This window comes from Vigna angularis, chromosome 2, assembly GCF_016808095.1.
Source record: "Vigna angularis cultivar LongXiaoDou No.4 chromosome 2, ASM1680809v1, whole genome shotgun sequence".
Classification (NCBI taxonomy): Eukaryota; Viridiplantae; Streptophyta; class Magnoliopsida; order Fabales; family Fabaceae; genus Vigna; species Vigna angularis.
This window is the reverse complement of record NC_068971.1, coordinates 2,199,528-2,467,526: the sequence shown is the minus strand read 5'-3', so window position 1 is coordinate 2,467,526 and position 267,999 is coordinate 2,199,528. Positions and strand designations below refer to the sequence as shown.

The 267,999-nt window shown below is 33.8% G+C and overlaps 20 protein-coding genes, 5 long non-coding RNA genes, 1 other non-coding gene and 1 pseudogene across 57 annotated transcripts; 16 read left to right on the top strand and 11 right to left on the bottom strand.

Moving 5' to 3' along the window:
- Positions 1–5,452: 5,452 nt before the first annotated feature.
- LOC108327134 (uncharacterized) lies at positions 5,453–7,081 on the top strand. Its single transcript, XM_017560872.1, has 3 exons — positions 5,453–5,697; positions 6,159–6,416; positions 6,508–7,081. Exons 1-3 carry the CDS (start codon positions 5,453–5,455, stop codon positions 7,079–7,081), a joined length of 1,077 nt encoding a protein of 358 aa, XP_017416361.1.
- An 8,073-nt stretch (positions 7,082–15,154) lies between these two features.
- On the top strand, positions 15,155–15,997 carry LOC108328587 (basic leucine zipper 43). The gene has a single exon (XM_017562465.2). It carries the CDS (start codon positions 15,239–15,241, stop codon positions 15,824–15,826), a length of 588 nt encoding a protein of 195 aa, XP_017417954.1. The 5' UTR covers positions 15,155–15,238; the 3' UTR covers positions 15,827–15,997.
- Positions 15,998–19,297: 3,300 nt separating this feature from the next.
- Positions 19,298–22,027, top strand: LOC108329276 (6-phosphogluconate dehydrogenase, decarboxylating 2). Its single transcript, XM_017563417.2, has 2 exons — positions 19,298–19,414; positions 20,340–22,027. Exon 2 carries the CDS (start codon positions 20,350–20,352, stop codon positions 21,808–21,810), a length of 1,461 nt encoding a protein of 486 aa, XP_017418906.1. The 5' UTR covers positions 19,298–19,414; positions 20,340–20,349; the 3' UTR covers positions 21,811–22,027.
- Positions 22,028–25,247: 3,220 nt separating this feature from the next.
- LOC108328245 (protein SOB FIVE-LIKE 3) lies at positions 25,248–26,941 on the bottom strand. The gene has a single exon (XM_017562078.2). The coding sequence runs from the start codon at positions 25,749–25,751 to the stop codon at positions 25,374–25,376; it is 378 nt and encodes a 125-aa protein (XP_017417567.1). The 5' UTR covers positions 25,752–26,941; the 3' UTR covers positions 25,248–25,373.
- Positions 26,942–30,248: 3,307 nt separating this feature from the next.
- Positions 30,249–32,958, bottom strand: LOC108327135 (carbon catabolite repressor protein 4 homolog 2-like; annotated as a pseudogene).
- A 1,251-nt stretch (positions 32,959–34,209) lies between these two features.
- On the top strand, positions 34,210–34,290 carry TRNAL-CAG (transfer RNA leucine (anticodon CAG)). Its single transcript has one exon. It is a non-coding gene; the product is annotated as a tRNA-Leu (tRNA).
- Positions 34,291–40,110: 5,820 nt separating this feature from the next.
- On the top strand, positions 40,111–40,956 carry LOC128195650 (uncharacterized). Its single transcript, XM_052873978.1, has one exon. It carries the CDS (start codon positions 40,111–40,113, stop codon positions 40,954–40,956), a length of 846 nt encoding a protein of 281 aa, XP_052729938.1.
- Positions 40,957–47,676: 6,720 nt separating this feature from the next.
- LOC108328490 (protein GLUTAMINE DUMPER 4) lies at positions 47,677–48,506 on the bottom strand. Its single transcript, XM_017562364.2, has one exon. It carries the CDS (start codon positions 48,480–48,482, stop codon positions 47,886–47,888), a length of 597 nt encoding a protein of 198 aa, XP_017417853.1. The 5' UTR covers positions 48,483–48,506; the 3' UTR covers positions 47,677–47,885.
- Positions 48,507–57,656: 9,150 nt separating this feature from the next.
- LOC108328818 (uncharacterized) lies at positions 57,657–58,172 on the top strand. The gene is made up of 2 exons (XR_001832155.1): positions 57,657–57,757; positions 57,906–58,172. It is a non-coding gene; the product is annotated as an uncharacterized LOC108328818 (long non-coding RNA).
- Positions 58,173–61,660: 3,488 nt separating this feature from the next.
- On the top strand, positions 61,661–62,166 carry LOC108328827 (uncharacterized). Its single transcript, XR_001832156.1, has 2 exons — positions 61,661–61,767; positions 61,902–62,166. It is a non-coding gene; the product is annotated as an uncharacterized LOC108328827 (long non-coding RNA).
- Positions 62,167–74,458: 12,292 nt separating this feature from the next.
- On the bottom strand, positions 74,459–79,380 carry LOC108329587 (ribosome biogenesis protein BRX1 homolog 1). 4 transcript variants are annotated; one of them, XM_052873362.1, is made up of 10 exons: positions 79,227–79,380; positions 77,720–77,946; positions 77,392–77,533; positions 77,048–77,126; positions 76,723–76,847; positions 76,154–76,255; positions 75,260–75,328; positions 75,079–75,177; positions 74,835–74,991; positions 74,459–74,682 (listed from the first exon to the last, which is right to left on the bottom strand). In XM_052873362.1, the coding sequence occupies exons 2-9, from the start codon at positions 77,929–77,931 to the stop codon at positions 74,860–74,862; spliced, it is 960 nt and encodes a 319-aa protein (XP_052729322.1). In that variant the 5' UTR covers positions 77,932–77,946; positions 79,227–79,380; the 3' UTR covers positions 74,459–74,682; positions 74,835–74,859. The 4 variants fall into 4 exon arrangements, with proteins under 4 accessions (XP_052729322.1, XP_017419348.1, XP_017419347.1 ...); XM_017563859.2 differs by lacking the exon at positions 79,227–79,380 and adding an exon at positions 78,041–78,199; XM_017563858.2 differs by having other exon boundaries at positions 74,459–74,991.
- Positions 79,381–80,440: 1,060 nt separating this feature from the next.
- On the top strand, positions 80,441–87,935 carry LOC128195494 (uncharacterized). The gene is made up of 3 exons (XR_008247116.1): positions 80,441–80,824; positions 83,835–83,890; positions 85,821–87,935. It is a non-coding gene; the product is annotated as an uncharacterized LOC128195494 (long non-coding RNA).
- A 6,804-nt stretch (positions 87,936–94,739) lies between these two features.
- LOC108323717 (zinc finger protein CONSTANS-LIKE 2-like) lies at positions 94,740–97,200 on the bottom strand. The gene is made up of 2 exons (XM_017556294.2): positions 96,364–97,200; positions 94,740–95,342 (listed from the first exon to the last, which is right to left on the bottom strand). The coding sequence occupies exons 1-2, from the start codon at positions 97,075–97,077 to the stop codon at positions 94,983–94,985; spliced, it is 1,074 nt and encodes a 357-aa protein (XP_017411783.2). The 5' UTR covers positions 97,078–97,200; the 3' UTR covers positions 94,740–94,982.
- Positions 97,201–114,820: 17,620 nt separating this feature from the next.
- Positions 114,821–118,857, bottom strand: LOC108329478 (protein NSP-INTERACTING KINASE 1). 3 transcript variants are annotated; one of them, XM_052873360.1, is made up of 12 exons: positions 118,469–118,857; positions 118,030–118,397; positions 117,811–117,943; positions 117,610–117,681; positions 117,380–117,523; positions 117,213–117,284; positions 117,042–117,101; positions 116,836–116,933; positions 116,540–116,689; positions 116,020–116,361; positions 115,437–115,816; positions 114,821–115,347 (listed from the first exon to the last, which is right to left on the bottom strand). In XM_052873360.1, exons 2-12 carry the CDS (start codon positions 118,127–118,129, stop codon positions 115,027–115,029), a joined length of 1,872 nt encoding a protein of 623 aa, XP_052729320.1. In that variant the 5' UTR covers positions 118,130–118,397; positions 118,469–118,857; the 3' UTR covers positions 114,821–115,026. The 3 variants fall into 3 exon arrangements, with proteins under 3 accessions (XP_052729320.1, XP_052729321.1, XP_017419186.1); XM_052873361.1 differs by having other exon boundaries at positions 118,030–118,065; positions 118,288–118,854; XM_017563697.2 differs by having other exon boundaries at positions 118,030–118,857.
- A 4,445-nt stretch (positions 118,858–123,302) lies between these two features.
- Positions 123,303–127,226, top strand: LOC128195493 (uncharacterized). Its single transcript, XR_008247115.1, has 4 exons — positions 123,303–123,631; positions 124,320–124,457; positions 124,581–124,716; positions 126,723–127,226. It is a non-coding gene; the product is annotated as an uncharacterized LOC128195493 (long non-coding RNA).
- Positions 127,227–130,308: 3,082 nt separating this feature from the next.
- On the bottom strand, positions 130,309–132,838 carry LOC108326770 (pentatricopeptide repeat-containing protein At3g02490, mitochondrial). 2 transcript variants are annotated; one of them, XM_052873359.1, is made up of 2 exons: positions 131,043–132,838; positions 130,309–130,926 (listed from the first exon to the last, which is right to left on the bottom strand). In XM_052873359.1, the coding sequence occupies exons 1-2, from the start codon at positions 132,746–132,748 to the stop codon at positions 130,893–130,895; spliced, it is 1,740 nt and encodes a 579-aa protein (XP_052729319.1). In that variant the 5' UTR covers positions 132,749–132,838; the 3' UTR covers positions 130,309–130,892. The 2 variants fall into 2 exon arrangements, with proteins under 2 accessions (XP_052729319.1, XP_017415812.1); XM_017560323.2 differs by having other exon boundaries at positions 130,309–132,838.
- Positions 132,839–136,078: 3,240 nt separating this feature from the next.
- On the top strand, positions 136,079–137,082 carry LOC108327138 (short-chain dehydrogenase reductase ATA1). Its single transcript, XM_017560874.1, has 2 exons — positions 136,079–136,131; positions 136,260–137,082. Exons 1-2 carry the CDS (start codon positions 136,079–136,081, stop codon positions 137,080–137,082), a joined length of 876 nt encoding a protein of 291 aa, XP_017416363.1.
- A 3,753-nt stretch (positions 137,083–140,835) lies between these two features.
- LOC108329774 (S-adenosylmethionine decarboxylase proenzyme) lies at positions 140,836–143,531 on the bottom strand. 2 transcript variants are annotated; one of them, XM_017564148.2, is made up of 4 exons: positions 143,371–143,524; positions 142,700–142,780; positions 142,394–142,546; positions 140,836–142,301 (listed from the first exon to the last, which is right to left on the bottom strand). In XM_017564148.2, the coding sequence occupies exon 4, from the start codon at positions 142,140–142,142 to the stop codon at positions 141,072–141,074; it is 1,071 nt and encodes a 356-aa protein (XP_017419637.1). In that variant the 5' UTR covers positions 142,143–142,301; positions 142,394–142,546; positions 142,700–142,780; positions 143,371–143,524; the 3' UTR covers positions 140,836–141,071. The 2 variants fall into 2 exon arrangements, with proteins under 2 accessions (XP_017419637.1, XP_017419636.1); XM_017564147.2 differs by lacking the exon at positions 142,700–142,780 and having other exon boundaries at positions 143,371–143,531.
- An 11,313-nt stretch (positions 143,532–154,844) lies between these two features.
- On the bottom strand, positions 154,845–157,831 carry LOC108329290 (proline dehydrogenase 2, mitochondrial). Its single transcript, XM_017563435.2, has 4 exons — positions 157,001–157,831; positions 155,474–156,119; positions 155,147–155,387; positions 154,845–155,043 (listed from the first exon to the last, which is right to left on the bottom strand). Exons 1-4 carry the CDS (start codon positions 157,541–157,543, stop codon positions 155,004–155,006), a joined length of 1,470 nt encoding a protein of 489 aa, XP_017418924.1. The 5' UTR covers positions 157,544–157,831; the 3' UTR covers positions 154,845–155,003.
- Positions 157,832–159,334: 1,503 nt separating this feature from the next.
- Positions 159,335–162,692, bottom strand: LOC108327033 (uncharacterized). Of its 4 annotated transcripts, none has more exons than XM_017560701.2 (5): positions 162,553–162,692; positions 161,402–161,589; positions 160,703–160,801; positions 160,444–160,595; positions 159,335–159,895 (listed from the first exon to the last, which is right to left on the bottom strand). In XM_017560701.2, exons 2-5 carry the CDS (start codon positions 161,582–161,584, stop codon positions 159,508–159,510), a joined length of 822 nt encoding a protein of 273 aa, XP_017416190.1. In that variant the 5' UTR covers positions 161,585–161,589; positions 162,553–162,692; the 3' UTR covers positions 159,335–159,507. The 4 variants fall into 4 exon arrangements, with proteins under 4 accessions (XP_017416190.1, XP_017416192.1, XP_017416191.1 ...); XM_017560703.2 differs by lacking the exon at positions 162,553–162,692 and adding an exon at positions 162,411–162,534; XM_017560702.2 differs by lacking the exon at positions 162,553–162,692 and adding an exon at positions 162,230–162,387.
- Positions 162,693–164,332: 1,640 nt separating this feature from the next.
- On the top strand, positions 164,333–168,965 carry LOC108329791 (uncharacterized). Of its 7 annotated transcripts, XM_052873355.1 has the most exons (5): positions 164,377–164,598; positions 165,044–165,120; positions 165,337–165,551; positions 167,162–167,908; positions 168,835–168,965. In XM_052873355.1, the coding sequence occupies exon 4, from the start codon at positions 167,164–167,166 to the stop codon at positions 167,884–167,886; it is 723 nt and encodes a 240-aa protein (XP_052729315.1). In that variant the 5' UTR covers positions 164,377–164,598; positions 165,044–165,120; positions 165,337–165,551; positions 167,162–167,163; the 3' UTR covers positions 167,887–167,908; positions 168,835–168,965. The 7 variants fall into 7 exon arrangements, with proteins under 7 accessions (XP_017419668.1, XP_052729316.1, XP_052729315.1 ...); XM_017564178.2 differs by lacking the exon at positions 168,835–168,965 and having other exon boundaries at positions 165,398–165,551; positions 167,162–168,094; XM_017564175.2 differs by lacking the exon at positions 168,835–168,965 and having other exon boundaries at positions 167,162–168,094.
- On the top strand, positions 168,950–169,837 carry LOC128195492 (late embryogenesis abundant protein 1-like). The gene is made up of 3 exons (XM_052873357.1): positions 168,950–169,089; positions 169,189–169,257; positions 169,519–169,837. The coding sequence occupies exons 1-3, from the start codon at positions 169,033–169,035 to the stop codon at positions 169,591–169,593; spliced, it is 201 nt and encodes a 66-aa protein (XP_052729317.1). The 5' UTR covers positions 168,950–169,032; the 3' UTR covers positions 169,594–169,837.
- A 1,781-nt stretch (positions 169,838–171,618) lies between these two features.
- LOC108329654 (uncharacterized) lies at positions 171,619–176,108 on the top strand. Of its 2 annotated transcripts, none has more exons than XM_017563974.2 (6): positions 171,619–171,744; positions 172,148–172,542; positions 173,541–173,686; positions 173,961–174,237; positions 174,741–175,013; positions 175,417–176,108. In XM_017563974.2, exons 2-6 carry the CDS (start codon positions 172,234–172,236, stop codon positions 175,900–175,902), a joined length of 1,491 nt encoding a protein of 496 aa, XP_017419463.1. In that variant the 5' UTR covers positions 171,619–171,744; positions 172,148–172,233; the 3' UTR covers positions 175,903–176,108. The 2 variants fall into 2 exon arrangements, with proteins under 2 accessions (XP_017419463.1, XP_017419462.1); XM_017563973.2 differs by having other exon boundaries at positions 172,137–172,542.
- Positions 176,109–180,843: 4,735 nt separating this feature from the next.
- Positions 180,844–182,844, bottom strand: LOC108327139 (uncharacterized). Of its 2 annotated transcripts, none has more exons than XR_008247113.1 (3): positions 182,722–182,844; positions 181,595–181,777; positions 180,844–181,121 (listed from the first exon to the last, which is right to left on the bottom strand). It is a non-coding gene; the product is annotated as an uncharacterized LOC108327139 (long non-coding RNA). The 2 variants fall into 2 exon arrangements; XR_008247112.1 differs by having other exon boundaries at positions 181,595–181,816; positions 182,722–182,787.
- Positions 182,845–190,668: 7,824 nt separating this feature from the next.
- LOC108329208 (cell division cycle protein 27 homolog B) lies at positions 190,669–201,531 on the top strand. 2 transcript variants are annotated; one of them, XM_017563313.2, is made up of 17 exons: positions 190,743–190,877; positions 191,151–191,203; positions 191,769–191,841; positions 192,040–192,149; positions 192,431–192,477; positions 192,814–192,911; positions 193,310–193,611; positions 193,971–194,126; positions 194,513–194,723; positions 197,221–197,447; positions 197,593–197,658; positions 198,685–198,804; positions 199,481–199,557; positions 200,059–200,178; positions 200,267–200,486; positions 200,615–200,896; positions 201,008–201,531. In XM_017563313.2, the coding sequence occupies exons 2-17, from the start codon at positions 191,201–191,203 to the stop codon at positions 201,056–201,058; spliced, it is 2,163 nt and encodes a 720-aa protein (XP_017418802.1). In that variant the 5' UTR covers positions 190,743–190,877; positions 191,151–191,200; the 3' UTR covers positions 201,059–201,531. The 2 variants fall into 2 exon arrangements, with proteins under 2 accessions (XP_017418801.1, XP_017418802.1); XM_017563312.2 differs by lacking the exon at positions 191,151–191,203 and having other exon boundaries at positions 190,669–190,877.
- Positions 201,532–202,254: 723 nt separating this feature from the next.
- LOC108328298 (protein FLX-like 2) lies at positions 202,255–240,611 on the top strand. Of its 13 annotated transcripts, none has more exons than XM_052873345.1 (7): positions 202,255–202,359; positions 202,465–202,755; positions 223,216–223,265; positions 234,671–235,205; positions 238,458–238,603; positions 238,704–238,801; positions 239,922–240,611. In XM_052873345.1, the coding sequence occupies exons 2-7, from the start codon at positions 202,535–202,537 to the stop codon at positions 240,402–240,404; spliced, it is 1,533 nt and encodes a 510-aa protein (XP_052729305.1). In that variant the 5' UTR covers positions 202,255–202,359; positions 202,465–202,534; the 3' UTR covers positions 240,405–240,611. The 13 variants fall into 13 exon arrangements, with proteins under 13 accessions (XP_052729305.1, XP_052729306.1, XP_052729311.1 ...); XM_052873348.1 differs by lacking the exons at positions 202,255–202,359; positions 223,216–223,265 and adding exons at positions 203,767–203,841; positions 204,546–204,697 and having other exon boundaries at positions 202,615–202,755; XM_017562143.2 differs by lacking the exons at positions 202,255–202,359; positions 223,216–223,265 and adding exons at positions 203,767–203,841; positions 204,537–204,697 and having other exon boundaries at positions 202,615–202,755.
- A 20,367-nt stretch (positions 240,612–260,978) lies between these two features.
- LOC108329430 (protein trichome birefringence-like 19) lies at positions 260,979–265,775 on the top strand. The gene is made up of 2 exons (XM_017563622.2): positions 260,979–261,564; positions 264,856–265,775. The coding sequence occupies exons 1-2, from the start codon at positions 261,058–261,060 to the stop codon at positions 265,660–265,662; spliced, it is 1,314 nt and encodes a 437-aa protein (XP_017419111.1). The 5' UTR covers positions 260,979–261,057; the 3' UTR covers positions 265,663–265,775.
- Positions 265,776–267,999: the final 2,224 nt, after the last annotated feature.

Below are 267,999 nucleotides of genomic sequence, written 5' to 3'. Positions count from 1 at the left end.
TAATGAACTTCAGCTTTAACCTCTTCTTTATCCATATCCAAAAGCTGGTTTCTCATTCTTTGCAGAACTGATCCACTTCAATACAGTGCCAGTGCTTTCTAATTGGTCTGTTTACAAGTTTGGTATTACCATTAATTAAATAACATAACCGATTTCATATGAAGCATTCCGTCTCATTTTAATGTCACTATGGACACCTAAGTTTTTGTGTCATTTTTTAATTCTACAAGACTGAAAAATATCTACCATGCCTTGTGTTTTCTACTGGCTGATTAAATTATTGAATTGGTCAGTTTGGAGCTGAATTGATTAGAGCGCAATGCAGCACCATATGATTGTGTTAGGGAATCAAACCAGTTTAGTGGGATGTTAAATTGCACTCAGCCATGTATTAATAATAACATAATACTAAACTAAGTTTGTCTTCACACAGAAGTCCGAAATTGCTGCTTAACACATGGCAAGAGCATGTGAAATTGTGGTTGGATAATCTACGACAGCTGACACGACCACACACACAAAACAGCAACAGCAATAACATCAATAGCATAATAACAACTTCTTATTGATATGATGAGGTACATTTTATGCTATCTCCAATAGAAAATTGGAGATAAAACAACACCCATTTGAAAAAAATAAATAAAATTGAAGCACTAACTTTTTCTTATGACTGTGTATATATATTTGTGTCAGTGGGGAAAGAAATAAAAGAAGTACGTAATCTGATATATTATTGTACGTGCAAGTAAAACCAGGCAATGAAATATCTGAATTGAATGCTTTTGGGTAGTGAAAGGAGATAAAGACTCAAAGTGTGGTCTGGTGCATGATATTCCGCAATGGAGGATGTTGATGAGATTCTTGTTCAACAATGTCATGGTACGTGTCGAATTGCAGTGAAACCTTCAAGTACTATTATTGTACTGTGTCCAATTTCAATGATTCTGTGTCCTGATTCTATTCTTCATTTGAACGTGTAAAATGATGTTGTTTGCTTCGTACAAGGTATTGTGATGTTTGTGCTATTTCTATTGATGTGAGCAAAAGATGGATTGATTTGATAATTGAAAAATTAAATGGGTAGCTATATATTTGTTCAAATCTCACCCTTCTTGTCATGTTCAATCAGAATACAACATTATTATTATAATTATTGTTTATTAATAATAATTATAACAAATTTTATAATAATTTTGGTAATAATATAGCATGGGTTGTGATAGTGGGGTGCACACGCATGATTTCATGTGACAGCACCAGTAGGCCTTGTTGCTCCTTCCCTATACTATATATCTAACCCTAAACCAAAAAAGAAAGACCCCACAAAACCAAAATAATATAGTAAAAATAACTTAATCATAAATTAATGACAAACTTTTAGCATAGATTATTCATGTTGATGATCCCACAAAATGTATTAATAATAGTATTAACATAAAGCAGTTATCAGATGATTGTTATATCTCAGTGCCAAAATAAAATATAGAATTTTATTTTTTTATTACATATTAAATTAAATGTTTTTACTTCGTCACTTTAATTTATTAGTAGCAATACCAAATATTATAATATAATTTTTTTTACTTTCATGAGTTCATGCTAAAATAAGATCGGTCTCTTCCTTCTATTTTTAATACAGAGAGATATCTATCTCTTATATTTTATTGAAATGACACTCCTTTACTTTTTAAATTTTAAACAAAAATTTGAATAGCTTAATCAATTCTTTCATATAATGTTATCACATTGGGTTTGAGGTACTCATTGGAGGAGCAACGGCTATAACATTACATTATAATTTTAAAGTACACATTCTCCTCTTTTATTTATTAATAAAATAATAATTATATTATTCATTTTATTTATATTCATACTTGTATTTAAATAACATGTAATAATAACTTGATAATTTTAATTATATATTTTATTGCTATTTCTGAAGTTTAGAAGTATATTAAAATTAAAAACAATAGTAAGTTTTTGTAGGTTCCAAATAGGGATATTTATTTTTGTAAGATTAAATATTGAGGAGTGTGAAATTCTCACGACAGCATGAATCATGTTCATTGAATAGTGTGAAACTTTAAAGTCATGAAAACGTGCAATATTAACCAAGCATACATTTTTGTCATTTTGTTTGATTTTCCAAGATACTTCTGCAGAGATTATCTTATATAGATAAATATAATATATATATATATATAATTCAAATTTAAGATTAAAGTACAAAGGAATCTAATTTGGAGGGACAAATTATACTCTCTTTTTTCATTTAAAAAAGTGCGTACGAACAGAAATAAAAGTGATTTGAAGGCGACAATTTCTTATAAAGATAGATTGCAAGATCGGAAGCATTATTTAATTTTAAGAGATAAAAGAATATAAAAAAATGCATTAATTTCAAAAATTTCCCTTGTTATTCATCTTGGATTGCCTAATCATTGTCACGTAATGGCTATTAGCCTATAATGCAGATGATTCTTGTTGTTTATGATTAATTATTATTTAGTTTTACTGATGATTATTAACCTTTTGTTAGATAGTAGTAAAAAGATAATTAACTTTTTCTTAGAGTAGTTCCAATGCATTGTTATTTTTACCTTAATTTTAAAGATTTTACAATGTCGCATAAAGATTTTTAATTCTTACGCGAGTTATTACTTAAGTGTATTTGTCATTTTTATTATTTTTTGTTAGGCTAAAATCTTCTTTTTCCTTACAATTTTTGTTTCAATTATTAAATTTAATCTTTTTTAAAAATTAAATTTCAATTTGTATTAAACGATTGGATTAGATTTGTTAAATTGGGTTAATATCATCCTTAAACTTATTACGTGTCAGTTGATACTTTTAATTTTTAGACTTAATAGCTTAATTAGTCTCCAAGTTAAGAGGTAAATTTTTGTTTAGTACCCGATTTTATAAATGAAGACATTCGGTCCCTATTTTACAAAAAATGTATAAATTAAGTCATCTCTGTTTAACGACGTTAAAATTGAAAACGTTGAACTGAGTATGAATGTGAGGTGTGCAAGAAATGTGGTCGTGACAATGAGTTGGGGTACGTTAATTGACGTGGCAGGCAAAAGAATAGATTACGTGGTATGAAATTAGGGAAACTAAATAATAGGGTTTGTTAATCTTCGAAATTAAAACATTACGCAAGTTAGGTCATAGATTAGGGATTTTTGACGTTTTGGAAGGATTGACGTTGTGCAAGGATTGATGGTGTCGAAGGAGATTGTTGAGCGAAAAGGATTGACGTTGCGGTCATAGTTCTTCGAAGCGAAAAGGTGGAAGGTACGCTTTTTATCAGTTTTTGATGTAGTTGCTTTCCCCCATGGAAGTATCTTGTCTTCTTGTCCCCTTAGTATGTTATGTTATGGCCCCTCTTGTTGTGTTGTGGTCCCCCTAATAACGTTGGATTTGTAGTGGTCCCGTTCTTCAGTGCTTTTCGTTTTTGTTTTTCGTACTGTTTGTATGGTTTTGGTCCCCAATTAGTGCAAACTGTTGTGTGCTTTTGTCATCTTAGTGCGTAGTACTATTTTGTCTTTCGTTTTGTTGAATCTGTGGTTGTTGTTTAAGTTGTGGTTGATGCATATTGATTTAAGGTTTAAGCCAAAATGGAATGTTGTAGGTGATACAATGAATGTGTGTGATTACTTTTGTATGCCTACACGTGTGATAATTGTTAGTAACGTGACATCTTTACAATGTACATGCATGTGGAGGTCATTAAATACTGATAGTAGATGCATGTGAAGGTCATTAACCAACTGCATGTGGTCTGACACTTTGTTTTGTATAGGCATATAATAGTTGACAAATAAAGAAAATGTCTGACTATGATATTGAGGTGGTGTTTCACCATGGGGGTAAGTTTCTGAATGATGGGTCATTTAGATACCATGGAGGTGATACCAGTACCTTGGTCCAGACAAATGGAGTTATTTTGAAATCTTGGCCATACTGAAGGAGATGAAATATAGAAATGTTAAGGAGTTGTGGTATTCCCTGGGTGGTCGTGTATTAGAAGATAGGTTGGAATTGTTATGTGATGACATATGAGCAATGCATATCGTGAGCATTGCGTTATTGAATGGTAAAGCTCATTTGTTTGTGGTTCACATGGTGTCCAAACCTGATTATATTAATATGTTGCAATATGATGTTGGTGAACAAGGTGAGGATGGTGAAGATGGTGAAGGTCAAGGTAAACTTAGAGAAGAGGTTGAAGAAGAACGTGGTGAGGTTGGTGAAGGTGAAGGTGGTGAAGATGGTGAAGTTGAAGATAATGGTGAAGGTGTTGATGGTGAAGTTAAAGATGTTGGTGATGATGGTCATGAGACAGAAGAAGGTTTATTTGGAGAAGTTGGAGAAGATGGTGAAGGTGCTGATGATGGTGAAGTTGAAGATGTTGGTGATGATGGTCAGAGACAAAAGAAGGTTTATTTGGAGAAGTTGGAGAAGATGGTGAAGGTGCTGATGATGGTGAAGTTGGAGATGTTGGTGATGTTGTCATGAGACAAAAGAAGGTTTATTTGGTGAAGTTGGAGAAGATGGTGAAGGTGCTGATGATGGTGAAGTTGGAGATGTTGGTGATGATGGTCATGAGACATAACATGGTTTAGTTGGAGAAGTTGGTGAAGTTGAAGAAGATGGTGAAGGTGCTGATGATGGTGAAGTTGGAGATGTTGGTGATGATGGTCATGAGACAAAACATGGTTTAGTTGGAGAAGTTAGTGAAGTTGGAGAAGATGGTGAAGGTGTTGAAGATGCTGAAGTTGGTCAAGTTGGAGATGTTGGTGAAGTTGGCCATGAGATAAAAGGTGCTGAAGATATGCAGGAGTTTGATGTTAGCAGTTGGATAGGGTCTGATGAAGAGGCTTTTGTTAGTGAAGATGAATTTGTGGATGTTGGTGTGCATGCAGATGAACAACTTGAACACCAAGATTGCGAAGGTAATGTGTTTGTTGAAATGGGTACAGGAAGTGGATGCACTACCTCAAAGTTGCATGTACAAGCTAGTGGCTTATCTGATAGTGAGTGGGAATCTGATAGTTGTGGCAGTATTTATGCAAGTGATGACTCAGATGATGAAAGTCTCCGAAATGGAGATTTTGGGATCTTCTCAAAGCCCGTAACTATGAAAGAATATAAATGGCAATTGGGGACATACTTCCTTGAAAAAAAAGATTTCACTGATGCAATTAGAACTTATGGAGTGCATAATGGTAGGAAGTTGAAGATTTCTAAGAATGACAAGAGAAGAATTTGTGTTAAATGTTGTGGCTCACAAGGAAAATGTCCATGATACGCATACTGTGCATATAGGAGTACCCAAGGTACATGGCAACTAAGGAAGATCATAGACAGACATACATGTATTAGAGAATTCAACATTGGTTTAGTTACCTCGAAATGGTTAAGTGGCAAATTAGAGAAGAGCATGAAAGCAAATCCAGATATAAATCTGAAAAATCTGCACAGTAAGTTTTGTAAAAAATGGAACATTGGTGTGTCAAGGTCTACAACAACTAAGGCAAAAGCAATGGCAACCGCCAACATTGATGATTGTTTCAAACAACAATATGAAAGACTGTATGATTATGCACAAGAATTATTGAGGTCAAACCCTGGGTCAACAATGAAATTGAGTGTGGAACGAAATGAGGATAAGGCTATATTCAAAATGTATGTGTGTTTCAAAGCATGTAAGGACAACTTTGTCTCATGTAGGCCTACTATACATTTGGATGAATGTTTTTTAAATGAGTATTTTTTTTTCATTGATTACATTGTTCACTATGCCAATTTAAGACTCACTTTCATTCATTACTGTCATAGGGACTTCTGCCAGCTATACAACAACTTTTACCTGGTGTGGTCCAACGTTTCTGTGTAAGGCACATTTATGCAAATTTTAGGAAGAAATTTCCTGGCATAAATTTGAGACAATTACTAGAAGGCAACAGCAACAACACACCCCCAAGCTTGGGAATCAATGATGAGACAAATGAAGGACGTCAACGAAGAGGCCTTTAAACACTTGATAGCTATTTCACCAAGGCAAGTACATTTGAAGTTTACATATTCTTTCATATTTGGCTGAATGTTTATTTCTTTTCCAAATACTTAAGTTTCTCTTGTTGTAGATTTTGGTCTAGGTCAAGATTTTCAGGAAGACCTGCTTGTGACACACTTGTCAATAACATATTTGAAGCTTTTAACAACGTCATCTTAGATGCTAGGGGGAAACCAATCATAACAATGTTGGAAGAGGTTCGTAGCTACCTAATGAAGAAGTGGGCATCCAATAGAGAGAAGATAAGTAAGTTTCATGGTGGCATTTGTCCCAAAATTCAAAAGAGACTACAGAAGAGGTTAAAGAAGACACAATATTGGATACCTAAGTAAGTAAACTACACAACGAGTTACTTATTTTCCATTTTACTGATTCCATTATAAATTTGTTGCTAATATTGATTTTTAATACTTTGGCAGTTGGTCAGGTCTGCAAGTTTTTGAGATCAGCCATACTTGCAATATTGCTGAAAAGTTTGTGGTTGATATAGACAAAAGAGATTGTAGCTACAGGAAGTGGACTGTAACAAGAATACCTTGTTGTCATGCACTCACAGCCATGAAGTTTTTAAACATCAATCCAGAAGACTGTATCCCAAATTGGTTTAGAACCTCTACTTATGAAGAAACTTACATTCCATTAATTTTCCCTGTGAATGGACCTGAACTATGGCAAAGGACTTCATATGTTGATGTTTTTCCTCCTCCGAATAGGGTGTTGCCAGGTAGACCAAGAAAAAAACGAAGACTGAAGAGTTGGGAGCAAAAAAGGGATGATACACAACTTGGACAAACCGGAATCCCAAAGAGATGTGACATTTGTAGACAACTAGGGCATAGAAGAACTAATTGCCCTCAAGCACAGCACCAACAAGCTACAACACACTCCACTCAAGCAAGTGAACAACAACACCACGAAGCTACACCATTACCCACTCAAGCAAGTCAGATTACTCAAGAACCCCAGACCGATCACACTACAACAACACTTTAAAAATTGTTGACCTTTCTGTTGTATTTTGGATATGTACTTTCAACTTTAAGTAGTTTTGCTAAGACATATTGAGGTCATGTTTGACCATCAATATTATTTTGGATATGATGTATTTTGCACTTGATAACTTTAACATTTTGGATCATTTGTGATGTATTTTGTTAAGTGATGTTTAATCATCAATATCATATCATTTTGGAACATCTGTGATGTTTTTTCTTCTCAAACTATAAACTGCAAGGTTTGCCAGGTTGTTAATATTGATGGTTTGGCAGCTTGTTAAGTGATGTTGATTAACTTTGTAGACCTTGTTAATATTGATGGTTTGTACAAATTGTTAATATTGATGGTTTGTAGAGCTTTATGCTGATGAAGTTTTAAACTACCGAATTTAAAAATTGGGCAAAGTCAAATGCATACACAACAAGATTGTATTGCCAACACCAGCTTTCATGTTTTATTCATTCTTTCTATTTTGATGGGTAAACAGCTACATTACATATGGTTTTTAGGATTACTTCATTTCATTATTAGTTTACCAGAGCAATGAAAAATAAAGTTATGGAACACTTTTAGTGGCTATCAAAAGTAACTTATGACAGAAAGAGAGGGTAATGTAAAATACATAACACATGATCACTACACTAATAACACAAACACAATCTCATTACACGCACAATGTCATTACAACCAGAATCTTCATTAAGTAACAAACAAACATTACAATATAACCACATCAAACACCACTTCAACAAAATTAAAACATAAGACATACAAAGATGATGTTAATCAACCTCATCAAACATAAAAACCCCAACAACACCTTCTCCCTTTTCTGACAAACCACAAGTGATTTTTCCAAAGAAATAATCTTTCTCCTTTGCCATCCAATTGTAATATCCCTTTCATCTATATAATCTTCAGTGCACCATTTGAAGAAATTACATCCTCACACTTCCTCGTTTCGACTCCGCTGTTCAAATCATCCAACCGAAAACAACTCAGGATAAAGCGAACTAATGTACCCCAAAATAAAAACACAATGTAGAAAACATACCTTGTAACTAGGGCACCCCAAAAATGCTTCCCCTTGTTTTTAACAGTTTTTGCGACTCTTAATACGGCAAACTCTCCACAATAGCATATTTGGCTGCCAACCATTCCTCGTGATGAACCACCACGCGAGGACCCCCATGAGCAAGACGAGGATTGATTCATTGACATTGCCTCCAGGAACCACACAATACTGCTTCGTTGAGACCTACAAAACCACCCCAATCCCAACCACCCAACTTAGGGCATCCACCTCACAAACAACCAACCTTAGTAACAACGAACTTCACAAACTGTGTTAGAACGAACAACTTAGGGCACCCCACCTCAACTCACCACCTTCAGATCAGCTCCTTCACCTAAGCTTGTTGGAGATTAAAATGTTACGGCAAATCCCTATGCATTTGCTTTTCCAAATTAAAAGGAAATTTTCATACCTGGCCAAAGCTAAAAAATGTGCTTTTGCCACGCTAGATAAATAATTTACCACATCTTTTAACCTTTAACACCATTCCTACAACCGTAACGAAGATTACTTGAATTATACAATTTTCATAACATGGAGACTCAATGTCTTCATTTATAAAACCGGGTACTAAACAGAAATTCACATCTTAACTTGGGGACTAAGTAACCTATTAAGCCTAATTTTTATTTTTTTAGTATCTTTTTATGTTTTATGTCACATGACAAATTATTTCATCTAAATATTAAAATTAATTTTATTTTTAATTTTAATTTTAAAAAATATCTATTTTAAACATATAATGTTTTTAAAATATTAGAAATATAAAAGTGAAATAACCCTTATAATTTATAATTTATAATTTATAAATTAAAAAATATAAATATATTAAGTTAAAATAAAATATCAAATAGAATAATTGAAACGAAAATTGAGACATTTTAACCTTTTAGTTATAACTTGAATTTCAAAATTTTAAATAAAATAAATTAATAATTAAAAATTAACAATATATTCGAATATAATATTAATATTTATTAATATATTAATTGTAATATAATTGTTATTTTAAATTTTATCTTCATCCATGAACGTTAATAAATACATTATTTACATTGTATTTTATTACATTTTTCTTCGACAATTAATTATGAAGGTGCAAAGTATTTTGATATCGAGTACACATTCTGGGGTCTACATTAGATGTTAAGGTTTTTCAAAATCTGTTTTTATGACAGTGGTGTGTTTCACATGGTAAGCATTTTCTAATATGACAGACACACATGAAGCCTATTAGGCGTGAATTTCTCAGACCTAATAATAAATAACAAAAATAATATAAATTGTTATATCATATTTAAATGGTCAATATTAAACTATAAATACACATTAATTTTTTAAGTAGTTATGTGATCGTTAGTTAATTTAAAATTTGACCATTCATACACAGTTGTATATGATCGATATTTATCTATACCATTCTAATTGACAACTAAAAATTAATGAAAATAAGAGCAATTGATAGAAAAAAAATAATATAGTTTATAATGTTAATTATTTTAATAACATACTTATAATGTTAATTCTCCAAAAAATATTTACTCAATAAAATTTATATGACTCAAGTGATATTTAAAATATGTCAAATTTGATATGTGAATTCACTTTAACACTGGAAAAAAAAATTTAAGTTAATTGAAACCTTTAGGATATATTCAGTGGAAGAATTTGAGGAAAAATGAGTGGATGAATTTAAAGAGATTTTAGAGTGAAATGTGTGTTGATTTTTATAGACGATTAAAAGTAGATTTAAAAATAAAGTTTGTGAAAAGTTTAACTAATATAATAAGTTAAAAATATTTTAATAAATAAATATTATCAAATTATGATAATAATAATAATATAACATGATATTTAGGAGTAATATAAAAAAAATGTTCATTACTTCACCTTTTCACACTATCAACCTCCTAAAACTCATCTTTAAAAATCAAGATAGAAGTTGGTGATAATCTCACAAATTTATTCTCCACTTTTTTAAATCACTACATGTGAATGTGAGAAATCATTTTATTTTTGTCTTCACTAATCACATAGCAAAATATTTTCAGACAAACACATGATTTAGAGTGTTGTAATTCATTCACCAAGTTAATCATGAGAAGAAATAATAATAATAATAAATGATTGTATTAAATGATTATAAAAATTTGTTTATCATAAGAAAATGTGTTTTTAAGCGCTTGAATCCACTTTTAAAAATATATTGATTATTAAAAAACTTAACTTTCATAATTATAAAGAAAAAGAAAAATTGGTGAATATTGTGTAAAAAATTGTTGGTGTTAATTAAAAGAAGTTAATATATTTTTGTTGGGTGGTTGATTTGATATGTTGAGCAATAGGGTGGTGTGCAATAGACAGCAATTCGTGCTTGTTAGCGTGGACCCTACATCACTTCTATCGTGCGCTCGCGTTTTTCTCGTCTCTCAACTCAATATTTTCTTCTACTTCTTTTCACTCAAATTCTTCAATCAAAATCAATATTTATATAATATAATTACAATTTCCCTTTGCTATTTATTTTCTACAAAATGAATAATATATCTATTAAAAACATCATTAATAATACGTTAATTAAAAAACAGCATAATCTAAAATCCAAACCTTTAGTTTTTTTTATAAGGATAACATCTTTCGAAACAATTACATAAACTAACACGAATAAGTTCAGTCCACCCACCTGAAAAAACTTAATACATTATTATAAAAAAATATTTTTAAGCTTAAAACACTATTTAAAAAATTTCAAATACTAGACTATTAGTCTATATGTCTATTTTATTAACAATGTTTAACTATAATTTAATATTAGTAATTCAAATAAGATTGCCTTTCATATTAGATACAACAATTTTAAATAAAATAATATTATTTCTTCTAAAATGTTATTATTTTTTGGTTTAATGATATAATGTTAAATAATTGAATTACCTTATCTTTTGGTATATCTTGTTGAATCATGATTAGATTTCCTTACTATTCGAATAAATAATTTTATCAAAGTTTTAGGTTCACAAGAATAAAAAGTAGCCCATCTCTACTTGTCTCATGCAATTATGCACATCCATATAACCTAGAGTAAATAATATTTTATTCCTTTTTTGAAAGTTACTCATTATTTTATTCCTAACATGGATTTTAAGTCAAACCTCGTCTCTTCTGTTTTGTTTCGACGCAGAGAAGAATTATTTATACGATTTTCATACCTTTTATTATAATAGTAAGTAAATAGAAAGAAAAATTCACTTATTTTTATTTTCTTTTCTTTTCATAATGTCTTGTCTTATAAGATAAAAAGTAAGAGGATGAAAAGTAATATTTATTGTTTGGACTAACTAAAAGTATTCTTTTTATTTATTTTTAAGTTAAACTTGATTAAAATATACCCTTAATGTTTTTAACATCATTAGATGTGTACTTTTAGATTTTTTTGGAATCTCCACAGATTCTTATATTTTCATTTTTCTAGGACGAGAAAATTCAAGTATAAAAGTTAGACAAGAAAAATTAAGTAATATATAAGAATAAAGGTCCACCTATCATTATGTTAAGATTTTAAATTATAAATTATATCTGTTTAGGATTAGTGTTACACTTCCCTTATTATCCTCCTTGAAAATATTCATCACTAGATTATTACATATAATGGTCCAAAACAATTTATATATATTATTAAGCAGTATTCATTATCGAAGTTGTTGAATTAAAAAGAAAAAAAAACTATGCAATTAAGCATTTCTGCACAAGATCTTGTAATCGTGCTTGGTTAGGAATTTTCTTTAAGAGATTTGTTGGTTAATAGTCAACATGCAGCATTAACATAATTAATTATACTGTATTTTTCTTTTCTAAAGGTAGACATGTTGTATTGGCCAAGTTGGATGAAATCATATGGAGATTAAGAATCAAACTCCAAATAGAATGTATGCGTAGAGTCATTTTCATAAACTTCAGTTCGATCGATTTTATTTTATATATTTATAGCACGATCTGTACCACTTGTTACATAAATCAAACCATTGTTTTAATATAATACAAGCAAAAAAAAGAAAGTTTATGAGAATCCTCCTCTTCTGAAAAATAGGTGTGCAATAATAACTAACCCACTTACAAATCAAAGATTATAGTTTCTACTTTTATGGCTTAGCATTAAAAGATATGATGAATCAGCCTTTATCCTTTTTTGGTTTCTTAAACCAGTTTCAATTTCGTATTCAAATAGGCTTAGGCTTTGGTTCTCATTGTGGGGCAAAACCAGTTTAAGGTATAATCACGTGCCTGTGAGCTCTTTTGTTTCTACATTAGTCTCTTTTTTAATCCTTAAACCATGATTTCTGAGGATTGACCTCAGACTTTCTCGTTTCTTGCGGCCAAGTGGAATTGAACATTTATAAAGTCCAACTTTAGGTAAACCACATTCTCCTTAGAAAACAAAACTTGGATAGTGTGGACTGAAGAAAACCAGTAGCAAATTTAAGCATGCAAACAGATAATAATATAAAATAGCAGTGGTTATTACAGCCAAGAGCTTATATATAGTTTACTTCCAATTGTGGATTAAGATGGGAAATGCAATGTAAACTCAGTTGACATGTTGTACATGAACAAGACTTACAAAGTATTTGCAAGTTGTACTTACACGGTTAGAGATTCCACGTTAACTAGAGATAAAATAAGTTTATACTATATAAACGAGTGTAAACTTTATTTTATATTTTTGTTCATGGGGTCGAGGTCAACTTTTCTCCTTGATACGCTCTTCAAACTTCAAGCACAGGTCAAGATCATTCCTTCACTTCATGTTCACCAGAGTTTGATCAAGTTAGAGAGTTATACGTAGAGAACATTTTAATGTCAAAGTCAATAAAAATCCAAACAGTACCAGCAATAAATGCGTAATAAATACAATATATCTCAAATCTGTATTTATAGATTTTTGGATATGCTTGAAATTAGTACTGAAATAATTATGGTCCAATTGATAATGATCTTGCTTAGGTTTAATATAATTGTTCTCATCATTAATCATTATTTAATACGACCACTCAACTAGTCTATCGGTTCTTTTAAAGTTTTAGGTTACCAAAACTGTTTGATCGGACAATTATACTATAATTTATAAACTAACTTTTTAAAGGTATATTAGATATAAAGTTTACTTCTTAACCTAGACTTAGTTAACTTTTACTTAAGAAACATAATATTGTATTGTAGTTCAATTGGTTTAGCATTTGACAAAGTGAGGAAACCAATGAATGGTACAAGTACGAAGCAGTGTACAATTACCAACAATGAACAGGTTTGTGAAAGACATACCGATAAGTCTGCCAGTGTATATACAATATAGTACAACACACTTTTATGCTCATTCACAGAGGTTAGGGAAAAGAAAGAGAAATACTTGAATGGAGAAAAAGAGAAGGAGAGAGAGAGAGTGAGGAACAATGAACAGACAAGAAAAGAAAGAAGAGTCTAAATCTGTCTAATGATATTGTTGACCGATTAGTCCACTTAATCAAATTCACACGGGAACTGCAGGGAGAAAGCGTTTTTCTAAACTAGAAATTTGGTTTCTGTTCTCAATTTATTTTAAGATTTTGTTTAGTGGAAGATGCAAAGGAAGGCCATTCTTATTCATTAATTTCCACTATACACGTGCATTATCATTTTTTCCACTCGGGTGGTTAAGTCCAAACTCATCTCTCTTTTCCCTAAAGCAACCTTTTTTTTTTGTAAAATGGTCTAGATTGTGCACATATCTTACCTAGTTTATGCAGGTATCTTTTCCCAAACACAGCCTATATATCATTTTAACTCTATACAATGAACATCACAGTCTGGTACCTGAAGTATTTCTGCCACATAATTGGTGTAAGGAGTAAAAGCTGATGTTCCTTTTTGCTTGAGATTACTATTGAAGCTGTCATTACCAAGACGAAATAAACAATTAGTACCTAACCATAGTAAAATAACATAAGTGGTTGCTGATCAAATATTTGGCTTCTAGTTAAAATATTATTGTATTTGGAGGAGCCAAAAGGAGTGGCTCTTGAGTCATCTCATCTGCATATTCATAAACCCTTCTTTCTTATTCCTCTTGGAAACTATCATGCTTTTTCCTCCAAATTTCTTATGTCATTTAAGTGAACATTATCCAATCCAACACAGAATGAGCTTGGAAATAACACATTACTGCACACTTAGTATAATAAATTGACTTGTGGAACATTTATTTTTTTTCTCTCTTGTGTTGTGCCTGCTTTTGCCTAAACACTCTGCCAATTGAATTATTATAGTCTCCATGATATGGACTGCCTTTGTCCAAATGATGTAAGCATTTTTTGTCCAAAATGATTATCCATTAACCCAAGTTGCCTCCCCCACGTTGCGTCACCCATGTCTATGTGCCGCATGTCTTTCTCACACAGCTTGTTCAGTGAACCTCATACCCCACATACCACATGAACACACCATGCATCTCACATATGCACATAAATAAACACCACACAACACCACACGCTTCTTTTATTTAATTTTAGATTACCTTTTTGCCAAATCCTTAAAAGGGTGTTTTTCACCATAATTACCTTTTCACACACAAAAAAAATACTAAACCTTTGAATACAACATTCCATTGCAGTAATACAACGTTAAACTAGCATTATAGCTGACAGATAACCTTTTTGTTTAATCAGAAGTTCGATACTTCAGTTTGTGTGTATGAAAAACATTTATTAAGAGAAATCAAGCTTTAAAATGATCTTGTTTTGTAAAAGATTAGTCACTAGTCATTGACTGTCGGTGAAGAATTACCATAATTCCAAAAGAAAAAATTACCACATTAACATATAATGCTTGACATTACATCAACCTATGCTTAGAAAAAACGAAACTGATACTGTTACTCTGGCCACATTCAGTGGGGCCATTTCAGCAATTTCTCTCCCTATATATACTTGTCTCACTCTTGTTTTCTTCATCTCGAATAGCAACTTAGTTCCACTAATTCTCCATCAGTGTTTTTCTCAAAGGCCCTGCAATCTTTTTGTTCACAGATATACTGCTATATAGAAGCCATGCAGGCCAGTGAGATCACAGGACTGAATTATTTACTCCCTTCAGACCCTTGTCCTTACCCTGGTCACTACAGCATGACTCAGAACACCATCCCCACATTTCAACTCCACAAACTCTCAAACCAGTTCTACGGTTTCCAAAACCCTCAGCAAATGGTTGCAGAATTCAGCCCCCCTCAGTCCTCATGCATCAGCAGCACCTCCACCTCTGATGAAGCAGATGAGCAGCAGCAAAGTCTCATCAATGAGAGGAAGCACAGGAGGATGATATCGAACCGTGAATCAGCACGCAGGTCACGCATGAGGAAGCAGAAGCACCTTGATGAACTCTGGTCACAGGTGGTCTGGCTCAGGAATGAAAACCACCAGCTTATGGACAAGCTGAACCATGTGTCTGAGTCACATGACAGAGTTTCTCAAGAGAATGTTCAGCTCAGAGAAGAAGCCTCAGAACTTCGCCAAATGATATGTGACATGCAGCTACATAGTCCATACCACCCTCCTTCTCTGTGCCCCATTGATGATGATGTCTCTCCCTATGTCAAATCTGATTCCTCCATCACCAGCTCCTCCAACCTGCTTGGCTGAATTTGAAGACAAGACCAAATCTTCAATTTTTCTTCTCCGAGTTCTTGTGTGTGTGTGAATTGTTGTGGAAGTACAAATAGTAGCAGTAGTAGTCTTTGCCTCCCTTTTGAGATGTATGAGGTGAAACCATAACATAACATAAACGGCAATGACATGTTCTTGAGTTTCTAATCTTGGTGTCTGCTCATAAATTTTGCCACTATCTTCCAAGTTCCAATGATACGATATGTTCCAAGCAATATGCATTATTTAAAGTGGCTACAGAGCTATAAACAAATCCTGCTGGGTTAATTGTTAGAACCAGCTAGTGGGGCACTCTGCATAATCAAAAACACCATCATAGTACTGGCCCAGAAAACAATTACAAAACTCTCACTCATGATCTCATCATCCAGTTCCAGCAATCTCCAAAAAAAGAAAAAACACAACAGATTAAATAATAAACAACATATGAAGTCAGAACATGTCTATGGATTTTACATAGATGTTTACAGTTTGAACTTTAAATAGTTATCATCAGATTCTACAAACTCGTAATCTGCGATATTTATTTTCTGTCAGTAATGAGTTTTTTCCACCACTCCATTAATGTGCTGCTTTCTGTTTAGATGAATCTTGACAAGATAAAGATCAAACACAAATATCCCATTACAGTAATAGTTCCTGCAACAATGTTAGTGAAATAATTTTTGAAGATTGTATGATTAAATAAAATTGGTGTGGTGTTATTGTTAGTGTTGTGGAAGTAATTATGTCAGGTGCAGATGAGTGACGATGGAAAGAAAAAGGAAAACATTTGGACAAGGTACGCACTAGACTAAACTCCTCTGTAGCAGATGATATCCTTTATGGTAGATGATGGATAATGCGTTTTTTTCCATTTTACAGGTGTTAATGGGTCGGTGTGATTTAATGTTCTTCAAGACAAACTTCAATGATGAAATTTCTGTTTTATTTTTGGTTTTGTCCACTCACAAATATATTTAACTACCAAAACATGTTTTTTTCGTCAATATTAAGATAATAAATATGAAAAAATATTTATAAATATAAATTTATTTATTATTTCTAATAAATTTATATTTAAATAACACAATGTTTTTTATTTAATGTTTAGAGTGTGAAATGTTAGAGAAAAAAAAAGGTAACTTTTTTTTTTAATTTACTTTCCATATAGGACAAAATGTAGAGAGATGCTCAGAACCGAAACCTCTGTTTTGACTAAGTCCATCAATAGCAGTTTTTCGGAAGACTTTAGCCTATGAGAACGTTTTGATGGAAGACTCTGTGTCGTGTGATTTTTCATTTACTGCTATTATTTATTGATAGAAAAATTTATTAGATTGAATTATCAAATTGTATTTAAATGTAGATCATAATGTTATGAAACTCATGAGACGTGAAATGACGTTATGGTTTGGAATTAAAATTAGATGATGAAATTATACTTTATATTTTATATAATATAACCATAATGTTTGCAAGTCCTTTCAAATTTGAAATCATAGTTTCCAAATTATGATAATAAAAGAAAAAATGTTCTACAGTGTTTAATCACTGTCATCTAAATACTGTAAAAAAAAGCTGACTTTTAATGGAGGAGAGATAGAAAGAAAAAGTAAAAAGAAAGAAATGTGACATATTAATAATTGATTTTATGAGATGGGACCCAAGATAAAGAAAAATTATATATATATATAATAAATATGAAGCACTTAGGTGCTCCAACTCCTATATTCCATAGTTAATGGTTTGTTTCTCTCGTATATTCCATGAGTAATCGAGAAAACGTGGTTCAAATTCTAAATATATTCCACGTGTAATTCAAAATCTTTTAAATTACATAATTTGAAATACACTTTTTGATCATTTAATCCATAGTATAATTTAAAAAAAAGTTATTTTAGACTGCCTAATCCATTAATTATTATTATTAAAATAATTATTACAAGCTTATAAAAAAATAAATTTAGAATGTATTCTCAAATAACCCTATTTAGAAATCTGGGACCTTTTTTTAAGTATTTGAAAGAGTGGTAATTTTAAAAAAATAAATAAGGATATTTTAGTAAATATGTTATAGTTATGAGAAGTAGTAAATAGTTAGGAGGTGGAAATAGTAAATATGGTTTCCTCCTTCACCACTGGGCTTTAGGAGTTTGGGCCTAGTGATAGACGTTCTTTTAACATTGTACTTTCGATATTTATTTCCGATGAAAACTGCGAATAATGTGAGAGAAAATTATTAAGGTAAACAATATTTAATCAAATATTCAACGAAAACATTCGACAAAAGGAGAATATGTGGTCAAAAAAGTCAACTCAATTACTTATATAGTTGAGTTATGTTCACGTTAAATTAATTAAATTGAAAGATTAAATTACAGACCCAACGAAACCCATTTTGACCGAATGAATGGTTGACTTGTTAAACTTATTTTAACCTCTGTATATGAATATTAAATAAAAAAACACACCCTCTTACTAATTCGTTTAAATAATACTATATTGTATAAAGTGATAAATTTTTAATGAATCTCGTCACTTATTTAATGATACTTTTAATAAATTTTAATTGATGAAATATATTAAATATTGATTATATTATTGACGGTATTGTTAACGGTACTATTTGTAATCTCAAACAAAGAAAGAAAAGATGGAAGTGGGGACAAACTAAATTTCAATATTGCTGTCATAATGTGAAAAGAGAGACTGTTATTGGGCCTTACTCTGACCCAAGTTTCAACGAAAACGTGGAAAATTTTTATTTTAGGAAAAAGTTATTTTGTCAAACATTAAAATAAAAAAAATTAATTTTCAAATAAAATTAAATAGACTTCTTTTGAAAATTGTTAAATATTTTTTTTCTCTTTTACTTTTGAAAAATAAAATTAGTTTGTTTTATAAAATATATTTGAAACATCAAATAAATCTTATAAATTTTAGTTAAAAATTTAAGTTTATATATTTTAAAATTAAAAAATTAATTCTGATTTTTACTGTATTTAACCCTTTTGAAAATGACGAAGCATTTAAAAAAGTAACAAAGTTGCTAAAAGAAAAAAAAATGTTGAAAACCTCTTATAGAAATACCAAGAACAGTGAACGGCGTCGTTCCTCCCACCTCCCACCATGTTTCACCTACCCCCATTCGAGTTGGTAGCTATGCAACTTTGACCCGCAACTTTCATCCACTTTCACTATTTTATTTTCTAATTATATTATTAATGATTAATTAATTAATTAATTAAAGAGAATTATATGTATATATAAATAAAACGGATAAAAAATGATAATAAAATAAATTGTTATTTCTCAGTTGGTCCAAAAATCTGGCTGCTTGGCCACGTTTTCAAGTTGCAACTGCGGCAATAATGATTTTTTTATTGGTAATCTTTATGACTTTTATTATTTTTAATAATTGTATTAATATTTTTTGACAGATGATTAATAACTAATAGTATTACTCTTATGTTTGTTATTTAATATATATATATATATATAGCGCCTGTATCCCCGGATCTTTTCATCTGTGATCTGTGATTTTGTGGCCATAATTTTTCTGTGATTTGGTTAAAATTTGAGGTTTGCACTTGAAGACTTTTTTTTCTCCCTATCGTTTTGTTTTTGGGATTCACTCTGAGATAGTGTTGGTGGTTAACATGAACTTATGATGTTTAGTAATTGTTTTCCTAATCTGGCTAGATTTGTTCTGCATGTTGTGGTTTTTGTTGGAAATGAAGAGTGTATTTGCTATTTTTTTCTGGGTTTGAGCTTCAGGGTTTGCTGATCTGGGTTTATGTTTATAGTTTTATATTGATTGACAACCCTTGTTGTTGTGGGGTGAGTTTGTTGGACTGTTGAATTCTTGTTGACACTGATTTGCTTGCGGCGGATACACTTTCGATTTGTTGGGTTACTCTTGTCTGTCTTTACTTTTAATTTTTTTAGAGGAATGTGCTGTAAGATCATGTGAAGTTGGCTGTCTTTCTGTAATTTTGGGTGAACAAATAATTGCTTTGGATTGCAACTCGATTCTGTACTGTTATTTGTATTTGGGCACTTTTTTGAATTTTGAGTTTTGAGATCGAAGCTCTTGCTGGATAATGCATGCAGCTTGTTTGGTTGTCGGGTTTTAGTAATAAGTACTATTCTTTTAGATTAATGAAGAGAACACACGAGCCTTAAGGTGCTCTGATGTCTGTATGGCATGATCGTAGGGTTCTTTTGCGATCTCACTTTTTAAAAGAAAGTTTGGTAATTTTTCTACCTTTTTATCGCTGAATATCTCTTAGACGACTCCCTTTCTTCCTTTCCATACATTATATATTATTGGAATTTGTTCAAGATCGCTCTGCTCGGTAGAAGTTTAATTTGTTCAACAATCAGGCTCTAATTCTCTTTAGTCACCGTAGTTTATAGCATTTTTTTGTTTTCCTTCAATTTGAAATTCACTCCAGCTTTTGTGTCATCGTTCTTATTATTGCATTGGATTTCAATCATTGAGCAGGATAACAATTATGGCTCAACCCTCAACAAGAATAGGCCTCGCTGGACTGGCTGTTATGGGCCAAAATCTAGCACTCAATATTGCTGAGAAAGGCTTTCCCATTTCTGTTTATAACCGAACCACATCCAAGGTTGATGAGACTGTAGAACGAGCAAAAGTGGAGGGAAATCTTCCAGTTTATGGCTACCATGATCCTGAAGCTTTTGTTCATTCCATTCAAAAGCCTAGGGTGATTATAATGCTAGTTAAGGCTGGGGCACCTGTTGACCAAACCATTAAGACCCTGTCTGCGTTCATGGAAAAAGGTGACTGTATAATTGATGGTGGCAATGAATGGTATGAGAACACTGAAAGAAGAGAGAAAGCAGTGGCTGAATTGGGTTTGCTCTACCTTGGGATGGGAGTTTCTGGTGGTGAGGAAGGTGCTCGTAATGGTCCTTCTTTGATGCCTGGTGGTTCGTTTGAAGCTTTCAAATACATAGAAGATATTCTTCTCAAGGTGGCAGCTCAAGTCCCTGATAGTGGTCCTTGCGTGACATATATTGGTAAAGGTGGTTCTGGTAATTTTGTGAAGATGATTCACAATGGTATTGAATATGGTGATATGCAGCTGATTGCAGAGGCTTATGATGTGCTGAAGTCAGTTGGAAAGTTGTCAAATGAGGAACTACAGAGTGTCTTCTCAGAATGGAACAAAGGTGAACTTCTGAGTTTCCTGATTGAAATCACTGCAGATATATTTGGAATTAAGGATGATAAAGGAGATGGATATCTTGTTGACAAAGTTCTAGACAAGACTGGCATGAAGGGTACTGGTAAGTGGACTGTTCAGCAAGCTGCTGAATTATCAGTTGCTGCTCCTACTATTGAAGCATCGTTGGATGCTAGGTTTCTGAGTGGGTTGAAGGAGGAAAGAGTGGAAGCTGCAAAAGTCTTTAAATCAGGTGGCTTTGGTGATATTGTGACCGATCATCCTATAGACAAGCAGCAGTTGATTGATGATGTTAGGAAGGCTCTTTATGCAGCCAAAATCTGTAGTTATGCACAGGGAATGAATCTGATCCGTGCAAAGAGTATCGAACAGGGATGGGATTTGAAGTTGGGTGAACTGGCCCGAATTTGGAAAGGGGGTTGCATCATTAGGGCTATATTCTTAGACAGAATCAAGCAGGCATATGATAGAAACCCTAATCTGGCAAACCTTCTTGTTGATCCAGAGTTTGCAAAGGAGATAATTGATCGCCAATCTGCCTGGAGGAGAGTTGTTTGCCTTGCTATCAATTCTGGTATCAGCACTCCAGGTATGTCTGCTAGTCTTGCTTATTTTGACACTTACAGAAGGGAAAGGTTGCCTGCTAATTTGGTGCAAGCTCAGCGTGACTACTTTGGAGCTCATACATATGAAAGGGTTGACATAGAGGGGTCTTACCATACTGAGTGGTTCAAGCTTGCCAAACAGTCAAGAATTTAGATCACTTTGTTTGAGCCCGTGAGGATTTCTAATAAATGTAATGTTTTCTGCTCAGACTGTGTGCTGAGTTGAGTTTACATAGCCACTATGTGGTGAAGTGTTATTATTAGATTATTTCCAACTGAATTGCTTGATATTCCATTCTCCAACAACAATGTTGTATCTTTGCTGATTGTGCTTTGTGCTTGATACAAAATTGGTCCCAGTTCCTGATGCCTTTTTAATTTTCATATTAACAAGTTTTCCTTTAACACCATCGATGTATGTTATGTTACAGTAGGAGTTGAAATATTTTATTTCGTAGTTAACTTAATGTGTTTGATGTTCATTTATTTGTCAAGAGCGATCAAGTTTGGTCAGTTAGAGAATATTTAAAATGTCAGTAGTAGATTATGTTAGAATATCTCTCTTGATTTATTCAGGTTTTGGTTTTATTATTCGTGGGCTTAGGCTTGTACTTCAAGTACTATTGCTAAACCTAATTATTAGTAGAAGTATCAGTACTTGCTTATCCAAATTGAAGATATCTTTTTTTTTTTAATTAAATTGAGTTTTCTTTCTATCTTTTTTTCCTTGATCCTTAACTTATGTTGTTTAACATACATTATCTTTTGATTACATGTTGTCACTTGTCACATCATTGAGATTCTCATAGGTCAATAGCTTTTAGTGTTATGGCAACATATATTGAATGATAACGAAAAATGGATCTAAATAAAATCCTTATTTACTCTGACTTTGTTGTATACAAACTTTACATAGCTAATGTGAACCCCATATTAGTGGGAATAGTGTTTTCTCAAGCCAACTTAAAATTTTTCATTTTTTTTAATTTATGATTCAACAGTTCAATTTTTGGTTCAGATAGGCAATCGGCATCGATTAATCAATGTAACTGGCCCCCGTTAGAAGGAGTATTGGTTTTTCTTACTATATTTTCTACTTTAAATCTCTAATAATTGAAGACTTTTGGAATTGCATACTTGTGTAGGTTGACACATTTTTATTTTGTTGTAGCTTGCCCCACAGATAAAGACAAATGAAAATCTGGCTTGCACAGGTGTTGAGCTCTTTTTCCCTCCCATTTCCTCCACTTACTCCTTGTGTTTGAAGAAGTTAGATGCGACTGGAGTAACATGCAAATTCCTACTCTTTTTTATGCTCCATAGAAAAATGCATACATTTACTTTTTCTTTCTTTTCCCGTTTGTTGGGTTTGAGGTTAGAATTTACACTTTCGTGACATTTTATGTCAGGCCTTACCTACCTAATTGATCTGTTCAACCAGAAAATCAATGTATTGATCAAGTTTGCTCTGTTTAATCCAAATAACCATCATATTGTAAAACCTGTGGGGAACTGGTCAAGGTGCAGGGCAGAACTTGTTTCATTTTTTATTTAACTAAAAATAATTTTCGTCAAACAAAGGCCCATTGTTGTTGTTTTGTTACAAAGGTTCATACACGAGGTTCACATATAAATTGTTATTATTACCTTATTATTAAATTTTCACGTTACATTTGGCTTTAGTTTAAAAATGTTATCTGACTTGTATTTTTTATGACTTACTTGAAGTGAAGATCATTTAAATTTAACATTGAAAAAAATATGAAATTGTGACTAAATTTTACCATGGTCGATTATCAATCTTGAATCAGTGTCTTGAAATGGTAACTGATATTTTGAAACACTATTTAGGAGTGGTTGAACTTTCCTTTTAGTTAGTTTACATATGGCCTTTTCTTTACATTTCCATTTTCCTCTACATCTTTCTTGTATTTGAGCTAGTGGTTAGAAGTAACTGTGAACTCATTTTTTCTTTGACATTTTCGTTTCTCTCTGAGCTTCTTGGCTTTTGTTTCATTTTCTTTGAAGTCTTCAGTGTCAATAATGAACTCAATGATTGAGAAGCCCATAATGATTTTTTCAATAATGAGCTCAATGATTGAAAAGCCTTTAATGTTTCTTGGCTGAATCACGGATTGCCTCAATTCATGTGCAACTTTTACAAATAATTTCTTGCCGCAATTCTTGTTATTTAGAATTAAAGGCATTGAATTGAAGAAAGTTACGAATTTGAATCATGTTATTTTATAGGATCTCTGGTTTTACACATCATTCATTACCTTTGCCTGCGTTACTTGCTGTCAATTGATATGGAAGAATCTATTCAAATCAGAAAGTGATATTGCAAGTGGTGACAAACCATTTGAGTATTTAAAAATAGCTTATAGACTCTGAAAAGTGACAAAGTTCAGGGTGAATGATATGTAATACTTCTCATGGAAACTTTATAATTCCAGACCCTGATGCTATCAAAATTTCCTTTGAAGTTCTAAAGTAGCAGTTATTGATATTATAAATGGGAAATATAAAAATCAGTTACAATTAATGTTTCAAGTTAACAAAGACTCACTTCCCTTTGTTTTCCTTCTTTGCTAAAACGTGGACAAAAGAGAAAAAATCTCTTTTCTATCTTCTAAAAAAATACTCTAGCAATTGGTTTTATACGACTGTGAGCTTTTATGATTCCTTTCAAGTCATGTGTTCCCTCATGTTTTTATGTCACTCATACAGCCTAAAACTTGTGATTGCCTTGCTGTTGCATTCGTGTCCAATCTTTGGAAAGGTTAGTTCACATAACCAGCCAATGCCCTGTCACTGCAACAAAGCTTTAATTGCTTATAGTTGTCATCTGTGTAACTATGTGAAACCTTACCATCTTTCCAGCGGAGCATACCCCATTCGTGCTGCATAGCATTTGGCAGCACAGACACATGCATGCACGAATCATTATTGGAAGGTTTTTGATAGAAAATATTTTCTCCCTTTTGCGCTATTATCCTCGATCTTTTGGCCACATCTCTAACTGCCCCCAGGCCACTTTTTTTGTGTCATGTTTCTTGTTTCTTCTGTCAACCAGCTCAATACAACTTTTGCGTGCGTAATCATCAAGAGAGTTTAAGGTTGGAATTCAAAATTCTTGCAGCATTTTTTACCTCTACATCATTTAGTTTTGGAAATTTCACAATTATGTTTTTCAACTAAAACGTCCTTTCACTCTTAATTCAGCTGTGTTTTGCATCAATGACGATGTCTTGATGGATGACCAGACATCTGGCATCAATTTCTACTTTGAACTGAGGTAAAAAAAAAAAAAGAAGTATACCTAAAGTTGGAGTTACATGATAGAAGATTTGACTCTTATCTAGAATTCCTCCCTCCTTGAACTTGGAAGATAAAACCATCAATTATTTTTCAGGAAAACTAGTGTTATTTGGCTTGAATACCACTGATAATGCCTCATTTCAGGCACATTTCTGGTGTGTTTCTCATGGCTCATGCATTCATCCTCTCACATGGAAGTTTGTTTCCACATTCAAAGAAAAATAACGTTCAACATAGAGTTTAGGTTCAAAACACGTAAAACTTATGATATTCAAAGAATGTTTCGGGATATTTCCTTTGGGTAGAAGAGATGTGTGAGTACAAATCAACAAATTCAAATTATGTCGATGCATGGTTACAAAAATCCCTCAGCATCATATACAATGGAGATTTTAATCATTTTTTACTTCTGCTGTCAACACGTTTCTTCTCCTGTTTGCTTGCATTCTTCTTAGAACACTTGCTTCCATGATCTTGTTTATCTTTCTTAGATGCCGCGGTGCCGTGACTAGTCTGGCTATGACCATAGGCATGGTGATAATGTACAGGACCTGAAGAAGCATCTGAAGCCATTGAATCATCACTTTCTTCTTCATCTACTTTGGCCCCTTGCTTCTTTCTCCTGTTGTCACCATAGATGTCATGATTTCCATAATTTTCATTGCTGCATCCAGCATCATCTTCCTGCATGGGAGAGGCAATATACATAGTCCAACCAGATTCACTACTGCTACATCCTTCTGCACTACCCCAGATTTGTTTAAAAGAATCCATTCTGAGGCAGGAAAGCTGTGTGTATGCCAATTCAAAGCAAAAACAACACACAGGGGAACAAAGAATGAGAATCTATAGCTGATGAATGAAAATCTACATGGAACTTACATTAATAGAGATTCGTAGATAGATTGCTTGATATCTGCTTATCTGTTTCAACTGCAAAAAGTGTGGTAAAGGGCCAAAAAGGTTCTGAAGTGAAATGGTAGATGCACTGTGTGCTTGCCAAGGGCTTAAATTCAAGGAGGAGCCAGGAAGGTTCCTAATACATCTTAAAATAATTTCAAAGCATCAATTAAACAAAGGGAATGTTGGGACTGCCATCTTTGGTCATAAGAAGTATCTATAAATAATATTTTTTTAACCTCTGCCTTTCCCATCTTAAATAGGACTCTGACTTTTATTGCATAATACAGATGTCCCAATAGCACAATGTGCACAACTGGAGGGAATGTAAAATCCCTGTCTTTCAATATGCTTTATTAAGTGCCTTTTCACTTTGTGTGTATCCATCATTGCATCAAATTCTTTGTCTTGTCTGTAGAACACAGGCCAATCTATCTCTCATAACATGTGTTTTTTCTATTATAGTTTTATTAGTATGGACTGTTTTCTTCTTCACCAATCCTTGTAGACAATATGACTCATATTTTTAAGACCATATTTACAGAGATCGAATTCACTTTCACTCTAACTGATAAACTATTTGCTGATCTATATAGGTGCGTGTTTGTGTAAGTATCTTATATTATGTATGAAGTATAAAGTTGGTACCCTTTGAAATGAGAAGCTGAGCAGTCTTTTTTAATGAACATTGATTAGTTTTCAAATTTATACTTAAACTCCAATATAATATGATGGCAGGTCGTTGTTGGTAAAGGGTTGTTGGCTAAACTAGTTTAGGTGTGATGTGATCGTGCTAACCACAAAGTTAGACCACGTAGAAGACATACTAAGTTTGGTCTAATGGAAAACGGAATTGCTTCTTTTATGGCAAATCTTGATAATCAAATAACAAATCAATGAATTACCAATATACATCAAAAGTCTCTAAGTTTGCTACGAGTGTGTGACACATAAACCTCTTTTATGTTTTAAAATTTAATAAGTTAAATACGTATTTAGTTCATAAACTTTTAACCTTAAATTAAAATATTAAAATTTTTGGATGTTTGATATAGTCTAATCTTCTAACTTTAAAATTAAATATATATACTTTTTTAATCTAATGACATTACATTTTTTTATTTATTCATTCAAATATCAATTTAAAAATGATTTTTAAATTTTAAAAATAAATAGATATAATTTTTTAATTTAATTACATTAACTTTTTTGATGTATTAACTCAAATACCAACCTAGAATATCCTTTAACATATAAAAGAAAAGTTGATGTTCTTGAGTTAAAAAAACTGTATTTATTTAATTTTAAATTTTGAAAATGAAAATATATCAAAATTTGAAAAAAAAAATTAAATTCGCAACTATATTTAAAAATTAAAAACATATTTAATTCTAAACTTTAAATTTTAACATCAATTAAACCTACTAAAATGATTTTTCACACGTATTAATTAACAGAAACTTGTTTAGCTAGACGACTGAAGAAGGTTTGTAAGGCTGTAGGTGGGAAAATGAAGAACAAATTGTAGGTTAAATTATTTGGGTAGGATAGGGAACAGACCTATCTTATATAGGTTTTGGGGAATCCTATATAAGTTTTTTTATTCTTTTCATAATATTATATGGATTATGTTTACTAACTAACTGTTGCCACAAATAGTTTATATTAAAATTGTATAAGCAGTTTGCCATTTGAGCTAGGACTCTTGAGCGGTTATGTTACTCTTTTATTTCAGTCCGAATACATTTTAGTTAACAGAAAGAATTGTTAATATATATTTATATACACACTTTTTTTTTGTTTTTTTAATTTTCACTAAAGATATTCTTAAAGAATAGTCTGTTTTTCCCACATATAATCAAGAATCAAATGTTGAATTAGTCATCTGAAAAAGCTTAAGATTTTAGAAATCTGATTTCTACTATTGTAACACTCTTTTCCAGAACAAGATTGCTTGTTGAAGCTCTTAAGAGTATTATTATTACTATTATATATTATTATGATATTTTATATTATTATTATTATTGTTATTACAATTACTATATAATTCTCCCAAAGGTCATATGGTTTCCTTGAACCATAACTCCACTAAATTACACCAAGACAGTAATTTTTTTCAATTGAACTTAACCGCTACAATAGCGAGTGCTAAAAAACAAGAACATGACCTGGATAAACCATTTCAAGTGCAAGATAGGTTAAGGAGAAAAGTCCAGAAGTAAGGGAAAAACTAAAAACCAAGTGTAGAAATCAAGAACCAAAATGATAAAAACTAGAAAATCCAAAAGGGAAAACTCTATAAAAGCTGCACAAATAAATTATAAACAATTTTTAACAGATAATATATACATACATATGCCACTAAGAATGGATAATGCTCAACAATTCACTCTAGACTGTGTTCACGTAAGACTCAAACTACTTTTGAGTAACAACTATGACAGCCAAACCCATTCAATAACTTTTGATTGAACAAAAGTAATACAGAATTACACTTAGGCGGTAAGCAGCACTGTGAAGTATTCTCGTGAGTCGTGACCAATCAATGTACCATTGCAGATGCAAAACAACCTAAACTGTGAATATTATCGCTACAGTAGTGAGATATTGAAGTCCAAGGCTAATCAACCACATGATTGGAAGGGCTTGAGAATGGGGCGATTAGTTAATTGATATACATGTATAGAAACTCAATAGAAACGAACGTAGAAAATTTACTTTATAAGGAAAACGATTGGGCAAGATATGGAAGGCATTATCATAATTTTTCTATGACAAAGGTGACATGATACAAAGCAGATCATTTCAAGGCCCCCCACAAGGAGATACCTGGGAGAAAGACAAAGGTATGATCTACCACTTTTACAATAACTTATCAATCAAACGTTTCTTTACGCTTTTCTCTGTGCCTCTCTGGAACTGACCTACACAAAAAGGAGAACCTCGTCAATAAAGGACGAAGGCATAAAGAAAACACACCGACTTAAACTGCAGTACTGGAGCAATAAGTATCAAAAGACCCAAAAAGACAAACTACAACCAGCACTTCTGTAAAGTGCAGCCTGAATGGAAAAAGGTAAGTAAAGCACATGCAAAAACTTATTCTCCTTATTATGGTGAAAACATCTAAAATCATTTAATTTAACAATGCCAACATGCCTGAATGGAAATTTTTCAATACCAGAGGACAATTTTTTTTGGTATAAGATACACTGAAGTATTATTTTATCAATGCATGCATCGCTTGAAGTTCTTGGGATATATATAATTATTTTGAACATCCCTGCCAATTCAGTACTTGTTGACACAGATCAGATCATAAGGAATTGTTTCCGAACCAATTCAGAAAATCATAACAAGGATCATGACATTGTCCCTAAATTGTCAAAATTGTTCTCTCCTTCATAATTCCCACTCTTTCCCATCTCTCAGCTAATGAAAATGAGCATCCCTCTAAAGTCATTTGCTGCCCTAATCTCTGCCGTGGAATCATCCATTATTTCTTTTTATACTTCAATGTGTCAAACAGCAAGGTCATGAGACTAACAATGTGTCAAACAGCAAGGCCACGAGACCAAAATTACTTCAATGTTGGCGTGCTCCATTCACATTCTTGACTTACTATACTTTGTTGTTAAGATCATGACACCAAAAACACTTCAAAGTGGTAAGGTAAATCTCATTCTTCACCTTGTAATCAATAGTCTTGCACATAGAGGAAGACCGCAAATATGCCTAGTACATGGATTAATAAACTTACATATTGGTGTTGCAGTTTCACCAACTTAAGCATGGAGCTAACTAGCAAATATGCCTAATACTAATTACCTACAATCCGTAGACTATAATGGTGGCAAAGGTTCTTACATGGACAGACAGATGTAGCAGTCGAATTGTGTTTGGGACCACCAATATATCAAGAGACCGACATATTGGCAATAGGCTTTAAGGTGCTTAAAGAAGCTATGTCTACTTGAAGAGAATGGAAATTAATAGAAAGAAATAAAAAGAAAATATACACAATTTAGACCAATTACTTCTAAATCAAATTTTATTTTGTGATAAAAGCAAACAATGCAATAAATAATGTAAAATCAGGATGCAACCAGCTTTATAACTATTTCTTTATGAATTAAGTAGTAAACTTCAATTCACAAGTATGAATAAAGGCCTTCCAATACACATTTTGAATTTCAATGGTAACAAAATATGAGCCTTAAGCTGTTCATTAATTGACAACAGAATTACCAAGGCCAAGTTGTTGATCTTTCCAGAAAGATGATAACTACTAACACTAATCAAGCATAAAAGAAGAAAACATAAAATAATAATAACAAAACATGGTCAGGGAATAGATGATGGCACCTTAAGTCATCGCCTAGATCTATTCCTGCAGCAGCGAAACTCGGCTAACAGCTATATGATCAGAGGACCATTCAGGAGAAGGAAGTGCTGTGTCTTTCCTCAAACTCTCCTCATCCAATAGCTCCAACAATGACTCCACAACCAATGAATCCGCTGAAACCACAAAAAGACGTCACTTCATAACAAATGACCAGGATGTTAAGTTGATCAAATTAATAACATCATTGCAAGATATCACACCTGTGTAAAACATGTAATCTAGAGAGCCAATAAAATCTCTGGTTACATTAGTGAATAAAGGTTCATTTGTTACATTGTCTAGTCTCCGTTTATGCTGCTCAAATCCAAGACCAACTGTTCTTGCAAAGGATGAATAAGCACTGACCTAAAATTGAGATGAATCCACAGCCAGGAAGCAAAAAAATCAACTAAAATCAGGAACCACCATTTTGGGGAAAATACATAATATATAAGCAATTCTTCAATACATTACCAGTGGCAACTGATGAACCAACTTGCTGTGAGGACGCAATATATCAAGTGGGTCACCAGCTAAATCAGGATGGGATGGGTCTACCTTTCCCATTGCAAGAAGTGCATGAGGAGCACTACAGAAAAATAAGAATATAAATTTAAGAAACAAATTATTGACAATAATAAAAGACCCTTGCAGAAGAAACAAATAATATATCCAGAAAGTAAACAGACCTTCCTGGAACTGAATTAAAGTCTCCACAAACCAACATTGGAATGTCTGCACTAGCAGCAATTTTCTCCAAATCCTTTCAAAAGAGCGTGCACCTAAAAAGAAGAGGAAATTCATAAGTGTCATGTTCCAAATAAGCACACTATTCAATATGATGAAGCAAAAGAAATAACTTACCTGCCAAAGTTTGACATCCTTTAAATCTTGATGAACATTTACATGTGTACTTGCCTAAAATCCACAAGCAATATATGACTAAGTAATAGAGATTGTGTTACTAAAAAGGTAATTGAACCCAAACTCACAGAAAGGGACGAGTGAAATATTGCATACCTTTATAAGAAATAAAGAAATAGATCCAATGATGATTTTAAAAAAAAAACAAAACTAAACCATACAAACATTACATTAAACATTTAGACTTAATTTATGTAAAAAGAAAATCAAGAGTTCTTGTATCAGAACAACCATCATCCTAAAAATAATAAAGCAAAAGCTGCTTAAGACAAAAAGCCATAAACAGATATTACAAAATGAACTGTTATAACAATGCATGACTAAGAAGAGAGCACCCTGGAAAACAAAAAGGCATACAACATAGATATAAAGTATACATCATGGACCTTGACGGTAAGCGAATGCAAGACCATCTTGGTTGAAACAAATAAAGAAAAATTAAGAGTTTACCACGCAAAGAAGCTGTCTTTTCCCAGGATTGTCAACAGGCTGGTTAACTTTTGCTTCTAAAACAACTATTAAGGCAACATTATCCTAAGAATGTATAGAAATCTTGGTAAGGACTACACAATAAGAGAATCATTATTTCAAAGTAACATGCAATCTTTAGTGCAATAAGCTACCTTAACCAGTCTATTCAAGGCAGTTTTTTTCTGAGTGGTTGGAATCACAGCATCTGTTAAAGACTGTGCAGCCTTATTAAATTCAACCTGTAAACAAGCAGATATCCCTTTATGTTGTGTACAAACCAAAGAGAACTGGCATACACTGATACACACAAAAATTTCAACCTCGTATTTTTTCACAATAGCTCCAATAAATGACTCCACAACCAATTAATCCGCTGAAACCACAAAAAGACGTCACTTCATAAACTGTAAACAAATGACCAGGATGTTAAGTTGATAAATTAATAACATCATTGCAAGGTATCACACCTGTGTAAAATATGTAATCTAGAGAGCCAATAAAATTTCTAGATACATTAGTGAATAAAGGTTCATTTGTTACATTGTCTAGTCTCTGTTTATGGTACTCTCCTCAACCATATTTCAAAATCCGATGATTACTGAAACTTTTTAACCTACATCTTTTGAAATCTGTTGAATACTTTTATCAGTGTACACAGTTGGTTGCTACTTAATATCACCAAGTGTCTAACGTAAAAGAACTATGTTCCCTTTTCCCAGTTATGTGAACAACTATAAAATAGCACGACAAATATCAGAGTTCAAAATTTGTCAAAAAGCACATCGAATCAACCTAAAGCAGAGACGCAACTGCAAATGATCATCTGGCTTCCATGAATCTTTAAAGTTTATAAAGAAAATAGCCCCATCCACAAAACATTGCTAGAAAACAGAATGGGATTTCTACTCTACAGCTGAACTTTTAAGTTCAGATCTAATTTATTTTCAAGGTTCAGATAGACAATAAATAGGACAACAATAAATAGGACAAACAGAGGGCTTGAGTTAACAATGTTCCACTATTAGTAAGGAGCAGAGATACTAACCGGAGGAGGAAATAAATTATCTTTAAACAGAATGCACGATACTCGTATCATTCAAACAGAATTCAGCACCAAAAAACTTATTCACTAGCTTCACCCTCGCAGAGTTCATCACTCGATTCACCCTCATAGAGTTCATCACTCGTTTCAACCTCTTCCTCCCCGGATTCCTCACTTCTTAGCTCATCATTCTTGACCAACGAATTGTTGTCGTCACGTTTCAATGACCCATCCCCGCGGTAGAGAAGCCCCGTCTGCATGACACGGTAGAACTAATCTCTATGTCGGACAAGAGGGTGCGGGTCAACCAGTTTCCCACTCTGGTACCCTTCCCTGAGAGTAATAGTGGTCGTTTTACACTTCAATGAGAGGTAAAAGATGCCGGGATACCGGGTGAAAATCCGTGTAAACTTGTGCGGAAGATTCAACTCTTCCCTCAAGCCCCTCAAGTAGTTTCTCTTTGCTTTCTTGTGCAGAGTTAAACTCAAAAGTTCGTGCAGAACCCCAACCACGCGCTTCTCCATCAAATCGCTGTTGGAATCAATCTTGGAGAAATCAGCATAGGGAGAAACATAAGGCAGCTTCTGAAACTCCTCCATCCACGTCCTCACCTTCTTCTGCGCGCCGTAACCCCTTGGAAACTTCATCGGAAAAGCCAATGCCGATTGTCCCCGCTTGAATTCCCGGTAGTGGGTCCCACATTCGTTTATCTGTTGAAGCGCGGACACAGCGATTTCCTCAGGCCATCGCGCTAGTTTGAGCGAAAAGACGCCGTTCGACTTGACAAACTGGAAGTGGTCAGGGAAGTTGGGGACGAGGGTTTTCTCGAAGGAGTCGGGTAAGCCGAGGTCCTACTTGAGCGCGTGGAGGGAATAGAGGGACAGGGCGCGTGAGCGGGTCATCATGAGGAGCCTGGAGAGGCGTTCGACGGCGTTGTTCTGGTGAGCCTGGTGGAGTGCGAGTTCCTGGAAGTGGAGAAAAAGTGCAGTGTCGGAGAGGCGGAAGCAGGGGAGGGAGGGCCAGCGCGGGTGCGGGAACTCTTGGAAGAGGGTGGGGTAACGGCGGAGGAAGCGGAGGACGGGGACGGTGAGGCCGAGGAGCTTCTGCCAGTCTGCGACGGATTTGGCCGTGAGGAAGGCGGTGGAAGAGCGATTGATAGCGTCTTTGAGGAGACAAGCCGCTTTGAGATCGGTTTCCTTGTCGATAACGTGGTCGAGGCTTCGGTTCTTCACCCATTTCAAACGCACTTTCACTATGCCCCGCCATTGCTGCCTCTTCCACGGAATCACGCCATTTTTCTTCATCATTTCCTTCCACAACAAAAACCATATTTCTTATTCTTTGAATAATCTAAGCTTTAAGGAGGTACAGAAAGAAACTTCCTAAAGAAAATCCTTTCGGCCCAAATATAGATGTATATATGTTGGCCCATTAACATGGGAAACTATTCAACCATCCTGAACTATATAATCTTTATAAATATATTTTCACGTTAAAAAATATAAATATAAGTCAAGATGGCCGAGTTGGTCTAAGGCGCCAGTTTCAGGTACTGGTCCGAAAGGGCATGGGTTCGAATCCCATTCTTGACATAATTTTATTTTGTTTTTAATTGTCTCAATTTTTTTGTATGTCTTTCTCTTTTAGCACATTTTTTTTAATTATTGTCTCCATATTTTTTATGTCTTTCTCCTTTTATCTCTTTTACTATGCTTCCGTAACATGTACTTGATAAGACTTGAGAGGTGTCTGTCTCAATTTGTTTGTGAGTGAGACATGAGAGGTGTCTAGGGTTCCAGCCATAGAAATTAATCCACTATAGTTTTATCTGAATTATGTGGAATATCCCCATAGCATATTTATACATTATCTATTGCCAAATGGTTAAGGTTGTATAATTAAAAACAGCAAAAAATATATGATTAATGATGCGATGAAAATTAAGGAAAATTAATAATACACGTAAAAAACTATGGAGCTGAATGGTTTTTTATCTTACTTTGTATGAATATATTCGTGGATAACACATACCTATACTCTTCAATTTCAACCCTCGTGAAGAAATGTTGTTGTAACCTAGAGGCATCTTCAATCAATACATCACTAAATTATCTATTTACAATAAAATCACTAAAAACTGGATGCATATTTTCTTTCCTTTTTTAGTTTCATATTAGTTTGGAATACTGGAAAGTGAATGGATGGAACATGAACGAACAGAAAAACATAAAAAATAAATACTCCCTTCTTTTGTTTGGATTATGACAAGAGGAAAGAATAAAACACGATGGGAATCACAAGAAAGGTATCAAAATACTCATGTTTTTAATTTTCTTTTTATCTTTATATTTTCCTTTTCATGGTTATGATGTTTTCTTGTATCACTCAAATTCATTCAAAATGAAAATTAATGTTATTTTAAGGTTAAGATGTTGTAGTGCGTTTGAAGTTTTGAAGTTGTGACATTCCGTTGACTCATTTTGCACTGTTGGCATTTCTTGGCGCCGCGTTTTTCAACGTGAAAATGAGATACCAGAGACAGCAATATGCAAAGAAGAATGAAAAAAAAAAAAAAAAGGTTAAAGAAACAAGTGTGTTTCGCCGCTGCTTGGAAAGTTTAGAAGAGTAATACCAAATCTTTGTGGCTCCTACAAAGTGAAGGCCACGTTGGTTAAAAAACAAAAGGCTCCACTTTCACATGCCTAGATGCTGTTTTATCCTATGCTACCACTTTTCTCTCTCACTTTCATGGCTTTTTCGACTTCAATGCTAGCCGCGATTATTTCATCTCCATTCATTTCTTACCCTAGCTTAATTGATTTCTCATTTTTTTAATGGGAATTAAAATTTATCCATATCTCAAATTTTCATACATTTTGTATTTTAAACTTTAAAAATCATATCTACTATGCTATTAGATCTAAGTGCTGTCAAAATAGATCATCCGACCTAACCTGATCCGGTTCATCACGGATTAATTACTTATTAACTCAACTCAACTCGACTCATTTATTAACAAGTCAGAAAAATTCAAACTCGACTCGATCCACCACAGATTGATGGGTTAAACGGGTTGGTTCACTTACTCACTTACAATTTTTTTAAAATAAAAAATGTTACAAACTTTTTTTAATTTAAATCTAAATAAATTTTACTCTCAAAAAATGATGATAAACTCAAGACAATTCAAAATAATAAAAAAAGTACAATACAAGTATAATGAGTCGGAGAGTATTTTTTAGGGTTTCATAAAATAATAAATTAATAAAATAAAATTAAGTGGGTTGGCGAACCAACCCGGCTCACCACGGGTTTCACTCGGATGAGCCGGGTTTGAAAATACATTTTTTTCAAATCCAATCTGACCCAAACCTGTAGTGAGCCGGGTTGGTACGTGGGTTATAACTCATTTTGACAGCTGACAATCTTTCTAGTCAATGACATAATAAATATGATCATGAAATATCTTCGTAACCGGTCAAATAATCAATCTGAAAAGATATTATTTTTAATACTGATCAAACTAGGACAAAAAATAATTATTATCATAGGTCACAGTTAGGTCGATTTGTCCTTATTTTAACATCATAACATATTTTGTGAATATTCTTCAAAAAAATGTTCAACAAGCCACGATTAAAAACAAGAAACGAAAGATAATGATGGAAGACTTTGGATCGAGGTAGTGTTTGTCTAAAACATATTTAATCCTATTTTTTAATCTTTAACTCATCTCAACAACTATATTTGTATATAGCATTTCATAGAAAGGTTAACATATTCCCAACATCTTCAAACTGATGTGTTTGGGTGTTAAAAATGAAATATGTAATATATCAACATTAATTAGGTCGACACTAATAAAAGATATTGTGAGAACCTGAATAATTAAGCGCTTTAATCACACACTCTGAACCCCATTTAATTCACTGTGCCACGTCAAAACCCACTCTGCATGCGCCGGCCATGTGTCACTGAGGGAACGTCCAAAAAACGTTGGTGGAAAACAAGTGGCGTGCAGAGAATGGACGTTCGTCCTGCGGGAACGCTCTCTGCATTCTGCATGCGCTGACGCCATTCTGTCACGTCAGAAGCTTCTAAAAGCGGTAGTGGAAAACCAGGTGGCAGGGCGTGAGTTGCATGGCCGTTTGACGTGGGAGAGAAATGATTTCTCTGCAAAACACTTTCTCTCATTTCTGCATTCATCTTCTTCTCCACGAAACTCTGGCCATTTCTTTTCTCCATTTTCTCTCTAAACTCTTTTCATCTTCTCTCTAAGATCACTCACCACCAGCATCTCTACTTCCATTTCAGAAACCGTAGGATCATTCACGGTGTCTGGAGCTTTCGTTTGAACCGAACACGTTAGAATTCTGTAACTGGTAAGTTCTCATCTCTGCACTTCGTCCATTCAGTTAATGCGAACCAAAATTCTGGTTGCATGCGTGGGTTAGGGGTCTGATCTGTCTACGATTCTGGTGTATTAGATTAAGTGGAAATTGTTGAGTAAACTTCTGGATAGAAAGCTGTGAGAGAACGAGTGAAACCCTAGCAATTTGAAGTTCACTGCTAGACCAGGTAAGGGAAGCTTTAGTAATTTAATTTAATACTTGTTGATGTTTATGAAATGCCTGAAGTATACTGGATGTCTGAAATGTATGAAATGTTTGATGGTTTAAGCATGCGTGAACGAACTCTGTTGTTGTACTGGATGTATATTTGTAAGATTGGTTGCACTGTATGTTGAGAATGAAACGTATGATCTGGAATATGATTGAATTCTGTATGAGATGAAATGATAATATGAATTCTGTAATGTATGAGATTTATGGTGGAGAAAAATCATAAGTTATGAATCGTATGAAATCTGTAAAGTCATTGTAAACTGAAAAATCTGGAACAACATCATTTTCTCTGATTGAACAATTACGCTCGTCCTTGTACGGTCATATACCGTTCGTCTTCTCTAAATTTGAATTAGAGTTAAATTCTTTCTTTTGGAAAGTATTCTGTCTTAGAACGAGCGTCCCCATTTGAAATGCTAATTGAGTGTTCGTCCTAAGTGGCGTTCGGTCATAGACCGAACGTTCGTTTAAAAAAAAAAAAGATAAATGATAAATAGCGTTCGACCTTATGTCGAGCATGCGTCTTTGGTAGCGTTCGACCTCATGTCGAGCGTGCGTCTTTGGTAGCGTTCGACCTTATGTCGAGCGTGCGTCTTTGATAGCGTTCGACCTTATGTCGAGCGTTCGTCTTTGATAGCGTTCGACCTTATGTCGAGCGTTCGTCTTTGGTAGCGTTCGATCTTATGTCGAGCGTTCGTCTTAAACGGCGTACGGTATTCTACCAAGCGTTCGTCCGAAATAGCGCTCGGCCTTATAACGAGCGTCCGTTCTAAATCGCGCAAGGTCTCCTATCCAGCGATCGTGCAAATTGAATAATTATTGATTTTTGAAAGCGTTCGTCCTGATTCTAAATAGCGTTCGTCCCGATCACAAATAGCGTTCGTCCTGACTTCTAAATAGCGTTCGTCCCGATCTTAAATAGCGTTCGTTTATACAGTTAATTAACGTTCGTCTTTTTAAAGAAGTGTAACTAAGAATGAAAGTGTGATGTTGAGTGAATTATGAAGTGTGCGAACCATATATGAGATGAGATTATGATTTTGGAATTTGAACGAGCGTTCCAAGGAGGAACGTCTCTATGAATGATTATGATGAGTTGTAAAGTGTGACCATGGTAAAATCGCTGATGGCTGATCATCCTGATATTCCGTGAGTGCTCTTCTCATGTAGAGGAGAGTAGGTCATGCGTGGGAATGGCAGGAGGCCCTAGCCCTATTGAGTACTTTGAGGCTGATAGGGTTAACCTCGGTTGGCAGCTGATGAGGGTCCCAGTTACTACACCAACCGGGTGCATGAACGCCTGCGGTTACATGGATTCACACAGTCCGGACGGTCGGTCTTAGGAGAGTTTTGGATGAATTATATTATGCTTTGATGTATTGATGCATGTCTTGTGTGTTAAATTCGTATGTTAAATTGTATGTGATATGTATGAATTAAATTACCTAAGCTTACCCTTGCAATTCCTTGTGTTGTCTACTGTTGATGTACGTCCGTCTTGTCAATGCAATGATCATCCGTTGTGGATGTGAGCAGATGGAGAGGCGCCACTTGAGGCTATGCTGGAAGAAGAAAATTTGGAGGACGCCAACCTAGTCGAAGTGGAAGTTAAGGCCGAGCAGTAGATCGTTCGTTTTTGTAGTTGTTAATAGTTTTGTTTATGTTTTAGGACGTTCGGTTACTTATGTTGTAAAACCGTTCGTTGTTAGCGTTCGCTATTTTTGGGACTCGACGTTGTAACGCTGTACTCCTAGCCGTTCGGCTTGTGTTCTTGTTTAGCTGTAAAAACTGTTGACTGTTTACTGTTAATTGTAATTAATTCTAATTAATGGTAATTACTATTTATTGGGATGTTACATTTATTGGTATCAGAGCAGTTTTGTTCTTTAAAGGACGTGTAGGTTATGAGAAAGTACACTATGTTTTCGTTGTGTGCTTGTATTGTGTTTAATGAGTTATGGAATTATTTAACTCTTGAACATAACTAACGTACGTTTTTCTCTGTGTCCAGAGAATCACATGGCACCTAGGCTTCCTCCGCCACCTCAACCGAGTGAACCTGATGCTTCCAACAACTCTAGATTGTTGGAGAACGTCATTGAGAGACTCCAACAGCAAAATACCACCCTCATGGAGCAAAACGCCACTCTGATGCAGCAAAACCAAGCTGCTATGCAAGGTTTGGAGGCCTCGCGTGTTAATTCTGAAAACACGCAAAGGCAATTGATGGAGATTTTGGCTGCCACTAGAGGTGCGACTGGAGCTTCTTCTTCAAACGCCACTCAACATGCTACCCAACCTAATGCTGAATGGAGCTTGGAGAGTTTTCTTCAGCACCATCCATCCAAGTTCAGTGGCAAGTGTCTTCCGGATGAAGCGGACCAGTGGCTGAGAGACATGGAGAGAATTTTCAACGCCAAGAGATGTCCGGATGAAAACCGCTTGGCGTATACGGAGTACTTACTGACTGGAGAAGCCAGCCACTGGTGGGCGAGCGCCAGAGCCATTCTGACGGACGCTCACCAGCAGATTACTTGGGAAGTGTTCAGAAACAAATTCTATGAAGAGTACTTCCCTGACAGTGTCCGTTTTGCAAAGGAGGTTGAGTTTTTACAGCTGGTTCAGGGGGGGATGTCAGTCTCCGAATATACGAACAAGTTCAAACACTTGATTCGCTTCAATACAATGGCCACCAGTGAGGAGTGGCAGTGCAGAAAATTTGAGAACGGTCTACGCAGTGATCTGAAGGTTGTGGTTTCCAGTTTGTGTATCCGAACATTCCCTGCTATGGTGGAGAGGGCCAAGGTGTTGGAGAAGAACCTGGCAGAGGCGGAACGGCACAAGAAACAGCAAACAGTAAGGGGGCCGACTGTCTCAAGGGGAAATGTTAATCAGAGAGGATCCCCTTACGCTCGTCCAGCAGTCAACGCGAGTGGATCCCAAGCCTTGGCTACTGTCGGCCAGTCTGTACAGCCAAGGAGTGTGGCATGTTTCCAGTGTGGAGGACCACACCTGAGGTGGGCTTGTCCTCAACTGAATGGGGGAAAATACTGCACTAAATGCAGAAGGAATGGGCACTTGGAGAACGAGTGCTATGTGGGAGGACGTGCGGCAATGAGGCCGCCGAACGCTGGAAGAGCCCAACAAGGAAGAGGTGGACGTGCACAAGCTACAGGAAGAGTTTATGCAATTACGGGTGCTGAAGCTGCTCGATCAGGTACGCTCATCACCAGCACTTGCTTCTTGTTTGGAAAACCGTGTGTAGTGTTGTATGATTCGGGGGCAACTCATTCCTTCATCTCGAAGGCATGCGTTGAGAAACTGGGACTAGTGGAGAGTGAATTACAGTTCGACTTGGTGGTGTCAACCCCAGCGGCTGGTGGGATTAAGACGTCTACAGCTTGTGTGAGATGTCCAATAGAAGTTGAGGGGCGTAGATATAAGGTCAATCTCATTTGCTTACCCCTTCAAGACTTAGAAGTAATTTTGGGGATGGATTGGTTGGCTACAAATCGGATCCTCATTGATTGTGGAAAGAAGGAGTTGGTCTTCCCAGGTGAAGAAGAGGAGGAGTTATCTGTTGATCGCGGACAGTTAAGGAAGATATCATGGAAGGAGCGAGCTGTTTTCTGATCATGACGTATGAAGACAACGAAGTGGAGCGTTCGTCCAATGATGAGAGCAGTGGAGGACGAACGGTAGTGGATGACTTTCCGGACGTCTTTTCGGATGAAGTCCCTGGTCTACCTCCCATTCGTGAGGTCGAATTCACGATCGACCTGGTGACAACTGCTGCACCCATCTCGGTTCAACCTTATAGAATGGCACCCGCCGAGTTGGTAGAGCTTAAGAGGCAAATTGAGGAGTTGATGGATAAGAGGTTTATCAGGCCGAGTGTTTCACCATGGGGAGCACCTGTGTTGTTGGTCAAGAAGAAGGATGGCAGCTCTCGGCTCTGCATTGATTATAGGCAACTTAATAAGCTGACTATCAAGAACAAGTATCCACTTCCAAGGATAGACGACCTACTGGATCAGTTGCAAGGTGCGTGCGTGTTTTCAAAGATTGATCTGCGTTCGGGCTATCATCAAATTAGAGTGAAGGAGGGAGATATTCATAAGACAGCATTTCGGTCTCGTTATGGTCATTATGAATACGTGGTGATGCCCTTTGGAGTGACGAACGCACCTGCAATTTTCATGGACTACATGAACAGGATTTTCAGACCGTACCTGGACAAATTTGTAGTGGTGTTTATTGATGACATCCTTATCTATTCCAAGAGCCTTGAGGAGCATGAAGACCACTTGAGAATCGTGTTGAGCGTGTTGAGGGAGAAAGAATTGTATGCCAAGCGTTCAAAGTGTGAATTCTGGATGAAGGAAATCCAGTTCTTGGGGCACGTCGTTTCTGCAGGAGGTATTGCAGTGGATCCAGCCAAGGTGAAAGCAGTGCTGGATTGGGAGAGCCCACGTTCGGTCACAGAGGTTAGAAGCTTCGTGGGGCTCGCGGGCTACTATAGGCGGTTCATTGAGGGATTCTCTAAGATAGTAGCCCCTCTGACTTATCTCACCAGGAAGGATCAGCCGTTCGCATGGACTGATCGTTGTGAGGAGAGCTTCCAGGAATTGAAGAAGAAATTGACGAGCGCCCCAGTGTTAGTCATTCCAGACACGGCCAAACCTTTTGAGGTGTATTGTGATGCGTCGTATCAAGGTTTGGGTTGCGTATTGATGCAGGAAAGGAAAGTAGTGGCGTACGCTTCTAGACAGTTGAAGGTCCATGAGAAGAACTATCCCACACACGACTTAGAGCTGGCAGCAGTCATGTTTGCATTAAAAATCTGGAGGCATCATCTGTATGGAGCAACGTTTCAAGTCTTTAGTGATCACAAGAGTCTTAAGTATCTCTTTGATCAAAAGGAGCTGAATATGAGGCAAAGGAGGTGGCTAGAATTTTTGAAAGATTATGAATTTGAGTTACTTTACCATCCGGGAAAGGCTAACGTAGTAGCGGACGCACTAAGCAGGAAGTCGGTTCATGTTTCAGCTATGATGGTGAAAGAACTCAATCTAGTGGAGAGCTTTAGAGACCTAAAGTTGCAGTTCGAGTTGGAGCCGAACAGTATCAAATGCTGCACCTTTAGAATAACAAGTGATGTGTTCGACCGAATCTGGATGAAGCAACGTGAGGATGATGAGCTAGTGAAGATTTTAAGCGCGCTCGGTACGGATCAGGCCAAACATTTCAACGCTGGAACGGACGGTATGTTGCGTTACTTGGGTAGGACGTGCGTTCCTAATGATGGCGAGCTGAAGCGAATCATATTGGAGGAAGCACATCATAGTCGTCTTAACATTCATCCTGGTATGACTAAGATGTACCAAGATCTTCGGAGTTCGTTCTGGTGGCCTGGAATGAAGAGTGATGTCGCACGTTTTGTGGCATCATGTTTAACCTGTCAACGTGCCAAAGCGGAGTATCAAAGACCGGGCGGCTTACTACAACCTTTGGAGATTCCCGAATGGAAGTGGGACAGCATTTCAATGGACTTCGTGACTCACTTGCCTCGCACGGTCAAGAATCACGATTCTATTTGGGTAGTAGTGGATCGTCTAACGAAGAGTGCTCACTTCCTAGCGGTCAACTTGAAGATGTCTATGACCAACTTGGCCAAGCTCTACATCAAAGAGATCGTTCGTCTACATGGAGTACCGTCCAGCATCATTTCAGACCGAGACACGAGATTCACATCTCGTTTTTGGCAATCGTTGCAAGGAGAATTGGGAAGCAAGTTGCGAATGAGTTCTGCTTATCACCCTCAGACGGACGGCCAATCTGAGCAAACCATCCAAACGCTCGAGGACTTATTGAGGACGTGCGTCCTAGATCATATGGGAGTATGGGATGAAGTTTTGCCGCTCGTTGAATTCACGTATAACAACAGCTTTCAAGCGAGCATAGGAATGGCTCCGTTTGAAGCTCTCTATGGAAGGAAGTGTCGAACACCTTTGTGTTGGTTCCAAGAAGGCGAGAACGTTTTGACTGGACCAGAATTAATCCAGCAAACGACCGAGAAGGTGAAACTGATCCAAGAACGGTTAAAGACGTCTCAAAGCAGGCAGAAATCCTATGCTGATAAGAGGAGAAGACCCTTGGAGTTCGCTGCTGGAGATCATGTGTTTCTCAGGTTGAATCCAATCACTGGAGTGGGAAGAGTCCTTCGTCCAAAGAAGCTTTCACCCAAGTTCGTAGGGCCTTATCAAATTCTGAAGAAGATTGGATCAGTTGCGTATGAACTAGCTTTACCACCTCAACTGTCCAACCTACATCCAGTCTTTCACGTTTCTCAGCTCCGGAAGTATGTAGCCGATCCATCACACGTGCTGGAGTTGGAAGATGTCCAACTTCGCCCAGACCGAACGCTGGAGATACAACCAGTCTGCATTGAAGACAGCCGCACCAGACTCTACAAAGGAAAGGACGTTCGTCTTGTGAAAGTGGTGTGGGACGCGAAGACTGGCGACTCAACATGGGAGGTTGCAGAGGCCATGAAGGAGCTATACCCTCAATTGTTCCCTGGTAAGCCCTAGAATTTTCGAGGACGAAAATTTTTGTAGTTAGGGGGATTGTGAGAACCTGAATAATTAAGCGCTTTAATCACACACTCTGAACCCCATTTAATTCACTGTGCCACGTCAAAACCCACTCTGCATGCGCCGGCCATGTGTCACTGAGGGAACGTCCAAAAAACGTTGGTGGAAAACAAGTGGCGTGCAGAGAATGGACGTTCGTCCTGCGGGAACGCTCTCTGCATTCTGCATGCGCTGACGCCATTCTGTCACGTCAGAAGCTTCTAAAAGCGGTAGTGGAAAACCAGGTGGCAGGGCGTGAGTTGCATGGCCGTTTGACGTGGGAGAGAAATGATTTCTCTGCAAAACACTTTCTCTCATTTCTGCATTCATCTTCTTCTCCACGAAACTCTGGCCATTTCTTTTCTCCATTTTCTCTCTAAACTCTTTTCATCTTCTCTCTAAGATCACTCACCACCAGCATCTCTACTTCCATTTCAGAAACCGTAGGATCATTCACGGTGTCTGGAGCTTTCGTTTGAACCGAACACGTTAGAATTCTGTAACTGGTAAGTTCTCATCTCTGCACTTCGTCCATTCAGTTAATGCGAACCAAAATTCTGGTTGCATGCGTGGGTTAGGGGTCTGATCTGTCTACGATTCTGGTGTATTAGATTAAGTGGAAATTGTTGAGTAAACTTCTGGATAGAAAGCTGTGAGAGAACGAGTGAAACCCTAGCAATTTGAAGTTCACTGCTAGACCAGGTAAGGGAAGCTTTAGTAATTTAATTTAATACTTGTTGATGTTTATGAAATGCCTGAAGTATACTGGATGTCTGAAATGTATGAAATGTTTGATGGTTTAAGCATGCGTGAACGAACTCTGTTGTTGTACTGGATGTATATTTGTAAGATTGGTTGCACTGTATGTTGAGAATGAAACGTATGATCTGGAATATGATTGAATTCTGTATGAGATGAAATGATAATATGAATTCTGTAATGTATGAGATTTATGGTGGAGAAAAATCATAAGTTATGAATCGTATGAAATCTGTAAAGTCATTGTAAACTGAAAAATCTGGAACAACATCATTTTCTCTGATTGAACAATTACGCTCGTCCTTGTACGGTCATATACCGTTCGTCTTCTCTAAATTTGAATTAGAGTTAAATTCTTTCTTTTGGAAAGTATTCTGTCTTAGAACGAGCGTCCCCATTTGAAATGCTAATTGAGTGTTCGTCCTAAGTGGCGTTCGGTCATAGACCGAACGTTCGTTTAAAAAAAAAAAAGATAAATGATAAATAGCGTTCGACCTTATGTCGAGCATGCGTCTTTGGTAGCGTTCGACCTCATGTCGAGCGTGCGTCTTTGGTAGCGTTCGACCTTATGTCGAGCGTGCGTCTTTGATAGCGTTCGACCTTATGTCGAGCGTTCGTCTTTGATAGCGTTCGACCTTATGTCGAGCGTTCGTCTTTGGTAGCGTTCGATCTTATGTCGAGCGTTCGTCTTAAACGGCGTACGGTATTCTACCAAGCGTTCGTCCGAAATAGCGCTCGGCCTTATAACGAGCGTCCGTTCTAAATCGCGCAAGGTCTCCTATCCAGCGATCGTGCAAATTGAATAATTATTGATTTTTGAAAGCGTTCGTCCTGATTCTAAATAGCGTTCGTCCCGATCACAAATAGCGTTCGTCCTGACTTCTAAATAGCGTTCGTCCCGATCTTAAATAGCGTTCGTTTATACAGTTAATTAACGTTCGTCTTTTTAAAGAAGTGTAACTAAGAATGAAAGTGTGATGTTGAGTGAATTATGAAGTGTGCGAACCATATATGAGATGAGATTATGATTTTGGAATTTGAACGAGCGTTCCAAGGAGGAACGTCTCTATGAATGATTATGATGAGTTGTAAAGTGTGACCATGGTAAAATCGCTGATGGCTGATCATCCTGATATTCCGTGAGTGCTCTTCTCATGTAGAGGAGAGTAGGTCATGCGTGGGAATGGCAGGAGGCCCTAGCCCTATTGAGTACTTTGAGGCTGATAGGGTTAACCTCGGTTGGCAGCTGATGAGGGTCCCAGTTACTACACCAACCGGGTGCATGAACGCCTGCGGTTACATGGATTCACACAGTCCGGACGGTCGGTCTTAGGAGAGTTTTGGATGAATTATATTATGCTTTGATGTATTGATGCATGTCTTGTGTGTTAAATTCGTATGTTAAATTGTATGTGATATGTATGAATTAAATTACCTAAGCTTACCCTTGCAATTCCTTGTGTTGTCTACTGTTGATGTACGTCCGTCTTGTCAATGCAATGATCATCCGTTGTGGATGTGAGCAGATGGAGAGGCGCCACTTGAGGCTATGCTGGAAGAAGAAAATTTGGAGGACGCCAACCTAGTCGAAGTGGAAGTTAAGGCCGAGCAGTAGATCGTTCGTTTTTGTAGTTGTTAATAGTTTTGTTTATGTTTTAGGACGTTCGGTTACTTATGTTGTAAAACCGTTCGTTGTTAGCGTTCGCTATTTTTGGGACTCGACGTTGTAACGCTGTACTCCTAGCCGTTCGGCTTGTGTTCTTGTTTAGCTGTAAAAACTGTTGACTGTTTACTGTTAATTGTAATTAATTCTAATTAATGGTAATTACTATTTATTGGGATGTTACAGATATCCTCTGAAATCTTTAAATACAAAATAAAGAAGTAAATAATCGCATTTAATACGTATTAAATAACTAAATTATCGAATTTGTCGTGACTTTGAAATCAAAACATATTCCGTAAATGTCCTATGAACGGTGTTGGACGACTAAAAACAAGAAGCGAAAGACAGTGTTTGAAAACTTTGGAACAAGATAGTGTTTGTGGGAGCCGACCTCAACCCTACACTCCAAAACATATTTAATCCTATTTTTTAACTCACTTCAAAAACTATGTTTATAGTATTTTATAGAAGGTTGATTTAACTTATTCCCAACATCTTTCAAATTGAGGTGTTTGGGTGTTAAAAATGTATTGGAATGAGATATGTAATATGTCAACGTTAATTGTTGGTTCAAGTTAATCTTGAGTTTAACTTATTTTGTGATGACTTTGTGACAAAGAAAAAGGGATGAAAGAAAAAAAAGTTGTAGTTTTATATTTGTTATGACTTTATAATGAACCCAGCAAAAGTTATTCTCTCTTTTTATCTGTAGATATTGTATTTGGAATGTTCATTTTAATAAAAGAGCACTGAAGATTGTTTGTATTCGGTTTTTATACAGGTGATGCCCCACTTTATTCTTCTGGCTATGGTGTCCAACTACACACTACTGCGTTTCTTGGCATCCCTCGTTCTCCTCTCAGAACTTTAACTCAAACAAATAGAATCACATATATGCTAAATCCAAACACAAAAGAAAAAGGTGCAGAGAAAGAAAAGAAAAGAAAGCTTAGCTAACAGATAAAACGATTTCTTTTGTGTTAAGTGACATGCCCATATACCCTTTTTTTTTAACTCATGGATCGTGTTCAACAGAATGCAATTCCAATGCATGATCTCAACATAGCATTACAAAAGAATATGAAAAAAACCATTTTTGTTCCTCTTTTGAGTGCGATTGTTGTATATGGTTTCTTGTTTTCACTTTCAATGTTTCATGGTAGACAAGGTTTCAAAACATAGTCACGGTTTCATTTTAACACCCTAAAAACGTAGTCTTGTGGTGGAATCGTTGGTCGTGTTCTACTTTTTAAAACCTTATGAATGTTCAAGAAAAGAAAATGAAAAGCTTAATCAGTGGCAAAATATATGTATCGATATAAAGTCTACTAAGCCGGAGATCCTTTCATTATGAAAAAAAAAAAACAAAATTCTCAAAAGGAAACACTCATCTTCAGTGATCACATTCAGTGCTCTCACAAAACCACTGGAACATGAAATTGAAAAGGAAGAGAAGTGTCGCAAAACTTGCTGACCCTGAGGTGTTATTGATCTGCTAGCCTTCACTCAGTGGATGAGGTTGATGAAGGGCTTGGTTGAGATTCAGGTTCAGGTTGAGATTGAGCACCACAAGTGCAGTAGACTGAAGAAGAAGCAGAAGAAGAAGTGGTGCTTGGTTTGGCAAGATATGTGGGATTGTGGTCGCCAGCCATAATGACAACAACCTCAGGCTCTGAGTTTGTGTATAAGATCTTGGTCATTGGCTGTGATTTCATGTTTTCAGCTTCAGACGATGATGATGATGACTCAGGAGAAGAATCACGTTTTCTGTAGGAGCAAACAAGGATGACCAATGACACAGATATCAGAGCCAGCATTAATGCTAAGCCTCCAAACAAGTAAGGAATTGGTGACTTCCATATTTTAATTCCTGTAACACTTCCTGGTGGTGGTGGTGATGATGATGATACAGTGTTTATTGGCCTCATTTTTCTCTCTATGTTACTCTTCTCTCTCTCTCTGTGGATGGCAGTGAAATGAAGTGTGGTGGTGGCTCTGAAATTTATAGCAGAAATGATGAATTTTGATTTACAAAAGTACCCTTTTGGCATTATGGAAGATTCCCTTTTGTGCTTGGGTAGATGCTTCATGGAGATCATGTGATGAGGAGTGAAATAATTACATTATTTGTCTGTGATTTCAGAAGTGCGTGATATTATTATGGGATAAGTACTAAGATTATATATTACTGTTTAACAGTGTCTTATTGCTTCATGACAAACTTTGGTGTTGGCCAATGGATATGTCTGTGCTGCTGCTTTTCATTAGAAAATCTTTTGATTTATGTTTCTTTTGGTGTGATGTGAAATCAAAATCAAGTAAAATTTAGCATACAAATACTCCTCAACATGAATATGCTCTCAAATTCCTTCACAAGTAGAGCTGCTGATATTGTATCTTTCGAAATCTAAGAATTTTACTGCAGTGAGTAGTAATTAAACGAGTTTAACTAAATTAAAGAAATGAAAGAAAATGAAAAAGAGAGAAAGAAAATTTGCCAAAAGCAATAAAATTTCACCACAGTTTTTTCCTATTGTCTTTTCCTACTCACATGCAAGCCATGTTTTATTTTTCTATAAATGGTTGACAGTGCTTCTTTAGCCAAATTATGGTTAATGGCACTGCAACTCCTCATGTGAAGAGTCTGGTAATTTATTTTTATGTTTGGATCAAAAATAAAAAAACTTGTGTAATTATGATCATCCGATCAATCAGTTATAGAATGAATGATTCCAACAACGAAACAATATATAAACTAATATATCATTTTATTACATATGGTTTTGTTGTTGGATGGTCAATCGCTTGATCTATGAGTGATTGAACTATTATACCGTATAATCCAAAAGATATTTTCATTTTGTAATGTATTAATATTTGTTATCAGATTGAAATTGGCTTTCAGATTTCAGTCCAAACCCAATCCAAATCAGTGATATTCTGTGTACTGAACGATGACACAAGCTCGCGATGCTAGTTACAGAGTTGACGTAAACAGAACATCCTCTTGAACTGATGGTGAATGTTTGTGTGGCCAATAATCATGCGAAAAATCGAGAAAAACAAGAACAGTTCATGAATTTGGCAAAAACAAGGGCCAGAATGTGGTCCAAGTTGTAAGAATGACACTGTTTTGCTTCTTCCCTGAAGTTTCATTATCGTGAAAATGTTCCACTACCAACTTTAAACATAGGAACCATGTGATTCTTGATGCTGAAATAAAGCATGTGTTTTGTAAATAAAAATGTTGAAATAAAGCAACATATTTGCAATGCTATAAAGTATTGCCATGAATGGTTGTTTGATATAAGTGTCACACTTCATTAGATGAAAGGGTGCAGAATTAGATACTTGCAATCTCTATTCCCTTCATAATTTGGATTTTCATCACTTTTCTTTTCTCTAAAATTCAGGTTTTCTTGATGAAGAATATCAGAGATGACGTTATATGCTTAAGGCTTTGCCCACCCTTTCAACCTCTAAAGACTAAATTAAATAAACCTTTTCTTGTAGTGGACAATCCAATTTCAAACCAAAAAGTAAAAATCAAATAAAAAATTTCGATATGAGAAAAGGAAATTCCTGTTCCTTTGCTTCTGCAACTGTAGAAATTGGCCCACCATTAAATGTACAGATATTTTTTTTGGAAAATGTTATTTTAACAATTCTTTTTTATAACTTTTTTACAATAGTCTATAAGGTAGCTCGTGATTGATAATTTCAAATATACGAACTAATAAAATAGTGACACATATTTTATTATCAAAAAATTGTTAAAAAAAATTGTTAACATAATATAGTCCATATTTTTTATAAGAAAATAAAATGACAGAATCTGAATTAACTTTCTTTTTATCTAATCGTATTTATTAGGGATGCCAAAAAAAATTTGTGCATTCATGAGTACTCGCAGACAAGATAATTGCTACTCGCGAATATTTATTATTCTCAAATTACAGGTATTAGATAGTTTAATATTCATTTATAAACAGGTTTGGTGTGAGTATTATACTATCCGATCCGCGGATACTCGTTATCTGCAAAAAAAATATTTATATTTTATTTAATTTAAATTATATTTTATTAGATTAAATTTAATTTAAATTAAATTTTAATTTATTTTAAATTATATATATATATATATATATATATATATATATATATATATAATGTAATTTTATTTTAAAAATATATAAAAAACATATTTTTTAATATTTACATGTATCCGTAAATTTTAAAATATCTATGAGTTTTTTTTAAATAGGTATCCCAATTACAAGTTGTGTTTTTATTTTGCGGATCAGGTTAGAAATACACATTATCCATACACGATCCAACCCTTTCTATTATTGAATTAGTGTCAAAACCATAAATATATATTTTTTCTCTCTCTATAACTTCTTTTCTTTTTATGAAACTTCCTATAATGGATTAGGGCTTGTTTGAGCCATAGATATTGAGAGTTGGGTGGCCACAATGAAATGAAAAGGTTGTACAGAGAAATGTAACCCACTGAAAGAAGCATGCATCATGTGAAGTAGCCCATTGATCTGAAGAGAGAGAGATGGATAACATTTTCTATGTTGCAACCTAATTTATTATGTCTGTCAAAGTTTCCTTTCCAAACCCAACATCATTAGTGGGAAAATATTTTATCTTTAATTCTCGAAGAAAAAGGTGAAGAAAATCGTGTTCTAATTGCCTCCACTTCGTTTCTGACTCATTAATGCTTCATAATTGTATTAAAAAACAAAAGTAATAACATCTTCACGTTTCCCATTTCTCGCGTCCACCAACCCACACACACCAAATTGGAACAAAATTCAATTGCTTTTCTAAGACTGATAGAACATGGATTATTACATAACTCGTTAATTAAGACTGTTGTCTTGTAGACATTAAAACTGGTGTCAATTCATCCTATACGTCACTTTTAATTTAAAACTTAGAATGTTCTGATTTATATTTAATGTGAAATTTAAATTCACCCATGTGATTTTGGATACAGAATAAATGTAAAATAATTTTGAAATATAAAGTTAATGTGGGTATTTAATAGAAAAAAATGTTAATTATTATAGCTTATGTAATATAAATAAATAAGTTTGACTAATTAAAATGTTATGATACCTACCACCTAACTAGAAAGGAAGCTGTCTGGCCTCAGCATATACGATGGCTGTGTGAGCATATTCTGACTTCTTCCACTGAATAATTAATTGCAGAAATATGATTGTGGGAGAGTAAGTATAAATGAGAAGTATCACTTTCAATATAAAATAATTGAATAATTTAAAGTGATAAATACTTTAAAATTTTGATTTAAGTGCAGTCTTTTTTTTATAATTTCTCGACTTGATTTAAATAAAAACTTTCCTATCACATTTAGATTTTTCCAATAAGTTATATTAAATTACGTTAATAATATTATAATGTATAATAAAATTTTAAATTAAAATTAAAATAAATATTATTTCTGTATAAATTTGTTTAATTCTGAAAATACTCAATTACGACAAAAATTCATTGAATAACATCTAACTTGAACATAAGAGTTTTCAAGTTTTCTTAGTTCGGAATTAAAATAAAATAACAAGTGGTCCACATATAAAAAAACAAAAAGACTATGTCAAAAATGTATATCTCTCAATTCTACACAACTTTACATAAACAAATATTATTATTTTAAGATGTTAAATAAATGTTTTTTTGTTTGATGTTGTTAAAATATCACCTCCCATATATTATAATAGTGCAGTATAAGTATGGTAAATTCTATATATTTTACTATTTGAAAATATCAATTTTTTGTGGTAATAATAACACCACAAAAGAAAAGTCATCGATAGTAGTGAGCTTCTGAAGTGGAGATGACAGCAGGAACTGTTAATTTACTGTCACTGTGAATGTGAAAATGGAGAATAATGCAGTTGACTCTTACGTTAATAAATTTGAAGTGGTTCTTGTTGCTTTATCTTATTTAAAAAAGTTTCTAACTATCAATCATAACCATTTACTTATATTTGTCCTAGGGTGGAAATGCTTGCTTACATTAGGGTTTAGCTTCACTCCATCATGACTTATTTTTAGCACTTGATTTCATCATGTTTATGGGTTTAATTTTAGATAATTTACCATTAATATAAAGTTCAAAAATAAGTATATTAAGTTTTATAAACATTAATTTAACTTGTTCCATATATGATACAAACATGTATCTTAAGGTTTGATTGAACATTTTTTTAAAATATATATGTTGTAATAATATCTCTAACAACATATTCTTTCAATAAACTTATAAATAGCAAAGATTCTTAATAATTAAAAAGGATGAATAAATATATTTTCATATACTATAACAAATTTAATATAACAATAGTAATGAACTATTTTTTGAATTCATTTTTATGTCATATTTAGGAACAATACTAATATATGTGACACCCGGGCACGGAGACGAGGGCGGGGAGTGACGCCGGTGCAAGAAGCATGGTGCAGGGGCACAGACAAGGAGCGGCTCCTGGCAGCTTCGGGTGGAAGGGGTACATGGACGAATCGGACATACACTGGAATGAGAGGGATTTGGAGACTGTATAGGTATGGGACTATACAGTTGAAGGATAGCTTAAAGGAATTGATTTGACTACTCATATCACCAAAATGCATTTGCTTTTCGGTAGCCTGACTCATAAGAACTCCATGGTTAAGCGTGTTTAGCCTGGAGCAATTCTGGGATGGGTGACCTTCCGGGAACTTTTCCCGGAAAGTGTGCGAGTGAGGACAAAACACACTGGAAAGCCTGGTGGTGATCTGTGGGGGCAGTCAACGGTCCCTGTGAGTTGCCGGGACGTTACAATATACATATATCATTCGTTAATCTTTTAGAATATGATGATTAAGGCCAAATTCATCCTTTTGGAGTAAAGAATATATGTTTGAACTGCATGTGAAAGTTTACCTTGAAACTTAATCTTATAATGGGACAAATTAAAAATATATATTTTTATTAGGAAAGTAATGTTATATTTCAAAAAAAAAAGTGAGCAAAGATAACTTGTAATACACGCATATATTTTATATATCTTTACTCGTACACATTTCCTTTTATTAGGGGTATCATACTTTTTAGGAGTCCTATTATAAGTTTAAATGCACATTTACTTAGTTTAAACCCACCATTTGTGGTAGAAGAAAAAAAGTGCTATATCTAATTAAAGCTTTGGAAATAAAATTTGAAAAGCATTAGCCTTCAAAGGAATCTTTGAGGCGTGGACTAGCCTCCACCACATTTTAAACGGGGTTTGTCTCTCTATTTTTTCTTTCTATTTTCGGTATTTACTTTACATTTTTAAGAAATAATTTTTTTACAAATTTTAAAATTCCCACTACCTACCAATGGGAAAAATCCATTACTAACAACAAAAATCCGTTATTAATTTAAGTTTATTGACTATAAAATTCAATTGATAAAATACTCATACATAAACTTTATTGATCATCTAAAATTTTGTTAGGAATTATACCAAATATTAGAAATCACTTAATAAATATCAATTGATAACTATCGATGAATTATTTGTTATTAATTATTATTGAAAGATTTTGGCTGTTCATAAAATTCGTCATAAATATCACAATTAGGTATTTGTCTTCATTGTGTTTGTCTTTTCCCACTTCTCTTCTTTTCTTTCTTTTTTTCTTCCTTTTCTTCCACATTCGATCAACACTATTATTGTCGCACTTATTACCACTACTAGTTTTGACTTTTTCTCTTCCTCTTTCTTCTTTTCTTGTTCTATTCTTTTTATCATCTATCTTTACTTAACTTATTAAAAAATTTCATGAGACTTTGTAAAAATTTTGACATTCTATAGAATCATCGATGAAAATCAGTAATAATTTTAAATTATCAATAAATTTTGCTAAAAAAATTTAAAACATATAATTACTAACCAATTTTATTGATACACGTCAAAATCCAAAATGAAAGATTTAACATTATTTTACCCATAAAATTTAACTAATGAACAAATCTATCAATAATAAAAATTATAAATTAATTATCAACAGAATTTAACAAAAACAAATCTAACAATAATAATATTCATCAATAATATAAATTTAAATTTATGAAGTGATATTACTATTAAATCTCACCAACACATTATTATCCACAAATACTTTTATCATGAAATTCTAACATCTGTTTTGTCAATAAATTTAATTTTACCAATAAAATGATTTTTGTCTAACAAAATTTCATTGTTGATTATAAAAATGATAGTAGTGTATGAATAAAAGATTGATAATTGGTGTTGAAATAGTTTTAAATAATGCGAGGAGAGGTGGTGTGATTGACACGTGTGGGTATTTATTGTGGCACGTTTAATTTTGTGGTGGTGGGGAAATTAACATGGAGACATGTTTTGTTACTATGGAGACCTAGTGGCCACATCTGCTAAACAGTAAGCTCATGTCAACATTCATGCTAACGTCTGCTTCAGACACATTGGTAGGTCAAATACTTGGAACTCTTAAAACTTTACCAACCTTAAAAGTCAAACTCATTCTTCCCCACTAAAACTTCCCATCATATTTTGTATAAAGTGATCTGTTTTAACTATACTTCTTAAAGATGACTATGTTCAAAAGACACCACATGTCATACACTATCATACCATCTTATATTTCCATTCATTCATATTCATCTAATTCAATTTAAAGGGAAATACATTAAAATTCATCATTCATTACCTTATAACAATATTAAAACATGACAATAATGAAAGATAAATAAAAATCAACATTTAGAAATATTTAAAAACGTGTTTTTTGTAGTTATAAGAAACACTTTTTGCTCATCCAACACTTGGTTCGCCTAGAGAATTAATCATATGTAAAAATTCATCCAATTACGATTTTGCTTGTCCAACCAAAACCTTGAAAATGTCTAGCGAATTTTAGTCACCCAGGGAAAATTCTTCTCACCTAACTACTAAAGTATTTGTTGAGTGATTACTACACTAGGAGATATTAGAAAAACAAACTCATTGAGCAAGAATACTTGCACAAAGAAAAAAACTCTCATATTTTCAATTAATTAAATTTTATCCAGTAAGAGTTGGTTTGCTCAACAACAAAATCATTGAAGATTTATATTTAAATAGCTCACATAATGAATTTGACTCACCTAACGACCAAAAAAATTGGGTTTTCAATTAATTGAATTTCATTCAATGAGAATTTTGCATGATCTAGAAATTTTGAAAAATGTATTGAAAGATCTAATTGATTCAAATTGAGATACTTTTCTACAAAACAACAACTTGAACCAATTTGATTCAATTCAAATATTTTAACTTTTCATTGATACAATATATATCATAACTCATTCAAAATCTATTCACTCAAATAATATAAATTTCATGTCAAACATTTTTAACTCTTTAATATCTCAAGCATATCATACATAACTATCTAGATTATTTACAAGAAACATTTAATCATATTATGCCATGAACATTCAACATATCACTAAACACTTGTCTCAAGATTCAAACAACACAATCTCTTCATTTATTAAAGGGAGGTTGGAATATGTTTGTTGTGTGAAGAAAGGAGGATGAAATTGATTATATTAGAGTTGCAATTGATTCCATGGGTTTGATGTTGGAGGCTAGAATCGATTTCATATGTGTTGATAGTGGAATCATGGTTCTTGGTGTCACTCATTGGTCTTAATGTGTTCTTACTTATGACACAGTCTTTTATGTCGAGAAGGAATAAAGTAGAGAATGTCTCTTCCATTGGATTGGATTAAATCGGAATCAAAAAGGGGTCGAGATCAAACAAGTGTTGAAAAGATGGAGAAGAGCTAGGGTTCAACAAGCCATGTTAAAAGCTAAATCATTGTTAGAGTCATTGGGTTTCACTCACCGCGTGTAGGAATTGGAGTTGTCGATTTTGTTTCTTCTACTTATTACTATAATTCAATGTCTGATTCCATTCAAGGTAGTGGTAGGTTGAAACCCCGAATTCGGTTGGGACAACCACGAGCAAAACTTAGTTGAGTTGGTCTTGTTTGAAATTGATCGAAATCGATTGAGTTGGCCATGGTTGAAAATGAGTATAATTTGGCTGATACGACCTCAAATAGTCAATACAACCAAATTGAACTGTAACTTTAGAAATTATCAAACGAGTAAAAAGTATAAAACGAATTAGTTTTAAATTAATGAATAGTTAACTGAACTATAACTTTAAAGATTTAGTGTTTTAAAATTGAACTATAAAATAGTACATTTGAGTTTTTATTATAAACATATCAAGTTTTTTGGTTTAATATAGTGTATTTGTGTAATAATTTAATGCAGCTAAGTTAATTTTGCCCACTTCTACTAGAAAGTATGACCATACAACAACGTTCTATCAATAAACAATAAAATATATGGAGAATTAAATAACAATTTAACCCATCAAATATGTGTTTTTTTTCTCCTAATAATTTTTGTTTAGATTTAATAAGAGATATTATAAGTTTTCAAAAATTATAGCATTCTATCTTCAACAAGAAAAAAAATCAACCAAATGAAGTGAAAAAGTTTGAAGTCTAATTTAGAATGAATTTTTCATAAAAAAGATTAAAAAGTATTCATTTTAATATATTTTTTACTATTTATATTTAAATTTATATTACATTTGTCATCAAAGATAAAATATTAATCATTTAATTTTATCTATTAAAACATTTTTTAATCTATCATCATATTCATATCATATAAAAACTTTTAATCTCAAATCACATTTAGATCTTCTTAAAACCATCCTTTCATTTTCTCTCAAATTCTCTACATGTGCATTAAATACAGCACATGTGCATTAAATATAATCTTATGTCATCTATCTTCTTCTCTTATCTTATTTTTATTTTATTTTTCCTTTTTTCTCTATTCTTTCTTCTTATTCTTTCTTTCATAATTTCATGCAAATTATGAAAGTTATCAAATTACCGTATTATAGTATAAATTACAATAATTTTAAACAATTATCATATTAAAAACCCCACCACATATATAAATTTTTTGTAGTGTTCGTCATTAAGAATTGTCATATTAAAAACCCCACCACATATATGATTTTGTTTTAATGCTCGTAATTAAGGCTTGTCATATTAAAACCCCCACCACCACAAATATAACTTTTTTACAGTGTTGGTCATGATAAATGTATATAAATATCCCTCAGAGACAACAATGTTGAATCACTTCAAAGAGGTAAAAGCAAGAAAATTTTGTAAAAGTCAAAACCATGACCAAGTTGCAAAGCAGTGCCCTTATTGTTTTGGCTTTGTTTGCCCTCCTCCACCAAACTTATGGTAAAGCTATTACCTATCATCGTCTTCTTTAGCTTTTTTTTTTATTTTTTTTTATGAGAGTTCATGCTCTTTGTCATTGGTTCACAAAATATGAATGCAGATAATTTGAAATAAAATTTTGATGTTTTTGTTATGTTGTGATGAACAGGGGAAATCCATTTTTGCCCAAAAGTAATGAATTTTGGTGGGCAATGCCCATCGGGTATTTCAGGAAGAGGATGCTCTGAAGAAATGCATGCAAGACTAGGAGCAGGTGCCATGCCCCAGAATTGCACTTGTAGTAATATTTCTTTTAACCTACGCAAATGCACTTGTCAAGTTAATTGTGGGATCTAAGACACTCTCCTTAAAACAATAAGTGTTCACCGATCTTATGTAACACATTGGGAATTTTAATAATGTCTTCAATTTCTTACTTCTCTTTCTTTCATCTTCATTTTGCTTTTTTATTTCCCATTTTAAGGTTCTTTATCAAATTAATTTCATGTTTGCTGTTTGAAGAGAATCAGCGACAATAAAAAATAATAACAAAAACATCTTATGTTAATGTCTAATTAAATGAGAAAAATGTGAAACCTAGCTTAGGTCAAAGTAACCAGTGCAATTGATCTCACTTGTCTCCCACTATAAGAAAAAAAAGTTATTATATCAAGTTTTACTGTTTTCTCTTATGCTTCTTTTCATTTTCATTCAACGTTAACAGAACGAATTGTAATTATTTTTAAAATTAAAGCATTTGAGATTTGTTTTCTTATAACAATACAGCTCCTAATATAAGTAAAAAAATACTTGTTTTCTTCTATATCAAAAATGAGTCTATAAAATTCGTCAACAAAAATTGTCAATAACTATCATCATATTATCGTTGGATATTTTCATTAGTACTTTATCATCTCAGTTTTTGATAAGGTTAACATTTTGAGCGATAAATTTTTTAATAATTTATTAAAGTTTTATATTATATTAAAGGGAGATTGATAAAAAGAAAAAAAAATAAGAAGAGGAGATTAAGATAAATACGAAAATGATGACATCTAAATGATGAAAAATGATCTAGATTAGTAATGATAGCAATGTTGCCCACGACAACAAGGAATAAAAAAAAAAAAAGAGAAAGAAGAGGAAGAAAACTCTATCACTTGTTTTACCAACAAAATTTTTTCTGTTACCAACCGATATTAACGATTGATATTAAACAAAATTCTTACCGTGTAAGAGAAACTTAATAAAAACAAATTTTAATAAGAAAAATTTATTCTATTTTTTTATTAAGATTTGTAAGTTGAACTCAGAAATAAAAAAATAAACAATTTTCTTAGAATTCTGATTAAAAAGTAAAAAAATTGGTATCAACGATATTTTTTTTTGTTACCAACCGATATCAACTGTTGATAGTATAAACAAAATTCTTACCATGTTAATCAAAACTTGGTAAAAAGATGTTACAGAGAATTTTAAGAATGTTATTTAAACAAAACTATATTTATTTTTATTTTAATATCTATTTCTCACGTTCTATTTTTACTTATCCCTTTTCAGTAAAATATTTTTTACTTTTATCTATTATTTTTAAAATTTTAAGACAATTTTTTAAATTTAGTTAGCATGGAAAGAAAAAAACCACGATAATAAATAAAGAAAATATAATAGCACATGAAATAAAATTAAAGAAAACGGAAACAAAGGTAATAATTACTCCAACTAAAATTGTATTAAAAATATAAATGACAAATAAATATTTCCATTGGCTTGAACGAAAAAAACAAAATAAATTATTTTTAAATTGAATTTAAAAAGTATATTATTAGACCTTAAACTATTTCAATCATAGAATGAGTTAAACTTCATCATATAATGATTGCAATTTAAAGTTTTCATATAACAAAGAGAAACAATAGCATGCTGATAATTTTTAAAAACGTTTTCACTTTTTTTATTAAGTACGTTATTTTTATTTGAACAAAGAGTAATTTGAGGCTGAGATAAGAAGAAAAAAAATACAATACTTTACGTTACGAACATCAATCAACTTTAATAATAAAAAAAAGCTAAAACGGCAGCTTGATAATTAATAAACAACACATTGATTATAAACCATAAATGATAATTAATAAATAACACATTAATTATATACCATAAATGATAATTAATAAACAACACTTTGCCAACCATAAATGAAAATTAATAAACAACACATTGGAAGCATAAATGATAATTAATAAAAAAATAAGTAATAAAATAAATCACGTAACCTTTCCATTCTATCTTGTCTTATGTGTTTAATTTCCGTTTCATAATTATCGCATTTTCAAGTTGTTTCACGAGTATATTAGAAACAGTTAATTTTTTTTTAAACAAATGTATACATTTCATTTTTAGTTGTACGTTTATCAATAGAAATTATAATTTTTATTTTTATGTGACCGTTTATATAAATTTAACTATTTTTTTAAACTAAAATACTTAATTTTCTGTTTCATTCTTTTAAGTAATTAATTATTCAAATTTAATTAATTAATATTTTTAGACTATTACTTATCTGTAATAAAAATAACGCATGTGTTTCGCTAGTTAATTTAAAAAGAATAATTACAAATAAAAAAAGACGTTTCACGTAAAAGTAGGAACAGAAATCAAAATTGCATTTTTTAAATGATAAAGGTTACAGTTACTATGAGACCGAGGAGATGAAGAAAGTCAATATCAGTAATTAAATTTTTGAAGAAATTTTTTAACAACATGTATATTAATGTTTGCATTTTGTAATCAATAATTAAATTTGTTCAATTTTAATGCTAGTCAAATGTTTATAATTCATCATTAAAATATTTTTATTATATTGTGATCGTGGTTTGAATTGCAGAAAGGAAAATATTGTTATTTTTAACAAGAAAATATACTTTTTACAATGATATTCATATGAAATATAAGAAAAATATTTAGTTAATGTATGAATAATTTTTGTATTGAGGTTTTGGGTATCTAAAGAAAAATATTATTCATGTTATTAGAGGAATAAATTAGAATGATTAGATAAATTAAGAGAGGAAAATAAAATTTTGATAAATAAAAAATATCATTATTGAGCTTGATAGTTAGTTAGTGATGATATTCTAAAGATTTTTCAGATGATTTGAATTTATGGTGTAAATTCTTTGAAGGCAAAGAATATATACTATGATTTTGATACGTTAAATTATATGTGATAATGTGAGTTTATTAAGATTTAATTTTTATTAGGTATGAAGTTGTGTGATATATTGAGTAAGATTACTATATGACTTTACATATAAAAAATAGAGTAAAAAAGGAAAAGAAATTATGTTAGTGGTGTAGTTTTAGAAGAAAATTATTTCGAGAGAAAATATTTTTAAAACATGCAACAAATTTGATTGTTATCTATTGTAGTTATTATTAGCAGAATTTTTTTTACGTAGTAAAATCTTTGTGTTGAATTTTAGATTAAGAAATTAATTTTGTTGACTTTAAATTAATTTTATTATATGTTTGATTATTTTTTTTCAAGCAAATAAATTTTTCTTGCAAGAAAAAAATATTTTATTTCTATCATAGGTGATGCTAATGTGAATTTAGTGGTGCTATTAATGTGAATTATTGTTATTATTAATACAGAATATTGTTGCTATTAATAATTAAATTTTTGTGATTAATATATATTAAATTGTTGTTTATGTATAAATTTAATTTATTTAAATTTAACCTATATTAAATTGTTATAGTTAATACATATTGTAGTTTGATTTTAAGTATTGTTAAATTGAAAAGAAAAATATTAAATAAAGAAAGAATATATAATAATTAATTAATAAAAATAGGGGACGTTACATTATAGATGTATATAAATAGCACTTCACCCAACAGTATAGAATCACTTCAAAAAAGCAAAAGCAAAAGCAAAGAAAAGTTCGTAAAAGCCAACACCATGACCAAGTTGCAAAGTAGTGTTCTTGTTGTGATGGCTTTGTTTGTCCTCTTCAGTCAAACTTATGGTAAAATTATTATTTATTATCATGATTTCTGTTTTTTATTTATTTATTAGAATTATGTTCTATGTCACAAAATATGAATGTATGTAATTGGAATTAAATTTTAATGTTGTTTTTTTTAACGTTGTGATGAACAGGAGAATGGAAATTTTGCCCAAAATCGATGGTTTTTGATGGACAATGTCCATTGGGGAGTTCAGGAAGAAGTTGTTTTGACGAATTTCTTGCAAGACTGGGAGCAAGTGCTACGCCTATGAAATGTACTTGTGATAATCTTCCTAGTAACAAACGCAATTGCACTTGTCAAGTTGTTTGTGGACACTGACACATTTTTTCTTAAAACAAGTGTCGGAAAATCTTATGTTAAATTCTCAATTTTAAGAAACATCTTTACTTTTGTTACCTCTTTGTCTTTTTCATTTTTATTTTTTTTTATTTTTACGTTCTTTAACAGATTAATTTGATATTTGTTATTTGAAAAGAATAATATGAACAACAATCAAAAAGCAAAAAGAAAAAACATCGTAAGTCAATGTCTGATCCAATGAAAATCGTGTGAAACTTAATTGAGGTAATATTGGTAAGTGGAATTCAGCTCACTTGTCTCCCACTATAAAAATAAAATAAAATAAATTTATTATATCCGCCTTTATTTTACTGTTTTCTCTTAGACTTTTCTCCACCTTTGTACACAATAAAAATGGAATGTGATTATTTTTAGAATTAAAGTAAACATTATATTATATTCAATATCTATTAACTTATTACTTTAATTCCTTTAAGCTTTTGACTAAAGAACACAACAATTTTTTATATAATAGGATTTAGATCTCATTCGAGTCATATTTTAAGAATATAAATCTAATACTAACTAACAAAAAAAAAAGATTATATATTTATATATATATATATATATATTTATATATATCAAACCATTAAAAAGTTTCTTTGTAAAAAAAATAAAAGGGCATTAGAAATTGTTTATGTAATAAAAATTCTCTAACTTTATTTTGTTGTAAATAATAAACGAATAAGCTTCCGAGACGCCACATCTTTTATATATTATATTTATTTTTGATAAAGTAAGGTGATATTTTGGATAGAAAAACGCGTCTTTGTCTAAAGATATTGCTCACGCCAACCCTATGTTTAGTGCGGTGAATTATAATTATCAATTTTAGTTCAACAAAAAATTGTAAATAATTTATTTTAACATTACTCTTTTGTCCTACATAAAATATATTTAAACCCTTTAATAAAAAGAAGTATAACTTTTTATTGCAAACTAAAGTCATATGATTTTTTCATATGTAATTATATTAATAAAATTTGAAAGTGAAAATAAGAGAAATGATATATTTATAAGAGCAAGGTCATAGGTATAAACCGTCGGAAATTTTAGGATTTTTTTAATATATAGAGACATGAGAAATATATTATATGGAGAAATTTATTATTTTTATTTTATTCATATTTTTTATATAAAAAAATTAACAGAATATTAAATATTTGAATTCAAATAGTAATCAAATATATTTTTATTTTTGTATGAAAAATATTTCACAAAATATTTTTTTAATTAATTTAAATAAAAATATTAAATGAATATTCTTAACACGAAGTAATTAAAAATGACAAGAAAAGATAAAGATGGATAATTGTTATACTTTGCTCATTTTATCGAATAAAATCCGTTCACTACCTATAAATATTTATGATATCCGTGATTTAAAAAAAAAGTAATTGATAAAATTATTTTGCATAATAAAATGAATGATAAAAAGTACCCAAAGTTATACTATTTTTAAAATGATAATATGAAAGTATTTAATGTTATCAATATTTATAAAATAAAATATTTACTATATTTGTTGAATACAACGTATATAACTAATATTCTATACAATCAGTAATAATATAACTGCTAAATAATATTGTTCATTAAATATATATAATGTATAAATTATATTATATAACCAATATTACACACAATATATAACTAATATTCACATACATATGCATGAATTTAAATAATATTTGTTTCGATTGAATTGGTCCGAAGGTCAATCATTTTTTCTTGTTCTGTCTCAAAATGCAATCCATTCTGATGGGTTGTTGACCTACAGAAGACACTCTAACGCTCAAGTCCGCTATCTTTTTCAAAGAAGTCTTTATTCTTTTAGGATAGATCAAAGTTATTTTATTTACACATGAATTATATATTTATAGGCTTCACTAGTGCAGCGAGGGGCTTTTACCGCGGTTCATTTTCACTATACGTCGCGGTTTCAGAACCGCGGCATATGCAGCCGCGGTAGTAAGTCAGAGACTTTATGCCGCGGTTATAACCGCGGCATATAGGTTGCGGAATATGCTGCGGTTGTCGAGGGAACCGCTGCCTAAATCCATTTTTTAAAAAAAATAAAATAAAATTTCCACTATATGCCGCGGTTCAACCGCGTCATAAGACTCCAATATATGCCGCGGTTCTAGAACTAACCGCGGCCATATGTCTCGTTTTAAAAAAAAACGAAGCACTATATGCCGCGGTTGTGGTTAGAACCGCGGCATATTCCCCTGCAGTTTTTTAAAATTGCAGGTCTGTTTTTGTGATATCCACTACCACAAAAACAGACCTGCATATAAAAACATGTACACAAATTCAATTTGAACATAACAAACACATGTTCAAATGTAGTTCAACATCAAATAAAGTACAAAGTCTAAGAAAATTCTATCTAATCAAATGCATTGTTTAAATCTAAGAGCTATTGTATAATCTAACTATATACTTCGCAGCAGCGTTCCTAATGAATAATAGTGACTTCTCAGGAACTGGTGTAGTAGTCTTGAATCTCTGCAAAATACAATTCATTTTATTTAGTGTATATGAATTCAACATTTGTTAAAAAATCTAAATTTGTTAAAGTTAAATATTACCGTTTCCCAGCGACTTGTGATGTGAGAACGAACAATATGGGTCATCCAATACATTACATAGTATCCACACTCATATGACCCATTTTGTCTATTACACTACAATATATCATCACAGTTGATAATAGTTAGTTAATAACATTTGTTATAAAACAATTATAACAAAGTATGACTTTAGCATATGTCAAACCTTGAGAGAAATCCAAGCAATCTTTCTACTGTTAACAATTGATCTCCCACCCATCATCATACTTGCTGGAATAGAACTGTATATAAAAAAAGGTTTTAGCATTCAGTTATATAACAAAGAAAGTCCAAACATTGAGGTTCTTACCAATCAATTGCTTGTTTGAGTTGTGTGGGAGGAGGCCTGTGCAATGAGCAGAACCACAAAGCATAGTTGTCTTGCATAGACATAACAAGAAGTTGCCAATGGCGCCTGAAATTCATAATAACGTAACTATTAAATATTAAAATCACATATGGAACATTATTATGTTAACAAAGTTGACTTACCCGGATATATAAGGCAAAAAGTATATTTTCTTGCCCCATCCAAAGTCTTCGTATAGAATGTGCAATTATTGACTTCATAACCTGCACAACACACGACATCAAACTTCAAACCATTTGCAAGCCACAATAAAGTTTCAGAAGAATGTGGCTCTTTGTCAATTTCAGATTTGAACCAAGACATAAATGTTTTGTTATGCTCCATCAATTGCCATTTCTCTGATTGTCTTGGATTTTTATTCTTAACAATGGCTTTGTGTGCTTCCAAAAAAGGGATCACCTCATCTGTGTTGTTCAATATATAAAGATGCGCTTGCAACAATTCTTCACGATCTTTTGTCACCACATTGACACCTCGGATGCTTTTACTTGTAGAAAATTTATTCAACCATGCTGTGCGAGGAACTCCTATTGGATTCGTTGATGTCATGTAATCTGAACAAAACTCGATACTTTCTTCAGCAATATACCTTTCAATCATCGAACCTTCAGGACGATATGGATTTTTAACGTACCCTTTCAAAATCTTCATATAACGCTCAATAGGATACATCCATCTTAAGTATACCGGTCCACACAACTTGATTTCTCTAACCAAATGAACAAGTAAATGTATCATGATGTCAAAAAAAGATGGAGGGAAAAACATCTCTAGTTGACACAAGATGATAACTATCTCGCCTTGAAGTTCATCTAACTTTGTAGGATCGATGGCTTTACTACATATTGACGAGAACCATGAACACAACCTGTTTATGGTGTGCCTAACATTTTTGGGCAAAATTCCACGAATAGCCACCGGTAACAACTGTTGCATTAAGACGTGACAATCGTGAGACTTCATGCCAACAAGCTTTAAGTCCTGCATTGACACTAAACTCTTCATATTTGAAGAGTATCCTTGTGGTACTTTGATACTCTTTAAACATACACAAAAACTTATCTTCTCTTGTCTAGACATTGTATAACATGCAGGGGGCAAATAAGTACGTTTACCAATCTCCTTGGGTGCCAACTCTTCTCGGATATTCATGTCAACCAAATCCAAACGAGCATTCACTCCATCTTTTGTCTTTCCCTGAATGTTGAGTAATGTACCAATCAAGCTATCACACACATTCTTTTCTACATGCATCACATCTATGCAATGTCGAACATCTAACTTTGACCAATATGGAAGATCAAAGAATATTGATTTCTTCTTCCAAGGGGTCGGGACAGATGACTTCTTCGATGTTTTCCCAAATACATGATGTATTTTATTAACTTTTTCAAGAACTTCAAGGCCAGTAAGTGGATTTGGTGCTTCGTCCCTCTCTTGATCTCCATTGAATGCTTTTTTTAACCTTCGATATGGATGATTACGTTTTAGAAATCTCCGATGACGCAGATACACCGTCTTTCTTCCATGTTTCAATTGATGAGCTGCAGTGTTTTCTTCACATATAGGACACGCTTTATGACCCTTGACACTGTATCCTGACAAATTACCATAAGCAGGAAAATCATTAATGGTGCAAAATAACATTGCACGCATCATAAAAGTCTCTGAAGCGAATGCATCAAATATTTCAACCCCATCAACCCACAAAACCTTCAAGTCTTCAACTAGTGGGCTTAGATAAACATCTATGTCATTTCCAGGCTGCTTTGGACCAGATATCATCATAGACAACATCATGTACTTCCTCTTCATGCACAATGCAGGAGATAAGTTATAAATTATCAATATAACTGGCCAACAACTGTGATTGGTACTCAGATTACCAAATGGGTTCATTCCATCAGTGGCTAAACCAAGCCTAAGATTTCTACACTCTTTACCAAATTCGGGGAATTGTCGATCGATATTTTTCCATTGCTTTGAATCAGCTGGATGACGAAGCAGCCCGTCAATTTTTCTCTCATCTGCATGCCATCTAAGATTTTTAGCATCTTTGGGATTCGCAAACAAACGCTTAAGTCTGGGCACTATTGGAAGGTACCAAACTACTTTCAAAGCAGATCCATTTTTTTCTATCTGACCATTATCTTCACTATTGTTTTTTGACTTGTATCGTGATAAGCCACATTTTGGACACTTTGTCAAAAATTCAAACTCTTTCCTATACAAAATGCAGTCATTGGGACAAGCATGTATCCTTTTATACTCCATACCCATTGGACAAAGAATTTTCTTCGCATCATAATTACGAGTGGGCAGTGTATTTCCATCTGGCAACATTTCATTCAACAACGTCAACAGTTCTGTAAAACTCTTATCAGTCCATCCATTGCTCGCCTTCAAATTCATGAGCCTTAACACCGCTGATAAACGTGTGAACTTAGTTGAACCGACATACAAAGGTGTTTCCGCATCAGTCGACATCGTCTCATACACATGAGCTTTGGCAAAATTTTCTGCTCCAACATCACGGATCATGTCCTCCAATTTGTCTTCATCCGGTCGATCTTCTTCCATGGTGGAATCAGTAACATTTACACTTTGAGAGTCAGTGGGAAAATCCATTTTTTCGCCGTGCCAGATCCATGTTGTATAGCATCTTAGAAAACCATCACATATAAGATGTTCTCTAATTTGAGTTGCGTTCAACTTTCTCCCATTCAAACAGTTCACACAAGGACATCTAAACTTCACTTCATCATCAGTTCTCCCCTCATTACGTTGCGCAAATTTTATAAATTCCTCTACACCTCTCTCGTACTCAGCACTAATACGTGGTAAATTAATCCAATTTCGATCCATATTCCTAAATATTACATAAATAATATTTTAAGGTTTATAAATAATACAAGAACAACAACACACATTACCAAAACTATAGCAAAAACCATACCATACATTACCAAAACTATAACAATTTCATGCATTATCAAAATTAAAGCAAAAATTATACCATACATTACCAAAACTATAGAAACTTCATACATTACCAAAACTATAGCATTATGCAAAAACTAATGAAGAAATCACGTTAAGAATGCAAAAGGACATAAATACCTGGAAGAGGAACCGCGGCGGAGAGGGTGAAAAACGCAACACAACAGCGGCGGAGAGGGTGAAAAACGCAACGAAATCAAGATTTTGATCGGCTAAAACTCGTTTTTATCGTCAAAAATGAATAATGACCGAACAATTTTGAGTTTAAACGGTGAAAAACGCAAAATCTGAGATGATGGGTGGTTCGGAGGAAGAAGAAACGCGAAAACAGTGAGAACGCGCGAGGAAGAAGACACTGTTCAAAGTTTTGTTTTTTAACTCTGAACGGGGGAATCTACCGCGGTTCACTACTTAACCGCGGTATAATAAAGGTATATGCCGCGGTTTCACGCCCAACCGCGGCATATACTAATTAAATAAATAATACTAAATGGCATTTTTGAAATTATATTCAAACTATATGCCGCGGTTCAGCGGGCAACCGCGGCATATACCTCGAAATATTTCAAATTCATATTAAATTAATTTCAGATAGGAGAATATGCCGCGGTTGTCCAGAGAACCGCGGCATATACCCCTGTAACGTGCTCAACACAACTGTCTCCCCAACTGCCTTTTGGGGAATTTGAAAAGTTACAGGGGTATATGTCGCGGTTCTCTGGACAACCGCGGCATATACCCCCTGTAACTTCTGAAATTCTCTGACTGGCAGAGAAGTTAAGACGTTACGGGGGTATATGCTGCGGTTCTCTGGACAACCGCGGCATATACCCCTGTAACTTTTCAAATTCTCTGACCCAGTCAGCACCTGCAATAAATTGGAAGGGGTATATGCCGCGGTTGTCCAGAGAACCGCGACATATTCATACGTTATTTAATTTTTTATTCATACATGGCGTCAGAGGCAATGGTTGACTGGAGTATATGCCGCGGTTTGGAGCAGAACCGCGGCATATATGTTCGATTTATTTACAAAACTGCCACCGCGCACCATTATGCTGCGGTTTTCGTTGAACCGTGGCATAATGTGCGCTGTAAAAACCCAATTTTTTACTAGTGCTTGTGGCAGCCAAACACATTAATTAACCATTAACACAATATATTTTTAGGCAATCAAACCTAATAATACTTGCTAATTGTCTATCATTAATTCTGATCGGTATATTTCATATAATATAATATTAAAAAAAAAATTATATATATATATAAATAATTTTTTAACACATCTAAATTTTTTATATTTATTTGACCTTATTCTTTTTTATTTTTTTATTTTTTTTTAAAATACAAAAATTTATTTTTTTATGACCATGTATTACTCATAACTAAATGAGATGGTGTACTTCATTCTGCGTTCAAAGGATGAAACAGTAAGCTGAAAATTTTTTGTTTCTTTCATCTCCTTTTCTTAGTTTGGAGAGGCATCTGAAGTTCTTTAACTTTGAACTGAAAGCTAATTTTGTTTTTTCCACTTCTTTCTACAGTATTCATCAGTTTCCCATTGGACGAGCCTTCAACAAACTCAATTTCCTTGATCCAAAGTTGGTCAGAACAAAATAACAATGTTGGAAGACTCACTCAACGATCCAGAAGATCAATTTAAAATATACAAGTTCATGAAAATTTTATCATATAAACTAATTTTTGTAACGTAGAATTAAGTTTAAAGTTCATACTGAAATACTTTACATGAAAAGACCAACACCTCAGTGCTAAAGCTAGCTACGATGTCCATTTCATTTTCTTCAATTTAAACGTCGGAGATCAATCCAACAAGAATTTAAAGAACTACAAAAATGTTAGGAAACTAAATTAAACCGCAGATGGAGAAAATCTGTGATTGTGATCCTCCTAAATTTGGTTTGAAAGAAAGTAGTGTTAGAAGTAGACTTTAAACCTAACTCAATTCCACAAAATAATGTGAGGTTTGCACCCATTTATAAATTATGAATTGGTCTTATTTCTAGTTGACGTGAGAGTAAGTAGTCTACGCTGTGCACGAGAGTGGGTTGGCTAAATAAGTAGGGTTGGTTTCACCAGCCATGATCACAACAATCTGTGGCTCTGAAATATTAACCTTATTTTCCTCCATCTTTGCTGCTTTCTCTTCATCACCGGCTGAGTTCGAAGCATAATAATGTTTACGATAACAACAAGCTATGATGAGTAATGCAACTGCTATGACTGCGAGCATCAGGGCTGAGCCACCAAACAGGTAAGCTATGGGAGAACTCAACTTTCTCAAACCACCTTCTTCTGATTCACTTCTTCTGCTTGAGTTCATTCTTTTTACTACTTTTTTTTACAAAGTTGTAATCTTTTTTTCTTTGGAAACTGGTTTTTGATTTTGGGATGGTGTGGATGTGATAGAGTTTAATCAATTTATAGTACATGATTAAGTACAACTGCTACAGTTACGGATCTTCCATGAAAGAGAGTGTTCGGAAGTTACTAAAACGCCCATCTGGTTATTCTTTTTCTTTGAGGTTGTCTTGTGTGAAACTTCAAATCATTGTTGGTTCTTTTTCTTGTGTTTGGAGCATCAATTGCTGCAATTTTTCTTTCTTCTATCTTTTCCAAAGGAGGCCCTCAGGAACTTGTCTCGTATATATAGTAACTCCATCTTTCAATATTTTATTTTATTTTATTTTAGTATGACTAATTAATAAGTTTGTATAGTAAGATTTAGCATCATTTCAACTAACATTTCTCACATTGCACATTTAATTTCTTATTTAACATTATATATATAAATATCAGAGATCACAAATTCTAACTCATCAAATCATTTGACCAAATACGACAAAAGTTTACTAAGAATATGATTTATGAAAACTCATGTAAGTGATTTTAGTAGACTTATCTTTGAGAGAATTTTAGGTGATTCTAGAGTTATCAGGATCATTTCAAAGTCCAACTGATAAACTCTTGTTTTAAGTTTTTAAGAAAAGAAGGTCTCCATTTTTTTAGTACGGATTAATTTAAGCTTCCAAGTAAAAAAAATCTTCAAAATTTTTTTAAAACAAAAAAAAAACTCAAAATGTTTGAAAAAAATATTTTAAATAAAATTATAATAAAAATCACATTTTTAAGTTTGTTTAAGTCTTTCAACTCGAAATTAACTTTATAGGAAAGAAACTAATCTTATTAGACATATGTAGAAATTTAAAGGGAAATCTAAAAGATGTCCTAAATTTGTCTCTTTGTTCTAAATTAAACTTGAAAACAACCTTTTTAAAGATGACTTAAAAAATATGAAAGTCTGATTTATTTTGGAAATAAACTAAATCACGACACACTTATTGTATTCTTGATAAGTATCCTTTGAGGAACCTAATTCGGATAATGTGTGACTTATTATTCGGTTGGTTGTTTTGTAACTTCCAAATGGATTATTGATGTTGTATCAATGAAGCAACCAACACAAAAGAAGGAACAAGAAACCTGAAACTGTTGTGCTTTTAAAGTCTCTAAATAGGACCCCTAAAAGTTTAAGAGACACGACAATACAATTATTAGTCACACTTCTTAATTACACCCAATTATACAAGAAAAAAAGACAGTATTATAGTTTGTTAAAAATATGAGGAAGTGCAATATAACATTTATTTTAAAAAAAATTATTATAAATAAAGTTTCTTTAGCCCGTGTCAGTAAGACCTAACAGTATTGTCAGATTATCAGTGTAATACAAATTAATATATGATTGGGTCGTTATTAGGCAACAAAAGATAAAGACTAATCACAACTATTATAAATAAAAGTTTCTATGACTTTAAAATCATCATGCACATTATATACATCATTTATTGTGTTAACTGGTCGGTCATATTATTGACTTGAGTATCGAAATTTCTTTGAGAAATAACTTATCTTAAGGACCGTTTGGAATACCTACTTTGAGTAAGGGACTCAATTCCGTACCTGAAATATTGAGTTTGTGAAAATGTGAGTCTCATTAAGTAGATTAAGCTAGTTTAAATATTTATTTTTTTCAGCAATATAAATTCATAGAATCGTTTACACTGTGAAAGAGGAAACATGAAGATCTTTTGGTTGAACGACAACAGTGCAGCAATTGATAGAAATAATGATAATAATTATTATGGTCTGGCATGGGAAAACAGTGGAGAAACACATAATGGGGTTAGTGTTTTTTTGTAATGGAATAAGCTAGTTAAGAGGTTTAATTATGTGATCCATTGTACTCTAAAAGGAGAAATCTGTGGACTGACATAATGGATTTGGTGTGTGATTAATGGGGTTATTTGGAAAATAGAATGGTCACTTAGTTGGTGGATTAAGGTGAGAAAAAGGAAAATCTTTTTGTGGGGTAAATTGGAATAAAATAAGTGAGTGGGAGTGGTTGATGGAAGGTTAAGAAAATTGTTGGAGAGCCACCCAGCACTCACATATTCCAACTCCACATAAACATATATTTAAATATAACATGTCTCAGTTCATGTCTCAGGCCAATTAGAACCAGAAATGTAAAGAAGAAATGGTGATTGGATTTTTGGTTTAAGAGTTAACATTGGAATATGTTCTGTTTCTTTTGGAGTTACATGAGGCCAACATTTATTTTGTGGCCGTGACTTTAAGTGCTAACCAAAGACTACACTTCTAGAAAAGTGATTCCCATTAAGAAAATCAATGATCATATCAGATAATTGTAAGTCATGATTGAGGAATATCATATCTATTCACCTAGCTAAAGGACAAAAATGTTATGGTTAAAGTTGAGATTCACGAATAAATAATGTGGATCTAAATCCATATTAAAACGACTGGTTAAAGTTGAGATTAAAAAATAATATGATCTAAATCGTATTAAAATTATATTATAAATGATATTGTATCATCATCTAGTAAGTGTTTATTCATATACTTAAACGAGATATTGTAGTTAGTTAAAACGTATCTTAACTCTGATGCTTCAACAATTGATACTGGTCAATTGGCCACTCACCAATTACTTAAATATTTCTGATAATCAAATTTAAAGGTAAAGTATATAGAATCATGATTAGGTTTAGATTAATTATAAATTTATCTCGAAATCTATAAATATAAATTGTAAATTAAGATTTTACTGTATTATCTGAACGGTCATATTACTTGAATGCTGAATTACCTTTTATCAATACTCTCATACTACTTGTAACTAAAAATGTGAAAACAATATTAAAAAATTTGGTGAAAAGTGTGACATGAAGTATTTTAATTGCGTGCTAAACTTGCTTTCATCTCATACATGATCCGTAGTATTACGCAATTCCAATATATTTTTTTGAAAGGTTATCTTAACATACTAGTTTCTATGATTATTTGTTTTGTTTCAAATTTTATCAATTAAAAGAGTGTGTTGACAAAGTTTTCCTTTTGAGGAAGAAAAATACGGCAAATTATACATATATTATCTGCATATACTGCCACTATTCTTGGTAGTATCTGTACCAATGTTCTACACCGACATGGGACACTATTTTATGTTTGAGACGTGACATGCTTTCATGAGTATTTGATAATGAAAACTATGTCGTGGTATCACACTAGGTAGATAGGATAATGAGTTATCGGTGATTTATTAGTTATTATTATTTAACACGGTTTTCCTTCACAATTATATATTTTAAAATCAAGAAAAATCCTTTCTATTTTAAGAGGAAGTATATATATCCTTCTGTTCTATTCGTAATATTTTTCAAGCCAAAGATCATCAATTTATAAGTTTTTTTTAGAATATCGGCTTATAGCTCTTAAATTTGATCAATCAAAAAGTTAAGTGTCCTATAATTCAAGTACTTAACATGACTTTGCACGCTTTCATAGGTTTAGATTGTTACTTTTCGGATTAATTTTTCAAAATATTGCATAAGACCAAAAGAAAAGTGTTTTTATGCCAAAAAATTTCTGGAATAATTTATAGCCTCTTCCAAAAAATTCATTCTGAAATGATAAATTAAATTGTGAAACATTCAGAAGATATAATTTTGTGGTACCACCAAGTTCAAAAATTTGTTTAAAGGCAATTTGATCATTTAGTACTTTTGGGGGTGCAGGGAGATATTCCTACTGTGTAGAAAGAAAATCACAACTTGGGAGCCCATGGCGCAATTCGGGCCTTGGAAACCCTTCTCTTTTGTTAAGAAAACCAGAAACAAAAGTACGCCTGAAATTAACGACCAATAAAGAAGCCAAAAATTGTTAATTTTAAAAAAAGGACAAATCAACTAAAATACTTTCAATCTCTTTGTTTTGTCGAAGAGCCACCCGAAACAAACCATATTGAAAACACAAACATGGTAAAAATGTCATAGGCCAAAATCTGATTACTTTGGGTGGGTGAGATACAAAAGAAAGGTTGTTCTCCACAGGAGATGAAAGCTCAGATAGAACTTCCATCGCTACAGGTGGAAGCTTACAATAAACATATCGTTCAAACCTAATCTCAAACTCAACTGGAACCTTCTCTGCCAAAATTTAATTTCCACCAAATCAATGTTTGATAAGAGAACAACCAGCCTCTGCAAGCATAACAGAAAATAACATTGAAGAAAAAGAAGTACAGTCTATATCTCCAACTGAAGATATAAAGCAATTCACATCAACAGCTGTTGCTGACAACCAAATGTTCCATCTCATGATGTAAGGTGGAATATGATTTTTTTTTTCTTACGCTTTAGATGCGGCTGTATTGAAAATCAATCTTTCCACATATCTGCAAACTCATCAGGCTCCAGAGGATTAGACATCTCATGCATTTTCCTCCTTGTCTTTGCTTTGACCTTCTTAGCAAACTTTCCAGACTTCTTCTTTTTCTCCAAAGCCCGAACCTATCACAACCAACCAATGACAGATATAATTATTAGTAGAAAGCTAGAGAAATTCAAAGCATACATGAAAAATATATTGATTGGTACCTGATTTGGAGATACATAAAATGGATTCTCATATAATGTCGGGCCTCCAAAACTGCCACCAAATATTTTAATTGGGTTCAAGCAGAACCGTGGACCGACCTAAACAAATAGTTTGCTAATAGGTTAAATGAATGTTAGAAATTGAAAGATCAAAAGATACATCAAGAACCAGTTTTCAGACCTCAATCAATGTCATTTTATCAAGGCCTCCCCTTGGTAATTTGTCTGATTCATTATGATGAGTAGAAATCTGCAAGGGAATAAAGATGTAACATTCCTCAGTAGGCATTAGCAACAGGTAGAAAATACTACAATATTGTCTCATGGAAAAATCAATATTATATAGTTGGAGAAAATGAGACCATATAATGTTCGCATTAAATAGGAGTATTGCGAACAACTAATAGTAACAATTGTCCTCTAATGACCATGTCATGAGTATAACACAAATGACTCAATCTAACGGTATATTGTCCAACAAAAACGGAGTATAACATCTATTGCAGGCACGCACAGGTCAAACCAAAATCCGCACTTGATTCGATCATCACTGATCTGGTAAGACTGACCATAATTAAATGAATAAAGATGATCAATAAAATAAAACATTACATGCATCATAGTTTAACCTTTGAGCTTACAAAACAATACCATAGCGGAACATATTAATGTATTTACAAATAAATTGTTTTACATCGGTAGTAGATAAAATTTAAACTCATTATAATGGTCAAATATCCTCCATCTTCAAAATTCCTGTGGTTAACCATTCTTTATATATTATCTAAGTCTTGTCAAAAACTAAAACTTCAAATTGAAATGTATAGATAAGGTGATAATTGAGTAATGTTTATAAGAAAGTAAAGGAGTAAAGGTTAAAAATGCTCGACCCAAACTTCACTTCAACCATTAACATGTGGCTAAAAAGAGCAATAAACATGTTTATAATAACAATGCATAGACTTAATTTGTATAGAAATAGGCAGAAAAGATGCTCCTAACAATAATCTCCAGGATTTAACCTTTATATTAATGCAAAAATAGTCTATGGTAATTCCGGAATACAGACACAAACCTGGTAATTCCGGAACCATATATGGTCATCAGCTATTGAGAAAACAAAAACATGATCATGGAAGGGCTTAGCCTTTCTATGGTCCTTTGGTACTTCAAATATCTAAACAAAAGGAAAGAAATAGTATATTAGAAATTATCAAATACAGTAAACAAAAAACAGTATCAGAAATAGAGAGAACTGCACACAGAAAATATACATTAAACAGATATATGACATAAACTATGTAAAATAGATGGGCATAACAATAACATCAATTGAATTTTCATTGATCAGACATAATAAATTGAGAAAAAAATCGTAGGAAGATATATGACGACAAAAATGTAAGATTCCAATTAAATTGGTAGAAAGCACATGAAGCAGTTCTTAATTTGGCCGGAAATTCATGGTGTACAACATCACGAATCATAAAAATAAGATGAAATCATTAAGCTAACCTTTACCTTATATATGAAAGTGCACATATGAGAGTTATCAAAATAAGTTTACAGAAATCCATCTTTCCTCGGATGGAACTAGATGGACAAAAACGAAAAAGCTTGCAACGAAAGAAACCAACAACACACCTGTAACAACATCTCCTTTAACAGTTTCCAATGTGCATCTTTTTCAAAATTTGCAGAAAACGTCAAAAGTGGACGTGAACCTTTTAGGTGATTTCCCGTTAGCTTCAACTCCTCCATTGTATGAACTGAAAAAACAGTGGAGGAAAAAGGAAAATCACTAAAAGTGTATAAAAAATGGTCGATATAGAGAGAGAAACACAAAAGTCATAGTTCACTGGGAAGAATGACCAGTGATGCCTAGAGTATACAGACATCAGAACTCTAAATAATCAGAGCAAGCAAACTAGTGTTATATTAACATTACAATGATTGAATCGGAATATACCTGCACTGACTAAAAATTTTACAGATGGGCCACTGGGGCATTTGGCCATCCAGAGATAAAGATCTTTTGCTTTCCTGCACTGAAATTGATAATAAAAAATGAGAGAAGACACTAATAGAATATAACAAGTTGACCAGACTCAAACTCACGACTACCGTATCTCATTGAAATAGCATCAACAGTTGTGACCAACATAGAATTCCCCTACCCATTAGCATGCTTCAGGTTTTCCAAATAGCGCAAAAAGAAAATGCAAATACTAGTCTAGAGAACAGCACAACATATCAATCCTAAATTGAAGTAACACGGCACTGAAAAAACCTTGTGGCATATAAATAAAATACCTCAAAAAATAAACACGAAGAACAACTTTTGAGCTCAACAAGCTCATTAAGGGTGGCGCCTTTAGTTTCTTTTGATTCAACCTTGTTATCCTTCTTGCAATGCGGCAAAAGTGACACCAAGTTCAACATCAAATGTCGGTACCTACAAATTAATGGAAAACAATCACTCCACCCATGAATACCATAACAATATACAAAACCTAACTCACTATCCAAGGTTTCTCTGTCCTTAAACTTTGCAAATCAAGACACAAAATTAGAGTAATCCAAACTCGAAAAAGCAACAAAATCTGTAACTAAAAGTTATGGGGTGTGTATTAGGTTGTACCTGTAACTGATACGCCTAGAGCAAGTGACCAAAACCTTCTCTTTGTTCCTAAATATTGGTGAAGCAACGTTATTGTCTTCTACTTCATCAGTGACTTGACTCTTATCCTTCCAACCCAAAAGGGTCCTCACCGGTCTCTCTGGAGCAGCATCTTCCTTTTTAGGATGTGCAACAACTTCACCACTCTCACTGCGCTTTCTCTTCTTCACCATTTTCTTCTTCAAAATCTGCAAAAACCAAGAACGACAATCACAAAAACAGAACAAAACAAAAAATTGCCAACGACCCTTTAGCAAGGTGCCCGCCAGAGAATAAACGCACCTGCGGTGGGAAGAGATGATAGAAAAACTGGTTTGGGATTTCGCCGGTGGTGGCGACAAATGAATAAATGAATGAGTTGCAGCAATGGGGGCAAAAGGTTTTTCTACTTGGCAAAGGGACTATGCTTAAATTGGGCCTTTTTAAACAAGATTCTTTCCCGATGGGCCTTACGGAAAGCCCACATATACGACTTTTAGGGGCCTTTTCCCTTCACCGCCAATTTTTCTTCTTGCATACCCAAATTTTACGGTGATGCCAAATACGTCCCTTCTGAATATATAAAATATTAAATTAATTGGGTCAAGTCCAGCCACATCCAATTTCTAATTATTATTTTAACTTTTTTATTTTATATGTTTTTAAACTTTTTAAAAAACCTGAAGCTTCTTCTTCCACCACAGAACTCGTGCAAACCCTAGCACCTCCCCACTGCACTGCCTGCGCCACCACTCCAGTTCGCCGGCCTCATCGTCGCCGGTAACCACTGCATGCGTCGCACCACATCGCCGCCGGTAGACACAGCGTCACCAACGTCGGCCTCCTGCATCGCATCGCTCGAACACCGAATCTCGTCCAGTTGGGTTCGATCGCCACCCCGTCATTTCCCTAACGGCCACCGTCCTCTGCTCTGTTCAGGTCGAGCACCACCGCAAACCCTAACGCTTACCACCATCAACTTGTGCTGCGCCGCCTAACCCCGAGATCGCTGGCCGCGCCGTTGTCGCTGACTGTTTCCTGCGTCGAGTCATTCAATCATCGCCACCGTCATTGGTGTTGACGAAACCACTTGCCGGAAGCATCGCTCAACCACCGTATTATGTTCTCTGGCGCGACGTGGTTTTCATTATCTCACCATCCAAAATTTTGAAATCGAAAGCCATATCTCTTCTCTGTGTTTGTGACCTTGGGTTTTAATTTTTTTTTTTAAATCATCTCTGATAATGTCATTTTTTGTTTATGGTTTCTTGTTTATTCCGTATCCATGAATCAACAGAGACACAAAAAATTATGACACACAAAAATTTATCGCAATAATGCTAAGAAATCATGCATCAGATTTGCAGAACAGAGGAAATACAACTAAAAAAGATTAAGAAAACGCGCGCATGAACAAATCGAAAAGATAAGAAAATTTGACCAGTGATTTAAACAGTTCAAGTAAAGAGATAAGATTTGCGTAAATAACCTTCGTTGTGTGAAACCAATACAATCCTAATTTTCTTCTTTCTTCAATCCAGTATTCTTCTTCCCTCTAATTCTTTCCAGCTTTCCAAATTCCAGAAACCAATTAGCTCCCTTCCCCGTTTTTCAATTCCAGTCCCCCTCTGCCTTTTTCAAATACCAGGCAAGCAGAAAACCCTAATTAGGTTTTTACATTGGGCATTTTAGATTTTCCTTATTTTTCTACCTTTTGTTTTTATTTTATTATATTAGTAAAATTTTTTATTAAATATATATAAATATATACATGTCAACACTCAATTTCATCCGAATTTACTAAATAATTTTGTTTTATTGTATTCTCTTCGTAAAAAGAAAAAATTGAAAAAAATGCATATAAAAAAAAGGTAAAAAAAAAATAAAAAAAAAATGAGGAAACGACGTTCGGCCTTGACGGTTGCTGTGACCGTTCGTCCTCAGCCTTCAGGACGTTCGGCATTTCTCAGCCCAAGCGCTCGTCCTGATCGTTCCAACTTTCAAACGTTCATCCTCCTCTGATTGCGTTCGGTTCCTTCAACTGCATGAAACCGATCGTACTCTACCATCCGTCTCAATGACGCTCGCCGCCTTCTGCTCAACCGTTCGGTCATTTCAGTTTCATAGGACGTTCGGTAATTGTCAGTATCAACCGTTCGGCAGTTCCTTCAATGACGTTCGGCCATTCTTGACCCCAAATGTCCCAACTTTTGGTCGTTCGCCCTACATGTTTCTCTTCATTCGACCTCAACGCTCGGTCTTTTCCACAACTGATCAAGCGTTCGTCCCCATTTAATTGCGCTACTGATCGTTTTTTTTTACCGCTCGGTTTTGGTTTAATCTGGTATGATTGTGAGCGCTCGGTTTTCTCAGGTTTAGCTTGTGAGCGTTCGGTATCCTCAGGCTTTCCTTATGAACGTTCGGTCTTATTTTGGTTTGAGTTTTAAGCGTTCGGTCTGTATGGAAGTTTCTGTGAGCGTTCGGTTTTGCGTTTTATTATGTTAGTGTTTTGAACGATCGGTTTCGGCGTTTTGGTAACTCTTAAGCGTTCGACTTGGATGTGAGGCTTTATCTTGTGAACGTTCGGTCCGAGCGTTCGGTCGTTCGTTCTCGGTTTTGACCGAGCGTCCAAAGGTAGTGGCGTGTGTTTTAAATTTGGGCTGAGCATTGGGTTTCTGGGAATCATCTTTCTGGCACATTCATTTTTGGAGTTGGCTGCCACGGGTGTCCAGAGCGGCTGCCCATCCTTGGAACTCTGTAAAGTGGCTTTTTTACGCCATTCAAGAGAGTGAGGTATTCTTGGGAACAGAGGGGAACCCATTATCTTGGGCCTTTCTTCATTGGAAGGAGAACCTTGGACCCCTCTCAGGGATAACCATTTGAGCTCAACAGATTATCTAAGGGGAGAGGGGGTTGCAAGGAGGAAAAACGCGAAAAAAGGGGAGTCAGCCACAAGGAGCATCACTCATCAGTAAAAGAAACAAGAGACATCACTTCGGACAGGGGAGGGAGCAACTTTGTTGAAAAAGAAAGCCAACCAAAGAGAGGAGAAGGAGAACTCAGGAGAAACGTCTAAAAGCTGCGGAGGTGAGTTTCTTTATCTAAACTCTTGGTCGTGTCTGAGGAGAATATATGCTTCTGCTTACGTGTTTAGATATGAATGTGAGATTGGGTGTGAATAAATGATGTTATGCGTATGAAGGATGTTTGATCATTACATAGTAGTTTGTGACTTCACACGTTAATCAAAATACCCAGTGTATAGTGTCTGCCCTCGTCCCCGTTTCCTTTCAATCATCTTCTCTGGATTTCTAACTTCTCCCCGAACGTTCGCCTCCAACACCTTGTCCCCCGGCCAAACGGCCTATCTCGTTCACGCCCAGCTCATCACCTCCAACGCCTTCATCCTTGTGTCACCGCTAACGCCTCATAACCCCACCCTCATACGCGGCCAACATCCATCAGCCTTCATCACCTTTATCTTCATCTTTACACCTCATGACCGCGGCCAGGGGCACTGACTCCAGCCCTCCGAAACCATCCGGACCATTTTTCCTCCTTCATTCCCGACCCTGTTACTTCCAACGGCGTCCATTATGCGTATCTCACAAAAACCTTCATCCCTCCATTCATCTCTTCAACCTGCATACAGAAACCACAACAAAAACTCGATCTCAACACCCGAAGCAGATAACCGATGATCAGAGGACATGCGGGCCAATTGTCAAGAGCGATTTCTAATTTCAAACGAAAGGAGGTCTCCGCGTGATCCCCGGGAAATCGAGACGCGGTGAAGGTTCCACCGAACGGATGTCCCGGCGGCGCTTGGTGTCGTCGACAACGTGAACTTAGCTTCGGGGTAGACGGCGGTGAGTCGAGGCTGCAGAGGAAAGGTCGGTTTCCCTCCGGTAACGCGCGGCGGCTCGCAGCTGTCAGTCGAATGGAGTTTGGGACGGGCGGCGGTGGTTGGAAGCAGTAACGCCGTTGTCGCCGTTTGAGTTTCGAGCACACTTGCTGTCGCCGGCGATGTCAAAATTGGCGGAAGCCGTCGGCGCTGCGGTCGGGAGAGGGACCTTGGGTCTTTGGAACTGAGTAGGAGTATTGGGAATGAAAGGATTAGGGTTTCTGAATAGAGAAGGCTTTGGGCCTAGCGGGGGCTGCCTCTTCTTCATGTTGACGCGCATTTCTCATTTACACCCCCCTCTGTTTGGGTTGAAGCCCATTCCGTTTCTACAAACCAAAGGAGCCCCAATTTTGTTCTGCAGCCCTAGTTTCTCATTTAGGCACCCCCACTATTTGTTTTATTTTTATCACTTATTTATTTTTTATTTTGTGCCCTTATTTATCTTATTCTATTTGTTTTTTTTATTTTATTATTTTTTGTCGTTGTTATCGATTTTATTTATTTTTTATTTATTTATTCTAAATATCTATTTATTTTAAAACGCCTATTTAATAATATATAAAAAATAAAATATTTATATATATACAAAATTTACAAAAAATATGTTTTAAAGGTTAAGCACATGTGTGATCGTTCGCATCGTCCTTGTGCTAAAATCCTTTTCTTTTTCTTAAATAAAAATTACAAAAATATGTTTTAAAGGTTAAGCACACGTGTGATCGCTCGCATCGTCCTTGTGCTAAAAACCTTTTCTCTTTCTTAAGTAAAAATTACAAAAATATGTTTTAAAGGTTAAGCACACATGTGATCGCTTGCATCGTCCTTGTGTTAAAAACCTTTTCTTTTTCTTAAGTAAAAATTACAAAAATATGTTTTAAAGGTTAAGCACACGTGTGATCGCTCGTATCGTCCTTGTGCTAAAAACCTTTCCTTTTTCTTAAATAAAAATTACAAAAATATGTTTTAAAGGTTAAGCACACGTGTGATCACTTGCATCGTCCTTGTGCTAAAAACCTTTTCTCTTTCTTAAATAAAAATTACAAAAAATATGTTTTAAAGGTTAAGCACACGTGTGATCGCTCGCATCGTTCTTGTGCTGAAAACCTTTTCTCTTTCTTAAATAAAAATTACAAAAAATATGTTTTAAAGGTTAAGCACACGTGTGATCGCTCGCATCGTCCTTGTGCTTAAAACCTTTTCTCTTTCTTAAATAAAAATACCAAAAAATATAAAATCTACAAAAACTATAAATATTAATACTTTCAAACGAACGAACCATATTGCTGGGCAGAACTACGTGATCTTTGATTCTCCATCAAAAGTGGAGATACGTAGGAGCAAGGCTAGTCCTTGTTAGGTTCATTTCCCAAAAATCCAAAATCATTTTCTCAAACAAATCTCTCAAACAAACTTTTCTAGCAGTTTCTAAAAGAACTACATAACCCTGATTTCTCATTTTGAATGAGAATACGTATGAGCAAGGTCAATCCTTGTCGGGCCCAAAAAAACTAAAAAAATATATTTTGTTTATTTAGAATTTTATTTTAGGGAATAGTTAAACATTTTGAAAACCACATCATATTCGTGCATTTAGTTAAAGGTACTGCCTTAGGGCAGGCGTTGTAGGGTGCTAACACCTTCCCTACGCGTAACCGACTCCCGAACCCAAAATCTGGTTTTCGCGGACCGTGTCTTATCATTTTATGGTTTTTCCGTAGTTTTCCAAAATAAACTATGGTGGCGACTCCAAAATCTCTTTTCAAAACCCGTTTCTATTTGGATCGTCGTCCCGTCGCGATTCCGGTTGCGACAATATATATATATATATATATATATATATATATATATATATATATATATATATATATATATATATATATATATATATATACTTTTAACATAATTGATATTTTTTCATCTTGATTCATTTATTATTATTATATTTTTTTTAAAAGTTAAAATTTTTATTGTAAGAACTTAAAAAATAAAGTATTAGAGTAAGTAGGTGTACTAAAATAATGAGACTGAGTATTTTATTATAAAATAATCTTATAATATAAATAGAATTTTTTAAACCCGTCTCATTATTTTAAGAACACTTCATCTCTTTAAAAGTTTATCTTTGTTCTCTCTCACTTTTTTCTACAATTTCTTACTCCTAAATTATCTATTCAATGATCACGAGGTGTCTAGGCGATTCTGGAGTCAAGGGTTACCTATCTGACCGATCAGTTTCATGATTAGAGCAAGTAAGTTTCATTCTCTCTTTCATGGCATTTTCTTTATTCTTCACCATGCAAGGAGTTTTTGTTCCATGTGTCAATTTGTGTCCTTCTTCAATTTTTGACTCTATTTAGATTCTAAAGTTTCTCTACAATCACCAATCGGTGATTTGTAGGTGTTTTTAGAAGTTCCTTAAGGTGTAAGTTACAGTTGGGAAATTCTACAACTGTGGAAGTTTTATAGAGATAAGGGATTTGCTTTTAATTGAAGTATGTGGTATAAGTTTAATGATATCTGAGTACTAAAATCTTTGGATGAAAAATGTTATTGTGTGTTAGTGATAATGGAACTAATTGGGTGATATTGATGATGTGTGTGATAATGAATGTTGTATAACTGGTTGAATTTGTTTGTATGTGTGATTAGGATGTGGATTTGTGTTGATAAAGTGAATTGTGTGATTAACTTGTTGGAGGAAAGGGTTACCCTTAGTTATAGGTCCATATTTGTCTAAATATGAGTTTTAAGGTAGGGAAATGGTAAGAAATGGTTGGTGAACTAATTTGATGTAGTTGAGGTTGGTTATGAGTTGTTTAATGTCATGTTCAAGCATCTAGATTGGAAGAAATATGAGTTATGATTGTGTTGTGGTGATGAGGCAGAGTTCAACTTGGTTTTGAACTCAATTTCGAGGAAGTGAACTAGTGAAAATTTGAATTGAGAGTTTTGTGCTCAAATGTCCGTTTGGAGAGTGATAGGCTGTCGTTGAAGCTATCAAATTAATACTATTTTTCAAGGCAACTTCAGTATTGTCAAGTAGTATTCAAGAAAGTAGATAGGGTTAAAGTAACCCTGAGTCGTCTCCCAATGAATACGGAATTCCCTTTTAATATTTGAATCTTATGAATGCAATGTTCAAGAATAAAAATGATGTTTGGAGAAAGTTTAAAGAACAAATAAGAAACTTAGAAACGATTATAATGAAATAGGCTAATTCCACTGCTTTTCCAAGATAGATTCATCATCGGTTTTTCACAGATAATTGTTCAATTGATTATTATTTAAGTTTCAAATTAATTAAAGTACATTCTTAATTAATTTGAGGGCGATCATGCGTTTAACCAAAGTAAATTCTCAATCAAATGCAAAACCTTTCTAGATTATTCACAATGAATTCAACCAAAGTACATTTTCAATCAAATCCTATTGTGTTTAATCATGTCTAGTCTTAAATCTCCTAACCAAATTAAAAGTTAATCAATCAAAGTAAATTCTCAATTGATTATAGTTGAAATTATTATTAATCAATCAAAGTACATTCTCAATTGATAGTAAAAACCATTTAATCATATGAAAGTTCCTAAATTACATCAAAGTAGATTCTTAATTAAACCTAGAAACCCTAGAACTCATATAATCAATATGCATGTAGATTCAAACACATTATGATGCAAAAATCTTTGCTTTTAATTTGATAGAGAGATGAAAGACATAGAGAGAAAACAACTTAAATCAAAAATCAAAATAAACAATTGCATTAACTCAATCTAACCTCAGAATTCATAATGGAATTACAGCAGAATAGCCCTAGATGCTTAGCTCTCCATGAATGGAGTTGAATACAAGATGAAATAAGAGAGAGAGAAGTGGTGAATGAATGAAAGAAGTGAAGTCCCCTTTTCTGCCTCCCCTGTGTCTTTTTATATAGGACTTGATTGGGCTTGGACTCTGAATATTCAGTTGACAGAATCTTTTATCTTATATCTTCCAAATAACTAAAATATTTAGATAATTATAACATTATTTGGAAGATATTTTCGGTTGATATTCCCAAATTAAATTAATTCAACAACTGAATTTTATCTTTTAGTTTTTCTGAATATTCCAAAATTACACATAAGCTCTGAATTTCTTCTATCTGCGCTTTAACCCCTTTTTAAATTTCTGAAATTGCAGGAAATCCCCTCAGTTGACCACCTTGACCAGATTCAAAAAACTGACCATTTTTTACTCAAGATGACGCGCCAATGAGTGCCCGCCACGTGTCAATCCACTTCCACCCAAAATTAGGGTTTGTGATATTGGGGAAAGGCTTCCCCCTCTGCCTGCGCCGCGAATTGGTTTTCTAATGCAGGTCCGATATGAAGCGGCGCGGAGAAGTTGGACCGGCCGTGAGCATAGGTGGCACGATTCTGGATGTGCGTGATGGAGGTCACGGCGTAGTTGCGGATGGTGCGGTGTAGATCTTGCGTCAATGGAGAAGAGGACGGTGAAATTTGTGCGACGACAGTGAGATGATGGTGATGCGAAGATGAACTCGTGGATGGCGGCTAGAAAGTCGCGCCTTGGTGGTGGCTTGGGTGTGCGCGAGGCTGACCTCGGAGCAGCTCGCATTTGGGTGTTAATGGTGGAGGATAGCAGCGGCTTCATGGCGGCCTTGCAGCGACATGCGCATGGTGTCCGGCGGCGTTGCACAGGAGGAGGCTCGCGAGGATGAAGATGGTGGTCGACGACGTGGTTGTTTGGATCTGCGGCGCTGTGGTGGCGGGAGTGGTGGTCCGTTGATGTGCCGGCGAGAAAGGAGGAGATGAACGGTGGTCGTGGAGGTTGCGCGACAGCGGCGGACAAGGGTGGTCACGCGATGGTGGCGGAGCGGCGCGCCAAGGTTGATCGTCGGTGGAGGACGATTTGGGAATTAGGGTTTCTGGGAAGATGATGATGATGTGGCAAAGGGGAATGATTTGACAACATGTGGTTGGTCTATTTGGTATGCAGAGGAATAATGACGTGGCAGTTTCTTAATGGTTAGATCTGTGTGTAGAGGATTTGGACACGTGGCATAATCTGGTGGAGTTTGGCTTAGGAGGGGTATGAACAGGAAACTTAGGGAAGTGTAGTAGAAAAAGGCTAGTGTTTGGGCTTGGTTGTTGGCCTGTTTCAGAAATAGGAGTGTATGTAGGGAATTTAGGAGGTGTAAGGGTAAAGTATGTCTGTTTGGCCCATCTGTACATTATTTTCCAAATAAAACCTGATTTTGGTCCTTGAATTGCCATTTGGACCAATAGAACTTATAATTTCAACTGCACAAATAAACGTAAGAACATGCAATAATATTTTATACGCTAAAACTCACTTTTTACGTCTCTTTAATTCTCAAACCCAACAATTCCAATAATCATAAATCCTCTTTAAATCAATCATTCAAGCACATGAATTTCATCAAAAATTTAATTTTAAAGCATAAATGTGGGCATAAATATGCACTCATCAAGAGTCTTAATAGGTTATTTGGGACTTGTTAGAGTCCCTAAGTTGCTTGAAATTGTGCCACAAATGGTAGAATTCAATTGGAGTCTCTAAGTTGATGTTTTGAAGGTTTTTGGGTTGATATCTTGTAGTCACTTGTTTAGAATGAGTTTAGACACACTTGGTTTAGTATAATTAAGTATATAACACACTCTAGGAGGATTAGAAGTTGGGGAAAATATTTACATTTGGTAAATTTGGTGAAGGTTGCATAATTATGTAGTTTGGTGCTGCAGAATTATGCAGACTCCCTAGGCGAGTAGAGTCACTCAACAAGTGGCTGTAAGGTCTAACACACTGTATATGCATTCTCCTAGTGAGTCGGGTCGATGGGCGAGTGGTTGAAGGGTTTGGGCCATAGTTTCAGGATTCGCCTAGCGAGTTAGGTTGCTGAGCGAGTAAGTTGGGGGTCTGGACCACTGTCTCAAGTCTCTCTTAGGGAGCTGGGTCGCTAAGCGAGAGGTTGAGGTCTGGGGAACACTGTTTGTGTATTCGCACAACAAGTTGGGTCACTGAGCGAAAGGATTATGTGGTCGCCCAACGAGTGTGGTCGCTGAGCGATTGATCTAGGTTAGTTTTACTCTTTCCTTCTTTGTTCTTGATTGATCAAGATTATGCTTTGATTTATTTAGAATGATGTATGATTATGTATGAGTTTTTATGTGTATCAAAGTTATGAGTTGTGATTCAAAGTGAAAGTATGGTTTCAAAGTGGTGAAGTAAGTTCCAAAGTGAATCCTCTTGGTGAGGTTCAAGTATGTTTCTAATTAATGCAGGAGCTCAGTCTTGAGGGTTATCCTTGAACTCCAATAGTCTGTCATTCTCAAAGTCGTGAGGAGTAGCAGGAGGTCTTAGTATTGGGGGCTTCCAACATGGTTCAAGGCGTGGAACAGACTAACCTTGTGAGTGTGGTATGGTGAAACCCATTGGTAATGACTTTGCAAAGTAGTAGAAGCCACCGCAAGTGCACAACCTGCCATAGCTCGACAATCATTCTAAGTTCGGACGGTCAAATCATTGTAGTGTCATGCATAAAGTATCCTATGTTGGTGAATGACTATGTATGATTGTATGTAATGTAGTTGATGAGTATAATGATTGTTCTTTTACTTTAAACTAGCTTACCTTGTTGCTTGTGCTTGTGTTTTGTATGTGTAGTGTTCTTTTTTTGTGATGATCATCTTGTGGGTGTGAGTAGAGGGAGATGAGGTCTCTCTGAGGGATCCCGTAGTTTAGTTTTCTTTAGATCGATAATGTAATTATTTTTGTTTATCCAGTTTCTATATAAAGTTAAAAATTTATAATGGTTTTGGATAACTGTAAGTTTATACTATATATTATAGTCTATATATAACTGTTCTATCTTATTAATTATGTAATGATTAAGATATGGTTAATGGTTACATTTTGGGTTATTACATTTATTTTTAAAAATTATTTTTATATTTTTTAAGACAAAATCAAGTAATCACAGTAATTATTATAATTTAGACTTTAATTAAGAAATTATCATTGCACGAAATCTGTAATTCGGAATGAAAGGGTTTGCTTTGACCGTTAAGAAGAGTAGATAACTCGTTTCCCTTGTCTTTGTTTCTATTGTATTCTATCTCATCGTATCCCATTCTGTTCTGCGATATTTGAGAATCGCCGTCAATACCCCGGTGTAGGTTCCGGATACTCATTTGTTCGACAGTCCGGGGCTATTTAAACCAACCAATTAAGAATTCTTAGATATACTGGTACTAGCAGTAGCAAGTGCATCTTTGATGCATTCATCAATTTTCCTGAGAAGCAATTACCACTAGCAAACATATTAATGATGAGGAACGCTTTTTGGAGTTAGCTCACCCTCGCGGGATCGCGATCCTTTGTCCCGTCCATTGTAGCACGTGTGTCGCCCAGGGCATAAGGGGCATGATGACTTGACGTCATCCTCACCTTCCTCCGGCTTATCACCGGCAGTCTGCTCAGGGTTCCAAACTCAATCTTGGCAACTAAACACGAGGGTTGCGCTCGTTGCGGGACTTAACCCAACACCTTACGGCACGAGCTGACGACAGCCATGCACCACCTGTGTCCGCGTTCCCGAAGGCACCCCTCTCTTTCAAGAGGATTCGCGGCATGTCAAGCCCTGGTAAGGTTCTTCGCTTTGCATCGAATTAAACCACATGCTCCACCGCTTGTGCGGGCCCCCGTCAATTCCTTTGAGTTTCATTCTTGCGAACGTACTCCTCAGGCGGGATACTTAACGCGAATTCATTAGATATAGAAATACATCATATTTTGAAATTTAATAAAGAACTCTGGAAATCAGAAATTTATCGAATTTTGAAATATGGTTAAATTATATTGGATTTCAAACTTATGTTTAGGACGCAGTTAAATTTCAAAATTCTATTAAGTATTTTTTTAAATTTGAAAATATGGTATTTTTTTAGTTTTATTTTTTAAAATTTACATTGTTTGTTTTAGTTGCTTTTTTTATTTTATACTTTTAAATTTATTTTGTTTGTTTTGTTTTATGAATTTGTTAATCTCAATTTTAGTTATGTTCAGTGAGATATTCTATCTTAATGTTGTATTATTGGTAGTTAGAGTCGTCATAATTAAGGTGAAAGATTTTTTTTTTTAGTTTTATGAATTTTACCTTATGTTAGATTTATGTTCTTTTACAAATAAAATGGGTAGAAAAATTATATAAATAACTTGACAACGATGATATTTTTTTTCATATGTGATGAATTAATTTGATGGATTCGAAAATTGCTTTTAAGTTTGGTTTTTATTGTTGTCAATAAAGTACTTAATCTAATTTCAAAATCTAATACTTTTTCAACAGAATTTGGAAATTCATTACCTTGAGATTTCAAAATTTGGTACCTTACATACACCAAATTTTAAAAACTGGAACTTTACTTATAACCAGATTTAGAAGTCTAGTTATTTGTCTAACACGATTTCAAAATCTGCTACCTAAAGTCCAAACGTAATTTTCATTCTCAAATCAGCTACGGTTTTCGACATCTAATTTAAATATAGCATAAATTTCTCAGGAGAATATTATCCTCATATAAACAATAGAAAAAAAGTAAATAAAAATGGAAGTACTTGGAGTTAGCTTGCCATGAAAAGCAAAGGGAAACAGGAGATTGGGGTGGGTGACATACAGTGTATGGAGAGAGTGAAAAAAAGTTAGGGTTGCATTAAAAATAAAAGGAAGAAATTAGACTTTAGATTTTTTATCCTAGTGAAAGGTCAAAGGATATTTCGGAGTTTTAGATAAATTTGAAGGTTTAGGAAGAAATTTGGAAGTATAAAAAGAAAGCCTCGATATTTACAAAAACTGGGCCGTTGCGTTTCTATTTTTTGGGCTTCATCAGGAATGTTGATTCATGTTAGATCCTACTCTTTACAGTCTTCGTTTTGTTACATTTTTTTAAAATTGCATATTTACCCTTCTTTGTCCATTTAAAAACATTGTTATCTGCTTTGCACTCTTTTACACATTACACTTGAACTTATATGATTTCATTTCCAACCTCGAAACAATGTTCTTCCTCGATAATATAAATTGAGATTAATTTTTTTTTCTTCCGATTAAATTAAGATATTTTCCACTCTTTCTATGTTATTTTTTTTTCTTCAAAACTTTGGTTGAAAATGTCATCTTAAAAAATACTTTCATAAATATTTTTCTTTATTTATTACATTCTACAAAGTATTTTACAACACACGTAGATTTCGAAAACTTATTTTGAGAAATACATCTCGAAATCTACAAAGTAGAAAAGCATTTTTGAATAATCTTTTATAACTCACGCTTTAAAATTCGAAATACACTTTTTGGTACATTCCGTGAAATACATTTTTAAAACATAAAGGAAATTCGAATATAAAGAGAGTAATTTAAAAAAGTATTTTTAAAATATTTTTATCCATTTGTTATTTCAAGATGTACTTTATAAAAAGACATTTTTAAAAAAAAATAATTTTGATAATTGGAATTAAAAAAGTGAAAATAAGGTTCAGTACATAATTTTAAATAACATAATTAAAAAATGTAGATTATTGAAGCCTTTAAGTTTTATAATTTGCATTAATTTATGAGAACAATTAAGATGAAAGTACAAAACAAGGGTGCATTGGATTATAGGAATTGAACACATTTAATTACACTAACTCATGCATCTTACTGAATTAACCAAGCCAAACAATATACTTGATTATAATTATTACTAGATACCGCATATCACTTAAATATAAGAAAAAATGATAAAATGCTAATACCTGAAAGGATAATATAAGGGGAAATAATTGATTAAGTTGATTAGTAAAAGATTGAACATTATATTAATTTTACTTTATTTTTTATATTTTTTATCAACTTTTATAATTTTAAATATTTTCTAAAAGTTATAAAGTCCTTTAAAATTCATTCACCACTTTCAAAATGTGCACTTTATATACAAATCCACTAAAACCTAAATCACAAAGGAAAGTGTTATAAAAATTTAATAAATCACAATACTCATTAATAGTTTTTGAAAACATGAAACAAAATCAGTTTGAAAAGGTGAGATCTTCACTCAGTTCTTTTTAAATAATAATAATAAAAATAATAAAATCACATCCTTTATGGGCTTGTTTTTCTATGTTCCTGTCTTTCCTCCGTAATCATGGTGGAAACTTACTAGATTTCATCAATAATTGGAACACTTTTGTCATTGTTTCTATGTTACTTTTCCTGCTGGAAAAATTAGCAAGCTGGAATTGGTTCTCTTAGAGTTTGTGGATCTTAAAGCAAAAGCAACATATTTGGCCATAGTTCACTGTGCTTAATTTGGGGCCACGCACATGTTTGCTTTTCAAGATTGAAGTAACTCTTTCGAATAAAGAACCCTTTTCCCTCTAATGCAACATCCTATGATTATATGTAAACACTATTCTGAGTTGCACAGACCATACATAATAACTTTTAACATCAAATGCATTCCGATGATGGAAGGTAACGAACTCTTAGATACAAACAAAGTCTCGTTAGATACAACAAGATATATACATAGGTTTATACATATATAAGATACCTTTTTTACTACAAACTTTTTGGAGTAATATCAAAATTAAATATCTGAAAACCTAGTTAAGCAGACAATATCTTATCAAAAGTTCTATTTTACTCAAAAGGAAAAGATATAGAGAAAAGGAACATGTGTTCTTTCCCGATTTTAGTATCAATTTGGAGTACATGTACCTGTCTGAGTTTTGCAGTTTGTATGACATGCAGATCAAACAAAAGGGTATGAGCCCTTGTAAATATGTAACAGCAGCCTCCACGAATTTTTCTCTGTTCTACTTTTGTCTCATGCCTTTCATAAAATAAAAAAGTGCAGCCACTTTTGTTCGAGGACCACTATTTCAGTAAACTGATTGAACTAAGAAACTTGTTATGACAACTTACTAAGAAACTAATTATAGCACAAGCTGCTTGTCTCTTTAATAGGATTCTTTTATACCTTATAGAGGGTAGAAAAATAAATAGTGGCATAAATAAAACATGAAGATACTACTATAAATACTGCTTAAGAAAAGATGTATAGAGTAGAAGTGTGACAGTAATTTGTGCATGATTTCGATTAATAACCAATGCTAATGACAGTAACATTCTACTTTTTCATAGAAAGAAAAAAGTTCAATTGTAATTTTGGTGCTGATTTGTGAACAACTTTTGACATGATGGAGAAAAAAAGATATTTCAAACTTGATCATGTTAAGCGTCATTATGAAATTTAACATCTGGTATATATTAACATCTAAATTAATTATTTGTTATTACATGAAAATTTATTAAATAAAAAAATAAAATAATACAAAACAGGGAAAGACTATACCAAATTCATGATAAAAATTACATGAAATATTGATAAGTTATACATATTATGAAAAAAATCTACATAAATACAAGATAAAACATTAAACTTGTTTTATTATTTATGAATCAAATCTAAATTAGTTGATTTATCGATTTCTCTCATAAAAAAACATGAAAAACTTTTAACGGTATATGTTTACAAAAATACAAGTATTGACACTATCTTTCTCTGGGATTCCAAAAATTCACTCATTGAACCAAAAAACTACGATTAACTAAAGAAAAGTTACTCTCCAACTGAAACCTCTAAAACCCCCCTTCCAAGCATGTTCCAAAGTATAAATGACTCCATAAACTCATCATAAGTAATAGTTTTCATTCCTAAAAAAAAAGCTAAAAAACTACTAGCAATATTATCCCAACTTCTAAATATATCAACTTATAAAGTTAAATCATTATAACCTCTAACTACACTATTAGTATTCACCTTGAGTCAATTACTAGATAGAACTTTTCATAGTGCATCATTTCTAGTTTGAATATTGAAAATTTTTTGCAAAAAAAATAATTCAAAAACAGTATTTTTATATTCGAATCTGTAACTATTTTGATCTAGTATCAAGATTTTAAGTCATGATATGTGGGAAGGAATAAATATTGTCTGCTATCACTAGTTATGTGCAGCAAATAGAATCGCATATACTGATTATCCAAATATTTATGGACCATGACAGCCGGAAACTTAAACCAAAAAGCATCTGTTTGATTCATGTTTCTGACCATTGGATGTTTAGCAAACTCTTGGTCATGGATGACTCTGGCATAGATTCGTTTACTTCTACTCTTTGTCAAACATTCATTCTCATGATGAGGGAAAAAAAGTGCAATGGAACTTTGTTACAGCACTTTCAATTTACTGTATAAAATATACTACTTGAAAGGGAAAAATCACAACCTTTTTATAAAATCGACTGCAACATATAAATAAATAAGTGTAAATCTTAATTTAAAAACTAATTTTCTAAAGTTGAGATAGAATTCATTTTCTATATAAAAGTACTTTGGCATATATGGTCAGGAGACATTATAAAAATATCTTTTCTTCTGTTAGAATATGCCATACTGCTACAAAAGCATTTTTTGACTTCTCAAAATTAAAGAACATACATGTTAAAGCATAAAATTCACTTCCAAAAGTAAACTAGAAAACCTAACAACAGAGATTATGTATACAATATTAATCCATGTATAAAAAATCTGAAGTTGTTACAACCTTAACCATTAAGTTTCTAATCAATGATTTTAAATGCATTTTTTCCTCCAAAATAGAATTCTCTCACTTTTAGCCAAATATATCAAAAGCTCTCATGATTTCTTGATGATATAAGAGCATTTTATGCAGAGTAATGATGAACAAGTTGTGGCTTTTGTCCTTCTTCCAAGGGAAAAGAAATGAAAAAGGAATTATGTGCATTATTTTAAACTCGACAACTTTCTATCCTCTTTTCCACTGTAGCCAGATCAAGATCATGAGTATATAAGCCAGAACTCAAGCCACAGTAAGTTCAATGCACCCGAATGATATTTGATTGAAGTGATTGCAACTAAATGAAATGACAAATAGCACAAACAGAAGCTATTGGTTGGTCATCTTTCGAGCAAATCATACACCATGATAGAAATAGAGAAAATGAAAATTTATGAAAGATATGTTGACTATAATTTAATACAAGGACTGTATTTACAAATACAAGTTTCATTCAAAATACAGTAAACAAAATAATAAAAGCATCCGATTAGTGCAACTTGGAGTAATTAGATTACATAAAAAATACATTATCAACAAAACAACTTAGTACATAAGTGGTTGCCATTTCTATTGATCAAGATCCTCTGGCTTCTTCTCTGTCTTGTGGTCATTTTTGTTCAACACAGCATATTCAGAAAGAGGGAACAATTCCATATCCAACTTCTGTAATTAGTGTTGTGGAGAACATCTGATCCACTTCAGCTTCCACATCTGTTCTCTTGGCAAAACGACCCTTTATTCGGGGTCTGGTCTCTGCATAGGCCTTCCTTGAGGCATACCTGATAGTTTTCTCAAATTTTCTTGTCTTCTTTTTCTCTCTGTACCTTAGGACTCTGGCCTCCCTGTCCATTGGAGAAAAGTGGGAAGGCATCTGAATGGGAGGTCCAGAAAATAGGTCAATCGTCCCTTTGGGGGGTCTTGTATGGGAAATTGAGACATCCCTCATCGGTGATTCAGGTACAACACCAATATCCATTGATGAAACTGAAATCTGAATTCAATGAAAAAGGAAGCAAACACCAGTTAAACAATGTTCACCAGATAACAAGTTCAAGATAAAAACAACACCTTTAGAGGAATCCAATTATGTAGGTTAGAAAATTGATGAATATGATTAATATTCCTATGTTCATGTAAAAACTGGTTGAGATTACAAAAGTACGAGAATCTAGAGGGATGACTTTTAGCGCTTTAGAACAAGTCCGTGACAGAACTTGTTTGCTCCTTGGCAAAGGACATAACGGAGTGTACTACAGAATAGATTAAAGTGAGAGAACGGCAACTGCATGCATATATGACATAGAAAATTGATCAATTCTCACATTAACATTTAGTAGAATAAAAAGGCAGAAAGTTTTCAATTGTTTAATGAGGAAAACAATCTTATCATAGAAAGAAAGTATGATACTTAATTTTCCCTTAGATTCGTTGCAATAAAGAAAAAGTGTAAAGGCAAAAGGATAAAGAGAGCCAAAAAAGTTGCAGAACGAATCGAGACACCATTTCTGTACAAATTAAACCAAACATGAAAAACGAGCTGGGAACAAGTCTAATTAATGGCAAACAGTCCAACAAGACAGATTATGAGATACCCCAGGCCAAAAACAGGGTAAACAGGAACTTCTTCCAGAGAGTTAAAGCTGGCATTGGACATGCCAGGAAAGGAAACCACTTGTGAACCCAAAACTCTGACAAAAAAACATGTCACGTGAAGGGATAAAGGAAGAAAACTCCATCTCAAAAAGGACCGTGTGGTATAATATATACCACAACCGAAGTCAAATAAAAAGCACAACTTTCCCCCTCCCAATAGCTTGGTTTAGATGAATTTGAGGTTTACATGAAAGAACAATACAAAAGTAAACCACCCACGAGAGTTAGGTGTAGTAGAAGGGCAAGTACAGTTCAAATTCTGAAAAAAGTGCTCATATTTTGTACGTGTTTGTAACAAAAGAACAAACAAAACAAAACCCCAAAAGAGAAAAGAGAAGAAGGGAATTAGAAAGGCTTACACTTTGAGTAATAGAACCATTGTAACTGAAGGCAGCTTTAGAATTCTCGAACTCCAAGCCAAGCTGAAAATGGTGGTGCTGCTGAACCGGAACCACGCTGTCCCCGGCATAACTCTTCTGAGAAACACCGTCAAAATGATGGTGCTGAGTGTAATGATCAGCAGTAGTGGCAGTAGTGGTAGTTGCAGCGAAGTGGTTGTTGTCACCACAAGAGTTACAGTTATCAACAAGGTCCAAATACTCGTCAACCTCACCACTGTACAAGAACCCATTATTGTTGCTATTAGGGACAGTGCCAGTTTTGACAGGGTTGAGCAAGAGCCAGGAAGCGGTTTCGTCTTCGTCATCCACGTCAGCACCATCGTCGTCGTCGGCGACGTCGATTTCGACGTGAGAGTGGTGGCCGGCAGCGATGGGGAGGATGGGGACGCGGTGGTGGCGGCTTGCGAGAGGGTTCGCGGAGTGGATGTCGGCGTCGCATGAGGAGCAGAGGGAGGCGGCGTCGGCCTTGCAGAGGAACGCCGCGGGGGCCCGTTCGCAGGCCTCGCAGACCCACACACGCTCGTGCCAAGAGGAGGAGGACGCGTGGTGCACGCGGCCATCGCAGGAGGCGCAGAGGTAGGCGTTGTGGGCGCGGCAGAAGACGGTGGAGGCTGCGGAGCGGCACGTGTCGCACGCGCGTGCCCACGTGCCAGCAGCTTCTCCCTCCAACATTTAGGGAGTTAGTAGTTTTGTCAGAGTGAGTTTAGTATACCGTTTCGGTGAGAACTAGAAAAAGAAAAGGAAGAAACTAAGAACTTACGAAGTTGTGTTGTGTTTGTGTGTAAGCAGTGAACGGGGTTTTGCTGTTTTTGGTGGCTTTGAGAGAGTGGGAGAATCTATGTGTGACACGTGTCAGAAAGATGTGGTGTCAAAAAGTTCGGACATTATCTATCTTGTGGGTGGCTGTGCTTTAAGGTGGGCCCATTATAGGGTTTGGGAAGGTGGTACTCTCCTTTTCTTTTGCCTTTTGGAATATAATATACTGCAATATCTTGATGTAACTCCACTCTACTAAAGAGTTTGATTTTTTTTTTTAAATGAAAACTAATTAAAAAGTTTAAGGTAACATTCAAATAAGTTTTTTATTAGTATTCATAAATATATAAAGTTTACCCATACTTTTATATAACCATGTTCTTTTACTATATAATCTTGCATGAAATGAATCTGTGAGATAAAAATTTAATATTTTTAAGGTTATATTTCCTTTAGGACGATTGAAGATGCGAATCATCTTGATCTGTTTGTGCTAATTGGATCGAAACACGAAAGGAGAAAAAAGAGGAGAATGTTGGGAGAAATTGTCTCCACTATCTGCTGTTCATATATACATAGATATTTGAACTGTTTCAAGTTACAATTTTACTTTTACATGTACAATAAATTTGACTAATTTTACGTTTCAAAGAATTAATCAACTAACGTGCAATTTTAACCATGAACATTTTTTATTTAAAGCTGGATTATGAAGAATCTCAGCATATGATTCCTTCAGCAGAACATAGATTTGAATGAGATTATATACACTGAAATATAATTTAATCTCAAATTGATTTACTTTTTATAACAAAGGTGAAGTGTGTTACAAAAATTTCCTTCGATTTTATATTCACTCTCACTTTTCTTTTTCTTTTTTACTATACTTTAATTTTTGCAATTGGTATGCGGGAAATTTTGTTTGAAATTATTTACAATTAATTATTTAAATATATTAAATTTTAAAAAAAAATGTAACATCGTTTTCAATTTCATAAAATCATCTCTTTATATAATTAATCATCTCTCAATTTTAATTTATACTTATTCTCTTAATATATTCTTTCATCACCTCTTTCTGATAAATCTCATTTACAAAGAATTGATATATGTAATAAATATATTGCAGGAAAAAGGGGTTGTCTAGCAGTGGAATTAGTCACGATTAAAATGAAGAGGTTGGGCCTGCCACGTGTTAGAGATAATGTACTTGAATTGAATGAAGTTTGAACTTAGAATATTCAACATTTGCTTCATATTTTATTCACTGCTCATTCTTCAATCTCACCATCACGTACTCCCATACGTCATCTCCTTCCTATCCTCATTAATAGTGTTTTTTATTTGTTTATTTATGCCATTTTTCTACTATTTCCAGTGAAAAAATGGAGATGAATATGAGTAAATATTTTCATTGCTTTATTCACAATCTCAAACCAAACACGACTTAACTCTTTATTCTTCCACACGTAAAAGTAAAATCTACCATCATTCTATAATTTACAATTTTATAAGTTTTTTAACTTATGTTTTATTTTAACTTAATTATGTTCTCCTTCGTAATTATATCTCCTTCTACCTCTAACACTAAACTATAAAAGGTAATTGACAATTATTTTTACTCGATCCAATAAATATATTAAATAATACAATTCAACAAAATTTATTAAATCTTTTAATTTTAGAACAATCTAGATATATGTATATCTATTAAGACAATATCTATATGTCACAATTAATAAAAATTTGATTTTATGATTATTATTTAAGATATATTATCATCGTGTTATTATTAACTAATGTTATTATATACTTAAGACAGTCCAATAATAACATAGATTCACAACTGATATTAATTTTATAAATACATTTAGTTAGTAGTCACTCATATTCACTATATTATATTCATAAAGATCATCAAAATTTTTACTTGAGCATAAGATACTCTTTGGTAGGTGAATCTTTCTTTTCAAACAACAAAAAATTCAATTCCAAAATTATTCAATCACCACTAAAATTTTGCCACATGTTCGCAGATTCACATTTAATACACAGATAAGATCAACAACACTGATTAAGAAATATTAAATACAAAATTTATCCAAAAATAGTTTTTGGTAATTACCAATCCATTTATTTTTGGTGATTACCAATCCATTCAATTACTAATTTTTTCTGATTAATATTTGATATCCGATAGTCTTGACTTGAAGAAAATTTTAAATCCTATATAACTTGGTGCATTTATATATGTTCCCTTAATTAATTACTGATATATATGAATTTAATGTGCAAGAGCTTAAATTTCTTAAATGAAAGTAGATGACACGAACGTACCTCTCTAAGATTTTGTCTCGAAAGTGCTAACGTGGAGTGGGGATGAGTTCAATTACATCCATAAATAAAGTTCCTAAGACCATGTGCTCCTCTTTCCTTCCTCTTTAGACCTTTATTACGTGATAGCAAACTCACTTCGAATTTCTTTTCTTTTCTTGTTTTTAATCAATGGAAAATCTCTGGATTCCAGAACAGGTATGGTAGATAGATCCAGATCAAGTAAAAAAAAAAAAACATTCCGCATAGGATGTTGGAACGTATGTTTTTATAAGAGAACGATTTTCCTATGTTTCATTTTTTTAATGACACACGTGAAGTGAACAACGTAAGTGGCTCACGCACAGTCACTTCATCAGTTTAATATTATTTCTTTCTCTTAATCGTGTTTTATATTCCGTTGCGAGCAGTGTCTTCTTATATTATATTGCTAAAACAAGTTTCAACTGGTGCCAATTATTGGGATATATGATTAAACAACTTTACACAATTAGTACGTTACTTAACGTAACCTTTTCATGCAATAAATTTGTGACTAAAATTTGCCATGAGCCATACAATTTGATGACAGAGAATGTGGTGTTTGGAGGGCATAAAATAACTTCCAATCCAGGGCAAACATTATTGAGTTGGCAGTTGGAAATCTTAATTTCTACGTAGAAAACTGAAGGTATTATATTGTTGTATTGATTACATGACAGTTTTTTTTTTCTTTTTTTTGTTGCTAATAAACTGAAAAATATAATTGTTGCAGAGATTAATCATGAAACAGACAGAGGCTGAAAATGTTGATGTATGTGTTGTAAATTTGAATGACAGAAAGGGATTGAACATCACCTAGGAAGAAATTGTGTATAACTGTTACATGTTGTGGAGCATTTAGTGTGAGGCACTTATGTACACATCAACAAATGTGGTAGGGCAACGATTCTTACACAAAGGAAAATTACACTCAATAATGGGAAAACACTGTAATTGGCATATATATTGAGTCTGAACTTAGGCTTATGAAGTTACGACACATGGATGAATTAATTATTACCTGAATCATGAGCTAGATATTAACATGTAAGTAAAGTAAGACAGTAAGTAAGTACCAAGATGTAACATACATGATGTTTTGAGTGTAAGTTCGATTATCTTTATTAAACATTTTTTCACACTTTTTTGTTGTTGTTAGGTTAGATTATTTTGAATATACTTAGTTAAATTTTAAATTCATCAGAGATTATAATAAATTTTTTAATTCACAATAAATAAAATCATTTATCTTTTTACATTTTATTTGTATTTATAGATTTCAAATTAAGTTTTTAATTAATAACCTTGTAAATACGGTTCAACACTTAATAAATAAAACTTACCAAATAAATTTGATTAAAAATTTAAGGTTGATTAGAGTTATGAACTAGCCAAGCGAATGTCTATATACCTAAATTGTACAGTTCTACGATACAATATATATATATATATATATATATATATATATATATATATATATATATATATATATATATATATATAGTATTATTTTGTTTCTTCTTTAAGGATAAATGCATCATGAAGAAGAAATATTATGAATGGTGAGATGTTTGATGAGGTTGAAGCAACTGAAAGCATGGTGAGAGAGATAAAGTTGGTGAAAATTATGATATCGAATGTGAGGGTGCCACGTAAGAGGAGAATAGATGAGGATGCATGTAGACCACGAACGAAGTTGATGTGGTCCTGTCTTGCAAGGACGTTTACCCTTATCTCTTTTCTTAACTTGTTCACTGTTCAGATGGCTATTGGGTCACTGAAGAGGTTTTGATTTCATCGAATGCTGCTCCAACAAAACATGGATGTCTTTTCACACTCATCCCAATCAAGATCAAATCTTTACTTTGTGGCCAGAAGAGACTAATTCAAATTTCATTTCCCTTCGTTATATGAAATTCATCCCAAACATAAACATTCTTCGCAATTTTATGTGCTTTTCTTTCTCTATGTTGTCATTTTTGTCTTCCCTTCCTTGTTCACTTCACACGTTGTTATCAAACATTTCTCTACAGCATCATCATTAAATGATCAAAATTACATGGAAACTTTTGGTTTTCTAATTTGTCAAATTAATTTCGTTAAAGGAAACCATTTTCGGGGTGGTCTTCTTCATTAGTCCTTTTTTGACTTTTGACAGAGGAATTTTATTTTTTCGATCGGCTTTGACAGAGGAAGTTAATACAATTGGATTTGATGTGATGCTCATACAAGAATGTTGTAAATTAAACTTTCAGAATTAGCAAATATATTATGAAAATATAATCTATTGATGCAGAAACAGGAAATATAACAATAGTAGTTTATTTTGCATCTTATTATTGAACATCTAGATCGATGATTATTATCACAAATTTTCAACCGCATTAAATATTTACAAAAGAATTTTTGTCAAGATAGCTATATAAGTTAAAAGAAATTACCAATTTTAATTAAAAGATACATGTGATTCATTACTGCATTGATATTATATATTATTAATTTGTAACGACGAATTGTGTTATTAATATAGACTTGTAACATGATTCTAAAAATTTAATACTAACGAAGAATAATTTAACACTAAGTTAGTATATGCAACATGAACTAATCACAAAATGACAAATAAATAATGTTAAAATATTGTTAAAAAAATATTATCAAAGTATTATTATCCTAATAGAAACTATGTAGGCTAGTCCATCTTATCACATCATTGATAAATTGAAAATAAGTTATGCAAAACAAATCTAAATAAAACAACCATCTAAAATGATGAATTATCATATTGTGTCTAAATGTGTGTAATAATTGAAATTATCATTGTTTTTATTTTATTTATTCATATATTTTTTTATATTTTTTAATAATTAAGGTTTCTGTTTAATAAATTGATAAATATAAATATTTGATTTTATGTGTAGAAATCATTGAAAATTGATAAATATTTTTACAAAATCAATTATCAACAAATTAAGTTACTTCAATTACAAAAATTAAATAAATAATAATCATTGAAGATGGAAGAATATATCAACAGAATGAATGTTAAATGATTTGATTACTTCAATTACAAAAATTAAGTATAAACTTTAGGTTCATGTTCAGTTAAATTTGAACAAACTTGTTCATATTATATAAATAGAAAGCTTGAGAGAATTAGAGAAATATACCTTTGAAGTGTATAAAAAATTAACTCTAAGAGATATATGTTAGGAGTAAGTAACTCCTTGATTCATAAGGTTAAACATAAATGTATCTTAATTTTGTAACATGTTTATAACTTATGATGTATCAATATGAGTACAGGATAAATTTGTCATTAAGTTTGTTTAAAATCATGCTAACAAATCATATATTAAAATAAACTTTTAATCTCCAATAATTTAAAAATAAATTTTTAAGTTTTCCAATTTAAAAATAATCTATTTCAATTTTCGGAGTTGATGCTAAAAATTTGTTTACATGATGTGAAAAGTTTTATACTAAGGGAGAGTAGTTTAACATTAAATTAGCAGTACATGTAACCTTTTTGTATGAAAAAAGTGTATTCATGTCTCTAAATCATAAGAGGGCTTAAAAAATAGTATGATACAGGTTGAGTATTTTATAATAGTCGGTTGTCCCATTTAGATTAATCTTGTATAACCTACTTTCTGCACTAATTAATCAACTATGAGACAAGATAGACTGACCTTCCATAGTCTGTATTGTGTGAATTTGTGTCAAAATGTATTTATAATAGCTTATGATGTATCCATTAATGAGTATAGAATAAATTTATAATTAATTAAGTTTGTTTTGGAAGGTTATTCCGAGCTAGGTTTTATTTAACAACTTTAGTTACTTAAATTCAGTTTCTGTTCTTGTTTTAGTTATATATATACTATCAAATTTCTGGTAAGCATTTACTTAAAGTTAGAAGTCATAAAATTGTGAATATTCTTACTAATTTAAAAATTTATTATTTCTATAAATATTAAGAAATAAACTTATAAAATTTATTATTTTCATTAATTTAATTATATAAAATTAAAAATATTAAAAATCCTGTATCTTAATATTTTACATGTTATGTTATAACTAAGAAAAAAAATTATAAAAAAAATTAATTCTTTATAAGGACGGGCATGTAGACTCATAGACCAAATGCTATATGAAGGGGTTCACATAAATTAGCATGCATTGTCATCGTAACATATCATATATTAAAATAATCTTTTAGTTTCCGATAATTTAAAAAGAATAATTAAGTTCTTCAATTTAAAAATAATCTATTTCAATTTCGGATGTTGAAAATCTGTTTATATAACTAACATTCAATTTAAGAAAAGCAATTTTATCAACGTTTGAAATAAATTTCTTACTTTTTCTCAGCTTTCACTTTCCTAAACAATAGTGGCATGGGTGATGCTAACCACAATAATGCATTTATTTTATTTTTCTTACCTTTTTTGTGATTTGCAAAATTAAAATTTATTCATTATGATTAGAACGAAGCAATTCACTGTTTACTTCAGTAACTAATTTTTGAGAGCTTAGAGTTATGGAAAAAAAGTATCTAAAAAGTATTACTTGACAATTTAAATTTTGAAAGTTTAAAACTGTGATGAACTATATAAAACATTTTGTTAGTTACTTAAACGTATTCATATAATAAAAAACATTTGTTTAGCTAATTAATTCCTAAATGGTATTAGTTAATTTTTTTATCCCTAAATTTTTTTCCCATCTATAGAGGAGTAGAACTAAACAAAATGTTTACATTTATTTTGAACTAGATGTATTATTTCACCTTTTAAATTTGAGAGACCATTTTTTTTAATTTAGAAAACTAAAAATAAAGTATTCTAAAATTTAATATATTAAAAACATACTTTTAGCCAAACAAATTAAAGCGAGTCTTTTTCGTCAAAATTTTAATTATACGTTTAATTGTGAACGCGGATGTCCTTAATTATGTTAACCAAAACGAATGCAAACAGTATTCAAGAGAACATTAACACCATTTATTAAGATGGAAAGACGAAAAAGACAATTTTTAATTTAAAAAATAAAATAAAATTCAGATTTGAACGAATAAATATTTTATTTTATGTTCAGAAAATCGAAGCAGCAAATACGAATATGACTATTGGGATCAACATCTAAAGTCATAGCATCTTGGACTCGGGAATCTTTTCAGAATGGTTTCCCACTAGATGTTTAAACATTTATTTGAATATTTGATAAAAATGAAGATGCCAATGATAATTATCACTCCAAATTAATATATGAGTTAATTTTATGAAATTAAATTAAGTTTAACCTCAATTATAATTTTATTAGAGAAAATTTGTATGATAATGATTGACTTGAAAATTAAAGTATTTTTTGCAAGTGTATATCAGTTTCTCTACATGAGATTATTCAGATACAAAAAAGTGAGACAAATTCAAGGAAATAATAGGAAACATAAGATAATGATATCATATTCAAGAAAATCATATGTGTATATGATCATCCAATTAGTCATGAATCGAATGGTCAACAAGTCTATAAGTTCTACATGAGTTGGTCAGTGAATCGGTCGGTGAATTGATTGGTCATATTAAAAACAAAGTTAATATTAAAAATAATTACATTAATCCTAAGTTAAATCATTACAGTTTGGATCGTAATTTGGTCAGCATTAATCAAAAGTCTATATCAAAATCTATAAATACATGTTTGATATTCAGGTAATTGGATACTTTTAGTGCACATTTATTGCTAGCACTTTGAGACAGATACTACTTTAGTATCTGAGTATTTTCTTTGGATAATATTCCAGTTCAATCAAACAGTAAAAAGAAAGAATCGAAGATAGAACTTTGACCTAAATCTGAAGATTGAAAATCCTTTGTAAAAATAGACTTAACCTCGATTTCAGAATGAAAAAATATGGGATACAAAGTCATAACGTATAACCTATCCCGACTTGCAAAGACATGTTTGTGTTTATGAATATAAAATTTAAACCGAATTATTATAGGTTTATTAGAGAAATGGTATGAATTAGATGTGAAAGTAGTGTGGTCCATGCATGTGAAGATGGTTGGTTGAAGATGATAGCTCCCCAAAAGAGTCAACATCGGAGAGAAGGGTTGCACTTTGAGAGGAATGCAATTAAGATAAAGCAGTGACAAAATTTGTAGGGTTGGCGACAATGAAGATATGCACGGTCACTGTGTGGACGTGACATCAAAATTACAGTACTGATGCCGACCATGTAATAGGTTGCCAAAACTTGTGGCTCAAAACTAAGGAAATGGCTTGAAACGTGGAAAGATTGAGTAGATCACAGTATTGGACATGGTTTGCAGCTAGATTTGGTTATCAATTAACCTGCTTTCTTATTAAGTTAAGCCTCCTCAAATGACAGCCACACAATAACATCGACCATTTCAGCCCACAAACTTCGGAGACAGACAGTTTTATCATGGAATATAAGAAATATGTTTGGGAACAGTTAATTGAGACTGTGTCTGGTCATTATCTACCTCCTCTACTTGCTTATATACATATATGAAACCCCCAAACCCTACAAATTGAGAGGGGAAGAAAATCAGTCAGGGAGAATAATTAGGTAATACAAGGTTGATTTGATGGTGTGAATGAAAAATAATAAAATGGATTTGATTTTCTCCAGTAACATCTATTCTTGGCTAATGAAAAATAGACATAATAGTTTTTTTACTAAATTTAATAATTTTAAGACAGTTTAATTTTTATTTTTTTTATATTTTGAGATGATCTTTTATGAATAAAAAATTTAGTTTCTAAAGTTGATAATACCACAAGAACGTAATGATTCATACTAATGATATTATTTGATTGGACTTAAAATCAGAGAAGATGCTTTGTTAACGAGGAAAGTCAATTATAAAACACGCATTTGTTTTTCACATATGATAATATTTACAAAAGTTTAATTTAGATACTTAGATTTTTGTTTTCATTTAATCTTAAAAAAAAATTATGTGTGTTTGATGTCAGTCCGTATATACTTATTATTTTTGTTTTTCTTTCTTTCATTTTTTTTCTTGTATATTCCTATATATCTGGTTGTTGCACCAATTCTTTATATAGTTCCCACACATATCAATAATGAAATTTATTGTTTTACTTTCTCAACTTTTCTTTTTTTTTTCTCTTGTTTATATTTGACTTACTTTGATTCGATTTTAATTTTTAGGCTTAAATGCTTACTTCGTCCTCACGTTAAGAGTTGAAAGTACTCGATTTTAAAAATGAAGACATTGGGTCTCTGAGTTATGAAAAATATATGAATAAAGTCAACAAAGAAAGAACAAGTTCAATAAATCATCAATGAAAAAGCTGAACAAGAGAGAGAAAAAGCTGGATAGCAGAAGAGAGAAGAGAAAAAGTACGGCCATATCAGCATGGACTTAACGTGGTTACTATTAACTTAACAGACAAGACCTTATTCATACATTTTTCATAACATAGGGACCCAATGTCTTCATTTTTAAAACCGGGTACTAAACAGAAATTCACCTCTACTAAACAGAAATTCACCTCTTAACATGAGGACGAAGTAAGCATTTAAGCCTAATTTTTATACACGTGAAGCATAAAAATGCTTATATTTGTTAATAAGTTAAAACTAACCTAAATACATGTTTTTTATTTTTTTTTTTGGGTTTAATCATTCACGAAGTCCATATTTTCGCGTGGAATCTCAATTTAGTCCCTTTATTTTTGGAAATCTCAATTGGGTCCCAAATTTATGAAAATTGTAACAATTAGATCCTTTCCGTTAAATTGTTTCCAACGGCGTTAGTGTGTGTTTGACGTGGCACGCTGTAGTCAGTTTCTTAACTGACGTGACTGACTGAAGCAGGGACAGTGAAGCACGTGGATAATAACAATTTTTTAAATAAAAAGAAAATGAATGTTTTAAATCAAAATAGGGATTCAGATTTTGAATCGATCGAATTAGGGTTCGAGTGTGGCAGCCGATTGCATCCAAGCCAAAGGCACCGATTGCATCACATGCATCAACCACCCTCTCAAAACGGGATGCACTAACAACACCTGCGGGGTTCAACCATTCAACCCCTTCGCCGGCTTCTACGTCAGTGGCGATGTCGGACAAGACACCCTCTCCTCCGCGCACTCCACAACCCGTGCAAGAGCACCCTCCAATTTACACGTCCCGGCCTACATCTCTTCCTGCGTCTACCCGGATAAGTTTGGGGTCGAGGGCTTTCTCCTGGGCCTGGCCCGCGGCAAAATGGCATCAAGTAATAACAGTTCTTCTACCCCAGTGGTGGCATCTTCATATCCGACAACTTCTATTTTCAAATTTGGATCCTCTCCTGTCCATCAACAAGCTTACCTCTATCATCTTCTGGTTTAGAGCTGCTGGAAACTAAAAGAAGTCAGGATGCAGGAGCTGGTAGTCTTAGCTGCACTGCCTTTGGTAGCTCATCTGCAGGGATTGGTAATTTTGGCTTCATCTCTTCGGCAACTAAAACTGTAAATAGCCTCTCGAGATTTATTGTTGGTGCTAGTTCGATCAATTTTGGTTTAAAATCCCAGGCCCTAGAAGTACTCAGAAACAATCCAAATCCCTAATTAGATCAATTCAAAATCTGAATCCCAATATTTATTTTCTTTTTTACTTAAAAAATTGTTATTATCCACGTGCTTCACTGTGCCCCTGCTTCAGTCAGCCACGTCAGTTAAGAAACTGACTACAGCGTGCCACGTCAAACACACACTAACGTCGCTGGAGACAATTTAACGGAAAGGATCCAATTGTTACAATTTTCATAAATTTGGGACCCAATTGAGATTTTCAAAAACAAAGGGACTAAATTGAGATTCTACGCGAAAATAGGGACTTCGTGAATGATTAAACCTTTTTTTTTGTCAAGAGTATATTTTAAATTAATGAGGAGTCTTACACTAGTAAAAAATAGGGTTTTTAAATCGCGTATTATGCCTCGGTTTTTGAAGACCCGAGGCATATAAAAATACGGTGGCAGAAATGTAATTTTGGAGACACTATATGCCTCGGTTCTTTTAAACCCGTTTTTAGAAAAGGTATACTGCACCGGTTCTTTTAAACCCGCTTTTGAAAAAAAGTATACTGCACCGGTTCTTTTAAATCCGCTTTTGAAAAAGGTATACTGCACCGGTTGGAAATTAACCGAGGCCTATATTTGCCTCGTTTTAGGGTTAAAGTTCAAAACTTTTTCAGTTTCACTATTCTTCTTCCCGCAAAACCTCCCTTCCCGCAAAACCTCTCTGCTCGCTGTTCACCACTGCTTTTTGCTTCGGCCGCCACGCCACCGCACCACCGCCCCGTCGTCTCAGTTCCCCCTGCCACCGCACCACCGCCCCCGTCGTCCTTCCGCAAAACCTCTCTGCTCGCTGTTCACCACTGCTTTTTGCTTCGGCCGCCACGCCACACCACCGCCACGCCCCACCACCACCGCTGGCTCAACCTCTGGGCGTCGTGGTTTCGCCTGTTCTTCATCGTCGTCACTGGTCCTTGGCTCCCCGCCGTCGCCACTACCAAGTCCACCACTGCCGCCGTCGCCACTGGTCCTTGCCTTCATTGTCCACCATTGCCGCCTGTTCTTCTCATCAACCATCGCCGCCTGTTCTTCTCATCGACCACCGACAACCACCGTCGCGTATTGGGGTTTGGCTGGACACTGAATCGATAAAAGTTTGAAGCTTTGGAGAGGGGAAGTATTTTTGGTGTTAGGTTTTTTTGTTTGATCTTGAACTTTTATTTTTTGCTGAAACTCTTGGTTGGTCTTGGGTGATTTTCGGTGATGAAGGGATTGAACACACGGTAAAGCTTGGGCTGTTTTCTGGTGTTTTCAGGTGATGAAGGGATGAAGGGATGAAGGGATTGAACACACATTGCGCGTTCAGGATTTCTATGAGGGTTTTCAGGTGAAGCGAGTTCAGGATTTCTAAGGTCAGGAATGAGGTCGGAGCGGTCCTCGCAGCACAGCGAGGCCTTGAACACCAGCCTCCCATCGCTGTCGTAGTCCCCGTCGGTGGAGAGCACCGTGATCTCGTCGGTTTCGGACGGAACCGTCTCCAGCTTCCCACTTCTGTTTCCCTGTGCTTCACTTCTGCATCCCATCGCTGCTTCCCACTTCTGCTTTCCTGTGCTCCACAATGTCCAGAAAAAAATGCTTCCCTGTACTCCACGATGTGACAGAAATAAAAAAAATAAAAAAAAATACTTTACTGCCTCGGTTCAGGTTTAAACTGAGACAATATAAGACAACATACTAACTCGGTTTACAACCGAGGCATAAAAATAAGACTTTTTACCTCGTTCGTATATGCCTCGGTTTCTAAACCGGGGTCTATGACCAAAAACAACCGAGGCCATTTGCTTCTGCTGTACTAGTGTTATAATTCATGAGTGTAATTATAATGTTAAAGTATAAGAAAAATCTGTCATTTTTTATATTTTGAAAGAAATGTTATTTGATGTTGAAAATTGACATTTTGAGACATTAATTGACATCAGAAATTGACACTTTGAGACGAAAATTGACATCAGAAATTGACACTTTGAGACGATAATTGACATCAGAAATTGTCATTTTCATACGTCGATTGATGTCTGAAATTTGCATTTTCATTCGTCAATTGACGTTGGAAATTTTCAATTTCAACATCAAATACGTCAAATGATGTCCAAAAATGCACTTTCAGACATTTCTCATTTGTTTTTTTAATAAATGATTTATTTTTACAATTTTACTAAACTTGAAAAGCAAAAAATTAGTAAATATAGCCTAATTTTGACATTTCATATATCCAAAATTCATTTTCAAATTTGTATGAACTAATCAAAACTATAAACTAAAACTATCACATGTAAAACTTGAAAAACCATAGGAATGTGGCTAACAAAGGTTTGTATGCACCATCACCCATAAAATGAAGAAAAAATTGTCATTATATCAATAGTATGTAGTAGTGGTGTTAAATTAGTAGTAGTGAATGATGTTAATAAATACTGTATATTGACTATTTACTTGTGATTTTTGGTTTTGATAGCTATATTTATTATTTTTAGTTGAAATTTTTTTATCACTCCTTGGAACCCTTATTTTGGATTAATCTAAAGTTTAAATATTATATGAAAAATCGGTTGTTACATATATTTAAACAACCATAACTTTTGTTTCGGTTGACAAAGTTGACATTATTATATATCGATCTAGGGTCGAAGGCCAATTGTTCGTTCTATATTTTAAAAAAAAAGGTCGTTTTCTATTTTTCATCAATTTATTGTATTTTTCAAACTTTGCAAAAATATTTCACATACTTATACTTTGAATTTTGATCTAAATTTTTGTGTGGAGGTTTCTCATGATTTTTTGGTGGTTTGAAGTTCATTTTAATATATTCTCAGTTTTATCCTAAGTTTAGATGTATACAATGCATGAACAACAAACAAATTCAACAATATCAATATTAACAATATCAATATTAACAATATCAATATTAACAATATCAATATCATCAATTCTAACAAGTTCAACTACTTTATAGCCCATTAAAAAAAAATGAAAGTTCATCAAAAACCTAAAACGAAACTAACATTTTTAAAGGTGGGTTCTCCGTTGGAATAAATTGTTGCCGCGAGTGAGAGAGAAAAGAAAATGCGCCTATGCTACAAAGAGTACATGTGCACAAAACCAATCGGTCAAAACGAAAAAAAAAATCATACCTAAAGTAGTTAATCAATGTACATTTGTGTAAAATGAAAGAAAGGTTACATGTGATGGTCGCCGAAAGCTTTGTTCAATAAGTGTTTAAGCAAAAAAGAAGGTTTTGCACAAAGATAAAGTAAATAAATTTTCACCTTCGTGTCCAAATTTTTATTAATTCACTAACATATAACGTCTCAAAAGTTATATTCTGACGTCTTATAACTCTTTTACATTTGGAACTAAAACATTTGACGTCATGCATTGATACATTTTCAACTTCGCGCCAGACAATTCATGAAATTTACCCAATATGACGTCAGAAATTCAATGTCTAATGAGCATGTGATGTCGAAAAAATATAAATTCTAACATCTAAATTAAACATCTATTTATACTAATATCATCGATTATTTTTAATGTCAAAACTTTTTTTTACTAGTGAATTCTATTTTGAGAGTGATAATTCTCTAACCATATACAACTTCAACGTACTAATAATAAAAATAAGGCTTAAATGCTTACTTCGTCCCCATCTTAGGAGGTAATTTTCAGTTTAGTAGCCAGTTTTAAAAATGTACACATTTGGTCCCTATGTTTTCAAAATTGAATGAATCAAGTCCTCCCTTCCGTTAAATTGAGAGAAACAGAGTTAACTCCCAGCTGACGTGGCGAGGAATTTGCACATTTTCTTCTCTCTCCTCAGTTTTTCCTGCAAAGCCCCAGCTTTTTCTCTCTTTTCTATATCTTTATTAAATACTTTTTTTCTCTCTCTCCTTCCTCCACAACCTCTACCTCCAGAATTATGAAAAAGGTAGAGAAGAGAAATTGAATGAATGGTCAACAACACTCACACCGTTCGGTCATTGGAACCCTCAAATATTTACTCACATCGCTCGGTCATTGACTTACACCATTTGGTCACTCACACCGTGTCGTTCGGTCACTGACACCATTCGGTCACTCATACCGTTCGGTCACTCGTAGCATTCGGTCACTCATACGATTTGGTCACTCATACCATTCGGTCACTCACACCATTCGGTCACTCACACCGTTCAGTCACTGACATCATTCGGTCACTAACACCGTTCGGTCAATTTCTCTTCTCTACCTTTCTAATAATTCTGGAGGTAGAGGTTGTGGAGGAAGGAGAAAGAGAAAAAAGTATTTAATAAAGATATAGAAAAGAGAGAAAAAGTTGGGGCTTTGCAGGAAAAGCAGAGGAGAGAGAAGAAAATGTACAGATTCCTTCGCCACGTCAGCTGGGAGTTAATTCCGTTTCTCTCAATTTAACAGATGGGACTTGATTCATACAATTTTGAAAACATAGGGACCAAATGTCTACATTTTTAAAACCGGGTACTAAACTGAAAATTACCTCCTAACATGGGAACGAAGTAAGCATTTAAGCCTAAAAATGATAAAAGTAAAAAGTAATGAATTCGTTTGATGATAATGTTATACTACATATCTTTATAAATAATTATGATTTCTACTAAATGAGTTACAAATTAAATTTAGTATACTTTTTAAGAGATGATAAATAAATTGACAATTCACATTTTATTCATCCAAATGTCATTTATTCCGTTTACATTGCAATCACATAAGTTTGATGAAACATTCCTTGTATTTTGAAATTTTATTTTAGAACTAATTCATCTCTAATAAAAAAATTAAAATACATTTTAATAGACATGTTATTTACAAGAAAATTTTAAAAGAAATTGGAATTTGTACAAAATTTAATTTGATTATTTAAAACTAGAAACTTCATATTGTGTTTAAAAAGTAATAATTTTAATTTTTTCTTATACTTTTTTTTAATTTTATGTTTTAATTTTATATTTTATCTTTAATTCAACCTTAATTTAAATATTATTGACTAATCTCTTATTAGGACATTAATTATCAACTTAGTTCAAGTCATCACATCATCAATTCAATACTTTCTCAATTGATGTCAAACACGAGTTCAGCTGATATTAATTGGTATTGCTTTTATTAAATAAAATGGGTGGACTTGTTTTCTAGTAAATATTAACTAGTTTTATTATTATTATTATTATTATTATTATTAAAGTATGTGATTATCATTTTTATCTACATCTTAAGGTTAGAACAATAATTTTTTGTATTTTATAGTAATTAGAGAACTTTATCAAAACAAAAAGAAAACTAATAAATTTGAATTATTTTATCTAAAAAAATCCGAAAATTTAAACTTTTATAATGAAAAAATTTAAGTTCATATATATAAAACTTTTCAAAGTTGTAAAATTTTCTATCGTGCTAATGCTATCGTTAAGGGTCATTTTGGGCTAGTTTGTTTCCATTAAAATTCAAGAAACAGATAGGTCACGAGACCTCAAATATTCAAGCTTGGGGTTTTACTTCCTGCACCCCCTACTTTCTATCCGCAACACAAGAAGCAAAAGCCTCCATTACATTTTTTTTTCACAAATAAAGCCCATGGACTGAGGCATCACGAGTTTGTTATTCATTTCAAAAATTATCGTAAAATCTGGTCTTTATTCTATTTTCTTTTAAAATCTTGCTCTACATGATACTGTAAGATTTTATTTTCTGAAGTATCTAACTTTTCCCCAAATAATACAACCACGATAAAATAGCATTACAACACACGCACACAATATTACACGAACAAAATTTCAGTGAAACATTGCAAGTGTTTCTAGTATTAATTTTTTAATCTTTTGGCATGAAATGTCCAAATTTTTAATTTTGGATTAAATATATACATAATCCTTTAAGCTTGTAAACTTTAAAAGGGAATTAATATAATTCTGGTGTTAATTTTTTTTTTTTTATGTTAAAGGACTTTCAAACTGTCTAAATAATTAAATCGTTAACTATGTAATTAAGTTAGGAGATTTTAAATTTTGAGAGCATGAAAGAAGGACGACTTGGATTAAAAACATTTAATTTTGTTTTAATTATGATATTTCATTTATAAAGGTGAAATATATTTTTATCTTTGTTATTGGTTTGCATTTTTAGCCTATCAACTTATGTGAAGACTTAGGTCCATAACATATATAAGGTTATTAAAGTCATAGATCAAATAAGCTAAAATAAAAATTGAAGTTATTTAAGAGAGCTGATCACGTAGGTTAAACGTAAATTACCCTCTAATAAACATATAATTAATTGAGTAAAGAGAAAAGAAGGAAGATTTTTTTGGTTAGGGGAATGGGAAAGGAGGTGTGGAGGAGAAATCCTGTTGTTAGGTAAAAGAGGTACAACACTTATGCCCAGCTTTATATAGAAACAATGACAATTGCACCATTCCCTGGGACAAACCTAAATGGATCAACTACCAAAGTAAAGCACCGTTGCACCTTACCATGGGGACCACTTACCAGGTTCACTTTTTCATAAACATGGATTATTAGTCTATGGTCGTGTCTTATTATTGTTAATGTAGTTTGAATTTAAGAACCATGATGCGTATTTGATTGCAACTCACACAGCTAAACAAAACATCATAAATAACACAGTAAACTTTGAGATCATTAATCATACAATCACAGGATGTTTCATTTTCAACAGTAATATTACAAAATTAACATTCAACGAATGAGATTCTGTACATTTGAAAGTAAACATTACCAAAGCCATTTTCAGCTTTGGTAAATCTCTATCATACACCATTATAATCTTCTTGTAACAAAGATTCAACTATCATATGCTTTCTTTGAATACCTTTAAAACAAAAATGAAAATGTAGTGCTACTGGACAATCGATTCATCTGGGTCCTGAGAGCTCCATGGCTTGGACTAACAACAAAGAGTCATCAGTGAGATCAGAATACCTATCTGATGAAGATGACTCTTGGGGTTTGAACTTGGTTGTGTCAACTCTCTGTGAAGCTTCCCATCTTTCTGCTAGTCCATCACCTTCGAGCATGCGAACCACTTCAGACATTTTAGGCCTATGCCCTGGAAGATACTGAGTACACAAGAGGGCCACTTGAACCATTTCCTCAAGTTCAATTCTGTCATAGTTGTTCTTCAGATCCTTGTCTACCAGCATTTCAAGCTTTTTCTCCACATGAATTTTCCTTACCTGAATGTCAAACAATATAAGGACTTAGACTTACCATTTGGTTTGAGATAAAGGAAAGAGTTCTGATGAATGAAGGGAAACAAACTCACCCAATCAAGCATGGCTCCTTTGTTGTTGGCTGATTTTCCAAACTCTAGAGCTCTCTGGCCTGTGATCAATTCAAGGAGGAGAATGCCAAATCCAAAAACATCAGTCTTCTCAGAGGACTGTCCTGTGGAAAGGTACTCTGGGGCAATATGCCCCACTGTGCCTCTCACTGCAGTTGTGACGTGTGAGTCTTGGTGATCCAAAAGCTTTGCCAACCCAAAATCTCCAACCACAGCTTCACAGTAGTCATCAAGCAATATGTTTGCAGCTTTCACATCCCTGTGAATGATCTTTGGATCACATTGCTCATGAAGGTACAGTAGTCCTCTTGCTGCTCCCAAAGCAATGTGCTTCCTAGTGCCCCAGTCCAGCACTGGTTTACCTGACAACCACCAATTTGGTATTAGAATCCTTAGGTACAATCTTCCTTGATAAAAATGTTTCTATCTTCATTTCTCTTTTTCACAAATAATATAAGAAATTTGTTATACTATTTACAAACATAAGGGTGATACTTTGAAAGTATGAAAGTAACACTAAATGAGGTGGTCTAATTTGAGTATGAAATTTCAGAACTGAGCTTACCCTTGAGACGAGAAGCAACACTGCCATTGGACATGTATGGATAAACCAAAAGCCTTTCTGTTGGTGTCATGCAAAATCCGTAGAGTCTGAGGAGGTTTCGGTGCACTGCCAAGCTGATCATTTCAACTTCTGTCTGAAATTGAATCTCTCCTCCAATGGCATTGCCATCTTTAAGCCTCTTGACAGCTACAAGAGTACCATCAGAGAGAACTCCTTTGTAGACATTTCCAAAACCACCTTTTCCTAGTATGTTTTTGCTGCTGAAGTTGTGAGTAGAAATCTGGAGTTCTCTGAATTGGAACCTCTTCAAGTTTCCGAGGTAGACTTCTTCATGATGCCGGTCTGAAACAGTTAACAAAACGGTCGTAAATGTCAGAACAATACCATACTTGAATTAGCTTTTGATGCACTGGAACATTCTTATATGTATATATATATATATATATATATATATATATATATATATATATATATATATATTTTACTTTGATCTCATTCAAGGTGTGCAAATGGCAAGTACCTTTAACATCGAAGAATGCTTGTTGATTGTGCTTGTGTCTCCACCAAATAACGCCTCCAAAACCGATAACTATGAGGCAGAGACATCCCAAACTCAAGCCAAAGGCAATTGCCATTTTATGAGTTTTTGGTCTGCCTGATTGTAAAGCATCTAGGGAAGCAAAGATATTGTTATCAGCATCATAACAATGACCATGCAGAATGTGTCAGAGTACACTAGTACATGGGAATCTGGCACAAGGCTTGGAAGAACAATCAATTTTTAAAAAAACATGACCGACAGTGACGACATCTTACGTTCGGTATTGTTCAAGTTCATGGACATAGGCATCAGTGTCATCCCATGACAGTTTGGCTCTTTTCCCGTTGCACAAACAATGGGGTTTCCAACAATGCTGAAACAATAAAAAGGAATGAGATTAATCTATAGGCTAGGACCCAATTTTCTGTTTTCCTTCCAAGCAAAATGCACATACATAACAGAGAGAGAGAGATAGACTTACCTGAATGATTTGGCTAAAATTCTGGGCACCGGGCCACTAAGATTGTTGTATGACAAGTCACTGAATGATAATCACAAATCAAAAAACGTCTTTAGGAATACAAAACTGGAAATATAAACTGGAACTATGCATAAGATACAAGTATAAAACAGAAGAGTTCATGTGTATTACAGAAAATTGAGTTGGGTCATGTTAGCCAGAGACTCTGGGCATTCACCAACAAGAGTGTTATTATTGAGCCTCCTGAAACAATTTTAGGAAAATTTTAGCATTAAAGATTGATACTGAAAATGGATTCATCTCAAGATATCAAACCCAACAAGCTCATGTATGCTTACAGGTATTGGAGGCTTCTCAGGTGTCCCAGAGATTGAGGAATCTCCCCTCTGAAGAAGTTGTTTGAGAGATCAAGGGTCTGAAGCTTAGGAAGTTTTCCCAACTCTGATGGGATTGGTCCACTTATGTTGTTATTCTGTAGCAGCCTGAAAAGTTGTCCAAAACACCTCTCATAGTCAATAAGAAGCCATTTTGAGAGTACTAAATTGCATAGAGCCTTGCAATCACTTACACAATCTGAAGGTTGGTTAAGTTGCCTATGCTCGGAGATAGAGTACCAGATAGACTTTGACTTGGAGTGCCCCTGCACCAAACAACACAAGTTTCATCAAAAGCTTGAATCAATTTGCAGCACAAACTGGTACACCTGATGAGTGTTCAAAATTCGAACAGTATTTCATCAGCTTAACTATAAGATTGAAAGAAGACTCACAGTCCAACGACCAAGTTATCTGAAGAACATGTGACCATAGTCCAGCTACATGGATCGACTGCATCCCCATCCCAATTGTCTAGAACACCATGTGGATCCTCTAGAGAGCGTTTTATGCTCATTAAGGCTTGCACTGCATTAAAAAGAGACCTAATTCAAAACTCTGCATATTATGAAGCTGTGAACAAGGTGAAAGAAGGAGCAAAATTTCAAATTTACCTTCGAAGTTCACTCCCTTAGGAGAAAGCAAAGCATCTGCGAAGCTCCAAAAGAAGAACAATGTGAAAAAGAGAAGAGTTGTTCCTCTTGGAGACCCCATTAAACTGGAATTTCCAAGGAAGAAGATGCAAGTACACTTCACTTGAGGTTGAGGTTTCCAACTTCAACCCACAAAGATGTAAATATGGAACGTTTAACAGTTCTGAAATGGATGTGCTTTCATCACTGTGGTGTTCAAAATAAGAAAAAGAAACTCACTTCCTTCTTTCCATGCTAGAATCTCATCCACCGAAAAATCTCGTGTCAGATCAAAGGGGTGAAAAAAGACATGTTTTTAGACAGCATAAAGAGAAGGAGCATGCCTGTCACTGAGTCAGGAAGCTGTAAGCAAAATATTATATATATAACAGCCTTAATCTTAGAACAAGGATGAACAAACCAATTCAAGGTAAAAGTTTCAGCAGCATATGTGGCAGGGAGAGAACCGGAAATGCACTTGAGAGACTTACTTAACTATACACATGCACTTAAAGCATAAAGAAGTTTTCATGAAACTATATATGCATCAGCAAAGTAGTAGATAAAGCAGAAAAAAGAAAAAAGAAAAAAAAAAGTACTGGTGCATGAGAGATATCATTAGATTTTATTAATGAATATTAAGCAGACACATTTAGAACAAAAGAATAATACCGTAGCCCTTTTCTTTCCCTTTTGGCTGCAAAGAACCAAAATCCTACGTGTTTGATTCAGCGGTAGTACATTACCAGAGTATTTATTTATTTGTTTTAATTTGTTGGATTAGCAAGTAAACCTTAAAATGGAGTAATTAGTATGTGTTGAGAATAATTTAAGTATGAATCTAATAAATTTTTTTATAAAGTTAATGTTTTGAAGTTATAGATTAAAAGTGATGTAAATATTTTACATGGGTTTGAACATTTTGCTTATATATAATCTATTTTTAGTAATAATGTTTGCTGAGAAAAAACCCTTGTGGGGAAAGTGGTTGATGCTTGCGTGGAGAATCCAAAAGGGTGGAGTTTGGCCATTTAGTAGAGTCCTAAAGTTAAAATTTTTAATGTTAAGGTATTGAGAATGTGAGAATCTCGAGGAAAATGGAGTTCTGGGGGCTGAAGATTGATGATAGATTTTGTGAGATAGCATAGATGAAGCAGAAAAATGTGATATAAAAAATAATATAAGGTGATGTCTTTTGTGCTGTAAATGAATGTTGGGTGATGGTATGGGATGTGCTTTATAGATTCCATAAACCACTATGAACTAACTATCACACTTTGGTCTCTTTGGTCTATTCCCACAGCAGACAGTCATTCCCATAAAATTGTTCAAAAAGAGTAAAACTTTGAAAAGCAAAAGCTGCCACTGCCATTCCCCTCTCTCTTTCCGTGACCCACCTCATACCTTTCTTTTCCAAATTTTCTTTCTTTTCTTATTATATCATAATCTCACCATTTCCAACTTAAACTAACATTAACCCTAGAAACTACTCTTCTCCTACCTTCTACCTCAACATAACATTTTGCTTTTATTTTTCTAGCTACTTGTTATTCTTACCAAACAACTCAACTGTCACATTCATTCTCCATACTAAAATGTCAGAAACATATATTATTGAACTTCAGTGTTGGAAACATTAACCTCATATCCAAGTGAATACTCCAAAATTTGAATTATTTCAATGTTCCACATCGGTTAAAAGATAAATTATAATGTATAACCTAATCTTATATAACTGAGTTAAGACTTGAAATATATGTGTCGAACAAATCTATTTTTTATTTTCTAATTTTGTAACTTACACAAATTAAAAGTATTTTTTACCTTAATAATTTAATTGTGTAATGTTATTAAAAGAGGGCTAAATTTATGAACAAAGTGCTGTAGAATTGAATTAGGACAAAACTCATTGTTAATTATCAAGAAAAACAAAATTTTACATGCAAGAGAGGTGTCTTTTAACCAAAGAGTACAATTGTTTTACTATTGGGGTTTAACTTTAGATCTTTTGGGAAATTACTTTTAAAAGGACAGGATCCTTTTCGTTTTCAAAAGAATTGCATTATTCAATTTCACTTACAAATTTATGACATTATGTTGTTTATTATGATTTTTTATTGTTATAAAACATTTTGAAGGCTGAGTTTGTTTAAGATTATTCAGAATATTTTAATCTTGATTGACTTAAATTATATTTTTTTATATTCTTTTACAAGGATCTGCTATGTCATAATAATTAGTTATTATATTTATGCCCGTATACAGTTATATCACACGCCACAAAATATTTAATACTAATTATTAATTAATAAGAATGTCAATACTTTTTTGAAAAACTAAAAATATTGATAATATAGTTATTTTGGAAATAAGATTTAATAGATTACCCAGAATCTAATAAAGGTGTTTAATCGGACTTATCATTTGAATGCTAAATTTTGGCATATAGTTTTTGTCCATTTGCAAGTTTTAATAACTATGAGATAAGTTTTTTTATATATATGTTTTAATTGATTATTAAATTTTTTAACTTACATAAATATAAGATTTTTAAATTCTTTAAAACATAAATTTATACATTGTGGAATAACATTATTACAAAATAATTTTTAAGCAATTTCTTATATACTTAGTTTAATATTAAGTATACATATAAATGGCCTAACATTTATATGATTAACATGACAAGGGAAAGTAGAAATATTGAATAGAAATAAGAAAATTAAATAACATATAAAAAAAATTATAAACTTATTATTTAAAGGCTTTAAATTAAAAATGACATTAATTTGTTATATAAATTGAATTCATGGATTGTGTTTTTCTTATAAATCATTATCAAGAAATCCATCAATTCTAATAATACTTAATATACTAAAAATTACCCCAAAAAATACCTAAATTTACATATCAAGTATAAAGAATGATTCATAGTTAAAGAATATGTAAATCAAAATTTGCATACGTTTCTACGTATAGAGAACCATATGAATATTTCATTTTTTATTCTTATAGTGTTTTAAATAAGAAATGTGACATATTTGTGCATCACATGTCCCACAATGCATTGGTATATATAGTTGCATTGTAGATGCTGATTGCATACAACCATATTAAGCACAAAATTAGGGTGGAAGACACGTCATCTAGAATATTTGGTAAAGATTATATGATAATATATATATTACGCATGCAAATTTACTAATAACATAATTTTAAGGGTTAAACGCCATTGATCTATGTATGGCAAAGAGCCCTAGGTGATAATATATTATTAGCATTATAATAGCTTACTAATAAGATTTCAAAAATAGGTGACACGCCGTCTATGGAGCAATGAGAATGTTTGCCACTTGAGTTAAAGATTATGATATCACAAAAAAAGTGTTTATATATAATATTGTATCTATAAATGAATTGGATGATAGTAATGTATTTGGATGTCTATGTGGGTTATGCCAAGAGGATGTGACACACTGCCAAATGGTGCACTCAAAGGAAGAATTTTAGGGTTTTTTTTTAACTTGATGAACTTGTTATAGAGTTCAAAACAAAGTAAAAATCATTGCTTGATCAATCATATGCAATATTCTCTCAAATGGGTAGCTATGTATGATTTTTTTATATATGATGTACATTGAAATTCTTCATGCATATATCAATCTTATGTTTTTCTTAATGCAAATCCAGAACCAGTGAGAAATGATATAACATTAATTCATTAGGTATAGTCTCATCAAATGTTATATAATATATTTTACTATGCATATGTCAGATTGATGTCACAAAAAATCAGCAAATTTTGTGCAGTCCAATTTGAAATGCAAGAAATCAAAAGGTCAAATTCACATTGAATATGTTAACATGCCCTCATTAAACTTATATGTACGATGTGTGGTCTATTTATTACTACTAAAAATTCAAACATTGGACCTCATGCATCAAATAAAAAAAAATAAAAATAAATAATAATAATAAGAAAAGAAATGGTGTTATACACAGCTAAGGGTGTGGAAGAAAACTGTAGGCCAATTATATAAAGCAATAAAAGAAAATAAATTGACCCAACATGAGAAAAAAACAGACAAAAATGACAAAAATATCCACCAATTAAGGACCAATGCAAAGTGATAACAGCTAGGATCATATTGTCCTCTCTTCACAATCACAAAATGACCCCATCGTATCTACAGGACCATATATTTATATAAATAATAAATAATTTAATTACACTAAGAAGTCCTATTTAATGTAAGATTAAAAAATATTTTTTCTTTAAATTTAGCGAGATATTTTTAAAAATAAAATCAGAAATGATTAAAACAGATCATACCTGGAATGCAATAACCCTAATGTGCTTATAAAACTCATTTGTCTGTATTTTGTATGTGTTTTTGTCTTTGGTAGAGAAATGAGAACGCGGTCACGGACACTCAAACGTGAGAAACAACAAAAACATGCCAAGTGTACGTTTTTGGAATTAACACATTGGCCTATGTGTTCAGAAAGCTTCTTTGCATTAAATTCGACAAGGATATAACATTGTCTAATCTCATGGAAGATTTTCTTCAAATTTATTTAGCAAATAATGTTATGTACATAAGAGTATATATGGTTTAAATATAATTTCGGTTTATAAATTATACTTAATTTTAGTTTTTTTAATAAAACATTTTGGTCTTGTATTTTTTTCAATCCTCCTATTTTTTATTTTGTTTTGTTTCTATCATATGAATATTTGGAAGGATGCATGCACCCAAGAACACACCCTTTCATCATGCTATCCTTGAATAGCAAAGATCCCTACCAGAATTAGTACAATGCACTGCACTTATGCAGGTTTAGCTGGTAGACAAATACCTGTAAATTTTATACACATGAATAAAAATAAAAAAATAAAATAGTGTAAAAAAAATCTATTAATTTATTTTCTCAAGGTTTTGAACATAGTTAATATTCTAAAGTAATTTTTTTTAGTGATTTTTAAGAGACACAAAGAAGTGTAGCTCTCTTTTTCGAGTCTAAAAATGAAATGAACATGAAGATTGTTAAAAGAACCTTTTCTGCATGCATCTGAGACATTGAAAAATGGAATGAAATAGTTAAGATATCTTTTACTTTGGATTATTTTACATGACATTTAGTTGGAGAATTTAAAAGAGGAGTATAATATTTTGATGAAGTTCCTCTTGGACCCTTTTGAAAAACTTAAATACTCTCACTCACGTGATAGTAGTTTGACAGTGTTGCTGAGTTAGAAGACAATAGAGAACATCCAAGCTCAGTTTCAGATTTATTGGACCCTATCTGTTTATTCCAAATTTCAAAAACCAGTTTGAGAGTCTTCACACTCCTCTCATTGACATCTAGTACAAATTGCTCTTTTTCTATAATCTTCTTCTTCTTCTCCATTTGTTTCAAGCTTTTTCCATCATCAAAATGGCCCCCTTCCTTATCAATTAATGATGCTACCAATTTGGATCTAATGGCATCATTTCACAATATCCATTTAGAGTTTTAATAATGGATACACCCCTTTTGTACAAATCATCTTTTTCATTCCATACTTCATATATATATATTGGTATGCACTTTTATTTCATTGAAATTTTTGATAAAGTACATTACTTTCATTCTTTTTAGATTATTTATTTGACGACTTCTATTATACTAACTAAACTTGCTCAACCTTAATGAATGTTGATAATAATAATTTTTCAATTAAGCCTAATGGTTGTTTAACATTTTTTTTTCAATTTAACCCTAATTTTTTTTAAATGTGTAAAATACTAGTGAGTTTAAATTTTGAAGTATACCAATGGATTAAATATTTTTAAAGTTTTTTACTTTTATATAGTACTCTAAACTAAAATTGAGGAGACTAAACCATGTTGAAAAAATGTTAGAGTTACCCAGAAAAGGAGAAAAGAGAAGATAAAATGCAATAATGTCAAAGAAGGTTTTGTTCAAATCAACTTTGATTTTCAAAGCATATACACAGTAATCTCTTGAATATTAGAAAACATCGTAAGCAACTGCTAAGAATTCTGTCTTCCAAAACATGTTGATGGGTATTTGTCCATTCTGTATAACCACATATACTGTGTTGATGAACTTTTGGAAACAAAATGATTACAATCATGATTGACAATTTTTCAACAGTTGGCTTAGAATTAAGTTATCAATAGTTGCAGTATTTGTGAATCTTTATTAAAGTGAATAGATAAATGTAAAAAATATAAAATTCTAAGCTTATTAAAAGATATTTGCAGATAATGTGAATAGATAAATGTCATTCAGAGAGATAAATCAGAAGGAAAAAAGCTTTCTGCAGCACATGGGCATCATTTCTTCAGCCACCATTATTGAACTTGGTTGCTTTAAGGCTTGAATGAGAACTTTTTGATAAGGTGATATACTGCTATCTATGACCCTATTCAAGGGCATTTGATAGCCTCTGAATAATTTACTTCTCTTACACTTATTTTATTTTTCCAACTAATTTTTCTTCCTTTTCAATGTTGCCATTGCAGGTGGCTACATTATTTGATACACTAATGCCAGGGACAAAAGTCAACAATGTTTCTCAATATCCTTGTATCAAGATCATTAGAATGTCTGGAAACCATTGATAACGTAAACTCTAAGCATTAAAAAAGAGATTAAAAGGTAGACATCAAAACTAATTAAATTTAAACTTAGTTTATTGGATGTATAAGTGATTTTCATAAGCTTAAACAAGTTTCATTGAAGGTTTGCCCAATCAAGATGTACAAACTATTGTTGAAGTAACTAAGTAGGACATTTGGATTAACTTTTGTACTGTCAGAATCTATAATAGATTGTTAACTGTTGTAGAAGCTTGAAAACTTATATAGTGTGTAAATAGAGTGCACGCCCATTGAGTAGTTGTTAAAGGTGTTTGTACCACTAAGTGTTGATTGATTGAGTAACTAAACTGATGGGTCTCAGGAGAGAGCGTTTCCACATAACACCGATGAGATCTGAATCAACTTTTTATGAGATTAATACTATTTTTAATTCAAAATCTTAAAATAATAAATTTATGGATCTTGATCCTTATACAGTATTTAACTTTTTTTCATATCTATTTAATGTAAGATTTAGATTTATGTTTGGATTTCTAATAGGAAGAAAGAAGAGAGGTGAAAAGAGAAAATTGGCATTATTTTGTGGTTGAGGTGCAGGGCAAATGTGACAAAGGGGGTCTTTGACAGGAAAGTAAAAGTGATTCATATGTCTACAATATGAAAGACAGTGATGGAGCTAACGTTGTTAGGGGAAGGTTGATTGAGGGAACACCTTGTCCTCATTTCCTACTTTTGCTTTTTCCACCCTCTTCAAAGTGTCCCATTTTCTTCTTGCTTTGTGAGAATGATGTTTTAACATCTTGAAAAGATTCCAAAAACTGATCCCCCCCACTTTATACCTCTGCACTCTCCCCACAATAATTCACTCTTTGCTTCTTTCCATTATCCCTATTTCACTTCTTACCACATCCAAACAATAATTTTTCTCTCCCTTATCCAATTTCACCTTTTTCTTTCTTTTCCCTTTTTAAATTAAACCAAAAATATTGCCTCCAAAAACTTATTAGCACAAAAATTTCAGATTTTTCTCTAATAAAATTCTTATGGAGAGAACTCATCTCCAGAGCTAGCTATCCAGAGAAGGACTAAAACCAATTAAATACTACACTAAAGATCCCATACCTGAGACTGAGCCTCTCATAAAACTCAAATTCCTATAAGAAATTAGAAAAATGATATTTTGATATTCATAAATTTTTTAAATCTATTTCATATTATCCTTTCTTACTTTTTACTCTCTTTTTTCTTGAAAAAATACAAAAGTTTACAATTTTATGACTATTTTATCTTTGTATAATATGTCAAACGAATGTAAAAGTGTGTCAGTACCATACTTAATAAACTAAAATAAAACCAGAACATTTGTAATATGTAGCCTTAGTTTTTACAAATAAACACTATACTGTTGTGAATTGGTAAAAGTGTCAAGAGACAGATATTCATTGCCTACAGAATCATATTGTATTGTATAAAGCAGTTTTACAAGAAGCCGTTATATGTTTGGAGCATTTAAACTGTTTTCCACCAACAAGAAATCTCAAAAACTTTGGTCTCAAGCGACAATGTTTGAATTGACACATGATTAGAATTATTGTATGATTCCATTTAGCAGCACTGCACAAATATTGCTACTGGTTACTGGTTATGTAATCTTAAATCTAGCAGCACAACTGACATAAAGCAAGGTAATTAATTCCCTTTTTCCAAAGATTGAATAATATAACATTCAGTTCTTTCAAGAGGAAACATAACTAGCTATAGCTAACCTAGCCAAAACCTTGAGTCACATGTATGTGTACTGCCATTTTGAGTCACATGTATGTATGTAACATACATTGCCACTATGTCATTCATAATGTACGTTAGGAATTTTTGTTTTTGGCAATATAAACCATCAATTATCAGCAGTCATGTCATGTCAAATGGCAATGCAGCATGAAGTGAACAAAATCTAAAAGGGGTCACTGATAAGTGATTAGTTAACCTTTAGCCGAAATTGAGTCTAACAGATATTAATATCATTAGTTCGGTTTGATTTATGATGCAACTATTGTTTCTTCACAGGTTTGGTCCCATCTTGGCTATGAACTGATATGTGCATTAGATTTGAGGGAAGCAATAGCTACTAATCATCACGAGATGATGGCATTTTTTTGTCAACATTATCTGTAAGAATATAACTTGTCTTTTGTTTCTCATATGAGGTTCTGTAAGTTCTGTAAGTCTTCCCAAAGGACTAAAGATGCAACTGCACAAAGCTCCAAGAAACATTTCCACTAGGAAAATACCTTCAAAGAAGCACTTGATGCCGAGGCAAATAATTCCGAGGAATGTAAAAATTAATATAATGTAATAAGACAGCATTGTTCTGCTTCTGAGGTCACATTCAACTCTTCAGTCATCACGTTTTGTTTGTTGATAAGTCTCATTCAACCCCTTTGCCTATCAGACTGGCAACGCTGTCACGGATTGAGAAATGAAAATGATGTTGTGTTTAGCCAAACAAACCAGAAGAATGAGGTGTTTTCGAGCAAATGAATAATATGTCACTTGAAGTATCATTTTCTATATGCTTCTCAAAACACAATAAAAAACCACCTAATTTTCATCATCTTCTGAATGTCATTTAGTCAGGGATGTGACAAATTTCTAAACTGAAATCTATGTGCATATTATTAAGCTAATGATGAGTATGCATGCAACAAGATTTTATGATTTTAGCCACAAAGATGCATACCAATTTCTCTGCCTTTTGTCTGAGGAACCTAAGACATCTTTTGAAGACTAACTACTCAATTACAGAGACCCATTTAAGGATTTGGTCAAATTTTTGTACTTTAATTAACTATGTGTGCAGAAAAGAAGATGGTGTTACAGGGCAAAGAGCCAAACCTCATGGAATATATTGTAATGAATGAAGCAGAAAATGGTAGGCAAATGGGATTCAAAGAGCAGAAAAAGACCACACGCATGCTCGTTGCAAAGACAAAGTGAAAATAAGAGCCAATTTCAAAAATTCCTTCCCTCCCCATGACAGTTACTTTAGCAGTCTCAAAGCATGCATGTATGGAGCAACAAAAAGCATATGCTTGCTTTGGTCCCCCCCACAAACACCCTTTCTTTCTCTCTCAATTCCTTCAACTCTTTCATACAGAGAGGAACCAAAATGACCTCCGTGTCTTAAGCAGCATTGTTGTGACCTCCTTTACGACAACAAAACCCAACATTTTCATTGCCCAGAATCTAGACTGTGTTCCATATAATGATGCATTACAGAATGCTTTCTTAAGGGATGCAACAAAGGTTGAGTTTAAATAACATGTTCAAAACTATTCAAAAAGTCTTCATCGATATGATGGCAAGTAAATCAAATTTTTCATTGGCGTTTGACAATTTGAGGAACTTCATTCCGGCCAGTCATTATTATTTTGTATGGTTATTGTTACATTCCTTTTGTTAGGGAAGGGTGCGATGGCCAACCGAATTATGCCTTTTTTCTGAGGCAATGTTGGGAGAAAGTTAAAAAAATTATAAAAGACTCACATTGTAAACGTTAGTTTTGGAAGCAGTGATTAGTTGTACTATCAAAGTGAGGCTCAATTTTTCTGCTGGAAGTGTTGGGTAGCAGGAAAAGGGTAGAGTTTTACTTTGCTTTGAAAGAAAGGAAGAATGCGGTTGTGGTTATAAGATGGAACATAGTTTAGGTCACTGATTTTGGAACTACAAGAAACAGGGTGGTCCGTCGTTGGGAAAAGATACAAACGCACACGTCTTTCTTAGTTGGCAATACCTTCTTCATGTTTTCTTTTTCTTTTTTTGCTGTCAAAAGAAACATGGTTGGGGACATGAAAAATGACACAATAATTGAACACATAACATTGAGGTGATGTCCCAATTAAATTTCTCTCATGTAATTTTCTTTTTTTATTTTCTTCTTTTTTAAAAAAATACAAAAATTTATATTTTTATTATCATTTTATCTGTGTCAAGTAAATGTAAAAATAGGTTACGTTACCGTTACTCTTATTAATATCCCAAATTTATCTTACATTTAAGTGAAAAACGTTTCTTGTAAAGACCATCCACAAAGTAAAATTGAAAACTTCAAAGAAAGATTCGTATGTGTATACTCAGACGTCAGAAGCATTCAGAAAATAGGACGATTACCAGCCACCAAAAAAGTTTATACTTCTAATACATTTGATTTCTTATTGATTTTGTCGACAAATTTCACTGAAAGCAATTTTGCTTTCTTTGTCACCTAGTTATACTTTGTTATAAAATGAAAATTACTATTAATTTCTAGTTTTGTACTTAAACTTTTCCAACTATTTTTCTTAATAACCATACGCATTACTAATTGTTTATCACCACCCTCCTAATTAAGTCTCTAATATTTAAGCTATCGTCATTCTTTCACCTATCTATTCCATTAATGGATCTCGTATCTGGCTTTAATTTGCTACTCTTGTATTGCTAATTTATCATTATCGTCCTTTAATCAATTTGGGCATTATAACTGGTGAAGATAAGGATTTATAGTTGTTGTAATCAGTATTCATATTTCGTATTACTATCCTATTAGTTCGGAAAATTGAACTGAACGTTAGAACTAATCAAGTACATCACGTAAGTTGTGGAAATCATGAAGAGTTTAGTGATTTATTAAAATATTAAATCAAATACGAGTGATTTTAATTCTTTTCCGGATTAAATTAAAAAAGGTATTTTTTTTTCAACATACAGTTCTATCTACCTACACCACACTTCGGTTGCTGTTCCTGGTATCAATTCTTGGACTATTTACATGTACTTTTCACATTAATGCAACCTGTCACTGATATGATATGGCCTTACTATTAATGGTGTGAGTTGTTTGACATGTCATTCTATTTAGGCAAATCAATAAAAGGGAAAAAAGCTTGCTTCGTCCTCAAGGAAATGCCTTTTATAAGAAACGCACCCACCAGATTTGAAGCGATCTACCAGTGGGTCTAAATTTTGCCAGGCCCAATATGAAACCATAAAAACAGGACCCAGTCTACACTTTATCGTTGCAACAAGAATGTCCAAAAGTAATGGTTAGAAGACGGAATACGGAGGTACATCTAAATTAATGTTCCTTAATCATAATAAATTGTGACCGTTAATAGTTATGGACCTGTATGGAAATGAGTTATAATGGGTAAGACGTCATTTCCAATTGAAGGTTAAAGCCGTCATTTCCTAGCAGTCGAATTCAACATCCTATCGTCACATTTTTCACCATTTTATGAATTAAATTTTTCTCGTCACCTTGTACATCACTTCGGACCAAATCAGCTATGGTTAGAAAAAAGAAACGGACACCAATGCCTTCCACATTTTCAAACATCATGTGTACTTAAAAAATCCATTACTAATCATGGCAACGGTAATGAAAATCCATTAATAGTTATTCTTAAACGATACAGATCACCGAATTCACAGGACGAAACTGTAACATTATTAGAAAATGAACAAACTACGAAGTAAAACACAACAGTGTCTATTGCTTTGGTTCAAATAGTGCTATATTTTTGCCGTCCTCGAATTTATTATAGTCAGTAGTGGCCAAGAGCACAAACCAATCTTAGAAACAACTAACCAAGCTTAGCAACTCTTGATCGTGTTGCAGTCCAAGAACAAATGAAGCTTACATTATATCTAAGGCATCAATCCACTTACAATGCTGATGAGAGCACTGAATGAATAAGTGTGTAATACTGAAGCATTGCATGTGAATTTGTTAAGAAATATTGAGATGGCATTGAACACATCCAGAAGTAAATCTAAAGAGGAAAAAATTGCAAGCTTTTCATGTCTATATTGTTGCTTATATGTATCACCTCAATCTACAATGTACATTATTAAGACAGTGTAAATCGGGACGCATCGAACTACAGTCCACTGCTGTCAAAGCACCAAGCAAAGCATTCGTTTGGTGTCCTTAATAATGATGTCGGAGAGAAGAATTTCGATTTGCATGTGAAATACAAGTTGCATGGGGGGATTATAGAATGTCAAAAATTTTGGTTTGTTTGGCTTTATTCAAAGTAAGAATCAACCCTTTTTTCAATAATTTAAATGAAGCAAAAAAGAATGAGCACTCACCAAAATTTCCGAACAACTGCAATTGCACATTCTTCTGAAGAGTACAACACAAGATATATTCCGCAATCTTAAGCAGTCACGATACCAGAAGAAGCAGCTTCTTTAGAGTTCATGGAATAAAAGAGATTCAACACATCTGCATCATTTCGAATGTACCGTGGACATTTAGAAAGGAAATTATGTACTTCTACATGCCTTCCGTGCTTGAAGAAGGCTTCAAACAAACGAAGATACACAGATGTAGACGGAAACCTCTTTGAAGTCATTGCCCTGAGAAACAGTACCGCATCATCATCACTTCCACTCTTTGACAAGTGTTCAATAAATGGATCAGTATAAGGTGGAAATCCATGGGTTTTCATTAATCCCAAAATTGGCAAAGCATCTGCAAATCCTCCCTGAACCAATAATTTGGTTACCAACAGCTTGTAAGTAGAATGCCAGGGTTTTAGCTGTTTTTCATTCACTAGTCGGCAAAGAATCTTACATGCATCTATTGCCCTATTCGTTTGACAAAGTGAATTCATCAACACATCAAAAGTATAGCCTGCCGAAGTGATCCCCTCCTTCTCAACCATCTCTTTAAAAGAATCAAAAGCTTTATCAATGTTCCCGGCAACACAGTGCCCCTCAATCAAAGATTCCCATGTCTTGCGATCTGCATTACACCCAGATGCTTCAACTCTATTCACGAACTCATGAGCTTGTTCCGTATTACCAGCAGCACTAAGTTTAAAGGCAATTTTACTCTGTAAATTACCACCAGCAACAAACCCACAGTTTTCCATTTCTTTCAAAACCTTGTTCCACTCTCCAGTCCTACCAACGCTGGTCAAAGACTTCAGCACAGCATTAACCATAGAATCAGTCAACGAATTCCCACTTCCGGTAAAAACCTTCAGAACCCTCGAAAACAAATCCATATCCAGCTCTTTCCCAGCAGCAACCTTCCTCAACAAAAAGACACAACACTCAACCGAAGGCTTATTTGCGCCAGCCATAGCAAGCTCATAAAGCTCAACAGCATCCTTTACCATTGTCCTCTTACAAAACCTCCCCAAAACCTTAGCAAAGGTCTCAACCTCCATCTCAAACCCAGCACTCCTCATGTCCCCAACAAGCTTCCAAAACCTATCAATCGAGTCCTCCCTCCCCAACACCCTCGCCATTGCATTGTAAGTTTCCCCATTATGCTTAAACATCCCACTCTCCTCCAACCACCGGAAAAATATCAGCGCCTTAGCCGGCTCTGATGCCAATCCCTCCAAAACAATCTTAACCATATCCCCGGAGAACCCAACATTCAAGTCCTTAATCTGCCTCTCAACATCATCACTCCACACATTGTTCCTCGCAATCCTACACACTATAGCACAGTTCTTCTCATTCGAGTTATCAAACAAACCCTTCAACTTCGCCAAGTCACCTTTCATTCCACCCTTCTCAAAACACTCCAACATTCTCTCCTTCACGCCCTTGGAAACCCCATACCCCTTTTTCTTCATTACATCGACCAACTCCCAAAACTCGTTAACCAAACCATTGGTCCCCAAAACGCGCAGCATCAAGTTGTAGCACTTGGAGCTCAACTTCTCGGGATAGTTCTCCGAAACCCATTGGAAGAACCTCCGCGCCGCATCGACGTTGGAATCGAGCTTCCACAGAACCGCAAGGACAGCGTCGTGAGTAATCGAAATGCGATTCGAATCGACGAGGTTTTTCACGTCGTCGGAATCCGCATGTTTGGAGAAAATGTCGGCGACGAGGACGTGGTCGTTATCGGAGTGAGCGAGAACAGGTTCCGAAGAGAAACGACGGAAACTAGGGTTTAGCGGGAAGGAGGAATTTACGGTTAAACGACGGGAAATGGAAGAGGAAGAGGAAAGTACCTGAGAGTGATTGGGAATGCGGGGACGAGAACGGAGAAGATGGTGAAGAAGACGCCATTGGTATCTCATTTCTGCAAATGAACGAATCGTGAGATTCTGATTGATCGAGATTTTGAGTGTATGGAAGAAACTAAGAGAAAGGGAGAGTAACAGTTACTAGGGTTTTAGGAGAAGCAACCTTTTTGTTTTTGGTCATTGTAAATTTGGGCTAGTCAGCCTACTATTGAACTGATTTCTGCACCCATGTTTTCCACTTGCACCCCATGTATGGCATTAAAGATTATTAAAGATGAATATACTCTAAAGCATTGTTTTAAGCTATGGTTCGTCCGGATAGTGAATATTTGTCTTTAAACAAGCATGAAAAATTGATAACATTTGAATTTAAATATTTGGGTTTGGAGTCCATTTACAATAAGGAACTCTAAGGATGGTATCATTATCCACTACTCTTATTAGATAGAATATAAATTAAATCTTTATATGCTATTAAATGATAGAGACACGGATTGTTTCTGTACTAAGTATAATTTTCAATTTAGCAATAATATTTTGACGTCCAATGGTAAAACACTTTTCGATGTCATTATTATATCTAAAATCCTTATCAATATTAAAAAAGTTCAATTCAATATGCCTATGTCACAATAATCGTTGAAATCTTTTGGTGGCAATCTTAAAATCTGACGAGCATGTGTAGACGTCGTTGTGCACATCCTAAAGCTACATTTTATGGTTCACTACTTTTAAAAGTCAATATGGAGCATATTTCTTCGTCACATTCACTCTCTTTTTCCTTTCGTTCCTCCTAGCCCTCGTTCCTTGCTATGTGTTGTTTTTATAAGGTATCAACCTACAAGAAAGAAAAAAACAAAGAGAAGAGAGAACAAATAAAGAGAAAAAAATATCACTTTTATGTTACTATAACACCTTTGAACAATATATAGTCTAGTTGTGTTACCGAGTTTGATGGTCGGACAATGTTGTGTTGAGCTAGATGACAAAGTTTTGTTGCCCGTTGATTCATTCTTCGATGAGGTCTTTGTCAGGCTTTGTTCCATCACAACAACTAGAAGAACAATGATAATAACTAAACCAACTACGAAGATCATGAGTACCAACTCTATATTCCCTCTGCTCAACTTCCGAGCCAATCCTTCAATCCAATCCCTTCATGTCAACACCTCTTCACCAGTGGTTGGAGCAAGTTCATCAACCACAAGAAGTTCATTATTGACTATTTTGTTGTTTTCATCAAGGACTTTGAATGAGAACATCTCAGTCAGGATCCGTCGTGTGCGCGATTCATATCCTTACCTATGTTTGAGTATATTAAATATATATTAAAATAATTTCAAATTATTTAGTTTCATTTTATTTATACAAAACAATTTAAATTTATTGAATTATAATTCTTTTTAAATAAAGTATTTCCATTATAAAAAAACATTAAATATCAATCAATATTGTTCTCACTTAATATATATTAATCACTTAATTAGTCGGTAATTAAATTATATTAAAAAATTCATTACAGTGTCAGAATATTCTAATTAACATTTATATATATTAATACCAAAAGTTACAGATATCAATTTTTATGAATATTTTTTTATCAACAAATGTTGATGTCACTCAAGTGCCTTTAAAAAAAATAAGGAAAGATAATATTTTTCTCCTTTGCATTGTTTTAATTATTATTTTCCAAGGAATTAATGGAGCAATTATATTCTTCAAACTTCTCTTTTAAATTTTTTAAATTATGTGATGTATAGAAGATATTGTTGTAACACTTATTCATTGGCTTTTGCACCAAACTAGACATATTTGCCTAGCATATTACGTAAATGGACAATTTTTTACCAAATATGAAGTCGTGGGGCCAAAACGACCTCAAATGAAGAAGTCGTGTCCCCCCTGCACGACTTCACACTGTTAATTTGACCAGTGGTGAAGTCGTGAACCCCAAAAACGACTTCTGGATCCTGTAATCGATTACAAGATCCTCTAATCAATTACACAATGTTGAAATCGTGACCCCCCTGCACGACTTCAGTGTAGTAGGCAAAAATGATACTGGTAATCGATTATTACACTTCTGTAATCGATTACCAGTGTTTTAAGTGTGGAAGAACCACCCTGGTAAGTGATTACAAGCTTGTTGTAATCGATTACCAGTGTGTTTTGGTGGTTTATGAAAATTATTTGGCAGTTTACATATTTTATGTATTGTTTGTGTTATACGAAAAAAGAAATTGTGGTTATTATTTAATGAATGGAGACAAATTTGAAGAAAAGAGAAAAAAGTTATTAATAAGAAATATTAATAGTAATATATTAATAATCGATTTGATTACAATTGGGTAAGATTAAGAAATGGATCTACAAATAGGATTCATAATGAAATGGATCAATCCAATCCAGATAAGCCAAAAAAAGACTCTTACTTACTGCCGCAACGAAGGTCATCATAAGAGAAATTGTCAATTTCGTCATTAGTTATTTTTTAATCTTACCCAATTGTAATCAAATCGATTATTAATATATTATTATTGATATTTCTTATTAATATTTTTTTTCTCTTTTCTTCAAATTTGTCTCCATTCATTAAATAATAACCACAATTTCTTTTTTCGTATAACACAAACAATAAATAAAATATGTAAACTGCCATATAATTTTCATAAACCAACCAAAACACACTGGTAATCGATTACAACAAGCTTGTAATCGCTTACCAGGGTGGTTCTTCCACACTTAAAACACTGGTAATCAATTACAGAAGTGTAGTAATCGATTACGAGTATCATTTTTGTCTACTACACTGAAGTCGTGCAGGAGGGTCACGATTTCAACATTGTGTAATCGATCAAGATTTTGTAATCGATTAGAGGATCCAGAAGTCGTTTTTGGGGTTCACGACTTCACCACTGGTCAAATGAAGAGTGTGAAGTCGTGCAAGGGGTACGACTTCTTCATTTGAAGTCGTTTTGGCCCCACGACTTCTCCATTTTGGTATTTTAAATTGAATTTGTCTATTCTTGTAATATAGATCCATTTTTGAGTATTTTGGTAACAAAGCCCTTATTCATTTGATAGTAAATAAAAACATCTTTGAAGATTAAAATAACCATTTTTCCCTTCCTTTGATGATGTTATATACATATTCTGTTTAACTCCATGACATGAGTTTTCCTTTTCTTCTCGGAAACATGAGATCTGAATGAAAATTAGCTGAACAATAAACATGGAATTCATGAAGAGAACATATTACGAATACGAAGGAGGGAGTTGAGTAGTGGTTATAAGGCAGCAAAAGCATGTTACACCAGGACCAAAGCATGATCAATATTTAAGTGTTGAATACAAAGATCCATAAAACAATATTACATCAGTGAAATGGAACCACACATGAATCAGAATATAGAAACTCAAAACCCATCAGCAAAAAGGTCAGCACACAGTTATCTTGCTGATAATCTCATATATTTTCCATTAAATCAATAGTAATATATATGTGATATGAATCAGAAACTTCAACTGAATGTAAGATTAACCATCTTTTTGATTTGTTGTCAAGACTAGCTGATAAGGTGGCAGTGGTAACTGGTGGTGCAAGAGGAATTGGTGCAACTGCAGCTAAGCTGTTTGCGGAAAATGGAGCACATGTGGTCATTGCTGATGTGCTTGATGATGTAGGAGCCAAGGTGGCTGAGTCCATAGGCGGTCGCTACATACACTGTGATGTATCAAAGGAAGATGATGTTGAATCTGCCATTAACTTTGCACTGTCATGGAAGGGCCATCTGGACATCATGCTCAGCAATGCTGGAATTGGAGGGCCTGAGGGAAGAAGCATCACAACCATTGACATGGATCAAGTGAGGCATTTATTTTCCACCAACCTTCATGGAACAGTGCATGGGATCAAACATGCTGCAAAGGCAATGATCAAAGGTCAAAGAGGAGGATCCATCATATGCACTTCTAGTGTTGCAGCCGTAATGGGTGGTTTGGCCTTGCATGGATACACCATGACAAAAGCAGCCATAGATGGATTGGTGAGAAGTGCTGCTTGTGAGTTGGGAGAGCATTTGATTCGTGTTAACTGCATCTCACCACATGGGATTCCCTCTGAGATGCTTCTCAGTGCTTTCAAAAGGTTTGCTAATGTTGATCTTACCCCTCAGTGTTTGAATGAGTTTATTGGGACAACGGCAAGTTTGCTGAAGGGGAGAGGAGCAACCATTGAAGATGTAGCACAAGCTGCTTTGTTTTTGGCTAGTGATGAGTCTGGTTTCATAACAGCACACAATCTTCGTGTAGATGGAGGATACACAAATGCTGATAGTAGAATGAGTTACATGTACCAACCTAAAAAAGATGAGAAAATAATCATTTAAGGAGAAAATACTATATATAGTTCTTCAAATTTTACTCCAGAATAATATATAGGTTTTTTCTTTGTTGTTTATGGCATACTTCAATGTGTTCTTCCCCTCACTCTCGAAAAAAACTAAGTTTTTCTACAGAAACCAAGCTGTGTGTGAACAGTTGTTTGTAATTTCTGACAAACTCTGCTAACAACTTCATGCGATTAGTCTTGTTATATAATCAACTATTGGAATAACCGCATGTTTAATTTCTCATTAATCATGATAAGAATTTAGAAGTATTAAGTTATGCTAAGAAAAAATTTATTGATTAATAAAATGAGAGCTACATCATAGAGTTCTCTTTTGGGAGTACCACTCAAAACAAAAACTAAACTACAGCATTTCTTGAACAATGCCCTCAGAACAAGAAGAAACGAGCAATACAGAAAAGGAAAAACAAAATCAAAGTGAAACTGAATGATCAGGATCCGTGCATCCCTCTTAATCAATTCAATTTTTGTTCATGCCAGTTGCATTCTTCACAGCTTCAGCTGCTCCTTGTGCTGTTGCCATCATCTGCTGACCAGCCTAAACATACAATATAAGAAAAACATTTACATTAATGCGTTGATTATACAATAAATGAAATTTAGATGCGTGATGTTCACAAAGTCTTCACACACTAACACAATAACAAAGCATTCAATTTGATGAATTAAAAATTGGAACCTCTGTCATGGTTTCCTTAGCAGACTGAGCAGCATTGCTAGCCATGTCCATCAAATTGTTAGTCTTTTCCTGCTGTACATGCAAAAAAATATGGTCTTTTAAATTACATATAAACCCTAAAGCCCAAAAGACTAAATTTGCATGGAGAGTAAGAAAACCTGAGCTTGGGCTTGTTGGGCTTGGGGTTGGGGTTGGGCTTGAGCTTGGCCCTGAGCCTGTCCAGCCTCGAAATTCAACTGCTGGGGGTCCATATTTTGAACTGTAATATGTAATCAAGGAATTAATTGAATGTAATGAGTGAAGATGAAGAATGATTGTAGTTTGAGATGAAGATTAGTTCCTACACGGTTGATATTTATATATGCAAGTTTCGTAAAGAATTGCGTTATTTGAGGTTTGGCTACTACATGTTCGATGGCCACGTGAGTTATTCCTAAGATTTGCTTATGTTAGAAGGATTCTTTGGGCTGTGCTGCTTTTCAGGAGAAGCTTTAAACCTGTTGATCAGGAGAGTTTTGGAGAATTCAGTGACATTTTCTGAACGTTGTGGCTGATCTGATAGAAAACTATATACCACAGACAGGATGGAATTGATTAATTAACATTGTGAAAATATTCCAATATAAAATTTAGATAACTTAGGTATAATATTTTAAATAAATAAATATATTTTTACTCGTTAAGTTAACAATTTGTTCTTATTCAAATTTTAATACAGTTTTATTTTTAAATTTTAAAAGTAAATAAATATATATTAAATCAATTTTAAAATTTAGAAACAAAAAGAACAGGAATGAATTTCAATTTCACCGTACGAAAATTAAAAAGATATTGAACATGTACATATTAAAAAAAGAATTTAATATATATTTGATCTGAATGTATTGAAGATGAAAAAAGAGTGTAACCTAAGTGGGTGTCTGGTTTTTCCTATTTCTTCGTACTAAAATATCAATTATGGCAAGACTTAGATTTCTTATATTTTCCCTTTTTCATGTGTAAAACTTTTTTCTCATACATTATTTAGCATGATTTACTTATTGGTAAAAACGGAAGCAAATTAAAGCATGGTTAAAAGGAAAATTTGTAATTTTTTTCATAAATACTTAAAAAATTTATAGGGATTGAAATTATTTAATTGAGCAATAATGCTATATATAAAAAGAAGAAAAGAAAGTTATAGAAATGTAATGTCAAATAAATCCATTGAAGTGCAGCATGCGATGGTTCTTCTTATCGAAGGGTTTTCATCAAACTAAGCTTAAATGGAAGAAGTGTGGGAAGATGAGTTTTGGTTCACGAGAAATGGCTCGTGAGGAGTGTGGTAGAAGTGGCTTACGAGAGATAAATAAACAATGTAGCTCGTGAAGAGAGGGAAAGGAGGGCGAAAAATTTATAGTTTTTTTTACTCACAAATTTTTACTATAAGTAATTATTAAAATATTTATTTATGAATTTTATCTGTCAATAATTATCGATGGATTTTTGATAAATTTTATTCATCAATAGTTACTGAGAGATTTACTGATAACATCTTGTCGTATTAAATATTTTATTTATTGATATAATTTATTGATGAGTTTTTTTTATCGATAATACATTCGTTAATCAAATTCATTGATAAATAAAATTTTAGAATTTGTTAATAATTTAAATTTATCATAGATTTATTTTCATTGAATTTTTGTAATGTATACTTTAAATAAATTTAAGTTTTATATATAAAAAAGATAACCTAAGAGTTGAGAAAAAAAATCTTTTATCCGTTAAAATACAATGGCACCATAGAATTTCTATGGAAATAAAGAGAAGTACAAGATAATTGGACTGACATATTTTTACTCATCTATCATAAAATATAAATTTAAATAGTTACTTTTAAACAAAAATATTTATGGGAGTAATTTTTTCGTAAAGACTTTTCTTTCTACAAAAAATTTCATTGCCTTTTGCTAGTATCATTACTTAAATAGAGTTTATTTTATTACATTGTTAATGTAAATCTTAATAAGCTACAAAACAAAAAAATAAATTGAAAATTTTAAATATTAAATTTCAAGGAATTTAGTGTGTTGAATTAACGTGTATTTTTATTAATTCGGGTCAAAACATAAAAACAAAGTTCATACAAATCCAACAAGTTGTAATAAATTTTAAATTTAAACTATTTAAAACTACTAAATTAAGTTTCTATTATTAATTAGGATAAAAAATTATCATATTTGAATAAGTGTTTAAAATGATGATAAATTTATGTCTAGAATCAAATATTGAAGTTGTTCAACTTAAAACCAAGTTCTAAAAGCATTTTTTAATCGTTAGATACAAAAGAAAAATTATAGATAATCAACCATGCAAAATGAAATACAGAAAAAAAAAACTTGAGTCATGAAACATATTTCTATTTCAAAGAAAAAATACATTAAAATGAGATTTATTTGCCTCCAACACCAATGAAAAAGAGAGTTAAATGTAGCTTTTAACAACTTCAAAAGTAGCTTCTCAAGGGCATTTGTCTAGATGAGATAGTCTTAAATGACTTTGTGAAATTTTCTTCCACTTTTCTACAAAAATTTCAACGAAAAGGTAATAATTTTGTCCAAAAAAATAAATCCTAAATTGTCTATCAAATAAACAAAAATTTATTGCATAAAAATAAATAAATAGATTCAATAAGCATGATAAACAAGTTATTATCACATTGATTTATCATATCAACTGAAAATATCTCCGTTTAATACACTTTTAATTTAGTATTATTATAAAAATCTTAGTATAATGAGTAAAACTATATATTTTCAAAACTTCTTTATTTTTTTTACGTTTGTGTGCATCCAAATTTCTCTCACTAAGGATGATAAGCCTCGTGTAATTTCTCCTCTGAGCATTAAAAATATCATCTCTTCAACTTAATAAGATACTATATATATTATCATTAATAAAAAAAAACTCCGTAATATAATACTTCAATAAGTTCTTTTATTTTATCTTCAACAACAATAATAAGAGAATTGATGATGTCTCACCAATAAGAAACTTCAACAATTATAATTATAATAAAATTAGTATTTATTCATTTATTATACTTCCATTATAATAAACAGCTGCAATGCCCTCATATAAGAGTTGGCAGTTGTAAGGAAACATCAGCAGAATCACGCAAACAAACTAGCAAGTGAAGCAACACAGCACATTTGTAGCTTCACTTTCAGATCATAACCCCCAAATTTATTTAGGTAAAAACACAGATTAAAGATAAACAGCAAAACACAAAAAACCAGAAGCAATCATATCTCCCTTTCTTCATCTTCATTTTCATCCTCACTCCAGCAGCATCTCAGAATTGACCTGGGAGACGCACTGCCATCGCCTTGAACAAATTGTTGGTACATAACCGCACCACCCACTCCAAGCTCTTCAATACTCTTCTCTCCACGGTAATAACCACTGATGTCCAAGGGAAATTTGTCAAGCTTTTCACCATGCATGTCAATGTGCAGAGCAACAGAAAACTCTGCTGGACGGAAGCATGCCAAAACCCTATCCACAAGTTCACATAGAGTCATGTCATCATAGTCATAACCAACAGCTTCGAAACTAGCATAACTGAAACCATCTTCTGGAGTGACATGGATAGTGGATATTGCATTCCCTTCTATACCATTCATAGAATAACCACAAGGGTCGAATTCAAAGTCACATATATCAGACTGTGGAAGGATATTCCTAATGCCAGAATTTTCAGTCATCAAAGCTGCTGAAGATGTATTTTCATTGAAAAATACAGAAGCACATTCCTTGTCTAGACCAGTCATACACATCTCAAGGCCGTAGACGGATTCTAATGATTCTTTTGCTTGAGAACTTGCAGAGTAGATGTGCCATAACTGTGATTTTGAAGGGTCGCCCATTGCGTAAGCTTTGCTACCATTACCGAGGTTCCCAAAATAGCTGTCAAGGACAGAGACTTCTTCTGAAAAGCTACGATGAGGATATGTCTGTGCACCGGGAAAAATGAAACTTCCGCGGGTGTACCTTACAGATTTCACAGAAATGTCAATGGAATCAGCTAACTTGAGAATTGCAGGAATGGCCAGAAGCAATTTGGTAGTCCCACAAGTTTTGATGATAAGTTTATAAGGATAGATAAACAGGCTTGACTCCGACAGAACATAAGAGTCAAGATAATCGTTTGAAAGCGATGAAACAATAGTGCACTCCGCTGGCTTTAGAAACTCATCCAATTGGTCCCTGGACAATGCTCGCAGACCTGATCCTCCAGCAAGAACCCCATTTTCAGAAAACGATATCTCAAGCCTTTTTTCGTAACCTTCAAAACCAATGGCTGAGGCTGCCATCTTGACTAGAAAAGAAAGGAAACTTTTGCTGTGTAGGTAGAGAACAAAAACACAAGGGAGACAAAAAGAAAAAGAAAAAGAAAAGGAAGAGGAGACAAAATGAAGACGGGGGGGCTATGTCACAGAACAACGGGAAAGTCAGGAAGGCTTGCGGATGCACTGCAATAGACAAAAGTTCGAGTGTCAAACATAATGTTGGATACTAAATGTCTGAATCCAATCATCAGAAAATAAATAGAATAAATATTTACGTTGGAGTAAGCAGCGGATCTGAACTTCTTGATTCCACCGTGTGGGCGAACGTCTTCAATGATGTAGTCGAGGGGAGATTCGAACAAAAAGGATTTACTACTAGACGACTTCTTCTTGCCACCTTTGGACTCCATCAGATCATTCAGACCTTTCTGACAAAAGAAGAAAACAAAATCAATGACAGAACGTTAGCAATCCTGTACAAACATGGATTCTATAATATTTTATTGTGTTAGAAGAACATGAACATATAAAACGAAGGCAAAACTGCAATCTTTAACAAATTCACCATGTACGTGGCGTACCCTTTCATCAAGTTTAACAAATAAATACAAATTCCACAATCAGGCCTAGAATGTGTTGTTAAAAAGTCAAAAAATTGTTCCCTGAAATGCAGACAACAGGGTGATCACTCTTCCAAGGATACGGTATAATTTTATTTTAAAATTCGTTTCTAAACTGTTCCTGTAAAAATCTAAGATGCTTTTAATCTCTATATCGTTGATGAAAAATATATTTGTAGTCTGTGATAAGAAAAAAATACAAAGATTAAATCTTCTGAGATATTCTTTTAGGTACAAAAAAGATAATTAATCTTTTCTATTCAAAAACAGAAGAACATTGATCCTTCTGAAAAGGTTATAAAACTGGAGAGAAAATAAATAAATAAAAAATCATCCCCAATATTAAAAGCCAGAAACCCAAAAATGTTCCTTCCAGTCCCCATAAACTCTGACATAATTGAAGAACATGACCAGAAACACATTCAAATCAAAACAAAAGGTTTACCTGACATTTGTAACCGGGAAAAAGGTTTGGATACAATAACACAAAACTAAGATCAGAAAAAATATTCCGTATACTCTCTTTCAATTCACTACTTCATTTGAAAATGGAACCATGTTCAAGTGTATACCTCAAAATATAAACAAAAATCTTTAAAAAAAATACAAAAAGAAAAGAAATTGATACTTACAGTATATACAATGGAGGCTAATGAAGTGGTCTGATATCCCCTCCCGAAATTGCACTTCAAATCAAAATTATTCCGAATGAAATTCTCTCAACAATTCAAGGAAGGGCGAAATTGGTGAGAAAATGGGTTTTGGTTATTGGTTATACTCAAAATCGTTGGGATGTTACGGAGAGGAGAGATGAAACTTATATAGGAGCCGAGGTGAATGGAAATTACGATAGTACCCCTCGAATTTCTATCTCGGTTTATATCCTCCTCCGATAAATTTGGCAAAGAATCTCGGTTTACGTGCTAAACAAACGAATAATATGTTTAATTTTATCGTTCGATTAATTATAGAATATATGGATTTCTTTTTAAAGGTGGTGTTAATTTTAAATTATAGTAAATTAACACTATAATATACTCAGTCCTGCAATTTTATTCTTTCCTTTCAAACGTATAAATCAGCCAGTATTTTATTGTCAATACACATTAAAATTATAATATATATAAATTATTTTTAACTTAAAGTATTTAAAATGAGAAGATCAGAAAGTTAAATTAATCTGTTTAGATTGCGTTAAAAATCTAAAATAAAACAAAATATAGGTCAGTTAATTAGGGTTCTGTTTGTATTTCAAAGATAATTCCTTTCAACCAGTATTTTATAGTCAATGTAGATTAAAATTATAATATATAAATTATTTTAAACTTAAAGTATTTAAAATGATAAGATCATAAAGTTAAATTAACCCGTTAAAGATTGCGATAAAAATCTAAAAGAAACAAGATATATGTCAGTTAATTAGGGTTCTGTTTGTATTTAGAAGATAATTCCTTTCAACCAGTATTTTATAGTCAATACAGATTAAAAATATAATATATATATATATATATAGGGGTTTGTTAACGCGCGTACGCCTGTTTTTTAGTTGGTACGTTTTAGCAATGTGTACCGGGTTTTAGTGGACAAAAATATCCTTATATATCATGGATTCTAAGTTTTAAGGTTAAGGGTATTTTAATAATTTTCATTCTCAAAACTAAAAAAAAAAAAAAAGAAAGCCCCAAACCCTTACTCACCTCTCTCATTCCTCTCAACCCTTTCTCTTTCATCTTTTTCACTCCAATCTTTTCTCTGTCATCCTTACTGTAGCCTCAATCGAAAAAAATCAAAAATTTCTCTCAACCTTTTCTCTTTCATCTTTTTCACTCCAACCTTTTCTCTCTCATCGCTACTGTAGTTCCAATTGAAAAAATAAAAAACATTTGCCTTTAAACAATTTGCTTTTGTAAAGAGTTGAGTCATTGACATATTCACCTTCAGGCAAAGGTTCATTCAAGATCTCTTCAATTTCACCATCTTCACTAATCTCTCTAATTTCATCATCTGCAGAATCATCATCTCTAAAAAACTCCTCCAGGCCAATTACCAATTCTTTTGGATGTCATTATGCTTCTGAAAATTAGATAAAATTATATATAGGACAAAACTTATAAAATGAAAACTCATTATAAAGTCATTTTTTGTAAGAAATTGTTTAACAATGAGTGTTTCTGATTTTTTTCAAGGCCAATTACAAATTCCTTTGATGTCATTATGCTTGTGAAAATTAGATAAAATTAGATAAGACAAAAATCATAAAATAAAAACTCATTATAAAATCATTTTTTGTAAGAAATTGTTTAACAACGAGTATTTCTGATTTTTTCCAGGTCAATTTCCAATTCTTTTATGCTTGTGAAAATTGGATAAAATTAGATAAGACAAAAATTATAAGATGAAAACTCATTATAAAATAATTTTTTTGTTAGATGGTTTAACGACAAGTGTTTTTGATTTTTGATTTTTTCAATTGGGGCTACAGTAGGGATGACAGAGAAAAGATTGGAGTGAGAAAGATGAAAGAGAAAAGGTTGAGAGAAATTTTTTATTTTTTTGATTGGGGCTACAGTAGGGATGACAGAGAAAAGATTGGAGTGAAAAAGATGAAAAAGAAAGGGTTGAGAGGAATGAGAGAGGTGAGTAAGGGTTTGGGGGTTTCTTTTTTTTTTTTTTTAGTTTTGAGAATGAAAATTATTAAAATACCCTTAACCTTAAAACTTAAAATCCATGATATATAAGGATATTTTTGTCCACTAAAACCCGGTACACATTCCTAAAACGTACCAACTGAAAAACAGGCGTACGCGCGTTAGCAAACCCCATATATATATATATATATATATATATATATATATATATATATATATATATATATATATATATATATATATATATATATATTTTAAACTTAAATTGTTTAAAATGATAAGATCATAAAGTTATATTAAACCGTTTAGATTTTAAAAACTAAAATAAAACAAGATATATGTCTGTTAATTAGATTTCTATTTGTATTTCGAAGATAATTTATATATATATTTCACTTATTGATATATATATATATATAAATTAAAAAAGAAATTAAGAAAAAAAAGGCAACAATAACGTTCATATTAATATTTTTTCCTAAAATATATGAAAACTACGTGAAGGAGATAAAGAATATATTTAATATTAAAACTAGTAAACTAATTATGGTAGAAAAACAAGAAATTAAGAAGAAAAAAAAGGCAACAATAACATTCATATTAATTATTTTTCCTAAAATATATGAAAACTTCGTGAAGGAGATAAAGAATATATTTAATATTAAAATTAGTAAACTAATTATGATATATTGGAAAAAAAATAAAGAAAAGAAGAAAACAGTAACATTCATATTAATATTTTTCCTAAAAATATAAAAACTTCGTGAATGAGATAAAGAATATATTTAATTTTAAAATTAGATTATGATAGAGAAATCAAAATATATGTTGAAAATTATTAAAAAAATGTTATTCCAAAGAAAGAAGTCACTATGATGTTTGATTTTTTACCTCATCTTTAATTTATATGTATATATGTTTTGAAAAAAGAGAGTAAGAAATATTAATGAGACTATAGGGAGTTAAATGGAAAGAAGAAGAAAAAGAGAGGAAAGATGCGATTTGAAAAGAGTAGTGGCGGGATACGTGTGCGTTTTTGTGAAGCATGTTCGAAACGCAAGTCACGTAGAAAGAACGAAAGAAAGTGGTTTTGGTTCCCTTGGCCTCATAATAATTCATATTCTTCACTGAATTGGATGTTTTATTCTGCGTCGAGCACTGCCATTTGTCCCACATCGAATCGCCTTTGCTTCTTCTTTCTCACTTCTGAATTGGATTGGATCCATTATCCCGTCCACATTGCATGTATATGATCCCACATCGCTATAAATTTTATATCCTCCATATCATCTCTATATATTTCTGACCCATCTGTCATTCTTTCAACTCTCTTTCTTCCTGTTAAACTTATCCTACGTAAATGATATGTGTACAAAGCATTATCTAGTGATTGATGTATCTGTTGATACTTAAATGTTTCATGAGTTAATTTATGATTAGGGAAAGATTCAAAGCATGAAATAAATTTTTATGGAAGTAAATTTTGTGAAATAGTAGATTATTTAATACCAATTTTTTTTTTTCAAAAAGTGTGGAACCACAATTTGAAACGAATATATACCATATGAGTATGAATGACCTGTTCAACTCTTCTGAATGCAATCAAAATACTCTCTTTATTCTTTCAGTTCTTGTCCTGTATTTTCCTAAACATCTATAAAACATAGATAAGAATAAGTTTTTTTTTTTAATTCACCTTTTTCTTAAGAAAGGTAATTAAGAAAGTTGTTTTTGTTACATATATTGATAGAGTTTATTTAATTATGATGATTGTGCTTTCTTTTGTTCGTAAGTTTTCAATGGAATCATGTTTTAGTATTTTTTTCATGCAATAGTGTAGGAGCGTTTTATTATTTTATTATGTAGTGCCACATAAAGATCTATAAAAATATTACGTTGAAGAATGTGATACCAATGAAATTATTAAACTATATTTTTATTGTTGACCATTTGGCAATTAATTTGAAAAAAGAATTGAAAGTTAATATATATTTATTCAAATTCATATTATTTTTAAATTTATTGAAATGAATTTTATTTTAAATTTTAATTCATGCTTCTAATTGGATTTAGATTGAATAATTTTTTAATTTTGAAAACTCAAAATCAATGTTTGTTTAAGTATAATAAGTCAAAAATCAAATTGAGTCAATCCAAACTTATATTGAGTTGACAAGTTTAGTCAAGCCAATTAATTTGGATCCAAGTCGAGTTAAGCCAACTTTAATCCATTTTAAGTCGAGTCGATCCAAGTCAAGCCATGTCAACCTTGACTTAACACCATGTCGAGACAATTCAACCTGAGTCCAAGTCTAACCAAGTCAATCAAGACCCAAGTCGAGTTAAGTTATCTCAATATTAGGTTGAGTTTAATTAGTTTGAGACCAATATGAGGTGGGTTAAGCAAGCCTAAGTCGACCTTAAGTCGTGTTTAATTAGTTCGGGCTCAGGTTGAGGCAAGTCAGTCAAGATTAAGTCGAACTTATTCAACTCAAACCTATGTTAAAATTGGTCGATCCACGACTGTCACGCAAAGTCCACTGGGGGCTTAATCAATATAGTTGGTTCAAACCCTAGTTGAGGTGAGTTGGTCAAGGCTCAACTCAATTTGTATTAACATAAACTCATTTTGAGTCAAGTCAGTCTAGGTCTAGGTTGAGACGAGTTAATATAAGCCTAGCTAGTGTGAAGTCAATCCAAGATTAAGTTTATTCGGGTTGACTTGGTCCATTTTTTTAGTTGAGCTAACTTAAGCTTAGATCTAGCCAAGTCAACATAGGCTTAGGTTGAATCTAATCATCCTTTGTCGAGGTCGATGTGAGTTAGGTAAGCCAAAGTTGTTTAAAGTAAACCAAGACCAAAGGTTGGACTAAACTTTTTTAGTCCAAAATTAGAATCGTGAGTCAAAATTGAGTTAAATTGTTCCAATCCTAGATAAATCCAAGTAAATCCTAACCTAGTCATGATAAGTTGACTCACTTCTAATCGAATACCTAAATACTTTTATTTTTGAATTGTTCTAAATTATATAATTCGAAATTCCTTTTAGCGAGTATACATTCAAAAAGTATGAAATGACAAAATATTATAGTGTTATTAAAAAAATTACAAAAGTGTAAAAAGGAACAAACTCTTTTATATTAGACAAACCAAACTTAGTGTTAGACAAACCAAATTGAATATTTCTTTAAATAATACATCCAATCAAAACCATGTTAACATGAATAGAGTAAATTTCACATCAAACTATTAGGTTGATCTAACATGAGATTTAATTTAAATAACAATATAGATTTAATTTTATATTTAATTCAATTTAATTTTATTGAACAAATTCAAATGCAATTAATGTAATTAAAATAGATTTAGATCATAAATATAATATATTTCATTAGATCTTAATTGGATTTTGAAAAATTGAATGCATGAGCACTCTGCAGCAAAATATTTGGTTCTAATTTTGTCGTCACAATGTGGTATTTATAAATGAACCCAGTTCCTTTCGGGATGCACGTTTTATAGTATCTTTAAAGTCCGTTATTTCTTTTCATATTCCATATTTCTTATTATAACACCATAATTTATTTCACTTAATCTCAAAGATAAAAAATTGTCATTTTAGACTGTCTAACTTAAAACAAAAGAATATCACATATCAATGATTATAGTATTTATGGAGATGTTAACCGTTTTTTTCTTCTTACAATTACATACTGCTTTATTTTTCGACACCATGATATAAAAGATAACAAAACATGCCATTATCTTCACGTCTCATAATCAATAACTATGTTTCCGTAATTTAGAATTCAAAATATAATTTTCAATTATGATTTAAATTTAACATGTTTTGAATTGCGCAATAAAAAAATGTTCAAAATTTATAATAAAAAATGTTTCATATTGCATAATTGAAAAAATGTAAACTATAGTTTTAAATGGCATAATTTAAATAGTTTTGGAAGTCATTTTGAAATGTTTAATGCGTAAATCATATTGAAATAATAATTACCAACTTCTAGAAAATAACAAATTTAGAACATATTCCGACTAAATTGTTAAGAGAACCTACCTATGAAGCATAATCTGCAAAGTCTTCAACGTATTTAAAAAAGTGACAATTTTTATTTAAATAATAAAGGAGTTTTCTTTTTTAATAAATACATTTTAGCTATGGGTGGGAAAAAATTGGAAATGGAGGAAAAAATGTATTTACGGAACGGTCAGACAGATAAATAACCGAGATTGTATCTTGGTAGACCGGTTTTTTGAGGTGAGAGCCCAACAATGCACACTTTTTCTTGGGCCAAAGAAAGGTCCAGATAAGAGATTTTGGACATCTCTATGCACCTCCAACCATATATCTATGCACCTCCAACCTTTTTTTAAATTTCAAAACTATTCTCTACAAAAAAAAATTAACTTAAATAACTTTTTTAAAGTTTTTCTCATTGTAACTCAAAAAACTTTATATTCTCATCTTTTAAGCTTCAAAGATTTTAACGAAATTCAAAATTTATTGAATAATATTTTAAAAATTTCAACAAATTTCAAAATTCGTTAAAGAATTTTTTCTTCAACAAAAATTCATTGAAGGAATTCTTTTTAATAGAAGTCTTCAAAAAATTTCAAAATTTTCTTAAAAAACTTTTCGAAGGTTTCAAAATATATTAAAGGATTTTTTTTAAAACTTCAACTATCTTTAAAATTTGTTAAAAAAAATTTCAACAGATTTTGAAATCTAATAAAAAAATTTTCTTTAACAAATTTTAAAATTCGTTAAATTTTTTTTCGAAAACTTTAATCAAAATTTATTAAAATTATTTTCAGAGACTTCGATAAATTTTAAAATCCGTTAAAACTTAATATTTTTTTAAAGAAAAAGATATGGTAGGGCATAGTCATATATAAACTTCAAGAAAGCCCTTAGCCCAAATGACCCGGTTTGTTTATATATATATATATATATATATATATATATATATATATATATATATATATATATATATATATATATATATATATATATAACTTTAATTAATCATTCTCTAAATTCACATGTTTTTTACGTGTCGAAATTTAGAAGTTGTAAGATGTCACGCTTCAGAAAAACGTGCACAGTGGAGTCCACGTGGCAGGCGCAGGGCGAGCCACCTCAGCCCGCACATGGGCGACAGCAGCGCCTGGCATCCACTGACGGATGCCAGCTGTCGCACGCCAAGCTGATCAGAGCGTAGTGGGAACGTGCGTTCGGCGTGGTGGAGTCCAGGTGTTCGCTCGGGAGTGGACGACCGTCCGTTGTAGGCTACTGAGGCATAGTGGAGTGCGCTGGTGGGTGCGGAAGTGCGCTGGTGGGTGCGGACGTGTGCTGGCGGAGTGCGGACGTGCGCTGGCAGGGTGGAAAGCAAATCTGAGAATTTCTGAAATACTCTCCACCCTCTGCACGCACCCCTCTTTCCTTCATTTCGGAAACACAAATTCTCTCCTCCTTCTCTCTACACCTGAACCTCTTTCTCTCTCTAAGGAACCACCACTCAAACCTCCTCCGTTCCACACTCCGGCAAGATTGAAGGACGCTTGGCGTAGGAGTTCCAGAGAGAACGTTCGGCTGGTGATGCTGGTAGGTTCTTTCCTTCCTCTCTGACGTTCGTCCTTCATGCATGAAAACTATGTTTGAATTGTACGTTCGTTATTCTCTTAGAGTAGCGTGGTTATGACTTTTGGTGTTGGGGTCGTTCGCTCGCACAGTGGATTAACGAGCGTTGGCAAGTAGGATTTGAGTGGAGAAGCGTTTGTGTGCGTCTGTGAACGTTCGGTCATTTCCAGGTAAGGGAAGCTTACTTAATTTAACTGTTTTTGATGTATGCCTGTATGAACGTTCGTTATTTGATTGTATGAATATAATGCATGATATTGGATTCTGAGTTGCATGAACGTTCGTTTGTATGGAATGAAAATGATATATGACTATGTTACATGTGATTTTAATGAGATTTTGAACTGGAAGGTATATGGAATGAAATAAGAAAACAATCCCCTGTAATTACGTACGTTCATTGCTGAACGGTCTCTGACCGTTCGGTTTCTCTGATGAAAATAACAGAAGTGGGATTCGTTCATTTGGATCGATCCCTTGTTGAGGACGAGCGTCCTCGTGTCTAAAGTCTACTAGCGTTCGGTTTCACACTGAGCGTTCGTCCTGGTGCTCGCTTGAAATATAGAGTGTTCGTCCAAATGATGCTCGGCTTTGAACTGAGTGTTCGTCCAAATGATGATCCGTTCGAAATGAGCGTTCGTCCTTTCGTGTGCTCGGGTTGAATATGAGCGTTTGTTCAAATTGGAGTTCGGTCTCATACCGAACGTTCGTTCAAATTGGAGTTCGGTCTCGTACCGAACGTTCGTCAAAATTGGCGTTCGGTCTCAGATTGAGCGCTCGCTCTAATTGGTGCTCGGTCTCACACTGAGCGTTCGTCCTGATGGTGCTCGATTTGAAATGAGCGTTCGTCCTAATAGTGCTCGGTTTTGAGCTGAGCGTTCGTCCTAATGGTGCTCGGTTTTGAGCTGAGCGTTCGTCCTAATAGTACTCGGTTTTGAGCTGAACGTTCGTCCTAATAGTGCTCGGTTTTGAGCTGAACGTTCGTCCTAATAGTGCTCGGTTTTGAGCTGAACGTTCGTCCTAATAGTGCTCGGTTTGAAATGAGCGTTCGTCCTAATAGTGCTCGGTATTATTTTGAGCGCTCGTTCTCTGAACGTAACTGTTTCTCTACCGTTCGTACTTTAATACGAACGAGCGTCTTTTGGACTCGCTTTTAGCGTTCGGTCTTCGTTCCGAACGAGCGTCTTTTGGTCTCGCTTTTAGCGTTCGGTCTTCGTTCCGAACGAGCGTCTTTTGGTCTCGCTTTTAGCGTTCGGTCTTCGTTCCGAACGAGCGTCTTTTGGTCTCGCTTTTAGCGTTCGGTCTTCGTTCCGAACGAGCGTCTTTTGGTCTCGCTTTTAGCGTTCGGTCTTTGATCCGACGAACGTCTTTTGGTCTCGCGGATAGCGTTCGTCCTCTTTCCCTCCTGATGGGACGTTCGGTATTTAAATGATGAATAGTAACTGATGAATAGTTCATGATGAACAGTAAATGATGAATAGTGAAATGATGAATGGTAAATGCGAAAGAATATATATATGAGATGAATGGAAAGTTATGATTTTTGAAAGAGCGTTCCAGGCAGGAACGACTCATGGTTGAATGTTGAAAGTTGTAAAGTATGACTGTGGATAGTTAATGCTGGCTGTTCATCCTGATGTTCCGTGAGTGCTCGTTCTCAAGTAGAGGACGCACGTCATGCGTGGGAACGGCAGGAGGTCCTTAGTCCACAAGTTAACATGGGCGACGTAAGAACGGACTAACCTCGGGTGGCAGCTGATGAGGATGCCAGTTACCACACCACCCGGGTGCGTGAACGCCTGTAACTACGCAGATTTCATACAGTCCGGACAGTCAGTCGTGTTGAGTTTTATTTTGTACATGCGTTAAATTATGTGATGTATGATGAATGCGTACGTTGATATGTATGTGTGAAATGAACTGTTTGCTGGAAATTATATGTTGATGCATGAGTTAAATTACGTAAGCTTACCCTTTCGTTTTCCTTGTGTTGTCCTTTGTCCTTGTACGTCCGTCTTGTCATTGCAATGATCATCCGTGTGGATGTGAGCAGAGGGAGACGAGCGTTTGGAAGAGTTGCTGGAAGAAGAGAATCTGGTAGATGTGGAAGTGAAGACCGAGCAGTGTGACCGCTCGGCCAGTAGTGTATTTTTGTTGAACTGAGTGGTCGTTCGATCACCTCTTGTTTTCGTTTAAGTTTAAATTCGACCGTTCGGTAATTGTTCTGTAAACCGTTCGGTCAGCTTTCTTGTACGTTCGGTTTATTCGTTTGTAACTCTTGTGGAGAAGTGCGGTTTTAAGCACTCGTCATTATTGTTGAAGTTGCACTCAAGGACGTTCGTCTTTGCGCGTTCGTTCGTTTGAAAGTTTTAAAATTTTCAAATTTCTAGTGGAAAACTGTTTTGAAATATTATTAAATGTGATTTTCTAAATTTATAGTTTTGGCTGTATTTTTGGGATGTCACATAAGATGTTGGATTCCCCGAATTAATACATAACAATTGTTTATGAGCATGGAAATCACTATTAAGTTGTTTCTTTTATTTTTCGTTTGACGTCAAATTTTGTTTTACACTCATTTAACATTATTATTTATTATTTTCATTTTATCTTTTTCTTTAATAATATAAAATTTTGCATTTATTATTCTTATAAAATATTGTGAAATGGTAGATATTGGTGAAATAACCTTTTTCCTTTTTGAGATACGTGCGTTTTTAGTTATTCTAGTGACAATTAAGGTATTGCATATTTTTCATATTTTTGTGTTCACAAGTTTAATGGTTTTTCTATTCTTGTGAAGTATTTTGATGCGTCTTCAATTGAGTTTGGACTCAGATTCTTCGTCTTTTTAAAATATATTGATTCTAATATATATAAAAAAATTTAATATAGTTTAAAATATTAAAATAAGTGTATTTTTGGAAAAGAATACGAAAAATCAAAGGAAGAATCCAAATTCGTTGAATATATGAATCAAAGTAGAAAATTGATGGATTCCAACTCAGCAATAGCTGCCATGGAATCTTTAACTTTTAGTTAAGTTTAAAATTTATCCTTTCAAAGAATAAAAATTAATAGTGGAACATCTCTTGAGGAAGTAGTATGTAACATTGGTCCACATGATTTGGTTACTTTTGGGGTTAGGTCATTTTCCATGTTACAAATTGGAGGGAATTCAATTTGACATTTGCCCAATTGATTGGTTGAAAAGGGTGGTCTATAGCTAGCTATCACATTATGACAGTGAACAAGTTGTAATTGTTGTCATCACTTCTTTCATTGGACTCTTCTTACCAAATGGAACCAATGATTATCTCCTCATCACTTTTTTCCAAATGGACCAATTTGATTCCAAAGTCACAATATTAGTATACAAAATGAATATGCAACTTTGAGATTTGATTTTGTGCTCTTGGGGTTGGAATCGTTGCTAGTGGAGTAACTTGTTTCAGGTTGGGAGATTGGATCAGAGTCACTTCACATTCCAGATTCTGATTTGCTGTGTTTTTGGTGAGTTCAAATTGTCTGCTGTGTGTTTGTTATTATTCCTCACATACACTTTGACAATTAGAAATTGCAAGATAAGATTTTTTTGTTTACTCATGTTATTTGTCAGTATCAGTCTAAATCTTTGAACACTAAGCTGTTATAGCTGTCATTTGGTGAATTCAAGTTGTAACTGGCATCTTATTTCATATAACTCATGTATTTATAGTTTTGCAGTCAAGTTTATATGTTATTGTTTTAAGAAAAATAACTTCACTCTTGGCGTAGTAGTGGAATATATTTACAATAGAGATAAAAATTGAATGTCCTTTTCATTGATTTGAATGAAGTAACATTTGAAAAAAATAAAAAGGTTAACAGGATTGTCTAATTTGTACACAAATGTAGCAAATCCTATTGCCTAAAATAAAAACATTATAACATCCCGAGAATTCGTCCCAACTAATTGAAATTAAAAAACAGCAGCTTTTAGCCTCCTTCCCAGCTCCTTCCTGCACATAAAGCAAAACATCAATGTCAGATCAGAATAACACCAACCAAATATTTGTGTATATGCCTCAAAGGGAAATTGTTCTTATTTTATGTTCTGCTTACCTCATCAATTGCCTGTCAAAGCCCGATGCAGCCAACATTCCTCTATTCTCTTCGGCCCTTCTCAGGAGATATGGCATAACAGTTTCCACAGGTCCAAATGGCAAATACTTGCTCACTTGAAACCCTGCATTGCTCAGACCAAAGGAAAGGGCCTCAGACATGCCATGCAGCTGCGCAAATTCAAGCTTGTGGTTCACCTTTCCAATTCCCAGTTCATGAGCTTTTGCAGCTGCCAGTTTCCCTACACGCACATTAGACACACCCTCAATTAGATCATCATTCCATAAATCATTAAATTCAATGGATGATAAATGATGATGTATGTACCTGACTCAACATTGTGAGTTGCAAGAACAACTCCACCTGGGCCATTAGCAATCTTCTCAAGCATGAAAGATGAACATTCATTGAAGCACTTGTGTGTGTCATCGATGGTGTCGTGAATTGGGGATTGATACCCTAAAGACTCAGCCAATTTTGTTTCGCTTGACATATAAGCACCCCTCACTAATTTGAACCCCATTGGGATTCCCATCTTCTCTGCAGCCTTTGCTGTCAGAAGCATTCTCTCTTTGGCATCCTTCAGGTAGGTCTGAATGGTGCCATATACAATGGCGTTATCATCTTTGTTGTTCAAGATGGCAGAGGAATAGGTGAAGTAGTCGATAGCAGGTTGAACAGAAGTGTGTTCAGCATCAACCAATAATGGAATGTTGGCTTGTGTACACCTTTCGCAAAGCTCGCGGAATCTTTGAATGGCAAGTTCAAGGTTCCTCTCTTCCTCTGGGGTGAGAGACTCTGGTCTATGCCTTGTGTGGTACAAAGGGCTTGACTCGGAGAAAATGGGGAAGCAATCTTGCTTCCATGGCAAACTGAAAGAAGGATCCTTGTGCTGCCATCTAAGCAAGTCGCTCATTCTTTCCAGAAGACTCATTGGACATATTGCGGTGATTTTCACGATCACAAAGCTCACCTGTCACATCAAACAAATTCATTGTGTAACCATTACAATCATCATCATACCCTCTCCATCTAAAACACACCACTCTCCACGTGAAAAGAAAGGAAAAAGCACAAGCAGCCACAGGATTTTCCTGGTCTACTATGGTACCAAAAGGAAATTGACAAGGAAATCACGATGGTTCTAGACAGTAGCTGTTGTTGGAGAAAAACCAACACTCCGCTCTACCCCATTTCAAGCACCGCGCAACCGGGAGACCAGTGAAATCACCAATCTTTGTTCCTCTCCAATAACCTCATGTTTAACAGTAGTAGTACTACATTTTGTTCCAGAGCAAAGGAGGGATCCCAATCAAGCCACCGTTTCGATTTCTCATTTCAACAATGCCATTTAGTACATTTGTCAGTCACTCCCAGATCGCACCATTATTCGTTGCCGATCTGTTACATGCAAAAACCCAAGAACAAACAAACAAACAACAGAAGAAAAAACATTGTTCTTATACACACACGCACACCAAAATTTCGTTCCTCCCAATTTTATACAATCTGTCAAAACAATCCATTGCATGAAATTGGTGTAACGAAAATGGTGTTCTTTTTATACGATCAGTCACCAAAACATACTTATGATCTCAACGTCACACCTGACAATAATCTTCAGCATAAAAAGCCAAAGACCGTGTTAGGTGTTAAATGTATCAGAAATGGTAGAACATTATATAGATATCTTGTACAGAGATTAAAACCATGCAAAACATAGCTTTTATATAAAGATTAATCGAGATCACGGGTATGTGTTGATTCTGATTCGTATAAATTTTTGTCGTGTGAAAATAATTTTGAATGAATAAAAGTAGAAGGGAAGGATGAGAAAAACGAAGAAGGGGTTACCGAAGAAGGGGGAAGAGATCGGCTGACGTCGATGGTGCGGAGAAACCCTCTGAAGTTGCGGTCACAGGCGTCATTGTCGAGGGCATCCTCGACGCCGTAAACGAGCATGCCACGGAGGCCGGCGTGGTTGAGGGCACGGATCTTGGAAGCGGCGGTGGGGGCGTCTTCTCCGGCGCAGAAGTGGTCGAAGAAGGTGGAGCGTACGGTGGCGAGAATGAGTTCACGGAGACCAGGCACTAGCAAGAGGTTGGATTGCAGGAGCCAGGTGCCAAAGTCGACAAAGGGCTCGATGGCGGTGGCGTGGAGGACGGCGGCGGAGCGGAGGAGCGCGGGGTTGCGGACGTGGGAGAAGAGCTTCTCGACGTCGTGAAAGTTAAGATCAGCGGTGGCAGCTGGGCGGAGCACGGCGGAGGTCGGGGGTGGGAGGCAGGGAGAAGGAGAGAGAGTCGGGGAGAGAGGAGTTGGTGGGGCTTTGAGTGGTTTTGTGGCTGTGTTGTATCGGAGATTCCTTAGGATTCTTGGTGGGATAACACGAGTGGCCATGTAACGTACAACGTTAGACGGCGGTTGTGTTGGTGTTGGTTGGTGTTGTTCCTCCCTGTGTGTGTTTCCTCTCTCTCTCTCTTTCTTTGGGACCTAAAAACGCTGTGAGATGCAAATGCTACTTCTGTATCATGCTCTTCTTCCTTATGCCTTTTATAGCTCTCACCATGCAACGTGGTCTTTCTCTTGCTTCCTTCGAAATAGCTCTTTTTCGGTTTTTTGTAAACACGTATGTGTTTTGTGTTCGTGTTTTTCATAGTCTCCTGAAATGACCGCATCTTTAGGCTCTGATATTTGAGACACATTCGGTGCTGACACAGATCCACCTTGCACCCATCTTAATCCAGCACACTTGTTATCTCTTCTTTCTCATTACTCGACACGTGTACACATCTCTTCCGTTCAGCATTATCAATTTATTACCATCTTTAACCTTAACTATTACCTGATCACCTTTTTCTAATCATTAACTACAACTTTATTTTAAAATTACTTACTTAATTAATAATATTAATTTCATGAGACTACTGTCTTGCTTATAAGAACAATAATAAATGATATATCGTTTAAATGTATTAGTTTTTCCAAATTTCCTTTTATTAATAAATTATATATGGTGTTAATTTATTTGTATGTATATGTCCGTTTGTGAAGACAGATATCATATTGATTCAACTCAAAATTAATGTAGTTACTTGTCACCGATTAAGTTTAACATAAAATTTGATTTCATACACTATCATTTATTTACAAAAATATATTTTTTAACAGTCAGTTTAGTTCATAAAATGAAAATACTCCCCAAAATAAAATTCATTTTGAGATTTGTTATGATTATCTATATTATTTTCCACTGAATTGGTTCAAGGAACATTTTAATATCATACCTTTGAAATGTTGTCAACTGTTTACAAATAATGAAAAAACTATACCACAATTTAACATATTATCTAACTAAAATACACACTAATTATAATTCGTATAAAAGGTAATTATGAAATATTGCTTTTATGACATATATAATTAGCTTCTTACTTGAAAAGTATATGATTTTAATTAATATTTACAGGCACCTCATCAACATTTTAAGAATGTTACTTATTATTATACTATTAGAATAACTTCCAAAATCCAGAATAAAAGCTTTAATATTTTTCTTCTCACGATGTTCTCCTTCGAATACATAATGCACCATTTTTTTTTATTGTTATTTATAACAATTACAAAGAATTCCACAATTTGTCATGTTATTCAACAAAAATATACACAAAATAAAAGTTTTATTAAAAAAAAAGACAGTCCTCATTTCATTCTATTTTCTTGGTTTAACAATAGATTTGATTATAAACCAAAGGGTCTAGCTGAAAGAAGGTAGCAATGCTTATGAACAAACATTTCCTAAGAAACTCTAGTTGCTCTTGATTATACATATAAAGAAATTTTTTTCCTTGAGTTACCCACTTTTGAATTCACCTTCTGAAAATTTCCCTCCTGACCAATGGAGGAAAAATTTTCTAACCCCTTCCTTCTCTAGTTTCTACAATCCACACATCCATTTCAAAGAAATATGGTCTGCAACAGCAAAAATCATGTAATCTACTAAAATATATAGACAACATTTTCAACTCTCACAGTTCTTTCACTATTAGAATACAGATTAAAAATAGTCATGCAAAACTTCAAACAAACAATTTCTGTGAATCTGTGACCGAGAGAACCATTATCGAGAAAGTGACCCCCAAAGACAACCCAACTTAATGTGAGCCAGGGTAAAAAGTCTGTAAGGAAAATTAAGTACGAAAAATCCTATAATATAATACATCTGATGAAGGAGAATGCTACGATTTCGCATCTTTGACATACAACAAAGAGAGAAAAGAGCCTTATATTACAATTCTCCAAAGTTAACAACCAAAAGAATTACCAGGGACTTCTAACTCTTAAGAACAGTGTAAATGCTATCACTATATTAGCCAATTGACAGTAATGTTTCCAAGCCATGTGAATAATGGGAACTGAGCCAAAGCAATGAAGAGTAAGAGATAGTGGTGCTTGCTTGAGTCATAACTCCTGACTTCAGCGAAAAGGACTCTCTTCATTGTTTTAACCAAGAACACCGCCATACATAAGCAGGTCGACAGCATCAGAAAGTAGTAGGAGTAACTCCATATCATTCTTCCACAAACAGCCAAACATAAGCCCGTAAAAGTGTACCCAGCATACGCTATAATGTCCAATAGAGGTGCTTCCCCAGTGCCCAATGAAAGTAAAGCAACTTTAAGCAATCCAGTTTGCATAAACCAGCCAACCAATCCCTTGATAAATAACCAGTTCAAAGCTTCAGGACTAAACCTGCCCACAACAAATACAGCATGTTTAAAATACTATGACAAACTAGAAAGCATGTGGACATGGAACAAATTCAGCACTATAAACGAAACTAAATTTTCAGTGAAACTTTTCAAAATCCGTCTATGGAGTTATTAAAATAACAGTCAAGAAAATGAAATCAGCAATCTTCATATCATAGAAGATCATTACTTGTCTGATTTCTAATCACACTTTATATGTTTTAGTTTGGAACAGAAGAATAAAGATAACTTTTGGACTTGAATTTCTTTAAGGAAAGAGACTCATTATTACACCTAGTCAAAAAGGGAGGTGCCACTGTTCAACTCTGATAATATACAGTATCCTTTTTTTATTGCATAAGGTAAGTAACCATTTTGTATTTCCCAAGGCACCACCACAAACAAGCACAAATCCTTTTTAAAGAACCGTGATATAGTATATATAAAGGCAAAAATAAGCTCAAGTGGGGACCAGGTGGCTAAATTTGAGTTTGAGAAAAATACATCTAGTCATTTCAACAATTAAGATTAACGAGATACTATACTTACTTTCCATGTAAACCAAGTGAGATGCCGGCAAGAACAACGTAGGTACCAAATGCCATTAATGGAATGTACAAGTCTGGAGCATTTATGTCATAGATTGGTGGTTTATAGGATAGCCTACCTCCCACGGGTTCAGTAATTCTAGTCCAATGACCCTGAACACAAGAAAAAGAGACAAGGGCAAGCGAGAAGATAGAATAAGATAATGAATTGAAAATACAACTAGAAAAATTTGAAAAAAGGTGACATTATTGCTGCGTACCCGGTGCAGGAATGGGAACAAAATAACCTTTAATTTGTTCTTAACATAGTGATCATTCACTTGAAAGTAGTATTGGGGATCAGAGAAATACCGGCTTATCTGTAGTTGAGCAGATAAAAATATTTCAAAAAAATACTTTGAATCCACAACTCCATATAATATCTATAATTAAGTTAACATGCTAACTAAAGATACAAAAATTATCTCAGCTGCATTGGTTTTTTCTCCAAAATCAAAGGAACCTGACTTAATTTAAATGTAAGCATTGTTGAAGTGACAGCATTTGCCATATATGAAATAGATTCAAAAGTGAATTGCAATAATGCACAACATTTAAATTTACTATAAAAGGATTAAAAAGTAAATGCAAAATATTAAGATGCTAAGTTGTATGGTATAATTGTTTTTGATCATCAACAGGCAAGCATTGTTTCTGATCAGCAGATAAGCATTGCTCAAATGATATACCAAACACCTTAGAAACACGGTCCTCAATAGGTATATATTTTTTCTAAGAAAAAGCAGTTTTCCACACACAATTTGGATGCAAGGAAGAAGATGCAAAACAAGAAAGAAACTAAACATACAAAAAGCTAAAATGAGAGACAAACAAGAAATCAGATATAATTTTGTGAACCAAGAATTAGCATGTCAAATTACATGATTCAATAAAAAGAATGATAAAAGGACGATACATACATTGCTTTGGACGTACTCAGAACTTGATCCTAATATTTTTTCTCCATAAGCACCCAATCCACCTCGAATGAGTCCTGATCCAGCAGCATTAAATGCATTCCCAAACAAATTAGGTTGTGAGCTCGTAGGAGGTTGAGGATGCAGTTGAGGCCCCCCCGGTGGCATCCCAACATTATTATACATTCTTACTGCACATAAAAAAGCATACAATCAATCAGAACTTAGAAATAACTTTTTTCTAGGTTCTATGGAGATTTAAGAAAAAAAAAACTACAGCTGCCATAACAGCCACTTCAACAATATTTTTAGACTCTCCAGCTTCAATTATGGTTACATTGGCCACAATCGCAGAATGTCATGACACTGCAATCACAACCGCAACTTAAAACCATGATTGGACCTAAGGTGAAAGGAAAAAATGGGAATGTGGGGATTGAAGTTAAACCCAACCACATAACCAGAGCCACCTAAAAAGTACGACATGTATAACCACTTGATGTACTAAATCAAATAAGTAAAAAAAAAAAAAACAAACAAACAACGTCTTATGACATGAATAAATCATCCAACTAAAACATAACAAGCCAAAGAGATGCCAATATCCATTCCAGTTCAGATGTAAAGATGACAGCCTGCTAAAACATGGGGGTAACCGTAAACTCACTCTCCCGACCTATCCAAGTTCCTAATTTGTTGATACCAATTTTTATCTATTTTATTATCACAATGCTCCGTGGGGGGTTTAAGAAAGAACAACATGAACTTCAAGTTGCTTCAGTAAAAATACACAAACACACATAAGATAGAGAAAATGGGGATTAGTAATACCGGTTTGAAAAATAAAAAAAGGGATTTAAATCAGCAGCACTTTAAGCAATCATGAGCAATAAGATGAGAACAAGAGAAACTGTTCGTTTTGATATGATAGCTTAGGGTTGAAGAAGCCCAAATAAAGAGAACAAGAAAAGTTAGTGAGGAGATATTGGGGGTGGCACAAATCAGGAACAACCCAATAGCAAAGAGGTATGACAGAGTGGAAATTTGTAAGCTTTAGAGCAAACAAGGCGCCGAGAGAAAGAGAGTGATCTATGATTGAAATGCAAAAAATACAAAATGATAATGAAAAATTTTAAAGGAAAAGAAGAAGGAACCTGAATAGAGAGATAGAGGGGTGCAGAGTCAACAAGAGAAACGCGTTTGGTAGATGAATTGAAGAAAGAAGACAGAGACGAAGATCTGACAGTGAAAGTCTAAGCAACTGAACCGAATCAATCAAATTCAAAGTTTTTTTTTTACCCTTTTTTAATACGCACCGTTTGGATACCTCCTTCTCCAATCTTCTCACCCAATAACAGTAGTGCGTGATAATAGCAAATTGTAAAAATTGTATTATTTTAATAATTGATTATATATAATTGTCTATTGTTAATTTTTTGCTTAAATAAAAACATTTTTTTTAACAGAACAAAAAATAGTTGAAGAACTAGCTCAAAGTTAATACGTTTTCTTTTTCTAAACATAGCCAGAGGTAAGAGGAGTGTAGAAAATAAAATAAATAAGTGAGAATAGATTAGAAATAAAGTGAAAATTAAAGAAATGGTTTTTAAAAATACTATCACTTATAATTTTTTTATGAGACTTTTATAATTAAAATCTCGTTGTTTGAATTTTAACATTTTATATATAAGAATTCTTGAAAGGATCCTACATATGATTAGAAAATATTATAATTTTAAAAGTAAATAAAAAATCTTAATAAACATTATATGTTTATTTTGATGAGTATTTATATTATTTAAAAGATTTTGTCATGAGCTGTTAAAGGAAAAGGCTTTTATTCACGACAAAAACTGAAATATTAATTATTTGCGTACTCCTAAGAGTATTTGGTTTAAAAGAATGAATAAAAATAAAATGAAAAAAAAACTTATAAAACCTCTTTTTTATTTTGTTTATTTCCTACCAACAAGACTAAGTTAACTTATGTTCTCTTTAATTCACTTTATAATGAACAAGTGTGTTATTACCCTAAGTAACAAATTAAGATATTTCAGATTTCTTGGATAAATTATTCTTTTAGAACATAATATTTTATTACATTTTTAATTAGGTAAATATTAAAATAATTTTTTATATATTTTATTTGTAACATAATAAAATAATTATAAATTTAAATTAAAAAATTAATTTTATTAATTTTTTAAATACATGTTTAATTATTAGTGATTATTTTTAATATTTCATTACTTTGTAAATTTAAAATTATATATTAATGTTATATTAGAAAAATATATATATATATATATATATATAATTATTAAAAATTAATTATTTGCTAAATTATATTAACTAGTAATATATTATTGTTAATTGAATTTAAATTAAACTAATATAGTTAAAGCTGTTATGTTAAAAGTGTGATTTTGTAATTATATACATACATACATATATATATTAATCTTTATTACACTAGTTTGACTATTTATTTTTCATTAAACTTTTCTACATTTCATTAATTAGAAATAAAAAAGTAAAGTAGTGTATATGTGTTTTGCATTGGTGGAAAACTTGTGTGCTACTACATCTCCGAGGAGTAGTTACTCTATGGATAGAAATTGCATATAAAATAAAAAGTATCATCAATTTTTTCAATCAAATTGTAACACATGAATGCTTATTTTAAGTTATATAAAGTGTATTTAACAAAAAATGTTTTATTGGTGAAAATAACATTCGCTTGTTATTATTTTATTGTTAAAATTTATTGTAAATTTTAAATAATATTGATTTAATTTTACTCTTTTCGTATTGAATTTTTTAATGAGGAAGTCAAAATTAAGAGAAAGAAAGATGGACATGGGTGGAAAAATACAATAGTTTATAACTTCAAAAAGTTATTATATGAGCACTATTTTGGAAGTATTAATTTTTAAGAATTTGATTACAAAATTCAAAAAACTATGAGGATTTAAATAAAATGGGTTCTGATTAAATTAGGGTCGGGTTAGCCCCGGAGCCCTAACAACGTATTTTTTCTTTCGACCCTGAATTATTCTCTGATCAAACACTTGCTTAAGAGCTAGCAACCGCAGCATAGGTCGACGGCAGACGGCGGCGCATGGTGGACGACAGCACAAAGTAGAATCAACGACAGCACTTGACGGCAGCGGTGGTACAGGCGGCGAAGAAGAATCAAGGTTAGCTTCTTTCAAATACTTTTTGTGTGTTTTCTAAGGATTGTTGTGACCCAGTTCATCAATGCTTCATAAGCTACCAAATCACTTCTGGAGAACCCTGCAGATTCCTTTTCTGAGAATTTCGTTTTCCCTTTTTTTACCAAAGCAAGTAACAAAATTGTATGTATAGATATATAGTCTCTCCCATCAAAGTGCTAATTGTTGATTATGTTTTGAGAATTTTCAAACAAATGGTGTCAGAAATTGTGGCTTTTAAATAAAAATTGTTAACTGGTTCCCATAAAGTTTTCTTGGATATTGATTTTGTTTGATAGCAGAAAATGCTATCCAATGTATTCGTAGACAAAGGTCAAGGGTTTATTTGTTTTTTGTTGAAGGAAATTCTGTAAAAATTTGTCTGTATGCGTACCATTCTTCATTTGCAACTTTGGTGCATGGATATTAGGAAACCAAGTGTGAAGAGGGTGTATGAGGATCCACACGGTTGCAATGAGATCCATGGCACATTTTCTTACCAAAACAGTAAGTTAGATGTTGCATAAGCCGTTATTCTTTTCCCCTCTTTTGATCTAAAATGATTGAACTTTACTGTGAAAAAGAGCTACAAAAATGGACCTACCATTATCTCAGTTGGCCCCTTAGGATTTTGGTGAAAAAAAATTTCTAATGCCAATTTTCTTAAACTTTTCTTATTTAATTTTTTTGAATATATTCTCTTCTCATAACTTTTATGTGCAGTGTCTACTATTGATATTTTGGTCTTTGACAAGTTAATCCATCTGGAAATTTCATTTGGAAGCTATTCTGGAAATTTCATTTGGAAGCTAATGAAAGGAAGAACATTGGTCTGAGATAGAAAGAAGTAAGCAAGGAGGTTGGACAAAATCAGTGTAGATCTAGATATTTGGAGACCCCTTAGATCCTATAGAGGAGTTGGAACTACTGGAGTTGAGGTAGGGGAGCTAATCTATGAATACCTTGTAATGCTTTGCCGTAAGATATATGTGGACTACTTTGTTTGGCTTGTAATTCTGTTTTACCTCATGAAATTTGTTGAATTGCATATCTTGACTTTGAGCTAGATGATTGTTGGTCGAAAGATGAATTGGTGAAAGAATAGAGATCTTGATATGTTGCATACCGCATGTTATCTCTTTGCAACTAGAGCTGTCAAGTTAGCCCATTTACTAGAGCTCTAGTGCAACCCGGTAAGATAATCATAGAACAAAAATACATTTACTAGATGACTTGGAATAACCTCTTACATAATAATCAAATTTAAAATCTATTCTTTCACACAACAATCTTCACAAAAATTGGGGCTTGCACTTTGAGCTCTTGCAAGCCCCAATTTTTTCATTTGCTGAATTCCTTAAATTTCCGGGATTATCTTCATTATTAACTTAGATTATATTAAATACTTATTAGAATAGGAAACAATTGATTTTGCTGCTTAACACTGGCAATCACTGGACTCTTTTTTTCATCCTCAATTGAGTCATTGAACTATCCGCACTTTACTGGACTTGGATTTTCTTCATCTAACCCTATATGAATTATAATTGGAGTTGGACTATTTCATTCACAATATAAGGTCTTCATGTTGTAGCTAAAGAATGAGGAGGTGTAATGATTCACGATTAGGCATATTCTGGGATACATCATGAGTGCGATTAGTTCAGCCGAATTGTAGCTTCGAAGTTATAGCAGAGAAACATTCATTTTGCAATTCATCGTAATTGATGGGCATTGGTGTTTTTGGTTAAAGGTTTCTAGCCAACTATCACTTTCAGTATTGCCTGGAAATTCAAAACTACTTGACAGATGCCGTATTATGAATTTATTCTGCTGCGTGGAGTTGTAACTCTGTTAGATGCTATTGAAGATCTCACTACAACTGGTGATATGACAAAAATGGTGTTGATTGTGTATAAGGAGGGGAAACCCTCGCTTCAAGGGCTAGCTTATGGGATTGAATTAGGCTCAAACTCAAATTTTATTATATTATTGTGTAGTCTTCTACAGTTCATGCTTGAGATGCATAATCTTTGATGCGAAAATAATGTATATAAGTGAGAACCTCAAGAGCTAGTTTTTAGGGTGGGGTTAGGTTGAAACTCAAATTCTAAGATGCTATTTTGGCTACAAAGTTTATATAGATTTCCTGCAGTGCTTATTAACTTTTTACTATTGTTGGAAACTAATGGTCTGTTTCGAAGTGCTGCATTAAAAGTTTAGCTTCATGGTTTTCTTGATTTAGAAATACTGTTTACACTTAGGGAATTGCTTTATTTACTCTTAATTGTACCTAACCTTGAAATGTGTGTGGTTGAAATCTACATAGTGCTTTCTTACTCAGGCAATTCATCAAATGTCGAGTCTTTAACTGTTATGTTAAAATATTTAATAAGATCATCTACCACGATCCATTCAACTTTATAATTTTCAATTTGATCTTCTGAAAAGTATTGTTCATTTCAAAATGTGAAGTACTTTCATTTTTCAATGAACTGTTTGAGTAATATGATTACTGAAATTGTACATGCTAATTTTCTCTTGCAAGGAATGAGTCAATTGCAAGAATCTTCTTCACTTAAACGGAAGCGACAACAAGACTTGGCCTTAGTGTCGGGATCTATGACAGATGGTGAACGTGTACTGTATAATCTCATACATAGCAAGAAAGACATGGGAATGTGGACAGGGGACATGAAACGAGAAACGAACCTACCCGACAGCATAGTGAAGAAATCCTTAAAGTTGCTTCAATCCAAGAATCTGATAAAGGAGGTTGTTAACATTCAAAACAAAGGTAGAAAACACTACATGGCAGCGGAGTTTGAACCTTCCAAGGAAATCACTGGTGGGGATTGGTATACTCAAGGGAGTCTTGATACCTATTTCATAAACCTTGTAAAGGACGTGTGCTTGAAGTGCATTTTCAGGCAGAAAGTTGCAACATACGATGGAATTTTGGAGTGGAGCAGAAAGAGTGGTGTCTTCACGGTAGAAATCACAGCACAGCAAACAGATGAGATTTTGCGAGCTTTGGTTTTGGATGATGAGATTGAAGAAGTGAAGAGCACTGGAATAGGGGATTTTTCATCTGTTCCTGTTGGCAGAATTTGTTACAGATGCAAACGTAAAGGTGGCATCAGAGGGGAACAAAAACCAGGTGCCATGGCCTCCATTCCATGTGGAGTTTGTCCACGAATAAACTTCTGTACACCAGATGGCATTATCTCCCCAAGAACTTGTGTCTATTATCAGAAATGGTTGGACTTCTAAAGATTCAAACAACAGTTCATAGGTTAGATAAGACCCTTATATCTTTCACTCTCATCTTGCAGCTGTTGTCTTTGTATTGTAAACTTATGTATCAAAGCTCCTGCATTAAAGTCAAAGCCTTCAGTGAGAGTTAGAAAGTTCTTCTTATGTATCAAAGCTCCTTTTTGGAACACTCTTAGTCAGTAATCCCAGTTGGAGATCTTTCTAATTCGAGTAACCCATCTTTACTACAATTTTCTGAAGCCATGAAAAACTAAAAAGAATGAAAATTTGATCATTCCCCAAGTAAAGGGTGTGTTTTGTTTTGTCCACAATAATTTTTTATCCATCTTTCAGTCTATCTTTATTCGTTAATAGTTGTTACAGAAGGAAATATGTGCTACTATTTTTTGCTGGTTCAAGTAATAAGGTGTTCTTTTTCTTCTTCTTGTAAGTCTAATATCAAGTTCAAACTTGGGGGGTGTTTGAAATTAGATTATTGCGATAATTGATTATTATTATTACAGTAGACGATAATCCAGTCAATTTTATTTAGGTAGTTTTGTTGAAAAATGATTAATTATGTTTAAATGCAATAAAAAAAATCATTTTTTACCTGAGAAGAGTATATATTAAACTACAAGAAAAAAAGTGTTTAAAAATTATGAATTTTATTTTTTTAAATCAGAACAACAATCATATCATTAATGTCAATCCATGTGCTTATGATAAATCATAACAAAAATGATGTTACTAAAAAAAATACATACAAACAACAATTGTAGGACAAGAAAAACCTAATACTTCCATTAATTTGTTCAATTAACAGCAACAAAAAACTTTCACACTTTATCACAGTCGTAAAGAATATACCTTTTCACATTCAACAGTTATATGCTTTCTATTTTTAGCACGACAGATCCATTCCAATAGGTTTCTCTCTATTATTGGTTTAACTGTCAATTTCAGAAAGCAAATGAAGCAGAGGTGCCTGTTCTTGAGCCCAAATTTCGCTCACCTAAATGGTGCATGTGATTACATGTGTTACTTTAAGCCACTATATATACATGCACCCCACAGTTATGAATAACATCTCATATTAAGAAGTGCTTGTGAAATTACCTTCGGCTTTTTCAAGATCAGAATTCAGAACAAGGAAATCAAAAAATGGACAAATCCCAGGACATGAGCCATCAAGCTGGTCAAGTTATGGGACAAGCTAAGGTGAGTTTAGCACTTGTACCATGTGTTCAATATATTCATTTCCTTACAACATTCTCAATTATAGTGGCATGACAAAAATTAATGTTGTTGATGATTTAGGAGAAGGCAAGTAACATGATGGACAGTGCAAGCAATGCTGCTCAATCTGCCAAAGAATCATGCCAAGGGGTTAGAACATTTGTTTGAACAATTCAGTTTTGTTGACTGTTTATAACAGAGTATAATCAGAATCAGTCTTTATATGAAAATAAGGGTGATGAAAAGCAGGTTTGAGATAACCTTTAGTAAAACTTGTTTTATAAACAGCTTATTTTCTTATTCAAACAACTGAAATTGAAGAAAAAAGCTTTTCCAAACACGGTGTTAGATTCAATAGAATAAACTCAAAACTATGGAGAATTTTGATGAAATTGTGTTATGGTGTTGTAGGCTGGCCAACAGATGCAGGCAAAGGCACAAGGTGCTGCTGATGCTGCCAAAAACGCAGCTGGGGCTAACAAATGAATATAATGGAGATCTCTCCAACTCCAAGTGGCTATTTGTCTCTTCCAGATTTTGGTTTTTGGATTTTCTGCATTTGTTTGCTTTTGCTATCTTTTGCTTTTGGCATTTTTTTCCCTTTTCAGATGAACAAATAAGATTGTTTGTGTATCAGCCACTTGAATGAAGACATTTTGTTTTTAGAATATCATATATTATATAGTTCACAGACAACCATTTTTCAATAAAAAGACGCAGGTTATTGCAATTTCTGTTCCATTTTCTTCTTCAAATTTTGATCTTTTTCTTATCAGCAAAAAATAAATTAACAAAGAACATAATTATGTTACCTTTAATGGAAATAAACTCATAATGATGTTATTGTATTACACATTATTAAAATGATTAACGTATTGTTGTAATGTAACACTCGACAACATCAACATCTAAAATAAATAAATAAAACATTTAATATATAGAAATTCAATATATTTTTTAAACTAAACCTAAAAGAATAATATTATAGAGACTAAAAGAAAAACAAACCTTTTTACAAAAGTGAAAAACAAAAATTAATGTATTTAATCGAGTGAAGTAAACATAACATATCTATTAAACATATTCAGTTGTTACATTAAAATGGCGTTGATTCCATCTATTGATTTTAAAAAAAAAGTACTGATATATTTATTTTAATATTAATATAATTTACCATTTTTTTAATCTTATTCAATTACGATAATGTTTAATATCATTATTAAACCTTAATAATAATGAATTAATATATTTTTTCTTTAAGTTGAAAAAATGTTTTTACTATCATACTTCACTGATATAAATTTTGAATATTGAAAATAAATATATTAAAACAGGGCAATGAATTACTTAAAAAGCGCATATAATAAGTCAGGTTGAATATAAATTACTGTCGAAATTGAACTATGCATATGTAATTCTTTATGGGGAAATAAATTCAAAAATAAAAATACTTTATAGTCATAAAAAAAATCTAAAATATGTATAAATGACATTTATTTATTATAAATTTTTTAAAATTTCTCAAGCAAACAATTTAAAATTTTTACTCCTCTCTCTATAGAAATAAAATAAATCTTATATTAGAAGAAGATCAATTAATTATTTAGGTTGATTTTAGTACATAACTCTTTTAAACATCTACAAGTTAATCCTTTTTTTTAATTAAACAAAATTTATAATTTCTTTTATTCTAGTTTCTATAAATAAAATAATATTTTATTTTGTTTAATAAATATTTTTTTTAATCTTTAGTCAAACATATTGAGTGATAAGTATATTACGGTTATTCTTTTACATTCATTTTACATATAATAAAAAATAAAATATTCTAAGAAAAAAAATAAAAAGTAAAAAAATATATTAGATAAATATAAAAAGTTTACGTGTGAAAATATGTTTTTTATATTGTTAACATGAGATATCATGATCTCATCACTGTATCATTAAGGCATTAATAGAAACAGTTGACGATTGGATTTACTTCATAAGAAAGGTTAAATATAAATACTATAAAGACTAAACAAAAACATTCATGTATTTAATTCCATAGTATAATGTTTTTGCTCCATTTTTCCATTTAATAGTGTAATTAGTTTAAATTATTTTTGGAATTTTAAATGTCGTTATATTAGATTAATTATTTTAAAATATAAAACGTTAACCACACTAATATAAAATCATGGAAGAATAAACTAATAAAGATAAAATTATCTCTTTCTTTAATTTTAAGAAAATAAAAAATTAAAACATGGAAATTACAATAACATAAACAATAAAATGATATTGTAGTCATTATATTATATCTTGTAAAAAATATCTGCTTATATACTTCTATTACTAATATTCTAATTAATTAAGTTTGTTATGAAAACTGGCTTGACATTTGAACCACTTATTTTGTTATTATAATGTTGGGACAATTTTTCCTATATTGATAAAAGATGATTTTTTAAAAAAAAAAGATTAATAAATGCTTTTCCATTTACAATATGATTTGATTGAGAATAAAGTGTGAAGCATAAAGTGAACATCTGAAAGTGTTTATTGCGTTGTTTTCTTAAATCTTCCATCTTATTCCCCTGTCATCTGCTGACTCTTCTGTCTGGATCGCTGGCATTCATTGATCAAGCATTCAAGGTTGTATTTTTAGATGTTATCATCCATTCTGTTCTTCCATATATTGCAATTTCATTCCCCTCCACCACGCCAAGTTCATAAATGGGAGATCGATGCAATTGTACTTATTAATGTTTGAAACGTATTCGGATTGCATCCAAGTTTCCCATTTGAACACTGAACAAAAAATTGAAACAAAGTTCCAATTTTGTTTCTGGTTTTCCTCTCTTCTTTCTCTTTGTCTCTGGTTTTATTCCTGTTTTTTCTATAGCAGATCATAAAGTTTGTCTTTCCCCTTTTGAAAGGAAGAAAAGAGTTATGGTTGAATGTTATTGGTTGAGCCTTTGAAAGTTGTGAAGACAAATTGCTGAAAAATAAAATGTTTGTGTATATGGTACTTACTATGGTGGCAGGGATTTGGCAGGGAAGTCATCATTGGAGTGATTTGTTACTTGTTTAACCCTACTATTTATAATCCGAGGGAAGCAAAGCAAGGAAAATAGTAGCAGAATGAGCATTCCACAGGTGCCAAAGAAAAGAGTGGCATTTGTGTTGATTGATGGGTTGGCTGATGTGTCACTGCCAAGGCTTGGATTGAAGACTCCTCTTGAGGCAGCAAAAGTACCCAATTTGGATGCCATAGCATCTGCTGGAGTTAATGGACTAATGGACCCTGTTGAGGTTGGCTTAGCTTGTGGAAGTGACACTGCTCATCTTTCCTTGTTGGGTTATGATCCCAGGGTTTATTATCGCGGTCGAGGAGCATTCGAATCCATGGGGGCAGGATTGGCCATGTCACCTGGTGATATTGCATTTAAGGTTGGTTAAGAACCCTATTTTCACAATTTTCTAAGCTTATTTTTGTTTCAAGCTATTATACATTATTTCATACCACAGAAACTATAACCTTCCTGCATGATTTAGATAGCGGATTGCGTTGAAAGATTGATGCAAATTTTGAGATTAAACCTGATTAGATATTTTTCTCAAATTTTAGCATAATATTGAAGAGTTCTTTGCTTATTTTTTGTCATGGTTAGCACAGATAGTAACACTGTTAGGTGCCCTAGCAATGTTTTGTCTTCTGTCCTTGCTTTCCTGGATGTGATGACTTCAGAACAACTTCTCATTTGATAAATTCTGTAAAGGATTCCATATTTAGTTCTAAGATTTAAACCATGTATATGTTGACTGCTCTCTGTTGTAGCAAAAGAAAAAGGATAAAGTATTTGAGATTTCTGCAGGAAGATTATTAGCCCATTCAGTTGATCTCAAATTAGGGAGAACTTAAAGATAGTTTACTTTTGGCGAATAATTTTGCATTCAATCACCATTCTCATTTCTTCATTCAATTTGGGTTGTCTGTCTAATCTCTATTTCTCAGTGATTTATGTATGAGATGGTTAGATGTTGTGGTTTCTTTTTTAATTAAAAAGTTAATCATTGTTTCTTTTGGAATATAATGGTGCGTGCAGTCCTCTAAATTCTTTGGAAATATAGGAAGCCTAACTTTTCGTACTGACATGCTAGATCAAAATCTGTAGTACTTTTGGTACACGGTGGTACTTCATGTCTTTTCAAAGTTAATGTAGGAGAGAGTTTAAGTCTGAACTTTTGCAGCTCTATCGAAATGCTTTACCAAACAAAGTTGGTTGGCATCAGTATTCTCATCAAGTTTCTAAAATTACTGATAAATTTGTTAAATAGATTGTGCTTTCTTTCTGTTTAATGTTGAAGTTGTTAATTATTAACCTTGTCTAAAAGTGAGTTTGTTTTGCATTGTTCCTGGTAATCACTCATAAAACATTTTCCTGCAGTCAAACTTTGCTACTCTTGATGAGAAAACTGGAATAGTCACCAGTAGGAGAGCTGACAGGCACTTTGAAGAAGAAGGCCCCATACTTTGTGCTGCCCTGGATGGATTGAAGCTTCCATCTTTCCCTCACTATGAAGTCAGAGTCAGGTGAAGATGCCTAAGGTTGCTATAGCATTCAATGGTTAATTGTTAATGTAGGTTACCACTTATCATGAATAATATCAAGTTTTCAAGGATTGATTGTTGCGCTCTATTTTAATTGTCTTGAAGTTTTCTTCCAAAATTTAAAAATTTCAAGAAAAATTGACTACTAAATGTTTACTAGTTTGGGAACTCAAGATTTTTGCATAGTTAAATCAATGATTCTTATCTACCAAAAGAATTGACAGTTCTTTATTTGTGATGGCTATTCCTCTATTAGGTATGCAACAGAACATAGATGTGGAGTAGTTGTTAAAGGACCAAATTTGAGTGGAAATATATCAGGAACGGACCCATTAAAGGACAACCGTTTACTTTTGAAAGCAGAAGCTTTAGATGATTCTCATGAAGCAAGGAATACTGCTGCTGTTGTTAATGAATTGTCCAAGGAAATAACAAAAATTCTGGTTTCTCATCCCGTGAACGCAAAACGTGTTGCAGAAGGGAAGAACATAGCAAATGTAGTCCTTTTAAGAGGTTGTGGCATTCGAATTGAGGTCTGTTCTTTCAGTTAATTTCATGGTTGATTCATTTATCTTTCAAGAATTAAAGTGATGCACAAGAAAAGCGGTTTACATATTCTGCCAGTTTAATGGAAAGCCCATCAAACATGCGGCAATCATTAAACAATTATTAGAAACAAAATAAATAACAATAGATTTGTATGTTTTGCAGTTGAGTTTCCTTTGTATTCATTTTCGTAGTACTGTCTTTTCAGTCTTTAAATATTGTTGATTTTATGAAGGAGGCAATTGTGATGTTTTTTGAGTTTAGCCACAAAAGTGATTTTTCTGTGATTTCAGTACTGTCTTATATTTCTTGAAATTGCAACATTCTTCACTATTACTTGGATAAGAAGTTAAATGACAGTTGGTCTGTTGATTATATCCTGTCTGAGACAATAAGCAGGAACTGTAATATGATGAGCTTCAATCCAGGTTATAGATGCTAATGTGTGTCCATATGTATGCATTTGATCACTTCAAATTATACATCACAGGTTACACCATTTTTAGATAAACATGGTCTGTGGCCATGCATGGTGGCTCCCACGAAAATAATTGCTGGCCTGGGCTTATCACTCGGAATTGATATTCTAGATGCTCCTGGAGCAACTGGGGACTATCGAACTTTACTAACATCAAAAGCATCGGCAATAGCTAAGGCACTCTCGGCTCCTTTGCAGTCCTGCCCCAAAGTGTTTGTACCTGGAGAGGATGACTTCAAAGCAGGTCGCTCTGATGGCTATGACTTTGGATTTCTTCATATCAAGGTCAAAAATTTACTACTTTTGTTCTTGTTATCTGCTTTTACTTTTCAGCAATTTTCCTCCAGAATTCCACTTTATATGTGGGGAGCTTTGTACCATCTTTTTTCTGCAATGCAGATATTAAGTGTTAATTGATTGAATCTCTAGCTTAATTTAAACGATATGATGCATATTGTTTAGTGCATGCTATACTATTGAAGAACGAAGACTAAAAGAATCAAAAGATGACGTTGAATCCAGGAAACTTTAACTGGAAATAATACAAATACTAAGCAATACAATATCAGAGTTAAATCTTCTATCTTTTGCTATTGCTGCTTCATTTCTCCTTATTCTTGTACTGTTCTAGACTATTTTTACTCCTACCCTTTTGGATTATGCGATGAGACTTTGTGTGGTACTGTAGGCAATAGATGATGCTGGCCACGACAAGGCGAGCATGCTCAAGGTCAAAGCATTAGAAGCTGTCGATACTGCAGTGGGGCAGCTGGCAAGGCTTCTCTGGGAAGCAGAATCATCTGGAGAATATCAGTTTTACCTTTGTGTCACAGGAGATCACTCTACTCCAGTAGAATATGGTGATCATAGTTTTGAATCAGTTCCATTCGCCATATGTCTACTGAAAGACTTTGTTGGTGCTATTGGAGAATCAACTGTTCTGAAAACTTCTCTTGACCCATTTCCCATTCCCACTCTCAAGTCTGGTGAAGACTTGCTTCATGATTTGGACACAAATGAGGGAAGAGACAAATGTTGTGAAGCTTACAGTGGTGATTCAGTTTATGAGCTAAATGAAGTGGCAGCTGCAAGAGGGTGTCTGGGACGATTTCCTGGAGGAGAAATGATGGGAATTATAAAGAAATTCGTTAGCTTAGATGAGAAAGCTGCTTAACCATGAAGTTATGAGTCTCATGTTCCATCACTGACATCTAGTAACTTTTATCTTATGTAGAATAAGAAGTTTTGTTTCAAAAACCAATGTAAACTCAGCATAAATAAACTTTTCTTTGTTGTTTTTGTTCATGCTGGAGACACATGAACTCAAGAAACCTGAGCCTTGTTGAATTGAAAGTAAGAAATAGAGGTTTACCTGGATAATGTTCATCTTTTTATTTCTGATTTTTAAAATTAATGGCAAAATTATATCATTAATTTATGCTAAGTTCTTTATCTTTTAAGGGTAAATCGAAGTTTCTTTGATCACAACTGGGTTTATTACGGCACTTCTTAATTTTTTTTTTGTGTACTTTGGTTACATATTTTATAAAATAATAAAATATGTAAAATAAATATCATGCATATGGTTTTGAATAAATGTTATAGTAAAATATGTCAAATGTTCTTAAAAAATACTCTGCAACTAATTCAACATGTTGTGTAATTATTGGAAAAAATCTCAACGAAAAATTTCAATAATATTAATAGAAAAAAATAATCATAAAAATATTCAAGTTTATGACCATCTTACCGAAGTTGAGGCCGGACCATTGAAAATACAATGATATAATAGAATTAAGTAAATAGTTCATTTGTTTCACTGTAATGCATTGGAGATTATTGGGAGAATTATTATATTAAACATAACCCTCATACAACTATAGACAATGTAACTCATACTTTTATTTGGTTATATTTATTTTCTATTATTTTAATAATTATATTTAACTAATAAATTCATTCCTTTAGGAACTGACCAATATGGAGTAAGGATATATATATATATATATATATATATATATATATATATGTATGTATATATATGTATGTATGTATATGGCTAGATACATAAATGATTTAGTTTGAAGTATTATTTTGTAATTATAATTATACTGTAAAATATTATATTATTATGTGGTTTTGTCCATAAATCACAAACCTACCAACAAAATTAAAAATTTATTGCAAAGGGTAAGTTTTAATGACTTTTAGCCACATTGCATTTTAAACTATATTATTTAGTTACATGTTCTTTTTTTCCTTTAATTAAAATTTGTCTGATAACGTTTTAAGTAGAACGAACATAACAAATCATTTTAAGTAGAACGAACAAAAAATAACATGATTGCAATATATTTTTGCTAAGGTTAGTAATCTTTTTAATATAAATGTTAATTACTTTAGTTAGAACTATAAAGTTATTTTAGTAGTAAAGGTTAAAAGGGAGGATATAAAATTATTCTAGTGGTAAAAGGTTAAAAGGAGGATGAGAGAGATTATTTAAATTTCTCCTCCTCTTAACATTTGAAAAATATAAGGTTGATTTGTTTGAAAAAAAAGGATATAAAAAGTTGTAAATCCAATTCACTCCACTAAAAAATTAATAACTAACATTTGTTGATAAAAAAGAAAAAATTACTTTAATTGAGAACTTTTATTTAAATGTGACTATTACATCGTGTGTAATATATATATATATATATATATATATATATATATATATATATATATATATATATATATATATATATATATATAACGAGAATCATGTATGACTTATAAATTTTGATACATTTGAGTGATTTGCTTCTGATTTTAGCATAATATGCAAAAGTATTTATTTAAATGTGACGCGATTACATAATTTATTGATGAGGATCATCACTAACACATGTAGACTAATTATTGAATAAAGATAATATACATTAGACATGTTAAAATAAGTTTAGTGTTTTTTAATCAGAATTGAATGTCAATATATTTCATATATTTCGTTTATTTCAAATCCAAGTCACTGTCCAAGGCTAATGTATTGCAAATATGATGAGTATTATGTTTAGTGTTTTTATTTATCATACTGAGTGTTGTTATATTTCATATATTTCAGCAGTTATTTCAGTTCCATTCCTATTGTCTGATATTAATATGTTGCAGATGCGACAAATATGAAGAACTTATATTTGTCAACACATTTAGTTTATTTTTATTCAAATACTTTAGATAGAGTATACATTGGTACTTTGTGTTAAAATGTACAATTTAGTTATTTATGTGAAAATTATTTATTGTATTACAAGTTTTGGGTTGGTGCTAAAATCAATTGTTTGTTTTAAAAGTTTTAAACTTGTTATGTTGATTAAGATATGAATAGACATAAAATGTATTTTTTATTTTGGTTATTGAATTAATGGACATAATTTTATTTTTTATTTTTTTCTCAATTTGAAAGTTAGACTAATGTGAAATAAATCTTTGTGTTATTAAGGGAGGAATTGACGTGGAAAAATATCCTTTTGCACATGTTGATGGTTTAAACCAACGTAAAATGATCATTTTAGTCATATGACTAAGTCCTTTTTATGATACATGTATTTTACCTTAGTTCTCAAAGTGGTATAATTTAGCCTAAATAATTGGCTAAAAAAGAGAGGCTATTTTGTAATAATTTATGTATTTTTCTTTTACTTTATGTTTTTAAAACGTAGCTTGCATTGTTAATCAACTAGTTAATGAAGGTATGTTGGAAAAGTATTGGTTCTAGACTTAAAAGTCATGAATATGTAAGTAATATGAACAAATGGATTGAATTAAAAAAACATGATTGAGAAAGAAAAACAGAAAATCGATGAAGAAATGCAAGAACAAATTACTTAGGAGAAAGAATATCAAGAGAAGACTTTGGTTTCGTATCTAACTGTAGTTAAACATATTTCTGAAACATAATCTTTTGTGGGATAAATGAAAATCATACAAAATGAAATGACAAACTTTTTTGAATTTGATTGAGATGTTAGCATAATTTAATCTAGATATATGGAAAAGTATCATCCATTAGGATCAAAAATAACTTATCTCTACTAAACTATAATTAATTATATTATATTATAATTAAAAAAATTAATTTATTTTTACTAAAAACTAAATATACTATTTTCTAGTTAAATTTTGAAAAACTAAACACTTAACACATTTTCACTTTGGTTAATTGTTTGAGTTGTTTGAGAACTGTAGTGGTGATTTTTTCCATTACTCCATCATCTCTCATTATTCCTAAAACGTGAACCAGAGAAACGTTTCAAGTTTTTTAATTATAAAATATGAACACTTAATATATTTTTCCTACATTATGTATAAATTAAAAATTGTATTATATATACAAATATATAAAATAAAAATTGTATTATATATACAAATATATAAAGAGATATAACATTTTATTGTATATATTTTACATATCTTATTTAATCCTATAATTATAATTTTGAAATCTTATTTAATCCTATAATTATAATTTTGAATTATCCTGACAATCTAATTTTTATCTAGTCTTCTAATTTTTATTTTCTTAATAGTTATTGGTTCCAAATCATTTAAGTTTTTAACATGACAATATAAATTGTTCAATATTGATTATTTAATCATTATCCATTATCTATATCTCATAACTTTTATTTTTATTTTATTAAGAAATAAAAATTGAGATGAAATTATTCTGAACCATAAATTTTGAATATCTTGTATTATATAGTATCATAGTTAAAAATAAAAGGGTTATATATATATATATATATATATATATATATATATATATATATATATATATATATATATTATTTTTATTTTTTTCTTTCAAATTATTTAAAAATTTATGTTTTATGGTTAAACTAAATTATATATCTAATTTATCTTTATAATTTATGATATAAAAGAAAATGAAAAGTTGTGAGACAAATATATTTTAAAAGTAAAAGGTTAAATATATTTTATATTTTATAAGACTAATTTATCATTAAACTAAATATGTTTTTGCTTTGAGAGAGCTAAGCGCAAGTTTTGAAGAAAGAAAAATAGGAAAAAGAATAAAAACATAGAGGAAAAACAAAAATAAATAAAATTTATTAGAATTATATGTTAATTTTAATTATTTGTTTATAGAAAATATTATAAAGTTATTTAATTTTATTTTTTTAATAAGGTTTGAAATGAATCTAAAATATTTTCCTCAGGTTTAAGAGTAAATTTTTAAATAAAACATACTTCCAATAATTAGAAGATGCTGCTGTGTGCTTTCACGGACCATGATGACCAAGGCAACAACACCACTCCTTCCTGTGTGCTTTCACGGACCATGAAAGGTTGATAGAAGATGCTGCTGCTACAAATCAGATGGCTACTAATCCAGAGAACATCTTCGGTATATTTTTACTCTTAAACTATTACTGTTTTTTTTTCCTTTGAATCATTTTCCTGTAAACTTTTAGCAGGAAAAATAGACTACCAAAATATTTTTTGTAACTCTTGCAGTTGCTAAGAGATTGATCGGTAGGAAATACAGTGGCCCTCTCTTTTTCAAAAAGATAAAATGTTGTAGCCATTTAAGGTTGTTGCTGGTTTTAATGACAAATTCATGATTTCTGTCAAGTACAAGTTACAAGGGTCAGGAGAAGAACCTTTGTGCCGAAGAAGTATCATCCATGGTCCTCTCAAAATGCTGAACATTGCATAGGCATACTTGGAAAAACCTGTGAAGAATGCAGTGGTTATTACTGTACCTGCATATTTCAGTGATCCTCAGCGCAAAGCCACCATTGATGCTGGTGCTATTATCTGCCTCAATTTTGATTGGAGGTTAAAAAGTTGATTTACCATTTAATCAGGACTTGTTTTGTGCATTGATAAAATAAAACTATCATAATTTAGAATAAAGTGGATAAACTCCTCATATGCTTATATAACAAAAGTCCGTCTAATGTTTAGTGCAACATTATATTTTATAACTGTAAACAACAAAACCAATTTATATTCAATAAATTTAGTAAAATTTCAAAATTTTTCTTTTGAAGACTAAAGTTACCAAATTGAAATAACATTAAAACATTATTATAGAACACTAGTATATCAGTCTTTCAAATATTTTGGCCATAAAAAATGTTGTAACCATACATGCACCAAAAATTTAAAATATTTGCATACAAACAAAACTCCAAAAAAATTAATGAATGAAATAATATTCTCTTCCTAACTTAATCCTTTCTAATTTTGTATCCTAAACTACTGATACTTAACTTTAAGCCCCAAAGCTTAGTATCTCACTATATTAAAAGAAATTTACAGGGGAGATGATCATTCTTTCCCATCAGATTTCTGCTTGGTCCCATCAACCGGAGGCAATGTCTAAGTAGAAAACAATGAGTTAACAACATTATAGGAAAAATTTAAATTCATAGTGAAAGTAGATAACACACTAAATATTTTGAACAAGTATGTGTTTGAATGTACTACCACTACAATGTTTGCATAGAATGGCTTGAATTTATAACATTACGGACATAAAGATAAATTTGATGAATGGTCAAACAGATCTAACAAGTTGAACATAAAATTACTGATGGTTATGTCTCAAAAAATTGTTACTAATAATCTCAACTGTGCATACTGTTTTTTGACAGTATAAAAAGACAAGGTATTTCAGATGGTATAGGTTTTATCATTAGCTCCTTATGCGTTGAAATATAAACTAGGCATTCAAAATTCAACCAATGAAAAAACACAAATAATTTACACGCATTGTCATATTAATAACTTAACACTGAATAAAGAGGGTACTAGTTACTAAAGACCACAAAAAAGTTGGATTAAAAACTTACAAGATTAGGCTTATAGATATTGTGAACAACAGAAGCACCAGCAAGAAGAGAGAAGACAACAACCACACAGGACCAAGCCAGTGAAGGAGTCCCTGTCGGCTGTCTTCCACCACCAAATTTTCTATTCATCCTCACAAAATATTTCTGACCACGCTTGTCACCAAAGCTTGGATCACGCAAGACCTTCAGATATTCAGACACATAAATTGGCAATTGAAAAACCTGACATTATGGTTAAAATATAAGCAGAAAGTGGGCTAGGATTATAGGATATCCACAAAAAAACCAAATTAATTGCACATACAACTCTAAGTTAACTTAATAAACCCCAAAAACAAAAGAGACTTGGGCAACTGATTACCGGCAAATACTTAACATAGAAAAGGACTTGTATCCCAAATTGTAAGACTGATATAAATGTATTCCAACAGAGTATATCCCAAATTAAGGTACTGTACACATACCCAATATTACATCCTACATTCACATATATATCCTACATTTCTCAGACAAGTGCGAGGATGTTGTTAGAAGAATAAGTTGATGAGACATGCACCATGAGTCATAATAGTTCGTTGTTAGAAAGTTAGGGAACACTTAAAACGTTGCAAATATCCAAAGGGTCCACAAGCAAAGCACTATTACATTTCCTTTTCGGTATCTCTTCATTCAATTTTGGGAGAGGGAGATTTCATACACTTCACCATAACGATTCATGATGTAACCATTAAAGCCAATCAAAATTGCTATTTTCTTCAAAATAAAATCCATTTCATAAACAACACCCTCGTCGATCAATTGAAAAAGACCTAGATTGAGTTTTCTTAAAAAAAATAAAAATAGTGAAACATCAGACAATCCAGAAGTCTAACAATAATCCATCTCACATTTACAAAGGAAGTCAGAAAATAAAAGGAAAAACAAAAAATTCTCACGCCCAATGGAAGAAATCGAAATCCAACAACATCCCGATTGAAATCCCGCTACCCAACGTCCAATAAAGGGAGAACGAAGACTGTCCCAATGGAATTGAGCAAGAAAACAAAACTGAAAGCTGAAATGGTAAAACGGAAAAGAAAGAAACAGATTCAAGCAAGCAAGAAAATAATCGAGGGTTAGAAACTGACCTTGGGAACGGAAATGGCGAGGGTGGTGGAAGGCACGGAGAGAAAGAGAGAGGTAGCACGAAAGATATATATATATATATATATATATATATATATATATATATATATATATATATATATATATATATAAAGGCGGGACAACTCCCACTTCTCAGAGCATCACAGGGTGAGTTTTATATTTGCAACTTTCGGTTTTTTACCAAATTTCAAATAATAAATCTCTTTTAAGTCTCACAACTATATTTTTCTCTATATTAATAGATTCTAGCAAAGTCAATATATCCTAACTCGGATCAATGTAGCATTTTTTCTTTGAAAATTTATACACTGTCTTCATCCATAATATCACCATATTACTTTTCGTACCAAACTCATCTATCATTCACAATGTAGCAACATACAAGCTTAAATAAAATGGGAAAAACATGAATTTGACACACTAAGGCTCATACCGCGGAAATCGTTGACACTCAACTGCCAATTATAACCTTCAATGTTTTATTAGTGAACAACTTTGATTTTATTGACTTAGATCACCCAATCTACCTAGGTGAATTTAACTCATTTTTAGCGTGAAATACATGCATTGTTTGATTCAACACAGACCTTAGATATAGCAAAATAGATTGTTTTGACACAATTAAACCAGTTTCATGTTATCATGAAACAATAATTACTTCGATCACAAAATAATAATTAATAAGGAAATATCGTTATCTACTAAGAAATCAACTTATTAAACACAATATGTTTTTTTTTTATAAATGACAATTAATTTAGACAAGCAAATGTACAAAAACACATAAAATATCTTTTTGGGGATTTTATCAAACCATTTGTGTATGAAAAAAAAACCAACATAAAATATTTATAATTTTCAAGATTAAATTTTGTTTACTCAACTTTCATGCATATTCAATTATTTGAATTATAATTTCATGTTAAAATCAACTTATAAACATATTCAAATCTTATTCCAAGTAAGTTTAAGTTTATGATAAATCATAAAGTTTTTATTTCTTAAATCCTTAACAATTGAAATCATTCTTTAAGTTAAATAATCTTAAGATTATTAATAAATAATTTTTCATCTTTATGTACAAAATTCAATTAAATGTTTCATTTTAGTATGTTCAAATAACATTTTTCAACACCTCAAAAACCAACAATAAAATAGTCAAGCCACAATAAGTATTAAACATAAAAATTAAATATTACTATAAAAATAGAAAAACATATATATTAACCACACAAATAAATAAAATTTACGTTTATTACATGTAATTTGGATAATAAATTTAGTTTTCTAGAGTGAAAAACTTATGATTTACAAATTGAAAAGTTAGATAGAAAATTAAAATCATAAAAAATAAAAAAGTTTTTTCCTAAGGTTTTTAGCAACTACTTCACACTACAAACTACAATTATGTCTTCCATTCTCATATTCACCTCTAATTCATAAGTCATCTTCATCTTCAATCCAACGAAAAGAAAACCACCATGATTAAAAAATGAGACCCAAAAAGGAAAAAAAAGAGCTTTCCAACCCTCCTAACAACCTTTAAGAACATCATTCTAAGGAAACTTCTACCTGTGCAAGTGAGGAATTCCTCACAACCTTAAGGAAAACATGAATAAATATCCATTTTTGACAATTGTTTTCACTCGACCCATCTCATAATCATCGGCATTAACAGTTAAAATGCGAAAGACAACTCTACCAGACTATCTGACACCAGAGAGCTGCCACCCAACTTCACCTTCTAATTTTTCATGTCTTCTTTAATGAACCTGGTAGCGCCAGCACCTTTGTTGTATTCTCTAATGCCCTACAACTCTACGGGTGTGTTCTTTTGGAGGTATTTGGGGGAGATGATTTGAATGAATTTGAGTGGATTTGAGGGTAATTTTTTTGTTATTTTTTTGAGTGAATTTGTGGTTAATTGAGAATTGATTTGGAAGTAAAGTTTGTGAGAATTAGTGTAGGATTCGATTGATGTGATAGATTTTAAAAATTTGTTTAATTGGTAGAAAATGAAGATTACCAAATTGCCCCTACTTATAAAAGTATTATAAAATGTTATTTTGTAATGTTATATTTAATTGTAAAAATGTTTATAAAGAGAGAAAAATTATGAAAAATTGTTAAAATTAATGTTTAAAAATTATAAACTATTATGTTCTATCTAACCGGCCATATTTCACAAATTGAGTATAAGAGTATTCGTGTAGTTGTTTGATATCCAATTTAGCTCTATTTTCCAGCATAATTTTTCCATTTCTAAGTAAAAATACAATGTTTATTTTCCTTCAAAACTATACTTTGAAAGAAGTATTAGATGGAAGAATCCAAAGAACCCAAAAGAAAAAATAAAAAACCAAAATGTTGCAGAAAAGAAATGGAACCAAATGCACCAATAGAGAGAGAAGGAGGAGAGACGCTACCTCCGTCCGTGGTGGTGACAAATTTGCAGAAATGAAAGTTTAGTTCAAAATTTGGAAGTGTTAAAAGGATTCCAGAAATGACAGAAACAAAAAGAAAAGAGTTAGGGAATAATTTATTACACTCTCCATTTCAACAAGACAAAGTCACATCAAAGGATCTAAGCCATTTTGTGATTTTTAAAATCAAACCAATGATTAACAAAAACAAGCATATGAAGGAAGGTCTGTAATCAATTACCAATTTACGTAACCGATTACAGAAATGTACACATTCTTTCACAACGCTGTAACCGCAAAGCCAAAGCTGTAACCGATTACGCCTACATCTGGCACTATTCATCATCTTCTCAAACACGAGGATCCACTTTCTTCATCTTCAACAACCACCTGCTGCATTCCATCAGCACTCACAACGTCCTTCTTCCTCCTCCTCTACAATCCTGCAAATCAAAACCAACAATATGTGCTTGGATATACGTTTTGGTATGTTACTAACCTATTGAATGCCTGTATGAAGCACCGTATGATCAGCTATCCATAGCTCAGGAATATTTCAGTGGCCACGCCCCCACGCCAACCTAAGCATTCTCGTGTATGCACAGTGGTAAAGCAAACTCTTGACTGTTTTCTATATTTTTAATATATACCCCTTCGTAATCGGTTCTCTAGTGCACTATGTTCTGGAATCGGTTTTCATCTGCATAGGATTCACTTATCTGGAATTTAATAAAAAGGCCCAGGGCACACACGACATTTCACTTAAAATCAGTGCAAATCTTCTCACTTCTGCGGGTGACCAAAACTGGATGAATCTCGCAAATCCGTCTTCGCTTTTCCTCGCCAATCCTCTCATACGAACACCACGCTACCTTCAATTCCTCGCTCTGTAATTCGCATGAACAGTAAATTCGGTTCATGCTGTAACACCCCAAAAATTCACCCTTTAAAATTCAAAATTTGAAATATTGTAATAATACATTTACAGTAACTCCTTGTAACCTCATACTTAAATCTATACATAAGTTTTAAGCTCAGACTTAACTGCAAAGATAACATTAAATCCTTATAATTCGTTCTTCCATCTCTTTCTTCATTTGCACCGGATCACGCGACAATCCTTCATCTGCTCCCGTATAACAAATATGTTATACGATCATTGCAAAAATATGATTTTACAGATACATGCACAAATAAGTAAGGGAGAGCTAACATGCAACACATCATTTATAAAAATATGCATAATTACTTTGATATAAACATCATATAATATTTATGTCAAACATCCTCATATACCATCATACCACAATTTCTATTAGACACTCATCCGGATGATACGTTGATGAGCGGTCACGGGAGGTTATGCACTTGTGATGACTTTTACTTTTTCTTACATATACACTTCCAAAATACTTCATACCATTCACAAGGTTAGTCCCCTCACTATGTCCAAAACCGGCACATAGACCAGGACCTCCTGCTCCTCTCACCACATAATTCATCCTTCTCTACTTGAGACTGGACGATTATTAGAGTATCAGGATAACCTCCAACTACGGGACCCTCAACATCAACATATACACTAATACCATAACATTTCAGAATCTCTCCATGAGATTCATACCATACTTGTATTCCTCAACTCATATTATACCATTACAAAATCTCCCCATAATACACATATCATGATCAGATGCATAATTTCATGTCAACATCATAAAATACATTTATCACAATAATTTTAACATATCTCATGCATTCACATACTTCCACGTAATTCATGTCATACTATGCATAGTACACTTAATTCAACACCAACACAACATTAACTGAAATTGGAACCAAACACTAAGAACTTTGACCGAACGTTAAAGACCGAACGCTAATAGTCGAACATTATTTGGACGAATACGGTTTGGACGAACGCTATGGACCGGACGCTATCTGCCAAACGTTATTCGCTGAACACTATTTGGTTGGGTCCTATTTGAACAAACGCTAGGGAATCATGTACTATTGAGCCGAACGCTAAAACTCGGGACCCTATATTGACCAAACACTCTTAGAACGAATAGAGATCAAACACTAGGCCGAACGCTCAAAGCCGAACGCCAGATCGAGCCCTAGTTGGACGAACGTTCAAAAGTCAAATCTCACCGAACACTGCCTATGATGAACACTATCTGAGTGCAACATCATCGAGACCGAACCTTCCCTACGAACGACCCCTAACTATTTACGATCCATACCTAAGACAAGCATCATCCAAACCGAGCGCTACCTATGAACGATCACTACCTGAATCATGCATCATCACGACTAATCACTACTTATTAATCGATCGCTACCTAGGAACAAATGTCAAGGCCGATCACTACCCATAAACGATCGCCACCTCAGAAAAACATCAGCAATAAAGATCATTCCCTATAACGCTCGCTTTGAGACAGAACCCTATAAAACCGCACGCTAAGGTCGAAGCCCATTTAACCGAATACGATAAGGACGAACGCTAAGCTTGAAACCCCTTAATCCTAACACTATAAGGACGAACGTTAAGCTTGAAACCCATTTAACCTAACACCATAAGGACGAACGTTAAGCTTGAAACCCATTTAACCTAACACTATAAGGACGAACGTTTTGAGTCTTACTTGAACGCCTAGAGCACTCTGCCGAACACCTAAAGTATTGGCCGAACGTATTCAACTAATCCTCAGGTACCAAATTAAGACCGAACACTAGCTACCTAAGAGCAACTATCATTAAGATCAAAAGCTACCTAATAACGCTCGCTACTTGAGAACAAATATCATCAAGACCGAACGCTCGCTACTATCCATGGACATTCGCTATCTGAGAACAAGGAATATCAAGACCGAACGCTCGCTACAACCTATGGGCGTTCGCTATCTGAGGACAATGAACATCTAGACCGAACGCTCAAGATTGTTACCCGAGAATACCAAGTTAAGAACGAGCGTTTATATTCACTAATACACCAAGGCCGAACGTTTAAGATTCAAACTTAGAATATTAAATTAAAGCCGAACGCTCACAATCACTAATACCCAAGAACGAACACTTACGATCCAAACTTAAGAATCCTAAATTAAGGACGAACGACTACAATTACTAATTCACTGTATACATTTTGGACGAACGTCTTGTACATGACTAACTTTACCTAAGGACGAACGCGAACGCTCGATACCTTAGAACACAAAACCGAACGCTCGTATATTTGGGCCGACCACGGTCGAGCAAATTGGACGAACGTCAAATTTTACCAAAATTGGACGTACGCACGTTCTGCAGAAATCTGCAGAATCGCACCAGATTCCAGAAAACCCCATTGTTTCACCCCTTTTTTCCATATTTGCAACAGTATAGTTCTACAATCACTCATACAGATTCATAGCAAAGAAGGATACTCTAACATAAAATTATTCATCAAATAATCATAATATGATATCAAACCTATTATTCCTACAATTTATATACACAGATCTAGCTCCCCCCTTACCTGGTTTTCTCCAAGCACAACCATCCTACAGCCAAGAACTCTGCCCCGATCGGAAGGACGAAAACGTTCGGTTGAAATGAAGCCCTCTACTCCGCGGAGGCCATGGTAGCATCATAATAGAATTCCTATGGTTCAAGGTGCTGGAATTCTAGAGAGAAGCGAGAGAATTTTGGAGATGAAGTTTTAAAGAGAGAAAGAATGGGTTCCTTCCTCGTGAGCTGCTCTCCCTGTTGCCCAATCCAGAGACTCTCTCCTTTTCTCCCCTCCCGTAATAATTCCACTCCAATAATGCACTCCAATAATTGCATTCTAATAATGCAACCGTGTCCCCACCCTTCTCTAAAATATAGGTCCTTACACATGCGAACACAACTTACATCTTTAGATTAGATGAGAAAGTTAGCATCAATTTTTTTCCTTTTATTTTTATTTTTTTATTATTTTATTTTTATATTATTATTTTTTTACTATTTCTTTCTGAAAAACCTGACAAAAGAGACCAACACATGAAAATAATCGCTGGTCACAATATTACAATTCTCTAAAACAATAACAAATTTCGTCTATAAAAATATGACTTAGCAAAAAAGAGATAAATGTACATATTTTCATATTCTTCTCCAATTCACATGTAGAATCATCCAATTGAGTGTCCCATAATATTTTTCATCAAACTAATTATTTTATCTCTGATATGTTTAAACCGATGATCTTCAATCCTTACTGGTATGACTTTAAATGGTAAGTTGTTTTTGACTTCTACATCATATAAACATGATTACTTCTCAAAAGGTTAGCTATTTATGGAGGTAAACTAATTTCGTAAACTATTGGACCAATTCTTAATTAATACGTTTCGACAAATTTTAAGAGCCAAATTTTTAGATTTCCTTCCATCTCAATGATAGAGTTACTCTAAAATACACATGATCTCCAACCTTAAATTTCAAGAGACTTTTCATTTTATATGTATACGACTTTTTTTGCATATTTTGTAAAACTCTTTTTTTCTTGTATCTAAAATATTCACATGTTTAAATAAATTAATGTTTGTATAATCACACACATTATCTTATAAAATAATTTAAATTTAAAAGAAAAACAATTATTATTTGAACATATCACACAAATAATTATATATTCAACACCTTATTAAAAATATGCTTCATTCATAAATAAAAATCATGTAACAATATAGGACCTAACATTTACATGATTTACATACAGCTGAATTCTATGATTTTAAATTTAGAATCCACGTACTTTTAAATTATAAAATTTTATGTAACAGCAACTAAATAAGATAATAAATAATAGTCTATCAAGTTAAAAAAATTAAATAATAAAAACATAATTGAAATATATATATATATATATATTTAAATTTTAATAAATTATAAATATTTAATAAATTTTAATTAAAAGTTCTCAAATTTATCATATAATTAAAATTTAATCACCCATAAATCATTTATGAAATTTTTGAATGAGTAACATTTAATTCGAAACCTAATTGATCAATATTTTTTTTTCAATTTTTTTAAAATGAAAATGAAAATGGAGACAAGTACATATCTCCTTCGAAACCATTGTTCATACTCATCACAAAGAATCTTTCTATCTTATCAAAATGTTCCAATCATCATAATATTCTTTATATTTGTTTTAATTTTTTTAATGTGACCAGATTTATTTTTAAAGCAACTTTAAAGTAAACCACTATGATTAATTAATTACAGACAAAGGGAGCGTCCATTGTTCTTTTTAACGTCACAGCCATCCATTCAAACGTTAACAGTTTGGTGGAAATTCTAGCTATTTATCATTTTTTTCTATTTAATTTTAATTTTTTTTCCTATATCATTTTCTTTTTGTTTTTCTGTCAGCAACGGAACATTTGAGATTCACGATATGAGAAGGACCAACAACAACGTCACGTGACCTATTTTGAAATCGGAGACAAAACACGTGCCTTACCAATTTCGTATTTTAATTTCATTTCATTTTGAACCGAAACCAAAACCCTCTCTTTTTTCCCTTTATTTTCTTCCATTTTCTCTCTGAATCGGTTTCCGAAGCTGCCATGGAAGCGATACTCGTTGATTGCGTGCAGAAGAGCCTTCGGCATTTCATGCACGCCAACGCCATCTTCCTCTGCCACCGTCTCTGCGCCGAGTTCCCCACCGAGGTACCTTTCGCCCTCTTCAATTTCCTTCAATTTTCTACACAAAATTCTAGAAAATGGAAATGGAAGATTATCTCCCTCCGTTATAAGCTCCGAAAACTTCTCCGTCGTAAGCTCCGAGATCGGTGACTCTTGGCTTCACACCTAGCTATTTATTTGATTCAAGTCCATTTCGTAGTTTATGTAGTGGTAGTTGAATTTTTAGTTCGTTTTGGAGGAATTTGGATTTGGATTCAACTTCCTCTTTTAGCTTCACGGTCTATGTGAACTGCACAGATTCTACCTCCCTGCTCACGGTGCACTAGTACGATTAAATTGGGTTCGCGATGGTAATTCTAAGCTCCTGGTTTATTTGTCCTTCATTATACTTGATGTTTTTTGTTAGAGTGGTGGATTTATACGTTACGGTTTTCCCTCTTCCAAGGTTTGAAGTTGCGTGTGTACTGGTTTGGTAACAGTGAAAGGGTTTCTTTTCGTGTGAGTACTGTTTACTACGTGTAGCTGTTTTAGGAAAGGGTTAAGGGTGAGGAGATATTTTGTGCTACCCTTACTAACTCCTTGAATTGCTTACCTTACAATAAGTCTGAAGCAGAAATCAATTAAATAGAAAAAGGTCATTATAAAGTTTTGACTTAGTTCTTGTTATATGTCAGTGTGATGTTTAGACTTTGTTCACTTTGAATTGATGTGTGCTCTTATTTTTTGTGCCCAAGATACATATGAAATGCTCCACTGAAAGGTTTTTTTATCCTTTTAACTTTGTTAATTGTTTGTTCTTGTTTACTAGTGGTCCTTTCTTTAGATATGTGTGTGTGTGTTCAAAGTTTTTTTCTGAAGGATATCTTTACTCTTCATAATTTTGTTTGATGACTATCTTTTTTGGATACTGTACAGACAAATCTCCAGTTGTTGGCTGGATGTTACTTGCAGAATAATCAAGCTTATTCTGCATATCACATCTTAAAGGGTATGTTTCTTTCAATATATATGCACCAACCAGTTTTGGAATCTCGTTTGTAATCCTTTTAGGTTTAATTGTGATCATTCCTTGTCTTTCTCATGGTTTTTTAATAGCTAATGATTTCTTACCTAATTTTTTATCACCTCATATTTGTGCTTCTCATTATGTATCTATTGTTATTCATTTTCTTTTTAATTCTTGAAGGGGCGCAAATGGCTCAATCCCGGTACTTGTTTGCAATATCATGCTTTCAAATGGATCTTCTTAGTGAAGCTGAAACAGCATTATGTCCTGCTAGCGAGCCCAGTGTAGAGGTACAAAACATAATTCTAAATATATTTTAAATCGAGAATGATTTTTTGAACTTTTTTAATGGTCTCTTGGAGGTCTTAGAATTTCTTGTCTCAAATCACTGATTATGTTTTTATCTTTCATGCTTTTGTTATCAAAGTTACTATTGTTGAATTCTTTATTCTTGTATGAGTTAGTTATAGCGTGCTGTTTGGCTTTAAGTTGTTTACTATTATAATTTGTCAAATAATATATTTGCTAGGAGAAGTAGAATGACTCTTATGTTATGTTGCATTTTTTGTAGGTTCCAAACGGGGCAGCTGGTCATTATCTGTTAGGGTTGATTTACAGGTTGCTAACCAATCTTACTTACCATATAGTTTTTATTAGTTTATCTGAAAGTTTCTTTTTATATTATTTAAAAGGGAATGGTCTGGTTGTGGCTAAAGCAGATTATAATCATACATCTTTATCATTAAATCAGACATAATAGAAATTTATATTCGCATCTTCCTTCTCTGGGTCATATGCAAAAGCTACAATATTTGTTTATTATAAAGACTTTGGATGCTGTAAGTGGAGTCAATTCTATATAGTTGTGTGTTGGTCATGTATGTGTATGTCATGCATGCATACCGCATTTGATAAATTCACCCTTCTAAATTCTCTTTGATACTCTTTTTTCAGGTACACTGACAGAAGGAAAAGTGCCATTCATCATTTTAAGCAGGCACTATCAATGGATCCTCTTATGTGGGCTGCGTATGAAGAGTTGTGCATATTAGGTCGGTATAATACATTGAACTTGCTCACTGCAAAAACTTGCCACCCTCCTTTAGATAGACAAATTTATGATATCAGAATAACACAATCACTTATCATTTAAGAAGTCTGTTTATGTGATGAACTGAAAGCCTAGAAAACTGGCCTTGGAACCTTAATGCTCTAGAATTCATTATATTCACTTTGCTTTTGACTCTTGAGATTTTCCAACATAACCATTTTAAAATTTATTTATGTTCTTTGTTTAGTGCCACCTTGATGCTATTTGTTTTGACTCGTGATATCTGTCAATTTATGCATCTTCTAATATATTGATGTTTCTAATATGTGATTACTTTCTGAAAGATTTCCATGTTATTGTCCTAATCAGTTATCACTATGCTGTTTTCTGAATATTCAGGTGCTGCTGAAGATGCGACTGCAGTTTTTGGTGAAGCAGCTGCTCTTTGTGTACAAAAGCAATACCTACATTGCTTGACCACCTCTAAGTTGCAGTCATCAGCCGAGGATTGTAATTTAGTTGACACTAGACACTCTGTCTCAGAAGATACAAGTCCCAGGCAACTGAAACTTATGCCAGGCCTGAAGGATGTTCCTGGAAATCATCATGGGGCATCTATTTTAGGAGGAACTTCCCAACCAATTAATAGTGGTCTGTCCAACATATCATTTTATAACACCCCATCTCCAATGGCAACACAGGTAAAGTGCATCTAATTTCATATCATGTGTACATATTAATTTATAGTCAATATTTTGGATAAAATACACAGTTTATTAAGCCTTAATTTCTGTAATTTTGAATTTTGAAAATGTTTAGTTCGTGTGTACATATTAATTTATAGTCAATATTTTGGATAAAATACACAGTTTATTAAGCCATAATTTCTGTAATTTTGAATTTTGAAAATGTTTAGTTCGTAAGTCAGAATCAGAAACGTTGGTTAAAAAAGTGCCCTGTTATTCACTAAATATGAATGGATGTTGATTGGTTTATTGAATGTGTTACATGCTCAATTTCTTTTTAGAAAATTTGATATTTTTGTTCACCTCTTGTGTAGTTGTCAGGTGTTGCTCCACCCCCTTTGTGTAGGAATCTGCAGCCCAATGGCCAAAACATGAGTACAGTGAATACTGACACTTCTCCTAAGTCATCAGTGAACTCTACCATTCAAGCCCCTCGGAGAAAGTTTGTGGATGAAGGAAAATTACGTAAGGTTGTGGACACTTGAATGAGAACACGTTAAGAGATCTTAGCCAAAACTCTCCCTGCCCCCAGTTTGTCATAATAAAAACCAAGCATGCGTGTTATTTGGTTGCTTAAATTTTCTGCAGCTTCTCAATATCTCTGTTTTCGATTGTTTACATTATACATTTTAGTTTTTGTGTAATACATGATAGACTTCTAAATATTTTTGACATGATGTGAGTTAATGGATTAATAATTATGTTGATGTTAAAGAAAATGTTTGCTAGAAAACACACTCAGTTGTTTGGTGTAGTTTGATAGTTTGCATTTTATTCCTTTCTTTTTTAAATTTTTTTACAGTTTGTTCTATTCTTAGTACTTTATTTTTTGTTCTTTTGTTTTTAATTGTTTCAGATTTCGGGAAGATTGTTTTCTGATTCTGGTCCTAGACGTAGCTCAAGACTGTCCAGTGATGCAAGTTTAAATGCTAATGCAGCAGTTGTATCTGGAAATGGAACTGGTAATTCTTCTAAGTATCTTGGAGGGTCAAAGCTTAGCAGTATGGCATTTCGTTCCATGGCAGTTCGTAAAGGGCAGTCGTGGGCCAATGAAAATGCTGACGAAGGTGAGGATGAGTCTTTATTATATCATATGACTTCTTCTATTGTATTGTGTTTTTTGTTATGTTTTCCTGTGTAAAGATGATTGTTTTGAAGCTGTGGTAGTTATTTTGTCATGAAGAAATGCAACCTGATTAATGAATCTGTGTTTGTTTATGCAATTTTCTTCTATGCCATTGCCTTTTCAAGGTTTTATAAGCAGCTAGCAATCGCTGGTAGGAGTTCAGAGTGGCTAGCCCAAAAGGGCAATAGTGGGACACTGGCTACACCGAACATAGACATATCAGTATACTGTGCAATAATTAATAAATACCAACTTTGAATTAGTAGAGTATAGATAGTTAAATGATTGATATTGATCCTAACATTCAGGTATGATATGTTATATCTATTATGAAATGGTAACATAATACTATTTATTCTACAATTACTGATCTTGTACTGGTTATACTTGCTCTCTTAATGTATGACTCCTGTTAGATATATTATATCTTTTATCTTTTAGTTAGTTTATTATTATTTCTCATTTGTATTTTGGGCTTAGCCCATATTTCTTCTATTATAAATAGAGAACCCTATGTGTGTATTTTACACAAGGGAGATTAATCTAAATATAGTTTTTCACTATATTCAACATGGTATCAGAGCAGGTTCTCTGATCCTCTTCTAGTGATCTCTGCTGTCTGCCGGCGGCCGGCCGCCATGGCCGCCGGCAGCCCCTAAAATCTCAGTGGGCAGTCCATTTTTCTTCTTAAATCTCTGCCACAGTCAGCACCAGTCCAGACCCAGTGTGCCACTGCTGTCGCCGCCACTTTACGCCGCCGTCGCTGCCGCCGCCGCCGGTCACCGTCACAGTTTCGACGGGTGACCAGCGGATCTGGACCGTCTCCTTGAGCGACGGCCAACCCTGCCGGAGACAGGACCAGAATCCTCCGAACGCGCCGCCACGCAGCGCTTCTTTCCGGCCAGTCCGCCGCCGGCCGCCGTCACCGTTTTCGACCGGTGACCAGCAGATCTGGAGCGTCTCCTCGAGCGACGGCCAACCCCGCCAGAGTCAACACCAGATTCCTCTCAACGCGCCTCCACGCGCCTCCTCTTTCCGGCAGATCTCGGACGCGTGTTGCACGCGCCGCCTTGTCGCCGGCCACTGTCACCGTTCAGACCGGCGACCACTGGATCTGGTTCGCCTCTTCACGCGACGGCCAACCCCGCTGGTGCCGGCATCTGATTCTTCCACACGCTCCGCCACGCGCCGCTTCTTCGTACACTGCGAACAGGCGCGTACATCTCACGCGCCTCCCTCTGGCCGCCAGAGTTTCACCGCGACACCTCCATAGCCGTCGCCGGAGCTCCCTCTCTCTGTTCCGACCATCAGAGCAGCCATTGATGCCATCTTCGTCTATCTTCGTCTCCGCCGTTGATTGTCCAGGCACCGTTTTCCGTTTTCCGCTGTCCAGCCACTGTTTGCTGCTGTTCGCGCCGTTTGACCACTGTCCAGCCACTATTGACCACTGTCCAGCCACTATTGACTGCTGTCCAGGTGCCGTTTCCGTTGTCCGGCGCCGTTTTGCCGTTGTCCAGGCGTAGTTTGCCTCTGTTTGGCACTGTTTGCCGTTGTTTGGTGCTAGAGTTAGCCCGATCTTCTTGCACAGTTTGCCGTTGTTCGGTGCTAGAGTTAGCCCGATCTTCTTGTGATACACTGCTAAGTATCACCACTTGGGAGTTGTCCAGCAAAGAATTTTGGACCTCCAACGTATCTTTGGATCTTTGATGCCTTTATTTCAGCATTATAGCTTAATATTTTGTTTCTGTTTTAGTGGTCCAGCAACTGTGATATTCCACATTTCCGCCCTTCACACTAAGGGGGAGTACGTTTCCAAGACACTGCAAGTCACATATATATGGGTGTAGTCCCTGCAGTTTTGTAGATTTCAGCTACTACTGTTGATCCCGTCACCCATCCATCATTGATGAGGATTTAGTGTAGTCCCTGCAGTTTTGTAGCTCTTAGCTTTCAGCTACCACTGTTGATCCCGTCACTCTTCCATCATTGATTGGGAATCAGTCCTTGCAGTTTATCATTGTCCACACGGCTCTCCTTCATCCACTTTTGAAGTTGAAGTTTCACAAGCTGCTGTTAGTCCATCTATGTTTGCCTCACACTCTTGAAGACAAATCATCTAGTTCAACATTGAGTTCATCTATTTCAAGCTTAGTTCATACAATTTGTATGCTCCAGCTTGAGGGGGAGTGTTAGATATATTATATCTTTTATCTTTTAGTTAGTTTATTATTATTTCTCATTTGTATTTTGGGCTTAGCCCATATTTCTTCTATTATAAATAGAGAACCCTATGTGTGTATTTTACACAAGGGAGATTAATCTAAATATAGTTTTTCACTATATTCAACAACTCCCAAGTTCTTACATAATATTAATTCCAATTTTCTTATATAAAATATTTTTGAACTGCTAATACATATCCTTTCTTTTATCTTCAGGAACTCGAAACGATGTTCTTGATGATTCTCGTTTAAATGTCACATCGTCTACATCTAGTTCTACTCCTACCATGGATGCTAAATCTTATGAACAAGAAGCAGCAAATTTTCCCATTGGTGGACAAACAGTGAGCGGTTCAAAAGTCATTTCTGGAGCTTCAGAAATACTGACCCTTTTAAGAATTTTTGGTGAAGGCTGTAGACTTGCCTACTCATATAGTTGTCAGGTATTAATTAATTATCATCTTTGGTTAAAAGATATATAAATTTGTATTTATCTATTCATTAATTTTTTTATTGGATTTATGAAGAAAGTAATAATGATAAAAGAAATAGTTTTCTAATCTTTTTGTTTTTTTGTTTGTGAAACAGGATGCACTGGATACCTACATGAAACTTCCACATAAGCATTACAATACTGGGTGGGTTCTTTCCCAGGTAATTTTGGTTACTCAGTTAGCAAATTCTGGTCTTTCATAGGTAGTGTATTGATATAGCATTATACTACATTCAGATTTAAGATGCTATATTCAAATGTTTTGTTGGCTGTACCTAGAAAAGAAAGGTTTTTCCTTGATGGAGTTACTTCTGGTTTCCAACTGGTGTATAGAATATACCTCAAATTAGGTTTCAAATAGGGTAAAATTTTGGCTGAAATTATACTGTCTACATTGTTATTTTCGTTTTCCTTCTGATTGTGCTCTGTATCATCTTTTAATTTTTTGTTCCAATCAATTTCTTTACTGGCGTAGTTCTTCATGGCACTTGAACTATTTGATATTTTCAAGATTCTAAAAATAATGTTGAAATTGGAGTCTAGTAGGAAGAAAAGTAAAAGAGAACAGGAGAACGGATAAATAATTAGATTGGATTTTTGATAAATACAAAGCCCAAACACCTAGAGTGTGCTTCTTTTTATATTGAAGATTCAACTGGTGTATAGAATATACCTCAAATTAGGTTTCAAATAGGGTAAAATTTTGGCTGAAATTATACTGTCTACATTGTTATTTTCGTTTTCCTTCTTATTGTGCTCTGTATCATCTTTTAATTTTTTGTTCCAATCAATTTCTTTACTGGCGTAGTTCTTCATGGCACTTGAACTATTTGATATTTTCAAGATTCTAAAAATAATGTTGAAATTGGAGTCTAGTAGGAAGAAAAGTAAAAGAGAACAGGAGAACGGATAAATAATTAGATTGGATTTTTGATAAATACAAAGCCCAAACACCTAGAGTGTGCTTCTTTTTATATTGAAAATGATCAAATATCAGTGAGACGATTCAACAAGATGCATAATTTCTGTTGGGGTGCTTTGAAAGTTGTGAATCCTGCAATCCAAACAAATCTATTTCAGAAACATTAGCCCAGACCTGCTTGATTCTTGATGGTTTTTGATCTAGATATTCTTACTGGTGCATGTTACTAACTATTTGTACTATGATGCTTGGATGTTTTAAGCAGGTTGGAAAAGTGTACTTCGAATTGGTTGATTACTTAGAAGCTGATCAGGCTTTTGGCCTTGCTCGTCAGATCATGCCTTATAGCTTGGAAGGAATGGATGTCTATTCCACAGTTCTTTATGTGAGTTTATATTACATTTCATTAGTTTTTGTGATATATCATGTATAATAATCATAGTAATAGTAATAATAGAAGTCCTTTGAATTGATGAACCTGGAGGGATTTAGGAGAAGTATGGAAAGCTAGAACAAATTTTGAATAATGGGTGGTGTTGCAAAACGTAATATACTAACCCCTATTTATCCTAATTATCCCAATCCACAAGTAAGAGGATATATATGAATAAGATGTGATTTGATTTCCTCTCTTGCCTTTGATACTTTGATTAGTGGTTGGTTCAATTAATAGAGCCTCTTGGTAGAAAAAAATGTGCCATTATCAATGATAGCAATATCATGATACTAGGGAACTGAGGATGAATCCAGAGAGGGAGCTAATTTCACATACTAGTCTGATGCACCATTTGGAGAAAAATATTATAATTAATATCAGCCTGCAGTAAAATTATCCTGCAAAGTTTTTAGTCTAAGGCTGATGTTATGGGCTATTTATAGAAACAATTCCTTGTTTTATGGCCCTCATCCAGGAGCTACAAAAGCACCATGAAAATTAAAACGTTGCGTAGCCTTCTAGAGCTATTTTATTTTATTGTCTTTCTTTAGCTTCGTGCTTCTTCTGTTTAATGCCTGACTGTTATACCTAATGCTTGACCAAGAGACTGTTATCTCTGGTGCAGCACGTGAAGGAGGATATGAAGTTAAGTTACCTGGCTCAGGAACTGATATCAACTGATCGTTTAGCTCCTCAGTCTTGGTAGGCTTTGTATGGAACTTCTTGCTGATTATTCGAAATATACTGGTTTCTATATTTTCCTTTTTAAATTATTTCCTTTAGAAGTCATTTCTCCTTGCTATCATCCATATTTGCTTTACCATAATGCTTTAAATTGCACGGCTTTGTGTAGGCAAATATGCATGTTCGGGGAGTGAAAACTGTGCTGTACTTTTGCAAGAGCATTTGTTGTCGACTAATGCCATATTCCAGACATATATATGATAACTTTAGCATCTATATTCTTACCTACATCCATTTAATATATTAGTTTTCCATATCTAGCCCATTTGTGTATATCACTATTTTTCCTTTCCTTGTCCTATTCTTTTCAAAACCTTTTCATGAAGTATACTTATTGTTTTAACATCAACTGCTATTTGAGAACCATGGATGTGTAGATGTTTCTTCTTTATTTGGCTGTTCTATTAAGTTTGTTTTTATTTTATATGGGTTTATAATTCTGGTTGAATGCTTTGACAGGTGTGCAATGGGTAATTGCTACAGCCTGCAAAAGGATCATGAAACTGCACTGAAGAATTTTCAGCGGGCTGTTCAACTGAATCCCAGATTTGCATATGCACACACCCTTTGTGGACACGAGTATTACCACTCCCTTTGTATATTATATCCACAAGTTTCAATAACTTCTGCAATTCTTTTTGGTCTTCTAATTCATGCCTACTTACAGGTATGTAGCACTAGAAGATTTTGAGAATGGAATCAAATGCTACCAGAGTGCGCTCAGGGTTGATGCAAGGCATTATAATGCTTGGTATGGACTTGGAATGGTATACCTACGCCAAGAAAAGTTTGAGTTCTCCGAACATCATTTTCGAATGGCTTTCCAAATCAATCAACGTTCGTCTGTAATAATGTCATACCTTGGTACTGCTTTACATGCCTTGAAGGTAAGTGTCTCTTACCATACTGCTTGTAGTTAGTACATACAAAAATAAGAACTCCATCTGTCTTTGGCTTTTGTATTTTGTAGTATCTGGGAAACTCTGAAATTATGTTATGCTTGTATGCTTGACAGAGAAGCGAAGAAGCACTGATGGTAATGGATAAGGCTATTTTAGCGGATAAAAAGAATCCCCTTCCAATGTATCAGAAGGCCAATATACTTTTGAGCTTGGAAAAGTTTGAGGAAGCATTGGAAGTCCTAGAGGAGCTTAAAGAGTATGCACCTCGTGAAAGTAGTGTTTATGCTTTGATGGGCAGGATCTATAAAAGGCGTAACATGCATGAGAGAGCTATGCTTCATTACGGTATATCTCTGGATTTGAAACCATCTGCAACAGATGCTGCTTCTATCAAGGTGATTTGGCTTATAATATTAATAGTTTTGCTTTAGACTGATCAACAACTTCTACGTTTGCACAAACTTGTCTTCATTTTCTTATGCAACTTGAAACTTCATTTTGAACAGGCTGCCATTGAGAAATTACATGTACCAGATGAGATGGAAGACAACTTGTAGCTAGATGAAGTGCAGAATGCTAGCTTGTGTAAATTACCCAGATTTTGAATCCTTGAATACAAGGACTTGACTCTGCTTGTGCTTTCGGCAAAATTGTTTGTTGAAGCAGTATAACTACTTGAGAAGTATTTATTCATGCACTTGAGAATTATTTATTCAAGCAGCCATCACGCCCATCCAAAAGACGGATCTCTCTAAGTGACCAGAGTTTTGTACCGATTCAAATACTAAAAGAAACGAGGACATGATGTAACAGAGGTGCCAAGAAGCTCCTATTTAACGTGTACGAATAGTTATGTCAAAGAAATCATCATGTATCTTTAGTCAATCCATTCATTTGTTAATAAATGACAGCTTTGGTTTGTGCCCTCTTGGAATTATAACAGCTACCTCTGTCCTACCCTCTTGGAATTATAACAGCTACCTCTATCCTATTATTTGCACACAATTGAGCGAGGAAGCGTGATTTTACACGTAGAATTTTGTTATAATCTCTTTTGTTCTAGTTGTAGTCAATACATTATCCAGCAACTTTGCCAAATTTACTTTTTAAAATTTCAGTAATTTCACAATTGGGAGATTTTGTTTTATGCTTTTAAATTCTAAATTATTTATTTTGACCTAGTGGTTTTTGGAATTGATAATTTTTTTCACTTTGGGCCACTTACTATCTAATTTGGATTCATCCACATACTATAGCAAAATAAGTAATTTTGGTTCAGATTAATTGGAAAATTTCAGGTAGGCAATTTATATATTATTTTTATATTTTTAGTCATCAATGTAATAAATATTTTTATTTAACTATAGTTTAAGTCTTTGAAATAGGAAAATATAATTTTAGTAGACTGAATTAAAAAAAATATATAGCATAGTTTTTTAATATAAAATTTGAAGGATAAAATGTAAATTTAAAAAATATTTGAGGTAGATAGACATAAATTTAAAAAATATTTTAATCCCTCAAATTTAAGGTAGATAGACATAAATTATATTTCTTTTTCAAATTTAAAGAATTTCTTTCATCTATAATTTATCCTATATTTTAGAGATTAAAAATAAAGTTTTAATGTGTTAAATTCTTACTCACAGAAAAAATTAAAACAGCTAAAGCACTTTTTCCAATTGAGTTTTGTATAAACCTCCCTTTGAAAGAAAAGGTTGATTATGATAGGGTAAATTTGGAAATATAATATAACTTATCATAGATTTTTTTCATCATTGGATTAGGGTTTTTGTGTTTCCTTCGTCTGGAAACCCACCCTCTTCCATTCACATTCTCTCTCCCTCCGAATCTCACCGTACATGTTTCTTTATCATTGGCATTCCCCTTTTCATTCATGACCTCATTTTCCCAGTTCTTCAAATTCCATTTAGTACTCTGTGCCCTAATTTCATGATTTCAGCAATGGGAAGCAAAGGCCGCATTTCGCCGCCTCCGCACCTGCGCGTTCCGCTGCGTCTCAGCATGCAGAGATGAAGCGCCTGACGACGGAGAACCAGCTGCTCGCACTGCTGTCCACGCATACGTGGCGACACTGGAGGAGTGAGCTGGAGCAGCAGCAGGCTCGCGGGGAGGCGCAGCACTTCAAAAGCGCAGCACTTCAGGAACTGCAGAGGGTTCACACTGATGTTGTTCAGATCCCTGCACTTATCTCTGAGCTTGAATGCCTCAGACAGGATTATCAGCATTGCAGGTATCCTTCTCCTGCCTCTTTTTTAGGTTAGATGTGTACTTATGATGTAGTGTGTAATGGGTTCTTCTTAGAGAAAATGTTGTGATGATGATGTAGAAATATGAAAGCATTGGTTAAGTGTTGTTTTCTATGTAGACATTGCTTCTTGTGTTGTGGTCTAGGTGATCTGGAATGCTAGCTGTCTCTCTATGGGATGCAATTATTGCTGTAAAGTTCATGGGGTAGTATTTGTTTCTTTGGTTTGGAGACTTTGTTAGTATTGGCTAGGGGTGGAATATTATGGAGATGTGGCAATTGGCAAGTTTAAAGGCAGATGTGTCTGTTTTTTTGACATTTATCAACATTTGAGGAGGGATATAACTTGATAAGATATCTTTTGAGATTAAAACTGATAAAATATATTCTTGAGGGCTTAACAGATCCCTCTCATTTTCTTCTATATATATTGAAAACACAAGAATACATGGAACGTCAAGAGTCTGCACTAGACCTTTAGGTACAGAACTAGGTACGACTCATTCATGGTGTAGCAGACAAACCTTAACGATGATATATAACAGTAATTATTCTAACAGTTATCAACCGTGATTCTTGGATGTTTTTTTTATTCTCAGGAGACCTGTATTCCCATGCTTTTAGTTGTTTTTATTCCCATGAGGAAGGGGTGGGAAATTGATATTCACATGGAAATATGGTAATTTACTTACTATTATACTTATAACGTTCATTTTTTTCTTATTTTTTTTTTTAATTTTAGAAAACATTCTAAGCTATAATACTCCGAAGAATATGATTCTTGGGAATGTAATGTGGTTTTGTGAAACTCACTCACTGAATTCTTATGAGATTAGGATTTATTCCAGTAGGGTGTAATACTTTATTCCTAGAGTGTGGTATTATTCATCTGCCATCAATCTTGGTTGTGTATTACAATTAAACTGTAGGTTGATACCTAATTTCTTGATTTTGATCTCCGTTCTGTTTCCATTCCATTTATTCATAACGGTGGAGGCTTGGGCACTGAGCAACATATTGCAGTCTGTTTTATCTAACTTAATCAGTCACTAAAGTTCTGCCTAAGTTTTCGTAAGTGTAATTTCTATCTTTGGTAAATTCTCTTTTTTTTTACTTTGGATCTCATTGGAATTGATTTTAATCTCTTACATTTCTTTAGACTGCTTTACTGAAAATCCTAATTTCTTGAGTATAGAATCTGATGACATGACTTCCGTAGTTTGAATTGAAGGCAATGGTTGTTTCCTCTTTTTTTTACTAAGAGTGTTTGATCTTTGAACGAATTCCTACACCATTTCCTTGTCCTTTTGTATGACCCTCTTGGGAGTCTCTTCAATATCAATATCCATGGATTTGCGTAGCAATGTACTAGCCAGAGCATTTATGTAACCAGAGATATACTAAGGCACCTTGCTACACTTCACGTTTTAGGCAGGCTTGGCCCAGCTAGGGTGGTTAGCATGTGGTAGGCATACATTTTAAGAACAGGTTTGGCAGCTATAGGATCCTCTTTTAGTTGTTGGTAAATCTTCCATTCTCACACCATTCTATTTGGAATCCCAACAGCAACCAATGTGACTCTTTTAAACCTATTTATCATTTCGGTTTGATTCCTCTGAGCTTTCAATATGTCGTGTTTTACTCATAATTCACTCAAGCCAACTTCAATGTCAACCAATTCAATTTTTGTTCCTACTCTCTCCTTACAACATGTTGACACAGTTCCAGAGTGTCATGTTTAGTGCCCTTGACAATCTTTTGTTCAGGTCGTGCAGGGTCACTTGTAACTGAACAAAATTATACAATGATCACCTTGAGTCACTTCACATGATGGAAAAGAACTATGTTTCTATGAGTAGGGAAGTGGAAAAACTTCGAGCCGAGCTGAGCATTCAAACAATGCTAACGTGGATCGGAGAAGTAGTAGGTATCTCCTTTCATACCTATTTTCTATGTTAGAATAGAGCCTTTGTCCCTCAATTTTTCATGTTTTGTGGATTCTTCAGTGGTAATAAAAATTCATGTGTGCCATATGGTGGCACCTCTAGAACTAATGAGAACGAGGCTTCTAGTCTTCCCGTGGGACAAAATGCTTATAAAGATGGTTATTCTGTTATGCAGGTGTGTGATGCCTCTATGTGTTACACCGTTTTGGGTTTCTTGTGGGAGTGCATTATTTTAGTTCATTGTCTAATATTTTTAATTTTCAAATCTTCTAATAAAAATGAATCTATGGATTTTTCTTGTTTTTATTTATTTTATAAACTCTTTATTCTTAAATATAGTAAATAAAATAATGCTTGCAAATTGTAATTGAGTATCTGCCTCTTGTATCAAGAATTAATGATGTGTTCCTGGGTTTCTTATACTACCTTTTGATGAACTATTTTGAACTAAATGCCTTGTTGGAATTTATTTGTTTCTTCTATATTAATGGAGAAGCCTGAATTCATAAACTTTTATCTGATTTCTCTATGCTCTTGTTACTCATTAATCTTTGATAATCACCTTTCTTATGGTACCAAATTAACACAATCACTTTTTTGATGATTTTTCTTACCATGATAAAGAAATACAAAATTTATAGGATTATCATGCTCATTGCCATGTTTATAGGTGCTTTGCATGATAACAATTGCGAATCTGTTAGTGTATTATTTGTGTGCAGAGAAAATAGGAATGATAGCAATAGATGCTTTGTGTTCAACTGCTATATTCTAACATTTGCTCCTCTAGTTATAATGATAAATGTAGTGTTACTTATGAAAGATTTTAATTTGTGTTTAGATTAGGCATAGAGTAGAGTTAAGAAGAAATTATTAGAAAACATAATTCTCAAGTTGAGAGAACATAAGTTCTTTGAAGGAGAATGAAGTATTTTAAGGATTTTAAGTTAAGTGAATAATTGGAAGGAGATGGTCAAGTTTTCTCAGCAAGTGGATGATTCAGAGTCAAGTTTAGTTGGATGTTTCAAGATTAGTAGTTCACACAGAAGAAAGGTTTGAGCATAGGCTAAGATGTTTGATAATTGTAAGGAAAGAAGAGATGTTGTTGTTCTTTCATAAATTTGAGGTGTGATCGTAAGGGAGGTATGATTGTTTCAATTCGATTTTGGGTGGTTATGGTTTTAAGAAGAAGTGTTGAGTTTAAGGAGAACAAACGATTATATATCAGAAAGGGATCAAGTTAAAAATGTGCAGACTGGGGATTGTAAAGTCAAAAAGAGTTTAATGAAGATAAATGGAGAAGAGAAGACAAATCTTTATGGTGTATGAGTTCTTGGTTGGTGTTCTGAAACAGGTACTAGAATTTCCACATGATATTATCTTTGGTTATTGGTCTATGTGGAATTTACATACATTATGTCTAGTATAGGGCTGATCATGATTTCATAATTCACATGATGAACAAATACTACTTGTCATTGTTTTATGGTATCAGTGTAGCGATTCATGGTTGTTTTGAGTGAACTTCATTCTATAAACATGTTTAATACAATCTCAACTATTATTGGTCATTGATTTGTTGAATTTTATGGCATGGATACATGATAGGATTAGAAGTTGTAAACGTAAGGTACTGCTGGATAATGTACTAAATTAGGTCTCAATATTATAAGTATAGATACTAATTAAGTGAATTAATTATCGTATAACTAGCATTACACGTTAAACTAACTAGACACATATATTGTTGGAACAATCGGTACCGCTATAGGGTTGTGCAGCGAAATAAATTACGATAGCGGAAAGCGTGTTCGGTCAAACTCGTTTTAAGATGGTCAGTTTTAGAAAATAAATTTTCTTAGAGAAAATTTATGAAACAGTGAATATGCGTAAAATGTAAAGAGTATAGAGAGCAAGAAAATTCAACACAGAATTTTATCCTGGTTCGATTCAAAAGAATCTACGTCCAGTTGTTAATCACTATAAAAAGTGATTAACGTTTTCACTAAAAATTAGTTTAAAGATTTACAATAGGGTGAATAAAAAGAATGATAAAAACTTTCCTTCGACAAACGAATCAGAATTGCGCAGATTAAAATCTTCCTTCGACAGACGAACCGAAAGATGACCACCTTCCCAACTCGAAGAGAACCGCTTCGACTATCAACACACGAAACGTGAGCTTCTCCTATTCACGAGACCAGGCAAAACACTTGAACTAGCTTTTTAGAACTTCCTCAGACTGTATTCTCAAAAAGCTCAGAGTTCTTTTCTTAGAGTTTTGGAAGAACCTTATATACCCAACTATTCTGAATTCGCAGAGATGAATTATAACTGCCACATATAATCGATTATTGTTAGAGATAATCGATTATTTGAGTCAGTTACAGGGTTTATCAAAAGTGATAATTGATTATCCTAAGGAATAATCGATTATTCCAGAGACTTTGGCAGTTCTCATCAGAACCAATGATAATCAATTATTTGGAGTAATAATCGATTATTCCAAAGCAACAAGGTTTTTCAGAAAAGCTCAAAATAATCGATTATAACTTCTAATAATCGATTAAATGTGTAACAGTTCTGGAAGTACAAGTTTTTCTAAGTATTACATGTTCAAAGCCTTTCCTATAATCTACAAAGTGGTTTTTCAATTACTCTACTAAACAAAATAAATAAACAAATTAATACTGCAAGATAAAAATAGACCAACAAATCTGATAGTAAGGATGCAAAGTTACCTTACCGTGAATACAGGAACCAACTTTAAACAAAATAATAATAATAATAATAATAAAGATGTTCAAGAGTCGATCACAAGTGATCGTTAAAGATTATAGTCCATAATAATAAAAATTTATAAAGACAATTGTAGTCTCCTCGAGACTATTCATCGGCGGAAGGCAATCGTAAGGAAAGCTCAACGGAAGGAGCCTTTACCTTGAACTGTAGGGGAGGAGAAATCTCTTTTTTTTCAGGAATGGGAGGGATTGGAAAAAGATCCAACGTCACCCGATCTGGAACCGACGACGCTATCCATGAAAGATCTCCAAATAAACAAAACTAGAAATGTTAAGGTAAAAAATAATAATAATAATAATAATAATAATAATAATAAAATATATATATATATATATATATATATATATATATATATTTATATATATATACAACATATCTTACCATTCATAAAAGGCGGCAAGAGGGGCAGCACAGAGTAAGATGTGGTGGCGGTGCTTTGCTTCAAACAACGTTGCTTTTCACGATACCCATAATTTTGAAACCAACAATAAACGCTATTTTCAACACCCAATTTCGTCCGGATTGACAATAGATTTGTTTTCATCATGAGTGAAAAATAATAAAAAAAATGTAATAAAAAAAGAAGAGCGTTCGTCCTCTACTGTAGCTTTAGGACCGAATGTTTTTGGTCGATTTCGCGATCGTTCGTCCTCTCCCTTTCGCGGACCGTTCGTCCTCTGCCGTGCACTGCTCTTTTCTATATCTTTTTTGACGTTCGGTTCCTTCCACCTGCATGCAACCGTTCGTCCTCTAGACCCCAAAAAAATGTTCGTCCTCCATCGTAAATGTTCGGCTCCTTCCACCTGCATGCAATCGTTCACCAATATCACAGACGTTCGCCTTTTTGCAATCTACCGCTCGGCCATCCGTGACCACAATCATTTGGTCGTTCAGTCTTTTTCTTCATTCTCAATCGTTCAGCTTTCCATTTTATGACCGTCCAACCTCTTCTTAACCGCTCGGTCATCCATGATCAGCTTTCAGCCATTCAACCTCAGTGACGCTCGTTGCTCATGCTCAACCGTTCGGTCATCCTCAAGCGTTCATTATTCGACCGTTCGTCCATTCATACCTTTAGGATGTTCGACAATTCTCAGCTTCAACCGTTCGGTCATCCTCAAGCGTTCATTACTCGACCGTTTGGCCATTCATACCTTTAGGACGTTCGGTCATGCAGAGAGTCGACCGTTCGGTCATCAACAAGTTTTTCAACCATTCGGCTGCTCGTCCTCAATCGTTCGACCATTTGGTGTCATTGACGTTCGGCAATTTTCAGTTCAAATGTTCGACCGTTCGGCCTCATAGGTTTACCGTTCAATCATAGTGTTCTAATGAACGTTCGGTCTTCATTTGAACGTTCGGTCTTGGTGATGTTATTCTCATTTGAACGCTCAATCTCCATGATGTTTCTCTTCAGCCTTCGTACTAATGGTGCTTATTTTCGTCCAGCGTTCGGTTTTGAGCGTTCGGCCCATTATGGTTTGATCAGCAAACGACGTTCGGTAATTGATGTGGTAAGTCGCTCGTCCAATCAGTGAGGCGTTCGTTTTTTATTTTGTTGCACTTTATTTGTTTTAATAAAAAATATAGTAATAAAAATAACAAAAAAATAAAAATAAAAATAATTAAAAAATAAATAAAAACAAAAAAAAATCTGGAATCAGGGGATGTGTCTCCGAATTCCTGGAAAGTTGTCTAAAAAACAAAAAAAGAAGAGAAGACAAAACGAGAGAAACCCAGATTAGGGAATGTGTTTCAGGGATGTGTCGGGAACTCCTAGAAAGCAGTGAGGCAGTGAGGCAGTGTTGGTTTTTCTTTAAAGGGGTTTAATTATTTTTTGCTTCACTTTGGCTTTTGGGTTGTAAACCACAAACCGTGGTACCCCTCTTGCACGGCTGCCCATCTTGCAACTCTGTAAAGTCCTTTTACACCACTACAAGACTCTGGATTCTCACCAACCAGGGGAGGAGACCTTACTGGAAAAAAGAAGAATCAGCTGAGACTCATTGGAGACACAAGGTTGGCAATAGCAAACGGATCTTCAAGAGATGCTGTTGTGAATATTTGTACATGTTTGTTGTTATCGAACAATCATCACACCCAACCATCTTGACAACCACGACCACTACTAACACCTCATGACCACCACCTATCTTCACCCATCATCATCTATCCCAGCCAACAAAATCATCTTCCATCAGCAACCATACACCTCACGACCCATCATCATTCATCTCTGAACCGGACCTCACCACTCATCTCCAGTCCATCACCCACTCATTTCCAGTTCCATCCAGCACTCACCTACAACAGAAAAGGGGAGGGATATATAACACCTGACCATCACAAAGTAGAAGGCAGAACGATGTGCCCCAAGTTGGAGGGAGGACACGTCCCACAGAAAAACGAAGAAGGAAGCAGTACAACCGGTTTTAGGAAGCGCCGTCGACTCTAGGCAGTGCTGGCAGCAGGCTCGGTAGTGGCAGGCAACGCGATGATGGTGGGGAGAGCTTGACGGAGAGCGGCGACCCTAATCGGTGCGGTGGCTGAGCTCGCCCAAGAAGCGATTCATGAAGGAGAAGACTATCCCTCACGTGCGTAAGGAGAAGAGAAAAATGGGAGTTTGATTCCGTGGCCGGCGACGAGCTCGACGGAGGGCGGTGGCCCTGGCTTGGTGGCATCAGCCGCGACTCGCGATGGTCGGGCTCTTTCAGACGGCAAAGACACGGCACGAAGAGAGAACCTCGCACGCGAGAAAGGAGAACGGGAGGAGCTCGTGACGGCAGGGGATTGTCTCGACGGTGGGCGACTGAGCTGGCGACGACTTGGACTAGCGGTGGTGTGCGTGCGGAGATGATGCCCCTTCATCAGAGTTCTTGGCTGGGAGAGAAGAGACTTGAGTCCCGTGTTTGTTCAAATGAAATTGGAAAATGAGAGAAATCCAAAGTTGGAGAAGAAGAGTATTGGCCCAAACAAAGGAGCTTCAATTTCACTCTGCACCCCTGGTTTTTTATCTCTGTACCCCTATTCCTGTTGGGCTTTTCTTTTGCTTTATTTTTATATATATATATATTTTATGCTTTTGTTTCTTTATCTGATTATGTGGTCTTTATTGCATGTAACCCTTTGTATGATAACCACCACTCGTATATCTGGTGTTTTATTTTTATTGGACTTAATTTATTTGCTGCACTCTAAACAAAAAAAAGGTAGAAAATAGATATATAAAAATACTAAAAAAAATATTCTAAAGGTTAAGCACATGTGTGATCACACGCATCGTTCTTGTGCTAAAATCTTTTCTTTTTCTCTTCTAAAAGTATCAAAAAAATATTTTAAAGGTTTAGGTACATGTGTGATCACACGCATCGTCCTTGTGCTAAAATCTCTTCTTCTTTTCTCAAATAATAATAAAACATTTTTAAAAGTTTAGGCACATGTATGATCGCACGCATCGTCCTTGTGCTAAAACCTTTTCTTATTCTTTTCTCAAATAATAATAAAACATTTTTAAATGTTTAGGCACATGTGTGATCGCACTCATCGTCCTTGTGCTAAAACCTTTTCTTCTTCTTTTCTTAGATAATAATAAAATATTTTAAAGGTTTAGGCACATGTCTGATCGCTTGCATTGTCCTTGTGCTAAAAATCTTTTTCTCTTAACTAAATAAAAATTACAAAAAATATGAAATCTACAAAAAAACTAAAAATATTTACAATTTCAAATAACAAATAATATTTCTGAGCCAGAACTACGTGATTCCCCAAGCCATATCAGCACTTGGAGCATCATGCCTCTGTTTCTACCCTTGCTGCTATAATGAAACTACAGCCCAATGAATTGGAGAACCAGTTGATAACGAGACATCAAATGCGGGGGCTGACACAAGGATACCTTGAACAATATTTGCACGACCTGGGCGATAGGGAAGAATGGGAGACCTTCATGGATGTACTAGCCCTCACTGTGTTTGGCATTGTCCTGTTTCCCAAGCTGGAAGACTTTATAGATTGCATAGCTATTGATGTCTTCGTGACAAAAAAGACGAGATCAGAAAACCCCGTAACAGCACTCCTCGCAGATGTGTATGGGACTATGAGTTTTTGCCATGAGAGAAAAGGGAAGAGGATTCTTTGTTGTTCACTAGCATTATATGCGTGGATGACGGCACGAGTATTTAAGGGGGTAATTGATGTTAGAAGTTCACCCGAGAATCTGTCGCATCAAGGAGGCAATGGGTGGGCTCTTTTCTTTGCCGGTTTGAGAGAAGGAAACGTAAAATGGCGCCTTCCTTGGCTTGAGACTAAACCATCTATCCAACATTGTGGCAACTTCCCTAACATACCTCTCATAGGTGCTAGGTATTGTATTAACTATAACCATGTTTTGGTCCAAAGACAGTTCGGATATCCTATGAAGGGAGCGCCTTCACCAGATTATCTCACGGCCTTCTTCATCTACTATGAGGACGGACATTGTACTGAAATGTTGAAGAGCGTCAGAAGTGCCTGGGAAAATGTGGTGCGAGCAGAGAAGGACCTGAGGAGTGGAGTGATGGATAACATGGTTAGTTATCATACCTGGATTCTAGAGAGGGTAAGAGAAGTCAAGTTGCCTTTTCAAGCCCATCAATGATCAATCGGCGAGTGAAGGAACATCCCAACCCCCAGAAAGTGAAGAGGTGAAACAGCTAAAGGCTGAGGTGGAGAAATTGAAGGTGAGGAATGCTAGGTTGGAAAATGAATTACAGAAGGCTCGCAATGATTTTGTTGATATGAGGAATGATAACGAAGAAAAGTCACGGGCTTGTGAAAACGTTGTCAAAAGCTAGAAGGCCGAGAAAGATCATACATTCCGAGTAAAAAAGGATCTTGCGGCCGCAAGTAAGGAGTTATCCATGAGGGTGAATGAGAAGAATGTGGCTTTAGAAGAGGGCAGACAATGGAAACAACTCTACGAAGAAGTCAAGAGGGATAAAAGGGAAGCCCAAAAAGACTAAGGGAAGTGCAAGTCCAAGTACAAGAATCGAGGCATCAAATGAAGGAAATGGCTACATCATTTGAAGCGGAGTTGAATCAGGAGCGTTGGAAGCTGGCAGAGGCTGAAAGGGAGTATCGAGCCATGTTAAAGCAGATGGAGGATTACATTGAGGAGCAGGAGCAGCGATGGAGGTCGATGGAATTTGAAGAAAGACATATGGCCTTGATAAAGCGAATGAAAGAGCACATCGCAGAGCAAGAAACGACCGTAAAGCATTGGAAGGAAAGCTTCTCTCAGTTGGCTGCTTTGGCAAATGGGGCAATTGAAGACATCCCCAGAATGGTGTCGGAAGCTGAAGCGAGTACCCACTTTTATAGCCCACCAGTAGAAATAGAGCTTTTTCTTGATCACTATAAACGGTTGATAGACGAGATGAAATCCCTCATCACTCGGGCTAGGAATTGATGTATTTAGAGATCTTTATGATTTGTTTCCTTTAAGAAATGTAATGAACTTGTTTCCCTTTAAATGAAAGGTGTGGGATGTTGTTCAGCATCTGCTTGTGTTAATTTCCATTAATGATGTCATTACAATCTTGTGATTTCCCCCTATTACTAGCATGCATCATCTTTTCTTTTGTTCAGCATGTTTCATTTCCATCTAATTAATTAAAATAATAAAACAGTACGCGTGAGAAAAACGACGACCAGATTTCCACGACATCCCTATCGGATCCGGGCAAATTCAAAAGCCATGGCAAGTTGGGAGGAGTCACAAGAGTCTCTCAAAGCGGATGTTGGCCAGTTGAAGGACCAGATCGGCCAGATCTTGGCGGCGTTTGAATCCATGAAGACTACTGGAGAGTCTTCATCTGTGCATGTTGAGGGGAATGCTCACCCTTATCCCCGAATGTTCAACGCTGCGAGCCAATCGGTTCCTTTCTCACTGTATGGTTTACCTCCGGGTTACGCTCCTCTTGCGGAGAGTACTCAGAAGCTGAGCACGCTTCATTCTCGTTTCCCGCGACTGTCAATATACCACCAATCGACACTCAGGGACCTGTCTTAGTATCGGCTCCCATGGTGGGCACGGGAATGAATGAGACCAACACAACTGATGGAATTCGGGTGACCCCAGTACCGCATGTGGATGCTAGGGAGGATTCTTCAGCCGGGGCTGCACCGCACGCCACGGTGGTTGGGGGATTCGGTAGCCTCGTTGGAGCTACGGGTAGGTTGGAAAGTCTAGAGGCGAGGTTGAGAGCTACGGGTTTGGAGAGCGAGGCCGAGAGCTGTTGAGCGTAACAAACTAAAAGCGTCAACCCGTAAGTCATGAATCCTAAAGCCCGGGTAAAGGTATAAGATTAATTAAAGTTATTACATCTCATTCAAATTAAGCACCACGGGCAAATCCAGCATCTTCCAGTTGTCGAGTCGTGCATCCGGGGAGCAGGCCCACACGAAACTGGAGCCTTCCGATCTATCTTCATCTCCCACAGCTGCTATGTGGCCAGCGTTAACCCAACCAGCGCTGCGAAAGCTCTCTTTGAGGTCACATATACGAATTCTTCCCACTTTGGGCTCCCGTCTTTCCACCCGAGCCAGACTGCGCTCTCTCTTTTCTTCTATCAATCTTCTCCTATCCTCCTTGGTGGGCTTGTATCCCAGGCCATACCTATTCTGGTTCTCGACGACCTCCAGAGGGAATGCTCGCCCCTGTCCACACTTGCCCAAACCTTTCCCATGCATATAACCTTCTTTTAGCATGACTTTGGCCATCATGATAGAAGCACGCGACAGATGCGGGTTGACCGCAAATGGCTCCACATAGGTGTTTTCCACGATCTCCAGAGATTGGAAAGCTGTCTCGAGAGCTTCCTCGGCTGCTTCAATATAACGGGAGGATGATGGTCCGCTCACCAACAAATCCTCCTCTCCTGCCACTATCATCAGCTTGTCTCCCATAACATACTTCAACTTTTGATGTAGTGTAGAAGGCACAACCCTTGCATTATGGATCCATGGGCGACCTAACAGACAACTATAGGCCGGGAGGATGTCCATGACTTGGAATGTCACTTGAAAGACACACGGACCGACTTGGACTGGTAGTTCTACCTCTCCCATCACTTTCCTCTTACTACCACCAAAGGCTCTCACAATCATAGAACTTGGCTTCATATGCGTTCTGTCACTGGGTAGCTTCTCCAAGGTTGCTTTTGGCATGGCGTTCAGGGAGGATCCATTATCCACTAAGACACGTGCTATCACATGATCCAGGCATTTCACAGAGACATGAAGGGCTTTGTTATGACCTCTCCCCTCAACAGGTATCTCTTCATCAGTGAAGGTGAGGTAATTATTAGCAACGATGTTGCCAACAATGCCCTCGAACTTGTTCAGAGAAATACCTTGCTCCACATGAGCCTCGCTGAGTATCTTCATCAACAACTTTCTGTGGGAAGCAGAGTGCATGAGTAATTCTAGCAAGGAGATCCGGGCAGGCATGCGGTTCAACTGTTCCACCACTTTGTAGTCACTCTGTTGTATGAACTTTAGAAATTCACCAACTTCTTCTTCAGATATTTCCCTCTTCTCCTCTTTGTCGAGGGTCTCCTCGGCCTCCACGTTCTTCCCCCTCAAGAACTCCTTTGCTTTTGCAGCCATTGTTGCTTCCCTATCATTGGTTCTTTCTCTCGCTAATTCTGGTGGTGTAAAGATTCGACCACTTCTGGTCATTCCACCAATGCCTGATATGTTTTTCACAGTCGGATTTGCATATTCTCCCTCATCTAATGCAGTTGCCCCATATCTCCATGGGACGACTTTCTCGTTCTTATAAGGGAAAGGAGTTGGCACTCGGATGACAGCATACGAATTTCCTTCAGTTACCAGTGCAGGGGTGGTCCTAGTAAAATAGATCACCAAAGGTTCGGGTAGAGTCACAATAGATTCTCCACCCATTTGTGCAAATACTTCTTCCTCTCCGACCTTGCGGCACACTTGCATCAGATTTCTATCAAGTAAGTCTTGTAGAAAAATCTCGAATTCCATACATTCCTCAATAGAGTGCCCGGCCTCTGGATGGAGTGCGCACGCTATACCCAGATCATAATCGCCCTTCACTAGGCCCTTCTTCAACAAAGAGGGAAATATCTGAAGAAGAAGTTGGTGAATTCCTAAAGTTCATACAACAGAGTGAGTACAAAGTGGTGGAACAGTTGAACCGTATGCCTGCCCGGATCTCCTTGCTAGAATTACTCATGCACTCTGCTTCCCACAGAAAGTTGTTGATGAAGATACTCAGCGAGGCTCATGTGGAGCAAGGTATTTCTCTGAACAAGTTCGAGGGCATTGTTGGCAACATCGTTGCTAATAATTACCTCACCTTCACTGATGAAGAGATACCTCTTGAGGGGAGAGGTCATAACAAAGCCCTTCATGTCTCTGTGAAATGCTTGGATCATGTGATATCATGTGTCTTAGTGGATAATGGATCCTTCCTGAATGCCATGCCAAAAGCAACCTTGGAGAAGCTACCCAGTGAAGGAACGCATATGAAGCCAAGTTCTATGATTGTGAGAGCCTTTGATGGTAGTAAGAGGGAAGTGATGGGAGAGGTAGAACTACCAGTCCAAGTCGGTCCGTGTGTCTTTCAAGTGGCATTCCAAGTCATGGACATCCTCCCGGCCTATAGTTGTCTGTTGGGTCGCCCATGGATCCATTCTGCAAGGGTTGTGCCTTCTACACTACATCAAAAGTTGAAGTATGTTATGGGAGACAAGCTGATGATAGTGGCAGGAGAGGAGGATTTGTTGGTGAGCGGACCATCATCCTCCCGTTATATTGAAGCAGCCGAGGAAGCTCTCGAGACAGCTTTCCAATCTCTGGAGATCGTGGAAAACACCTATGTGGAGCCATTCGCGGTCAACCCGCATTTGTCGCGTGCTTCTATCATGATGGCCAAAGCAATGCTAAAAGAAGGTTATATGCATGGGAAAGGTTTGGGCAAGTGTGGACAGGGGCGAGCATTCCCTCTGGAGGTCGTCGAGAACCAGAATAGGTATGGCCTGGGATACAAGCCCACCAAGGAGGATAGGAGAAGATTGATAGAAGAAAAGAGAGAGCGCAGTCTGGCTCGGGTGGAAAGACGGGAGCCCAAAGTGGGAAGAATTCGTATATGTGACTTCAAAGAGAGCTTTCGCAGCGCTGGTTGGGTTAACGCTGGCCACATAGCAGCTGTGGGAGATGAAGATGGATCGGAAGGCTCCAGTTTCGTGTGGGCCTGCTCCCTGGATGCACGACTCGACAACTGGAAGATGCTGGATTTGCCCGTGATGCTTAATTTGAATGAGATGTAATAACTTTAATTAATCTTATACCTTTACCCGGGGCTTTAGGATTCATGACTTACGGGTTGACGCTTTTAGTTTGTTACGCTCAACAGCTCTCGGCCTCGCTCTCCAAACCCGTAGCTCTCAACCTCGCCTCTAGACTTTCCAACCTACCCGTAGCTCCAACGAGGCTACCGAATCCCCCAACCACCGTGGCGTGCGGTGCAGCCTCGGCTGAAGAATCCTCCCTAGCAACCACATGCGGTACTGGGGTACCCGAATTCCATCAGTTGTGTTGGTCTCATTCATTCCTGTGCCCACCATGGGAGCCGACACTAAGACAGGTCCCTGAGTGTCGATTGGTGGTATATTGACAGTCGCGGGAAACGAGAATGAAGCATGCTCAGCTTCTGAGTACTCTCCTGCAAGAGGAGCGTAACCCGGAGGTAAACCATACAGTGAGAAAGGAACCGATTGGCTCGCAACGTTGAACATTCGGGGATAAGGGTGAGCATTCCCCTCAACATGCACAGATGAAGACTCTCCAGTTGTCTTCATGGATTCAAACGCCGCCAAGATCTGGCCGATCTGGTCCTTCAACTGGCCAACATCCGCTTTGAGAGACTCTTGTGACTCCTCCCAGCTTGCCATGGCTTTTGAATTTGCCCGGGTCCGATAGGGATGTCGTGGAAATCTGGTCGTCGTTTTTCTCACGCGTACTGTTTTATTATTTTAAGTAATTAGATGGAAATGAAACATGCTGAACAAAAGAAAAGATGATGCATGCTAGTAATAGGGGGAAATCACAAGATTGTAATGACATCACTAATGAAAATTAACACAAGCAGATGCTGAAGAACATCCCACACCTTTCATTTAAAGGGAAACAAGTTCATTACATTTCTTAAAGGAAACAAATCATAAAGATCTCTAAATACATCAATTCCTAGCCCGAGTGATGAGGGATTTCATCTCGTCTATCAACCGTTTACAGTGATCAAGAAAAAGCTCTATTTCTACTGGTGGGCTATAAAAGTGGGTACTCGCTTCAGCTTCCGACACCATTCTGGGGATGTCTTCATTTGCCAAAGCAGTCAACTGAGAGAAGCTTTCCTTCCAATGATTTACGGTCTTTCTTGCTCAGCGATGTGCTCTTTCATTCGCTTTATCAAGGCCATATGCCTTTCTTCAAATTCCATCGACCTCCATCGCTGCTCCTGCTCCTCGATGTAATCCTCCATCTGCTTTAACATGGCTCGATACTCCCTTTCAGCCTCTGCCAGCTTCCAGCGCTCCTGATTCAACTCCGCTTCAAAGGATGTAGCCATTTCCTTCATTTGATGCCCCGATTCTTGTACTTGGACTTGCGCTTCCCTTAGTCTTTTTAGGGCTTCCCTTTTATCCCTCTTGACGTCTTCATAGAGTTGTTTCCATTGTCTGCCCTCTTCTAAAGCCACATTCTTCTCATTCACCCTCATGGATAACTCCTTACTTGCGGCCGCAATATCCTGTTTTACTCGGAATGTATGATCTTTCTCGGCCTTCTAGCTTTTGACAACGTTTTCACAAGCCCGTGACTTTTCTTCGTTATCATTCCTCATATCCACAAAATCATTGCGAGCCTTCTGTAATTCATTTTCCAACCTAGCATTCCTCACCATCAATTTCTCCACCTCAGCCTTTAGCTGTTTCACCTCTTCACTTTCTGGGGCTTGGGATGTTCCTTCACTCGCCGATTGATCATTGATGGGCTTGAAAGGCAACTTGACTTCTCTTACCCTCTCTAGAATCCAGGTATGATAACTAACCATGCTATCCATCACTCCATTCCTCAGGTCCTTCTCTGCTTGCACCACATTTTCCCAGGCACTTCTGACTCTCCTCAACATTTCAGTACAATGTCCGTTCTCATAGTAGATGAAGAAGGCCGTGAGATAATCTGGTGAAGGCGCTCCCTTCATAGGATATCCGAACTGTCTTTGGACCAAAACATGGTTATAGTTAATACAATACCTAGCGCCTATGAGAGGTATGTTAGGGAAGTTTCCACAATGTTGGATAGATGGTTTAGTCTCAAGCCAAGGAAGGCGCCATTTTACGTTTCCTTCTCTCAAACCGGCAAAGAAAAGAGCCCACCCATTGCCTCCTTGATGCGACAGATTCTCAGGTGAACTTCTAACATCGATTACCCCCTTAAATACTCGTGCCGTCATCCACGCATATAATGCCAGTGAACAACAAAGAATCCTCTTCCCTTTTCTCTCATGGCAAAAACTCATAGTCCCATACACATCTGCGAGGAGTGCTGTTACGGGGTTTTCTGATCTCGTCTTTTTTGTCACGAAGACATCAATAGCAATGCAATCTATAAAGTCTTCCAGCTTGGGAAACAGGACAATGCCAAACACAGTGAGGGCTAGTACATCCATGAAGGTCTCCCATTCTTCCCTATCGCCCAGGTCGTGCAAATATTGTTCAAGGTATCCTTGTGTCAGCCCCCGCATTTGATGTCTCGTTATCAACCGGTTCTCCAATTCATTGGGCTGTAGTTTCATTATAGCAGCAAGGGTAGAAACAGAGGCATGATGCTCCAAGTGCTGATATGGCTTGGTACCCTCTAATGGCAAGCCTAGAATATGTTCAAATTCTTCTACAGTTGGCGCTAGGTTGAAGTCTTGGAAGGTGAAACATCTCAGTGGAGGATCATAATACTGAGCTAGAGTTGTAATGGCGGGCAACTGTACTTTCACCTCCATTAAACTCAACAAAATCCCATATTTCCTCTCGAAGGCTTCTCTCTGTATGGTCTTGAGTCTTCGGCCTAAATTTATCAACCCGGTCAAATTTCCAACATGTGTCCTTAGGCTAGACTTCTTTCTTAAAATGGCGGAGTTTGTATGCAGTGTAGCATCAGATCTGGTGTCAACATCCATCTCGTGTGAAGTCAAGTGTATACCTGTGATTTCCCCTAGAACCATCATGTTACTAAATGATGCATGATAATAAAACAACACGATGAATCAAATGCATGCATGGCATGAAAATGCAATAACATAATTTTCGAAAGAGAACGAACATCGTGAGGATTACAAGAATACACGTTTCTTCCTTTGTGCCCTAATAAAGGTTCAATGGCTTGGATCCAAGGTCAAGTATATGCAATTTCACAAGGATGGTCTTCTGAACCTAGAGGTCAATGGTCACTAGAGCTATGGCCCCCTTCATAGCATCTCCACAACAGTCGAGTAATCAACTAGATGAGGAGACACAAGTGAAGAGAACATACTCTAGCTGGAGTTCTCACGATAGCCAGACAAGAAGTACATCCCATAGTGACACCGCTACACAACTCCTCTGATACTAAGTTACGCTCAGACCCGGGTATAGGGCCCCACTCATGATATGCACAAAGTGTGTGTGTAAAGGGATAATGCAATGCATACCCAAACCTTCACCTGCAAAACAACCAGAAAAAATCCTAGGCAGATATAAACATGTTTTCTACCCTAGGGTTCAATATAAAACAATCAACATGATCCACACGCAATTACTTCAAATATCAAACATCGATAAAAAAGAAGGGAAGGAAAACATAATGAAAAACCACATCTAATTAAATGGCCTGACTCTCTGGAGACGTCCCCAGTGGAGTCGCCATCTGTCGCAACCGGAATCGCGACGGGACGACGATCTGTAAAAGAAAAAGAGCGAGTTTTTGAAAAAAAAGGAGATTTGGTGAAAATATGTAATTTTGAAATTGGAGGAGAAAACTTTGATGCATGTTGATTTTTTTGTCTTTTTTTGAAGGAAGAAGATTTGATGAACATTCATGAAAATGTGTACATGATGTTGACTTTTGATCCGTGATGGAAGATTATGAAACTATGACACTCTTTTTTTTACTGAGTCAATTTGTTTTCTTTGAAACCATCCAGTCTATAAAGATTTAGACTTTCATTTTTTTTAATGGATGTCAAATTCTAAAGTTAAATGTTCAAAATGAAGCTTCTGTGCTAGAAATTTCTGGACGAAATATTGGTGCGTACATGCTTGATATCAAGGGTTGGGATAAATATGTGGAAGGATTTGGAGAGTACCGGGTTGGCTACTTGGGCCTCTTACTCCTTAAAACAATTACAAATGCCAATGTGAAGTCGTAGATACTCAGAAGTTGCCCCAGTTTGGGGGCATGGTAAAAAGATAGGTATGGACAAATGTATCTATGAACTGTGAGGGTATAACTTTCACAAAATTGCCTCTAGTTTCGGGTATGAGTCAATTAAGCGAGGTTCAAAAAGAGGTTGCCCCCAATTTTGGGTTTACGAATGATAAGATGGACTCAAAATCATACAAAGCCCCAAAGTGTCTGCCCCTGTTTTGAGGGTGGATTTATGAATTTCAGTGCGGACAAATCTGAGAGGCCCAACAAGGGATGCCCTGGTCTTGGTACGAACTTTGAATGGGCCAAAACATATGAAATTCATAAAGTTGCCCAAAATTGCCCCCTAGTTTGGGAATCGGGGGAAGAGTTTGAATGAGATTTATTCAAAATTTTGTGATGGATATGGAAATGATTGGCTTGAAAGGATTGCCCTAATCGGCTTGATTTTCCTTCATATAATCTTAATCAAATAGGGGAGTTCCCTTCTTCCGAGGACATGTATTTTTCATCATCATTTTTTTTACAACTACATTGTTAGTCATTTTGTCTTGTCTCAAAATTAAGCTTTATGAAAATTTAAGCAACCATTATTCAATCCGTGTGGACTTTTATTGGGCTTGTAATGTAGCTTTGGCTGAGGGGTATTGAAAGAAAGGATATTAAGGGTCAAATAAAAGTTTGTGGGTTATTTGAAACAAGAGTTACCATCTGCACCTTGTATCAGTTATTCGTCAAATCTGTTTTGACTTTCTCTGCTAATTTGAAAACTTCACTCTTTGTTTGTCATCACTTTGTGATTCTTTCTATTCCTGCTTTACTTTTGATGAACTCTCTTCATTTGATCACTAAGTGTGTCCTTTATTGTTTGCAATTTGAGTTGACTTCTATTGTGATGGTAACCCTTGTTTAGATAAATTTTGAAAAGAAATTTCTTATTGTGTCAAATTTGGTATCAATGGATATATTTTTTGGATGAAGAAAGATGACCACACATTATTTCAAATTTTGATTGTTTTATTTTCACAAGATTAATTAGGAGACAAAACTAAATGATCTCAACAAGAGTCATTTTTCGTTTTTTTTGTCCTAACGGATTCAAGGATCTTCCAAATAAAGGCCAAATGGAGATACTCTTAACATGGAAAATCTATCCCAGTGTAAAATTTTGTGTTTATTAGGGCTCAAGACCTTGATTGGGGTCAATCTTTGGTTTAGTGAAGGTTGAAGGATGATGTTTTCAAGCAATGCACACACCAATATTTCTTAAGAATATGTGATTTAATCATTTGACTATAGGAGATTCTGACATCCATTACATTTTTTCATGAAATGTCATAAAGTGGATGATTTGCATCGAAAATAATTGACTCAACATTTGATATGATATGCATTTATTTTTTACGAATTAAGAAATGTAAAATGAAGCGAAAATGATGATACTAGTTGAAAGAAAGATTTTTTTTTGAAAAAAGGATTCGATAACCATTCATATGAATGAAGATGGTTCCGATCAGAAATACTTTCTTTTTGATGGATTGGTGCACATATGAAAAGTGTTTTCTTGGTTTTTTTGTTTTTTTTTGTTTTTTTTGTTTTTTTTTTTCGAGTCAATTGTCTTACTTGCAATCATCAAACTTGTCATTATTTCCAATGCTTAGAAAAGTGAGGAATGTCATACATCCGAGATCTAACTTTGAGATTATTACATTTTGACTTTTTCTCCCGAGACATCAACGTAAATATGTTTGAACTCACTCGCAAGTGAAGAATGGGAATTGTTTAGAATGGTTTGGAAGATAATGGGATAGCCATGCTAACATGTTACCTCATACGCTCCGTAAAGGAGACGAGTGTCAAAGCAAAACACGAGGTACCTAAAAAGTTGCCCCGGTTTGGTGTAACGAGTATGATGATGAATCCATGATAATCCGGATGAAAAATTCAAATAAGATTCGCAAAGTTGCCATAGTTTTTGTTGTTTTTTTTTTGTTTTTGGCATGGGGTTCTGTTTGGAAGAAGTAGTGGGTATGAAAAGGGTTGGCTAAAAGGATGGCCCAAATGGGTTCGATTTTCTTTTGTATGCTTCAGGCTGGTTGGTAGAGAGGTCCCCTATTCTTGAGACATTATTCATTTCCAAATCCTTTTTTTTATATCACACTTTCGGGTTTCTGAATCTAGTTGACTTATTCTCCTTTTTTTTTTCGACTCGCATCTTTTTCAGATCGTCATCCCGTCGCGACAGATGCATCTTTTACGGATCGTCATATCATGGTACACATCCCCAACGATCTGTTGATTGGGAGATAAAAAAATAAATAAAAAAAATAATGAAGTCGATGAGTCAACCACTACCGAGTTTTATTCAGGGCTAAAGTCGCGAGAAAGTAAGGTAAGCAAAGATTCAGAGTGACGTGTGGCCATTTTTTTCTTTATCCAAATGTTAAAAGAAGTTTATCCAATTGCACCCCTTTTGAGCCATAAATTATAATTGTTTTCATCACCCTTGACAAGAATCATTAACACATCGATGTCAACCTAAAGGGTACATCAAGGGCATCCAAAATCAAGGAGGGGATTTCTGATAAAAAGGGGAGAAGGAAAAAGGAAAAAAAAAATATAAAGTCTCAAAGAAGTACACAACAGGGACAACGAAGCAAGCGACCCAAAAGGGGAAGAAAAGAAAGAAAAAAACAGCAATGAAAATAAAAGGATGCCCGAAGTTTCAAATCTCTAGGGATAGTTGACTCGACACCTTGCAAATGATTCTTGTTGAAACAAATTAACCACCAAACACTTATTTGAGCCTGCATTACCCATTTCTTTCAAAACCCTTTGACATTTAGCCACGGTACAAGCCAATAAAAGTCCACGCTGACTGAAGACTGTTTGTCCTAATCTTTCTCACGAATTTAACCCTGAAACGAAATGATGTGGTAAATGACACAATCACTCAAAAGAAAAAAAAGGAAAGAAAAAAAAAAGAAAAAAAAAAGAAAAAAGACAAAAAATGTGAAGTCTCCTTGTCAATCAAGAATCGCCAAATTGGGGCAATCCTTCCTACCTGAACCTTTCCACCTCTCCAAATCAAGTTTACTATACGCAACAAAATTGGGGAAGCCCTTGCGGGCCATGCATGTGTAGATACTAACAACACCTCCCAAAGTAAGAAAAATTCAAATGCTAACGTTACCCACAGGTAATCATTCAACCATCTACCTTTCATACTCATCTCCCGCACCTTTTCAGGTTCAAGCTAGTGCTAGAGAGAATTTGAACCCCTAGTTACGCTCTCTTCCTTTCATCAAAGAACCCACTGCTTCTTGACATTATTTTGATTGAATGCATTTCGAACGTATATCGCATTTGACGTCAACATTGACAACGGATTCCAAGCATAGAAGTTTAAAAAAAAAGAGAAAAAAAGAAGGGAACGAAACCAATGGCTCATATGCATTCATGCACCATCATAACATAACATCATTTCATAGAAAGCAAAGAAAATTGTTCAAAAATCCGTAAGGGGAAAATGAAGTGGTGAAAAAGGTTAGCATACCTTTATATCTAAATTTCTCTAATGTTTTGCTCAGTATTTACCAATGTTTCTTCAAAAAAAATCTGAATCCAAGAGTTTCTTCTACGATAGCACACTCAAGGCACTCGTCGAGCGTATTGATCCTCATATCATTCACTTCCATAGGGTTGGTACACCCTCCACGAGGTTTTTACACCTCATCAACTTCATCCATATGGTTGGTACACTCTCCGCAAGGAAATTACACCTCATTCACTTCGATAGGGTTGGTACACCCTCCACGAGGTTTTTACACCTCATCAACTTCATCCATAGGGTTGGTACACCCTCCGCGAGGTTATTACACCTCATTCACTTCGATAGGGTTGGTACACCCTCCACGAGGTTTTTACACCTCATCAACTTCATCCATATGATTGGTACACCCTCCGCGAGGTTGGTACACCTCATTCACTTCCATAGGGTTGGTACACCCTCCACGAGATTTTTACACCTCATCAACTTCACCCATAAGGTTGGTACACCCTTCACGAGGTTATTACACCTCATTCACTTCCATAGGTTGGTACACCTTCCACGAGGTTTTTACACCTCATCAACTTCATCCATAGGGTTGGTACACCCCCCACAAGGTTGTTACACCTTATTCACTTCCATAGGGTTGGTACACCCTCCACGAGGTCTTTACACCTCATTCACTTCCATAGGGTTGGTACACCCTCCACGAGGTTTTTACACCTCATTCACTTCATCCATAGGGTTGGTACACCCTCCGCGAGGTTGGTACACTTCATTCACTATCCATAGGGTTGGTACACCCTCCACGAGGTTATTACACCTCATTCTCTTCCATAGGATTAGTACACCCTCCACGAGGTTTCTACACCTCATTCACTTCATCCATAGGGTTGGTACACCTCATTCACTATCCATAGGGTTGGTACACCCTCTACGAGGTTATTACACCTCATTCTCTTCCATAGGGTTGGTACACCCTCCACGAGGTTTTTACACCTCATTCACTTCATACATAGGGTTGGTACACCCTCCGCGAGGTTGTTACACCTCATTCACCTCCACAGGGTTGGTACACCCTCTACGAGGTTTCTACACCTCATCAATTTCATCCATAGGGTTGGACACCCCTCACGAGATTGTTACACCTCAATTCTCTCAACCTTGTTCTTTTTTATTTCCAAATTGTTCCTTGTTCATGTTGAAATACGGACAAAATTAGTGTTTCTTCCCCATAAACTTTAAGTCTCGTTGCAATCTCGTGCTCTTGTTCTATATTTGGATTTCGTATTACAAATGCAAAAAGGGCCTCTAGTAGAGCAACTTGTTCTCTAGTAGGACTCCATCGTTTATATCCCAACTTATCTTGAACTTACAAATTTCTTAAATTTTTGTTCATTATTCTAAGAGGCAAAAGTGAAGGAATATTATGTTTTTGTGAAAGAGGGCTGATACAATTAGTTTTCTTTTAACTCAATTTTGTCCATAAGTCCAGTCTAGATGTATTCTCCGGTCCTCGCAAAGGATCTTACTAGATCTAAGTCCAACAAGTTCATATTCAAGATTTGTTTTAGTTAAATTAATTTTTAGGGTTCGTAGCATTATTCTACCGGAATTCCTCTATCATACCTTCAAACGAAAGAAGATTAACAACGGGTTTTTTTCAGCTTATATAACCCTTATTAGTTTATCGAGATAAAAAAAAGGTGAGAGTGGTGAAATAACAAAACAAATAAACAAGTATAAGAAAAACAAGGAACAAACATAAATGCAAAAAGAACATGAACTAAAAGAAAGCTTAAAGGAAAGAAAGAACAAAACGAAAGATTCGGAGGATGAAACACTTACACGGAAGCGAAAAACGAAAGACACACTTAGAGAGAGACGCTCCTCACAGAATTAGGACACTCAAGGAGAGCAAACTCATGCTGAAACTCAAAGTGTCGCTCAACGCGGAGGAATGCTCTATTTATAGCCAAAAATTTTTACTGTAGCAACAGTTCCGGTTGTTGCTACCGGTTGTGTAATAGTTTCGGTTAAAAAAAATTAATAATAATAATATTGGTATACGTGAGGATTATGAGAAATTATTGGATAAAATTCTTGAGTATGGTAATTTGATTTGTGAAAATAGAAGACCAATGGCATATGCTTCTCGTCAGTTGAAGATACACGAGCGGAATTATTCGCTGTAGTGTTTGCATAAAAGACTTGACATCACTAATTGTATGGGCGAAGATGTCGAACTCCTCTTTGTTGGTTTCAAGATGGGGAGACAATGTAAGTAGGTCCTGAGTTGTTACAACAAACTACTGAAAAGGTGAAGTTGATTCAAGAAAGAATGAGAGCAACACAGAGTAGGCAAAAGTCGTACGCTGATCGGAGAAGGGGGCCACTTGAGTTCAACGAAGGTGATCATGTGTTTCTACGTGTGACACCGATGGCAGGTGTGGGTAAAGCTATCAAGGCTAGGAAGTTATCTCCTAAGTTTCTCGGTCCTTATGATATTCTTAGGCGGATTGGACCCGTAACGTATGAGATAACATTACCACCGCAGTTGGCAAACTTGCATAACGTGTTTCACGTGTCTCAACTGAGGAAATACATTCCAGATCCTACACATGTGCTAGAGGTTGATGATATACAAGTTGAGGAAGATCATACAATCAAAGCTGGACCAATCAGGGTGTTGGAGGTGCAGACAAAAAATCTGAGGGGAAAGGAAATTTGCACGGTGAAGGTGTTGTGGAAATTTGCGTAGTAGCCTTAATTTTCGAGGACGAAAGTTTTTGGAGTAGGGGAGAATGTAAGATCCTAGAACCTCAAGAACTTACCTAGTTGTAAAAAGTTTAAGTTATAATGTAAAATAAAATGCTATCAAACTTGACGTGGTTTACTATTTTAATTATAACTTTTTGTGGAAAATATCAATTTAGTTGATTCTTTTTGTATTCAATAGTAGACTCAAAGAGCTTCGATTTGAGTACTCATACGCGTATTTTCGACTTCGGTAATGGGGTCAATTGGACTGTCAAAGTTGCGACAATTGTGCTGCTAGGAGACTTGCGTGAGCAGTGATTTTGTTTTTGGAATGTCGACAAAATGAGTTGACTGGCTGCGGTTCCTTTTTTGGGAATATTTTAGGGCCCTTTCAGACATTCCCTCCACGTTTTGGTGCTGGAAAGGAGTATGGGGTATTGTTTTATTGATTTATCATTACTAAATAACAAATCCATGGGTCCTTTTGTGTCTAGGAATAATTTCCTTTAATTCCAAAGCTGAATGGGTCTTCTGGATAGAAGAGTAAGACTCTTAATGAGAGTATTTCAATAATTCTAAGTGTGTTAAGTGTGGAGGTTGTCTTAGCCTGTGCAAGAAGTGAGGAATTCCAAGAAACTAGAATTCTACCAAGGTTGTGGAACAAATCAAGTTAAAGTGTTCAAGGCTAAAGGTAAGGGGTTTAACTTGGGATATAACATAGTGTATGATGGGTAGATGGTAATAATATAATGTTGTTGCATGCTTTCTTCCTTGTGTGTTGGGATTAAATTTAACATGTTGAGGTATGTACTTTTCTTTTTGGTTGTAAGTTTTATGAGTTTTTGGGTATAACACGGAGAAGCTAAAAATGAACTTTTGCGATTTTTCCCAAATTTATTTGAGACCCTTTCCAAAGTTCAAAATAGTCGTATGAGTAGTCAAATTAAAGCTAATTAAGTCTAGTTTCCTACAAAGCAAGAATCAACTCAATTGGAGTTTGGTAGAGACAGTAATGAGTGAAACAGTCATTAAAGGTCAAAGTTAAGCATATCAGAGCGTGATTAAATCTTCCCAAGTAGCAACTTCCCCTCGGTTAATCACGCTCTGGTATGTTTAGCTTTGACCTTTGATGACTGTTTTGCTCATTACTCTCTCTACCGAACTCCAATTGAGTTGATTCTTGCTTTGTTGGAAACTAGACTCAAATATCTTTCTTTGGACACAAAACTCGAAATTTTTGGACTACAGGGCTAGCTGCAGTAAAATTATTTAAAATCGGAAAATTTAATCACGCTCTGGTATGCTCAGCTTTGACCTTTGATGATTATTTTGCTCATTACTTTCTCTACCAAACTCCAATTGAGTTGATTCTTGCTTTGTTGGAAACTAGACTCAAATATCTTTCTTTGGACACAAAACTCAAAATTTTTGGACTACAAGCTGCAGTAAAATTATTAAAAATCGAAAAATTTAATCACGCTCTGGTATGCTTAGCTTTAACCTTTGATGACTGTTTTGCTCATTACTCTCTCTACCAAACTCCAATTGAGTTTATTCTTGCTTTGTTGGGAACTAGACTCAATTATCTTTAATTTGACTACTCATACGACTATTTTGTCGGGAAGGGTCTCAAATAAATCTGGGAAAAATCGCAAAAGTTCATTTTTAACTTCTGCGTGTTATATCCAAAAACTCATAAAACTTACAATTAAAAAGAAAAGTTCATACCTCAACATGTTAAATTTAATCCTAACACACAAGGAAGAAAGCATGCAACAACATTATATTGTTACCTTCTAGCCATCATACACTATGTTATATCCCAAGTTAAACCCCTTACCTTTAGCCTTGAACACTTTAACTTGATCTCTTCCACAACCTTGGTAGAACTCTAGTTTCTTGGAATTCCTCTCTTCTTGCACAGGCCAAGACAATCTCCACACTTAGAATTTTCGAAATACTCTCATTAAGAGCCTTACTCTTCTATCTAGAACACCCATTCAGCTTTGGAATTGAAGGAAATTATTCCTAGAAACAAAAGGACCCATGGATTTGTTATTTAGTAATGATAAATCAATAAAATAATACTCCATACTCCTTTCCAGCCCCAAAACGTGGAGGGAATGTCTGAAAGGGTCCCCAAAATATTCACACAAAAAGAACCGCAGCCAGCCAGCTCATTTTGTCAGCATTCGCAAAAAAAAAAAAGAAACATATCACTGCTCACGCTCGAACCCCCAGCAACATCATTGTCGCAACTTTGACAGTCCAGTTGACCTCCCTTACCGAAGTTTAAAATGCGTGTATGAGTACTCAAATCGAAGCTCTTTGAGTCTACTATCCAATAAAAAAAGAATCAACTCAATTGATATTTTCCAAAAAGGTTATAATTAAAATAGTAAACCATGTCAAGTTTGATAGCACTTTATTTTACATTATCAACTTTTTACAACTAGGTAAGTTCTTGAGGTTCTAGGGTTTTTACACATACCCTCATATCCAACCAAAAACAAATATCCCTTAACAGAAGTTTAGGTGAGTCTCCCGAAAATCATCAAGACATATCCAAAACACCGGACCAGCCATCATAAAATTTTGCAACTCTTTGTGGTCTTCTAATTCATAGCCACTTACAAGTATGTTGCACTAGAAGATTTTGAGAATGGAATCAAATGCTACCAGAGTGCTCTCAGGGTTGATGCAAGGCAGTATAATGCTTGATATAGACTTGGAATGGTATACCTGTGCCAAGAAAAGTTTGAGTTCTCCGAACATCATTTTCGAATGGCTTTCCAAATCAATCAATGTTTGTTTGTAATAAATGTCATAGTTTGGTACTGCTTTGTATGCCTTGAAGGTAAGTTTCTCTTACCATACTGCTTGTAGTTAGTACTTACAAAAATAAGAACTCCATCTGTCTTTGGCTTTTGTATTTTGTAGTATCTGGGAAACTCTGAAATTATGTTATTCTCAGAAGCACTGATGGTAATGGATAAGGCGTAACATGCATGAGAGAGCTATGCTTCATTACGGTATATCTCTGGATTTGAAACCATTTGCATATGCTTATTCTATCAAGGTGATTTGGCTTCTAATATAAATTGTTTTGCTTTAGACTGGTCAACAACTTCTACATTTGTACTAACTTGTCTTCATTTTCTTGTGCAACTTGAAACTTCATTTGACCAAGCTGCCATTGAGAAGTTACATGTACCAGATGAAGTGCAGAATGCTAGCTTGTGTAAATTACCTGGAATTTTAATCCTTGAATACAAACTTTGTTGGGTATCAGTCATACAGCACAAGCACACACAACTAAAATAGAGAAGAGAAAAATACCGATGATAGACAAAATGGAAATTTTATACTACTGAAAAAAATTTACAGCACCTCTCTCTTTCACTAAGGAACTTCTCAAAATTATGAGAATTTAAGAAAGGAGAGAAGAAATGAGAGAATGGGATGTGTTACAAAGGGGGCAAGGGGTTTCTTTTATAACCACCTTGCCATACCACTTTAGAAGTTCCCACCAATGTGGGACTTCATTCTTCACAATCTCCCACTTGAAGATTTTGATGAAACTAATCAAATCTTCACACCATTTTTGCCTTCATGTTGCTCGTTAAACTTTCAGTAGAATCGAATCTCCGAAACGCAATGCAACACCCGATCAATATTTCACTGCTCTCCACCAAAACTTGCTACGAACCTACTAACCACTCCCACTGCTTGTGCAATGTCTAGGTCTTGTACACATCATAGCAATTACAAGGTTGTCCACCACTGATGCATACGGTACTCGAGACTTCTACATCCTTTCCGCTTCATTGCTAGGACTCATACTTGAGGATAATTGATAGGAGATGGGGTAAAACTGACTTGCACTCTTGCATGTTGAAGCGCCGCAAGACTTTCAGTAAGTTTTACTTCTGAGAAAGCCAAATCTTCCTATCTTTTTCTGTCTCGGTAAATTTGCATCCCTAAAATCTTGTTTGTCGGTTCCAAGTCTTTCATATCAAACTCCCTAGCCATTGTTCAACCTACAAACCAAGTTTTCTTGTTCTTCAAAGCCTTCTGGTTGGAGCATCATTTTATTCTTGCTTAACAATAACCTTGTGAACGGTGAAACTCACAGGCAATACCCCTTCACATTGTTAGCATATCCAAGCACTTAATTCTTTCCCCCAGTTTCAAGCTTGTGCTTTAGTTTCCTTGAACTGGTAACAACACATTTGACTTCCTCTTGATGTAATACACTCAAACTCCTGGAATAAACTTTGCTTCTCCTAGGAATAACTCCGGTGATTCCCTTACATCAGAATGAACCAAGTCTTCTTGTGTTTTCTTTTCTGGTAGTCAAACTAGCAAACCCTGATCTATGTTTAAGCCCGGGTACAGATTACGTTCTGCCTTGCAAACTTCACTTTGACATTTGTCCAAGTACGATGTCACGTCAACACCGCTTCTTCTTAACTTGTCGATGTAACCATTGCATTAGCCTTTTGCAACGTATCTCCCATAAGCATATGCCATGATCTTCTGAGCTTTTATGACTTACCAGACCTCCCTTCTTTCTCACAGAATATTTTCATCCTCTGAGGTATTTGCCATACAACCTTGTGAGGTTGATGCCTCAGAGTTCTTTCTTCCACTCTTCCCATGCCAACATTCTTTCTTGACATGCCCCCTCTTACCACAATTGTAGCATTTGAGATGCTTCTTACTTTGAGATATATCATGGGACTGACTCCCACTAGACCCATATTTCGTTGATTTTCCTTTCATCATCACCAAAGCTTGTGTTTGCTTTGAACTTTCCAGCATGTCTTCTTTGTTCCTTCGCCTGGATTCTTCTTCAAGAATTGCTCCGGCAACATCCTCAAAGTGTAGACTACCTTCAATATTATTATTCGTAATATTCATGATGAGTTGATCATACGAGTCGGGTAAACTCTGCAGTAGAAGCTCCGCGCGTTCATTTTCAACTATGTTGAAATCAGCCGCTGATAGTTGGGCAAACAAGGTGTTCAGATGGTTGATGTGGTCCGTCACCGTTGTGGACTCACTCATCCGGAGAGTGTAGAGTTTCCTCTTCACGAATATTCTTGTATGGAGAGACTTCACCTCATATAATTTTATGAGGGCATCCCAAATCTCCCTTGCTGTTTCTTTTTCCGCCACACTGGATAACACTGAATCTGCCATTGATAGGTGCAAATTCGCGATGGCGTTATTGTCAATTTCTTTCCACTTCTGCTCCGTCATTTCTGCGGGTTTTCCTTCAATTGCAGCTATGCAATTGTCCTTTCTCAAAATTGCCTTCATCTTCAATTTCCACAACGCGAAATTGTTGCCGTTGAACCTCTCTAACTCATATTTTGTTGTCATGGTTTTTTAAGAACCGACTTATGCACTTCTCACTATGAATAGTATTGTCTACTGGAACAGTACAGGTAGACCGTGAAGTAAAGCACCAAGAAGTTCCCAGGAAAGAGAGGTGGGTCACAAACGGACACTCTTAAGTACCAAGTCTTTCCTAGCCAGAACTTTCCCAGACAGCACTTTCACACTACCAAATGTTTCCAGTAATAACTCTTTTCTGATGTGGAAGATCGGATTAAACCGCAACCACAGAGCATACTCAGAATTTTACCAACACTATTCTAATGACAATAGCAGCGGAATACTAACCAATAGCTCTGATACCACTGTTGGGTATCAGTCATACAGCACAAGCACACACAACTAAAATAGAGAAGAGAAAAATACCGATGATAGACAAAATGGAAATTTTATACTACTGAAAAAAATTTACAGCACCTCTCTCTTTCACTAAGGAACTTCTCAAAATTATGAGAATTTAAGAAAGGAGAGAAGAAATGAGAGAATGGGATGTGTTACAAAGGGGGCAAGGGGTTTCTTTTATAACCACCTTGCCATACCACTTTAGAAGTTCCCACCAATGTGGGACTTCATTCTTCACAATCTTAACTCTGCTTGTGCTTATCATTGAATCAGTATAACTACTCAAATACTAAAAGAAAGGACATGTAACAGAGGTGCCAAGATGCTCCTATCTTACGTGTACGAGTAGTTATGTCAAAGAAATCACCATGTATCTTTAGTCAATCCATTCATTTGTTAATAATTGACAGCTTCTGTTTTGTGCACTCGCACTCGGGTGATCCTTTTGAACTACCATTTTCTAGACCATATCCTCGGAAGAGTCCGCATCGCTTTTAAAAATTGGAAAATGTTCTCGGTAAAATAAATTAGTTAAATAATCACTTGGAATTATAACAGCTACCAAGACAGAAAATGATATTTCCAAACAGAATTAGGTTGAGGAAGATCCTCTATCCTGTTATTTGCACACAATTGAACGGGAATGCAGACCAAAATCCAAATGCACTAAGCTGCCACGTAGAAATTTTGTTATAATCTCTTTTGTTCTAGTTGTAGTCAATACATTATCGAGCAACTTTGCCAAATTTACTTTTGATATAATCTCTTTTGTTCTAGTTGTAGTCAATACATTATCGAACAATTTTTTGAAAAGGTAAAGAAAATGTCTACTTTTTAAAATTTACAGTAATTTCACAACTGAGAGATTTTGTTTTATGCTTTTAAATTCTAAATTATTTATTTTGACCTAGTGGTTTTTGGAATTGATTATTTTTTCACTTTGGGTCACTTACTCTCTAATTTGGATTCATCCTATTACTATAGCAAACTAAGTAATTTTGGTTTGGATTAATTGGAAAATTTGAGGTAGTCTATTTATATTTTTTTTATTTTTAATTATTAATGTAATGAATATTTTTATTTAACTATAGTTTAAGTTTTCGAAATAGGAAAATATAATTTTAGTTGATCGAATTAAAAAATATATATAGCATAGTTTTTTAATATAAAATTTGAAGTATAAAAAATAAATTTTAAAAAATATTTTAATCCCTCATATTTAAGGTAGATAGACATAAATTATATTTCTTTTTCAAGTTTAAAGAATTTCTTTCATCTATAAAATAAAATTTATCCTATATTTTAGAGATTAAAAACGAAATTTTAATGTATAGCACTCTTTCCAATTAAATTTTGTATAAACCTCCTTGGAAAGAAAAAGTAAATTATGATAGTGTAAATTTGGAAATATAATATAATTTACCATAGATTTTTTCATCATTGAATTAGGGTTTTTGGGGTTCCTTGAAACCCTTTTGGATTCGAATTCTCTCTCCCCCTTAATCTCACCCTACATGTTTCTTTATCATTCGCATCCCCCTTTTCATTCATTGCCTCATCTTCCCAGTTCTTCAAATTCCTTTTACTCTGTGCCCTAATTTCTCGATCACTCCGTTATCTTCAGCAATGGGAAGCAAAGGCCGCATGCCACCGCCTCCACACCTGCGGCGTTCGATTCCGCCGGGTCCCGCCGTGATGCCGCACCAGCTTGTCGCACCGTTTGATCTACTCCCGCCGCCGCAGGTGATGGAGCAGAAGCTAGCGTCTCAGCATGCGGAGATGCAGCGCCTGGCGACGGAGAACCAGCGGCTTGCAGCTACGCATGGTGCGCTGCGGCAGGAGCTAGCGGCGGCCCAGCACGAGCTGCAGATGCTCCACGCACACGTGGCAGCTCTTAAGGGAGATCGGGAGCAGCAGGTGCGCGTGCAGTTGGAGAAGATCTCGAAGATCGAGAGCGAAGCCCAGAACGCAGAGGGTGTGAAGTTGGAGCTGCAGCAGTCTCGCGGAGAGGCACAAAACCTTGTTTTGGCTAGGGATGAACTTGTTTCGAAAGCGCAGCACTTGACTCAGGAACTGCAGAGGGTTCACACTGATGTTGTTCAGATTCCCGCCCTTATATCAGAACTTGAATGCCTCAGACAGGAGTATCAGCATTGCAGGTATCCTTCTTCTGTCTCTTTTTTAGGTTAGATGTGTACTTATGATGTAGTGCGTAATGGGTTCTTCTTAGAGAAAATGTTGTGATGATGATGTAGAAAGTGACTAAGTATATGAAAGCATTGGTTAAATGTTGTTTTCTATGTAGACATGCTTCTTGTGTTGTGGATTAGGTGATTGGGAATGCTAGCTGTCTCTCTATGGGATGCAATTATGCCTGTAAAATTCAAGGGGTGGTATTTGTTTATTTGGTTTGGAGACTTTGTTAGTATAGGCTAAGGGTGGGATATTATGGAGAGGTGGCAATTGGCAAGTTTAAAGGTAATTGTGTCTGTGCTTTTTGACATTTATCAACATTTGATGAGGGACATAACCTAATAACATATCTTTGAAATAGTGAAAAAAATGAATGGGGTAGTTAAATTGAGAAATAACTTGTGTGAACTTTATTTAGTGGATAATATTGTGAAAATATTTTTAGTTGAAGGGAATTGAGGAATTGGAAGTATTGGACAAGGTGATAGATGGGTAATAATATAAGGAACCAATGAACTTGACCAGTGTTATGCAGAAAATGTTATAAAGGCTCTCCTTTCTCCAAAATGTTGTTTTGCCTATGTTTACAGGGATATGATTCTTTGATGTCTGAGGATTTTATAAACTCGAGAGGTTTTCCATTGTTTGGAATTGGAGATAAGTGAAAGGCCACATGCAATAGTGGTACCTCGTGTTATGAGTGAAGCTTTGGGCCCTGTCTAATTTCAAAATCTATTAGTATTACTTATGATCATTCTTCCTGCCTCAAAGCAAGAGAGTTTTTCTTGTTGATATTTGCATCTAGTGTCATGCATACTTGGTAGATTTGTGGTAGTCCAAAGTGTTTGGGAATCCAAATAAGTTTGAGTCCCATATTGAGTAAAAATGAGAAAGTTAAGTAACATAAGAAGAAAGACCCACAAATTCATTGTCTTAAAGCTTGGGGTAGGAGGTGGTGTCATAGTCTTTTATACGGGTTAACTCAGTTCATTAGGTGACTCTCCCCGGTGTTTCCTCTTGAAAGACCCAACACAAAGGGGGATGGAGCCTTGGGTCTTTTTAACTTGATTTCTCCAAATGTTATTATGTATTTATCTAGAGAAAGTATTTGTAGCTTGTACCACATTCAGGAATCAATTTTCACTTTTCAAGGGTGCAGTCTTTTTTGCTTGAACTGTGTACATGATAAGAATATGGGATTAGTGCTAGTAATATGAAAGGTGTTTGGTATAAATGTCTATTTAGAATGCAAGCTAACACATTTTCCTATAAATTGCTATATAGCTATTTATTTTCTTTTTATTTTTTGGTACAGGTGTTTATATTGTTATTAATGTATAGTTTATCCCCTTACTCTGGAGTAGTTATGTTGACTACCTTAAGAGTTTTATTTTTTTTGTGCTTAGCTTTGTCTCTTATCAGTTTTAGAGGGATTCATTTCTTTGCAAAACTTGTTCTATCAAAAAGAGAAAAGGACGGAGAATCTGTATGATGCCTTCTTTTGCAACCCTCTGGTGTTTTTTGAGTGGGGCAAACTGCTTATGTTTTTCATGGGGCTCTGTTACCTTTACAGCTGTTATCATTAAATAAATATTTTCATGAATTATGCTGTTGCATCTGCCTTTGGCTTCTTCTGACTTCAAATGAGCCAGCCAGCTCGTTTTGCTCCAATGAGTTTGTTTATTGTTAATATTATTGTTTTCCTTTTTGTTTTTATTATAGGGTAATCTTGTAGTACATAGTATGAGTATCTTACTTTGTTCCTTTCTTGTCATCATCTTCTCCATTTCCCATTGTTTAAAATGTGCCCATGACAGTCATTTTCTATTCTAGTTTTATTTGTTCTTTCCAATCTAACTGATTTAATTCATGTATGTGGATCGCACATCAGCTGGGATGATAATAAAATTTCTCATTTAAAGAAAATCCTTTATATTATCCAACCTTTTAGAAATGAGTTTCCCACTACACTTACGAGTGTTTGTTTAACAGCTTCTTTTATTCCTGGGAATAAGACTGAGAATATTTATTCCCATATTTGTTAGTAGGTTATCAACCGTGATTCTCGGATGTTTTTTTTATTCTCAGGAAATCTGTATTCCCATGCTTTTAGTAGTTTTTATTCCCATGAGGAAGGGGTGGGAAAGTGATATTCTCATGGAAATATGGTAATTTACTTATTATTATACTTATAACGTTCATTTTTTTCTTATTTTAAATTTAAATTACTTTTAATTTTAGAAAACATTCTAAGCTATAATATTCGAAAGAATATGATTCTTGGGAATGTAATGTGGTTTTGTGAAACTCACTCTCTCAATTCTTATAAGATTAGGATTTATTCCAGTAGGGTGTAATACTTTATTCCTAGAGTATGGTATTATTCATCTGCCATCAATCTTGGTTGTGTATTACAATCAAACCATAGGCTGAGGATTGATCTCTGTTCTGGTTCCATTCCATTTATTCATTATTCATAAAGGTGGAGGCTCTGAGCAACCATATTGTAGTCTGTTTATCTAACTTAATCAATCACTAAAGTTCTTCCTAAGTTTTCCTAAGTGTAATTTCTATCTCTGCTAAATTCTTTTCTTTAAACTCACCTGTTTACTTTGGATCTCGTTGAAATTGATTTTAATCTCTTACATTTCTTTAGTTTGAATCCGGGAGACCGTTTTACTGAAAATCCTGATTTTGAGTATGATGAAATGAGTTCCATAGTTTGAATTGAAGGCAATGGTTGTTTCATCTTGTTCTGAACTATGAGTGTTTAAACTATGAGTGTTTGAACTTTGAACAAATTCCTGCTGCATTTCCTTGTCCTTTTGTATAACCCTATTGGGACCAGAGATATACTAAGGCACCTTGCAACAGTTGACCTTTTAGGCAGGGTTGGTTAGCATGTGGTAGACATACATTTTAAAAACAGGTTTGGCAGCTATAGATCCTCTTTTGGTTGATGGTAAATCTTCCATTCTCATGCCATTCTATTTGGAATCCCAACAATCACTCATTAAACATATTTATCATTTTGGTTTGATTCTTGTCGTAGATTTACTCTGAACTTTCAATTTGCCGTTTTCACTCATAATTCACTCAAGTCAACTTCAAAGTCAACCAATTCGATTTTTGTTCATACCTTCTTCTTACAGCATGTTGGCATAGTGCCAGAGTGCCATGTTTAGTGTCCTTGACAATCTTTTGTTCTGGTTGTGCAGGGCCACTTTTGACTACGAAAAAAAATTATACAATGATCACCTTGAGTCACTTCAGGTGATGGAAAAGAACTATGTTTCTATGAGTAGAGAAGTGGAAAAACTTCGAGCCGAGCTATCAAACACTGCTAATGTGGATCGGAGAAATAGTACGTATCTCCTTTCATACCTGTTTTCTGTGTTAGAATAGAGCCCTTGTCCCTCAATTTTTCATGTTTTGTGGATTGATCACGGGTAATAAAAATTCAGGTGGGCCATATGGTGGCACGTCTGGAACTAATGATAACGAGGCTTCTGGTCTTCCTGTGGGGCAAAATGCTTATGAAGATGGTTATTCTGTCATGCAGGTGTGTGATGCGTTACACTGTTTTGGGTTTCTTGTGGGAGTGCATTATTTTAGTTCATTGTCTAATATTTTTAATTTTCAAATCTTCTAATAAAAATGAATATGTGGATTTTTCTGTTTTTATTTCTATATGCATTTGTTACTTATTAATCTTTGATAATCACCTTTTTTTTTATGGTACCAAATTAACATAATCATCTTTCTGATGATTTTTGTTAGCATGACAAAGAAATACAAAATTTATAGGATTATGATGCTCAATGCTGTTTTGCATGATAACAGTTGGGAATCTGTTAGTGTATTATTTGTGTGCAGAGAAAATAGGAATGATATAGTGGTAGCAATAGATGCTTTGTGTTCAACTGTTATATTCTAACATTTTCTAGATTAATCCTTACATAATCTTCTATTTATAAGAATAAATTAATACAAGAGTACACGATAAATAGGATAACTTAGACACAATATAATTATGATAAATAGGGTAATGTTAGACACAATATAATCATGATAAATACGGTAATGCTAGACACAATATAATCATGATAAATAGGGTAACCCTAGACACAATATAATCATGATAAATAGGATAATCCTAGACACAATATAATCATGATAAATAAGGTTACCCTTAACACAATATAATTATGATAACTAGGTAATTCTAGACATAATATAATCATGATAAATAGGATAACCTTGACACAATATAATGATGATAAAATATGATAAATATCTTAACATCCTCTAATTACAGTGATAAATGTAGTCTTACTGATGAAAGATTTTAATTTGTGTTTAGATTAGGCACTAATAATGGGTTTTCAAACAATTTGTTTGCTTAGTGCCTTAAAACTGAATTTCAAATTAATATTGAAATCTGATATAGATTCAAAAACCTGAATGCAAATTCTATATTGTTAAAATAGCTCCTAATCTAGCATTAGATATCCATATTTACGTGACATGTCGATTTCAATACTGATCTGAAATGTCTGTTTATGTTATGTATTAGTAAACGTGAGGTATCTTGAGATATGATGATAAACTAAGATTTACTGGTTAGAATGATCATGTTTCAAGATTGTTTCGGATTTTGAATTGGAATATTTTTGTTTTAGCAGGGACGTGGTCCCCTCCCTGCAGCCAGTGGGGGTGGAGGCAGTGCTACTACACTTGCTTCTACTGGAGTTCAACCGGGTTCAACTCCTGCAGGGACGGGTTATGATCCTCCCAGAGGACCTAGTTATGGTTCATCTGCAGGACCTAATTATGACACACAGAGGAGTGTTACCTATGACACGCAAAGGCTGACTGGTTACGATGCCTTTAGAGGATCTACTTATGATTCCAAGAGAGGGGCAATTTTTGATGCTCAAAGAACTTCCTATGATCCACAGAGAGGTTCAGGATATGATATGCAGAGAGGAACTGGTTACGATTCATCGAGAGCTGGTGGCTATGATACACAGTCTAGAGGGGTTGGTGGTCCTCATGGACATGCTCCACCCGTGAACAATATACCTTATGGATCCACAACCCCGCCTGCTCGTAGTGGAGGTGGATATGAAGCTACTCGAGGTGTAAACTCCGGTCGAAGATGATGATGACGACCTGAGTTTTGGAACTTCAGTCATGAACATTTGGTTTTGTCCTATCTTGTTGTAATGTGCATAGTCCACGAGAGGGAAAACAAATGTTCGTCATTATTGGGAAGACATTCTCCCGCCACATGAATTTGGTAACACATTACCCATCTAACTTGCCTATATATTTTATTTGATATTTGGGATGTGGTTTAATTTTATTAATTTCTTGTCTTTCCTTACCTTTGATTAAATGATTTCAAATTTATTTTTTCTGCCAATTTAGCTAAATGCACATTACTGTATACTTTGTTCATTTTCAAGGCCTATGTTTTAAATTATACTTTTTGATATTTTAGCTATAATTGCTTTGAAAAAGTTTGCAATGGAATGCCGCAATACAAACAATCACAAATCAATTCAGCGGTAGAAGGTTTAATATGGGATTTTCTATATTAATAAATAGGTTGAAGAACTGGTAAGGATTGAAGAGTAATGTTAGAACATAATCATTATATTCCTGTCAGCATTATATATAAAACAAGTTATCAAAATAACTAAGTAACAATATCAATACATAGTCGAATAATTTGGACTGACTTTACATTTTCATATTTATGGGCATTGCTTTTTATATATTTCTAGTAAATATATAAATGGTGATGTTTATTTTCCTTACTTTTTATATATTATTGTATACTTATTTTGTTTACGATGTTTTTTTTTATTTTAAAATCTTCATTGACTTCTGCCATTGACCATCATTAATTCATTAACAATAATTTTCATGATTTTTTTTTTTCATTACTTCTGTTTTCAATTTTTATAAGATTAATGTTTTGTGTAGATTAAAGGGACAGCAGAAAATAGAAAGGAAAAAAAACTAATAATAATATTGTTTGAATTAGAAGAAAGATAATAAAAAATATAATAAAATTACTGAAAATTTTATAGTTAATTTAATTGATGTAATAAAATAATTCGTAAAGTATCTTTTATGGTTCTGTTAGAATTATTGTTAGAATGATTAGTGTGAGTTGTGTGTGTGCTGTCAGTATAGTTGCGTTCCAACCAAAGTGAGTTGGAAAGGAAATGGGTAGTTACTTTCTTTGTCCTATAAATGTAATGCTAATGTAAGAGAAGAGGCAAGCCTTCTCATTCAATAATATGTTTCTATGATTTCTGTGTTCATTCAATATGGTATCAGAGTAGGTCGATCTCGCTCTGATTTTTTTTCTCAGTTGAGCTATCAGATATAGCTCCACTATTATCACTCATCATCTACCATAATCATATATCAATCTCTTCTTGTTTTTCAAACTTTATTCACTGTTTGGCACACCCATCACCACATATTGCCACCTTCTGCTGCTGTCAGCCGCTGTCCGCCACCGTTGGTCAACCCAGTTTCGTCCGGCGACCAGCAGATCTGAAGCGCCTCTCCGAGCAACAGATAACCCCGCCGGAATCAGTCCAAGAATCCTCTCCACGCGCCACCTTTCTCCAGCTGAGCTTGGATGCATACTGTTCACGCGCCGCCATTCCGACGTCGGAATCACTTCGCGCTGCTTCCTGTCGACTTGCCGGACCTACCTCTCTCTGATCAGCAACACGTCTAGCAAGAAGGGAGTCTTCGGTCCAGCCAGTAGCAGCTCATGGCCAATATTCTCTTCACTTTTTTTTTGCTGCTTCCTCAATAAACTGCCGCTTTTTCTTAGAATTCAGATTCATAGACACCGTGCAATGGCAATTGGCAGCATTATCTCATTGTCAGGAAGTCCCCATATCACTTCTGAAAAACTGAATGGGAAAAATTATTTATCTTGGTCTGCTGCTGTTGAAATGTGGTTTCTTGGCCACGGATGTTATGATCATCTTGAGCAAGATGGAACACACGTACCCGCTAAAAAAGCAGATCAATGGAAACAAGCAGATTTTCAATTGTGTTCTTTGTTGTGGCAATCCGTAGAACCACAAATCTTCATATCCCTTAGAGCTTTCAAGATGTCACTCTTTTTGGAAGAAAGCTCAAAGCATTTATGCCAATGACATTCAACGTCTGTATGACACGGCGAATAAACTTGCATCCCTTAAAATGGAGAATCATGATATGGTATCTTTTATGGCTGAAGCCCAATCAGCTACTGAAGAATTACGGATGTTTTTAGAAGCAGGATCTTCTGAAGATATCAAAACAAGGTTAGACAAGTATTATATGGTAATGATTCTACGAGCTCTGCATCCCGACCTTGCTCATATCCGAGATCAACTTCTAACCAGTCATGAAGTTCCCTCCATGGAATCCTTGACCACTCGTCTTCTTCGGGTTCCGATGCCACACCCTCAAGAAACTTTTGGGGCAGTAGAGCAATCTGCCATGATTATCGCATGCGGAAGAGGACGTGGTACTAGAGGAGGAGGACGTGGAGGACGTGGAGGTCGAGGGCGAGGTCCGTGCACATATTGCAATAGGATGGGTCATACCCAAGAGAATTGCTACTTATTGCATGGTTTTCCTCCAAAAACCGCTAATATCTCTCAGTCTAACCCTTCAGATTCAAAATTTACTGAAGATGAATATCAGGAGTACCTACGGTTAAAATCCAATAGCATGGCACAAACATCTTCAAGTACAGCGTGCATTTCTCAATCTCCCAAAGATCAAACTTCATGGGTAATTGATTCAGGTGCTTCTGATCATATCTCCGGTAATACCTCTTTGTTCTCAACCCTTTCTTTTCAAGAAAAATCTCATTTAATAACCCTTGCAAATGGTTCAAAAGTCTCATCAAAGGGCATTGGTCATGTCTCCCTATCTCCCTCCTTAAATCTCCAATCTGTTTTATTTGTTCCTAACTGTCCTTTCAATTTGATTTCATTGAGTCAGTTAACCAAATCATTAAATTGTTCAATAACCTTTGATAACAACTCCTTTGTTATACAGGAGTGTGGGACAGGGAAACGGATTGGAGAAGGATATGAAGCGGGAGGATTATACCATTTTGGATCTCATCCCCATGTGTCATGTATTGCAGCTCCTACTCCTAAACTGTTACACGATCGGTTTGGTCATCCTCATTTGTTAAAATTAAAAAAAATGTTCCCTAAACTTGGTAATGTCAATAGTTTATAATGTGAGTCATGTCAACTCGGAAAACACGTTCGGTCTTCCTTTCCTAAAAGGTCACAAACAACGTGTGATTCTAGTTTTTCCATTATCCATTCTGATATTTGGGGACCTAGTCGTGTCTCGTCCTTTGGTTTTCGATATTTTGTTACTTTCATTGATGAATATTCAAGATGTACTTGGGTTTATCTTATGAAAGATCGTTCTGAATTGTTATCCATCTTTACCTCCTTTTTAAATGAAATCAAAAATCAATTTGGCCAAGTTATCAAAATTCTAAGAAGTGACAATGCCAAAGAATACTTCTCTTACAATTTCTCTGCAGTTTTAAGCTCTCATGGTATACTACATCAGTCTACTTGTCCTCATACACCACAACAAAATGGTATAGCAGAAAGAAAAAACCGACACTTGATTGAAACTGCCCGTACTCTTTTGCTTAGTGCCCATATTCCCACTCATCACTGGGGCGATGCCATTTTAACTGCATGTTATCTTATTAATAGGATGCCCTCTTCTTCTCTTAATCATAAAACTCCTTTTTCCATTTTATTTCCCAACCAACCTCTCTTTCACACCTCTCCTCGAATCTTTGGTTGCGTATGTTTTGTTCATGACATGTCTCCTAGACTAGATAAGCTTTCTGCTCGTGCAATCAAATGTGTCTTCTTGGGATATTCACGACTTCAAAAAGGTTATAGATGTTACTCTCCTGTAACTAAAAAGTACTTTATGTCAGCAAATGTTACCTTTTTTGAACAAACTCCCTACTTCACTTCATCTGAACAAGAGATTGAGGTTATCCATCAAGTCCTTCCTCTTCCCATGATTGAGTCACATATTCCTCCTGTGTCTACAACTCAGCGTCCCAGTTCCCCTGAACAATCATCTCCAAATGTTACACAGGTAGAACATCCAAAAAATGGTGAATCCTCTCCTTCAGATTCTTCCTCACCGTCACTTACTCCCACGACTCCCGAAACTCCCGAAGATGATTCAGGTTGGCCTATTACTCTTCGGAAAGGTACTCGTTCCACTCGCAACCCACATCCAATCTATAACTTTCTTAGTTATCACAGATTATCTCCTTCCTATTGTGCACTTATATCTTCAGTGTCTTCAGTGGATATACCTTAAAATATGGAAGAAGCACTTGCTCATCCTGGTTGGCGAGAGGCCATGATTGCAGAAATCCAAGCTCTCGAACAAAATAAAACTTGGGAGTTGGTACCTCTTCCACAGGGTAAAAAGGCAGTTGGTTGTCGATGGGTGTATACAGTTAAAGTTGATTCAAACGGCAACATTGATCGTCTCAAAGCTCGTTTAGTTGCTAAAGGATACACTCAAGTTTATGGCATTGATTATTGTGAGACTTTCTCTCCTGTGGCCAAGATGACTACTATTAGTCTATTCTTTGCAATGACAGCTATTCGTTATTGGACACTTCATCAACTAGATATAAAAAATGTCTTCCTTCATGGTGATCTTGAGGACGAAGTTTATATGGAGCAACCTCCAGGATTTGTTGCTCAGGGGGAGTGTGGAATGGTATGCAAATTGCATCGCTCTCTATATGGTCTCAAGCAGTCACCACGTGCTTGGTTTGGAAAATTCAGCTCTATTGTTCAACAATTTGGCTTGAAACGAAGTGAAGCAGATCATTCAGTTTTTTATTGTACTACATCTCTTGGGAAATGTGTTTATCTAATAGTATATGTTGATGATATAATCATCACAGGAAATGATGTTGTTGGAATATCTCAATTGAAGAAAGACTTATGCAAACATTTCCAAACCAAAGATCTTGGAAGCCTCAAATACTTCTTGGGCATTGAAGTAGCTCGGTCAAAAGATGGAATTGTAGTCTCTCAAAGGAAATATGCTCTTGATATATTACAAGAGACAGGAATGATTGAATGTAGACCAATAGATAGTCCTATGGACCCAAATCAAAAATTAGCTTCTAGCGAAGGTGAATTGTTCTCAGATCTAGAAAGATACAGAAGACTTGTTGGAAAACTGATTTATCTCACTATTACAAGACCAGATCTATCTTTTACAGTTGGAGTGGTCAGTCAATTCATGTAGGCTCCATGTCTTGGCCATTGGAATGCTATCATTTGTATTCTAAGATACCTAAAAAAGGCTCCTGGACAAGGGTTGTTATATGAAGATAAAGGAAGCATTCAAGTCTCTGGATACTGTTATGCAGATTGGGCAGGCTCGCCTATTGATAGACGGTCTACTACTGGATATTGTGTTCTCCTTGGGGGAAATATCATTTTATGGAAGAGTAAGAAACAAAATGTAGTAGCCCGATCAACAGCTGAAGCTGAATATAGGGCTATGGCATCACTAACAACTAAACTTATATGGGTGAAGCAATTTCTTCAAGAGCTCAACTTCTATAACATTCAAACCATGAAGATGTATTGCGATAATCAAGCTGATCTCCACATTGCATCAAACCCAGTGTTTCACGAGAGGACCAAACATATAGAAATTGACTGCCATTTTGTTAGGGAAAAATTGTTGTCCAAAGAAATTTGTACTGAGTTTGTTGGGTCAAATGATCAACTTGTAGATATGTTAACTAAGTCCTTAAGAGGACCTAGAATTGAATTCATTAGTTCCAAGCTTGGTACATACAATTTGTATGCTCCAGCTTGAGAGGGAGTGTTAGAATTATTGTTAGAATGATTAGTGTGAGTTGTGTGTGTGCTGTCAGTATGAGCTCTGTGTGTGAGTTGTGTTCCAACCAAAGTGAGTTGGAAAGGAAATGGGTAGTTACTTTCTTTGCCCTATAAATGTAATGCTAATGTAAGAGGAGAGACAAGCCTTCTCATTCAATAATATGTTTCTATGATTTCTGTGTTCATTCAATAGGTTCAATGCAAAATAATTTTCAAAATATGAATTAAATTTAAAACAAAATGTTAAATTATACTAAAAAATTGTTATCCAATCTTAATAAACAAAAATTTAAAATAATATATAAAATTAAGCTATTTTATGAAATATATGTTATTATATTTTTATATTAAAAACTTGATACTTTTATAATCAATAATATAATTATTATAAATATTCTTATAAAAATGTAAATAGTAAAATAATATTTTTAAACATAATCTATTATATTAAAAAAATATAAGTGTACATAAATACTCTAATATTATTTACATATCGATGTATTTTTTAACTTGGTTACTGGTACGTCATAATCTTTTGTTACAATGTTGAAAATTTATTGATTTGTAAGTTTTTTTTTCTAATTTTTGGTACATAATTTGAAAAGTTTATATATATATATATATATATATATATATATATATATTTATATTATTGTAATAATCATTTTTGTTTTTCATCCTTTTCGTTCTCTTCCATATGCATAAATACTAAATCAGACAAAGCTAAAACAACTTTAGCTCCAATACTGAATACAAGCATGATATGTTTCACCTGTATGATTCTTGTTTTACCATGTGGGTGAGTTTTGTTGCATAGAGAGCTTATTATTATATTAAAAGTAGTAACTGATATTTACTATTGAACTTCACACTACAGAAATATGGCAATTCAATTATGATTTACTTCATTTGATCTCTATCATAAAGAATTGATGCACCCTGTTAAAATATATCATAATTTGTCTACATTATTTATCAACTTATCACATGTTTAAATACACAGTACATATCAGTAATGCATGGAACATAAACATTTATGATGACGAATTGGAGATGTTAAACAACCTCATAAACTCACTAAAATAAGTTTTAAATTTAGAATCACATCCTTAATGTAAAACCACAAAATTAGCTTTTAAATAAACCTAATATGAATTTGCATACACTTTGGAGATCAATGTAGTGATTCCTAACCTTTATCATGGATTCTTGTTTGTGATAAACCAATATACTTAAGAGAGTCTTGTACCTTATGCATGATGTGATATATGCCCTCTGTCACTTAAAATATGTGCTGTATTTTAGGTAATATGGTCCATGAATTGATATATAGTAGGTTATAATTATATATGTTATAGCAATTAATACGTAAGAATATAGAAAAGATACTTTCAGTTATATCTTCTTCCTCATGGCAACATACTCCTTTTAATATTCTTTTATTAATTGGAGAAATCCTTATACTTCTCATTAAATGCGGCTAATTAGTATAATTTGGTAAACGTTAGTAAAAATGGTAAGTTGTTGTGAGATGATGAATGCATAACTGTGTGTAGCATTATCCTTACCTAATTAATTTGATGCTTTAATTTGTTGAAACTTCATTTAAGATATTCCAATCATGATATTAAGTAAATAATGAGATGAATGAAAGAGTTGTTAAACTGAATTTCATTCGTGCATTGAGATAAGGATCTGTTCTAATTGATTGTGATTGTTGTTCACTTCAATTTCAAGTACATGCCCATATAACAGACACAGAATATACCTCAAGACTGCACAGGTTTTCACTAAAGGGTTGTTGATGTTTTGTCATTGTCAAATCTATCAAATATCTTTACGGATAACTCAACCCAACGTGTCTGGATCTAATGCATGTGCAATGCAAATATAAAGGACAATTATAGACCATGGACCAATGCTACTACACTGAACAGGTAAAATACATGTAATATATATAATACTCATATGAAAGTATTAGAATTAAGGTGTATCACCAAATGTTCAACGTTTGAATCTTCCTTATCGATGTATGTATACATGATTTTCTTTGTAATATATTTTGTTATTAGTTTTTGAGTCTGATTGTTAATGTGATATAATGTATATATATTTCATGACGAATTTTTTAGTCTAATTCATATAAAAAAGTGATCTTATTTTTAATTTAAGATTTTAACATTGGTAATTGATTATAGTAGTGATCTGTAATTTTTTTGTAATTTTTTGTATGAAATTTGATACTGTGTAATTGATTATAGGTGGTAATTGATTATAGTAGTGGTGTGTAATTTTTTTGTATGAAATTTGATACTGTGTAATTGATTATAGGTGTTCGCAATCGATTACTAGTATCTAAAAACATGTGAGTGTCCGACTTTATCTTTTCTGATGTATTAGTGTAGAAGTTGTGTACTTCATATATGACTTCTTCATTTGAAGTCATGTCAAACTATAAGACTTATCCATTTATGTAAATAAATAAAAAAAAATTCTATATTGATATTGAACAAATAATTTTTGTCTAGATATTTAACAAAAAAAACTTTTTCTTTATCATATATCTTTATATCTTTGTTACTAGTTATGAGTTTGATTATAAATGTGATATGATGTATACTTATTTTATAATGAATTTTGAGTCTAATTCATATAAAAAAATAGTGTTATTTTTAATTTAAAATTTTATTATTATATAATTTATATATATATAGTGTTATTTTTAATTTAAAATTTTATTATTATATAATTTATATATATATATATATATAAGTAAATTTTTGCGTGATAATATCCATATATATCTCTTTTAGTTACATGACATCCAACGTTGTCTCATGAACTGTGATTTCATGATTCAAATTCCAAGCAAGCATGTTGGTTGGGTTGGTTCTCATGGCCCCCACTCTCACAAGAAAACATTCACTATGAAAATGAGTATTCCCTATTTTACTGCTGGTTCCTGATTTGGTGTTTTCTGTTTCTCTTTTTGCTGATGGTTTTGCTCTAACTGTTTGTTTCCTCAGTGATCATAATCACAATGGCACAAGAGAAAGAACTTCAAGAACAAAACGTTGTGACAATTCTTCACACTAAAAAACAGTCATTGAGAAGTTCCACAGTCAGAAACGTGAACTGAATAAACCTTAACAAGTTCTACACAGCATGAGTTGACACTATTTGGCTTGTTGTAAGAGAAGCTGTGATGCAAGAAAGTGCAAAAGATTGTGGTTAGTATAAATTTGGACATAGTATTTGGAAGAAAGAAGTGTGCTTAGTCATTTTCCTTTGGAAGAGTGCATTTTCATGGGCAAGCATTTGCCAAATCATAAGCAATTCAATTACTATCTCTTATCTTCCATCGTCACACCAACATCTCATCATTCACGTGCAGCCAAATTTCCACATCACAAATCTTCAACTTTATTATTCGTGGCTACCCAATGCACTTCTTTTATTTAATTACGAGAAATGGGATATATTTTATATTTATATGACATAGAGTATAAAAGTAAACTAATTATAAAAATATAAATTTTTGTAAAAATCGTAGGTGGGTAAAAAAATCATTTTTCTTTCATTTTCTTCAATCCTATGCAGAAATCTCAGAACAATTTCATTCCAGACACTGACAAATACTAGATATCAACTTCTTACGTGTTTAGTTGTGACTTATTCTCCAGTTTTTTTATGAAAATTTGTTCATCTATGTTGTTATATATATATATATATATATATATATATATATATATATATATATATATATATATATATATATATATAAAAGAGTCTTTTTAATTGACAAAAATAATGTGAATTTATAATATAAATTTATAATATATAAGATTAAGTTAAGCTTCAATATTTAGTTTTTAACATAATATTAGAATCATAAATTAAAATCTATCTCAAATATATATGTTTTAGTATGCCAAAGTATATTAGAAATATGTTGAACATTAAAATTTCTCATTTTTCTCATTTAATTTAGTACAATTTTATAAAATTGAATTAAATTTAAAATTTATTATGATATTAAAGTCTGAGTTGACATTTATTTTGGATTATCTATCAATGTTTAATACCATGCTTTGAAAATGTATATATAATAAATATATGTTGGAAGCATCTTGGGCCACAGAAATTTCTCATCTTTTAGAAGTATTTTCTATTGAGACCATATAGTTTTGAGTTTATAAATAATATATATAGTTTTGAGTTTTCCATTACGAAATTGGTGGTTGAGTTTGATAGGTTATCTTATCTGTTAGTTGGACTACATCAAGGATTCTCCCGTCAAACTTTTATTATATAATAACGTGTATCATGCATTCATACGTACATAATATGCATAGATTTTACAAGCACACTCTACAATTTCCTTAATAATAATAAAAAAAACTACCAATGAAAAAACTTTTACTCTGCATATGTATTAAACTCTTATTCTTATTAATTTTCTTAAATGATTTTTCTAAAAATAATTAATTATTTGTCAAAATATAAACTGGATTCGGTGGTTTATATGTTTACACTAAATTTTTTTGTAAAATCTTATCTCGTGGTACAAAAATTCCCACTTAACTAACAAAACTGCCGAGGATATACTTGTTTGTCGGACATTCAATTATTCTTTGTATGATATGTGTGATTTTTAATTTAAATATTATAAAAAAACCAACATGCAAATTTACCTTGTCTGAATTCAATATTAAACGGGTTTATCTTTTAACCTTTACATTAAATACTAAAACAAATAGAATACGTACCTAATATAACTTGAAAAAATATTATTTCACATATAATTTTTCTTTATATTCATTTGATATTATTTTTTATTATTTTTTATTATTATTTTTCTTAAAAAAATATTAATTAAATTTATATTTTTATGATAATTTTATTAAGAAGTATTAAATAAAATAAAAACATACGATGATACTATTATTGTTCTATAACTTATTTACTGTTCAAAAGTTGAACCATAAAAAAATATCAAACATGTCAATCAGTAATTGGATCTGAATGGAAAATTCAAAATATATATTTTCTTTAATTTATTTCGAAAATACTTAAATATTTCTACAGTTCATTTAAAACAAGAGGGAAAAAAAGTGAAGGTGACATAATTGGCCTGCACCATGTATAGGATGGTCCACCTAAAACCAGACCTGATGTTAATAAGCAATAAATTTGAAAACGAAAGGAGCTTCAGTGAAAATCTACTACACAGTGCATAAATACAGATATTTTTCCTTCCAACTTTTTACCTTTTAATTTCATCTATGAAAAATCGCCTAAAAACCTCATTAATCCATTTTTCTGCTACTTTTCCACCTTCCATTTTCATCTAAGTGCCTCGGAAAACAAACTCATACAAATTCTGCAAAGCTTTTGCATGCTTCTTACCAAGACAAGAGAAAAGTTTTATACTTTAAGTCTAATCTCGTAAAACCAATTAGTTCGTGATGAAATAACATGCACACACAAATTTTTCTAGCATAAATTTTAACTTGATTTTGATTTCATTTAAACTTAACTTAATCACACAAAATTAACTTAAAAAACGAAATTTTATATACACTTATGTACTCTAAATTAGACTTATTTTTAATCGGATATAGGAGTTTTAACCCATGATTAGTAGCACTAATTATAGTGGATATATAGCAGAAGGTAAAATCATTGAAATTTAAAGATGAACAGCAGAAGCTTAATTATTGAAGAGTTTTTACCAATAGATACAGCGAACAATAATACATCATAAAGCGAAGGTTCTGGACTTAGGAGAATCAGCAATTTTTAGGGTCTCTTCAATGAGTTTTCTGGCCTTTCTGCTTCTTATCTCCACTCTCATGCTCTCACTCTTCTCCATCTTATCATAAGGTTTCTTCAGTTTCAAAGACCTTATTTTGGATTTTAGAGACCCTACCAACCTTCCCAGACCCATCATCACCATCTTTGCTGATTAATTCTGCTCAAAAACAGTCAAAGGTAAAAAAAATAAGCACTGCATGATGAACAGGCACAAAGAAAAAGAATGAAAAAACAAGAGGGTGAGAAACAAACCTTGTGCCTTGGTAGATAATGCAGAAAAAGATGAAAACAAAACTACACTTATTGTAGAAAGAAGAATGAAAAGGGTATGTGATATGATGAACAAAGTAGTTTGTGTTTGTGTGTTAAAAGGGAAAGGAAGGAAATGAACGAATTCAAGTGTTTGCTTCTGAATGTGAGAATTGCTGTGAAATGTTAAGCATTAAGAGCATGGAAGGCTAACCACGCATATACCAGTCAAGATATATATATATATATATATATATATATATATATATATATATATATATATATATATATATATATATATATATATATATATATATATATGTGTGTGTGTGTGTGTGTATGTATGTATATATGGATTCAGAGTTTTACATAATTTAAGTATTGATTATTCAGAACCATAAAAAAGGTTTTAATTAGTAGTTTTTTTTTTTACCGAAATTTGTAATAATTAAATTATGCAAATGAGTTCCTAAAAAAAAGTAATGGAAATAAGATGGAATACAGAATTTAATTGTAAAAAAAAAAAGACGGATGATAGATGACTAATCTCTTGTTTTCTTTATTTTATTTATAATGTGTAATTAAATTAGCAAAGAAAATTGTATTTTTAAATAATTATGCAAGAGGTTAAATTCTTTTATTAAGTGGTCGAAAGGTCACTGTTTGTTTGTTTGTGTAGAAAGGAATTCCTGTACTTTAAATGTGTGGTTTTAATCCTGAAATTTATATGTACAACATTTTTTTTTCTTTGGCTATATCTTAAAAGGTTGACTATAAAATTCTTAAAAACTCATTTAGAATTTAATTTATATGTACTATCAGTGTAACGCTTTATATATATATATATATATATATATATATATATATATATATATATATATATATATATATATATATATATAAATGTATTAAAAATTAACTATTTTATTTTATTCATTAATACAGCATGTTGAAGAATTTTATTATACGAAAATGTTTTACAATAACAGAGTAGTTCATAAATTAAGCTCTTAATTGTACAACGTGTGGGCAATTATTCATAGTTATAAATAGGAGATTAAATTGGGTGTGATTTGTAGTTAAGTCACCATCATCTTTTCTAAAGTATTAAATTCAGTATTTTATATGCTAATTATTTTGAATAATCAAAGATAAGGATGAGTTATTGACCTACATCCACTCAATCTCTGAAGAGGATTTCTTACACTTTATATATTACTCATAGTATCAAATGAAAATTTCTTTTATAATAAAAAATAGAATTAAATATATAGATTATTAGATCATAGTTTAACAATTAGATATACATATACATATATACATAAATATGTATGTATGTATATCACGGGATTTTTAGAACTATGTATATATATAGTTATCACATGACTATTACTCAATTTGGTACTTTGTTATAATGATTGTATCACGGGATATAAATAAACTATAAAATGTAAAAAATACATTCCATTAAAAAAAATGAAGGTGGGGTAATTAAGAAATTCGCATAGTTAAAAAAGTTTTCATTGTGATGTTATGAAATGAAGCCCATTTGAATTTTTTTTCGGCCCAGTATGTGTAATATGTGGGAGAACAGAGTGGAAATTTCTTCCCTCACCCCGATGTTTTCTTTCTGCATCCCTTATTTTTCAAAATTACAATTATACTCTTTATGTAATTATTGTAGTTATGGTTTTGAATTGTACATATATGTCTGATTGTATAGTCCGTAATATAAATTTAAAAGTCATTTAGAATGTAAATTATTTTTTATCGTACAATTTATAATACAAAATTATATTCTGAATTATACAATAATATAACTTTACCTCCCGCAATACAAGCATAATTATTATTTTGATTTCTTGTTTTCCATTAACATGGAAATTAGATAATTTAATATTTTAGTAGACTTAATTATACTTTATCCTTCTACTGTCATCAATGTATACGGTTTTCTATTCTTAAAAGTGTTTTGCACAAATTAAATTCATTAAATTGTTTAATTATTTCAATTTAAGTTTTTTCACCAGTTTTATTTTATTCAAAGCTCTGCAAATCCTTATTTTTGCATTGAGATAATTTGATATTTAAGACAAATTTAAGATAAGAAATTATTCAAAATATTATTAGAGCATATGTCTTTTTATGACATAATATATATATATATATATATATATATATATATATATATATATATATATATATATATATATATATATATATATATATATATATAATTTTCACCCAAAGGATTAAAAAATAACATATTTTAATGGATTAATGATTTCTTTTTCTTTTCATCTTCTTTCGCTTATTCTCCTTTAACTGTATGAGTTTATAAGAGTAAAGACAAATTTTACAAATAATTATTTTTAAAATTTTTAATATATAATACCATGAAAATCTGATGGGTTAATTTTAATCTGTCAAGTAATAATAGTAAAAGTTATTAAATATTGAACGCTGATATATATGAATCATTATCGTTTATTAAATTAAATGGATGATTTTTTTTAATAAATCTATTAAATGAATTTATTTGTAGGTAAAATAATGGATGATAAGCAAATGAATTGTTATCTTACTTTTAAACTAATTGAGTGTAAAATAGAAAAAAAAATGTATTTATTTAGGATGCAACTTTATTTGATATATAGGTCTTTCTGTTCGCATAATTTTCTTAAATGTTGTAGAATCAAATAACCTAAAAACCATATATTTTTTTATACTTTATTTTTCATTATTTTTTCTTATTTTTGTTGAATAAGGAAAAAGAAGGAGTAAAGGATGATGAAAAGGTTGAGTGAGGTACAATGATGATTATTGTAAGATGTGAGAAAAAGAAGTAATAGATGGAATATTGAAGATTTCCAACGTAAAAGGCTTCAAAAAGAGAACATGACAATGAAAGAGATAACATGTAATTTAGTTTAGGTGTAAAGTTAAACTTTCTCACATTATTAGCTTCATTACCACGTTCCTCCTCAATTATTGCTGGGCCTTCCTCCACATTAACTTCAACACAACATTTTTATAAAAAAAAATTATGAGATTAAAATTTAATTTTTTTTAAAATAATTTTTTATTGTTATAAAAAAATTTGGATCTTATTTTTTATGTCACGTTAGATTTTATGAGATTAAAATTATAATATACAAAAAATATTGTGTGAGAATGTATTTATGAAGGACCACATGCTCTAGGTGGATGTTATGTGTGTGGTATACACTCTCTCAAATCCCTCTAGTATTCTTCTCTCTATAGCCTTAGTATTTTTTTCATTCTGATTATCTTCAGATTAATTGCATTAGGTTCAGTGATTCTACTACAATACCCAACTCTGATTACTCATACATTTAGTTTTCTTTTATTGTATACGATTGAGACATTAATATATGAAAATATGTCCATACATTTCTCACTTCTAAACAAAATTGTACTGATAAGTGTGAAAAAGAGTTGTTTTTACACTTATAAATGAGCTCAATCTTGTAATTATTCATGTTGTTTCTCATTGAAAAGTTGTAATAGGTAGTAGAATGTTATGTAAAATATTGTACAGGAAAGGTTGCATTATTTGGACTGCTGTAAGCTAATTCTCGCTAAGCGGAAGCCATAATTCGCACAGCTAGAAGGAAGACATTGGCACAACGCACTAGCTCTATGCGTTAAGCGAATAACATCAGTTGAAGAAGCAGCGGTTAAGAAATTTGCACAGCGCATACACACCTGTGCGCTGAGCGAATTAATTAAGTTATGTTGTTTAAAAGACGTGACAGAAAGACAGAAACTATCTTCTAACACACACAGAGCACGAAAAATACTGGACAACTTCAAGAGACGCTCAGGAGACACTTTAAGGCATTAAGACTTCACTTTATGCAATGAAATGAATTGTTGTAAAGAGTACGTTTTAGATGTCTAGGAGAGGCTAATTTTTCTGTTCATTAGAATTGGTTGTATGACTTTACATTAATGTAATCTTCCTGTGTGCAATATATGTCTATATTCTTGTGCTTTTCTTGACTTGCTTATGATTATACGGAAGTGTAATTTTCTTTACACGTTCTTTTGTACTAGGAAGTAAACGTAACAAAAACAAAAACAACTAAAAGTAAGTACACTAGGAATAACTTTTGTGCTTTTGGTTATTCTCAACATCTGAATTTAATGCAAAGTTATTTCTTAAATTAATTAAGGAATTAATAATATAATAGATAATTTTAGAACTTGCTTTAAGGAATAGTAAATGTTTGAATAGAGAATGTATGTTGTTCAGGATGTTAGTGTAATGTTAGTGTAAGACCAATTCCAATGATCTTTTATCTAATTTTACATTCTTAAATTTTTACATTGTTAATTTTTGCAATTTTCGAAAGTTGAAATCAAAAGTTATCATCAATAAAATTGATCTTGATAAACAAGCTTGATTAAATAACGTGACTCAAGTTCTCTTGGGAGAACGATATTCTAAACTTATTTCACTCTATTACTTGAACGATTTGCCAAAAAGTTATCATATACACCAATAATACCTTTTTCTATGCAATCTATATTGGGGGTATTTATTTTGCATTCATTTGTGATATTGTTTCTTTCGGCTGTATTTGAATTTGAAAATGAATTTGGAAAAATGAATTTGAGAAAAAGTAGGTATATAATTGTTTCAATTAAGGAAAATGTTGAGAAATGAAAAGATTTGAAATTATAAAAGTTAATGAATGATGTGATGCGATAGGTTTGATTAAATGTGTATTGTATGATCACCTATCAGTCAAGGATCGGACAGTTAACTATTTAGTAAGAAAATTATCGTCCGATGATCTGGAAATTAATATAAACAATAAGAATTATTAAGGGGTAGTTAATGAAAATAATAGTCATTAATTAACAATTAATATGAATAATGTCATTTATTGGTAATAAATGAGTCAGACCTAATAGTAAGTTTAATATAGTATTTATGAATATATGTCTAAAAGGGAAGGTCAAGTAATTAATTCTGATTAATCATCTTTATTACAATATTATTACGTAAAGTCACTTGCTTAAGCGTTCGAGTGTCTTTTATAGGTATCATTCCACATGACAAAAGATCCTTTTGTGAAGGGTCATTCTTAAAAGAATGCTCGCATTTTATTTGAAATTGGTGAAAACAAAAGTGATTAGCACCCTCTTAGACCAAGGTGAAAGTTATAATAAATCTAATCCAATATCTTTAGAATTATTAATTTCATTGTAGATGTGTATAGCATGAAAGTTGAAAGTTGGGGATGATGTATCAATGGTTTTCATCATTTGTTTACTTTTGTGTTATGGTATTCAACAATTATAGTTGTGGTGGAGAAGCTTTATGAGTTTAACCATTTCATTCCACTCAAGGTTGAATATACCAATAAAATAATTACTAAAGCTTTTGTTAATAACATAGTTGGGGAATTTTGTTTTATTGTTACACAGAGAGGCACAATTTTTATTAGCTCATTTTGGAAACTTTGAGTTCTTTAAATTGTGTATCAAGCCAAGTATATTAAAAACAACCCATGATATTTTAACAATTTTTTTTAATAATTTTTGACAATAGATTATGTGTTACTATTTTATTAGTTTATATATTTGAAATAGACCAATCACAAGTTACCACATAATAAACTGTTATACAAAAAAAGTTGTTAAATTTTTTTTTCCTTAAAAAAGTTGAATAAGTAAATATTTGGAAAATGAATGCACTTGTCTAGTTGGCTACGTTGGTCAAACCTGGATCCGGTGCTACTTACTCCAATTGTTTGAATTAATGTTGTCACAAAGAAGTAAACATCGTGGTCTGATTAGTTCTACTACCTAACCGGACACTCGTGTCTTCTTCCATCCAAATCATGTTGTTTCCAGTTGCAATCTTGTTTGCCTGTAATAAATTACCATTGATGAACAAACAAACTTCAAAGGGAATAATCAATTACAGAGGAAATTGAATTCAAGGTGGTTGTGCATTCCTTTTCTTTCATCCATTACTCTCTAATTTATTCTTCTGCATTCCACTTCAACTTTGGTACTACAAAACTCACAGATTAAATCAGTCATACCTAATAAAAGGATAAACATGAAGCTACATATATAGTCTTGTAGATATCTTTTATTTTTCTAAATTATTATATTATATGATCAACTGGAGAATTAACATTTAATTAGGTTATTGTTGAATATTAAATATCAAATCAGTCATCAATTAGTTAGTCCCCACATTTAGTTTTAACTAAATCAAATTCTCATTATGTATTACAAGCTTGCCATAATTGTTTTATAGTAGTCTTGATCATGACCTGTGGTTCGTATATGTGTCCTGATATGTTATGATTGCACTGACAAAGATTAACGAACCCAATATTTCTATTTCTTAACCCATTCATCATCCTAACACATTTGACTATATTATTCTTGTTTCGGTTGTACGGGTTGAGTCGTCTAATACCTTGACGTTTTTTTTTCGTCTCTCGATTGTTTGGTTTTTGCTCTTCACTCCTCGATTTCTTCCTCTCCGTGCGGGTGGAGACTTGTCAAAGATTCTCGGATGTCAAAGTCAGTTTGAGAGCAATGACATTTTCAATAGAACAGTAGTAAATATGCAGTAAATGCAAACTATCTGTCACTCACCTTGGATCTGTATTTATAGTTTTTGCTATGACCTTAGATCTGTATTTATAGTTTTTGCTATGGGTTTGGGATTAGTGAAAAGTTAATCACGGCCCAAATTCAGCCCAATAACTTTTAGCAACCATTTACCTTAATCTTAATCCTAACCGGGTTAATTAGCGTTGTGGTCGACCGGTCTCCCGAAGTTTGGTCCTATGACCGGCCGACCCATATAGACAATCTGGTTAATTGGTAATATGGCCGGCCGGCCTCATATGAGTTGTTGTTCATCCGGATGGCAAGCGGCAAGATCGTGTAATTGGATAATCATGGACCTACGGACATCCGGCCTATTGTTGCCCGATCCTTCCTAATGACGAGTGGTAAGATAATATAATTAGACAATTATAGTTATGCGGATGTCTAGTCTGTTCGCTGCCCGGTCCCTACCGGTAAAGTCCTCAAAATTATTAGGTAGTATTCGGAAACCAGCTTCGTAATATAATTAATGAGTCACGTGAGTTTCTAACATCACCAACATAATTCAAAGGAGAAATATTAAAAAATAATCGCACTATAACAACTTTTTAGAGCAAAAATTGCAGAAGATTCTTCCATAGAAAAGCTGTGATCCGTCTTCTATATTTAATAAATAATATCAAATTCAAAAAGTAGATATATTATTTAATATCACAGAAATACAAATCCATTCAATATTTATAGAAAACGAAGATTATTCGAATAGTATAAATTAAGAGAATTTGGAGTTCATTATATTAGAAATATAGATCTGGATCTAAAATTCTGACCTGCAAGCTTTATTATATTCCTGATCAATATACTGTCACTTGTCAAATTCAATCTGTCTTGAACAAATTAAGAAAGCAAAATGCCTAATTTACCCCTGAATGTAGACAACTTAAATATTCCACTTTCCAAGGTGAAAATATGTATTGTGAATGATCACGGATCTCGATGTAGTTTACTTTATGCAATTTGTAAATGCAAATTAATTAACAACCTAATTGTTTCTATGTAAGGAGTCGATCATCATCAAATAATTTGTAAATATTCCTGCTTCATTCGTGTCTGTCTTGAAGTTATATTCAAAAAGTATTTTGGCATTTAAGTTAGTGATTTTTTTAATGATTCTATAATAAAATTGGGTTATGAAAAATATATTTTATATTAATGTCAAATTTATATTTTTAAATTTTGTAATGGATTTCTAATTAAATCAGATTGCTTATTAATCATCGATAAGTGATTTTCTTATTTCAATTAATTACTAGTTAATGATTTTATTATTCTTATTAATGATTAATTAATGGTTTTTATTACTTCAATTAATTATTCATTAATTATATTAATTACTATCTTTGCCGTTGCTAAATTGTTGGTTGACCAACCGGTCATACATATGTTTTAACCTGATTGAGAAATTAAAATCTTTTCTGTTTTAAAGTTCCTGTTACTTTTTTTTTTATTTTTATGTTTTTTACCTTATTACACTTAATTATTTTATTTTATTATTTCTCTTGTTTTCTCCACCCATTTTTACTGATTTCAGATTTTTATTAAAAAAGCAAAGCACAATATTATGTAAGTCAACACTGGAACATATTATAAAGATATTATATACCTACTCATCTAAGTAGTAGTTGCTTTGGTACGTATAGAACACATTTCAAGATTTCTAATAAAATATGTTGTTTTAGAAATAAGGTGCATGCATTGATAAAAAAGAAACACAGTCTATTTTCAAAGATTAATCACTGTAAAAGTATCTGTGTTATTAATAACGTTTCATAGTAGGTCAAAGAAAAAGACAATTTCCAAATATTATATTTCTCTGTGCATAGCGCATGGGTTATGACAACCAAAAATCCAAAAACTTTCCTCAAAAGACGTCTCATGCATGTCTGAAAAAATATATATAACCTCAGGGAAATTTAACTAAGTGTAATTAATTAAGAAAGAAACTTTCTTAAGTACTTGCAATCATAATCAAAATGTAAAAATTAAAATAAAATAAAGCTGTCTTAAGTTAATTTGCACAGACAAGATATTTTATATAAGAAAAACATCTCCATTGTTGTATACCTTGTATGTGTTTGTTCCTACCTTTCTCTTCTCTTTCTCCCTCTTTCCAAAAATGAAGTTCCAAATCGTAGAGCTTCTGTTTGGTAAAAGCACCCCAAAACAAATGATCCCAAAAGTGACTTTACTTGCAGTGTTTGCCATACTGCTGTTCACTGTCACACCACTGTCATACCCTTTGTTCAGATACTCTTCATCATCACTCAAGAACAAAGAATCCAAGAAGCCATACTCAGCATTTGATGATCTGAACGAGTCTGCGAGCTTGCCTTCGACTTCCATCAAGAAGTGTGACATTTTCAGTGGAGAATGGGTTCCAAACCCAAAGGCTCCATATTACTCAAACAAAACATGCTGGGCTATTCATGAACACCAAAACTGCATGAAGTATGGTAGACCAGATTCTGAGTTCATGAAGTGGAAATGGAAGCCAAATGGATGTGAACTTCCTGTCTTCAACCCTTTCCAGTTTCTTGAACTTGTAAGGGGAAAATCAATGGCATTTGTTGGAGACTCAGTTGGCAGAAACCAGATGCAGTCCATGATTTGCCTCCTATCAAGGGTAAGTTTTTCTTACTTTTTACCTGCTTCTTTCTATATATAACTATCCATTGTTTTTGTTTTCTCTACCATTTTGAACCGATTATATATACACATACATATATAATATGCTCTAATATTGGTTCATAATTAAAAAATTTTAAGCTTCTGCTAAGACTATTCTGGTGTAAGTTTTTGATCCATCAAGAGCATGTCAGCTGGTTAGTTTTTGTTTTTAATATTAATTTTTTATTTATAATTCATAAAAATATGATATAATTTTTCTCTTGGTGTTTTCATAACTTATTACATAGTGGAAAGAGTCTAGTTTTAACGTTTGACCCTACTTTTGAGAGATTATTTTTCTGGCAGACAGTAATGCTTAAAAAGAAAAACCAAACTTTTTAAAATTAGTTTTGGATCTGATTACATTGCAAGCCTTTATCTTACCTAAAATTCAGAGCCACAAATATTAAATATCTTAATAGTTAGTAGATAAAAATACTGCCCTTTTCCTCTCCTTTATGGAAATCTAAACTTTGTGATATTTTAAGTTTAAAATTTTGAAGTGAAGAAGGTGAGATTTCAAATCTATGAGCAGACATAATCACTACTATTCTTCTAATGTCTGCAGACACGTGAAGATTAGACACCAATAACGTTTTAGTCAAATAAATCACTATCTTAACTTTATCTTCAGCGTGTTAATTATTCCACTAATAATTATACACTGTTTTTGAAAGCTATGTAATACAATTAATCAGCACGTATTTGGTTTTTTCCAAATGTCTCTATCCCTATCTTGTTCGATGAGTTGTTATCCATATAACAATATATTGTAACACTTTTTATTACCATTTTTATCACATCATCATCCTCTCAAATATCTTTTTCCTCTTTTCATCTTATCTCTTTTTCTTGAACAGATTTTATTGAAAAAGTATATGGATGCTGTTTTTTTTCCTATTTCGATTATATATACGTTGTCCTTTACCATTGTGGCTGGTTTGTTCACCTAAGCCTTTACGGTATTCAAGGATTAGGTAAATGATCAAAGGAAAGTAACATGCATGCCGAGGAATCGAATCTTTTTCCTGGAAACTGTGCCAATCACATTCAATTCAACTCGTCACACCTTGTTCTCCACGTCTGTGTCTAGCTACCACATAAAAGAAAATGTATAATATTAATCTTAAATTAGTGTTGCTAAATTTTCCAAAAACCATTAATCAGTCCAACTGATAGCAATTAATTTCTCTATCAAAAGATTAAGTTTTCTACACAGAAAAAAAAAAGAGTGTCGGTATAATTTTTGTCCCCTCTTTATGTATATCTAACTAACTAGACTTCCATTATTGAAAACTTCAAAAATTTATACTTGTGATACACAATAGTACTCCCACAATTACCCTATGGGGGAAGCTACCCTGCAAGTAACTTAGTCACACTTTCAAAAAGAAAAAACTCAGTCACTGTTGATGGTAGCAGAACTTTTCATTCTATTGGCTTCTGCTTTGAATTATACAGTGGTATTATTATGAAGAGTTTATGTCAACTTGCATTTCAGACAGCAATAATTGTTCAAGTCCTGCCAAACCTGAAAGTAAAATGGTTGAGAATTGAGCTTTCGCATTTAATTATAAGATGTCGTTAACACTTAATTATTCATTAGGTCATAAAGGAAAACAAAATGAAGAATTAATACATAAAAACATGTAACTTGGTATGGCACATAAAATGTACCTGATGATTATAGTGAGTGTGTGTTAAGGAGCACTATTTGCTTGTATGACACAGGGAAAAGAAAAACACAAGGTACCCCAGCTTGTTGTTGTTTTATGTCAGGTTGTCTTTTGACATTCCAACCATTCTGCATAAGGCTATTAGCTAAGTGGTTGTTTGGATCAGTATAATTATTATACTACGTTTGGTTGTTTTTATAGAATTCTTTTCAGTTTGTCTTGATCCTCTTTTACAATATTCCTTCTTCTTTTTACATTACTTTAAAGTAGAGATAGTTAAGATAATGAAATTTGTATAATGTTTCTGAAAATTATGTAAACAGCTATGTTAATTCATCAGTTTCTTGTAAATTGAGGTCTTGTGTGTGGGAACAAAAGTGACAAAATGAAGCAGTTAGGACTTGCTATTATAGGTTCAAGTTGTAATACCAAACTGTATCCAATACAAGAAAGAAAGATTGGGAGAAAAGAGAGACATAGAGAGGAGAACTATAAAGGTGGTGTTAAGAGAGTTGAATAATTGTTGAAGCTGAACCAAAATAATAGATCTTGTTGAGAGGTCACATTTCTGAAATTAGAAAAACCAGAGATGCTGTTGTGCACGTCAAATACTCTTTGATAACATTAGGACTATGCATTGGGCTAAGTGGTTGGTTGAATATGAAATTAATGGGAAATTAAAGCTTAGCCAACCAAATCCATATCTACATGCATGGACAAAATTTCATATTAGTCTGTGTTTGAAGGGAATCTGAGATGAGAGACCAGATGGGACCACTCAATTATTTTATTTATTCCAAATACAAAAGTGAATATATCATAATGTATTATTGCCATTAGCGTAATGCATTATTAATAAGATTAGCTATCCATTTCTGTGTCTTTTCCGGAAAAGTTCACATGTAAACAATACACCTATGAGCTGGATCCTCCGAGTTTGTAACATGCAGCTTTTCCCTGGGAACACAAAAACATGACTTAGGATAATAAAGGAGGCTAAAAGGAAATTCTCTAAAGGTGATGTAACATGGAATAATTTCAGAATTTGGCAATTGTTTAGGAGCTTAAAATTAGCAGTACTTATAGTACAAAGATGAGAGGATTCTCTGAAAGTTTGAAACTTAACTATAACTTTTAGCAGTGACATGTGTGCCTCGGCTTCATACAATAGTGTTACAGAATACAAAACTATGGTGGGACACTCACTTGTGTAAAAACAGCATTATTCTTAGTTAATGCAATAGTTGTTCTAGATTGCTAATTTTGTTTGTTGCAGACAGAGTACAGTTTAGGCTAACAAAAGAATAATACATTGCTGTTGTTATTCCTACCACAGGAATATAAAAATACATATAAGTTGAGTACGCATCACGTCATGCATTATTGTATAATAATAGTAACAAGTATACGCATTTGAAAGAAACGACAGTTGATGTTTGTTTGGTAGCAAAATGGCGTTTATTTGACATTCACCAGTTTGTTGTTTGCTTTTATTTTGTTTGGCAAAGGAGCATATTTTGTTTTGGTTGTCTGTACGAGTATTCTGTAACCATTTTGTTGGAATTTGGTAGGTGGAATGGCCCATAGATGTATCGTATAAAAGAGATGATTACTTTATGAGATGGAAGTACCCAAGTTACAACTTCACCATGGCTGCTTTTTGGACAACTCATTTGGTGAGATCCAAAGAAGCAGATTCAAAGGGGCCAGGCCCAACTGGCCTATGCAACCTTTACCTTGACGAGCCAGATGAGAAATGGATAACCCAAATTGAAGATTTTGACTATGTTATTCTCAATGGAGGACATTGGTTTACACGTTCAATGGTGTTCTATGAGAAACAAAAAATTGTTGGGTGCCATTACTGCCTCTTGGAGAATGTCCCTGACTTAACCATGTACTATGGCTACAGAAAGGCTTTCAGGACTGCTTTTAGGGCCATCAATAGATTAGAGAACTTCAAAGGCACAGTCTTTCTTAGGACATTTGCCCCTTCACATTTTGAAAATGGGTTGTGGAATCAGGGTGGGAACTGCATTAGAACTAAGCCATTTAGGAGCAATGAGACACAGTTAGAGGGACTAGATTTGGAGTTTTATATGATTCAGTTGGAGGAGTTCAAAATTGCTGAAAAGGAAGCAAGAAAAAAGGGTTTGAAATATAGGCTATTTGATGTCACGCAAGCATCGATGTTGAGACCAGATGGTCACCCAAGTAGATATGGTCATTGGCCTAATGAAAATGTGACACTGTACAATGATTGTGTTCATTGGTGTTTGCCTGGTCCTATAGACACATGGAGTGATTTTCTGCTCGGAATGTTGAAGATGGAGGGTGTGAGATCGGCTGAAGAGAGGCTTCATTTGCGTTCGAATTGACAAATCAATTTTATCAGATATTTCTGTAACCTTGCTTGTAATTGTAAACTTCACTGCGCACATGTATTGTAAACCTTTTTAAATTAAGATCGAATTTGATCACCCCTTTTATAGCTTTTTGGTGTTCCTTATGTTTACACATTTCAGAATGCAAGTAAGGACCACTTGAATGACAGAACTCACTATTCAATCTGAAAGGACCACTTGAACAAACTCACAGATGTTCCTCAAACCAAATGTAGAGATGCACTAGACATGAATTGGAATTTATAGTAACATGTAGAAATCAAGAAAATTTCTGTTTCTTTATATGTTCTTATACCTGTAATTGCTTCTTAGCTTCTTTTGATCCTAAATAAGCAAAATATATATATATATATCCCCAGCTGCACTTGCCATGAAATAAATCAGTGTAAACAGTAAGTTTTTTTTTAGCAATAAAAATACATTGAAATTTGTACTTTAAAAGTCTTTCTAATATATTTTAAAACATCAAAATCTATATCTATTGGTGTTTTTTAAAAACACATAAAAATACAATAAATAATCCAAATTCAAAATAATAAACTTGAAGTGAAGAACTACTAGAAAATTTGTACAGGAATGTGAAAATGTTTATTCTAGATCCATCTCCACCACTCATTACATCTGACGGTGCGCAAGAATCGGGACCAACATGAACCCAGATTGAAGAAGCCCATCAGCAAAACCCAGTAGTTGGCACATCCAATCCAACTACTCAAGCATTATTTATTATATTGATATATGTTTCATTTGCATGATTGATAGTTAAATATCATTAAACATTGAGATCACCAAAGTAAATTTTATATTTTTCAGTAAAACCTTCTTTATAGACAGTTTTTCTAAATTTTAAAACTTAACTATCTATTGACTATGTTAGAACTTATTTAATGGATTACGTTGATGTTGTAGCATGATAACATAATAAGAGAACTTCACGGTCTCATATGAATATATAGCATTACATTAAATATGAAATTGAAAATCATATTTGAAATATTAGAAAAATAGTAGTCAAATCCCACAATTTTATGAGAAATTATTAGAGGGTACAAACTGACTCAACAAGTTGGTTATTATTAGTTTAAAAAGGATTTTATTTATTTAAAATAATGGTATATGTATTTACGAAGCCAAACATACTCTTTCGGAAGATGAGCTTTAAGGACTTTTTTTCTTAATCTTTAATGTGTTAAGTGTATTTTTCGTCTTCTTCTCGGTATTCGTCATTCATAGACAAATAGTGATGGATTTGTAAAGAATGCTCGAGTGCTTCAAATAACAATTCATGTTGTAAAAATGAATATAAACTATTTGTCTCAGTTGGTGCACTATATATAGGACAATTAATGGTTTTTGAGCTCTCACCTATATGGGCTTGGGTGGGTCAGTGACCCATTTATCTCATGCACTAGTGGTCTAATTCAGAATGTGCTAAGTTAGAGAATAATACGCCAATAGAGTATGATAGACAGGATTAGGGAAAGCTAGAAAAAGACTGGCTTATAGTCGAGTAAGAATAGCTCGGTGTGTGGTCGGGCAGGAACAAGCCAACTTGTGACCAGATAACATTAGGGCGACTTATGGCTGGGTAGGCACAAGTCGACTTATGGTTAAGTAAGAATAGACCAACTTGTGGCTAGGTAGGAAGAGGTTGGCTTGGTAGAGGTAGGTCTATTGTCGGGTAGCAGTAGGTAAGCTTGTGGTCTGGTAAGTAAAGATCGGCTTGTGGTCGAGTATCATAGGCCATGCATAGTGCAATGAAAAATCTGCAATTTCTGTGTACCCAACCACAACCGACCTCTTCCTACCTGGCCACCGCTTCCTATCCTGCCATAAGATGGCCTTTACCTATCCGGTCACAAGCCGACCTCTTTCTACTCACCACAAGTCGATCTCTACCTACCAGCCACAAGCTAGTCTCTTCCTACTAGGTCACAAACCGGCATGATGGCCACAAGTCGGCCTATTCCTACTCAATCACAAGTCAGCCTTTTTCTACGTGACCTTAACCCAGTCTGTCATACTCTAATGGTGTATTATTTTTTAATTTAGTCATTTTGAACCAAACAACTAACTCATGAGATAAATGGACTACTGGTTCACTTAAATTCATGTAGGCACGCTACCATCCGTCTATGAAAGACAGGTATCGAAAGGAGACGAAAAGAAAAAATACTTAACATATAGAAGATTCAGGAAGTCTATAAAACTCATTTTTTCATTGCTCGGCTCGATAAGTACAATATATATTTACAATTTTAATATTTAAAAAATAATTTTTTTTTTATTTTTCAGTCCACTATTTAATTT

Excerpts from the sequence above, each read along its gene's own strand:
- LOC108327134 (XM_017560872.1), top strand. The coding sequence starts at position 5,453 with ATGAAAGCAAATCCAGATATAAATCTGAAAAATCTGCACAGTAAGTTT. Across the intron at positions 5,698-6,158 it reads GATAAGGCTATATTCAAAAT|ATTTTGGTCTAGGTCAAGAT; the intron begins GTATGTGTGTTT and ends CTCTTGTTGTAG. Across the intron at positions 6,417-6,507 it reads ACACAATATTGGATACCTAA|TTGGTCAGGTCTGCAAGTTT; the intron begins GTAAGTAAACTA and ends ATACTTTGGCAG.
- LOC108329791 (XM_052873355.1), top strand. The coding sequence starts at position 167,164 with ATGAGTCAATTGCAAGAATCTTCTTCACTTAAACGGAAGCGACAACAA.
- LOC108328298 (XM_052873345.1), top strand. The coding sequence starts at position 202,535 with ATGAAGCGCCTGACGACGGAGAACCAGCTGCTCGCACTGCTGTCCACG. Across the intron at positions 202,756-223,215 it reads CAGGATTATCAGCATTGCAG|ATCGTCATCCCGTCGCGACA; the intron begins GTATCCTTCTCC and ends CATCTTTTTCAG. Across the intron at positions 238,802-239,921 it reads ATGGTTATTCTGTCATGCAG|CAGGGACGTGGTCCCCTCCC; the intron begins GTGTGTGATGCG and ends TTTTTGTTTTAG.
- LOC108329276 (XM_017563417.2), top strand. The coding sequence starts at position 20,350 with ATGGCTCAACCCTCAACAAGAATAGGCCTCGCTGGACTGGCTGTTATG.
- LOC108327138 (XM_017560874.1), top strand. The coding sequence starts at position 136,079 with ATGGAACCACACATGAATCAGAATATAGAAACTCAAAACCCATCAGCA. Across the intron at positions 136,132-136,259 it reads CAAAACCCATCAGCAAAAAG|ACTAGCTGATAAGGTGGCAG; the intron begins GTCAGCACACAG and ends TTTGTTGTCAAG.
- LOC108329654 (XM_017563974.2), top strand. The coding sequence starts at position 172,234 with ATGAGCATTCCACAGGTGCCAAAGAAAAGAGTGGCATTTGTGTTGATT. Across the intron at positions 172,543-173,540 it reads CTGGTGATATTGCATTTAAG|TCAAACTTTGCTACTCTTGA; the intron begins GTTGGTTAAGAA and ends ATTTTCCTGCAG. Across the intron at positions 175,014-175,416 it reads TTGGATTTCTTCATATCAAG|GCAATAGATGATGCTGGCCA; the intron begins GTCAAAAATTTA and ends GTGGTACTGTAG.
- LOC108328490 (XM_017562364.2), bottom strand. The coding sequence starts at position 48,482 with ATGATCTCCATGAAGCATCTACCCAAGCACAAAAGGGAATCTTCCATA.
- LOC108329430 (XM_017563622.2), top strand. The coding sequence starts at position 261,058 with ATGAAGTTCCAAATCGTAGAGCTTCTGTTTGGTAAAAGCACCCCAAAA. Across the intron at positions 261,565-264,855 it reads TGATTTGCCTCCTATCAAGG|GTGGAATGGCCCATAGATGT; the intron begins GTAAGTTTTTCT and ends GGAATTTGGTAG.
- LOC108329478 (XM_017563697.2), bottom strand. The coding sequence starts at position 118,129 with ATGGGGTCTCCAAGAGGAACAACTCTTCTCTTTTTCACATTGTTCTTC. Across the intron at positions 117,944-118,029 it reads TAAGGGAGTGAACTTCGAAG|TGCAAGCCTTAATGAGCATA; the intron begins GTAAATTTGAAA and ends TTTTTAATGCAG. Across the intron at positions 115,348-115,436 it reads AAGGAGCCATGCTTGATTGG|GTAAGGAAAATTCATGTGGA; the intron begins GTGAGTTTGTTT and ends TTTGACATTCAG.
- LOC108327033 (XM_017560701.2), bottom strand. The coding sequence starts at position 161,584 with ATGTATAATAATGTTGGGATGCCACCGGGGGGGCCTCAACTGCATCCT. Across the intron at positions 160,596-160,702 it reads TGTTCCCATTCCTGCACCGG|GGTCATTGGACTAGAATTAC; the intron begins GTACGCAGCAAT and ends TCTTGTGTTCAG. Across the intron at positions 159,896-160,443 it reads TCACTTGGTTTACATGGAAA|GTTTAGTCCTGAAGCTTTGA; the intron begins GTAAGTATAGTA and ends TGTTGTGGGCAG.
- LOC128195492 (XM_052873357.1), top strand. The coding sequence starts at position 169,033 with ATGGACAAATCCCAGGACATGAGCCATCAAGCTGGTCAAGTTATGGGA. Across the intron at positions 169,090-169,188 it reads AAGTTATGGGACAAGCTAAG|GAGAAGGCAAGTAACATGAT; the intron begins GTGAGTTTAGCA and ends TTGATGATTTAG. Across the intron at positions 169,258-169,518 it reads CCAAAGAATCATGCCAAGGG|GCTGGCCAACAGATGCAGGC; the intron begins GTTAGAACATTT and ends ATGGTGTTGTAG.
- LOC108329290 (XM_017563435.2), bottom strand. The coding sequence starts at position 157,543 with ATGGCCACTCGTGTTATCCCACCAAGAATCCTAAGGAATCTCCGATAC. Across the intron at positions 155,388-155,473 it reads AACTCACAATGTTGAGTCAG|GGAAACTGGCAGCTGCAAAA; the intron begins GTACATACATCA and ends ATGTGCGTGTAG. Across the intron at positions 155,044-155,146 it reads TTTGACAGGCAATTGATGAG|GAAGGAGCTGGGAAGGAGGC; the intron begins GTAAGCAGAACA and ends CTTTATGTGCAG.
- LOC108329774 (XM_017564147.2), bottom strand. The coding sequence starts at position 142,142 with ATGGCAGCCTCAGCCATTGGTTTTGAAGGTTACGAAAAAAGGCTTGAG.
- LOC108329208 (XM_017563312.2), top strand. The coding sequence starts at position 190,773 with ATGGAAGCGATACTCGTTGATTGCGTGCAGAAGAGCCTTCGGCATTTC. Across the intron at positions 197,448-197,592 it reads CCTACTCATATAGTTGTCAG|GATGCACTGGATACCTACAT; the intron begins GTATTAATTAAT and ends TTTGTGAAACAG. Across the intron at positions 198,805-199,480 it reads TCTATTCCACAGTTCTTTAT|CACGTGAAGGAGGATATGAA; the intron begins GTGAGTTTATAT and ends TCTCTGGTGCAG.
- LOC108326770 (XM_017560323.2), bottom strand. The coding sequence starts at position 132,748 with ATGAGATACCAATGGCGTCTTCTTCACCATCTTCTCCGTTCTCGTCCC.
- LOC108329587 (XM_017563858.2), bottom strand. The coding sequence starts at position 77,931 with ATGGTGAAGAAGAGAAAGCGCAGTGAGAGTGGTGAAGTTGTTGCACAT. Across the intron at positions 75,329-76,153 it reads TATGGTTCCGGAATTACCAG|ATTTCTACTCATCATAATGA; the intron begins GTTTGTGTCTGT and ends ATTCCCTTGCAG. Across the intron at positions 74,992-75,078 it reads TTTATGTATCTCCAAATCAG|GTTCGGGCTTTGGAGAAAAA; the intron begins GTACCAATCAAT and ends TGGTTGTGATAG.
- LOC128195650 (XM_052873978.1), top strand. The coding sequence starts at position 40,111 with ATGGTGGAGAGGGCCAAGGTGTTGGAGAAGAACCTGGCAGAGGCGGAA.
- LOC108328245 (XM_017562078.2), bottom strand. The coding sequence starts at position 25,751 with ATGGATTCTTTTAAACAAATCTGGGGTAGTGCAGAAGGATGTAGCAGT.
- LOC108328587 (XM_017562465.2), top strand. The coding sequence starts at position 15,239 with ATGCAGGCCAGTGAGATCACAGGACTGAATTATTTACTCCCTTCAGAC.
- LOC108323717 (XM_017556294.2), bottom strand. The coding sequence starts at position 97,077 with ATGTTGGAGGGAGAAGCTGCTGGCACGTGGGCACGCGCGTGCGACACG. Across the intron at positions 95,343-96,363 it reads ATGGTTCTATTACTCAAAGT|ATTTCAGTTTCATCAATGGA; the intron begins GTAAGCCTTTCT and ends CATTGAATTCAG.